General features: G+C 50.3%; 1 protein-coding gene, 1 long non-coding RNA gene and 1 other non-coding gene across 13 annotated transcripts; 2 read left to right on the forward strand and 1 right to left on the reverse strand.

Moving 5' to 3' along the window:
* Positions 1 to 15699: 15699 nt before the first annotated feature.
* Positions 15700 to 15834, forward strand: LOC112916074 (small nucleolar RNA SNORA48). The gene has a single exon (XR_003234254.1). It is a non-coding gene; the product is annotated as a small nucleolar RNA SNORA48 (small nucleolar RNA).
* A 19632-nt stretch (positions 15835 to 35466) lies between these two features.
* Positions 35467 to 224841, forward strand: ZFAT (zinc finger and AT-hook domain containing). Of its 11 annotated transcripts, none has more exons than XM_025993483.2 (17): positions 35467 to 35646; positions 41569 to 41825; positions 72542 to 72718; positions 86158 to 86409; positions 110769 to 110957; positions 113003 to 113153; positions 118768 to 120218; positions 120999 to 121231; positions 134970 to 135057; positions 137070 to 137219; positions 139232 to 139405; positions 156668 to 156756; positions 181309 to 181447; positions 190025 to 190143; positions 196878 to 197004; positions 199869 to 199999; positions 223891 to 224841. In XM_025993483.2, exons 2-17 carry the CDS (start codon positions 41816 to 41818, stop codon positions 224128 to 224130), a joined length of 3720 nt encoding a protein of 1239 aa, XP_025849268.2. In that variant the 5' UTR covers positions 35467 to 35646; positions 41569 to 41815; the 3' UTR covers positions 224131 to 224841. The 11 variants fall into 11 exon arrangements, with proteins under 11 accessions (XP_025849268.2, XP_072589978.1, XP_072589983.1 ...); XM_072733877.1 differs by having other exon boundaries at positions 41574 to 41825; XM_072733878.1 differs by lacking the exons at positions 35467 to 35646; positions 41569 to 41825 and adding exons at positions 62658 to 62934; positions 63114 to 63504.
* On the reverse strand, positions 38474 to 42498 carry LOC140595128 (uncharacterized). The gene is made up of 3 exons (XR_011996500.1): positions 42089 to 42498; positions 41916 to 41988; positions 38474 to 40753 (listed from the first exon to the last, which is right to left on the reverse strand). It is a non-coding gene; the product is annotated as an uncharacterized lncRNA (long non-coding RNA).
* Positions 224842 to 285410: the final 60569 nt, after the last annotated feature.

Here is a 285410-nt window from a genome sequence, read left to right on the forward strand (position 1 = left end):
TTTTCTATTCTTTTTCCTTTGGAGAAGATGAGCAAACCTGTATCCCTGGCTCACCCTTCACTGTTCTATTCAGTGCCCAGATTGATGTTATAAAAAGATGATCATTTACATTTGAATAGTTATTTAAGAGTTTACAAAGACTTTGCAACATCTCTTTTCATCCTCATTTTACAACAGAGAAAATTAAACTCCAAAGAGATTTACGACTTACCCAAAATCACATATCTAATTAACAGCAGAGGAATTTTAACTAGATCCAGAATTCCTGATTCCAGATACTCTCTGTTACATCCTCAAGTGAGAACATGTGTGGCTTTTCTTTAAGGATAGAGAAGATTTCACTCTCCAGAGCTCCATTTGCTTCTTTTCTTATCTTAAGAAAAGCTTATCCTTCCAAGGGATGAAATTTATTAGGTACTCTCAAGCCTCTCCATATCCTGCTGTAATTATCTGGATGTGCAGATACCACTCTCTGTCGAAAAATGTCAAAACATTCCACAAATGGGCGTAGAAGAACACATGCAAATGGTTAGACTATCATTATTTATTCCAAATGATATGAGGGTGGTCCTCAGCACAGCAGCGAGAGAAGGCTTAGAATTCCACCCACTAAAAGAGAGCTTCCAGCCCACTTTTTTCCCTGTGTCTTCTTACATAACTGCTACAAAAGTCCATCAGCTGAACAGGGCAAACTTTAACAGAAGATGTCCGAATATAAGAGGGAACTGTAATGGTTGTGTCGTCTCATCTTCTCTTTTTACTTTAAAAAAAAAAAAAAATTAAGCTGTAGGAAGAGGGCTGGCCTTAAAATGATTTTCTAAAGTGAGCAAGTAAAATGGCAGAATGGGAAGAAACTGGGATTTAAAAGATCCCAGGGGCAGTCTGCTTCTTGAAGCCTCACTTCCCTTATTTGAAGAATGAGTATTATAATCCCACAGGATGTTGTTGAGCATATTAAGTCAGATGTTATATGGACAGAGGAACTTGTGTTTGTATATAAGAAGACAGAGTATCAATTTGAGAAAGAGCTAGAAACACATATAAGATCAAGAAGTGCAAACTACCCACAGCAGATAAGGGGTAGTGTTAATAAGACTATGAGGGGTTGGTTTAAAGATACTCAGTTTGCTATTTTGATTGGAAAATGTTTTTTAACCAAATGCTTTATTCAGGTCATAGATTTTGCTGTCTTGTTATAATGATAAAGATGGCAAAACATGGTGAGTCTAAAATCTAGCATCTCTTTTCTTCCAGGCCATTGATCCTTTTACTTCCTGTTGCTGCTCTCAGTGTTGAGCATGCAGACTTTGATGTGTAGTTATTTTACTTTTTTTTTTCGGTATAGAGAACAGTTCTTTATTCAGTTTATTTTTTAAAAGATTTATCTATTTTAGAGAGAGAGTGAGTGGTGGAGAAGGGCAGAGGGACAGGGAGGGAGAAACTCAGACAGACTCCTCACTGAGCGCAGAACCTGATGCAGGGCTTGATCCCATGACAGCGAGATCATGATCTGAGCTGAAACCAAGAGTCAGACGCTCAACCAACTGCACCACCCAGGTGCCCCTGTTTAATAATTTTAACTTTTAAGTGCTCTGAGAAGAAATAATAGTAATAGAGGGATTTTTCTCCTTTTGGTAATAGAAGACTCAGTGATTTAAACCAGTCTTCCTAGAGAAGACAAGGAAAAATAATAGACCCAAATAATGTTTTATATTGAAAAAGAACCATTAGGATAGTAAGGAATTGCCAGCCATGATCTGGGAAAAGGTACAAACTTAGAATGGTACACTCAGCTTTCATATAACCTTTTGTCTTAGGAGTATTTGCCAAGCTAAAAGAGGCTGCTGAGGGGTGCCTGGGTGGCTCAGTCAGGAAGTGTCAGCCTTTGACTCAGGTTATGATCCCAGGGTTCTGGGATCGAGCCCTATATTGGGCTTCCTGCTCAGTGGGGAGCCTGCTTCTCTCTCTCTCTCTCTCTCTTTCTGCTGCTCCCCCTGCTTGTGCTTGCTCTCTCTCAGATAAAGGAATAAAATCTTTTTTAAAAAAATTTAAAAAATAAAGAGGGAGCTGGAAGTCACAGCTACTCTTCTTAGCATTCTGGGACCACAGGTACAGAGTCAATGTTCAGGACTTAACCAAGGTGGGTACCATCTTGTAAACTCCCCACTTTGGTCTGGGACCCAAAAGATTTATATCCCAAGAACAATTTCTGGATTTATATCCCAGAAGTAAACCAGTCATCAATCTATTTAAATAGGCTTCATGTCAGATGGGTGGCCAGGTCTCAAAGATACCATGAGAAGACTTATTACAGGCTTAATCTCCATCCCAGAAGGAGAGGAGAGAAGAAGAGGGTGGACTACATTTCATACAAGGTAATACTTGAGAATTCTCTAGAAATGGTAAAAGATATTAGTCCACAGATTCAAGAGACCATACAAATGTCAAGCAGGGTAAACAAAAAGAAATCAATGACATAGCGAAGTTGTAGGAAACAACAACAAAAAATCTTAAAGGCAGATAAATGTAGAACTTACCTTTAAAAAAGTGAGAAATAGGCATCTCAGTAACAGTAAGAGAAGCCAAAGAACAGTGGACAAGGGCTGAAGGAAATTAATTGCCAAAGTAACATTCAACACTTATGAAAGAGTGAAGGGGAAATAAAGACATTTTCCGATGATAAAATCAGAGACTTTATTACAGATAAACCTACACAAAGAAATTCAAATGATAATCTCCAAACTGACTGGAGGCTAGTGATGCATGAATGAAGAACAGAGAAATTGATAAATATCACATGGAGTTAAAATATTTAGAGAGCTAAAATACTACAACACTGAAATATAAAACAGGAAGAAGGCAAACGAAGTTAAAAGTGTCCTAAGGTCTATGCACTGAGAAGAGAATAAAAGTATCAATTCACATTAGACTCTGATAAGTCAGCAATGCATGTTTGACTTCATGTGGCCACTGAAAGCATAAAGATTTAAAGATTGTATTACTTCTAACTAATAGTCCAAAATGGGATAGAAAAAGACAAAAGTCTAGAGGATGGTGGAACATAGGTAAGACAAATAGGAAACACACTTTCTAAGAGTGGATTTAAATCTCTGTCATTAATATCAAATGTAAATGGAATCAGTGCTCCAGTCAGTTCCAAAACAAGGCTGGATTTTGTTTTAATTGAAGTGTAAGCTATTTACAAGAGACACATTGAAAACACATGCATACCAATAGTTTGAAAGTAAAATAACAGAATTAACACCTAAATAACAGAATTATCAAGGTCTTATCACCTAAAATAGAATTTAAGGCAAAAGACATTACTAAGAATAAAGGAGGTGACTTTATAGTGACAAAAGGTCCAGATCACCAGCAGGATATACTAATTCTATCTACCAATAATATGACCTCAAAACACACGAAGCCAAAATTGATGTCTACAAAGAGGAGAAATATATAAATCTACAATCACAGAGATTTTAACATATTAAAATCCTGTGGGGCAACCCTTACCCACTAAGGAATGAGAGCCAGTAGAAAAATATCCACCACATCCAACCTCAAGTGGCTGATTCTTCATTCCACCTCAGAATCCCAGCAAAACAACACCCTGAATCCTCTCAGCAGTGGTCAGCTCAATAAAGCACCCTTGAACTGAATTGACCTCCTTCCCTGTTTTACTCTTCCCCATCCCTCTTCTCTTTCCTTGGGATTTCCTATCCCAAAATAAATTCTTCATGCCAGTACTTCTCTTAACCCTGCTACTTAGGTACCCAAGCTAAGACACTTGTTACCACAAGCAGCCCAATAGACACTTTCCAGATGGATTCTAGTATTGGATCAGCCAGACAGTGATTGGGATCCCATGAATGTTGGTACGTGGAGTGCTACTAACCCTGACATGCAATAGCATTGCAGTTACTGAGATGTTCACCAGCGGTGAGAGGAAGGATGAAGGTGGAAGATGAAGCTTTGGCCTTTGTACTAGTGGTAACATAAAAAATATGTGGTCAGTGTTCATTACAAGGAACATAGAACTGGCTGAGTTTGGTTACTGGTCTTGAGAAGTCTTGTAAAAGGAAGAGAAAATGGTCGGTTCGGTTAGCCAACTATCAACCTCAAGAAATGCTGTGGAAGTCAGAGCACTTCCTCGCAGCCTAGAGAACCCACCCTTTTCCTACAGCCAGCCAAGGCTGCTGAAATTCAGTCCTGGGGCTTCGTTGTGAGTGCAGCAGAGTGACCGAGGAGCAGGAATACAGCCTTCATGATCTCTAATGTCAGTGTCAGGGCCTAGATAAGGAAACAGGAGACCTTGAGACACGGGATAGGCGATATTTGGATGGGAAAACCTAAGATCCTTGAACACAGATTCCTCTGAAGGGCTGAAGAAGCAGCACCCTCCCCCCTCCTAGAAGAAGGAGAGTGGTCTCCTTTGCCTGCAGACACTGCAAAGACTACCTGTGCCAGGAGCTTCACGAAGTGATGTTTGTCCTAAGATCTACCTCTGCAGAGGAACGGAGTCAGGCCAAGTACAGCCCAAGCTGGGCAATCCGGCTCCTTTTCTAGGAAGAAAGATCTGATACACAAAGAATTGTAGGCTTTGGTTAATTTGCACTAACACGAACCAGGAGACCTACTGGTGGAGTGGACCTTCAGGAACAGCTGAGAAATGCTGTATTTCAGCTTGTGCTTCTGCCAAATCTGATGAACAGTGCTCGACCAGCCTACTTCTTATGGTTATAAGAGTAAATGAAGAAATTAATATTCATGGTAAACTCTCCGCTAGTCACTGTATTAGACACTTCACATAAATTATTTAATTAGAATAAAATTGGATAAGTGTAAACACTCCTAGAAGTTATAATCCTGTTTAGAACATTTAAATATATTATTTTAATAGCATGCCCTGGGGGAAACTCAATTTTAAGATTTGTGAGACCTTGATGAGTAGTAGTTGAAAGGAAAGGAGAAGAAGGAAAGGACTCTGACGTTGCAGAATTAAAGAAGTATTAGAATATGGCTTTGAGTAAACTATTATTTTGTTTGGGGGACGGCAGACCACCTGGATAGTGTTTGAAGGAAAATGTCTGTTTATTGATCTTGGGAAAAACAGGTCAGGAGCAATTCTAATGCAGGAACTCTCAGTAAGCAGGTGGGGCTTCCATGGAGTAGTGTGAGTTCTTGTGGCTGCCCCCCCCCCCCCCACCACCACCACCACGATGAGAGGACACAGCGAGAAGTCAACAGTCTGAAACCCAACCTCAGAACTGGGATAAATGAATTCCTGGTGTTGGTCAGCAGTTGGTGGTATTTCGTTATAGCAGCCCAAATGGCCTTTGTATGTGACTTTATTGTGGGCCTCAGTCAGAACATGTGTTTAAAATATATGTTCCTCATGCTGCCTGATTGGCTTCTAGAAGTCAGGGATATAATTTATCCAACCTTGTCTTCCCCATGTCCTGTATGTAAGAAGAGTCTTACAAATGTTCATCCATGACTAGCTGAATGACTCAATGAGCGAGAAAATAGATTTTCGATAAGAAAATGTGGCTGAATTTCAACTCACTGTCCAAGCAGTATTTAGGAAATAACACAGATACATAGTTACATAGAATTAAACACACCCCAAGGTCTGTGACATGGGCAGGGACAAGGTCAAGACCTTCAGTGTGCCACAGAACATTATCTCTAAACCAATGTTGAGAAGTCAAACAGAAGCTGAAGTAGCCATCCTGTTTGCTGATTAGTGTGTGGACTCACGAAAGCACAGCTCATCTCGTTCCATATGAACTGTGTTTCGGGACATAGCTTACAAGAGCAGTTAATGAAGCTCAGTTGGTAAGCAGATGTTTCTAAAAACTGCACTTGTCTCAATTTCACACTGTACCCAGGTGCTGGCAGCCAACAGAATTTTTTTTTTTTTTTTTTTTTTTTTTTTTTTTTTAACGAAAGGCATGAGTGCACTAGTGGTAGGGCAAAGGAGAATTTCAGGGTCTTTGTGGTCCAACACACTTTTAACTTTCATCCTAATACAAGGTCTGAGACAGACCTGGGTCTGAATCCAGTTTCTGCTACTTGAAAGTTGTAAAATTTGGGGCAAGTTTGATAACCTGTCTGAGCTTCATTTTCCTCATTTGCAAAAGAGAGTTAATACCAGTCTTCAGCGAACTGGTCAATGTTTAACAACTGGCTCTCAGGGGAAGGAAAAACAAAACAAGAAAAAACTAACAACCCTGGTTTGTCGTGTTTGCTGATGTCCATGGTGTAATTATTCCTACCATGGCCTATTTCAGACTGCCAGCGTCATGTCCTTGGTCACAGAGTGGGGAAGAAATGAGCAGAAGTAGCACACCGTCGTAGAACATTCCCACCAGGCAGGTATCATAGATGTCAGCGACTTCTGGGGCCCGGATGCCTGGACAATAGTAAAATATGTGAAATAATTAGAAAGTGGCGAGCTTTAAGTATCTACTACTTTTGGTTTTAATACAAATATCTTGATATATAATATATTAATAACATACATAATTTGATTTTAATAATGGCTAAATATGGAAACCAGCTCACCGCATTCCTGAAATTTAACAATTGGCCCTCCTGAACTATATACACATACAGTTTCCAGCATGCAACCAGCCATCTCCAGCTCTGAGATTTCACAAACAACACTGCAATGAGCAGATTTCACTGTGATGTATACCCACATCACAGGATGTAGGACTGGAATGTGACCAAGTATGCTACCAGACTCTTCGCTGCAAGGGCCTGAGGGTCCCTGTATCCCTTTGACAAAGTGCATCACCGGAGGAGAAGTAAAATGTGGATGATACTTCAATACAGTGTTGAAGCAGCAGCTAGGCATCTACCCTGGGACATGGACAGAGCTTACGAGCATAATGCTTAGTGATAAAAAGTAATAGCAGAATGAGATTCCTAGCACAGTGCTATTCATTTAAATGCATGCAAAACAATAGACTCTTTTTTCAAGAACATGCAACTTATAAAGTACACATCAAATATATTTGAATGGCTGCCTGTGGAGCAGAGGGGTTCCTTGTGTCAACAATATGGACTGAACACAAAGTGGAATAGGATATCTATAAGCATTTAACGTAGTACTTGCCACGTGGTCTGTTTTCTCATCCCTGGTCAGCAAAAGCTATGGTGATTTTATGAGCCATATTTCAAGGGTGTTTTCTTATTGCCTTTCCTGGACTATGCAAGGTTGCTTGTTTAAATAATTTATTTTCCAGAAAAAAACACACGGATCTGTGTTTAGGATATTTCTATAGTTAAGCAATATTTACAGTATAGGAGCTACACATAGCAGTCATCAAAGCTTAAAACCATCATGGCCAGTTTGTCTATGTTGGCAGCATTCATTATAGCAACTGCAGAGAAACAAGCAATTTCAACTCTGTCTTATGTATAGTATTGCACTTAATCTTCACAAAAAAACGATTGGATGTTTAGCAAAGCCACGTGTTTTGCACAAGAGGAGTCAACCTGCCAGGACAAGAACTGTAGCTGCCTAACAAATTCAGGAGTCACCTGGGACTCTGCCTCTGGTTGCACTTTGCCAGTGAGGAGATCCTCCTCCTCTCAGTTACTCTCTCCTGCATTCTTTGTTGCAAGGCAAGAAGCACATGTTACAATTGTGATGAACTTCTAAGTGTGAATTGTTTTATATGCAAATAAAGGTAAAGCTGGCAATAACCTTGGAGGTTTAAGAAAACCCCTTGCATTTACTCACATGATGAGAAGAACAAGGCCTAGAAAATGCAAGTTTCCTCATTTGTGCAAGCACGCAGAAAATTGTCCACATAGCCAGGACAGGGAGTGCTCTTTCCTAGTTCTTAGACCAGGTGTGGCTTAATAGAATAAGATAGTTTAGAAACCTTGAGGGCCATTAGCTTGCTATAAAGCTGAGAAAAGCTGCTGGAGGTCCCCAAGCTCCTGTTTCCTCAGAAAAGGGGATAATACCTCCTGTGGCTCACGTGGTTCATGTGAATCATCTGGCTCATGGGGCTGCTTGCAAAGGTCACTCATTTATACATTTATGCACTCACTCAACAGAGGATCATAGAGGCAATGTCTATGTACCAGTCACTGTTCTAGGCACAAGGATATAGTAGTGAATACATCAAACTCCCTGAACCTGTGGAGCTGATGTACTAGTAGACTTCTATTCAGATAGCTAGAGAAATAAACATGTCAATCAATCGATGAGTGCTGTAAAAAAATAATAAGGCATAGTAAGGATATAGACAGTGACAAAGAAGAATGCATTTTATGTAGGGAAAGCATCACTTCTAGGAGAGAATCCAGGCTCTGTAGTAAGAACCAGTCCCTCACCTTCAGATTTCTGCCACCGCTGGGTGGTCCCACTGGCTGTTTTACTCAGTACTCGGGTTCCTTGTGTCTAACGCTGAACTCATTTCTCCCCTCACCTCCCTCGAAAGACTTGTTCTTCCCTTGATTTAGTTCATTTTAGGTAATGGGACCTCGGTCCTCCTGTTGAGGATAGAACACAAGCTTTGAAATCAGACAGACTTAGGTTCCAATTGCTCCATATTTGGTTGCAGAAACATTGGAAGGGCCAAAGATACAGATCTGATCGAGCTTCGGGGGATGATAACCAAAGCCACAACTGCTGCCCTGAACTGCCGGGGGTTGCTGCTGGCTCCAGAACCTCAGGACTGCTGTCCTAGTCAAGAGGGAAACTGGCAAAATCAAGAAGCAGCCACTGCGGCTCTGGGATCATGGCATATCTGAGACCACCCCCGCACCCCCAGAACAGAAGCCCTGCTCCTATTTCATCCCAAGCCCGTTGTCTCTGTACCTCAGACCAGTGGAGTTCTGCAGTGGCCACCAATCCCGCTGTCTTTCCAATTCCCATTCTCCTCCTGCTTCTCTAGTGCCAGAAGTGTCCCACCAAGAGCGAGGCCCCCGTCGCTGGGATCCCATCCCAGTTCATCACCAGTGGCAGTTTGCACAGTCGCACCACCACAACATGCCAGGAGCTGTCAGGACTCCCCCCACCGCCCAGGGAGGAGTCCACATCACCAGCCAGCCAGCTGAGTGCTCCAACTCTAACATCCTGTTTTAGAGTCCACTTCCTAGGACCACCTCCAGTACCACCCGCCTTAATGCAGATGGAGATCCTGCACACAGACTCTGAGATGGGGAGTTGCATGTCCAAAGTTTGTTGGGGAGCACAGTCAGGAGACTCTTTCCTGTAAGGAAGTAGGGATGGCAGGAGTGGTGGAGGGAGGAGCTGCCCTGGGATGTGGCTGTAACTGAAACCTCAGCCAACCCAAGGGCTCTGTCCATGTTGCATCCCTACCTGCCATGGAAGCTTTAAAGCACCTTCAGATCAACTGGCTTATGTGGCCCACATTGAAGGGCCACTTGCATCGCAACTGAACTCTTACTATGGCCCTCTCAAACCTGGCAGATTTCAGGATGCTGTGGGGAACTTTGGAGCTGCAGCGGCCTTTCACTTGTTCCGAATGGAAGCAAGGAGGCCAGTCAGTGGCCATGGGCTGGCTGTGAGAACGGAATGTAACCTTGGGTGGGGCAGTCCCTGCTCCTGATGGCAATTCCCAGCGAGGGACATGGCTGTCAAAGTGCGCACCAGTGTGTCCAGCATCTGGTGTGCAGGCTTTGAGGAGGGGCTCTGGGTGGAGCACCACAGGATACACACACACACGAACATTTTACTGTAAATAAGGAAATGGCTGGAAAATGGAAGGATGGTGGCTTTCACGCTGGGACCTGTGTTTGTGTCCTGCTTCCTGTACTTACTCTGCTGAACTGATTTCCCCTTTGTGGACTTGTGATTCCTCCTTTGCAGAATGGATACAATCCTAAGACCACCTTGCGCTGCCACAGCACACAGCTAAACTTGAATCAAACGAAAATCTGGATGGGAGAGCCCATGATAAAATTGTACCAACGTGACGGGTCACTGTTCCGTCCTGCTTCAAAGACGCACACAACAGGGATGAGTAGTTCTAGGGCAGAGCTCACTGAGGCTTGTGCCAGAGTTCACAAGGAAGCGGCAAGAATTCCTTGTCCCTGTGCTTCAAGCCAAAGAGGACCCATGGGGATAGGGCCCTGCAGGAAGGAGGAAACTTGGTGAGGACAGGAAAGAGGGAAGAAGGAAGAGATGGAATGTGTGTGAGGGAGAAAGAGAGGAGAGTGAATCCAACATTTGTTAAACCAGCTACTCAGTGCCACGTGCTGTGCTTGGCCCCATGTCCACATTCTCTCTCCGCAAAAGAGGCTCTATTAGGAGACTCGGGGTGGCAAGTGAAATAAAACCCAAGTCAAACTACCTTAAATGAAACAGAACTCAAACTAACTTAAGCAAAACAAACCAACAGAAACACAAACACAAGGAATGTATTGGCTCAACAACCAAGAGGAAGGGCTGGCCTCAAGAACAACTTGATTTGGGGGCTTCAGTGGTGTCTCCAAGGCCCAATTTCTCTGGTTGTCATCTCACAGCTGGCCCTCCCATCGCGCTGCGTTGGTGTCGGTGCATATGGGTCCACCAAGATGGCGGCAGCTCCAGCCTTTCCTTCTCAGCTTCACATCCACTGAGGAGAAGGACCTGCTTCACTTTGTCCTCCCTTCCTGCCCAAACCTCACCCCTTAGCACCTCTCCTGGGGCACCCTACCTCCCTGACCCAGAACCCACCCCAGGAGAACCTGGAGTGCTCGAGGACCCGGGGCCTACGCAGAGCGCATGGACGGATCGCCGGGGACCGTTTGAGGAAGATGAAGTGTGCAGACCCTGAGCAGCAAAACCCACACGTGACACCTCAGAGGCCTTCGCCACATTGTTGAGGTGAGAAGATGGGTGCTGGGCAAGACCGGGTGACTCGCTCAAGGGCACACACCCTCTCTGAATTGTTTGAGGGCATGCATGACTGAGACATGGCGAGGCTAGAAGGTGGTAGTTCTGAGGTGGAGACTCGGGCCACAGGACTCTGAAGCCCGAGTTTCTCCTCAGTGCTGTACACCACCACCACCCGAACACCGGGCCGAATCACCTCACCCCTTGCCCCTTGCACCCTTGTCCCCTCATCTAGCTCTGAGCTTTGACAACTCTACCTTGAGGAAACCTGTTACCAGGTGAACTATAATGACAGAATCCAGTAATGACGTAACTATTGCCAAGTACCTGGTCCTCTTTCTTTCCAGTATTAATTTTAAGTGAGCATAAGCACAGGTCTGCTCAGCCATTATCGTACTGTTCAGGTTCCCTTTGGCTTATTAACATGGGGGCCCCCTTTCTCATCCCACACTGGAGACGATGGATGCTTTGGCCCCAAGCGGATAGTTCACCTGACACACCAAACCCTCTTCCTCCTTCACCCTGCTGCCCCCAGTTACCATTGTCCCATGCTTCCCTGTAAAACAAATACTTCTTTCCACCATATTGACCCCAAATATTTTATCCATTCACTGTCACTGAAAGCCAAGTATTTTTTTCAGGCTGGCTGCAAACAAAAGCTACTTTGTGAGACTGTGAGGGCAGCAAGCCAGATTACCTTTTACTGGTTGTTTTTTGTTTGTAAAATGGCAGTGTCTTTTGTAAACATGATATGTCGGTGGCATATAATTGCACCAACCTAACAAGTGGTCTGTTGTCGTTTTTATCTGTGTTTGCTTCTAGTTTGGTCCGTCTTTTGTTGCTGTATTTTTAGAGTTGCAGTGTTGTGTAGTTATAATTTTATATTTCGTTTCTTTTGCTTACTTCAGTGGTTTCTCCATGCTATTAACCTGGACTTAAATGTTTTAATTGCTGCTTTATATTCAGGAAATATTTGTTAATTCATTCAACAAGCATTTATTTAATAACTATTTAAGTATTCCTCTGTGGGTTTCTCCCAGGTTTTATTATTGTAAATAATGGAATAAATATCTTTGTGCATCCACCTCTCTCTATCTTTTGGATTATTTTCTTAGGATAGATTCCCCAAATGGGATCATTAGGATGAGCATTTTCATAGCTCTGAAAGCTAGTATCGAGCTGCATGTGAATGTCTCACTGAATCTGTTTTCTCATGATCCCACTCATTCAGAGGATAAAATCCATACAATTTTGTAATACAGGACCCTTCTATGAACTGTCTGTCTCTCCCCATCATATCTCAACACTCCCCAACCGGCCATCTCCCTCACTTCCACCCAAACAAATTGTAGATGTTAGTGTTTTATATGCAGGGTATCTTGATTTGAACATGAAACTCCTGCTATCACAGGTGCTGTATGGCAGCAGAATGCTGGACAAATGGCCAAAGTAGCCATAATAAATCATTACCCTCTTTGCTCAGTGCTGTGGACTGAATTGTGTCCCCCCAAATTCCTATCTGAAACTCTTACCACCAGCGTGATGGAGGTGGGGCCATTAGGATGTGATTATGTTTCGATGAGCTCATGAGAGTGGGGTCCTTATGATGAGATTAGTGTCCTTATAAAAAGAGTGCAGAGAGCTTACTCTCTCCCTTCCTCTGTCTTTTTCTCTCCCTCCCTCCCTCCTCCTCTCTCCCTCCCTCTGTCTTTCCACACCATGTGAGGACATAGCAAGAAGATGCCATTTGCATGAGCCAGGAAGAAAGCCCTCACCAGGAACTGAATTGGCCAATACCATAATCTTAGACTTCTCAGCCTCCAGAACTTTGAGAAAAACAACTCTGTGTTTAAGCCACCCAGGTTGTGGTAATTTGTTGTAACAGTCCAATCCGACTGATACACTAAGTATCCATAAATATTAACATTAATAACATTAATAGATAATAAATAGGTCATCTGGATTTTATTATAGCTCTACATCTTAATTTATTGACTTCTCATGGCAGCCCTATAGATATGCCCATTTTGTAAGGAAATAAGGGTCAATGGGGACATTTGGGGAACTCTGAGTGGTTCAAGGTGACTCAAGGGTGAGGGTGCTGTGTAGGGGAAGTCACTGGTTGGAAGGACCCCAGAGATGGTAGGGACCAGAGCATGAAGGGCCTTCTCAGTCAGATGCAGGAGTTTGACATTTGACCTACATGCTTGGTATTTGGAAGGTTTCTAGAGAGAAGTACCATGATCCGATTACCATGTTAGAGTGTGCTCTCACAGCAGTGTAGGGAGGACCAGCCTGCAAGCAGGGATCCTAGCTGGCCGACCTAGAAGTACAGGCTTTGAATGAGAGCAGCTTACTCTGGAAGGAGTCACAGTAGCCTAACGGAGCTAACCTGCCACATTTGTTGTTTCCAGAGAGGAGCTCCAAACCATGCCAAAGCCTCTTGTAAGGATTTTAGGTTTTCCAGGCTTCATTTTTTAAAAATAAATAAATACATTTATTTGCGCACATCTAAAATATTCCTTTTCTTGCTGTCTATGCACTACGTAGTGAGCATTTGGTTTTCTTCTGGTTTTTGGTAATTATGAAAAATACTCCCCTGCGGGGAGCCTGATGCAAGACTGGATCCCAGGACCCCAGGATCACGACCTGAGCCAAAGGCAGATGCTCAACTGCTGATCCACCTGGCATCCCTCCAGGCTTCATTTGATAAAATAAATCAACGTAAAATCGACGGCAAACCTTATGCTAAATATAAGATATTAAAAGATTTCCCTTTAAGAGAAGGAGCAAATCTGCACTTGTAGGCAACATTGTACCAAAGGTCCTAGACAAGGCAATAAGGAAGAAAAAGACATAAAAGCACATAAATTGGAAGGAGAAAACAATTTTCATTTTTCTCACATGCTATTATGTATAAGTAAAAGTCCTAGAGTCTTAAACTATTACTGAAACAGAGTCTCTATTTTAGCACAAAACTGTTAAAAATAGAATCTTAAAAGATATGACTTATAGTCTGATTTTAAAAGCATCAATTACTTAAGCATAAATCTGTGAAAGATGTGCATGGATTCCAAAAGTAAAAATTTAAAGCTTACTGAGAAATACTGAAGAACATTGGAAGAACTGCTAGGCCATGCATGATCTTGGATTTGAAAAATCAGTATTTTCAACATGTCAGTTCCTCCCAAACTGAGCTATAGGCTCAGTGCAATCCCAATCAAAGTCTCAGTATGTTTGTTTTGTAGAATTTGACAAACTGCTTTTTGAAGAAAAAAATGTAAGAGGATTTTTTTTTTATCAGCTATCGAGACATTACAGTATTTTAGTGAACAAGATGGTATGGCATTTATGCAAAGACGATAAATCAGCCAGTTAAAGAAGACGGAGAACTTAGAAACAGATCTTGTGTGTTTGGATTTGTTCGTGGCAGAGGTAATAGGACGTAAAGGACAGTGTTCTTGGTGGATGGTGTTGGTAAGATCTCCATGTTGAAAAAAACAGATTACACCCCTTTCTCACACTGTATGTAAAAATTATTAAAGAACTAATAAAAAGGTCAAATTCTAAACTTTCAGCAGATACTATAGGAAAAAATTTTTTTTCAAGATTTTATTTTTACATAATCTCTACAGCCAACATGGGGCTTGAACTCATAACCCCTGAGACCAAGAGCCACACACTCCAACTGACTGAGCCAGCCAGGCACCCCTAGGAAGATATCTTAATAACTTTGGAGTAGGTATCTTAAATAGGACAGAGAAAACAGTAAACGTAAAGGAAAAATGATAGTTATACCAAAAATTTTAAGTCCCGTTCATCAGAAGACAAAAAGAATTAAAATACAAGCCATGGAGTAGGAGAATATATTCATAACATATATGGCATTTTTTAAAAAGAGGGCTAGTATCCAGGATATATAAAGAATCTAAAAAAATAATTGAGAAAAGGCAGACAACCTGATAGGGGAAAAAATGCACAAAGATGTGAACGTGGACCTCAGAGGGAAAGATACCCAAATGGTCAGTAAACATGAAAAGTGCTCAACCTGATTGTTAATCGGGAATACAGCATAAACTCACAGTGAGATGGAACTAATGCCAATGTGATTGGTAAAATTGAAAAGACTAACAATACTAAGTGTTGGCTATGATATGAAGATTTAGAAACTTATACTCCTGGTAACAAGAACGCACATCAGTACACCTGCTTTGGAAAACAACGTTGCATTATCTAGGAAAGTGGAATAGTCCATGTCCCTGGAGATATGCATAATTTTGTGCCCTGAGGTAAGTAGAAAAGAATGTCAGTAGCAGTGTTTTTCATAATTACCAAAAACCAGAAGAAAACTAAATGCTCACTATATAGTACACAGACAGCAAGAAAAGGAATATTTTTTTTAAAAAAAGGAATATTTTAGATGTGCGCAACAATGTGATGAGTCTTGCAGTGTTGAGCAAAAAAAAAAAAAAAGTCACAAAGAATAGTATAATGGAGCTCCATTTTCAAACACTTTAGAAACAAGCAAAATTAGGGATGCATCCACAGACAATAAACCTACAAAGACAAGCTATAAAAATAAAGTGGTCACTCTTGGGAGGAGGGAGCAGTTGTTACCCGTAAAGAATATTGAGGGAGCTTCTGGGGGACACTATTTGTAAAGTGTTTCCTTGCCCAGGGCATGATTGCGTGCGTGTTCACTTTACACCCATTTGTTAAACTTGTCTATGTGGTATATTTTAAATTTAAAAATGCTTAATAGGTTTTTTTTTTTTTTAAAAAAAAAAAGCTTTATATTTAAATTTTAAAATGCTTTAGAAAAAACTACCCAAAGTCTCTGACCTGGGTAGAGTGACATCTGGTTGGTAGTGCCTGCCTCATATTAGCCAGGGACAAAGCAACACCTTGTTTATCCCAGCTTGGCTTTTGGTCTGTGCCTGTGCCTAGTTCATGCGCTGGACATGTGGATTTAAAAGAAAGAGAGAAAGAGAGAGACAGAGAGAAGAAAGAAAAAGAAAAGAAAAGAAAAAAGAAAAAGAAAAGAAAAAGAAAGAAAGAAAGAAAGAAAGAAAGAAAGAAAGAAAGAAAGAAAGAAAGAAGAAAGACTACCCTAAACTCCAGCTAATTCTAAGATGCAATGAATATTTGATATTGTAATGAAATGGACAGATCTAACTATCCAAACATGCTGTGCACATTTATTATCAGAAATAAGCTTTGATTCCTGTAATTTACATTTCGTTAATTCTGGACTTCATCAAGAGTAAAGCCCAAATGGCTTTCACCCAGCACCAGAGACCAAAGAGGCTTCAGATTAATTTACATCTCCTTTGGGCTACTCAGATCTTACTATAATGACGATGCATTCATCAGAATAAAAATGGAGGTAGGACCCTGAAATCCCAGGACTTCAAAAAAAAAAAAAAAAAGTGAGGAGAAGATTGCCTCAAAATAAGAACAAAGAAAAACAAATGGCCTAGTTTCCATCACTGCTGACCCAAAGGTCATGATTTACCTGCCTTTGTTCTTCACAGTTTCAAGTTCCAGAGTGCGCATTTCACAAGCTTGGTATATTTAGCTGTCTTCTGGAGGCATGTGAGTTATAAATAATAGTGGCTGCGAACATGGTTAGGACCTTGCTGATTTGCCGTTTTGGAAAAGTGTGTCTTTTAGAAAATCTGTTAGGAAGAATATTCATATAAGTCCATTTTTACAGAAGGAAGATTTCAGAAAGGATATTTAAATGTGGTTTCCAAACACTCTAAAGATCTTTAGGAAAGTTAAGAAAGTATATTCCAGGAACAATTCTAATAGCATCAATCCCCCCAAAAAACACTAGGCTGTGAATTTAGCAGCCAGTTTGTGACCCTTAGTTCCTAAGAATCAGCATGGTTTTTCTAAGGAAAGATTATTTCTCCTTAATCTCATTTCCATTTTTAAGAGAACGACTAGGTTCCAGATAAAGACGATGTCACAGACATCCCATATCTCAATTTGCACAAGGCATGGGTGCTAGTTCAATTAAGTGAATATGTTTTTAGAAATTGTCAGATTACTGAAACAGTCATGCCAACCTCAGAGACCTCAGTGTTTCAGCCTGTCCCTTAAACACTTGATTAATATCTGGGTGAAGAGGAAGAAAATGTGCTTATCAACGATACAGATGACCCAGAACTGGAAAAGGCCTTACACATTATGCATTGCAGACCCACACGTAAAAGGATTTAAACGTGTTCTACAACAAGACTGAAACACCATGAAAATCGGGAGATGAAAATAAGTTCGGGATGCCTGGGTGGCTCAGTGGTTGAGCAAATGCCTTCGGCTCCGGTCGTGGTCTCAGGGTCCTGGGATCCCTGCGAGGAGCCTGCTTCTCCCTCTGCCTGTGTCTCTGCCTCTCTCTCTGTGTCTCTCATGAATAAATAAATAAAATCTTAAAAAAAAAAAAAAAAGTTCAGCATCACAAGTTCAGGATTGAGAGGATCTTGACATCAGTATAGTTGAAAAAGACTCTAAATCCCCAGCTCACAAGGAAGTGTATTGTGCCAAGGACCAGAATCACCTGGAGCTTTGGGTGGGAGCCCCACCTGCCTGGAACCTTGATTTCAAGCCTACAAATCCCTGAGAGAGGACCTGGTGAACCCATGCCCAGACTTCAGATCTGCAGAAAGTGAGACATAACAAATCCGTGTTAGCCAAAGTCACCGGCTTGTGGTCATGTGTTGTGTGGCCACAGAAGACTAACACAGGAGCAAGAAACCCTTTTGGCCCATCCCTGTCAACGTCTCTTGATAACATGCATTTTCCATCATGTTGCAGTGGAAATCTGAGGTGGGTAGATTCCACCTCGGGACGAGAAGGTTGTTGGAGACATTGGTCAGAGCAGCTTCAGAGGCGATCGGGACGGGAGCCAGAGCGGGCGATTTCAGGGGTAAATGTAATACCAAATAAGAATAGTGGGTCATTCTTTCAAGAAATTTTTTTTTAAGATTTTATTTATTTGCGAGAGAGAAAGAGAGAGAGACAGAGAACAAGCAGAGGGAGTGGCAGAGGGAGAAGGAGAAGCAGGCTCCCCACTGAGCGGGGAGCCTGATGCAGGACTCGATCCCAGGACCCCAGGATCACAACCTGAGCCAAAGGCAGACTGTCAACCCACTGAGCCTCCCAGGCACCTCCAAGAACTTCGTGTATGGGGTGCAGGAGGGAGATGGGGAGAGGAGGAAGGCAGGGAGGGCGTTATGATGTTTAGGGGGTGAGAACTGGGGTTTGAACTCTGATGGGAAGGAGTCAATATAGGTGGAGAGGCTCTGGGTTCAAAACATAAATCATAATATATTCTTCAGTTACGCATTTCAAATCTTGAGCACCTACTGTGTGTCCGGCCCTAGACTATGTTGGCTGTCGTAGAGTGGGCAGGGGAGCGGCGGTGAGGACAGAGGTAGTAGTACAACCAGTCGAGTTCCAGCCTATTCCTAGAAATATGCTCAGAATTTCGCGGACAGTCGGCTCCGGTTGATCAAATACCACAGCCCCTCTCATCTGGTGTTATCTGGTGCCCAGTCTTCTAGATGCCAGTCTGCCGATTGGCTTCCTAGAGCCTGTTGGTTGGCTGTGTGCAGGGGGACGAGTAGGTTGTGCAGAGGTGGCTCCCCGGTCCCCCTGAGGGGTAGCGCATGGGTCCTGGCAAAGCTGGGGCCCCCGGCACCCCACGGCCCTGGAGGCCTGAGGCTCAGGCCATGCGAGGGGCCCTTGCACTCTGTTTCTTCTCTAGGTTGACTTGCCCTGGAAAGAACTGGGAACACAACAAACAGGAAAGGTGTGGGTGAGAAGGGAGCTGGGTGTTCTAAACGCCTACTTCAGACGGTCTGAAGTGAAGGTTTGCTTGTTTTGTTTGGTTTCTAACCTGCTGTACACTAACACTTACCGTCATTTCTGTCTTAGGATCGGTGACAGGTTGTTCCTGGACCGGCTCTGGTGTAAGGGCCATGCTGTGGTCCACGTCCCCTTACAATGATGCCACTAATCCTAAATCCTCCTGCGCGCCCGGCTCGTAGGGTTGGCCAGGCGTGTTTGCCCTCAGGGGCTCGGAGCTCAGTTCAGCATCACTTCTCCCCAGGGGCTCTGTCTCTCGGCTCTGCCTTGGGGGGATTGGGTGCCCACCGTTGAAGCAGGTGCCCAGACCAGGATTTGAGCACTGGGAGCTTACTGGGAAATAATCCCAGGAAGTGTTGGTAAGGGAGCGGGGAAGAGAAATAAGGAAGAGAAGGAGGCATTGGGGGAGAAGCCTTTGCAAGTCACCATGGGGGCCACTGGCCTCGTGTTAACACACCCCACCATCACTCGTAGGTTGAGAGACATCCATGCTTCTCCTTCCTCCTGCAGGGCAGAGTGGGCTCCGGTGGGCAGAGGAAGCCCCCAGGCCGGGGAGTGCAGTGGCTCTGTAGGAACAGCTGCACAAGGCCAGGGACAAGCCCGTGCGAGGCTACTGCCTGGACAGAGACACTTTCCAACTGAGAAAGAGGGAGCACAGGCAGCTGCTTAGTCTGAGGGCTTGGGGGGGGGGTGGGGGGAGGGAAACGGGAGTCTGCGGCCTCTGCTCTGCCTGCCTCATGTACAGCCCCGCTCGGCCACGTCTGCCTGCGCTCGCTGCCCATCACGGGGCTCTGTCACTGCTCACTTCCTAGACTGTGAGCCCCCCTGAGGGCAGAGGCTCTACCCTCCATACCTCATCATGGGGTGGAGTCTGGGTACCCAGGAGTGAAGGATGCACGGCTCTGACCCTCACGACCCCGCTGGGTGGGATTGCTCTTACCCTTATTTCACGGATCTAGAAACCAAGGCTCAGAGAGGTTACGTAGCTAATGAAGGGGCAGACTGAGACCTCCCAATTCCAAATCCTGTTTCTTCCCGTCTGATGACACCTGCCTCGCATGTTCTTTACTGTTCCTCCCGGGCCTGCTACCTGGACTCCAGGGCGTGCACAAGCACACGGATCCTCACGCCTTGACTCCCAGTCTGTAGAGGCTTGATATTTTGTCTTTTGACCGATACAAGGTGAGGTGATGAAAAGGTGAGAGGGAATCTTCTAGTAGATACGTACAGGTTGCGGACCCGCTGGGTCTGTTGGAGGTGGTTCTCCAGCAGCTTTTGGTATCTTTCTACCTTTGCTTCTCCCCAGTGACCGAGCACAGAGCCCTGGCTTAAGGCTGCAGAGTGGCCCCCTTTGGCTTAAGAAGCCGCTGCTCTGACCTGCTCATTATTAGTGCCAATGCTTTCATTGACCTACTCCGCTCATTTTCATGACACAATAATCATGGAAAGTACCATGGAACTATGTCTTTAAATTAAATTAAAATTTAATTTAAATTAAAATTTAAATTAAATTAAAAAATAAAAAGTTCCAACAGCAAAACCTTTTCTTCAAACGAAATCTTACAGGAAACCTCAGGATCGAAACCCCAGGGAAGGGCTTCAGGGGAAACGACCACTCTCAGATAATCACTGAATCCCACACGCAGCAAGGGTGGACTCTGCTGAAAGTGAGTTGTCAGAGAAACAGAGCACCAGGGCCACCTGGGCCACCACCTGAAATGTGGGCTCGTGGTCCCCCAAGCTTCTGGTGTGTGAAGGTGTCTACTCCTGCACACGGACAGTGGTCACAGGGGTCGGTTTGTAGCTCACGAGGGAAGGACCCGTCGTCAGTGTGAAGGATTTGCCAGCAAGGCCACCTGTGGTAGGTTGCTGGAACGTGGTCAGTTTAGATTCTTCTCACCCTGCATCCCTTCCCCCTCTGTCCTACAACATTCCCACTTTAATAACTGGGGTCCCCTGGCCATGCCCTTCGCTGTCACCCCCACATCCTAATGAACTTCCGTTCTGAGGTCTGAGGTCAGCAGAGCTGTGATCCCTGCTCCTCAGCCTGCTTTCAGGGCTTCCTGAGACCTCAGTTTCCTTCTAGAACGTGTGGCTGGGCCCTAACCTAACCTGCTCTGATGAAAGCTTGGGAGCCTTTCCCTAGGAGAGATGCCCAGCCTCACAAAATGCTGTATATAAATTTGCAATGTTCCTCTATCCACCCCCAAGCCTTGGATCTGGGGGAAAAAAACTCCTGCCCGAAAGTCTTCCCAGCCCTGTCCCTGGAAGGTGATGCTGAGGTGGATGTGTGAAGAGCACAGGTCGGACAGCCTACCCTAATAAATCATGGAGTAGGGACAGGTGACAAGCAGACATTGTACCCACGTGACTTCATTCCCACCAGCCCACCCCAGCGGGGAGCAAGTGGCAGGTGTGGCTCACATGCTGCTGACAAACCCGAGGACAGAGCAGAAGGAAGTGGAGGCAGGATGGGCTATGCTGATCTGATAAGAGGGTTACGTTTCCCTCCCTCACCCCCACCCCCCCCAAGCCCTCAGACTAAGCAGCTGCCTGTGCTCCCTCTTTCTCAGTTGGAAAGTGCCTCTGTCCAGGCAGTAGCCTCACACCAGCGCTCCAGAGCCAGTGGCCTCTCTCGAACATGCCGTGTCTTTCCCACCTGGGCCCACCCATGCCCTCTGCCCGACATCCCGCCTCGCCGCTCACGTGCCCACTTGGCCTCAAGAATCAGCGCAGTGTCCAGCCCGAGCTGTCGCCCTCGTTCTGGGTGAGCCGCCCCCCTCCTGTGCCCTTCTGGCCCCGCGCCCACCCCTCTCGCCGTGCTCGCCACGCAGTCCCACAGCTATTTGTCACACGATCATCTCCACCACGAGGACGAGCTTCCTGAGGACAACGACCAGCTTCCTGCACAGCGTCTGGCACGTACCGATCGCTTATGAGCGTTGACGGGAGGCTACCAGGGGATGACATGTGGCCAACCTACCAAAAGAAAGTGGCCTGTGTAGGACACATGTAGGGGACAGACACTCTGGAGAGGCACCAGTTTCATGCAGGCTTCTTTCCTGAGAATGAAGACAAGTCCCAGGGCTCGAAGAGGGGCTGGAAGTGGCGGGCGCTGTGTGACGTGGAAGCAGCCCGAGGCAGGGCACAGATGGTGCACCTGCCGGCCAGAGTGTGCGGGGCTTGGGGCCTGGGGCCTGGCAGCAGCTTCGTGGCAGGGCCCCGGACTGGCATCCTGGAGCAGCAAGGTGCCCACGGGGCTCCATCTGCCTTCCCACACTCTTTAGCAGGAGTGAGCCGCTCGAAAGTTTAAGGTTTGGTCTCGTTTTCCAAATGCATCTTACAGACCTGCTGTCTGTGAGGCTTTTATTCTCTTTTAAGTTCAGCTTTACTCGAGTCCAGTGGGTCCAGCGGATAAGGGGAAGGTACAGTCAGGGGCCCCGGGCTCCTCCCCGGCCTCAAGACCCCGGGGAGGAGGGTCCCTGAGGAATCCAACTGGAAAACCATTACACTAAATTGCTCATCTTCCCCCGGGGATCCCAAACTCCAGTGACCCCAATGGGCAACAAGACAGGGTGACATGGACTCATTTTGACTGTGGCAAAACTGAGGTATTCTAATAGAAGCAGCCTCAGGGGAAAAAAAAAAAAAAGGCTGTGCTTCTTCCATGGGAACAAATGTTGCCAGACTCCAGCAGACCCAGGAATGCAGGCTGCATGTTCCCAGATTTTTCCAATGAGGCCAGAAATCCAGATTTTTCCATAAACTTACCTAATTATTTTCTAAATAATAATAATAGTAATATAATAATAATAGACTTTGTTTCTTAGCGCAGTTTCAGGTTCCAGAAAGGTGGAGCAGATAGTCCAGAAGGTTCCCAGAGATTCCCAGGGTCCCCCCCATAACTTCCCCCTTATTAATTAACATCTGTGGCAACTGATGAGCCGATACTGATACATCGTTACTAACCGGAATCCATAGTTTACATTCCCTCTTGGGGTTGCACATTCTGTGGGTTTGGACAAATGTGTCAGGACGTGTGGTCACCCATCCAGCATCCTCCCCGAGTCCCGTCGTGGTCCTAGACCTCCTCTGTGCCCTGCCTGGCCAGCCCTCTTCACGACCCTCCAGCCCCCCCCCTCCCCCAGCCAGGTCCCCTGCAGGTCTGTCTCTCTTCTCCAGAGTAGCCTATCTCAGCCTGGCTTCTTTCACTTAGCAATAAGCATTTAAGCTTCCTCCCTCTAACTCCCAATTTTCAACCCTTGCGAATGAATTGAAATTGTCAGAAAATTCTGAAAGGCCGACCTTCACCCAGCCTCGTTCTCTTGGTTGGATCGGGAAATACCTGCCTCCCTGCCTTTCACCAGTGGTGTTGGAGGCAGGGGGCGGAGGCCAGGGAGAGAAGCGAGAACTGAGAGAGGCAAGTGGCTCCTGCCGAGGACGTGGGGCTTGTGACCCCTTCACCTCCTGGGTGCTGGCCTCCCCCAAGCTCTCACCTTCCTCTCACTCTGTCCTCTCCACCTCCACACCTCCTCCTGCCTGCTTCAGAGAAAAAGCCCTTGGAGGCCAGGTGTGTGTCCCCCTGGCTGGGCCCATGCCCAGAAGCAGCCAGCATGGCCATCCCCTAATAAGATTTAGCAGCCTTGGCTGCCGGCAGCTGAAGCCAGTGATAACTGGATAATATTTCTTAACGTGGGGCTTATAGTTTATTTTTACACTCACGCGATGCTCGTATAAGAAGAACCGTGTTTGCATTTAAAGCCTGTGGAGCAGCTTAAGAACATGGGGTCAGAATCAGACAGGCCTGGGTCCAGATAACACTTCTGTTACCACCAACGGGCTGTATGATCCCAGTTAAATTAATTCCCTCTGTGGGGCCCTATTTTCTCAGCTGCAGAAGTGAACGCAGTAATTCCTTCCCTGAGAGTTATTCTGAGGATTGGATGTTGTATGTGCCTTGCACACAGAAAACGTTCACTAAGTGTCAGTTCCTTTTCCTTACTCGGAGCTGGGGACCCGGGTTTCAACCCCAGATCTGTTATCTAACTTTGTAGCCGGGGGCTAGCTGTAAATCAGAGGCTCACAAGCCAACAGCTGCCTTGCTCCTGTTTATTTGTAGACTTTTTATTGCAAACCTTTTTTTTTAAGACTGTGACTACCCTTTTTATATACATTCAGAAAGCACACGTAGCACAGCCTGATGAATTATTAAAAACTGAACATGCTATGCCCTCAGGACCCAGGGAAGAAATAGGATCCCAGAAGCCTCCTCACCGCACCTTCCAGCAACTCCCCCTGCGAGGGTGCAGCCAGCACCCCGCCTCCCAGCACGCTCTCCCTGTGTTTGTACCTTACACGAATGGAATCACGCAGTAGGTGTTCGTGGGTCCGGCTCCTTTTTGCCCAACGTGATACTTGTGAGACTCTTCACATTGTCGGCTGTAGCTGGGGACCGTCCATTCTCGTTACCGGACAGCAGAGTTGGTGTGCAAGGGCCGGCAAGTCAAATGCAACCTTCTCTCTGTGTCTGTAAATAAACTCTTGGTTTCAAACCCAGCCATGCCCATCCATTCCTGTACAAGTCCACGGCCGCACTGTGACAACACTGGAGATGGAGACCGTGGCCTAGCTGAATACCCTCTCCGGGCCTTGAGAGAAGAATTCTTCTGACCCCTTCTGTATGGAATCCCACAGTGTGGATATGGTCCAATGCACTCATTCATTCTACTGTCAAGGAGCGGTTGCATGGTTTCCAATCTGGGCTTATTATGAATACTCTGCTGTGACCATCTCACGCACGTCTTCACGCATGAAGCGTGTGCCTTTCTGTGGAGTCGATTTCTAGGACCGAATTTGTTAGATCACAGGCCAGGTGTAAGTTGAGCCGTATTGGAAACTGCCAACTGGTTTTCCAAAGCGGTGGTACCCTTACCTCGGCCACAGGCAGCGTCTGCGGGTTCCAGTTCCTCCCTGTCTTCTCCACACTGGGTTTTTTTTTTTTTTCTGCCTTTATCATTTTAGCCGTTCTCCCTGTTTCTGTGTTGATGCCTCTCTCCTCTCTGTAAGTGATTTCTCAGTTTGTGCTTGGACGCCTCCAAGCAACACAGCCCTCCCTGCGTCTAGGGGCACCCGATTCATCTTCGGACACTTGCGTTCTCTGAAGAAGCTCTTCTTCGTATAGTCACCCTTCGGATGTTCAAAAAGCGACATTCGTGTCCCTCACTTAATGCTGTCTTCTTCAGAAAAAGAAAATCAGGGGCACCTGGGTGGCTCAGTGGTTGAGCGTCTGCCTTCGGCTCAGGGTGTGATCCTGGAGTCCTAGAATCCAATCCCGCATCAGGCTTACCGCAGGGAGCCTGCTTCTCCCTCTGCCTATGTACTTGCTTCTCTCACTCTGTGTCTCTCATGAATAAATAAATAAAAATCTTTTTTAAAAAAGAGAGAAAATGACTACCAGCTTCTTTAAAGTTGCTAGGAAATATGCATCTACATGTCCTCATTATCCTGCTTGCTGATGGACATGCTTAGCTTCACCAGGCTTCAGTTTCCCCATCTGTAAAATAATGGAGGCCAAATAAAAGATCTTTCAAGTCATTTTAACTCCAATATTCTGGGTTAAATACTATCTTGGGAACTCTGGCGGAGAGGCCCAATTTCTCTCAGATCAGGGCTCCGGCCCCCCAAATGTTCCTGTAACCATCCATCTGCTCACAGTAGAGAATGGAGACATTTACTTAATTTCTGCTTTTTCCAACAAATAGTTAAACTGAGTGCCAAGGATGCTGCAGGTGCTGCGGAAGGAGTTCAGGTCGGCTAAGTTGATCTGGGTCTGTCCTGCTACCAACGGCCCTGGCAGGATGCAGGCGGGGGATGTGGATTTTGTGCCTGGGGGACCCCGTAGCATCCACGGGAGGTTGTAACTGTGCCAAATGCATTTTAAAAAGACAAGAGTCATGGGAAATGTTGACGCTGATGAGCGTCACCCGAGGCTGGAGGGTGTCTGGGGGGAAGGGAGGAGTTGATGCTGTGTGTGCCCAGTCACTGAGGGAGGGCAGTGGCCAGGGCATCACTCCGGCCGGGGCTAGGGGGTGCAGGTGTGCCTCCTGACATTCTCAGGATCCACTTGGTTTGCAGCAAATAACTCTGGGGCCACCCTTCTCATCCTACTTTCTCTCTGACATAAGTGTCAGTAGAGTCTAAGGACCAAAGGACAGGTCAGGGGATCTGGATGGCAGGCCCCTCTAAAATTTCCATGCACAGAAGCCAGCCTGATTTAACTGATGGGAAGGCAGGGTGGAGGATGTACCGATCCTAATTAGTTGGTGAGAAGTCAAGTCTCCCCGAGCCCAATAGGAGCACTGCTTTGAGTATTTTAGAAGAATACCTAGTATCACGTGTTCATTTATTTAAGCCTCACTAGAAGCCTGTGCAGCAGAGAACGCCACCCTTGCTTGACAAATGGGGAAACTGAGACACAGAGGGTCTCAGGACTTGCCCTGGGGCACCCTCTTGTGGGCGCGGGGCGAGGATTACAGACTCAGGCGTCAAGGCCCTAGAGGCCTGTTCTTCATCACGACGCCACCATCAGCCCAATAAAAGGGCTTCGCGTTTGCAAGGAAGCCTTCACCTGCAGGTCGGAATTAGAGACACGGCAGGCGCTGGGACGGTGAGTGCTCTGCTCTAACTCACCTCCAGCTCTCCCCCTGCGCCCAGAAACCAGTGCCTCAGGGGCACAGAGTTCGCTGATGCCCATTGTAATGTCGATACTAGTGATATTAAAAAATCACCCCAGGGCACCTGAGTGGCTCAGTCAGTTGAGCGTCTGCCTTTGGCTCAGGTCATGATCCTGGGGTCCAGGGATCGAGTCCCGCATCGGGCTCCCTGCTCAGCGGGGTGCCTGCTTCTCCCTCTCCTTCTCCCCCCGCCTCCCTGCTCATGATCTCTCTTTCCCTCTCTCTCAAATAAATAAATAAGTAAATTCTTTTTTTTAAAAAAAATCACTCCAGAGGGCAAGGAAGTTCCTGAGAAGAAGCAGGATGCTGTTGCCAGGAGAGGGGACACACCCAGGGAGTCACACAGCCAACGAATGGCGAAATCAAACCCCAACTCAGATCCATCTTACACTGCAGCTCGAGGTAGAAAGGATATTACCTTTTTTTTTTTTGTAAAAGATGTATTTATTTATTTATGATAGACATAGAGAGAGAGAGAGAGGCAGAGACACAGGAGGAGGGAGAAGCAGGCTCCATGCCAGGAGCCCGATGCGGGACTCGATCCCGGGACTCCAGGATTGCGCCCTGGGCCAAAGGCAGGCACTAAACCGCTGAGCCACCCAGGGATCCCCGGATATTACCTTTTTTAATGTATATATTTTGTTTATTTATTCATGAGAGACACAGAGAGAGGCAGAGACACAGGCAGAGGGAGAAGCAGGCTCCCTGCAGGGAGCCCGACGTGAGACTCGATCCCGGGACCCTGGGATCATGCCCTGGACTGAAGGAAGATGCTCAACCACTGAGCCACCCAGATGTCCCAGATATCACCTTTTTATAGCAAACCTTGAGTGGGAGATCTTCTCTGTTTTCCACTCAGCCAAGCACGTAATTGGTCGGTGACTTAGAAGCAAATTCTTGGGGCCTGCTTAGTGCTTTACTCTGGGTTCCTGACGGTGTGGGCAGTCGATCGCCTCCCGGGGCCCACTTCTTCACCCCACAGGTGCAGCCCTTGTCCTGCGACGTTATCCTCTCGCCCCAGGAAGCAGAGTATGTTTCCACACCTGTAGACTCTGCATTTGGCCTTGTGACTTGCCCTCAAAGCCCTTGTGTTTCTGCTTGGCCCTTTTTTGGCTTCTGCACCCTGCGTGAGAGGGACAGACCCAGGCTAACTCAGGGTTCCTGGAGGCAGATGAAAGCCCCACGAAGCAGAGCTGCCCCACCAGGCTGGACCCAGGGTGCAGTCCCCACCCAGCCTGCACTTGCACAAGCACAGTGCCCCCTCCACACACACACCCCCAGCCCCCACCGCCGCCCCGGGCCTGGGGCTGTCACAGCACATGGCTGCCACTCGACGTCACAGAGTGTTGGGCTGTTTGTGTGCAGCAGAGACTAACTGGGTCAGTTGTTCCCTGCCATCTCTTCAGAGCGCCACACACACACATCCAGCTCAATAAATCAGTGTTATCGCCTTGACCATTCCATTTGGTAAAAATAAGTCCATCTGCTCACCAGTCTGGGACCCGATCCACACGCAGCGTACATTGCATTTCTGTGCAAACAAGCTTTGAAACACGACAAACTTTGTCTTTTCTGTTTCTCATTTGTCACATGCCCTACATTCTGGTTAAGCCCATGTCCTGATTTCGCTCTGGTAGAAAGACTGCTTGAGGTCAGTTCCTCTCTTGCATTTGTGTTTGTCACTGTCTGTAAATTATAGGTCATCATGCCTTACAAAGGTATTAGCTGAAACAGAGCTATTAAACGGAATGGATGTGTTTTCTTTTCTTGTAATACAGTTCTCCCACGGAGAACGTTTAAGGACTGTCAGGCTTTTAAATATGACTACTGGCGTATACAAAATCGTGGATTCCACAGGTTCGAAACTGAAAATAAAAGTTATATATTTTATTTTACCTCCCACTTAATAAGATCCAAAACAAGTTACCGGAAAGATGGAATTAGTTTTTAAGAATCACGAATTCAATACAAGGGAAGTATGTGATATGTATAATTTACTTAAAACTATTTCAGTATAAGCACCGTAATATGTGTGTGTGTGTGTGTGTGTGTGTGTGTGTGTGTGTGTGTGCTTGGAGATCTTAATATAGACTAAAAATTTAACATTTGACACACTTGCTCAGGACTGCAGATGTCAGGAGTGCTGCTATAAGCGACGGAAGCTTCTATTAGATCGCCGGCTCCTGCTTCCCTGGGAAGAGTGGTTCTGGGTCTCGGTCTGGGCAGGTGTCCCGTGCAGGCATATCTGCTGGGCCTGGATGGGCAGTAGAAGCCCAGCGCCCAGCACCCACACCTTCTCCCCAGCGCTGCCCTGGACGAGAATCTGTTCTGCCCGAGGGCAGGGGGCTTCGCCTCCAGTCCATGGAGAATGTCAGCTAAACCCTGCTGCTCCATTAGCGGTGTCTGCTTCGCGTGGCCCTTGCAGAGGGTCTGAGGGACATGGAGAGGGACCTCCCAGACTTTCAGGAGGAGTCTGCATGCCTGCTGCTTCTGTGTCTGCCCCCCTAGAAAGGTTTGCACCGTGCCTGTAAATGCCTGGCACGATTACAGGAGACTTGCTCTCACCATTCAAGCCACCTGGCAGCGACGGCCAGGGAAGCCGCACACACCTTGGCCTTCCTACCTGCAGTTAGGGAGGGCTGCCCAGATCCATGGAGAGAACCAGGAAGTTGCGAAAGGCCAAACTGGCTTAGGCTAGGCCTTAGGAAAACTATTTTATAATTTAGCATTTCGATAGTGGAACATTAGATTTAATAGAATTTCACAACTAATAATAACACAGACGGGGCACATATCATTGCCGTACCTGGTACAGCACATCTGCTTAGTACCGGGAGACAGGGGCACCCGAAAAGTATCCTGACTGCCTGGCCCCGAGCTAGAGCTAAAATAACAATGTGTTTTGATTAATGATATTTATCATGCAGTAGATCAGGGGTCAGGGGCCAAATCCCCCTGCTGCCTGTTTTTATCAATAGAATTTTATTGGAATGTGGCCCTGCTCATTCCCTCACATCACCGCCTGTGGCTGCTGTCTTGAGCTGCAGAGTGCAGTGGCTGTGGCACAAGCCCCATGGCCTGCAAAGCCAAAAATAGTAACTATCTGGCCCTTTACAGAAAGATCGCTGATCCCTGACATAGCTTCAGTTCCTGGTCATGCTACTTCTCAAAAAATCCCATTCATTTTGAAGTCATGGGACTGGCTTGGCTTGTGTTTTTATAGATCTAAAATGAGCGGCACCCTTAAAAGCACTTTTGTTGGCAGTGTGTTTCGATTTGGTTTTAAATCTCAGCTTCTGTAGAAAACCCAGAGGAAGACATTACTGAAAAGAGGGGAGGAAGGACCTTGTGATGAGCAGAGGAAGAGGAAGCCAGTGGGAGGAGACAGGGAACGGAGGAACAACGGGGCCCTTTCCTCTGCCTCAGCAAAAACCTGCCCCGTCCATTGTCTTTCCTTCCTTCTGCTGCTTAAACACACCAGCTTTCTTCCGACCTCAGGACCTTTGCACTGGCTATTCCCTCTGCTTGGATCTCTTTTTCCTCAGGTATCCACTGGGCTGGTTCCTTCTCATCATTCAGGTTTCTGTCACCATCTTGGGGAGATCTTTCACCCCAAACATTCACCTCAAACAGACCAGTCATCCCCTCTCCCCAAAGAGACACACACACACACACACACACACACACACGTATTTTTGAAACATTATCCCTTCCTTCCTTTTCTTTTTTAAGATTTTATTATTTATTCATGAGAGGGAGTGAGAGAGGCGGAGGGAGAAGCAGCCTCCCTGCTCCGATGCAGGACTCGATCCCAGGACCCCGAGATCACGGCCGGAGCCAAAGGCCGACACTCAGCCACTGAGCCACCCAGGCACCCTGTTTTCTTTATGTCACCCCCTAATTGAAATGATCTGCTTATTTAGTGGGAGCCCGGCCCCAAACACCAGCAGAGGAGGACTCTCGTCGTCTCACCCATCACTGTGTCCGTGGCACCTCGGCAGTGCCCTGGTGCACCCCGGGTCCCAGAGGCAGAGAGTGTGGAGTGAGTTCATGGACAACTAGCAGCCAGATGGTAATTACGGGTCCTCAGTCTCTGCCCCTTTCCCCACCTGCCTAGGCTCACGGTGGGGAGCTGAAGGCCGAGCTTGCATGCTTACTCCGAGACCCGACGCAAAGGCCAAGGTGCCAGCCAGCTGCGGCCTCATCGTATCAGAAAGGGTTCCGTCCTGCTAACACTGTGCTCTTTATCTCCTGTCTGGTCTTGTCCTCCTTTCAGCGTTTGTAGAATGTCCGCTCTTTGCCAGGTGCTCCAGCCTGTGCCCTCGGGGATCTTTCGGTTCTGGGGGGAAAGAGAGTCATGAATCACGCAGTGACAGTGTGTGGGACCCAGTGAGCGTGCCCAGGGACACTTGGGACGGACACCCCGCCTCACCTCCCTGGCTGGGACTTCCAACCAGGGGGCCTGAAGGGTGAGCAGCGAGGGTTCAGGTGGGTTTTCCCAAGCAGGGGAGCATGGTGGTACCTGGAGGAACTTTGGGAATGCCTTTGGAATTTTTTTTTTAAAGATTTTATTTATTTATTCATGAGAGACACAGAGAGAGAGGCAGAAACAGAGGCAGAGGGAGAAGCAGGCTCCCCACAGGGAGCCTGATGTGGGACTCGATCCCAGGACCTCGGGGATCATGACCAGAGCCAAAGGCAGATGCTCAATCTCTGAGCCACCCAGGTGCCCCTGGGAATACCTCTGGAACAGCATTTGAAGACAGGGCTAGGAGAGGGGAGCAAGTCATGTTCCCCAGGATCTCCAAACCCTGCAGACTTCAGCCAGCTGGTGGGGGGGAGGAGGGTGTCACTGGAGGGGGCGTGGGGTGAACCCTCAGAGCCACTGCTGACCCCACTCTGCGGCGACCCCTCCACCCGGGGCGCTCTCAGCAGGGGAAGGAAGGCGGCGCCCAGCACTTGGCAGAGGCACGCTCTCCTTCGCGGTTTCCAGGGAAGTCACAGTGGCACACAGGTGGGGACTGAGCAGGTTCCCGGGACACAGGATGTGCCGTGTGAGAACCAGGAAGGTCCCAGACCAACTGGGACCAGGTGCTCAACCTACCAGCAGGGCTGCCCTTCCACCCCCTGCACGCTGGTGGCCACAGTGGTTCTTGAAACACGATATATTTCCTTTATTTATTATTTATTATTTATTTTTTTTGTCTTTTTGCGTTTAAAACGATATATTTCCATACTTTTTTTAAATTCTTTTTTTTTCTAAAGATTTTATTTCTTTATTCATGAGAGACACAGAGAGAGAAGCAGAGACACAGGCAGAGGGAGAAGCAGGCTCCCTGCGGGGAGCCCGATGCGGAACTCGATCTCAGGACCCTGGGGTCATGACCTGAGCCAAAGGCAGATGCTCAACCACTGAGCCACCCGGGCTTCCCATATATTTCCATGCTTAGTGGTTTAGGACATAGTGGTCCCCCGAGCCCCTGGGCTGTGTCCCCACATCCCTGTCAGCCCCGCCCGCTGGCCGGAGATCCCCCAGGACCTCATTCCTTGAATCCTGGACCTAAAGGGGTAACCCTGGCCCAGCAGGGACATTCTCTCCGACAGGCCGGTGCCCACGCTGCACCTCTTGACAAATGTCACCTTGCGTACCCCTTGTTGTCCTGTGTTCTGCTGCACCTTGACCGGGCTTGGCGCTCTCTGCATCTCCCCTGCCTGTCAAGACGCGTGCCCCCGAATCTGCAGAGCAGCTGCCGTGGCTGCTAGTGTGGGCAGGGGGGCTGCTAGTCAAAGATGGTGAACAGGAGCACAGCCCAGAGGTTTCTTCCCTCCTCCTCCCTCTGGGGCACCTACGAAGACACAGCCTGAGCCTATTTCCAGCAACTGGCATAGGATTCGACACCAGGTGATGCCCGGCGGATGTGACCCCCTGACTCCTAAGGATGGACGGTGACCACAGTCAGGTTATAAGTGAGTTTGTGAGCAGCCCTGTGGTGCATCGTCTTGGACGGCTTGAGAGGCACCTCCTCCAGGTCAGACTTTGTTTTGTAGCAATTGGCAACATTTGAGATTCTCGGCCACTTTTTTTTTTTTTAAGATTTTATTTATTTATTCACGAGAGACTCACAGAGAGAGGCAGAGACAGAGGCAGAGGGAGAAGCAGGCTCCCTGCGGGGAGCCCGATGCGGGACTCGATCCCAGGACCCCAGGGTCACGCCCTGAGCCAAAGGCAGATGCTCAACCACTGAGCCCCCAGCACCCCCCAGGTGCCGTCTCCACCACTTTTCTTTCAAGGTAACTGGTTTTCCGTCTGCATCTCTCTCCAAGCCAGTTACCGCAGGAGCTCCATAAATATGCTCCAACGAGAAGTTTCCGTGGTCCATCCTCTACGACAGGTGGAAACAGGCATTTGTAGAGCTGTTCCTTGTGCACGAGGTTAGGGAGGTGACCATCCCAAGTCTCCTGTGACCTACGCCCTCCCCTCAGTACAATGAAGGGGCAGTCAAGGGGAGACCTCACATTGGGGTCAGCCACGGGGACACCCCAGCAGGCAATCAGGAAGGCGGGAGGAGAGGTAGGTCTGGGCATTTATTCTGATCTCCGCCTCTGCTAAGGAGGGTTGGTGATGGTCCCTGCCTGAGGCCCCAGCTGTCAGAGGACTTCCCCTAGGTGCACTCCCCTGGCTCTGGGTTCCTGGCTACTCCCTCCCCTGTGCCCGCAGGCTTGCGGGGCTGCAGGCCTGAAGACTTTCCCTGTTTTTCTTGAACTACCTTCAACCCTGCCCCCATCCTTGTAAAGAGTCCCTTTAGTAGACTCTCTCCTTAAACCGCCCAGTTTGCGGGGCTCTCTGGTTCCTGCGGGGGGCCTGAGAGCTGTGGGCCTGCAGAGCAGCACTTAGCTCCCGCTGAATCCCTGTTACTCTAGGAGCTGAGGGCAGGTTCATGCCTGGCCTCCAGGGTCCGAGCCTCCTGGGGGGCGGTGGGGCAGGCTGCAACAGCAGGGGTTCATTCCTTCTCAGTTCTGGTGGTGGAAGTCCCAGGATCAAGGTGTCGGAGGTGGAGGTGCGGTTGGGTTGGTTTCCTTCTGGGGCTGCTCTCCCTGGCTTGTAGATGGCATCGTCTCCTCCCGGTAGCTTCTCCTGGTCCCCCTCCGTGGGTGTCTGTGTCTTAGTCTCCTTTCAAAGACACCAGTCCTACGGGACTGGGCCCCCCCTTGCCCCTGCCAAGATGACATCATGTCACCCTGATTTCCTCCAAAAAGACCTGTCTCCAAATACAGTCCCATTCTGAGGTCCTTGGGGGTTAGGGCTTCAACATATGAATTTTGGGGAGGACACAATTCAGCCCATGAAAAGCTGTAAGGGGCCAGGGAGGGTGTCCGTGCAGCTCCGTGTCTCCAGGCGCGCAATCTGGCTGTGCTGTCTTAAACCAGCCCCTTCCCGAAGCTTCCTCGAAGCTTCCTCATCCGTAAGGTGAGAGGGGGCTCTCAGCTTGTCAGTCACCCAGAGGGGACAGGGGGACATCATGCTCTCCTCCTGTTTGCCTTTTGGGCCCAGTTGGGCTCCATCTCGGGATCCCAGCACCTGTCTCAACAGTCTCAGCTGCTGGTCACAAGGGAGATGGCCAGGGGAGAGCTTGTGCCTGTGTCATCTTTCGCCTTTGCCTGGGGCTATGGAGGGACGACCCCCAACAGCCACCTGAATGTTAGTGGCCAAGGAGAGTTACCTCTGAGTGTAATGGGGTGGCCTCTGCTCCTTCCGTTCTTGCCTCCTGTCACCACCAGGTATCCTAGGTCCGGTTTGCTGTTTCTTCCCTCCTGCGCCTTGGCCTCAGGCCGTTCCTTCTGCTTGGAGCAATGTCCTTTCTGAACACTTCTGGCACCTGGTGGGCACCCCATCAATGCGTTAGCAGTGAATAAATGACCTGACCTTTTTTTACTTTTTTTTTCCATAATGAATTCCTCCCAAGTGTTTCTCAGCATCCTGACAGTTCTTTTATTTCCTTACATCACATTGTCAGTTGCTATCAAGCGAGTTAGCCATGTGGGCTCAGATCATCCTGGGTTTGGGGGGGCAGGTGTACAGAGGTGAGTCAGGTATAGCACAACAGGTAAGAGCCCTGGAAAAGGACTGTGAGAGTCCCTAAGCCTGCCTGGGGAATAAGGGAAGGCTTCCCAGAGCAGGGACATTTGGTCAGGGTTTTGAAGGATGTACAGGAGTCCAACAGGCAGAGAAACGTGGGGAAAATATTCTTGACATGTACAAAGGCTGAGAGTTGGAAAAAGGCCTGGCATCTTTTGGTGCTGGATGAGGTGAAAGTGTGTCCGGTTCGACATGAAGCCGACTTGTGCTGCATGCACGCAGGGAGTGGACCAGAACTTCCGTCCCTCCCCTCCGGGGCCTCCTCTTCCCCCAGCCCTGTGAGCTTTTGGTTTGGGCTGAGAAGGCACAGAGGAGAATTTTAGAGAATGTTCTTAAAACGGGAGTCTCCTGCCTCCTGTCTCGCCAGCATCAGTGACTGAGGCGAGGCCGAAGGCTGGCAGGGCCCGTGTGGGCACTTGACCTTGAGGTCACCATCAGCAGGAAGGCAGCCCAGGGGCTGTGCAGCGAAACCGTGGGGACACGTGCTACGCCCTGCGGCCCATCAAAGGCCAGCAGAGTGGAATGTGGCCTCTCACAGCAAAGATCTGGGCCAGGCTGCTCGGGGCATGACCGCTTACTCATCAGGCTTCAGCCCCACTGCTGCTCACGCCACGCTTCTGGCTAAACACACGACGCCCGCCCTGCCTGCCTCTCCTTGGGGCGGGCTCCTTGGGGACTCCCACGAATGACGGCCTCTCCCCACCAGACGCTCCTGGGCCCTCGTTCCCTGGACAAGTCTTCAGCCGTGGAAGGGTGCGATGGACGGGCTGCGTGGAAAGGTCTGGGCTATTCGTGAGGCCCTCTTCAAGTCCCCAGTCCTTAGCCCGTTTGTTCACTATTACCTCCCTGCCCTACAGGTTGGCGGTGAAGGCCGTGTGAGATGATGAACGTGACGGGTGCGGAAAACTCGAGAAGGTTGGACTCACGTCGTCATGTTCATGTGTTTGGCTTCATTTTCCCCTGTTTGGGCAGCAGCGAGAAGATGCCCCTCCACAGCAGCTGTCCCTGGTGATCATATTTCCTGGGCCTTGTGAAAGGTAAGCAAGAGAAGACCAACTAGGGGCCCCTGGTGGCTCAGTGGTTGAGCATCTGCCTTCAGTTCAGGGCGTGATCCTGGTGTCCTGGGATCGAGTCCCGCATCGGGCTCCCCACAGGGAGCCTGCTTCTCCCCCTGCCTGTGTCTTGCCTCTCTGTGTCTCTCATGAATAAATACATAAAATCTTAAAAACAAAAAATGCAGGGCTGCATGCAATATTTGACTCTGGGGTTCTTGGGGAAAGCCAGCTTCCTGCCACCTCCAATGTTCCCTGCCTGACTCCCCACCATGGTCGGCGCCTCCCTGGCTTGTCCTTCTTCGAAGCTCTTTGCTCCTCCTGCTGCTTTTACGGCGGCCCACTGATTTGTCTTCTCTGATCCACATTCCAGTCACCCCAAAGGCCTCCGCCAAGTGTCTTCTTTCTTCTTCAATAAGTCTCCTTTGGTTGAACGACAGCTTGGAGTCTATCCTGAGGTCTGTTGATCTCAATCCCCTTTCCCTTCTGAGGGGCAAGCTAAAGACTCTACCTTTTCCAAAATTGATGTGGGGGCGGGGATCTCAAACCCTTGAAACTGAAGTTCTAGCTTCTTGCAAGGCAAAGTCGGGCGATGTCTCCTGCCATCTATTTTTTTTTAAAGATTTTTTATTTATCTATTAGAGAGAGAGAATGAGCATGAGTGGGGGGAAGGGGCAGAGGGAGATGGAGAAGCAGACTCTGTGCCACATGGAGTAGCCAGCGTGACTCACGTGGCTGCCTTGGCTGGGGAGCGGCTCCACCCCGAATGCCCAGGACAGTGTCTTAGCCTTTGGGCTCCCGAGCCGCGTGGCCTCGTTGTGGCCTCATTGTTCCGTACTCTAGCTTGAGCTTGCCTACCGCATGGTGGCTGGCTTCCTGGTGGAGCGTCCCAAGAGGGCAAAACCCAGTGCGGAAGTGCTGGTCAAGGCTCCGTTGTGACTCATGGGTCAAAGCAAGTCATGAGGTCAATCCCAAAGTCAGTGTGTGCAGGGGGCCAAGCGTGCGATTGTAAGGAGGCGTGGCTCATTGGGGGCCACTGCTGTGGGACTCCCCACAGACACCTTTCCTTCCTGTTGGCCTTTATAAGGATGATTAAAACAAGGCATATCTCTGTGGCTCTGGGATCTGTCAGCTTAGCCCCAGGCGTTCCTTTCTACCAGGTCCTCCTCGCCTCTGCCCCCCAGACAGGACTCCGCAAAAACTGCCACCTCCTCGGCAAAGCCTTTCTGCACATGTGCCGCTGAGGGATGGTTGCATATTTCAAACTCCTCTGGGGCCTTTGTCATGCGTCAGTTATGACAAGTTTCAAAACAAGATTATGATCTTTTGGGGCGCCTGGGTGAGCATCTGCCTTTGGCTCAGAGCGTGATCCCGGAGACCTGGGATCGAGTCCCACGTCGGGCTCCCTGCAGGGAGCCTGCTTCTCCCTCTGCCTGTGTCTCTGCCTCTCTCTCTGTGTCTCTCATGAATAAATAAGTAAATAGATAAAATCTTAAAAACAAAAAACAAGATCACAATCTTTCATTGTTTGACGTGGGCCCCAGAAGCCTTCCAGTTAATCCCCGCTCCGCCACCACTGCCATTGAATGGACCCAGGGACTGAAATCCGGACCCTACGTCACACAGTGCGTTGGTGGCCGCGCCTGGGTCCGAATGCAGCTCCCCCGTACTCCGTCCAGCGTGCTCTTCTCTACTCCTGCGGCCGGGCGTTGCTGTGTCTTTCGTCCCCAGGTGGACCGAAGCTACTTGACCCAGCACAGCTCCTACGGTGTCAGGTGGCCACCGCGCTTCTGAACCGCTGCCTCATTCATCTCTCCAATCCCCTGATGTGGGATTAACACCTCGCTGCCCAGAGAAGGAAAGCGTAGCGCTAAGAAGTGACTTGTCCAAAGTCCTGCAGCTCCTGCGTCTTAGAACTAGGACCTATACTCAGAGCCGGGCCTTTCAAATCCCCTCCCTTCTTCTCTTCTCTGGAAAGCCATTCTCTGCACACGGACGAACAGTCAACTGTTTCAGAGAACATTCGGTGGAAACTGTCTCCCTGTGAGCCCAGATCCCCAGGCGCAGACATCCCCACAAAGCTGTCTGCTGCTTCCAGCTCCTTTCCTGTAATTTCAGAGATTTTCTGTGCGTGTATAATTGCATCCGTGGGTATCCTGTAGAAAGTGTTCACGCTCCACGCACTGTCCCGAACCCTGCTTTTCGCCCAGTGGTCTGTCTTAGAGCACATCCTTTATCTGTGTTTTTTTTTTTTTTTTTTAAGATTTTATTTATTTATTCATGAGAGACACAGAGGGAGAGGCAGAGACACAGGCAGAGGGAGAAGCAGGCTCCATGCAGGGGGGAGCCCAATGCGGGACTCGGTCCCAGGACCCCAGGATAACGCCCTGAGCCGAAAGCAAACGCTCAACCACTGAGCCTCCCAGGCGTCCCTATCTGTGCTTATAGATCAACCTTATTCTTTGAAACACATTTGGATGAGCCAGCCCTCTGGTCACAGCCACCCAGAGGCCTGTGCTTTTTCAAAATCTTTTTTTTTTTTTTCTATTCTAAACATCTAAGTGCTACTCCTACAATGGCCATAAAATAAATGTTCAGTTATGCACTGTTTCTCTTCCTCCTCTCTTGGGTTCATCCCCAATATTCACCCCGTCCCCAGCCCCCTCCCAACACTGCCTACCTGTTGATGGGGCCCCTGTGATGAGCCTAGGGCTCTGCTAGGCTCTGGCAGGCCCCCTGGTTCTCCTTGTTGCTGGAATCCAAGGCCACACACGCGCCTTCTTTTACATGGTCCAGTTACTACTGCTTGTTGTTGGTTTAAAGAATGTTTATTATACTTCTAAATCCATTAACTTTTTGGTAAACTATTCAAACGCAACTGATACAAACTTAAAATGTCACAGATCATATTTCCTTAAACATTTATGCAAATTACCGTTTGAGTGTAACTCTGCATCTAATGCTTCGAATATCCCAAAACCCCGAGAGTTTTTACTGTCCTCAAGAGCGTATTTGTAAAAATCATGACTATCGATTTGAACAATTTATTTGTTCTCGCAATAAAGCTTATTTTTGTACTTTCCCAGAATTGCAATATCAAACCCAAAAGAGAGAGATGATCTTCTTTGCAGGTAGACTGAAATAGCTTCAGGGTTATTGGTTGTTGGATTCTTCTTCTTCTTTTTTTTTTTTTAAGATTTTGTTTATTTATTCATGAGAGACACTGAGAGAGGGGGCAGAGACACAGGCAGAGGGAGAGGCAGGTTTCCTGCAGGGAGCCCGATGTGGGACTTGATCCCAGGACCCCAGGATCATGATCTGAGCTAAAGGCAGATGCTCAACCGTCGAGCCACCCAGGCTCCCATGACTGTTGGATTCTTAGTTGGAGCACAGGATCCTTCCAGGTGACTCAACTGGCAGCAGGCATTTGCTGATTGGGGCACCCTTGCTCAGATCAGGTTCAACTGCTGTGTCAATAGGACTTAAGAGCAAGTTCTTGTACAGTAAATCTCAGATACTTCACCTTCTACCTGTTTCCAGCGAACTGCATTACGCATCAGGAGCATTTCATTGTCACCGGCAGGGCTGTGTAGCAGCTGAGTCCGTCGGCGACTCTCCTAGCACATCTGGCGAATCCATTAACTTGCAACACCGTTCCTGAACCCTCTTTCTACCTGGTTATTTATGAGACCGCTGCTCTGGACCAGCCTTTCCCGGTTCTGTCTGGTACAGTGTCTAGAAATTTTTAACTTACTCACTGTACACTTTAACCTACTCTTCTCAACTTATACAGATATACCATCTCATAAACACGTCGAGAACTTTAAGTAGGAAAAGACCCCCCTACCCCCTTATACACCAAATTTATCCCCTTTCTAAAATGTTCCGTTTACCCTTTCTCTGAGTTATAATACACTTTGTAATTACACATAACAACGTCCCCCCCACTTTTTTTTTTTATCGTGAGAGATTCATGCCTTTCGTAGGTTCAACTTGTTCTCATAGATCACCAACCGGAGGCCTAGCTGTTCTTTGTGATGTGCAAGCTGTCACAACCTGGCGGGAGGGACCACCTGGTCTCAGCTGTCCACTGCCTTTCAGCAACAGCCCAGCACTTTTGCAGCATCCTGCTTTCCTGGTAGTAGCAAGATGTTTCAGGCTGCTCCAGTTTGCCCCTGCTCCCAAGCACAGACTCAGCTTCTTTGAAGGAGCCCTGGCTACTGCTAATGAAAAATACCATTGAGATCAATAGTTTGGGGCTGAGGGTACAAGCAGACCGTGATGGCCACGGGAAGGATAGAACTCAGAGAAGATGTTGCTCCTAAGGTCATAATTTTGTCCACAGTAAAACTGCTCATATCATTCTAGTATTACTATCCCCTTTTCTTTTATAAAATTTTAAATGGATTTTTCTCTACAGTGTGCCTATTTGGGGTTTTAGCACTCCACTCAGACTGTGATTATCCCCACCTCTTATTTTGTATTGCCCTGTGCCTTAAGGCCCATTATTTTGAGGTCACCGGTGTGAATCCTTTATCAAAACCTGCTTTCAAGAAAGTGTCTTATAAAATCATGTACAGGTTCTTTTTATGTAAATGCCTATTTGTCATGCAGCTATGAGATATAATCATAAAATTATTGACACGAATATATTCAATTACATAGAATATTTATCATAGAGCTAAGTAAAGTCATTTCGTGTTGCTAAACCTATCGACACAAATTCTTTGACGTGCTAGCCTCGAGGGGCTGATTGCCACCAAAGGGCCAGCTGGGAAGCTTGATTTTCTTGGGAACCATTGTGGAAGTAGGATGCCATTAATTATATAATTTTGAGCAATTTGTGTTTAATTCTACTAGTGTTTTTTCATTAATTGAGGGCATTTTGAGATATGACCGGCAAATGAAAAGAATAAAGATGTTCGCTGATTGAAAATGTGCCCATCACTCAGCAGAGTGATGGATGAGCCAGGGGTGGACTCATCACTCCATTTGCAGATCTGATCCCACAGAAAAGGGACTCTGTTGTTTCCATATGCCAGTGGCCAGGCCAGTTTTCAGTAATGATAAGTGTTCAGTGAATCTTCTTTGGCTAAGAGGAGGAAGAAAATGCCATGGGAATAATAGAGGAAATTGTAGCTGTCCAAATAATTAACTCAGGACCATCACCCATAATCCACAATTGCTTTTTTTTTTTTTTTTAAATCCGACGTTGTTAATATCGAGACAAATTTTAAATTGATTCATTTCCAAAATTCATTTTGGTCACAACATCCAGGAGCAATCCATCTGATAATCAATAGCTAACATTTATTGCTGCCGCAAGAAAGCAACCCAGCACAAAACCAATATTGTCAGCAACCAGAACAACTCTAATTTCCTGATAGAAATCGATTCGCAGCAAAATAGTGATTATTGTAAATATTTATAGTTCTGAAAGGAAAAGCTCATCAATGCAGCTTTTGGGGCCGTTCATTTCCTAACGAAATCTGTGATGGGCTCCACCTAGCTAGCCATCTGTTTGTGATGTAGGATGTGGTGGGTGTGTGGCAGGAACCCAATGACTACCTTGGACTTGGCTCTGTTGGGAGGCGCGGCAGGTAGTCTGGACACATCTCTGATGGTGCTTAACGGGAACACCAGGCATGGAGAGACTCCTTCCACACCTGGGTGGCTGCGTGACCTCCGCTGGCTCGCTGTGTGATCTAAAAAAGCCACACGACCTCTCTGAACATTCCTTTTCTCATCTTAGAAAAGAACGATAATCGCCGTCTGTCCAGTTTTACCTCCTAGTTGTCCTGCTGATGAAATGAAAGGATGGGGGGTGGGGAGGAGGAGGTATCTCGGAACATTTATGTGGTGGACTGTGCAAATGTCGTGTCTCATCATGACCCTTTATCTCCCAAGAACAGGATGAAGGAGCAAGAAGACACAAAGCCCCTGAGAAATTCAAGATGTGATCCTAAAGCTCCACGTCCATGGGCTTTTGCTGGGATACAGATGAGGATGGAACCGAATCAGTTCATGCAGCACTAACCCACTGTGCAGAGAGCTGGGCAACCAGCAGGAGCAAGACCCCGTCTGGCCTCTGTGCTCCTGGTCTAGCTGACGGGCAGAGGGCTGTGTAAACGCCGAAGTGCAACACTTGTGGGGAATGGGGCAAGGTAAGTATGAGCCAGAGGAGGCTGCTCCAGAGAAAAAGACCTGCTGCAGGCAACGATGAGCTTTAAACCCGTGTTTCCCAGACAGCTCACCTGAGGCTCCCCCTTTCACATCTCCTCCCCTTGTCTGTGCGCAGGTACCATTTCCTTGGAAGTCGACTTCATTCTTTAAAAAAAAAAACAACGTTAGGCGGGTGTGCTTAAAAAGAAAACTGTATTACTGGTATAGATGCAGAAACTCCCATCACTTGTAAACAAGAGACAACCTTAAAGATGCAAGCGACGCAAAAGTCATTAATTTATTCAGTAAGTGGCCGCCTGCCGGGCTCGGTTTCTGGTTTCTGGGCCGGCCGGGAGGGGATGGGGAGGATCAGGCCGGGCGCTAGCAGGCCCTAGGGCAGGGGCTCAGGCGGGCTCCTGCCCCCCCGGAGATGCGTGGAGCGGACCCCCTCCGCCTCGGAAAGGCAGGTCGGGGCCCGACGTGCCCAGCGCACACCCAGGCTGCAGAGCCGAGGCCGGCGCGTTGCAGGCACCAGCGGGCTGCGGCTGCACGCTCCGAGCATCCTTCCTCGGGGCACACGGCAGCCGCCCCGACGGACAACGCGGTAAACCGAGCCCGAGGGAAGCCAACTCGCCGTCCCGCACCGGGTCGTGAGCAGCGGCGGCGCTGGGACGCGACCGCGGGGCCGCCCCTGCACGTCCCGCCCGGTGGCTCCGCAGCGGGGGCGCCGAGGGCGCGCGGGCAGGTAGGTCAGCCCGCTCCCTGCAGCGAGCCGGAAGGGGCGGGGCGAGACTCCCAATCCCGCGACCCGCATTCCAGGCCTCGCGTTAGCTCCCTCCCAGGAGCCGCTCAAAATCCGGAGCGGCGGAGTCCGCGGAGCGGGACGCGCGGCCCGGCCGGCGGGCCTGAGCATGCGCACTGGCCCGCGCAGTCGGGACGCGCTCGGCGCTGGGGGAGGGGCACCCGGGGCTGACGTCCGCTACGCCGGCGTCAGCGCCCCGTGAAGAGGAGGGCGACGACTCCAGCCGCCATGTTGGATGCCGCAGATTCGCCATAACCTCGCCTCGGCTCTTTTCTTAAAAAAATAAAAATAAAAAGCGAAGCGTCGGCGGGGCGCCTCGGCTTCTCGGCCGGCGCGGAAGGGGGCCCGGAAGAGCCCGAGCCTTTTTTTTTTTTTTTCCCTTTCCCCTCCGCGGCGGGGGCGTTGCCATGGAGACGCGGGCGGCAGGTGAGCCGGGCCGGGGGTTGGGGGTGGGGGACGCGGTGGGGGTGGGGCGCGGCGCGGCGCGCGGGAAGCCGTTTCGAGTTCGGAGTCGGGGAGAAGCGCGCGGGCCGCCGGGCGGCGGAGGGATCCGCGGCCCGGGGCGGAGAGCGCGCGTCGGGCGGCGGCCTGCGCACGTCGGGCCGTGGGTGGTATCCCGCCGCCTCGGGGGGTTTATTTCCGAGAAGTCGCGAGAGCGCCGGCTCCGGAGGCGGCGCGGGGAGGCTGCGCGCGTGCGCCTGCGCATGCGCGTGCGCGGGGGCCGTTTCCAGGGCGACCGGGAGCGTCGCCGTCCCGGCGGGCGGGAGGTTCGAATCCCGGCCTCCCCGCCCGGGCGCCTCCGGCTCCTTCTCTGCGAATCCCGCGGACGGACCGGGTTCGGCGGGGCCGGCGGAGCAGGACAGCTTTGCGCGCCGTGGACGGGGCCCCAAACGCCGCGGGGTAGCTCCTCGTCGGGGGTCCTCTTCCTCACCCTCCAGAGTTCAGCCCAGAAGGCACCTCCTCCAGGCAGCCGTCCGTGGTTGCGCCGCCCAACCCGCCTCCCTGCAGGCTGGCCCGTAGCGGTCGGGCTTTCCGCGCAGCGCCCGGCCCGAGACCCCTGAGCTTGCGCCGGGGTCTGCTCACCCGGGGTCGGCACCGGCCGTGGGCGTTTGGCTGCTCGTGTCCCCCGCGCGGCTAAAGCGTGTGCGTGGTTTCCTGGCGAGGGGCAGAGGGTCGCGGTTCCAAAAGGTCCGAGCCGACGCCCCGAGAACCCGCGTCCTCCAGGTTGGGGTGAAACGCAGACTCGCGCCCCGGGAGTGGGGCTTGGGGGGATGAGGGAGCTGCGGCTCTGCTGCCTGCCCCGGGGACCTGCAGAAACCGCAGCGTGTGCAAGGGGCTCGCCCTCCACGGCTGCCCCCGGCCCCGAGCTCCGTGTGCCCAGCCTCACCCCGCCCTGGGTCAGGACCCCTGGACCGCAGCCTGCACGCCTTCTTACAAAGGACTCAAAGGACTGTCTGCTGTGCTGCACCCCCCCCCCCCCCCCCAGTTGTGCTGATGCACAGAGCGAGCTGCCCTCCTCCCCTCTTTGGGACTTAACAGCTTTAGAAAAGAAACCCGGGCATTTGTTGCTTCAATTTCCAGCTGAAATAAATGAGACATCACGTATCTTCTATATTTATTTATTTGTTTGTTTATTTATTTATTTATTTATTTTTAAGATTTTATTTACTTATCCATGAGGAACAGAAACAGGCTCCCTGCAGGGTCGCTGAATGCGCAGGACTGGACCCCAGGACCCCGGGGCGAAGGCAGGCCTCCGACCGCTGAGCCACCCAGGCGTCCTCCAAGAGATCATGTTTTTCTAAACATTGTTATTTGTCAACCTGTGATTGGCTTATTTCTGAAAAGAGCTTCCTGTTTGGCTCTGTCGTTAGGTTGATTTTGGGGGAAGAAGTGCAAGACGTGATGGCAGGTTGGATGGAGTTGCCTGTGGTGTGTGGGGCCCCGGTCTTGGGTGGTGAGCTTGGCTGCCGTGGTCATCGCAGTAAATTGGAGATGTTGCCACCCGGCTCCCCCCTCGGCCTTTCCGGTTTACCTGGTGCAGCGACCTCTGTTCCTCCTCTGGCCCAGCCTTATGGTTTACAGAACAACTCCTCAGGGATAGCTGTCCCGGGCACTGAGAAGGGCACTTGACTTGACGGCATGAGCACTGGGTGTTATACTGTATGTTGGCAAATCGAACTCCAATAAGAAAATACACCAAAAAAAAAAAAAAAAAGAATTAAGTTTCTGCCTGGGGCAAGGGCAATCAAGAATTAGGTGTATTGAAAAGACTCTCCTTTAATTGCATTTCTTTTTATAGGTAGTTTCCTACCTGCTGCCTCTGAAAACCTCCCCATCAAGCTGGGCCGATTTAATTATGTAGAGGGGACTTAGCCTAGAGTGAAGTTTTCTCTTGTTCTCAGCTGTTTATCCTGTTAAAATTTCACTGTCTTTGAAATTTCTCAAGGGCAGGTGTCAACTTTAGGGGCCGGGACAATGGGGAGGGTGAAGAGAACACGTGCTCTGGGTCTCGGAGATCTGCCAATCGCCTGACTCTTGAAACCCCTGTTGCTTCACTCCAGTCTGCAAAAGGAGACCTAATCCTATTGCCTGCTCCAGGCCCGGTGGCACTGGTGTTTGTCCCTTCCTCACCCAGACCTGGTCTCTCCGCTGTAAAGCCTAATGCATCGTCATCTACTTGCTACTTGAAAACATTCGTGGTTAGAACGGTGCCGTGGACTTTAATTTTTTATTTTATTTTTAATTTTTATTTATTTTTTTTCAAGATTTTTTTTGCGCCCCCCCCCTCCCCGCCCCCCCCCCCCCCCAGGCGGCTGGGGCGGAGCGGGCTTTTTTTCAATATTTTATTTATTCATGAGAGACAGAGAGAGAGGGAAAGGCAGAGACACAGGCAGGGGGAGAAGCAGGCTCCTTGCAGGGAGCCCGACGTGGGACTCAATCCCAAGTCTCCAGGATCAGGCCCTGCGCTGAAGGCCGCACTAAACCCCTGAGCGGTGCAGGCTGCCCAGACTTTAATGTCTTGGGGGGGGGGGGGCAGCAAAAAAGTAATCCAGGAGCAAAGCAAGCAGACATATTAAACGTTTATTACAGATTTAAAGTTGCGTCTCTTTTTGTCAGGGAACGCAAAATATATAGGTAATCGAGTTGGTTTGTAAAAAGATTATGCTTGATGTATTAATGTAAAAAGGGTTTTAAATTCGGTGACAGACTTTTCTTTGTTCTTTTAAGTCTTGTAGCACATGGAGCTGCAAAGTGGTGAAGTCTGGAGTCTGCTGCCGTTGTGTCCCACGCTGGGGCTGTGCCCAGGCAGGACGGTCAGGGTGGGGACCTGGCTTTGCTGGGGGGCCTCGGGGGCCTTGGGGGACCCGCTCAGCCGTGGCACCTGGAAACTAGGAGCAGCAGGCTTCGGCAGCAGCATTCTGGAAATGGGGGTCTCACGTTTCCTGGCATCCCAGAGGGCTTGCGAGGCAGCCCCTTGGCTTCTCTGCTACCAGGTCTTTTCTTTAGGGGCCACTATCACTTCTCTGCCCCTTGGCACCTTTTCTTTTCCTTACTTCCCCCCCACACCCCCAAGCTGATTTCCCAGTTTGCCCAGGTGTTTGTGCCAAACTTTGTTCCAGGAGCTGGAAACATCAAGTCAAATAGGACACGCTCTTGCCTCCTGAGGCTCTGACACGGTCCTAGCAGTGGAAAACCCCCTCCCTCAGGAGAAAGTGCCAGGTGCTGTGATGCAAGTGAGCCCCGAGAATTAGGGCTTCAGGAGGGGTGCAGCTAGCCCAGCCAGGGGATTCCCGGAGGGCTTCCTGAAGGAGGAGGTGCCCGAACTGGAAGAGTGAGGGGAGGTGCCCTGCAGAGGGTCGGTGGTACCTCGGCACAGGTGTGAGCAGCCACCGGTGTGTTCTATGGGCCGCGGTGAGCGCTGGGGCTGGAGGCAGGGGTGGGGTGCTGGTGTTTCCAACAGCAGAAAGCTATTTGGGACTTTCTTGTGCAAACTTTGAACACTGAGAGGCTAACAGGGCCTGCCAGTTTGCCTCAGCAGCTGCCTGGAGACAGTTTCTTTGAGGTGTAATAATCTGTAGTGAAATGCACAGACCACAAGTGTAGGGTTTGAACACCCGTATTCCCCACACCCTATTACCCACACCCCAATGATACAGAACTTTATCCTCACCCTGGAAAGTTCTCTCTTGCCACTTCCCACCCCATTCCTGCCCCTCACCCCAAGCAGCCACTGGTCTGAGTAATGTCACCATAGGCACTGTTTTTTGTAGAACATCAGAATTCTTTGGTGTCTGGTTTCTTTCACTCATCATAGAGGCCCCGAGATCCGGGTTTGTGTTTCTTTTATTTTCTAATGGCATTCCATTGTATGGATGTTTATATGGTAAACATCTGAGCTTATTTCCTTTTTGGTTATTGTGAAGAAAGCTGACATGACCATTCTTGTAGGGTTTTTCTTGTAGGCCTTTATTTGGATCCCTTTTGGGTAGTGGGATGGCTGGGTTGTAGGGCAGACTTTCTTCTTCTATTAGAGTGTGTGGGGGGAGACCGAGGGAAAGGGAGAGAGAATCCCTCGTAAGCTCCATGCCCAGCACAGAGTCCAACAACCCACAGCCCTGAGACCACGACCTGAGCTGAACTCAAGAGTTGGACACTTAACCAACTGAGTCCCCCAGGCGCCCCAACTTTTAAAGAAACTTAAAAATAGCCTGGAATAGTTGTACCGTTTGCACCGCTATCGGCAGGGTAGGAGAACTCCACTTCTCCGCATGCTCACCCACATTGGGCCTTGTCACTGGTTTTCCTTTGATTTAGTCTAGAGGGCATACAGTAGTATCTCATTTAATTTGTATTTCTTTGACGATCAGCCACCTGAGTGCTTTTTCTTGTGCTTCATTGGCCATTTGTATATCATCTTTGAGGAAATGTCCAAGTTTTTCACCTATTTTAAACATTTTGTTGTTTTTTTTTAATTGTTGGCTTGTAGGGATTTTGTATGAATATATCTTATACGTAGTTTGAATAGGAGTCTATTGTTGCACAAATGTGTTGTGAATACTTTCTTCCAGTCTCTGATCACTTATTAGTTTCCTTAGTATCATCTTTGTTTAGAAGTTTCTAATTTTAATAAAGTCTGGTTTCCCATTATTTTTGCCTTTACAGGTATTTTTGCCTTTACAGGTAGTGCTTTTTCTATCCTCTCTAAGAAATAGTCTCCTGCTTTAGAGTCCCAAGGATATTCTCCTGCGTGTGTTTTTTTATTTTCTTTAAAGCTTTATGCTTGTTGCTTTTAGGTTTAGGTCTACCATCTATCTCAAGTTAGTTTGCTTGCAGTGTGAGGTAGGGCTCTCGGACCCCGCCACACCCTCCACGTGGATGTCCAGTGTCTCCAGACTCACTTGTTGGAAGAGACTTTCCTTTCTCCATTGAGTTACCTTGGTCCTTTTGTTGCAAATTGTGAGTGGGTCCGTCTCTAAGCTCTCTGGTCTGTTGCATTGATCTCTTCTTCGTCTACCCTTCATCAGATGTACCACGTTGTCTGAATTACTCTGGCTGTATAGCAATTCTTGAAGTTACTTTTTTATTTTTGGTTTTTAAAGATTTTATTTATTGATGAGAGACACACAGAGAGAGGCAGAGACACAGGCAGAGGGGGAAGCAGGCTCCCTGTGGGGAGCCTGATGTGGGACTCGATCCCAGGACCTCAGGATCACCATCTGAGCCAAAGGCAGATGCTCAACCGCTGAGCCACCCAGGTGCCCCAGTTTTTGAAGTTGTAAGTTATAAAGAATACGTAGGAGGACCTTTTTTGGAGACCTTCATTAGGTGCCGCTGTAGTGAAGCCCAGGGTAGATGGCACTCACCCCAGGGCAGTGGCTGAGGGAATAGAGGTTAGGTCAGGCTCAGAGAAACCCATGGCACTGGTGATTGATTGGTTTTACCTTAGAGACCAGCAAGCCTCCCATCTGTGTTTGCTTTTAGGGAAAGAGGAGTGAACAACAACCTAACAGGCATAGGGATCTGAAACTTCCCAGGCTTTGTTGGTTCCTTTTTGCAGTGGCAGAGAAGGCCTTTGAGTTCTCCCTGTTTTCCTTTGTTTCTTTCTGTCCCCCCCCCCCCCCCCCCCCCCCCCCCGCTGAGATTTTGTTTATGTATTTGAGAGGGAGAGAGAGCATGCACAAGCAAGAGCTGGGGGGGGGGGGTGAGCAGAGGGGGAGGGAGAAGCAGGCTCCCTCCCTGCAACACAGGGCCCCACTCCCCAGGACCCCAGGATCATGTCCTGAGGCAAAGGCAGGCTTTTAATTGAGCCACCCAGGTGCCCCTGACCTGTTTTTATTTCTGAGCTGGGCCAGGGGCTGGTGTAGGGCTTGCCAGGTTGTCAGAAGCGCCTCAGGAAAACCCTTCCTGGGGACTGAGACCCTGCCCCCACCATTTGGAGAGTGTCCCCACCCGGCAGACTGTCCTGTGCAGCCCTGGTGGCCGTAGGAGCCTAGGAGGGCCACACGGCTCCCGGACTCTGTCCTGAGTGGGAGTGAGCCCTGCCCCCTCCATTTCCCTGGGCCACAGGCGGGGAACCAGGCTCACGTACTGCAGGGAGTGGAGGCCCCAGAATGGAAGAAGCCTGTGGGAGTCCTGGTCCTGCTGTTTAGGGCTGTGGGACCTTGACAAGTCACTGAGCCCGGTCGCCTTGTATCTACATACTGTTCCTGTTGTAAAGGTCCAGAGAGGAGGTTTGGGAACGCACCTGGTGTTTGGCAGGTTCCTTTCCTTTCGTCCACCATCCGTCTTTTCCTTCTTTTCCGCTCCCCTCTCTGGAGCCTCACCGTCCTCCCCTGACCATCTTGTACGTTTCAGTAGTATCTTTGGGAACTAAATGCATAATGAGAGGGATTTGTGATAATACACAATAAAACACGAAGCAGCGGCCTGACCCTCGGTGAAAGCAGGCAGTTGCTGGGCGAGTAAGCGAGGATCCGGTAATGAGAACCGTCACGGCTGCAGACCTGCTCAGTCAGGGCCTTCACATCTGTTCTTTACTTTATTCTGCACAAAAGCCCTGTGAAGTGGCCGTAGTATCTTTGCTTTAGCAAACGAGGAAGCCGAAGCTTGGGCTTGGTCACAGGGAGCTCTGTGGTCACTCTGTGTTTGGCCCGGCAGCAGGGTACACTTTGGGCCCCTGAGCCTTTAGAGAGGCTCCTTCTAGGCCCTCTGTTAGGACCTTGTCGGGTTCCAGAACCTGGGTCTGGGCCAGGCTGGAGGTGAAGGCCTGATGGCTGGGGGAGACCTGGGTCACCAGAGATAAAAGAAGCATCTTCCTGCACATGCCCAGTCCCCAGGCCTGCTGTGTGCACAAGGCCCTGGCTGGGGCCCGAACCTTCGACTGCACACACCGTACTCCAGGAATGGTGCCCCCAGGCCTTAGGGGTCCTGAGAGTCCCATTCTCAGGGAGCTAGCTCACAGCCACAGAGGAGATGGAATCAAGTACAAAACGAGCAAAAGGTTTGGGAACTGTTTCACAGAGGGCCTGATAAAATGGCCAGGGAGCATGGGAGAAGGAGCTCAACATCATTACCCCCGGGGAGGTGTGACTTAGAGCCACGTCAAGATGCCATTACACGTCCACTGGGGTGGCTGAAACCAGAAACGCTCACAACACCCAGGGCGGGTAAGAAAGTGGAGCTTCTAGAACACTGACACGTGGTGGTGGGGAGGCCGGATGATGCAGCAGCTTTGGAAATCCTCGGGAGGCTTCCGACGACGTCACACACACACTCACCTTATAACTCAGCAGTCCCAGCCCCAGGTAATTACCCGGGAGGCATGAAGACCTGTGTGCACAGGTTCAGAGCACCTTTAGTTGTGGTCGCCCCAAACTGGAGCCACCGCAAATGCTCATCAGCTGATGAATTGCTAAACAGACTCTGGGACAGCCCTACAGTGGAACATGGTTCATCAGGAAGAGCGATGCAGGCGACAGCCTGGATCCATGTCAGAAGCATGGCTGGCTCAGTCAGTAGAGCCCGCAACTCTTGACCTTGGCGGTTGTAGGTTGGGCGTAGAGAGGACTTAAAAATAAAATCTTAAAAAAACCAAAACCAAACCATGTTAAGTGAAAGAAGCTGGACACAAAAGCTGACCTGCCGTAATAAGCACGTGGGGAAAAATCGGAAATCGGAAACCTCGTTGGAGGGAACGTGAATGGCAGGCACAATGGAAGACCGTATGGAGCTTCCTCAAGAAATCTAAAAAAATAGAATTTCTCTGTGATCCAGCACTTCTGTGTCTGTGCAACACCCAAAATAGTTGGACTCAAGGACTCAAAGGTATTTGTACGCCACGTTCACAGCAGCGTCACCTGCAGCAGCATAAAGAGGTCCGTTGACCGATGAACGGCTACACAGACTGGCGTATGCGTACAGCGGTATATCGTTCCTTCTTGAAAAGGAGGGAAATTCTGACGTCAGCTGTGACGTGGATGAACCTCGAGGACCTCGTCTAAGTGGATTGAGGCCATCGGGTGCGATGGCACTTGGTGAGGGATGTGGGGTGGCCCCGTGGGTGGAGAAGGCTGTAGGGTAGGGGCTGCGGGCGGTGGGCTCGGAGGAGACAGGACTGGGGGGTTTCAGTCGGGGGCGACGAGAAGTTCTGGGGACAGGTGGCAGGCGTGGCCGCACGGCAGCGTGGATGCGCCTCATGCCACTGAACTTAAACGTGGGTGGGAGGAGGAATCGCTTATTTTACTACAATCGAAAACAGAAGACTGTGATTTCAGTTTTCAGAAGTTCTGGAAAAGGCAGAATGACAGGAACAGAAGACCACGTGTGGTTCCCAGGCGCCGTCCGGGAGGTGGCGGAGGCTGCAGGGTCATGGGGCCTCTCTGTTGTGTGTGTCGATGGTGGTGATGGCTCCAGACCACAGGCCTGTGCGTAACCTCCCAGGCAGCGCCGCAGGCTGCCCGGGGTGGAGTGTGGGGGGCGGGGGGTACAGCGTATGGTTGCTGCCGCCTGGGCTTGGGTGACGTCTGAGCGGTGACCAGGGCGGCGGGAGGGCAGCGGGCAGAGCAGGGGTAAAGGCAGGGAGGAGCCCAGCTGGGGGGGTGGATGCAGCCCAGCGTCCCTCACTGACCCTCCACGGCCTGTGCCTTCTGCATCCTGGCCCTTCCCTGGCCGCTGCCAGGATCCGGGGTCCCCATCCCACTGTCCCAGCCGCTGGGGTCGGGGGCCCTGGACAGGTAGGCGCAGGGGAATAGCACCTGCTGAGGAGCGTCAGAGACCTCGCTCGGAATTTGGGCCCCTCCGTGTGACAGTCCTCAGGGCTCCTTGAAGCCCCTTCCTTTTCTGTGACACGGGGGCTAAACCTCTGTCCGGAGTTGTCTCTGCAGGGTGGAGTCAGGTGAAGGCTGGTGCTCCGGGGGGGCTTTCAGGGGGCCCCGGGGGTCATCGAGCGAGAGCAGGCCCAGGGGAGCACGGGGCAGTGGCCGAGTCTCCTGAGGCCCCGCTGGAGACCCCACCGCCCTGGGGTGCCGGCGTCCCTGGTGCCCTGCCTCCCGGCTGCCGCCTTGGCCCTGCGATGGCAGGACCTACCTCCCCCGGGCCAGGGCTCCCCGCACCCGGCACCTGCACCCGCCGGGAGAGGTGCTGCGCTGCGTCGTCCGCGGGGCGGGGGTGCACGAGGTCCCTGGACTCCCGGGAGCTTGTGGGGCCCAGCAGCCCGCACCGCCGGGCCCCGTTCTGCTTTTCTTGTGTCTGGCTCTCCCCTCCTGTCCCTCTTCCTCCTCTTTTCAGTTTTCAGAAGAAAAACAGTCATCAGGGAAAACCCTACACGCTCTAACGTTCATTTTGATTTTTCCCACGTCCTGCTCCCTAGTCGAGGCCACGTGAGAGGTGCCCGGGAGCGTGGGGCCGGGGCGGGGGTCGGGCTTCCCTGGCGGAGCCGTGCAAGGACCTCAGGCAGGAGGGCGCCCTGGGGTCGCTGCCTGCTCCCTGGCTGGCTTTCGGGGACCAGGTCTAGGGTGGGCGGGCCCCCAGGAGGGCGCTGGGCCCTGGACCCCCGGCCGCCCCAGGAGGCCGGTCCTGTTGGGGGGCAGGGTGGTCCATTGGCAGCGGGGTCCCGGCCGGGGCGGCTGAAGCAAGGGCGAGTCTGGAACTCTCGGCTGCGAGCTGCGCAGGTGGGATCGGGGCGTCCCTTGCTATCGCTGTTTGATTTTTTTTTTTTAGCGCGGCTGCCCTGGTGTCCGAGCGTCCTGCCCCGTCCCTCCGCCCATCCGAGCACCCCGCCCTGCCCCTCCATCTGAGCGTCCTGCCCCGTCCCTCCGCCCATCCGAGCACCCCGCCCTGCCCCTCCATCTGAGCGTCCTGCCCCGTCCCTCCGCCCATCCGAGCACCCCGCCCTGCCCCTCCATCTGAGCGTCCTGCCCCGTCCCTCCGTCCATCTGAGCGTCCTGCCCCATCTTTCTGCCTGCCTGAGTGTCACACCCCGTCTCTCTGAGTGTCCGGGTTGTGCCCTGTCCCTCCATCTGTCCTAGTGTCACACCCCGTCCCCCTGTCCGAGTGTCCCGCCCCGTCCCTCCGTCCGTCCGAGCATCTTGCCCCGTCCCTCTGTCTGTCCTAGTGTCACGCCTCATCCCTCTGAGTGTCCAAGTGTCCCGCCCCATCGGTCTGTCTGAACGTCCCACCCGTCCCTCTGTCTGTCCGCCACCCCTCTTGAGGTCGCCCTCCATCTCTCACTCTTCCTCTGCCTTTTCTTCCACTGCTGCGTCCGCCGGGCGATGCTCTGGTGGTTCCTGACCAGCCCGGTGCCACCTTCTCTCCGTCGCTCCTGACCTGCCGGGGCGTGAGGCCCTGCGGCTGAGGGAGGGTGTGACACGAGGGTCCTGTGGTTGGAGACTGGGCATGTTCCGGGTCGTGGGTGGGTGTCCGGCCTGAGGACGTCCCAGAACCACTCGTGTGCCCTTCCCCTGCCCCTCTTCTCTCCAAAGCACTGGAGGTCGAGGTGCAGACGTCGTGCCCTTTGACCCGCCCCTAAATATTTCCAGTGTTTGTTTTCTAAAAACAAGGACGTTCCTCCCACGTGACGGCCTTACAGTGATCGGAGCGAGAGAGCCGCGTCGATGTAGCGCTTCTCAGGTTTCACCGGTGGAAATCCAGTTTCACCAGTTCCCTTACTTTTATACAAAGCAGGAGGAAGTCCTGGCTGAGGCTCCGCATGCGGTTGTCGTGTCCCTCCACGCTTCAAGTAGGGGACGGTTCCTCTGTCTCTGTGCTCCGTGACACGGATAGTTTTGGAGAGTAGGGCCCAGCTGTTTGGTGGAGTGCCCCTGCCCTGGGCCTCGTGCAGTTGCCTTGTGATCCCGTTCAGATCCTGCAGTCTGGGCACGGATGCCACGGAAGCGGCGCCCGACCCATGCCCTGCTGTCGGGAGTCCCGCCCCCCTCGGCCCCCACCCCGTGTGGGATGTACGTTTGGCGGGGTCAGGTTCTCTCGAGGCACAGTGACTGTTTTTCCTCTTGGTGATTAACCGTCTCGTGATAAGGCGTTTGGAGACTGTGTCCCTGTCCCGCTCCTCTTCATTTCTCAGGCTTTCGCATCCACCGGTGCTTCTTGCCGGAGCCCGTTCTCACTGAGGGCTGCCAGGTGCTGAGTTTCACGTGCCACCATTTCTTCTGCATTACTGGGTGTCTTTCTATGTGACCAACCCCCCCCCCCTTTTTATATATAAATCTGTTTATATTGCTGTGGACTCATGGATTCTTTATTCAGGGCTTTGTCAACTTTTATCCTGTAATTTCCTGATCTGATTTCTCCATATTTGGCTAGTGGAAGCCTCGTTGACCTGCCCCCTCTTTCTTTGAGAACTTCCTGGGTTTCTGGACAACAGGATGTATCCCTTCCAGCTCTGGAATCTGCTCTGTCTAGGGGAGAGCGGGGCGCAGTGGAGCATGGTACTTAGGGACGGAGCCGCAGTGCTAGGTGAGCTGCCTCCCGGCTTCTGTAAACCCAGCGGGACGACGGGTGCCTGTGTACACCACGCAGACGCCTAGAAGGTTCAGACGCGGCCCGTATGCATCCATATCTGCGGATCTTCCCAATTCGGACCCAGCGGCACCGCGTGCGCTCCCCCCTCCTCCCCCCTCCCCTCCCCAATAGCTCCCTTCTCTGGCCCAGAGAGACTGCCTCGCGGTGCCCACAGCAAGTTACTTATTTGCTCAGTCCTAGGATCTACTAAAAATAGTTTCCGAATTGCTAACCTGCGTGTCTGGGAAAGAAGCCTGCTCACTGGAGTTCAATATTTAATTAGATCTCTGTTTCTCTGTGACCTGGGGCCTGCCTCGCCAACACCGGCTCCCCCAGTGACCGGGCTTGCGCCCCCCGCCCTTCCCTCCCATTTCAGCGAAGTCCTGTTACGCTTTTAAAGTCCGATTCCATTCCTTTGTTTCTGTTTGTATTTCATTTCAGGGATTACCCCGTACTTGCTTCTTTATTTATTTTTCTACTTTATTTAAGTGTGTGAATGTTTGGGTTGAGTGTGTTTCTTGTACTTCAGGGGAAGGGCTGAATTTTGCTGCCTTTTTTTTTTTTTTTTTTTTTTTGCGGAGGGGGCCACAGACACAGGGGGTGCAGAGATGACCCGAGGGTGTAAGTGTTCAGGAAGGAGCCAAGTCCTCGGGAAGCCGTGTGGTTGGAGTGGGACTTCCCCGTGCGGGAGGGCGGGTTCCCTGGCACATCTGGACCCTGCTCCCTTTCACTGAGCATCTCACTTCCAGGCCCTTTGTCCGGGTCTGCTTTCTCTTCAAACCACCGTTCCAAACGCCGCGTTTATTCCCATTTTACAGAGTTGGAGGACCAGAGCCGTGAAGTAAGTGTCCCCTGCAGGAGGCTGGCCCGTGGCTGTCCCACCCTGAGCTCATCGGGTCTCTCACCAGCATGGGGTCTTTTTTTTTTTTTTTAAGATTTTTATTTATATATTCATGAGAGGCAGAGAGAGAGGCAGAGACACAGGCAGAGGGAGAAGCAGGCTCCACGCAGGAAGCCTGACATGGGACTCAATCCTGAGACCCCAGGATCACGCCCCGGGCTGAAGGCGGCGCTAAACTGCTGAGCCACCCGGGGTCTTAACTTGTGTCACTAGGAAGCGAGAATGAGGAATGACTCGGTTCAAGGTTATTCTCAGGGCTTCGTAAGCAGGAGCTCCGGAAGTGCTCTAGTCCTCACAACGAAGGAACTTCACAGCATTTCTCTGATTACAGGTAATATCTTTATCAGCCTGGAGCATTGATCTTCTTAAGCTTTTAACTGTATCCTCCATGAAATGAAGTTGATGTTTCTAGAGCATGCCGTCTGTTGGAGGAGACAGAGGGTAAACGAACACGCCATTAAATACATGATTACACATCGTGGTGATTGCTGCTAAGGTGAACACACGGAGCGCAGACGGAGTAGCAGAGACCTAATTTATATGGGAGGGGGTTTAGGAAAAAAGGCTGTCTCAGCAGGTGAGGTTGCAGCCGAGACTTGAAGAAAGGTTCCGGAACTAAAACAACAAGTCTGACCAGATGCAGGCACCTGCCAGCCCTCCCCAGGGTAGCTTTCCGGAGCTCCCGGAGGCCGCGTTCTCTGCCCCCGGTCGCCCCCTGGGGGACGCGTGTGCTCGTGGACCTGCGGCCGTGGGTGAAGACACCTGCGCCTGCAGGGTGGGGCTGTGGGCCGGGCCTCCACCAAGCTCGGGGACCCACCGGACCCACCGGATATGGCTGAAGGACTGGGATGCCAGGCTTGTGGGGGAGAAGACCCCCCGGGACCGCCGCATAGCCCGTTGGGATCGCGCCGGAGGGGCTGGCCTTGCCAGGGTCACCCTGACACTTCAGTAGCTGGAGCCAAGCCTGGGAGAAGGGCGGTCGTCTGACCTTGTCAAGCTCCCAGCTGTGTAAACATAAGTGGCAGCTGCTCAGACACTGGAGGTGAGGGTCTGGTCGGGCTGTTCTGTGTGGACACTGGCCGGGAGGCTGGATTTAGGCACCTCTGCCCCTTCCAAGGCAAGGGTCTATGCAGTTAGGCCACGAGCACAATCACAGCCACTTTAAATCATTCTCTTGAACAAAATGGGAGGCAGGGCTCTGTGTCTTACTCATTTCTAAACACGCGAAGCTTCATATGCGGTAATATTAGGCACTTACTAAAGTTTTATTGTCAACGAGGCAAATGAACAGAAGTTTAAAGTCACCCCCCCCCCCCCAACAGCAGCGGCATTTGGAGAACGTACCTACTACTTCCTCTACGTCTTAGTTTCTCGGAAGAGGGGGCCAGGTCATCCTGGTAGGCTGGGGTAGGCGGCCGGTGGGGCTTGGAGAACTCTCTTCCCACCTGCTCTTCCCGCTTAATTGAAAGCTGTATTCTGGAATTTGAAAAACACTTCGACACGTCTGGATATTAGAGGGCAGTCCTTTCCCCTAGAATTAATTTTCAATCTCACTGAGACCGGTCTGAGGCTTTCATAATAAGGAGAGCAGACATTTAAAATTCGAAGTTGAGTTTGCATGTTTCCCACATCTGCTTTTAGCTCCTGCCTCGGTGCTTAGTTTATCTCTTGATTATGACCTCAGGAGCCTGGAGAGGACAGGTGGCTTCTAAGCCCATCACCGTAATAAATGAAAATGTTCCCGTGTCTCTGCCTCTCCCTGACAGCGTGGACAGGGACCCTGGTCAACAAGGTCTACATTTTGTAATTGCTTGTGTCTGTTTTCCTAACTCGGTGGTTCCCAAAGATGTGGGGGTGGTGGAGGCCCTGTCCAGGCCTCCTGGATGTGGGCGAGTGGAACCTGCCTGCCACATTTCTCGGATCTGCAGGGGCAGGTTGCCCGGGGTTCCGGAAACAAAGTGAATACTGGCTTTGTGTCTAGTGCAAACCCTTGGTATGTTGTAAGCAGAAAACCTACACCGGATTTCAAAGACTTGGTACAAAAAGAAGAAAAAAAAAAAAAACGAGAATGAAATTTCTCATCGATCTTTTAAACACGGATTGTAAGTGAAATGGTGACATTTTGGATTTCCGGGATTACAGAAGACGTGTTGACGCTGATTTTACTTGTTTCTTTTTGTTTTAATGTGGCTGCTGGAGAATTTGAAATCACGGCAGCGGTCCTGTTTCTATAGGATGGTGTCGGCTCGGGTGGGCTCTCCTGAGCCCTATGGCTGAGTGGGAGCCCCTCCCCTCCCAGAGTTCTCCTTGGGCAGGAACAGGGCCTGACACCTCGCAGGCACAGAGTGTGCTGAGCCATCTCCACCTGCCCGAGAGGGTGTGCTTACAAGCCTGCTGTGCCCATGACACTGGCCAGCTGGAGCCCGGGAAGCGCTGCTGTGCGCTTCTCTCGCTCCTGACCCCCTGCACCCCTGCTTTATGTGGGCACGTGCGCATCACACGTGTGTTGCAGCAACCCTTCTCCCAGGCAGGAGGAGTGGGCCAGAGTCCGCCTTCCGAAGGGCTTTGTTTTTGCCCCGTTTCCGAGTGGTGGGTGCGGGTGGGTACGGGCAGGCGGCGTCTTCACCTGTGTGTGCCAGGCGGCGTACCTGGAGCCACGCCAGAAGAAACTGAGTGCATCTTTAAGACAGCCTGGGAAGCAGAGTGGGGAAACACGACTGGACAGTCTAATTGGAAAGCAGGCCCAGTCGTTAAACCCTGGCTACAGTGACCCGGCATCTCCCAGTCCCTGGGCCCTGGCTCTTCCCCTGCGGCCTTGGGGTGCGGCGGGAAGACACTGTGGGCAGAATTTGGGCTCCTGCTGGAGAGGGAGGGGCTTGGGGGACCCCGACCAAGTTGTCTGTCCGCAGCCGGGTCCACACGCCTCGTGGGATCTGCATCCCCAGCTGCTGCAGCTCAGGCCCCGCCCCAAGGTGTCCCCTTCCAGGTGCCCCTGGTCTCAGACTCCAGAAGTGTGAGTCCTGGCCGCCCTGCGTCCTTCCCCTGTCTGCCCACCTTCCTTGAGCTTTCTCTTCTCAGAACCGTGGTTTCTACTCGCTGGCCTCATTCCTGCTGGAGTGTTGACGTCCGTCCCTCAAAAGGCTTCTGAGCCGCCTGCATCTTTGGTTTCCCCGAGGGAAGCCTGTGTGTGTGAGTGTGGGTGCATTTGTGTTACATGTGCACGTGTGTGTATAACACGTGTGCCCACCCAGCATGCACCCACACTCAGGTTTGTGCACGTATGCGTGCATGTTTCAGGCGTCTAATGTGTGTCCATGCGTGTATGTGCTGTATGCACAATGCATGTTTGTGCACATGCGTGTGCGTGTGCACGTGTGTAGCGCCCCCGTGCTGGCTGCTTTACCAGATAGCACTGGTGGTAGGAGGGCAGCAGGAGCAACCCAGCTCGCGGTCCATAGCTTGAGCCAACACGCCCCACTTCCCCGGCTTTAAGAGCTGCCAGTTCTGCATTTGCGCCATGTGTCTACACAGCTTTTTCCCACTTTCTCCCATAATCACCCCCCCCATAATGTCCTCATGACGTCAGCAGGCAGCTTCCATGTCTTCTTTTCTGCCGAGTGCCTGCAGGTGGGGGAAGGAAAAGGTTGCTCCAGCCACCCCGCAGCTGCGATGCGGGTGTGGTGTGCACCCAGAGTCTGGGGCCCGAGGCCCCGGGCCGAGAGCTGGCCTCGGGCAGCCCTTTCCCTTCAGAAGTGAGATGAAAGGCTCTCCTGGGTTGCAGAAGGGGAGGGGGTCGGGGTGATGGGGTAACTGGGTGCCGGGCACTAAGGAAGTACTTGATGCGATGAGCGCCGGGTGTATACTATATGTTGGCAAATTGAATTTAAATGAAATAATTAGAATGAAAAGGCTCTTCCGAAACACAAAGGAACCAAAATAACTGAACAAAAACCTCAAACCCTGGAAAGTGAGAGGCCTGGTGGTGATGGCCAGGGCGCTGCTGTCGCCCTCAGATGTCCTGTAAAAGGGCTGCGGGATTTCGCACAGTTGATGTTTAGCGTGGAAACGGTCCTGAGGCTCGGTCACCTCGGAGGCGCTTTCTGCGAGTCTGGGAGCCACCTCGGTCCCTTGCACAGGAGCCTCCCCGCGTCCTCAGAGCTTCCCAGGGCTCTGCGGGGCTGGAGAGCTGGAGAAGAGGGGGACGGGCCGGTTCCTGTCCACACACATCAGGGAAGAAGGGGCCCAGCTCTTCACTTGGGATGATGTTAAAGGCGCTTCACTTGGGATGATGTTAAAGGCGCACATACACCATTGCCCGAGGCGCTCCCTTGGAGAGAGCTTAAAAATAGCTTAAAAAAAAAATTCTGCCAAGTTTCGACACGGAGGAAATGTGTATGCATAAAATTATAATGCAACTGTTGGCACAGCGTTAATTATAGCTGATCCTGAGCATTTCTCATTTTATTTTGTTAATCCGGTTTCAGCAAAGGAACACCCATGGGATTTCTCCCTCCCGTTTAATAAAAACGTTAACTTTGTGAGTTATAGAAGCTGGTGTGTTCATCAGCATTTTATGAGACGCTGGATAATAATACCACAAACTAGGGTGTGCACTTATTGGAGCTTCAGCTCGCTGAGCCTCAGAGCTGGGAGGGCACCTTGGATTTTATTTGTGGGTGTGGCTGGGAGGCAGGAGGGCAGGTGCATAATGGGCCCGCGGGCCCGTGGAGGTAGAGGCGGGTGTTGGGTGGGGCTGTCCCCACTCCCTTGCTTGGGCCCAGGTGGCTGGCTCTGTGTGTCTCTCTACACATTAACCTCTGGATGAGACTTGAAGACCAGGGTTCACATTAAAACTTTGGAAGGCCACTTCTGCTTTGTGCCTCTGGAGATTCAGAGGCTTACACAGAATCTGTTGTCTTGGAGGTGGGAGCCACTCAGGAGCTGGTGTCCCCAGGCCCTGACTCGTGACTCAGGCTGATGCCCTTTCTACTCCTTCGTGGACTGAGCCTTTGGGGTTCGGTCCTTGAGCTGGGCATGTTGCATTCATGGTGTCCCATGGTCCCCCCACAGCAGACAAGGAAACGAGCTCAAGAGACCAGGCACGGGTAGGTGCCAGGGTCACTCTGCTACTTGGGCAGAGATGAGCTCACATCCAGGTCTGGGCTTCATGGCTCTCTTCTCTCTCACTTCATGTGTCAGTTTTTTTTTTTTTTGAAGATTTTATTAATTTATTCATGAAAGAGATGTACAGAGAGAGAGAGGCAGAGACACAGGCAGAGGGAGAAGCAGGCTCCGTGCGGGGAGCCCGATGTGGGACTTGATCCCGGGCCTCCAGGATCACGCCCTGAGCCAAAGGCAGACCTGTAACTGCTGAGCCACCCAGGCGTCCCACCTCGTGTGTCATTTTAAATAAGAAACTCACTTGCAAAGCAGAATCTACTTTTTCCCTGACATTTCTTTCCTTTAGAATTTGCTAGCTCAAGTTTTTAAGTTGGTGTACGGCATACATGTAGAAACGTTGTGTATAGAATAGACAAACAGCTCCATGAACGTCCGCAGACTGAATTCATCGTGGATGCAAACACAGCTCCCCCCAGGAAACCCTCAACCCCAAGCACCCCACCCAGGGGTAACCCCGTCCTGACTCCAGCAGTGCAAGAGGAATCGTGTTGGTTTCGTACTTCGTGGGAATGCACACACACCTGTCCTCTGAGTCAGGCGTCTTTGGCTCAGCATCGTTTCGTTCACACAGGAGTACGGCTGTAAGTGGGAAAGCACCACTTGAAAAACAAAGTTTATGCAGATTGAGAATGGGGCTGGCAGTGGCTGTTTGTGATGAGGACAGAGCGTCCGTGGCTGGAGCTGGGTCTGATTCACCTGCTGGGTTGGCCAGGACTGGGCTGCCAGGACGGACCCTCTCCCCACTCGAGAAGCAGCAATAATTATCCTGTGGTGACTCCTTTAGGGTGGGCACTGGGCCTGGGCTGTGGGTGGGGGTGTGGGGTGTGCTCGGCTTTTGCCGCGCGCCCCCCTGCTCCATGGGCGGCCAGTCTCCTCCCCGGGCCCAGCTTGCTCATCTCAGGTGCGGATAGCAGCCCCTGCCCCGCCCGCACGGGACTAGCGTGAAGGTCGGTGGGTGACGGTGAACCGAAGCACCTGCCAGCACTGGGCATTAGCCACGTTTGCATCGCGGCCGGCTTGTCACGCCCGTGCATGGGGGCTGCAGTGCCCGGAGCGGCCACCAGAGGGCGCCGCGAGCTCGTGTATGGCGCCCGCCCCGCTCCTGCCTGTTGGTAACAGCCCATGTTTGGGGTCTTTTTGCTTTAAAAAAAAAAAAAATCTGCTTGTCCTGGATGTTATGGTCCTGGCTTCCCTTGACCCAGACCCGTTGCCGGGCCGTGCAGTGGGCATGTGCAGTGGGTCACGCGTGTGACCCCGGGGAGGGATGGCGCCCGCGTCTGGCTGGATGCACTTCCCCGCCTGTTGCAGTAAATCACAAGGAACAGGCAGACAGCGACCCCCCCCCCCCCTTTTGGTGTAGCGCCTCTTCTTAGGTAGTTAATCGCTCGAAAGGTCTCTCTGACCCAGATGCAGTCTGCGGGCTGAGGACCGGGGCTGGCGTTCCTGGCGGCGACCTGCTGTCCCGTCACAGGAAGTAACGGCGTGGCCCAGCACAGGCGGCCACCAGGCGGGCGGCCCACTGGAAGGGCTGGGTCAAGTTTGACTTTGTGATTCATCTGGCTGGGCTCCGTGGCCACTGGCTGACTTCTCTAAGCCCTAGTTTTCTCTTCCATGAACTGGTGGTGGTGGTTGGGGTGGTAGTGGTTGGGGTGGAGGTGGTTGGGGTGTTGATTGAGGTGGTGGTGGTTGGGGTGGTTGGGGTGGTGGTTGGGGTGGAGGTGGTTGGGGTGTTGATTGAGGTGGTGGTGGTTGGGGTGGTGGTTGGGGTGGTAGTGGTTGGGGTAATTGGGTGGTTGGGGTGGTGGTTGGGGTAGTTGGGGTAGTTGGGGTGGTTGGGGTGGTGGTTGGGGTGGTAGTGCTTGGGGTGGCATGTTGCGCCCTCACAAGTCAACAGGGAGTATCAAATGCGATCACAGACTTGGAGGTCCATGTGAGAGAAGGAGGCGGTATAATGTTGTGCTGTTGGGGGGCGCGGGGGAGGTGGAGGTGCCACTTTGAGCCCTGAAGTCTTGATGCCTCCCTTTCCCCTGGCTGAGCTTTCCTAGAACATCCAGCTCTGGGAGCTCCGGTGTCTTTTCCTGTCTGGCCTCCCTTGACCCCAGGCCTTTTGCACACCTGGGCCCGCTGTGCACCTGGCCCACCCATTTGCAATTCTGGAATCTGGCACTTCAAGGCTTGGCTGTCCACACGCACCAGGCATGTTGCCATGGTGGGTATAACTCTGGTGTCAAATATGCCTTTTCCTTATCGATTCCAAATCTAAATCTATCTTGCTCTACTGGTTAAACCAATTTCCTACCTGCCCCCCGCCCCTTCTTCTTTTTTGGTCATCTGAATACTATGTGCTCTTTTTTTTTTTAAGGCTTATTTACTTTATTTTTAAAAAAGATTATTCATTTATCCATGAGAGACACACACAGAGAGAGGCAGAGAGAGAAGCAGACTCCCTGCGTGGAGCCCAATGTGGGACTCGATCCCAGGACCCTGAGACCGTGACCTGAGCCGAGAGCAGGAGTTGGATGCTCAGCCCGCTGAGCCACCCAGGCGCCTCTGGACAGTCAGCACTTTTTATTTGTGAAGCTGACATTTCACTGGGAGAGAATGGCAGAGAAGGATAAGGCATCCCGTCCCCAGCCGCCCGTGCCCACCCAGTCGAATGTCTAATCGCCTCAAAGAGAAACACCAAAGCATCATCAGAAGCGGGAGCATTTCGTCCTGTGTCCAGCGTTTGTGTCTCCTGCTCAGTATCCACAGCCCGTGGTGGCCCCAGCTGCCTGGGGTCAGTGTCTTCCTTCCCCGAGGGAAGAGCTTATTTTGTCACTTAACTGTCCCTTTATTTCTGGCATAAATTTAAAGGGGGGCTTAAGCATTTCATTTCTTTCTTGGGTTCCACACGTAATCACGACTGTGGAAGATCTGAGAACCTCGGAGCCCGTCAAGTAGAAAGGAGCCGTGGCTGGGTGTCGGGGCGGACGGTTGGGAGAGGAGCCCGGAGCCTGCGCTCTCCTCTGTCTGTTTCCTCAGCCCTGGCTCCCCGGCTCGCCCCGCAGGCTCACAGTGGCCCCGGTCACCCAGATGGAAAACCTTTCCTCCAGTTCCACATTGGAGGCCCTCAGGACGGATCTAACCCGCAGACTCGAGTTGTTCGGCCTGTACAGGTTTGGTTGGGTTTCATTTTGCAGAAAAATCTCATTTAGTTGCCAGGATTTCAAAAATCCGGAGATTCCAAGTACAGATTCGGCTTTCTGGCCCCATGGACGTGGGAGGCAGCAGCCCCTCCTGATGGGGCAGGCTTCCTGCGTGCCTCCTCGCGCTGGTCCCACCTCTCTCGGGACGGGCTGTCTGCCTTGGAGGCCGGGTGCCCGTGCCATTCCCGGGCAGGCTTCCGTGGTGGGGATTTCCGAGGACCAGGGGTAGCTGCCCGCCTCCTGGAGGCATTCCCATGTGCCTCCCTGCCTTGAATTTGTGTCCCCTGATTTACTCTCAAGGTTCTTCAAGGGTTGAGTTCTGCTCCCCCTGGCTGGTTGACTTCTTCTTTGTGGAAGCTTCCTTCTGGAAGCTCAGGATGTCCTGCCATCTCCTGGGCCAGGTCCACTTCCATCGGCTGAGAAGTCTTCCCCAGTTGTCTCACCATGGGATTTCTGTGTTCTCCACATGTCCTCCTGTCGCATGTTCTTGTATGCACACATGCATGCATGCACAGCCCGTGTTCCTTCCCAGCTTGCAGGTTTGTGAGCTGACCAAGTAGCTTTGGAACCATGCAGGGCCTGAATTTGATCCTCTTGTACAAGTTACAAGCACCGTCGTCTGTAACAGGATGATGGTGTCTTTGTGGCTGACTTATGTAGCAGGGCCGCTTTGTACAGTTGTGCAGGTTGCTTACTGCACTAGGGCAACACATCTAAGGGGACTTATTTATTACTACATAGATTTGCATATTCCATATGACATTTTTCCACAAACAGAGGTAAAGTATCTCGTTCCAAGAAAATTGGTGTATCGTGACCAGTTTCTGACAGGGGGAGCTAGTGTCTTGGGGAAGGGGTGTGTTTCCCCGGGTCTCACCGAGGTGTCTTACATGTTAGCTGCAGCCTTGCTTGTCAGGATTCAACACAACTGGGTGTGAAACTGCCTGGTACTCAGGAAACGTCCGTCTTCTCTTTCTGGGAAGCAGACTTTCAAGTACTGTCGGGGACATGAGCCTGGAGGTGGGGCCGCCAGCCCCAGGGTGTGTTTGAGGTGCTGGAACGGGCCTGCGGGGTCAAGAGCCGGGGTTGGGGCTCAGACTTTCCCGGGGTCACGGCCGCCCTCCCCAGCACTGGGACCCGGTCGCCCTCCCGTGGGGACCTGGGTGTGTGACTGTCATTGATTCAGAGGCTCACACTGTAGCGTCTGCGACATCAGGGGTCTTACAGTCTGTGTGATAAGACACCAGCGCGTCTCCGTTTATTTGGCAGCATTTTTATCTTTCTGAGGTATGTCAAATATCAGTGCCTCTTAACATAGACGTCGTCTTAGATTTGAGGAATTAACAACAATAAAACTGATTTCGTAGGTGGTTGTGAAGACCAAGTGCCCAGCGTGAGCCTGGCATAGTCCCCAGTCCTGGTGAGGGTGTCACTGAGCTCCCGCTCTTCTCCGTCTCCCTTTCGAATTCCCTGTGTTTTGGGTACAGCAGGTCTCAGTTATCGTGGTGGTGGTGGTGGTGATGACCTAGACGGCGTCTCCACAGCGGGTTGAAGGCTCTGTAAAATAAACCAAATGGAAAATGATGCTTTGCCCTTAACCCAAGCCGCTCTTCCTCAGGATGAAAGAAAAAGGTCTCTTACATTGTGCTAAGCTGCACAATGAGCTTTTTTTTTTTTTCCCCATTACATTGGATGTGACAGCAACCTGGCTTTATGTTGTTAAAACATTTCCACTCCCCATCGGGAAGCTGCCATCTCTTACGAATTTAATAACGTAAGGGCAGGTGAAAAACAAGAAAACAAAAATATTTAACTGTGAAAGAAATTTGCCACCCTACTCTTTTCATAAGATAGATCATTTAATGGGATCTGAGCTTTGGCTGTTGGACTCTCTCTAAAGTTAATCAATCCGAGTAAAAGAGTTTCAAAGCAGGAGCGGATGATTTATACTAATCAAAGGGAGGAAGGAGGAGATTTTTTTAAACTAAAGCTTTTAAATAGAGTCATCCAATAGCCTGGTAGCGTGGCATTTTGTCTTCTGGTGGGTATTGATAAATGTTTAAGCATGTTTGTAATCATCGACTCAGCTGGCGTTTATCCAGTGCCCACTGTGTCCGGCCGGGGCAGCAGCCTCGCTAAGGGGACGATGGATGGTGTGCGGCTGGGCGGGGCCCTGGCTGCAGGTAATAAGTTCAGGTGGGGTGAGAGGTGCTTGGCAGAGACGTGGGGTGCCAGCCCTTCAGAGCCCTCATCGCCCCGCTGTCCCCCGGAGGGACCCCTGGCTATCCATGGAGCCGCCTCGCTCCACCCTTCCAAGCCCTACATTCCTCATAGGCTGTTTGGGATTGGATGGGGTCGTGGATTCGCCAAAGGGGAGACACGTGCTGCTTCTCAAATACAGTGTCCTTTCCAGAGGATCCACCCTGGTAGCCATCCGTATGTTTTCTTTGCCACAGTATTTTAGGTTTGTTTGTTTTTAAAGACTTTATTTATTCATGAGAGACACAGAGAGAGAGAGAAGCAGAGCCACAGGCAGAGGGAGAAGCAGGCTCCATGCAGGGAGCCCGATGCAGGACTCGATCCCAGATCCCAGGAACATGCCCTGGGCCAGAGGGAGACGCTCCGCCCCTGAGCCACCCAGGCGCCCCTATCACATAATTGTTAAGAATGTTTCTGCTGCAGAGACTGAGAACCACATCAGACAGACTGATTCTTCTTGCTTCAAGTGTCAAAAATAATTTAGAAAACTAAAAGGGAAAGGCATATCTGACGTACTTACCCATAGTTTTATGTTTTCCTTTGTACTTTTTCTTTTTTTGATGTCCCAAGATTCATTGTTTTATCGTTTCCTGTCTATTTAGAGAACTTCCTTGGGCTGTTCTTTGAGGTTAAGTTGGCTGGGCAACACATTTATTTTTTTATTTTATTTTTTATTTTTAGTTTTCCTTCCTCTGGGAATGTCTCGGTCCCTCCCTGTTTCTGAAGGATGTTTGTGCTGGTTGGGGAGATCAGGTGGGTGGGTGGGTGCCTCCTTGCCTCCCTCGAACAACATGCCACTTCCTCGTGGCCTCCACTGTGCCCGATGGGAAATCCGCTGTCGCTCCAGTGGCTTCTCACACTGGAACGAGTTTTCCCGCGTTCTCGCTTGGCTCTGGTTTTCAGGCGTTTGGTCATAATGTGCCTTGGCACAGATTTCTTTGGGTTTGTCCTCTTTGGGGTTTGCCGACCTTTTTTGAATGTGTAGGTTTGTATCTTTTCCCAGATTTGGGGGAAGTTTCAGCCATTTCTTTGAATCCTTCCCTGGCCCCACTGTCTTTCTCGGCCCTGGGGCTCTGCTGACACACACGTTAGATCTCTTGTCAAAATCCCACATGTCTCTGAGACTCTATTCAATTTTTTTTTTTTTTTCAGGCTGTTTTCTCTGTCGTTCAGATTAGGTGCTCTTCCTCCTTCCATCTTCAAGGTCGCTGGTTCTTTCCTCTGTCTTTTCTATTCTGTTCTGAGCCCATCTGTTGAGTTTTTTGTGACTATGTTTTTCTGTTTTTAAAATTTCCATTTCTCTTTCCCTTATATTTTCTGTTCCTTTGCTGAAGACTCTCTGCTTTGGCATTTGCTAGAAGTGTGTTCCTACTTGCTCGTTATATTGTTTTTGTGATGCCTGCTTAAAGTCTTCGTCAGATAATTCTGCTATCTGTATCATCTAGTGTTGGCGTCTTGACTGTTTCTTGTCATTCAAGTTGAGATTTTCCTGATTCTTGAAAGATTACGATGATTTTTGGTTGTATGCTGGGCATTTTAGGTGTTACGAGAGTCTGGATCTTACTTAAATCATCTTTTCTTTCTTTCTTTCTTTCTTTCTTTCTTTCTTTCTTTCTTTCTTTCTTTCTTCTCTCTTTCTTTCTTCCTTTTTCTTTCTCTTCTTTTCTTTCTTCTTATTTATTCATGAGAGACACAGGCAGAGGGAGAAGCAGGTTCCCTACAGGGAGCCTGATGTGGGACTTGATCCCAGGACCCCAGAATCACTCCCTGAGCCAAAGGCAGGCTCTAAACCGCTGAGCCACCCAGGGACCCCCAGATCTTCTGCTTCAGCAGGTTCCTCTGACACGGCCCTGGTGAAGAAGTGGGGTGCTGCTTCGTTACTGCCAGAGAGGGTAGATGTCAGGCTCCCTTCTTGACTTCTGTGGATACCCAGGAGAAGATGTGCCCCAGGGGACTGCTGGGCAGGGTGGGGGTTCAGGCTGCCCGCGGGGTCCCTGTGATACCAGCCCTGACTAGGAGGGACAGGAGTGCCTCAGTACTGCTCCCTGGTGGCTTCCAGGGACACAGTGGTAAGGAGGTAGAGAAAGCCCTGACTGTGCACTGGGCCTCCTCTAACACCGGCCCACTGGGAAGTAGGGAGGGTGTTTCATCAGCCTTGGAGTTGGGGTGGAGGTCCTGGCTTTCTGCCCGGCCTTTGCCATCAGGGTTGGGGGTTGGGCTACAGCGTGGTCTATGGGCTTTGGCTTTTGTAGGGCAGCTCTTGTCCTGAGCTCTGTGCTAGGAGCAGGACCCCAGGGGAGGTGGAGGGAGAGTGGAGGAAGGGCAACGGGGGTCCCTGAGGGAAGGATAAAGGCAGGCGTGCACGTGATTTCTCTCTTTCTCTGTCTCTCTGTCCCTCTGTCTCCCTGTCTCCCTTTGATGCACAGCAGAAGGCCTAGAAGGATACAAACCAGATTGTTCAGTGATGCCCTTGTTCCAAAGGGGATGGTACTCTATTCTATAGAGTATTGCATTATTTAGCTGTTTTAGAATGAGCATGTATTCATACTGTAACTTCTGTAATAAATAATAATAATCACAGGAGGAAACTGTTATAGGACCAGGAGACCCTGAATGCCTGAATCCTTATCCTACTCTTGATCATCTCACCTTGACCTCCCAGACGAGGTGGACTTAGAAAGAACAACAGCAGGAGGGAAACGCTTCCCTGGATTATGTGCGGGGGCCTAGGGCCTGAGATTTGGGGGGCGGTCCCCTCAGGAGCAGGGCAGCTTCAGCTGACACCTGTGCTGCCTGTGGCCAGAGGAGGGAGTGGGACCTAGTAGTTCCCAGTGACCTCCACAGTGTTGAAGGGGCCTGACCAATCTGCCGGGACCTATGAGCACCTTCTGGTTCATGACCTTCTTCAGGGAGTGAGGTCAGAGGCTCCCTCATCCCTGGGTCCCTAGGTAGGGTGGAGGTTAGCAGGTGGGCATCAGAGGTCATGGGCAGGATGTGGCTCTTCCTGGCCAGGAGTTCTTACAAATCAGAATTCAGAAATGAGGACTTGTTCATGCAGTTATTTTAAGATTCTCTTTTTTAATAGTACAGAGTAGCTGCCTGAAAACTGGCAAATATTTCATAGAAATGGAACACTCAAACTCCAAACTTCTGTGATTTTCCTTGTATCGAACATGTGGTTTTCTCTTTGAATCCTTTTGTTGAGGACGAGTGCATAGTAATTGGACCTAAAAATGCATCCAAATTATAGCATCTTTATCAGAATTAGCTGACAACATAATTATGATTATATTTTAGGGTATAAGATACATTTTTCCATGTTAGTCCACTATAAAAAATGAAAAGAGCTCCTTTGTTGTTATTTTGGTAGAATAACAATTCTTAATATTTGGGGGGATGCATCCTGATTGGACACTTTCTTTGCATGTCTTGGCATTTTGCTGTTTATACCCAGCTTTATGAGCATCTCCAAAGAGTGCACGGTTCCCCCCTCCCCCCCTCCCCTGCCCCGGTCGGAGGCCTGGGGGACAGTCACAGATTTTGTTCAAGAGGGAACACTGTGTATTCTCTTTGGGCTTCTGGAACCAGCTGCTCTTAAATACAAGATTGCATCGGGACGCCTGGCTGACTCGGTTGGTAGAGCATTTCGACCCTTGGCCTCAAGGTTGTAAGTTCGAGCCCCACGTTGGGTGTAGAGATTACTTAAAAATGAAATTAAAAAAAAAAGAAAAGAAAAAGAAACCAAGATTGTGTGGTTGGTGGTGAAACAGAGCCCAACCGCCGGCACAGCTCGGGGGTTGTGTGGCCGGTCCTGTTGGCGGTGACCTTGGAAGGGCCACGTGGCACCAGAGAGACGCTGGGCCTGGTTCAGGTGAAGCTGCCTTCCACCTTGACTGTGCTTCCCTGGCCGCGTGGCCGAGGAGGGGTCAGCCCCTCCACCTCCTGGGTCATGCTTGTTCGCGTCTTCCCACACCCTCAGTGAAGTGATGGGTGTCATGGGTCACGTGTCCTTCTCTCTGCCCACACCTGGGGCCCCCAGGTCTTGTCTCTGCCTGTCTAACGGGGCGGACACCCTGCAGGCACTTGGGAAGCACGTGGGCCAAGGCCAGATGCCACCCCGTCCTCCGGGGTGTGGAATAGCCGGGTGGTAGCTGGTGACTTACAGTCCCCTCCACCCCTGTGTCATACGTAGATGCAAAAGTAGTTTGAGTCATTTGTTGTCCACACAGTGCCTGGCGTGCCTGTGAGTGGAGACCGCTCACAATAACTCCATGGTCCCCAAAAGTTCTGCTCAGTTAAGTGTCACAGAATTCTCTTTCTCCTGAGAGCATCACAGAAGTCAGTACCACCACGTACAGGTCTGCTGGGAAGTAGTTTCACAGAACCCGTACAGTGCAGCTGTGCCGTGATGTGTCCATGTGGCCCACGTAGCTGGGGCCACCTCTGTGCCGCGGGGCCTGCAGGGGGCCTGCCTGTGGCCACTGCGCGGTACGGGCTGGAATGACCGAGAAAGAAATTGATGGGCGATTCTGGGATCATGCTCTTTGGGGATGATTTTCATTTCAGACGCTGTTGGGCATCACGGTGAGTAGTTATCCCAACTGGAAGGAACTCCACTCAGGGCGCGTAGCCAGACAGACACTGCTCATGTCAAGAGCAGGTGGCAAAGAGTCTGGTCTCTGCTTCCTCCCGACGGTGACTTGGGCAAGCTGCTCTCCTCTCTCAGCTCGGTTTCCTTGCCCGTGGAAGGGGCTTTCCAGATCCTTTTTCGCCTAAATCAGTGGGATCGATGCAGGGTCAGCAGGAAGCTCGTTGAAAACAACATAGCCTCATATGAAGAAAAGAAGCATTTCTGTAATCCCGTGTTGTTTGAATGGGAAGCCTTTTGGGTTCCTCGGGAATAAAGCATTTCCTGGAAAAAAATAAAATATCGATTGACGGTATTCAGGAGAGATTTTCATTGATGAAGCAATGTTCTGCTTTGTTAAATTTCTGTTTCCTGTGTTGTTTGGTAGGGAAAAATCCTCTTAGGTCACTACTCCACCTGCTTGCTCACGGAGGAACCCTTCTCTTGGATCCAAAGGGAGATTGTACTTGCGGCTCCAGTGCCTTGCAGGGTTCTCCTCACGGGGGCAACGTCAGGTTGGCCCACCGCCTGCCTTTCCTGTCTCCTCTTTCTGTAGGGGACTCTTGCTGTAAGGAGGAGAAGGATAATGGGATGAGGGAGAGCAAGGGAGTGGAGCTCAAGAAAGATTCTTTGTCTTAAGATGGGAAAATAAACCTGTAGCAAAGGTTTAAAAAAAACAAACAAACAAACTACTTCCTCTGTAGTAAAGAGGAAGAATTGGAGGTCTGGAGAAAGACACAGAAGTTACTGGAACACTCTCATTGGGTGGGAGGGGTTGGGTTCAGTTTACACCGCGTATCCAGTGTCCTTCCAGGGTGGCCCGTGGGTGCGGGCTTCCCCTTTAGAGAATTTTAAAGCAGTAACAGTGCTTAAATGTTGGCCTGCTGGACTGAGTCAGGGCGGTGGTGTACAGCGTTCCCACTGCCTAGCGGGCTTGGTACCTGCATCCGCTGTTACGTCCCAGCAGCCGATGGGTCATTGCTACGTGTCGAAGATCGCCCAGCTTTACAGCAGTTGGCATTGGGGCTGGGAACGGAATCCGGTTTGTCTGGCTTCACAGCCACTGTCCTTTCCATCATACCAACTTTTCTTTGCATTGTTAAAAAAAAAAAAAATCTAGCTTTTAATTAGTTTTTTGCTCCTAAATTTAATATTTTTGCATGTACTGACAATTATCTTAGAAGGGAACCTTTTCCCATCACGTCTTCCTGCCTAGTATTATGGGATGAACCTAGTGGACTATTAGTAAATATTTGTGAATGGTGGTAATGCTTTTAGTTAGGAATTAAGTGCTTAAATAAATCAACAGCTTCCCATTCTTCTTGTGTTTAGTTTCTGTGCCAGCCAGTGAAAGGTGTCTTGGCTCTTGAGAAATGCTGTTTTGATCAATTTTCCCTTGTACCTAATTTGAGAGAGGCTAGCTAGAGCGCTTAATTGCTGTCAGCGAGGTTCATTCATTTGAAGCTTGGGTTTTGGTTTTGCAGTTCCCTGCTTGTTCTTTTACCTTGCCAGGTCGATGCTGGAATCTGGGCTGTCAGACGGGGAGGGCGGAGGGTGGGAGGGATTAGAAGTTAGAGAAGTGAGCTGCCCGGTGGGCGTGGAGGTGTCCATGAGAGCAACACAGTCTGTTGGAGGCTGACTGTGGCCCAAAAGGGCAGCCTTAAGTATTTTTCCTTGGCGACTGGAAGCAATTGTTGTTTTCGTTAAGATGAAATAACATAGTTTGCTTTTTTTTCTTACAGAAAACACGGCTATCTTCATGTGCAAATGTTGTAACCTTTTTTCACCCAACCAGTCGGAGCTGCTCTCCCACGTTTCTGAGAAGCACGCAGAAGAAGGGGTTAACGTTGATGAAATCATCATTCCCCTCAGACCTCTGAGTACTCCTGAGCCCACCAACCCCAGCAAAAGCGGAGATGGTAAGAGACCTGGGGTACCGGGTGAGGGGGCCACGGCCACGGATGTGCCCCTTGATGATGATGGTGTTGATTTGCTCACATGTGCTTTGATGCTAAGGTTCCTGTTTGGCAGGCACAGAAACCCAGAACATTCACATTTCCCACAGTTAATAATTGTCCAATTATAGGTCCACTCAAATAAGATCCTGTTTTTGAATTCACTATACCTGGCGTCTATGGGTGCTTCTCCAGTGCCTGGTTGTAGAAGGAGGAAGGAAGGAAGGAAGGAAGGAATGAGTGAGTGCATGAAGGGAGGTGTTAGCATGAGCCTGTTGTCAGACGAGTGTGGGTTTAACCCAGCTCCAGGACCCGTCAGCTGCATTACCTGAAGCGGATGACGTGACTTCTCTGAGCCTCACTGTGCTTATCGGACAAATGAAGATAAATACGCCTGTCACAAGGTGGGCGCTGGGGATTAAGCCAGGGGATATACCTGTGGCACCTCGGATGATGCCTGGCACAGAAGACAATAAAGGAAAGCTATTACAACATACGTGATTAATGTATAAGACTATACAACCCGAGACACCACATTTCTGAACTGAGCGTGTAAACCTGGAATGAGGATTCAAATAGCAAAGCTTTGATTCGCACAGAATCCTTCAGGTTCACAATGAGCGTGTGAAGGGAGATCCATCTTGTCGGCGGCGTCCAGACATCTCCCACTGAATGGCATCAGATGCAGCAGGCGATGGATTAGAGAAACCTTTGAGGCACTGTAATTAGGTCCCCACAGACAAAGAAGATGTGTACTACACGAGGAATAGCTGCAAACAACAGTTAAAGAAGAAAAAAAGCCTCCGTAAAACTATTTTTATATGATGAGCGACAACAGCCAGAACAGTCCGTGGCCATGAGAGCTCCATCACAGGATTCATTAGCCACACTGATAACCAATTGCTCTTTCCTGGGAATATTCAGGCTGGCATTTCTAAGCAGGCTGGCTTATTGATCATCTGTCTGACATCGTTAACAAGGAGAGACTCCAGACAAAAAATGTTTTGGTTAATGAGTCCCTCTGGCCATTCCCAGGGAGCTCAGAGAAATACACCTGACAGAGGATTAAGTTGTTGAGAAGTTAGGAGAAGTGCTGCTGGATACTGTTACTGGTGAAAGATGAAACTGAGAAAACTGGGCACCTGAAACCAGTGGAGACGAATGAGGAGGAGGGTGGAGTGTTCCTGTCTTCCTCTCCAGCAGCCGAGTGGGGTGGGTCCATGGTGTGTCAGCCCCATCACGGGCCTCGGGAGAGGGACTGGCCTCTCCCCACTTCGAGAAAGCAGGTCTGAGGTGGGCAGTGTCACGTAATCACATCTTAACCGAATAGTGTCCTTTTGAGTCTCTGCTTTGGGGAGGAGGGGAGGGGGGAGGGCCATTTGGCATTCAGAATCTGCCCAGTAGCCTGATTAAAAATGGACAAAAGACCTCAACAGGCATTTTGCCTAAGGAGGCATACAGATGACCAACAGGTGCATGACAAGATGCTCAGTGTCACTAACCATCAGGGAAGGTCAAATCAAAACTGCAGTGAGCGATCACTCCACCCCCGTTGGACTGGCTGTCCTCGGGAAGACAAGATCACACGTGTTGGTGAGGATGTAGAGAAACGGGACCGTTGTGCCCTGTTGGCGGGAATGCAGACTGGTGCAGCCACCACGGAAAACAGTGGGGAGGTTCCTCAAAACGTAAAGATAGAATCACTGCATGATCCAGCAATCTCACTTCTGGAAATATATCCAAAGGAAATGAGATCAGTATTGCAGAGAGATACCCACACCCCAGTGTTCCCTGCAGCTTCATTCACAGTAGTGGCCCAAGGGTCTGTCAGCAGATGAGCGGATACAGAAGGTGCCTCTCTCTCTCTCACACACACACATACATTATTCAGCCTCAACAAAGGAGGAAATCATGCCATTTGCAACATGGATGAATCTGGAAGACTTTACCTTAAGTGAAATAAGGTGGACACTTAGAAAAACGAACATTTGCGTGATCTCACCTATATGTAGACTCTAAAATAGCGGAAATCATAGAACCAAAGAGTAGGACGGTGGTTGCCAGGTAGTGGGGGGGGAGTGGGGAGAGCATAGTCAAGAGGTACGAACTTTGAGATGAGTTGAGTTCTGGGGAACTAATGCACAGCGCGGGGATTACAGTGAACAGTGCTGTATTATATCCTCGAAGCTGCTGGCAGAGGAGGTCATAACTGTTCTCACCAAAAGGAAAAAAAATGGTTGCTGTTGTTGGTCGTGGTGCGCATTTCCCAATGATAATGTATATTAAATCATCTTGTTATACACCTTAAAAAATCCTATTGTATAACCTAAATATATGCAGTTTTTGTTTGTCCATCACGCCTTAGGAAGGCTGGAAATAAAAGGTTCTGTTTAATTCCAGGGCCCTCCCAGTTGAGCCACCCGTTCTGGGGCTAAGGCTCGTCTGCCCAGACCTCACTGGAGGACCCCCGACGATGTCCACTGCCCCATGGCCACCGTCCTGCTCAGGGCTTAAGATGCCTTGGCTTTCCAAAGAGTGCGGCTTAACGGATGATGGAGCCAGAGCTTTAGTCAGGAACTTGGAATGTTGCCGTACCTGCCTCTGGGGTTGAGCATCTATAAACTGAGAAGAATGGATAATCTCTCTTGTAAAATTCATATGGCGGATAGAAGTCCCAGGGATTAACGGGTCGAGAACCTAGAGATAGGTTGTTACAGAGCTTTAATTCTGTTTTCATTCAGCTTTGCTTATTAAGATTTTCTTCCAACTAAAAATGAAATGTGAATGAGATAAAAATAATTTGAATTTTTCATTTCATTTATAAATAATGAGTAAACGGTAAGAGCGCAGAATAGAACTCCTCCTGGAATTCTGTGCGTCAGTGTTTTCTAGCATACGCGTGGGCTGACTTCTACCCTTGCCCTTGGTACTGATGTTAGTGATGAAAGGGGCGGGTCTCTGCTCAGGACACCATCCTGACCCAGTCTCCGTCCTCTCACCTGCTTGGCCTCCCTGGTCCATCACTCAGTGGGGACGACCATGTGATTTTTTTCTTCCCCCTTCATTCCATTAATATGGTGATTTACGTGGATGGATTTTCATACCCTTGAACCACTCTTACATTCCTGGGATGCATTCCACTTGGTCATATTGCATAATCCTTTTTCATGTGCTGCTGGAGCTGGTTTGCTAGTTTTTTGTTTGTTTGTTTGTTTGTTTTTGCTTTTTTGTTTGCTAGTATTTTGGTGAAGAGTTTTGTGTTTGTATTCAGAGGTAGCAGTAGGGTCATTTCTCTGATGTCTTTGGTTTTTGGAATCAGGGTAGTCGTGGCCTCACAGTGAGTTGGGAAGTGTCCCTTCCTCTGTTTTTTGGAAGATTTTTGAAGTGTCGGTGTTAATTCTTAAATGTTTGATAGAATTCATCAGTGAAGCCCTTTAGTTTTGGGCTCTTGGTGGGAAGTTTCTGGATTACCCAGTTTATTTGCTTGAGACGGGTGTATGAATACTTTCTCTTTCTTCTTGACTTCCTATTTTTAAAAGATTTTATTTTTTTATTCATGAGAGACACACAGAGAGAGGCAGAGACACAGGCAGAGGGAGAAGCAGGTGCCCTACAAGGAGCCTGATGTGGGACCCGATCCCAGGATCATGCCCTGAGCCAAAGGCAAACGCTCAACCACTGAGCCACCCAGGTGCCCCTTGAATTCCTTTTAGTACTTTGTGTCCTCCTAGGAAATTTTCCATTTCATCAAAGTAATCTGATTTGTTGGCATATAATTACTTGTTCATAGTATCCCTGAGAATTAAAAAAATTTTTTTTTTGTAAGATGAATGGTAATGTTCCATCTTTCATTCCTGATTTTAGCTACTTGAGCTTTACCTGTTTTTTCTTGGTGGGTTTAGCTAAAAGTTTGTCAATTTTTAAATTTTATCTTGTTTTTCTCTTTAATCTCTTTACACTCTAATTTTTATTTTTATTTCTTGCCCTTCTGCTTGCTATGCATTTGGTTTGCTTCTGTTTTCTCTGGTTTCTTGGGTTGGAGGAGATTGGTGATCTTTCTGTATCTCACACAGTCACTTACAGCCTTGTGAAGCCTGCTCTCATTGCATCCCACGGACATTTGTATGTCACGTTTTCCTTTTGATCATCTCAGCATATTTCCTAATTTCCTTGATGATAGCCTCTTTGACCCATTAGTTAGTTAGGAATGCCATTTAATTTCCATGTATTCTTGAGTTGCACAGATTTTTTTTTTTCTGTTCTTTCTTACTTTTCTTTTTTAAAATTAAATTTTAATTGGTGTACATGATTACATTAGTGTCAGGATGTACAGATAGTGATTCGATATTCTTATACATTGTGAGATGATGACCACAGTGGCTCTAGTCACCACCTGTCCCTGAAGTTATTACAATATCATTGATTATATTCCCTATGCTGTACTTTTCTCCCTTTTTTTTTTTTTTTAAGACTTTTTAAACATTTATTTACTTGAGAGAGTATCAGTGAAAGTAGAAGCAGGGGGAAGGGTCAGCAGGAGAGGGAGAAGCAGACTTCACACACGCCCCGCAGGTGCCCAGGATCGTGACCTGAGCTGAAGGCAGAAGCTTAATCGACTGAGCCACCCAGCTGCCCCTTCTGTGCTGTACTTTTCATCCTCATTACTTACTTATTTTTTACCTGGAAGTTTGTACCTCTTACTCCCCTTCATGTACTTCACCCATCCCCCATCCCCACCCCATCCCCCATCCCTCTCCTTCTGGCAACCACCAGTTTGTTCTCCATAACGATGAGTCTGTTTCTGTTTTGTTTCTTTGTTTTTTAGATTCCATATATAAGTGAAATCATTTGGCATTTATCTTTCTCTTTCCGGCTTACTTTACTTAGCGTAATACTCCCTAGGTTTATCTGTGTTGTTGCAAATGGTGAGATTTCATTATTTTTTTATGGCTAAGAAATATTCCAGTGTGTGTGTGTGTTCCTGTGTTTGTGTGTACGCACATATAACACATATAACACATCTTTTTTTCCCCATCTATCAGTGGACACTTAGGCTGCTTTCTTATCTTGGCTATTGTAAGTAATGGTGCCAAGAATGAAGATGTGCACATATCTTTTCAAATTAATGTTTTTGCTTCCTTCAATACCTACAAGTAGAATTTCTGGATCGTAGGGGAGCTTTATTTTTAAGTTTTTGAGAAGACTCCACACTTTTCCAGAGTGACTGCACCAGGTCGCATTGCCACCAACAGTGTGAGAGAGTTCCCCTTTCTCCACAGCCTCGCCAACACTTGTTATTTCCCATCTTTTTAATAATACCCCTTCTGATAGGTATGAGGTGGTATCTCATTGTAGTTTTGGTTTGCATTGCTCTGATGATGAGTGATGTTGAGCATCTTTTCCTATGTCTGTTGGCCATCTAGATGTCGTGTTTGGAAAAATGTCTGTTCAGGTACTCTGCCCACTTTTTAATTGTTTTTTTCCCTTTTTTTTGGTTATTCACTTGTATGAATTTTTTATTTCTAATTTCAGTCCACATATTCTGTATGATTTACACATTTTTTGAGACATGACTTATGTGGTTTATCTTGGAGACCATTCTATGCGTATTTGAGAAGAATTTATAGTCTGCTGTTGATGGTGGCATGTTTTTATAGATACGTGTTAGATTTTGTTGGTGTATGGTGCTGTCCGTGTCTTCCATTTCTTTACTGATGCCCAGATTTTATAATTGAGGAATATGTGGGTCAGAGACTGGAAGAGTTACAAGAACACACGGTTACCTAGTTAGTAGGTGGGAGGGTGGGATCTGGGCCCAGCTGCTCTGAGGCATTTGCCTCTTCTTGTACTGCTCTGGGCATAATCAGACTCTTACTACGAAGCTACTTTAAAAATTATTTTCCTTTATTAACTAATTTACTTTTGACTTAAATTTTTCTTGAACACATTTCCTCTCTTTTGTGTGTGTGTATCCTGGAAGATTAGTTGCCTGTACAGTTTAATTTTTTTTTTTTTTTTTTTAAATTTTTTATTTATTTATGATAGTCACAGAGAGAGAGAGAGAGAGAGAGAGAGAGAGGCAGAGACACAGGCAGAGGGAGAAGCAGAGGGAGAAGCAGGCTCCATGCACCGGGAGCCCGATGTGGGATTCGATCCCAGGTCTCCAGGATCGCGCCCTGGGCCAAAGGCAGGCACCAAACCGCTGCGCCACCCAGGGATCCCTACAGTTTAATTTTTAAAAGTATTTAAGACTTTAATTAAACTCAGACTCTTAATACGAGAAAATTTTTTCAAAAGTCTTTCATTAAGAACTCCAAGTCCTCCTTTTTCTCTCTGTGCGAGTCTGTAAAATTTGAAGCTTCTAGAAGCTTAGTTTCTCTCTGATGATTTCTATTCAGGTTTAACCTTCACAATTCATTTTAAGTTGAGAGATACTTGAAATGGTTTAATTAAACCTTTAACTGAGTGGTAATTGATTTATTATTTTGGTCTCTCTTTATAACATGAAGGTTCCTAAATCCTTTGGTTTATTTTATAGCCTTTTAATCTTTTTTGCTCATGTAGGAAGTGGTCTGCCTAAGAACCTTTCATTTTCTCCTCTCTTCCCTATCAGATCTCTGGCTGTGGTCCAAGGAAGAATTGCCTCATGGAGAGAATGTGTGTGTGTGTGTGAGTGTGTGATGGTGTCTGAGAACGTGCGTGGGTGCATGTTTGGGTGTGAGTGGTGGGTGAGGGTGCACGCGCATGTTTGTTCATCTAGTGGCAGCTGGGGCAGGTGGGCGTGCTGCAGCCCGGCCTACACGGGTTCCCCGAGGGCCTCATTTGGACTCTTCCATCTTCTTCCCCTTTCAGACCTTCTGTAGAAACTTCTCTCATTTTTCTCTCTGCCTTCCCTCTCACCCCACTTCTTTATTCAGTAAACCCCTGTCTGTTCTATGCTGGGGCACTGTGCTAGGAGCTGATCTGAAGGGGGAGGACGGGGCGCTCTTCCTGCTGGGTCTGCCTCCTGCTTGGTGGGTGCAGGTGGGCAAAGAGGCAGTCGTGCAGGACAGCAGGCAAAGCACGTCTCTGGGATAGAGGATGGGCCACTACAGCGGGGGTCACAGAGTCTAGTTCGAGGGTGAACAGAGGCTTCCCACAGGAAGTTGGCATCTAAATCTAAACCTCTGTGCTGTCTTTTCTGGACAGCTACCACAAATAGGGTCATTTTTTTTAAGATTTTATTTATTTGAGAGACAGCGTGCATGAGAGAGCATAAGCAGGGGGAGCAGCAGAGGGAGAAGCAGACTCCCTGCTGAGCTGGGAGCCTGATGTGGGGCTCCATCCCAGGACCCTGAGATCATGACCTGAGCAGAAGGCAGCCACTTAACCAACTGAGCCACCCAGGCACCCCCACATGGGGTCGTTCTGAGTGTACACAGGCATGTTGTACTCAGTGTTCCAGAAAGCACTGCAACCTGAGCCCTCTAATCTACACAGGTAGGCGGCGTGGGGGTAGTTAAAGAGCACCCATCTCGGGCTCAGAAAGACTCAGGTTCCATTCCTGGAACTGTCATGTGATCGCCATGGCTGTGGCTGGCACATAGGGTGCTTTTGTGCGGATCATAAAAAGGTGCCCTCATTCCAGGCTGGTGGGTTAGTAACGGGCTTTCTTTGTGGGAGAACAAGCATAAAATGGGATCAGGGCTGGCACAGCCGGTGCTACAGGGTTCAGCTCAGGCTCGTGGAGCATGGCCCAGGTCTCGGGTCCCCTCCCCTCCCCCCATGGCACCTCATTGCAGGTCTCAGGCTGCACTGTGGAGGCCCTGCCAGTGGCTTAGGCAAATGGTTTTTGTCGTGTCAAAGGGAGATAAGATGCTGGCCTTTTTTTTCTCCCCTTGAAAAGGTTATGAGGTAAATACGTGTTAATACGTAATGCCTTAGTATGTGGTACGTGCATGATGCACTTTGTAGTCTCCTGCTTCCCATTTCATCCATCTGTCGCCTGGTTCAGGAGTTGGATCACACTGAGGCTTGTAGCTGGGTGACCCTGTCACCGTTTTCCTGCAGAGCTTAGAGGAGAGGTCAGATTGTATTATTCCTGTGCTCTGAAATTCACTGCACTGACATAAATGTGAAGTTCACCGACTCCGAGGCAAACAGTGGGGTCAGAGCCTTGCATTCCGCTTACTTTGTACTGTGTCGTGGGGTGGGGGAGGCAGCTTGATTAATCTTCTTAAGCCTCAGCGTCCTTTTCTGTACAATGGGAGTGACTCTGATGCTTCCCACAGAGACCGGATGGAGAAATGCACGTGCTTCACCTGGTGCCGGAGCTGTACGGGCTTCCTCATTATCCCGTGTTGTGTGACATTTCCCCATCGCTGCTGGGAGATCCACAGGGAGCAGGCGTGGGTGCCTCCGGCCTCCCTGGTGCCTTGTGGTTCAGGGCTGGCTGCAGTCTGTCCCGCCAGGGGGACGCTGCATTCCCCATCAACCTCAAAGGCTCACACTTCCTCATTTCTGATAAATAATTCATTGTCTTCCCTTTGCTTCCTGGGCTTGTTGGAAGTAAATGTCAGGGAGATTGACTGTCGGGCCCAGCCGTGTTAGAGTTTCAGGATTTGCCTAAATTCTCGAGTTGGCGTGACTGGGTTGAGCTGCACAGTGAGGGTGCTGGCTTTATCCCTGGTCTCCGGCATCATGGAATGTGTATTACACCCCTAATTCCATACTGACTTTGTTGGTGCGTGAGAACCTTTAAAATGAAGAAATCAGGGGAGGGTGCCGTGAGGAGCGAGAGCAGGTGCACCCCGAGGAACCCCCTGATCCAGCAGTGGCCAAGTTGGGAAGGTAATGGTTGCTCCAGGCAGATAGTCCAAGTCAGAGTTTTAATGACTATGGCCACAGTAATAAGCACTTGCCACTTACTGACCACCTTCTAAGTACTATGCTCAGCGTTTTAACGCATGGCTTTTATTTGTCCGTGACTATAACACACAGTTTTGTGTTTATTTTTCATACCAAAAACAGCAGCTTGGGGGGGATTTAACTTGGGGAGGCCCGTCTCTCCAGTCGGGTTCTCTGCACTACAGCACTGGCTCCTTTCAGTGTCCAGAGCCGACCCGAGGGCTCCATGACCCGGCGGAGAGAGCTGGGCAGGGAGAAGGGAAACCGGGGTCCTGGCTCTGTGAGCTCAGCAGCAGATTCCAGAAAATGTGCCAAGACCCTTGAACCTTGAAGTCCCTTATTTCTCTTCCTGTTGAGGAAATTACATTTCTATATCCATCTCCGAGGGTTTTTATGGGGACAAAATGAGATAAGGACTCGGAAAAGGCCTTGCACACTTGAGTGATGTGCAAATAAAGAGCTTACGTTATTAGATTTTTAGTAACGTGGGGCTGTTTTTATCACAGGGCTCATGTTGTCTTTTGATTGAATTTAACGACCTTTGGCTAATTTCTTCCTGTCCCTTGCTAGTTTTGGCCTTGGATCTGCAAGGATGATTCTCTGCTTCTGAGGATGTGTCCCCAAACTGTGGTGTTGGGGCAAGATTGAAAGGATGTGTGGTGGCTCGCCTCTTTTTTCCTTTTGGAAACTGGACACAGGAAATGGCTTCTTTTCCTGCCATCAAACAACGTGTATTGACTTCTTAAAGTGTCTCCTACATCTCCAGCTCTGATTGCGATCCTTGGGCTCTGGGAATTCAGCCTCCGGATGTGTAACAGGTGGGGAGACAGGGAAGCACGCAGGCCGGAGGCTCTGTCAGCGGCGTGTATGCCACGTGTGCCTCCCACTGTCCACGCAAGAGCAGCTGGGATGGCCGCCTGGAGGAGGACCTGAGGGTTTGAGTGGGGGCTTGGGGTCTGACTGGGGTGCAGGAGGTGGGCGCTGATGGGGGAAGCTGTACAGGTACGTACAAGGAGATCGAGATTATCGGTGCAAATTTAGGGAAGTCTAGAACATTGCTGAGCACTTGAGAGAGAGCCCTGCTCTGTGTGCATGTGTGCACGTGTTGGGCCATGTGACGACCTAGAGACCTCAGAGGTCTGAGTGTTGTGAACAATGGAATGTTCTAGAGCAAGGGCTCAGCAGTGAGACAAGGGTTGCAGGCAGAGGAGGAGGGGAGCAGGAGGCTGTGGTCTGGGGGCCGTGTGTAGGGGTCTAGGTGACAAAGAACAGAGAGGGGGTATAGTGGGCAAATGTCTTTAGGACAAACCACAGAGCACCCAGACTGGCCGAAGGAGAGAGTTCATGGAGGAGGAAGGGGAGCGGAAGGTAAGCCCATCCCGGGGTTTTGATTACGAGGTTGCAGGAGTTCCCTTGCCCACTTCCACAGTTCTCAGCAGTTCTGTAAAATGTTTGTAGTTGACAGCAGCAACTCGTTTTCAGTGCTTTTAAATTATTCCGAGTTCATTTATGAATATTTCATTTTTCGCTAACTAATTGGTCTTGAGCAGCTGCATTATGGATGTAGCAAGATGTAAGATTAGTTTTGTCACCGTCGTGTTAGAGGATTTCCAAAGCTTTCAGGGCTGATTCTGTGTTTCTTCCTTGACAGCTGGCTTGTGCGCGCTGCTCATCGGTTTAGCCCTCGGAGATGTGCTGGTGCCGCTGTGCAGGACAGCAGCTCCGCTGCTGGGGGTACCAGGTGGTCAGGACGAGGGCTCGGCCTGCAGGGAGTCCCCCGTCTGGGGGGAGAGACGCGGACGGGGCAGAGCCTTGCTCGCACCCTGTGCGCCATGGTTGCTGGCACGTGCTTGGGCGCATCTCTGAGGACAGGACGCCGGGTGCCCTGCCGCAGAGAGTGTGCTGAACCCCAGTTAGGGGCACAGTTGCCCACAAGACTGCTGACCCCACCACAGGCTTGGGAGTCCCTCGGGCCACCGTCGCTCTGACCAGCTAGCTGCGAATTCAGGGGACCCTGAGGACTCCCTCCAGTCCCAGAAGTGGCTTAGAATGGTTCACAGAACTTAGAAAAGCACCCTTACGGTACCCTGTTAAACACCGTGTGTAGGGAGAGAGGCACGGGCCGAGTCTGGGACTGGGGGGCTTCTGGACGCGGAGCTGTCTGTCCTCCTCCTGCCCCCGTGGAGTCCTGGACGCCGTTGCCTTCTCCCTGCTGTATTATGTGACAGGACTTGAGTATTTCCAACCAGGGATGCTCGCCCAGCCTTCGGCGTCCACCTCGATGACCCACCGACCCCGTGGCTGGCCTGCAGTCCCTCGCTCCTCCCAGGGGTTCGGGGGAGCACCTCTGTTCTCCGGTTCCTCCCGAGCTCAGAACTGGTCTGACTTGTTGCGGAGCCGAGGCTTAAGGCCCGTTGTTAGACTGTCGGTGGCCCCAGCCCCAGGCAGACGGGCAGTCCACCTGTCAGGCGGGATGTTCTGGGCCCCAGAGGTCACCCCCAGCGGCAGAGGGCAGAGCACCCGGGGTAAGGCTGCTCCTTCACACGGCTGCGTCCTTCGGCGCTTCAGCGGAGGAGCGCTGATGTGCGCCCGGCAGCCGGCCAGGCCTTCGGGGAGGTTGGGCCCAGGCCGCGGACTTGCACGACGGTCCCGCCGCTCACTCTGCTGCTCTGCCGTTCATTGCTGCTTCTGGAATTTGCACAAGTACATGCTGGGGGGGAAGATTAGCAAGGAGAGAAGTTTCCGTGGCTGTGAGGTAAACAGGTTGTCCTTCTTTCCTTGCCACCCGCTCCAGCCTCCCGTACGTGGCAGTGGGCCTGTGTCCACACAGCTGTTGTTCTCCTCGGGAAAATCCATTGCGGACAGTGGGATCCAAGGGTCCCACGCCCTTGTTCATTTGATCTGGTCTCTGTCTGCCTTCCTGTTGCTAAGCACTTTCCCTCCCCTGCCCCCACCTCATCTCCAGCACGCCCCCGGACATAGCAGGGAGGCGGTCACGGTGCACTGTGCTGGCTGCCCTGGCCGAGGAGGGCTCTGGTTTGGGTCTCTTGCTCAGTGTTGAGCCACCCTTGGCACTGCAGCTCTGCAGAAGCTCTGCCCCCAGAAGGCCCCCCCCTTACCCCCCAGGTCTTCCCCATTCTGGTGCATGACCTCCCTGAGTTCTTGGGGACCCTGTGTCAAAGCAGGCTCCTGTGTCCAGAGCCCACACTTGCCATGCCACTCTTTCCCTGCAGACTCTGCTCCAGAACCATCCTGCCCCCTCCCCTCTGGTCTCCCTGTCTGATGTGGGAGCACAAGGACCTACTTAAAGGGTCTTCATGGGGGTAGCAGTGGGCAGTGTGGGGATGCCTACCTGTGCAGACTGGTGGCCTTAGAGCAGGGAGACGGCCTGAAGATCTCATTCTGTACTTGACCATATTCCCAGGATGCTGCTGGAGCCAGGACCCCCTCCTTTCCTCTGCAGCTCAGATTTGGACGACTGCTGAAATGCTCGGCAGATAGGCCACTAACAGTCTGTGCTGGTTTCCTGCTTGGCGTCTCGCAGGATACCTGTCAGGTCACATCACCTGGGACCGGCCACTCCCTCTTCACGCACCCAGCAGCACGATGCTTCCCGACCCCACTCACCCATCTTAATTCCCACTTTCATTCTGGAGATCAGTGTCTTAAAAATGAGGGCTAATTAAGAAGAAACACAAGTTGAAAAACGGTTTGAAACTTGTTCTGCAGCAGCTCTGAGCGTGCCATTTAACTCACTAGGTCGCTAGGAAACTCGAAAAATACGGCTGTTGTCTTTAGTCCTGTAATTGGTAGATTTAGATTGTAATTATTTTTTCTCTGTTTTATCAGAACAATTTGGCTGTAATAATTATGATGCCTTGAAATAATCTGAATAGTCATGTAGCTCGTTAAGGGCATGAAAAGCTAAGCAGCCTTTGCGAATCCTTTGCACAGAAGTCCTTAAGCACATTCTGAGAACAGGGTGTTAATGGAGTTAGGGGTTCTTTAGGAGTCTGATTTGTGAGCCAGGGGGCTGCCGGTCACAGTTTAGAACCATCCCCGCTTTATAAGAGAAGATGTGCACAGGTTCTCCTCAAACGATATTTTTAAAAATATTTATTTATTTATTTATTCATGAGAGACCGGGGGTGGGGGTGGGGTGGAGGCAGAGACACAGGCAGAGGGAGAAGCAGGCCCCATGCAGGGAGCCCGATGTGGGACTCGATCCTGGGACTCCAGGCCCACGCCCTGTGCTGAAGGAAGGCACTAAACTGCTGAGCCCCGGGGCTGCCCATATTTTTAAATCAGAATATAAGGAAATTTAGTGCATGCTAGTGTGTAGATGCAGAAACATTAGCACTAACGATACTGTTTGCAGCTTGTACTTTCCGGCACTACGTCAGACTCTGTTTTTCATAAAACCCGAAACTGAACACATTCCCACATTCAGAGGTTGGGTGTGTGCCCTGCCCTGTGGCCACGTGTGACGACATTGTGCTCTCTTCTTTCCTTGGTAGAGTTTTCGGTCATGAAGAGGAAGAGAGGCAGGCCCAAGGGGTCCACGAAGAAGCCCAGCGCCGAGGAGGAGCTTGCGGAGAGCATCGTGGGTCCGAGCGAGGACAGTCCACCGGTCCCGGAGGAGGGGAGCAGCCTGGCCCCCGGCAGCTTGGAGTGCAGCAAGTGCTGCCGCAAGTTCTCCAACCCGCGCCAGCTCAGAAAGCACATCTGCATCATCGTGCTGAACCTGGACGAGGAGGACGGAGAAGCAGGTATGGTCGCTGAGGGCCGAGCGCGTCCGTTTCCCCCACACATGTGAACGACGGACAGCAGTCTTTCCTGGGTCTGTTTTGACAGGGAAATCGAGCCCTTACATGCAAGTCTCACCTGTTTGGGAGAGTTCCTAGTTTTGGAACGGTCACCATGACAGTGAGTCATTTCTGAGTTGAAGGTGTCCTGCTTGGGTGGTGCCCACGGAGTGCAAGTCCCGGGGGTACTTGAGTGGGTGCACTGGGGTCTGCACAGAGGGTGAGACGCGGCGTCTCCCTGGGTGAGCTGACATTCCGGGTGCAACAGCAGGGCTGCACATCACAGAACGTCAGCAGGGAATAAACCCTCGGTGGGGAGATGGCATTCCGATGGGCAGCCAATGGGCAGTCGCGAGGAGCCTGCTGTCACGGGCCAGGTGGCACTGGGATGCTGAGGGAGGACATCTCAGAGGATGGATGGGACCATATGAGCACGAGGGCAGACGTTAGGATGCTCAGCATCTCTGTGATGAAGCTTGATGACCAATGGAGGCCAAGGGCCTGAGTGTGGCGGCATCCTGGAAGCAGCTGAAGGGGATCAGTGCTTCCTCCACCCGTGTTCCTGGCGAGGCCTCCACATGGAAGCAGCTTCTGAAAGAGGCCGAAGTGGGTGTGACGTCACTGTGTTAGAGCACACCTCGTGGGCAGCCTTCTGGGGAAATGAAGCACCACTGCCCTGGGTGGGGGGACTGGGGAGACCCTCTGCCTTGGGCTCCACTGTCGTCTGGTTCTTGTGCCCACTTGGGGAGTCTTCAGACTGCCCGACCACTGAAGAAGTTCTTACAGTGTGTTGTGCTGTGCTAAGGATATTACGTGGGAGACTACTCTGTTTAAAATGCTTCCGGCTTTGGACACAGCTGTCTGGGTGGGAATCCCAGCTGCTTCAGCCCTTACCAGCTTCTGTCTGCCTCCATTTCCTCATCTGTAAAATGGCAGTAAAACCCAGCACTCTCACAAATGGTTGCTTTGAGGATTAAATGAGGCAAGACTTAGAAAATGCTCAGAACAGTGCTTGCATAAGAAACGGGCTCAGCAAATGTTAGCTAGAACTTTCTTCCAACAGTACTGTCGTCCTCCTTCCTGTCCTGTAGAGAAGGATAGTTAGATCCTGGGAAATCAGGTCATTTGCCTGGCCAGGGTCCTTCAGTTAGCAAGGGGACCTAGCCTGTGGACCTCAGTTCTCAAGTCCTTTACTATAAACACCCCCCAGCAGTGAAGCAAGACTGTTGGTGTGCAAAATCCCAGCACAGATTGGAGGAATAATTGCATAACTCATCACCTGATGCTACCCAACATCTTGGTTGGTGGCCACGGCTCATTGCCACCATCCGTGCAAACTATAGAGAACATGAAACGTCATTCTGTCCTATGGAGAACTGCTCTCAGGGGGGACTACGTGAACCCCTTTCTAGGCTGCATGGGCTAGTGCCAATACGAGCATTCAGACGAGGTAAGTCAGCGGGGAGGCAGCTGTCCCAGGGCAGAGCACGTGTCATCACCGTGTGAGACACTTAGCTGGGGAGTGCTCTGGCCTCAGAGCCCAATGCCCATGTGGCAAATAAGGATACTTTTACAAGTGAGATGGTTGAGGGAGGAAGGATTAGGACGGACCTTCCTGCCCCCGAAGGACTAATTTCTGGTGGATTTGTCACCCACTGGCCCTGGGTTATGGAGCTGTTCCCATGCCATGCATTACTCCCTCCCTCCTTTTCTTCCCACAAATGGTTAATGGTGGTTGCATTGTGTTTATTACTTTAATCGCAGTATGGGTAACAGTGTTACATTAGTTTCAGGTGTGCAACATAGGGATTCAGCAAACCCATACGTGTCCGGGTACTCACCACAACCGCCCTCCCGAATCCCACCACCCACCTCCCCTCTGGTGACCATCAGTGTGTTCTCTAGAGCAAGGATCTACTTTTTTGCTTGTCTCTCTTTTTTTTTCCCCTTTGTTTTGTTTCTACCATTCCACACAGGAGTGAAATCATATGGTGTTTGTCTTTCTCTGTTTCACTCAGCATTGATTGTACCATCTAGCTCCATCCACATCCCTGCAGATGGCAAGAGTTCATTCTTATTATGGCTGAGTAATATTCCAATGTGTGTATATAGACCACACCTCCTTTATCCATTCATCTGTCGGTGAACGATTGGGTTGATTCCATAGTTCGGCTCTTTTAGATAACGCTGCTGTAAGCATAAGCATAGGCGTGCATGTATCCCTTTGAATTACTGTTTTTGTATTTTTGGGGGGTAAATACCCAGCAGTGTGATTGCTGGATCATAGAGTAGTTCTATTTTTAAATGTCTGAGGAACCTCCATGCTGTTTTCCAGAGCGGCTGCACCCGTTTGCATTCCCCATGGTGGTTGCGTTTTAATCAGAAGGGCCAGCTGTAGCCTTCAGAGCGGCTCTGTTTGTTCCTGCCTGCCCGAGAATCTGAATCTCTCTCATCATTCAGTGCTGTCTTCTTGAGGATCTGTTTTGTTTTTGTGCCTTCACATGATTCATCCTGTCAGACTCCTTCTGGGAGACTCCGGGGCTTTTTGTACAATTATGGCTGGAAATCAGGGATCTCTTTTGCAAAGCATTCCTGCTGCTTCTTCCTCCAGAGGTCAGACCTGGATCTAACTTGGATGCAGCCTGAGGAGTTCACTCAGATCTGTGGATGTTCTGCACTGCCCTCAGGGTTTTCTTCCAGAAACAAAGTTTTTCAGTGTCTCCCCTTCAGAGTAAAGTGCAAAGTCCTCTCAAGACCCTCAACACAAGGATCTTTCCCTGGAACCCTACGGCATTACTTTTTCTGTGTCCTGTTGTTTGCAATTGATGAAATTTAAGCTATTTCCAATCTTCTGCTGTTGTAAATATTGCTTTAATAAATCTTTCTATATGCATATATATGTGTGTGTGTGTCTGTGTGTGTGCATGTGTATACACACCCACGTACATGTGGATTTGTAGACTTATAACTGTTATTTTTGTAGGAGAAATCCCTAGAAATATAACCCCTGGGTCAGAAAGTATATTACTATTGTCACCCCCCCCCCTCCTCGCCCTGCCCCGAAAGCTCACACCAGTTCAGATTCCAAAAGCGTCTGATGGTGCCTATTGGATATTGACTTTTTTTTTCTTTTTTAATACCTGGGATGATATAGAAAATACTAAGAGGAAAGTAACAGTAATCCAGAAACTCACTGCCTAGGGGGATTGACTATTAAACCATATAAAAAAGAGAAGAAAGATCCTGCTCAGCTGTGTGTACACATATATTATTATTTATGGGGCCATGCATCATGTTCTGTGATTTTAACCCCCCCACCCCCAATGTGGCCAATTGAAGTTTTCATGTCAGTATTTTTTATTGCACAAGCTGTTCTGTAGCTCTCTCTGGATACTCACTGTCTTACAGCTGTTAGGTCATTTAGGTCACAGCAACCTTTAGAAGTAGACACTGGTGTTTTTCCCACTTTACAGAAGGGGAAACTGAGACACAGAGAGGTTCTAAAGCTTGCTTAGACCACACAGCTGTTAAGTGGCAGGCCCAGGTTCCAAACCTGCCTCATTGCAGAGACTGTGCAATGCTTCCTGACCCCAAACGGTCAGTAAATGGAGATTTCTGTCATTTTTAAAGGCCACCCAGCATTTCACCATACATGGAGGCCATACATTTTCCTTCACCGGTTTCCAGTCTATTGGCATTCAAGATTGGTCTTAATTTTTCTCCCTGATTAAAACAACAAGAACAACACAGGTGACTGGTCTTAAGCATGCATTTTAATTTTATTATTATATTTGTAGTCGTGCTATTATTGCCTTAGGCAAATACCTAGTAATATATTTATTGGGCCAATAGGGGCATATTTTACGTTCTGTTGCATGCATGTACGTTGCCAAGCTTCCCTGCAGACAGCATCCGCCACTCCCCTTCCCAACACCGGCTTGTACCCTCCTGGGCCTTCTTCACCCTGCGCATTGTCTGTCCTCACCCCTGCCCATCTCCTAAGATGACAGTTCCCTTTAGTTTGTATTAGCGTCTATGTGGTCATGAGTAGACCTGGTTATAGAGTTATTGGGGATTTGTGCTTTGTGTGTAATTTGGGGTGTTCCTCATCTGTGTCCTTTACTTACTTCCCTTGGGTTGTCGTGTGTGCAGAAAATATTCTCCAGTTTGTCTTTTCATTTCTTTTTTTTTTTAAATTTATTTATTCATGAGAGAGAGAGAGAGAGAGAGAGAGAGAAAGAGAGAGGCAGAGACAGGCAGAGGGAGAAGCAGGTTCACCGCACGGAGCCCGGTGCAGGACTCAATCTTGGACCCCGGGATCCGAAGGCAGACACTTAACCGCTGAGTCATCCAGGCATCCCTTGTCTTTCCATTTCATTTGTAGCCTTGCTTTGTTTTCTTTCATGCTTCACTGGAGTTTTAAATATCTGTACTGTCACTCCTGTCAAATGTTCCTTTTAGATTTCTTGCCCTTTTCATCATAGCTGAGAACACTTACCGATACCCCAGAATAATAAAATACATGCTTCTCTCTATTCCTCTGTGATTTGTATGGTCTCTTTTATTACCCATGATTTGGATCCATCTGGAAATTGTGGTTTTGTGAAAGTCGTAAAGTAAGACAGTTCTATCAGTAAACACGGGCAAAAGAATTATCTTAATAAATTGGGAGATAAACTATTTCAAATCCTGGGGTCCAGAGAAGAAATAATAAGGGTCTGGCTCAAAGTCTTTAAAAAGTAAAACTTTGTATTTTGAAAATAATTGAAGATTCACAGGAAGTTGCAAAGATTGTAGAGAAATCTGGTGCCCTTAAACCCATTTTCCCCCAGTGGTTGCATCGTATGGAGTTACGCAGCGTGTGCTCAGACTCAAATGCGGACCGTGATGTGTGTGTGCAGCTCCGTGTCATGTCACTCAGGGGGACCCACGCTCCTGCTGCAGAATCACCCCGCTCCCACCCTTGGCAACCACAGATCTGTCCTCCATCTCTGTAATTTGGTCATTTCAAAAATCTTACATCTTTTTAATCACATGGTATGTGACCTTTTAAGATTGGCTCAGAAAACCCCCTTTTCAGACTCACTTTCATAGGTTTACAGTCGAGGAAGTTGAAGTCCAGGACTGCATCCGAGGTCGGGCCTGGGTGCGACCCCACACCTCTGGACTCCCACTCTGGGGCCAGCCCCGCGGTGTCCCACATCTGTGCCTTCAAACCTGTCTCATTTCCACCTCATGGATGGAGATTTTATTTCATTTCAGTGTACTTCTGTCAGTCTTTTACACTCACCTTATTGGAAACTACCCTGCGTGGTTCCGCTATTTATTTTCCGCTCTGTAATTAGTTAGGTCACATCTCCTGCAATGGCAGACGGGAGCAGTCCTTTCTAATAAGATTATCAGCTGCCTCCAGTAATAAGCTGTAGAGAAAACGGCTTCCTATTCCACTGATTTGAGTGACCTAAAAGGGCTTTAATTTAACAAATATGAAACAGAAAAGTAGAAGCTCGGGGAGTTTCTCTCTTTCTGGCCCTCATTGAAGCCTCTAAAATATGCAGCAATGACCTTATGCCCGGCTAGTTTGCGGCCACCGTCCCTACGTTTGCTCCATGTTTCCTAGTTTGCCAAGCACAACATTACAATTTGGAAAATTCTCGCATAATTGTTTTAATACATGGTCTGTAAAGAGCAGTTTAGTGACATTTCAAACAATTGACCTTGACTCTCTAGCTTGTTAAAATAATAAAAACAACACAAGCCTTTCCCTGCGCTGAACCTGGCAAGTTAAAATAATACTTTTGGTGTATATTCTATATTTATTTATTTTATTCTGCATTTGAATAGCAAAAGAAACCAGGAAAAGAGATTTCTTGTGCCATTATGTGGAACAGCTGGTGTTTCTGAAAAAACAGTTTGCAGCCTGCAGAAATCAATATGTCAACTTTATAAAAGTGACTTCTGAACTTTTGTAAGCTTATTATCTCTTGGGTCCTTTTTTGCAAAGAGAGTTGCAAAAATTTGCCCTTATTCTTGTGGAATCTGTCCCAAAGATGACAAGGCATTTATTTAAGATCTTACATAAGATGCACCTATAATCTTCATGGAGGTCTTTTTAGAACAATGTTTCAAGTGCCTTCTGCTGTATTTGTGTTAGCAAAACAGCGGACTTGGTAAGAGCCGCTGTGATTGAAAACGGTTTTGGGTGAGTTGTGTTTGAAGATTTGCAGGCATGAAGGAAGGGCAGTGTCAGTCTCTGAATATGACGCCTTTCTCCGTGGAGAGTTGTGTAATGGTGATGACTGTTTGCTTTTGCTGCCTGTAAACCCCAGTTTCACCTGTGCACCCGTCAGGTGGATGGAAGCCTGGAGGTCATGCAGCACAGCGGTCTCTGGAAACACTCTGGCTTTCGGCGTGCTGGGAAGTGTGGGCACGTGTGCTGGCTCTGTTCACATTCCGTCCCCGTGACACCTCAAGCTCCTAACTCCCTCCTCCCTCTCCAGCTGCCCCTGCTCCTGCTGCTTTGTGAGCTTCAGTTCTTCTGCTCGTCACGTCGTGTCGCTGTCGCTGAGCCTGTCAGTCCGCGTAGGCCACGTCACGCCCTTACGACAAGCCTCTCCCGCATTGCCTTGGCCCTAACGGAACCAGGTTCATGTTCTCCTTCGGACAGGACGCCTACTGCAGGTGCTCAGAGGCTCTGCTCACTCAGGGTCCCAGACAGAGCAGCCACCACTTGCACATGGCTGGTCACTGTGCAAGAAGGGAGAAGAGCCCTGGATGGTTTCCCCTAAGCCTGGAAGTGACACCTGCCACTTCTGCTTGTGCATTTCATTGGCCAGAACTGATGACATGGCCCCACCGACTTTGAGGGGCCAGAAAGTGTAGCTGTGCACGTGCCCGGGTTGGGGGAGAACGGGAGATGTTTGATGACTGTCACTAGTGACTGCTGTGTGCATCCTGTACACAGCGTGGAACTCACCCCCTCTCTGGGCTCTGACTTGCAGACATCCTCCATGGCCAGACCCTCTCCTGAGCTTGCAGTCAGTTTGGGTGCCCCATAGGCAGCATAAACTCTGTGGCACGTTTGGTGTGGTGCTCGTTGTCTAGCTCCTTATAAATGGACCCCTTCCCCCCATATTCCAACTTGGTGACTGTCCCCACTGTCCAGATGTCCCACCCCTCACATTTGTCACTTGCCATGGTCAGTTGACTTTTTCTCCATCTGTGCTGGGCTTCTTAGAGGTTAAGCCCCATCATCTCTTCCACAGACTCTTGTGATAGCTCTGTTCTACTCTGCCCTTCTGTTCCCGTCCATGGTCTGTGTATACCGGTGATTTGAAAACACATCCCTGATACATATATTCCTTTATTTACTAATAAGTTGCATTTTTAAAATTTAAAAACCATCTTACAGGGTCCTTGCTGTAGGCCTACCACTATTCTGAGTGTCTTACAAATATTAACTTATTTCCTCTTCATAAAAACCCCATGAGGTAGTTACTGGTTTTGTCCCCATTTCACAGAGTAGGAAACTGAGACAGGCATCCTACCCAATGTTGCATGGTAGTATGTAGTGGGCCTGGGATGGGAGCCCAGGCATTTTGGCTCAAGTACACATTTGCTGTAAGAGTTTATTATAGATAGTTTACGTATGTAGACTATAAAATTCACAAGGATATGGTACGAAAGGAAAAGAGGAATCCTATTTTCTTCCCAAACATCAGTCGATTGTTTTAGGCACGTGTTGGGTGTGTGTGTAGACATCTCTCTGAAGTGCAGACTGGTCACATCCCTCCCCCAGAGACAAACCACCGTGCCCACCCCTGTTCACAGACAGGCCGAGCTCATCATGAGCCTGCTAGGTCATTTATGCATAAACCTGACAGCTGCCCCCTGCCTAGTACCCCTCCCATGTTGCCCACCTATGACTCTGTTACAAACTTCCAAAGGCCCCAGAATCCTGTACTTGCGGTCTCTTGTGTGTTCTCTTTGCCTAGAAAGGGGACCTCTGCCCTCTGAATAGCCACACTCATCTGCAGCCCCTGAGCCCCCCAGGCCCTATGCCATCCCTCTGCCTTTGCACACCCATCCCTTCTCTGGGATGCCAGAGCCCTCTTGTGTGCCAGCAGATTCTCGCTCACCTGTTGCCTCTGACCTCATTCATTTTGCAGGCTGGTTGAGTGTGCCCTTCCTTGTCCTCAGCCTCTGTCTCCCAGCAGCCCAGGCTGCTCACTCCAGGCCATGTGTGTCTCCTCGTGTTAGGAGTGTCGTTTGTGTGTTTGTCTCCCAACATGCTGATAGCTCAGCAAGCAGGATCCCATACTGTCCCCAGAGTCTGGTGCCCTGCACATGGCCTAGAATCATTCATACTCTCCTCTCTACCAAAATCTAGAGCCAGACTCTACTTCTTTATGGATTTGACACAAAGAGACATACTGCACTTTGTGTGGGTATCTCATTTCACTGTTCTCTTTCCAATGTTTACAAGAGGGCCTGGCACACAGGAAGTGCTCAGTAAATGCAGGAATCCTCTAGATCAGAAACTAGGGCTGACAGTGTCTAATGGGCAGCAAACTCAAGGTTAGTTTTTCTGACTTCCACATATATTTCTATGTGATGTGGGGCAGATGACATGGATGAGGTCCTGGTACATGTTGACTGGCCATCCATACCTGCTAATGGTCATTTCTGGACTCTGTGTTCTTTACATTTTGGGTTTCGTCTCCCTTTTTCCCACCTGTATTTGATGGTTGCCCATGAATATTACTTCTCACTTGCTGGTACTTCTCAGTCATTGGAAATAGAAACCGGAGTCACCCTTAATTCCTCCTTTGATCTCACCCCAGACCAAATGAACTGTCACTGAGCCCTGCTGGCTTTTGCCCCACCTTAGCCATTCTGGAGCCCCCAGTCTCCTTGCTGCCCTTCCTCCCTGTCTCAGGTCTGGCTTTCTCATCGCTCTCAAGCACTTTTACCCACAGCCATTGGATTGGTCACTCCACTTCTCAACTGGCCCCCTAGACAGCCCCCCTTAACAGAGTGGTGTCAAATGCAAAGGTGACTTGTTGCTTTCCTATTGAGCATCCTCCCATGGGCTCCCTGCCCCTGGGAGGAGGGTTGTCCCCCTGCCCTGAGACTAAGGGTTCTCCCCAGCTTCATCTGGGCTGCTGCTCTGCACAGTTGTGCTCACTTGTCCCCTGGCTCCTTTGGTGCAGGCAACTTTTTCTACTTAGAGGGCCCCCTCATCCTTCTCCACCCTCTGAGCCAGCCAGCTCACTCCCCAGGGCCAGCACCTCACCATGGAGGCTATTGGCAAATGTCTGCCGAGTGACAGTACCTGCACATGATCTTCATTATTACCCCAGTAGCTTCTGAAACTAAATGAAGTTCAGATGGATAATAACAGGACATGTGATTGGAGTTCTTTAGAGAAGGAAGACAGTGTGGGACCCCTAGCCAGGAACCCATAGGGAGCTCTAGAGCGGGCCCCAGAGATGGGTATGATTCAGGCTGCTAAGTTTCACAGGTGTTTGTGTACGTGCTCGCAGAATTTCCAGAGGCAAGGTAGTCGGGAACTTCCATGGGTCTGTAGGATCCTAGATCCAGGTCAGTAGGACCCCGATGCTTATGGGCCCTGGCCAGACCCCACAGTGGTGTGTCCTCCTTGTGTGTGCCCAGCTGTGCCAGTGCCTCCAGGGCACTGAGTATCTGTTCTGATCCTCCCGCTGGATGCCAGATAAAACCTCCCATCCTGCTGGTAATTAAGTCTCCCGGTGTGAGCCACGGAAGTCACAACCAGAGCTGGCACTGTGCACTTGGCTCTCTCTGCTCCTGACTTGCTGTGTCTTGGGCTACCAGGGGCCCCTCAGAGCCTTTTTTTTTTTTTTTTTTTTTTTTGTGGTGGGAGCAAGGAACTAACAAAATTGCACTTAAGCAGCAGGACTTTAAGGTAGGACTTTTGAATGAGGACTTTCTTGTTCAGGATCCTGGAGGCCATCTGGGGCCGTGCTTGTGCTGGCTGGCGGGGTCTGCATTGGGCAAGTCTGTTCTGCTGTATCAGGAGGCAAAGGGAGCAGCCCATTGCATTCTGCTGTGTGAAGTTCAGCGGGCTGCCTGCTGTGTCCTGCCGCGGAGGGCCTCGATAGGGTGCGATGGATTCCGTGGCACAATAGGCCTTCACTCTAATTGATGCCTTTTCCCAAGACAAGGAGCCACCATGCATCGTGACCCCAGTTTGAAAAGGAGTGCTCTCTCTCCCCTGGAAACCCCTGATTGATAAGTACCGGGAAGGGTGGCCCATGGCACGTAGCCCAAAGCTTTCAAAGCCAGATGTACTGCTGTGCCTGGTGCTTCTAATCTGCCAAGGGGGCCGGCTAAAGTGGAGGGCTGAGATCCCCACAGCAGGCAGATTCTCTTCTTTTTTTCCTCCTAATTCCTAGGCTTGTGCTGTGGTTGGGTGCCAAGCCAGACTTCGGGGATCAGAGTTGAGTAAGATGAGTCTCCTCCCTTGAGCAGCTGAGTGTCTGATAACGGGGACAGGGGGGGTGAAGAAATAACAAAAGATAATGAATGGGCCAAACCGGTGCAGAGGAGGCAAGGCAGGGCCACATGTCTGTGGGGTACATCCTGGAGGGCTTCCTGAGGAGGGGGCCTGAACTCCGTGTCTGAACGTGACTTGGCATTTTTATGGAGAGGAGCTGAGGTAGGCACTTCCTTGAGGATGGCTGAAGCACAAGCCTGCAGGTGCAATGATGTAACGGGAATCATGTGGAAAACAAAGGCTTCGTGCTGTTCACGTGCTTCTTTTCATAGCTGTCCGTCCGTGGGGACACTGCTGGAAGTAGATGCTTGCCTGGCTTTCCTTGGGAGCAAGTCCGCCGGGAAGATGTGAGAAAGCCTGAGGGGAAGAGCAAAGGCAAGAGTGATGCGTATTCAGCAGGTCCACTGGAATTATTGTTGGCTAATAAGTTCCTTAACTTGCTGTCTTAGCAGTGTGGACTGAATTGGTGCCAGAGTCCCAGAATATAATCCCTTATCAGTCTGCTGTTCTGACAAGTGTTCTGAGCTTTTTATTAATGTGGCTGATAACACTTTAGTCTCTGGGGCGTTCTGAGATTTAATTAGTTCTTGGGCAATTTAGAATAGGTACTTGAGAATATTAGTGCAGCGTTAATTATAAATGAGTGCATATGAGCTAATTTCTTCAAATGTATGATTGCATGTGCACTTAACTCTTCATCTGCCCTCTGCCAAGTCAACCTGTGTGGGTTGAGTGTTGTCATTACCTGTAGGGGACTCTGTGAAGTCCTGTGGGGAATTGGAGGATACAAACACAGACACAGATCCCACTTGCTAAGAGTATAGGGTTGGAAAATGGAGCAGCATCCCTCCCGAAGGAACCCCTTTGGGACAGGAGGGGATGGTGAGCAAGGAGCAAGGAGATCTTGTATCAGAGGGACTTAGTTTTTCTTTTTAAGGTCAGAGAAGATCAACAGAGTCAAGGGTACGTATGCCTGTGTGTGTGTGTGTGTGTGTGTGTGTGTGTGTGTGTGTGTGTGTGGTTAGAGAAGCGTTTTGATTGAGAAGCTGCTGACTGTGGTGGTTGCTGGCGCTGTGATGGCAAGTAAACAGAAGTTCACGCAGTAAACTTGTTCAGAGCTTAATGATCCAGGCAGAAAATGATACCAGCATTTTGAGGTAAGCGTGAGGAGCACCTGTAGAGGTTACACAGGGTCCGAAGGGAGCTCAGAATAGTTGCTGCGCAAGCAGCCTGGGAGGGCAGGGTGGGAGTCAGAGAGGGCTTGGGTAGAGGTTTGAAGGCCTCATGGGTCTCATATTCCAAGGAGTGGGGGTACAAGTAGAGATTGGAGGAGGAGGGGAGTACCAGCACTGGCAGGGGCATCAGCATTCCTTAAGGCTCAGAGGAGCCCCCCAGCCACATGTGGTCAGTGGGACATGGTGGGGGGCTGGTGCCATGGTCCTGGTGAGGCTCTACGGTCTCTGAATCCAGCAATGGCCATGGGAGTGGAAAGAAGTGGACATATTCTAGAGCTTGGGTGGCAGTGTGAGTCCCAGGGCCTGGGCAAAGGTTGGAGTGCATGGGAAGAAAGGCGGAGTGAGTGGGAGGTGGCTTTGGTTTTTGGCTTGGGTGCTGGGGTGGAGGATGGGCCCTGCCAATCTTGAGAACCCAGGGGAGAAGCAGGCTTGGGCAAGAGAGGACATGTTACTTCTGGTCATGCATTGAGTTTGACGGACTGTGGGTGTCCAAAGGGCTGTTTCTACCCGGCTGTGGAGCTGGCAGGAGGGCTGGACTGGAGCCCTCAGCTGTGGGGCCATCAGCGAGTGAGGGCACCAGTGGATGGTCATCGGGGACTGGGCGGAAGTTCCTGAAGACCTTGCTGCTGGGCATCCGGCGGGACAAGAAGGCAGGAAGGCTTCCTGTGAGGGGGAGGACAGTCATCCATGGTAAGTCAGGCAGGGAGATGAAATGAGATGAAGCTGGGATAAGGCCATTGGTCTTGGGGCTTGAGAGTGTGGCTCGTGCTGACCTATAGATGAGATGAGGCTCGGAAAGAGCCATCTAAGGTGACCAAAAGGATCACGGAGCCAGTAGGATGTGCCGGGAAGCTGATGGCATGCTTGAATTGACACCTTGAGCGTTTAATAAAGGGATCCTTTATTAAAGGATTAGGTCCTGCGGGAGACTGGACAGTAGGGCAGCGAGGTGTTGTTAACACCCTAGGTGTGGAGGCAGCAGGGAGAGTGGTCCCCAGAACTCCAAGGGCCAGCCTTTGGTAGAAAATGAAACAACCTCAGATGAGCCAGGAGGGGGGAGTCCGAGGATGAACTGCACCCCACCCCATCTCCTGCCGCGGCCTCCATGGACAAACCCAGGGGAAGCCAGAGAGCAGGGGAGCACCCACAGGACCCTCACAGGCATCTGGGTACAGGATGGAGGGGTGGTGCCTAGAGGGGCAAATGGGAACTTCTTAGAATACTGAGCATCCTGGATTTCTGCTCGTTGTCCTTAAAATGGGACAAATGTTGGGTCTCTGCTCCTGAAGCGACACTGCCTCTGGTTTTGTGGTCTAAGCACCTCCTGCGTGTGAGGGCAGCAGGCCCTGTGGTAGAAGGGTAGGGTGGGGTTGGGGAGGGTCTCAGCTCCATGGGCGTGCACGCCCATCTGTGAACATCATCTCCTTCCACATCAGGCTTCACAGTCCACTTTGTGCCATTGCTCTTTTAAACACAATCTTTTCAAAAGGAAATGAAATACAAAGAATTACGTTAACGTGCTGGGGTTGAAGAGCAGTAATGCATGGATGTCAAAGAATTAAAATAATAGTTCCCAGAAGGCCGGTGACTCAGCAGAATGCCCGGGGCCGGGGGTGTGGGAGGCGGGCGCCCCGCTACAGCGCTCTGTACTAGCCCACGGCGAACGGAACCCTGAGGACCCGTAATCCCAGTCCCAGACCCGAGTCGGGTGTGCGGTCATCGGCCCCACGGCATCCCCCAGGGATGACTGCGCAAGCCTCACCGGGCCACCTTTCCCTCGCTTGAGCCTCAGAGTGCCTTGCTTTGCACACGCAGAACGTACTTAAGTTTAGAGAGTTTCTGACCCATCCAGCTGAGAGGCAGATTGTGGCTCGCACACCCTGTCCTCCGCCGTGGACCCTCAGAGGGATGACTGTGGTTGAAGTGCCATTTGACACGGCCCCTCTTCGTGCATCTCATGCACTAGTGTTCAAGCTGTTTCCAGGGCCCTTCAGAGGTGTCTGCTGCTTAGGATGGACGGCTGAGGGGGGTTGGGGGTGTGGGAGAGGTGGTGAGGGGGACCCCACCCACACTAACCAAAGTCATGCCTCTTTATCGATTGTTTACATTATAATTGCTTAAATAATTCACTTGAAAAGCGTCCTGCTGCTAAGACCATTGGGAAGCACCATCCTAAGGCAGCGAGGCTCACCCCGGGATTCTGTGCCAGGAGGTGGTGTGAAATGGCTGATCAAGGGCCCCTCCGCCCAGGGCCTTGTATTCCGGGAGAGTGCATTTATTAGAGCCTCGCAGCAAAAAGTGAAGCTTAAAAAGATGGGTAAGAAAGACACACTGCACATGATGGAGTTACAGGTGTTAATGCCCAGGCAAGTGCCCTGCTGTAGGGTACCACGCCGTTGCCAGAGTGGCGTCGATCCTCTGTCCGTCCTGATTGGTGACCAGGGACAAATGCCAGACAGACACAGGCCAGTGTCGGATGCTGCTGAGGGAGTTGATGCTGACCTTCCCTCCTGTGGCCGGGCAGGCCTCCCCGGGACGGCCCTTCAGGACCTGCTGGGGTTGGATAGCGTCCGGTCCAGTCTGCTTGTCCAGCACGTCAGGTGGATTTCAGCCATCAATTGATCTCATTAAAACTACGTCCTGTTTTTCTGTTGGAGAAAGAGCCTTTTCTAGAGCTCAGGGGAGATATTTTAGAGTTGTCATACAATTTGAAGACAAAATACTACCGTAAAATGGATTGTGTAATTAACACCCGCACACAAAAGCAGGCTATTTGGATGATGGTTCACCTTAAAAAGAGCACATAGAGGACTTGGGGTGTGATCTGGCTGCCTCCCCACGGTCCCCATCTGTTCATGAAAAGACGCTGACTTGCTGGCCACTCCTCATCAGGCTCCCTGTGTTAGGCTCAGGGGGTCATCCGGGCGTTCTCTGAAATGAGGGTGAGTAAATTATCCACAAGTACCCATCGGTGTTGGGCTGGGAGGCTGGCTGGTGGGCACCTGGGGTTCTCTGAGTGTCAGTGTCCCGCTGTCCCAGAAGAGCCACCTATAGCTACCTTGTGTATCATCAGGGGCCTTTGTCTCCGTGCAGAGAGGATAGGCCTTTCCCTGTGTGAACGGAACTGAAAATCTGGTTTTCTTCACATTCCAAGAATCACCTCTTTCTAGCAGGGAGCATGGCTGCAGAGCAGGGGCTGTGGGCCACCAACACTGACAGGCCACGGTGGGATTTTAAATGCTCGGCCCCGGGTGCAGTCTGTTGCAGCAGGGTGGCCAGCTGTGTGGTCAAGTGCGCAGCGTGCCTTCCTGTGGCAGGTGGGTGGTGGGGGGTGCGCGATTGGGAGCAAATGCTCCCTTGTTGCCTGTGGGGACTCAACTGAAGGTACGCCCAGCCATGCCAGCCTTTATGTCCTGCCCCTATCCACCTAGCCTTCTGCGCGCAGGTGGGCCAGGCCTCGTTAGAGGGGAGTGGGCTAGGAGGAAAGAGGTTATTTGGGGGCAGTGTTTGGGTGCCAAGGTACATGCTTGCCGAGCACTTTTCCCAGAGATAGAGCAGAGGGATGGGTGTGCAGATCACTTCTCAGCCCAGTGGCCAGGCCCATCTGTCCTCTCGGTCGCCTTGAGATGACTTTAGGCTCCACCATGGAGCCCGGCTGTTAATTTGGTTCCTTGTCCATGCATTCTGTTCTTTTTCTGTGTCCATCAGGGGCAGGAGTGGGCAGTGGGAAGCCCTTGCTCTGTTGCAGATGGACTCAGGTATGATGTTGGGTCTGCCACCTAATGGGGGAGGGTCTCTCGGTCCTGTCGCTGCTCCCCCTCACTGAGCCGGCCTAGGGACAGAGCAAGTTCATAAGGGCCCGAGGACAGAAGGAGGTGGCGACCTGTGTAGCATGGGTTGGGGTGGTGGTCGGTGTTTGCTCGTCTGTCATCTGTCGAGTGGGTGAGCTTCGGATTCTCTGGGGGCAGGAACGGCCTGGCTCTTCTCTGGGTCCCTAGAGCCTGGCACAGGGCCAGGCATCCAAGGGGCCTTCACTTGTTCTCTGGTTAATGAATGGCTGACTTGCCCACTAGGTGAAGTGTGAGGCCCTGTTGTCTCCACTTTACCAGGTCCCTAGGCGTCCTGCAAAATGGGCTACATCCTGCTGTGCTTCGTTGCACTCACATCACTGGGGGGGGGGGTGGGGTGGGGGTGGGGGTGGGGAGGGATGGGGGGAACAGATACGACCAAGCCACAGGTGAATAAATAGCCCGTGTCACAGTGACGGTTCTCATCATTAGGAAATTTTGCATGAGTTGTGTTCGTTACATCGGGACTAGAGCGCTAGCCTCCGCACTGTGTGGACATTCGGACCTGCCCGGCCTCCAGGTGCCTGATTACCTTCTAACATGCTATGTAATTGGCCTATTTATCATGCTTTAAATATATTGAATGTCCCCGCTAGCACATGAATTCCAGGAGGCAGGGATCTTTCTCTGTTTTGTACACACGGTGTCCTGAATGCCTGGGACAGTATCCGGCACTCCCTAAGTGTCTGTCGGATGACCTGTGGCAAGTAAAGAACAAATACATTCTGTCGTCCTTTGATAATTCCAAGGAAATATTTATTTCTCGTGAGCAGAAATGATGTTTTGTTTAAGAATTACAGATGTGGGAAAATGAGAAGATGTGGGAAGATAGGGAGAGCGAGAAGTCAACTTACAAAGAGAATGCTTTATTAAGTGGTATAGAAAATTATTGTTGAACTTGCTATTAGACATAGAAATTCTGTTTTCAGAAGAGCAATGCTTGACATGAATGTTTAACCAGAGTGAGGACAGAATAAGTAGCAAGCAGGCAGACAAACTGAAGAGACAGGCTCTGAAGTCAAACCCACAGTTGCCTTGGCCCATCCAGGCCACAGCCACAGAGCGTCCTGAAAATAAAAGTGAACGTGTCCACAGAGGCTGGTGGTTTAACTGGCCTCAGGTTCCAGCAGTGTTGGGTCTGGAGCGAGCGTGCCCAAAGGACGGGGAGTCCTGGGAGAGTTTGGGTGGCAGATGTGGGTGGAGAGCCGGGACTTCGCAGGGAAGGTTCCTTAGGGGGCCTTGGGGCTCTCTCCTCCCCTGACTTTCAGAGGACCAGTGATGCTGGCAGTAGGACCGGTGCCGATTATTACCAGCAGAGACTGGAACCCAGACTCCTCCGTGCTGCAGCAATGCTACACACCCCAGATGCGGAAGCACCAGAAGAGGAGATTGGAGTGGAGGGAGACTTAAGAAGCAGGCGGCCTGGGGAGGAGGCAGGGAGGCACTCAGATGTGCCTAACACCGTGCTCCTCTGAAGAGTGGCCGGTCTGGTCACCCAGGAATGTGGCTGTCTGCAAAATGCCCTTCACCCTGTGTTTCCCGTAAGGCTCATAGCATCGGATTTGCTCATGATAGTCACGGTTGAGGCTGTCTACAATTTACTTTCTCAAGCCCAGTTAATAAATCAAAGCTCCGAGGGCTCTCACGTGTGTCCAGGACAGACTGGGCAGGGCTGCTTGTTTCCCAGCAAGTCACCATGAAGCTGTCTAGGTGTGATAGTGAGGGTTTAACAGGGGAGACAGCTTTCCTTTGAGTTGGTGGGGTAGCCACGGCCTGATGACAGGCAGCTGTCTGAAGTGACTCGATCTTTAGGATCACTGAATCTACGGTGGCCCCCAGATTCTTGCTGTTGCTCTTAGCATGCCGCTGTGTCATTGCCCGACACATTTTAAATTTTAATCATTGCTCATGGCAATGGAGCACGTTATGTTAGATATTTGTTCAGTTTGCATGGCAGGGTGTTTAGAAATCTTAAAGCTACACCCAAAATCAAGATATTTTGGGAAGACTTCAAGTACTTTCAGCAGAGGAGGAGGGTTTTGTTTGTTGCAAGAATGTGCGGGTGAGGGCTCCCTCACAGGTCTCTCTGCGGAGAGCTGAGTTCTCACTCTGGATAGAATCTGTTCTGAGAGGGATGTATAGAGAAGGACAAACCTAGCAGATGCTGAGGGGCAGGGGTGGGGAGGCTTGTGCCCCTAGATTGCCTCTGCCTCCAGACCTTATTACTAATGCATGAGCCTGTGATGGTCTGAATGTGTCCCCCGGACCCTTTCTCCCTCCACAATTCTGGATGCTGAGATCCTAACTCTCAAAGATGACAGTATCGAAAGGTGGGGCGTTTGGGAGATGATTGGGTCTTTTTTTTTTTTTTAAACTTTTATTTATTTATGTATTATAGTCACAGAGAGAGAGGCAGAGACACAGGCAGAGGGAGAAGCAGGCTCCATGCACCAGGAGCCCGATGTGGGACTCGATCCAGGGTCTCCAGGATCGCACCCTGGGCCAGAGGCAGGCGCTAAACCGCTGCACCACCCAGGGATCCGAGATGATTGGGTCTTGAGGGCCATGCCCTCATGGATGGGGTTAGTCCTTCATCAGAGAGGAGCCCCTCTCTGAGCCCCTCACCCCCTCCTCCACCTGAGGACAGGAGCCCCTCGCCCCCTCCTCCACCTGAGACCAAATCTGCCTTGATCCCTGACTTCTAGTGTCCCGAGCCATGAGGAACAGACGTCTGTTGTTTTTAAGACCCCAGTCTGTGGCAGCAGCCTGAACTAAGCCTGTCAGGGTCGACTGTGAAGGCAGGTGGATGAGAATGGTTTTGAGGGTGTGGTGTGGCGTGAAGAGTCTTCAGGGCAGCATCTCAGGTGTTCCCAGGAGAAGGTAGAGAGACTATATTTAGTGTGTGCTGGGACTTGTGAGCTGTTTCCTTTCGTCCTCAAAGCAGTTAGTCCTTGGTGGTCCCTGTCATTATTTTATTTTTTCTGAGTGATTTTATGGAGGTTAATCAGTTTTCCAAAGTCGCACTGTAAGTGGTTGAGTGAGACTCGATGCCACCCAGTCGAGTCCAGCTCCTGCTCATCCCCGACTCGGGGGTGCCGGATGTGCCCTCCAGCGGACCCTTTGCAGCGTGGCTCACCAGCAGCCGTGCATATGATGTACTACTGGCACCTGTCATGGAGCTATTGGATTTCAGAAGTAAAAAGAAACCAGAGGGAATGTAGGCATTAGCTGGGATGAAATGGAAAGTTTAAGAAGTAACTCAGAGGATTCAGGCGAGTATCTAGAAACAGCGTGCGGAAGTCTGCAATGCAGGCGGGTGGAAATAGCAAGCCCTCGGGAGAGCGCGCACCAGCATGACCTCCAGGCTGAGCCCACGAGACATTTCAGCAGAGAAAAGACCTCTTGGGAGAGTGCAGGGAGGGCTCCAGTGAGGATCCAGGGAAGTTGAGGAACAAGCAGAGCAGGTCAGGTGTCCAAATGGGAGTGAGCACATGGCTAGCAAGTCTTTAATTCAGATGTTCACCCTTTCTCTCCATTCTCCCTCCTTTCCATGAAAGACAAATATTGAACACCTACTGTGTGCTAGAGCTATGGCTGCAAATGAAAATAGGTAGTAGTGGCGGCTCTGAGAGCGGGGCCAGGGCCTGAAGAGCATGGCTCACAGGAACCCCATAGACAACCTGTGATCGCTCTTCGTAGCTGTCTGCATTTGTAGCCCAGGGTCTCTGGGTGGCATCGAGGGTCATCGTGGTCTGTGTCTGCCTCTCGGTCTGCCACTCTCATTTGTGGTGTTTTACCTGGAATTAAGTGCTGCTCCCTGAATGCGTGCGCTGCTTTGTCTTTGGAAACTGTGTCCTTTCCATGGTGCTCCATTGCTCGAGGGATCATGTCCCACCACCTCCAAGAGTCATTTCCGAGGCCGCTGAGGATAGTGCTCGCCATGTGGTGCCTGAATCAGTGGGAAAACTTATCGCATGGTGACCTGGGAAGCTCTCGAGAACGGAATGTAGCTGAATGGGCTGCGGTTCCACATTGCATGAGGCCACGGAGAATTGAGGAAGGATGTGCATTTGGGGCAGCCTTCAGTGGGGAGTGTCTTAACGTCTGTTCCCAACCAATGAGGGTTGAGGGCTGCCTCCCATCATATTGAGCCGTCTACACTTCTGGGCTCAGCTAGGACACCAAAGGGGGCCCTGTGGAGCAGCAGGATTGGGGGATGCCCCCAGGGTTTCCAAGTCTAGGGGTTTCTTAGGCTTTAATCTGATCAGTCCTCCCTGTGTCTGTCACCCAGTCAGGTTTTCATCACCTATCTGCCACTCAGGAAAGGGTGGAGGGCCCCTCCCAGGGTGGTATAAAATCCTTTTAAGGGTAGTTTCCTCTTGGGGGTGGGGGTTTGTCTCTGCCTGCCTTTCTCCCAGCTGTCCTTTATCCCTGTGAGTGAGGGGCTTAGCATTTAGAGATACAAAGGTTGCCTGGTCTGACCTCCCAGGAGTGCAGTCTTCCCCAGAGCATCATGAATGGTACCTGAAGCTTCCTTGAAAACCGTCCTTGGAAATGCATCACTAAAAACCACCCTTCCCTCGTTGGACAGTTCTGACTGCTGGAAATTTCTAGCTGAAGTCTATTGCTGGCTTGTACCCAGGGGTTCCAGCTGGGCATTTTTGAGCACAGCAGAATGCGTCTGTCACCTAGGGTAGGCCCCCTAGAGGGGCCTATGCTCTAGGCCTCTGCTCTAGGCCTATGCTAGGCTTGTAAAATATCACGGAGACATGGACACCTCCCCTCCAGGAGATCACAGCACGGTGAGGCCTCTGAAAATTGCAAAGCAGTGTGGGAAGTCCAGCCATCCACAACGGTGATATGGTGGTGTATGCGTGTGTGTAAATGTGCATGCCTTTTAGCTTGTCATTTGGACAGGCAGGGTGTGTGGAGTGAGGGTGTTGTGTGTTACCTGTGTGCAGGGTCCAGAGACTGAACACCCTGGGTATTTGGTCAGCTTGTCATCCAATGTGGTTCTAGCCCAAAGGGGTGAGCAGATAAGTACTGGTGGGCGTGTGTTGGAGTCATGGCATTGAGAGTTCGGGGTCATGAGAAAGGATTTAGAGCAAATCCCAGAGGGCTTTATCTAGCACTTTTTCCTAATGAAGGTGGGAGGGAGCTGTTGAAGGGTTTTAAACATGGCAGGGGCAGGGGCAAATTTGAATTTTGAAAGGATTCACTGTAGGGTCAGGATGGAGAATGGTTTGGAGAGAGTGTTGGTCAAGGCACCATCTACAGACGTGTTTGAGGATGAGGATGGCCGTTCTTTTGGGTAACGAGGTGTCTGAGGACCAGTGGTTCCTGGGTGGGCTCAGTGGCACAGCTGCCATGAGGGTCCTAGGGTCCATCCTTCCCTTCAAGAGCCTCAAGGCATTGACTCATCTTTTGCTTGATGTCTTATAGTTTCTTACAGTTGTTTGTCTCTGTGCTGGGCAGCGGACATGGTAATGTCCAGTTGAAGAAGAGGGGTGTTTCTTCTTAGGGAGGAAAACTAGCTTCCAGAAGGCCCCTGGCAGCCTACAGCCAGGCCCCCAGCTGCTGGGGGGCTGGGCTTGGGGCAGCGTTCTCTGCCCCTACAGTGGGAGGAGCGCCACCCTTGAGGCACGGGCACCGGGAGTGGGTCTGGTGGCCGAGGCGAGAGCACTGAAGGGGAGGAGGTGAGAGTCTTACCCAGTTTCCTCTTCTCCACCCCAGGCCAAGCCAGGCTCTTCCAGACCCTAACTTATGACTCTGAAGCAGAGTCAAGATCCAGTTAATCCAGGGCACGGCCATGAGATCCCTTCTGATTATGCAGGCTAACGCTGTGTGTATGCTTTTGGTTTTTTAGATGATTCATGTTGTTAACCGGGTTCAGCTTATGGCAAGCTCAAATTCTCAGGGTGGTTTTTGTTTTTGTTTCTTGTTTTGTTTATTATATGAATATATCTATTCCTGCTGTGTCGCCCACAGATTGAATTGTATCCCTGGGTAAGTTCTTTTATAAAGTGGAGTGTCATTTTAAAAGCGCAAGAATCCCTTGATGTGTCGTTTCTACCTTCTCGAAGCATCCACCATATTCTCCTGTAGTTGCTTATGCGTGCGTATTGCCAAATAGGTAGGCCCCATAAGGAACTTCTGTGACGCAGGCGGTTTGTAGACTTTTTGAAATGTTTTTAATGTAGCCACTGCAAAATGATATTAAGATTCCTGTTAGGCGTGGTGCAAATCAAACCTCACAGAACGTGAGCACTGGGACGACTTTGCAGGACGCTCGTTTTGCCCTGTGCTTTAGCTCTGCAGGAGTTGTCATGTTCTTCAGCAGATGGACCTATGTGACGGTCCTTGACTTTCCCCTTTGGCCTTGGAGAGCTGTAGGAGTGATGCACGGCCTGTCTGGTTCATGCTGTCATCTGCTAACTTTTCTATTCAGTTCAGTGTTACCGTGTTCAGCGCTCACACTAATTGCCTGACTAAGGACCCCTTCCAGTCAATTAAGTTCCCTAGGACTGTTTCCACCAGGCCTACACATGTTCCAGGCACCTGGGTTATGGGGACAGGGAACAAAAGACTTCATCTGTAGAGCACAGAACATTGGTGTTTGTTTTGGTCCATCTGTCCCGCTAGCCGCGAGTTTTCCTAGCCTCATCTTGAGAGCCTTCCTCCTACCAGCTCCCACCTTCCTCCCCGAGAACTTGTGCTTCTCCCTCGTATCTTGTCCCTCCAGTGTCTGGCTGTAGGCACACCTGAATCGGGGCCAGCACAGACTTACCGAGTTGTCCCAGGCAGTCCCCCTTAGGTTTCTCCGGTCTCTTCCAGCTTGTGCCTTATTCCCGCATGGTGCCAACTTCTCCTACGTGACGCCCCTGCCCAAAGTACTGTCTGAACCCCCACTGTCCGTCCGCCCGTGGGCCTGTCCTGCAACCACGCACCCACCCCGCGCTCATCTCCGCTAATGGGCTGTCGGGAGCTGCTTCTTCTACTTGTCACCACGTTCTGGGCGGTGATTCTTGGGCAGGTTATTTCAGGTTTGTGGTTGTGATTCTAAGACCAAAAACGTCTTTCTCCTTCCTTCCCTGCATTTCCTTAGGAATCTGGAACAGCCTGCAGGTGAGAGTTCACTCGCCCTTTTATGCCTCACTTTGGCATCGGAGTGTTTCTTACCCTCAGGCTCCTGCCAGGTCTAGCTGTTTGAGGTTAGCTGTTGTTCCTTCTGTGGCTGACACATCCATTCTTTGGTGTGTTGAAATGTCTTTTGAACCTATTCAGTTCCTCCTCCCCAGTGGTGGCCGGTGTTTGAAGCACAGATGTAGTGGAGTCCTTCCGTCAACACACATGCTTCGGCGGCTCCCCACTGCCTTCCACGGTGGTGGAGGAGGGCTCTGGGTCAGGTGCGCCTCAGACATGGTTTGCTTGGCCCTCCCATTGTTTTAAGATTTTTTTTAGATTAGAGTCAACCTCAAAAAATCAGAAGATGTCATGTAAGAAAAAAGAAATCTGGATATCTCGTCCCCCCCCCCTTATTTTTTTAAAGATTTTATTTATTTATTCATGAGAGACACAGAGAGAGAGGCAGAGACACAGGCAAAGGGAGAAGCAGGCTCCCTGCAGGGAACCCGACATGGGACTCCATCCCAGGACCCCGGGATCACGCCCTGAGCCAAAGACAGACGCTCAACTACTGAGCCACCCAGGTGCCCTTCTCGTCTCCCTTTGAACAATCAAGAGACCTGGTGCTTTTGTCCTGGTGCTGGGGCCTGTGCTCTGTCACCAGAGCCCTGCTTGGAGGCTTCACTCACCCACGCGACTAGGCTGCCATCCATGACCACTGGAGTCTCCTCCCCTGTACTCCGTGGTGGAGGCTCTCCCAGACCCTCATGGGCTTTCCGTGGGCCTCCAGTGGTTTTATTTCCACCTCCATGTGTCTCCACAAGCTGTAGCCACACAGCATGCAGAGCTAATGGTTGACTCCTTGTCTTTGCTCTCTTTTCTTACAGTGGGCTGCTGCCATTTTCATCACAGCCACCTCTTTGCCCCATACTCCTTTTGCCCCACTGTTCTCCCCCACCCCCAAACATCACTTCACAAACACCTGTGTTTACAGCCAACGGAAGGGTTGTCTCCCCAGAAGGCCTTTTCTGACCTCTTGAGTTGTTTCTACCATTGCTTCTCATTTCACTTGGTGCACAGCTGATCGTCCTTGCCGACACCTCTTTGCACCCCTGTTTCTCCCCCCAGACTGCAGGGCTTTGGAGGGCACGGTCCTCGTCTGTGCCTTATCCATCTTTATATCCACTATAGAAGGTAGCTTGTAACTGTAGCTTGAATGATTTCTTCCTAGGCTGTAAATCTTGGAGACCATATCTTCTTTAATAACTCTGAAGTCTGGTAGGCTTTGTGAAAACAAGCTGAAAGGTTATGCTGGCCTTAACAACACTTTGTCCCTAGTGCCTTGATGGTGGCCCCGTGGCAGCGGTGCAGGGAGTATTTGCTGAATCACATGAGAGCCCGGAGAACCAAAGACAATGCCCGAAGTGAGAGAGAGGCCCGCGCGGCAATGAGGACGGCGTGTAGATATCACACATATATAGTTCTTTTACCATCCCATAAAAAGGTTATGGGCACTCTCTAATTCTATCACTGATATAAAAGGATATTTTATACATCTCGGTATTATTTGCTCTTCAGGTGATGAATCTGACCTTGAACTGGAAAGGAAGTATAAGGAAGATGACCGAGAAAAGACCCCAAGGAGGCCGAGGACGCAGAGGACAGAGAAAGTCCAGAAGATCCCCTCGGGAAAGGAGGCCGGGCAGATTTCCGGAGTGAAGAAACCCATCATAAGTGTGGTTTTAACGGCCCACGAAGCTATTCCAGGTGACCACAACAGGGAGGAAGGGGCAAAACAAGAAGCTTTTGGCGAGTCTGTGCTGGGCAGCCTGACAGCTTGGACCCTGTGGTCCTGGGCAGCTGGCTCACTGACGGGTTCTCCCTCTATTACCCGTCCCTGCAGGGTCGTTGTGGATAGCGTCAGAGGAGAGGTAGTGGGGGTGCTGCTGTTGCTGCCATAGGCCCGATCACAAGAGCGGCGGCCAGGGAGCATGCTTTGTTCCTTTGTTCCTGTGGCCCGGCCCCCACTCAGGGGTGCCCTCCCCTCACTGCACTCAGCAGGGTGGTCCCTGGGAGAGACAAACCCGCTCAGACCAGACAGATGCACCTGCTCCCTGGAACCTGCAGTCTCATGGTCCCTCTGCCCAGCTCTGTCTTGCATTTTTAGTGGGCTCATCACGTATTTTATAATATCAGAGATTTCTGTCTCCCTTTCCTTTCACATAAAATAGAGTGGAGATACTATAACTACCTTTTTTATAAAAGGTCTTTCAGGAAGGGATACTTTAGACAAAAAGCGGTTTATGATAGTAAGTTCCAAAGTATTATAATGGTTCTTTTTTTCCTATCCACTTGGGGTGATAGTTGTGCAATAATATTTAAAAATCAGGGGTGGGATTTTAAGACCAGCTACAGCCTGTTAAGCCTCTCTTTCCAATGGTAATAGTAGTCACTCTTTATTTAAAGTGGAAATGCCGGGTAAGTGCCTCTTTATACCTCAGCACAGAATAGGATGATTGGTAGGAAATAAGGCACATAAAAATATGTGGCTGGAAGAACTTTCTGGAAAGTCACATTGTCTGCACCAGCCGACTTCAGAGCAGTATCGATCAGGGGAATGATTAACCTCGGAGAGGGAGCAGCTCTTGTTCTCTGCCACCTCTAGTGGTTCCCACGGTAACTTCTTTATTTTTTTTTATTTTGTTGTTTTTTTTTTTTTTAAAGATTTTATTTATTTATGCCTAAGAGACATATAGAGAAACAGAGACATAGGCAGAGGGAGAAGCAGGCTTCCTACAGGTAGCCTGATGTGTGACTCGATTCCAGGACTCTGGGATCATAACCTGAGCTGAAGGCAGAGGCTCAACCGCTGAGCCACTCAGGCTTCCCCCACGGTAACTTCTTTAAAATTGATGGCAGTCCTTTGAGATTTCTGTAAGTGGGGGTAAAAGTGTTACTGATATCCTTTGCTATTCTAGAAATGGGGTAGATGGGAGCCTGTTCTTTGTACTTGATACGTGCATGTAGGTGTGTGCGCATGTCTCTGCTATACAAGGTCTTTGGCCATTTGTATCCTAGACTTGCATAAGCAAAGGGACCTTTGAGTTTTTCCATTCCACACCCTTCATTTGCTAGGGTGGAAACAGGTCCACTGATGGTAAGGTCATGTCATATGTGGGACTAGACCCCTGGCAGCTGGGGTTCCTGTTCATGGCTGATGGATGCCACTGCTCCATGTTATCTTGATGCAGTTTTCCATTACTCAAGGTTGGGCACAGGTAGTCCTGTATAGAACCGGGGAAGTAAACATAGGTGTATATATGTCCTGTCTTCTATATTTTTATTAACAGATCCAGTGCAAATTGCTTCAGAAGGATGCTTTTTAAAATTTATTTATTTATTTGAGAGAGAGAGCGAGAGAGCACATGTGCATGCATACATGAGCAGGGAGGGGCAGAGGGAGAAGGAGAGAGAATCTTAAGCAGACTCCACACTGACCATGGAGCCTTAGTTGGGGCTCCATCTCATGACCTTGAGATCATGACCTAAGCCAAAATCAAGAGTGGGATGCTCAACCAACTGAGCCACTCAGGTGGCCCAGAAGGATATTTTGATAGGTTACTAGAAAACTTGCCCTTTCTTCCCTGCAAATACACGTACACACACAGACATAGACACAGAAGTGAAATGTGTGAATTGTAGGAAAACCGATCTCGCAAGGGAGCCCTGCAGTGAAGAAACACACTTCCAGGGCTCTGCTCCCACGTGGGTGAGGTGCCTCTAATGTGCGGTGACTTGTACCTTCATCTCAGGTGCCACCAAGATTGTTCCAGTAGAGGCCGGGCCCCCGGAGACAGGCGCTGCAAACCCGGAGACCACCACGGCCGACCTGGCGCCTCGCAGAGGGTACCAGGAGTATGCCATTCAGCAGACACCCTATGAGCAGCCCATGAAGTCCAGCAGGTAAAGTGTCTGTTCCATGTGACTTCAGCTGGAGCTGGACTCCAGTGATGGCCAGAGAGGGCCAGAGGGCCAGCCCGTTGGTTTATCAAGGACTCTATTTGCAAACTGAGTTGTGGAGGACGTTGGTTTCTTGACTCAACCTAAGAGTCAGACCCCCTGTTATACCTCCGTTATGGTTCTTAAGTGTTTACGAGCCCACATTGCTTCTCTGAAATGTGTGGCAGATCCACAGGTTTTTGGAACTGAGCACCAGTTGGCTTTAATGAAGATGGAGCATTTTACTCAAGGCAAACATACATTCAGCCTTAATAAAAAGAGGTATAAATAAGGCCTTAGTAAATTTGCTCATTTTTAAAGTTACACATCTTATAATGAGAAAAAAATCTTTATCATTCCCCTACTTTTAAAAGTAATACAAGTATTTTGTAGAAAGTTCCAGCACTCCAGATGATGTAGGGTTAAAGTAACCCATAGTTCTTCCAGAGGTAGCTATTGTTGACAGTTGGGTCATACATCACCATAATTTTTTCATGTTACACTAAACTACAGCACTTTAATTTTGTTATTTTTTTCTAATGCGAAATAGCAAATGCACCATTATCAACTTTGTTTTGAGCTTAGCACACCTTGAAAATCTTTTTCAGTACACATTTTTAAAAAAGCGTTTGCTATTGAATGGGTGCACTGTAGTTTATGTAGCCATTGCTTTATGTCCATTGCTTGATGGACAATGCTGCCCTCAAGGTTCTGCTACTTTTGTCTTTCAGTACTTTTTCATGACTTCCTGGGGGATAAATTGCTAGAGTTGAAATTGCTGTCTCAAAGGCTATGAGAACTTAAAACTAAACAACATTGAAAACTGCCCTCCAAACACATTGGGTTAGTTGACAACCCAGAGTGAACGAGTAGGTACATTTTGCACACCCTCGCCAGGGTCTTCATCTCCACCTGCTCAGGTGGCATAGCAAACTGATCATCTGAGCTCTGCAGTTTCCTAGCTGGGAGGAAAGGCAGTGAAAATGCCCAGTTACCACTGGGTTTCACCTGTTTCTGGAAGAGGGGAAATGAGCCATTCTTGAAGAAAGCAAAGCTTTTAGTGCCAAATAGACCTGGGTTGGCTCTAGACTCTTCTGCTAGGGTTCAGCTCAACAGATCAAATGTCCATTATGACGCAGGCATTGGGAAGGAGAGAGAACAGGATGGATATAGCTGTTGTCTGGATGAAGCTTTTACTCCATTGTATTTGGCACAAGTGGGTTTGCCTCTCAGCCTCCATTTTGCCAGCCGTAAGATCGCCTCCAGTACAATCTGACTTTGTTTAGTGGTGAGAATAAATGACAAAATATATGAGCATGATGTCATGTGGGATGCTTCATTAATTTGTGGCCTCGGTCCTGTATCCTTACAGCTATGAGCAACTGAATTTATTGACGAGGTTGTAAAAATACTCATTCCTTTGGCAAAACTGTCACGGAATTAAATTTGAAGATCATTCTGGTCTCAAGTTGACTTGTAGACTTTTACCTACCTGCACAGGATTTTGAGGTCCGCTGGGGAGGGGTTCAGCTAACTGGTCATCTAATTAATAGGCAAATGGACACAATGTTTAAACAGCAGGTTTAGGCTGTATTCCATTTGTCATGTATTCTATTAATATTTATAGTACAAACTACAAAATAGGAAAGAGACTTTCTTTGCATGACGATTTTGTTTTGAAAAAAAAATACAGATACAGACTTCTAGGTTACATCAACATATCAGACAGATTCTCACACAAATATGACACAGACAGATTGCATAGAAAATTGGGAAGTCCAGAAAACTGGAAGGACAAGCATCATTTGTAAATTTTTTTTTTTAATTTTTATTTATTTATGATAGTCACACAGAGAGAGAGAGAGAGGCAGAGATACAAGCAGAGGGAGAAGCAGGCTCCATGCACCGGGAGCCTGACATGGGATTCGATCCCGGGTCTCCAGGATCGCGCCCTGGGCCAAAGGCAGGTGCCAAACCGCTGCGCCACCCAGGGATCCTTTTTTGTAAGATCACTACCGTGATATTATAACCACTGTTAATTTTTTTTTTAAAGATTTTATTTATTTATTCATGAGAGAATACACAGAGAGAAACAGAGAGGCAGAGACACAGGCAGAGGGAGAAGCAGGCTCCATGCAGGGAGCCCGATGTGGGACTTGATCCCGGGACCCCAGGATTACACCCCGGGCTGAAGGCAGCGCCAAACCTCTGAGCCACCTAGGCTGCCCACTGTTAATATTTTTAATGTATTTCCTTTCAGCCTCTTTTCAGCCCACATAGTTTATAAAATTGACTTTCTATTTTCTATTGCAATTTTGTATCTTGCTCTTAATACCTCATCTTGTTGTACTTGATTTCCTCTATTACTCAGATTATTCACAAATTATTCTGTAGTGACACATTAGGTCGTGATGAGGATGCTCTGTAATCTGCTCAGTTCTTCACAGTGCAGCCAGGGAGATTTGGTAAAATGCCATCTGATTGCACCCTTCAAGTCCTCACGGCTGGTAGGAGAACTTGGCCTGCGGGGCCTTCTGGGGCTGCCGCTGCTCCAGCCATGTCTCTTCTGCCCCCCCATGGTCTCTGGGCTCCAGCAGGCGCTCTGACGCTCTTTGTACTTCCTTGATCTGGTCTTGCAGGTGCCTCTTCCTCATTTTGGATGCCTCCCCTTTCCCTGGCTTGCTTAACTCCTGTTTATCCTCCAGCTAGCTGTCTGCTCAAGTGTCCAGTGCTCAGGACAGCCTGCCCTGCCGCCTAGACTGATCAGTCAGCCCTGATCTGGGCTCCTGGAGCATCCTGCCTTTCTCCATCACTGCAGGGAGCTGGTGGTCCTTACCTGCTCATTTCTCTGGTTGTAAGTCCGGCCCGTCCCTTCCCCCAGAAAGTGTGCTCCAGGAGAGCACGAGATGTGTTCGCGTTTGTCCCTGTTGTGTCCTCAGGGCCTGGAGTACTTTTTTTGAATGAGTGAAAGAAGGAAAAAAATAAATAAATGTGCCAACAAGATAGTTCCTTATGTTGGGACCTTCCGGCAGCATTCCACGCTCACCTGTTGTGAAAAGTCCTGCAGGGAGCACCTTTGGTGCAGTTTTGCATTCGTTCTTTCAGTAGATTCCCAGACGTGGAATAACCAGATCAAGGGGTCTGACCTTTAAGAGCTCTGTGTGATCATGTTCTAAAACACAGCGGCGAGGGTGGCCCTCCTGCAGAGGAACACTTGGAGTGAAATAACTGATCAGCAGTCATGTGGGCATTGCAGCTCTGAGTGTCCGTTCACAGTCCTAGCGAGCAAGGCTTGCGCTTGAGTCAGCTGTAGGCTGCTTAGCGTCTTCATCAGATTCATGACCCTTGGTGGGAAGAGGGCACTGAGGGCTTTATCAGGTATTTGTGTAAGAAAACAAAACAAAACAAAAAAATCAGAGCAAAAGATTCTCCTAAGACCATTTAGACCTTGCATTAGGGGAGAAAATACTGTGATTTGTTTATTTAATTAACGTTCTGAATCCAGGGTTTCTTTTCTCCAGTGTTCTTTACACCAATAAAATCTATCACCTTCTGGATTTCTTTGTCATTTGAGAAAGATCCAAATTAGTTTCCTGAAATTAGCCTTGGGTTTAGCATGCAGGCATAGTTCTGACTTTCAGATTTGAATATTTTAATTACATTATGTGAATGGTACCCTCTGGTGTTTATGAACTACAGTCGATTTGAATATTTTTAATTTAAAGACAAGGCAACCTGTGTTGATCAAACATAGTTATATAGATAGTTCCATAAATGTAGACTTTGCAATTACAGTGGATACAGCATAATGGTGTCTGATTAACAGCAGTAAATGCTTGTCAGTGTTTCTGAGGACCTTAGGGGACATTTGGGGACAACCTGGACCTAGGTCTAGAGGGAGCGATTATGGAGGAGAGGAAGCATCACCTGCTTGTCCCGCTCATCTGCCAATTCCGGTCCCTGCTGCCTGCTGTAGTACTTGGGTGATTGTCGTTCACTGATTTCAGAAACAAGGTAGAGCTGTTCCAGTAGCACTGGGAGCCCCATGCAGGGGGCCTTCTCCATGTGTGGGGTCACACTGGGGAAGGGAGGCATGGGTGTGATGTTTGCAGGCTCTAGAGGCTCAGTCCACTCACTAATTATATGACCATGGGCAGGCACTCTGTTTTGTCATCTATACAATGGCTATAACAATAGGGTTGGGAGTATTTAGCATAGGGCTTGGCGTACCACATACTCAGTAATCACTAGCTGTTAAGACCATCGCATACATTACATGCTGCCATATTGAAAGAGAAGGATCCATGAAGCAGACCATGCTTTTATTCTCCATCGCATACACAAAATCTGCCACAGTGCCTGAAATGCATTGGCAGGTATTCATGAACGACAGTCACTAATACGTGACAGTTGAACAGCAGCTGTCTTTTCCCATGTGAGTGCTTGAACTAGCCATGGTGAAGGAGCAGGATGATGGAGATGGGAATGTCAGCTCTGTTACTGATGGAGTTGTGGGGGACATAGCGTGAGGCACATCAACACACAGCTTCCCGTTCCTAGGCCTTGACATTCCACCACCCTCCCCCCCATTCTTTGCTGCCAGCCAGGCCCATGCATGCCCTCTCAGCTGAGCACTTGCTGTACCACCTGTGCCCATGGGCAGACCCTTCATTGCCAGAAGGGCAGACATGGAGCTCAGCTCATGACAGCCAGCTCCCCAGTCAGGCCAGTGCACTTGCCCTGGGAGGACTCAGGGATGCGGGTCTTTCACTGATGAGTGGTGGCAACAGGTCCTCCCTGGCTGCGACAGCTGGTTGAATGAGCAGGCATGTGTGGATTGTTGCAGCTGTTGAACAAACCCAGGCAGGGGCACCTGGGTGGCTCAGCTGATTGAGTGTCTGACTTCAGCTCAGGTCATGATCTCAGGGTCCTGGGATTGAACCCCACATGGCATCGGGCTCCCTGCTGAGGGGGGAGCCTGCTTCTCCATTTCCTCTGTTTGTGCACCTGCGCTCTCTCTCTCTCTGTCAAATAAATAAAATTGAAAAACAGAAAACAAAACAAAAACCCAGGCAGATTGTATCTAATCTGGTGGAGCTGATGGAGCTCATTCCGGGATAACCAGTTGCGTAGCCAGAATACATCCAGGTCGGCTTTGGGGCACAGCTGGTTGTCCTGTGTGGTGTGAATGACATATCCTCCGTCCTCTTTCTCCTCTCGCCTCCCTCTCCTTCTGTAAGCATTGAGCTCAGACATCTCCTCTTCAGCAAGTCTCTCTTCTACCTCGGTCCTGGTTAGATGTTTCTCTCTCTCCCTCTTTCTCCCTCTCCCCCCATCCTGTGTTCCTGTCACCACCGACCATGCTGTCGTGCAAGCGTGTGCCGACCTGTCTTCTCCCCACGCTGCCCAACACGGTGAGGCCCTGAGGAACAGGGACCCATACTCGGCCCTGCGGTCCTGCTCAGTGCCATTTGGTTTACCGCGAGCCTTTGGTGTCTGGTTCCTACGGAGGAACTGAAGGTCCTTGGGGAGGTGCTGTGCCTCCACCTGTAACAACGGTGCTGTTGTCTCTTTCTAGGCTAGGGCCCACCCAACTCAAGATCTTCACATGTGAGTACTGCAACAAGGTCTTCAAGTTCAAGCACTCGCTGCAGGCCCACCTGAGGATCCACACCAACGAGAAGCCGTACAAGTGCTCCCACTGCAGCTACGCCAGCGCCATCAAAGCCAACCTGAACGTGCACCTGCGCAAACACACCGGCGAGAAGTTCGCCTGCGATTACTGCTCTTTCACCTGCCTGAGCAAAGGGCATCTCAAAGTGCACGTTGAGCGCGTGCACAAGAAGATCAAGCAGCACTGCCGCTTCTGTAAAAAGAAGTACTCCGATGTCAAGAACCTCATCAAGCACATCCGAGATGCGCACGACCCCCAGGACCAGAAGGTCAAGGAGGCCTTGGACGAGCTTTGCCTGATGACCAGGGAGGGCAAGCGGCAGCTGCTTTACGACTGCCACATCTGTGAGCGCAAGTTCAAGAATGAGCTGGACCGTGACCGTCACATGCTGGTGCACGGGGACAAGTGGCCCTTTGCCTGTGAGCTCTGTGGCCACGGGGCCACCAAGTACCAGGCGCTGGAGCTACACGTCAGGAAGCACCCCTTCGTGTACGTCTGTGCCATATGCCTCAAGAAGTTTGTCAGTTCCATCAGGCTGCGCTCCCACATCCGTGAGGCCCATGGGGCTGCACAGGAGACTGGGCTCTTCACCAGCTCCATCAACCAGAGCTTCTGCCTCCTGGAGCCTGGCGGGGACATACAGCAAGAAGCCTTGGGGGGCCAGCTGCAGCTGGCAGAGGAGGAGTTTGTGTGCCAGGGGGTGAATGCGCCCAAGGAGGCCGCCTGCCCTGCAGATGCCCAGCCTGAGGAGGGACGGAAGGAGCCCGAGGCCTCTGTGGGAGAGCCTGCCCCACCTGTGCACACAGCCACCCCCCAGCCCCAAAGTGCTGCCCTGCCACCCTGCGAGTCGGAAGCCACTGTGGACTCCTCAGACCCGCATTCGCGTGCAGTGGTTTCCGATGGGTTTTTGCTAAAGAGTGATACCTCCTCCTCGGAGGGTCGCACTGCTCCCGAGGACACCTTGGATGCCCCGCATGGAGCCTCCTCCCAGACTCAGGGCAAAGAAGTCACACCACTGCAGTCCGAGGCCAGAAGCACGGAGGCAAACCAGGAGACTCAGGGTGCCGAGAGCCCGCCGGGGTCGGGGCAGGAAGGGGCTGCCCTCCCATCCGAGAGACCAGATCCTGGTAGGTGCCTCGGCTCAGACACAGCTGAGGCCTCAGACCCTGCGCTGGCAGCGGATGGAGGGGACGTGGCCCTGCCCCAGCCTGACTCGTGCACACCTGCCTCCGAGCACCGGGCCGGCATCAGCGCGTTCATGAAGATCCTGGATGGTTTACAGAAGAGGCGGATGAACACCGGTCTGTGCGAGAGGATCCGGAAGGTGTACGGGGACCTGGAGTGTGAATACTGTGGTAAGGAGAGGCAGCGCTGGGCAAGTGGCTGGTGGAGCTCTGGTCCCAGCAGCCCCACCCGTCCCCAGCTTGCTTTGGGTCCCCTCGTGTCTGATGGGAGCTCTTGTCTCTGCAAAAAAACCACTTCTGAATGAGCTATTCTTCATTATTTGTAGATAGCAACAGGTGGCCCCCTGTGTTAGAGGTTAGCACGTGGAGCCTCTGTGGAGACAGGCAGTTAGCCGCACTGACGTGGTCGGGCACATGCAGCACTTTATCCCAGGACCTCTGCCAGAACTGGAGCTAATGGGAATTGTTATGGGCACACGGCACATGTGAAGAATAGCATAACTTGTGGCCATGTGGTCAGCGCAGCTCTTGGTGGGGAGCTCCGCATAGAGCCCTCGCAGCGTGCAGGGCAAGCATGTGCGGCCTCTGCATCTCCTGGGTTGCTGGCAGCACCGGGAGCAGGACGCCCTGTGCTGGCCCCGGGGGCTCAGCAGAGCTTAGAGACTCTGACTTATGCATGTGCACAGTCATATTTGGCACTGTCACTGGTCCTCAGGAAATATTTGTTCCCTGCTCTCCCAGCTCTGACACCATGCAGACACAGCAGCGCCCTTCAGGTCTCCTCCCTCCCACCTTTGAAAGGTAATTTCCAGACAGAAATGAGGAAAGGGTGAAGGGTGACCTGGACAGGCCAGAGACAGTGCTACACATTATAGGGGGAAAAAAATAATGAGAAAATCAAATTCGGTGTAAAAGAAACTTCCTTGTTCTCACGTGACGGTGTTGTTTTAGGCAAACTTTTTTGGTACCAGGTGCACTTTGACATGCATGTGCGCACGCACACGCGGGAGCACCTGCACCACTGTTCTCAGTGCCAGTACTCCTCCATCACCAAGAACTGCCTCAAGCGCCACGTTATTCAGAAGCACAGCAACATCTTGCTGAAGTGTCCCACCGACGGCTGCGACTACAACACTCCAGATAAATACAAGTTGCAGGCACATCTGAAAGCTCACACGGAGCTGGTAAGTAGCAAGCCCGAGCGGTTGCACCATCCGCCCCGGGTGCTCACTGCTTCTCACCTTTGTGCCCTTCGCTGCGTCCTGCTTCCCGGGAACCTGTTTGTGCGAGCAAACATCCATCCTGGGGCGCATTCCTCCCTTCCCCAAAGCCTTTGCCCCGGGGTTCCTTTCGCAGGGAGAGACCCAGGTGTCGCAGAATGACTCGGTTGAAACAAATACACCTTCTGTGCAAGCTTTTCCAGCGTCAGAGAGAAACTATTGGAGATCTGCAGAGTAGGAAGCAAGCAAGGATTTCTTAGAGGGCATTACAACGAGGTATTAGTAAGAGAGGTACTCGAGATAAGAGCTGCCGCTCACGGTGTGGGGGTTAGATTCCATAGTGCCTGTCAAAGCAGTAGACACTGTTTGGTCAGCCAGGAAAGGGCAGCAAATGATCATGACCCCTCTCGTCTTGTGTGGTGGTTGTCAACTCTCTGCGATAGATGGTGAAGCACATTTACTTTAAAAAAAAAAAAAAGTGATAATTTAATCCAAGATGCTGTTAATATTCATAATGGTAAAACTTGCTTAATCTTTGATGGAAGATGATGTAACACAATGAATGACTATTTCTTTTTGCAAATTCTCACGTCACTCAAGGGGCCGCCACCCGAGCGTGATTTGAACCTTCTTCAGGTTGTAAGGAGGCCCAGCTGGCCCCAGGTGTGGTTCTGCTTTAATGGCATTCCTTTTTATACCACAGAGAGCACAGCAAGAGGCTTCTTCGGCAACTTGATGTGCTCCCACTGTGTTCTGGCACAGAAATCACTCACGCTGGGGCCGTTTGTCACTACGGGTGAAGTCGGGGTGTTGTAGGTGCAGCGGGTAGGTCAGGGCACATGCTTTGGGGTTGGATGCTTGGGGGTCCGACACCGTCTCCAGCACTCGCACAGGCTGTGGATGTTGAGGCAAGTCACTCGTCCTTTCTGAGACTTGGTAGCCTCTTGTATGAAATATCTATTAAAAAGCATATATCTGTCTTCTACGCACACAAGTGTGTCTATGCACATATATGCATAGACACACGCGAGTGTATTCTATACACATGTACAGACAAGTGTGTACACTTATTTTACATGCCTGCAGACACAATGCACATGTGTGCACACATGTATATGTAGATAGATCCCCTCGGGTTACTGGGAGGATAAGATGGAATGTTCTATGGCAAGAACTGGAACTGGGCTCAGTGTTGTGTTGTTGAGTGTGTGCCGGCTGCTCACCTGGTACCTCTTCGCACACGTTTCTCTCCTTCTGAGCACACAAAGGCGTGCTCTTCCTGTTTCCCTACAGAATTGCCATCAGCTTGGTCGTGCTCCCAGTACTGTCTCGGGGGGGGGGAAACTTCATTACGATGAGGTCAAGAGGGAGTGAGGCTGATGTGGGGACAGGGTGCTGGGGGCAGCCTTGCAGTGTAGCAGGTAAGACCAGGAACCAGACTGTGGGTTTTCCCCCTGGCTCCCCCGGTGTGCTGTGCACCTGACTTCAGGAGGAGCCACGTACCTGCCCCGTGCCTCGGTGTACCCGTTCTCGGGAGGGTGAGGTGAGAAAATGTGCATAAATGTCCCAGAACAGTGCCTCACGTGGAGTAGGTGCTGAATGCCACCTGACTGTTGTAATTAGTTAGTTATTCTATGTTTGGGGACTTGATGCTCTGCATTGAGAGACTTTGTTTTTTTGTTTTTTTTTTGTTTTTTTTTTAATTTTTATTTATTTATGATAGTCACAGAGAGAGAGAGAGAGAGAGAGAGAGAGAGAGGCAGAGACATAGGCAGAGGGAGAAGCAGACTCCATGCACCGGGAGCCTGATGTGGGATTCGATCCCGGGTCTCCAGGATCGCGCCCTGGGCCAAAGGCAAGCGCCAAACCACTGCGCCACCCAGGGATCCCTGCATTGAGAGACTTTGAAACAGAGGCTGACAGCTGACACAGAAGAGGAAGTTGTAAAAGAGCATTTCAGTGTCGGTACCGCTTGTTTTGCCCATACTCAGTTTCCTTGCCCGTTGCGTGTGTCAGAGGGACTCAGGTCCAGCTCAGGCATCTTCTTGCCTCTGGACACCAGCGCTTGGCCGCCTAGCCACGTCCCTGGTCCTTGTGGTCAGTAGGGCCCATCAGAGACATGTCATAAGATCTTAAGCCCAATTTCATATGCTTTCATTTATCTTGATAAACTGGCATTTAAAGAAGCTTCTCTTTTCAACTTTCTACGGTTGTGAACCTTCCTTCAGGGAGGCTTATATCTCCAGTGTTGACACTTGAGAAGGTGTGTTGGGGAAAAGGGGTGACGATGTCTGTTTTCATCCTGTGGTCCAGGCCCCCGTGTCCTATTCTTATACCACCTCCATGAGGGGGAGTGTTTCCTCCACGGGGCGGATCAGGAGCCTTCAGTGCAGAGTCATTGGGTAGCTGCCCCCCGGTCGGCCCGTTGGTCAGGGCAGACAGTCCTGAACGTCTGCCACGCCTTCTGGCGGGTGTCCTGGACACTTGCACACCTTTGGGAGGAATGTGGTGCAGGTAGGCTTTGTGCCACGAGAGCAGGGGCTGTGTGGATACTTGCTGTGCTCTGGCTTGTGCTGCACTAATGACGCGTCCCTGGACGTTCCCACAAGAGCAGAGTGGGAATAAGGGAGCGTGACTCTGTTGACCTTATAAACACAGGGTGCTATCCTGATTGTTATCAACACTCACGTTTTCTTAGAAGTTGTTAAAGTTTGATTTCAGTCTTTTCCCTCCCTGATATTTGCAGAGAGACACTTTTAAAGGTGAAAACGTGCTGTTGTGGCCCTGAAGCTCGCTGACACAGGCTAGAGGGGCTCCTCTCTGCGTGCCAGGCATTGGGATTTCAGACATGAGTAAGACCCCCTGTCTGCTTTCAAGGTGCCCTGTTTCGTGGGGGGGGGGGGGAGACAAGAGGATAGTAATAGCAATAGGGCAATGAGGAAGGGTAAGTGAGGCCAACACAAAGTGCCCTTGCCCTCCCACAACCGCCTGGAGAGGTCCTGGTTGGGGTAAGGAGGGCCGCCTGGAGGAGGGGTTCTGCGCTCGATGAGTAGGATTTGGCCAAGGGAGAGGCAAGGAGGGGCGCTCCCGGCAGATGAGGCAGGCACACCAAGGGGAAGCTTTTGTATTTACCCCAGAATACTGAAAGCATTTTCCATGAAACACGCGGACTGTACTGCCAGTGTAGCAAGATGGCATCGTTTATGAAAACAGGTTCCAGTATTTCAAGTTTAGACAACATTTATATTTTGAGCCTGTAAATTATTTCTGGAATAAAGTCACAGTTACCAGGGAAATGTTGACCTGGTGAGGAGATCTTCTGTGAGCTAGCATTTCTTATTTTTTTTTTTAAGATTTTATTTATTTATTCATGAAAGAGAGAGAGAGAGAGAGAGAGAGAGAGAGGAAGAGGGAGAAGCAGGCTCCCTGCAGGGAGCCCGATGTAGGACTCGATCCCAGGACTCCAGGATCACACTCTGGGCTGAAGGCAGGTGCTAAACTGCTGAGCCACCCGGGAATCCCCATGTTTCTTATTTTCCCTCCCCGAGCCCCTGGCACCCACTAATCTGCTTTCTAGTTCAATGGATTGGCCTGGCTGGGGATTTTGTGGAAAGGGAATCATGTGATTTATGTGTAACGGCAGAGTGAGTATATACCCTGCTTCCTCAGGGTCGCGGTGAGGGTCCCGCGAGATAGCATGAATGAGCTTCATGACGTAAAGGTGCTGAGCTGAGGACTCTGGTGAGGGAAGGGTCTCTCTGGCTTGGGAGAGCGGTGCTGTTGTGACCTCCCAACAGGGGTTAGCCTGGAGCTTGATTCCCTTAGCTGTGACCCAGAGAGATGGGCCTGGTATGTTAAAAGTCTGGTTGGACTCTGAGTCAACACTTGCCTGATTTCAACTCAGATTCCCATGCAGGGCAAAAACTAAGGAAATTTTAAATTGAACCCCTGCCCCGCCCCACATGGGCCTCCATCCAGGTCTGTTCTGGCTGCTCTAGGACCCTGGGATAATTTGGCCAAGTTCCTATTTCTGTGACTCCTAACCATTTCTTCGCTTACTGATGCACCCAGTGATCGGAAGGCGTGAGTACATTTACTATGGTCTCCCTCGCCACATCCTCGCAGGAGGAACCAGGTGGTGGGACTTACAGTCAAGGCTGTATTAGCATCAAGGAAATGTGGAGAACCAGCCAAGGGTGGTAGTTAAGGATGTTGCTGGAGCAAGCCCACTTTTTAAAGCACCGTGCAGAGTTTGTGCAGGGGAGGCTGGAGGGAACACGTGTGGTGCCAGGGGCTTTAGGATCTAGGGTCCTGTAGCTTAGATCCCATATTCACCTCCGTGATCTTGGTCATTTGCTGAGCCTCTGTATTTTCATTTATAACCTGAGAATTTGGTACCATCTCTGGCCTCTCAAGGTCATGGTGTATAGACTAGAAAATGTGTGGCACACCTGGATCAGTTTTTGCAGTCCCTGGGTCATGGTCCGTGACATGGTTTAGTGGGTCACAACCAGTAAGTATATCTTAAAAACAAAATACCACGGGATCCCTGGGTGGCGCAGCGGTTTGGCGCCTGCCTTTGGCCCAGGGCGCAATCCTGGAGATCCGGGATCGAATCCCACATCGGGCTCCCGGTGCATGGAGCCTGCTTCTCCCTCTGCCTGTGTCTCTGCCTCTCTCTCTCACTGTGTTCCTATCATAAATAAATAAAAAAATTAAAAAAAAAAACCAAAAAACAAAATACCATAGAATAAAATAGAAATAACTAGCATTAGGCACCCCTACCCGAGGTTAAGTATTGTTTTCTGAGACCTTTGTTTCCATTCTTCAAGATTTATTTATTTATTTATTTATTTATTTATTTATTTATTTATTTTTAAGATTTATTTATTTTAGAGAGAGCAAGAGCGGGGGGGGGGGTGGGGACAGTGTGGTGGTGGGAAAGTGTTGATGTGGGGCTCGATCTCATGGCCCTGAGATCACCGACTGAGCCACTGAGGTGCCCCCATTTCCATGTTTCAATATGTTTCTTTATCAGTGTGTGTCCTTGGGTGTCCCACATGGTGGTGTCAGATGGGTGACCTCCTATGTGTCCCACTAAATAAGTTTATAAGTTAACGACCCAGTTGATGTAATTCATGATGTCCTGAATCACAATCACATGGGGTGAGAGGTTGCTGGGCTCATGCCTCCACTGTAATTTGAGGGGGACCAGGGAATCTGCCCCTAGAGTCCCTCCCCGTAGACATGTTTGAAATGACAGGAAATGGAGCATATGGTAGATGTTCATGGTATGTCAGTCTTTCCCTTTGTCTCCAGCTTGCGTTTCTTCTAAGACAACCTCGCAGGTAACCAGCCCATCCACGGGCCCTTGGAGCTGTACAAACCCACACTGGGGAATGGGCACGTTTTGGTGTCACGTGCTGACTCTGCCACTCACAGGGTGTGGCTTCACTGCCTAACCTCTCTCTCTTTTTTATTTAAGATTTTATTTATTGACTCATGAGAGACACAGAGAGAGGCAGAGACATAGGCAGAAGGAGAAGCAGACTCCCTGCAGGGAGCCCAATGCGGGATTCGGTCCCGGTACTCCGGGATCATGACCTGAGCCAAAGGGAGATGCTCAACCACTGAGCCACCCAGGTGCCCCACTTCCTAACCTCTCTGATACCCGGTCTGTAAAGTGTCTCCCGGGTCGCTGTGGGAACTTAGTGAGATGATGTTTGTGAGGGGCCCAACACAGGTCCGGGTGCACAGGGGAGCACAGGGGAGCTAGGTCTGAGCTAGCTCGTCCTAATTAGCAGTAGCGGGGGTGGGGGGTTGGGAGGAATGGGGGCGTGGAGAAGGCATCCATCCTTCCAGGACGCCATGGCCTCTCAATACATATTTCTAATTAGTGCTTGGTCCCTGTCTTTGAAAAATGTTTGCTTTGCTCTGGTTTTGGCCATAAGGGCACACACATTTAAAACATTGTAGAATGTGCTTGCTGGATATAAACTAACGTACTGCCCACAAAGCACAGAGGAAGTAGAAGGGACTACTCCAATATCTTTCTGGAAAGAAATGGGTTTGTCTGGTTTTTGTTTTTGTTGTTGTTGTTGTTGTTTTTTTTTTTTTTTTTTTTTTAGTGGAGAAAAAAGTGGTTGAATTAAAGTGATTGGATGCAGGGTTTTTCTTTCTTTTTTTTTTTTAATAAATTAATTTTTTATTGGTGTTCAATTTACCAACATACAGAATAACACGCAGTGCTCATCCCGTCAAGTGTCCCCCTCAGGGCTGCAGGGTTTTTCTTTTCTAAGAGCTATGAGAGAGGATGGTCTTTTCCTCCGTGCTCACAGACCCGTTTGTTTCTGTGTCGCCCTGTTCTGGGTGTGTGTTCTCGGTGCTGGAGACCTCGGGCTCCCAGAGCTTCCTGTGTATACAGTGCAGCTTCCCGTGAGCCAAGCGGAGGTTTAGGATCAAAGGGGCACGGCTGGCAGAACAATGTTTTCAGTGGGCAGGAGGATCCTTGAGACAAAATCCCATTTTTGGGGTTGGAGCAACCCCAAATGGAGCAACCCATTTGGGGCTGTTCCTTCTTTTCTTGCTGGGGAGGGTGGGGCTTGTTTCTACCTTGTTCAAATCAGTCACAACTTTATTTATTTTTAAAGATTTTATTTATTTATTCATGAGAGACACAGAGAGAGGCAGAGACACAGGCAGAGGGAGAAGCAGGCTCCCTATGGGGAGCTTGATGCAGGACTCGATCTCAGGACCTCAGGATCACGGCCTGAGACGAAGGCAGACGCTCAACCTCCCAGCCACCCAGGTGTCCCTCAGTCACAATTTTAGTGTCACCTTTTCTGCCTTTGTCACACTTTGTGCCTCTGTGTGTTGGCTGCTCTTGCTAGCTCCCTGGGCCCTTTGAGGGCAGGGTCGCTGTCTCATACCTCTGTCCTCAGTGCCTGGCATGTCACAGGGGCCCTTGGAAGGTCTGAGGAGTGAATGGTTACAGCAGACACCATAACTAGGCTTTTATTCCTGACACATTGTTCAGCGTGGAATCTCCCATCTAATTTCCTAAACTTGAGGTCACAGATTTTGTAGGAGTAGTACTTATGTGATAGTTAATACACTTGGTGGCAGGGAGCAGCTTTGATATCGTCCACCTGCTGCTGGTTTTAGACTTGAGAGCTGCCCCGTTGCTTTGGGGGCCAAGGCACCTGCTCTAGAGCAGTAGACCAAGGCAGAGTCCATCCAGGATAGAGAGTGGGGGCTCGAGCCTGAGTCCTGGGGCGACGCCTGCGTCCCACACTGAGGCCACACACTCCTGCCGAGGCCTTTCTTCTTTCAAAGGGTCCTTTGTAGCTTTGAAGACCATTTCCACCAGAGCAAACAAACTCCGAGGGCTGGGCTCCTTGATTGTCATTACTGTGCAGGCCTCTTGCTCTCCGCCTCTGCCAGGAACTCTTTTAACAACCGCTCTTTTTAAGTTTGCTGTGTCACTTTGGGTTTTCATCTCCGGTACGGAACTGGGCTTGAGAAAAAAAAAAAAAATGAATCCTAAGAGCCCCCCCTCCTCCTACCGCCTGTGTCCCACCGCCTGTGTCCTTCTGACAATCTTCAAAGGCATCAAGAAATGAGGGGCCCTGATAAGCTGTAAGATAAATTGCTTTCAGACTATCAGAGATTAAAAGAAAAAAAAATCAAATAGCAAGGACTCCGGGGGGATGACTGTAAACTCCTTCAAAGCCCTGCTGAACGCCTCCATCATCTCTGCTGACGAGGGCACTGGGGGCAGCTGGGGGTGGTCACAGGCCTCCTCCAGGATGCCCAGCCAGGTCCAGGGCATCTTTCAGAAATGGTCTGTTAGTACCTGTTCCTGCATGCAGACTCAGGGAGTGATGGGGTGACCTGGAAGGGTCAAGGGCAGAGGAGGACAGTGATGGGCGCCCAGAGCCCACCGTAGCCTGGGTGGAAATCTGGGCAGCATCGCCTGGATGCAAAGCTCAGGACAGTTTCACAGTAGCTCCCTGGACCCCTTGGACACCTGAGCTTGGCAGTCATCTCTTGGAACCCAGATGTTTTGTGGGGCATGCAGCCAGACTGTTGGTGGTTCCAAGGGACTTTTGTTAGGTTTTGGTTTTGTTTTTAAATACTGGGTACCCTTCTCCTAAGTATGCTCCAGGGAATAGCCTCTCTGGAGATGTTCTGCAACAGCAGCATCTAATCCATAAAGCAATTTGAAGGGTACTTACTCAGAACCCCGTCTTGGAGATTCCTAGGGTGCGTTAACCCACAAGGTCTGTTATCTGAGGCCAAGTTGCATTAGTATCAACGCCACAGCCACAGCAGCAACATCTTTCAGATTTATTGAGTGCCCACGAGAGGCCCGGCTCCATTCTAAGTACTTTGTGTGTGTGTCGTCTCTTAATAAACTTTATTTTTTAGAACAGCTTTAGGTTCATTGCAAATTGAGCAGGAAGTATAGAGATTTCGCTGTCCCCAAACACATGCAACCTGCCCCACTGTTGACATCCCGCACCACAGTGATACCTTTGTGACAGTCACCGAACTGACACTGACAAGTAACGCCCAGAGCCCAGAGGTCACATTAGAGGTCGCTCTCAGTGTTGTGCTTTCTGTGGGTACACAGAACCTATTCTTTTCAAGTTGTTGAGGCCTGTTTTATGGCCCAGAATGTTCTGCGTGACCTTGAGGATGTCTATTCTTACATTGTTGGATGTAGTAGTCTGTAGATGTCAATTATACCCAGTTGACTGATGGTGTTGTTGAATTCAACTGTGTCCTTACCCATTTTCTGCCTGCTGGATCTGTCCCATTTCTGGTAGAGGGGTCTTGAAGCCTCCAGCTAGAGTAGGGGCCTCATCTATTTTTCCTTGCCATTCTAGTTTTTGCCTCATACTTTTCAACTCTGTTGTTAGATGCGTATATGTTAAAGATTATTATGTCTTCTTGGAGAATTAACCCCTTCAACATTATGTAATGCCCCTTTTTGTCACCGATAACTGTCCTTGAAGTCTGTTCTGCTTGAAATTAATAAAGCTACCTCCCCTTTCTTTTGATTAGTGTTAGCCTGGTATCATGTCCTTTTAATCTGCATATGTCTTTAAAGTGGTTTCTTACAGCCCACATATAGTTGCATCTTGCTCCTTGATCCAGTCTGGCAATCCCTGTCTTTTAATATTTAGGTCATTGATAGTCAAAGTGATTAGTGAATAGTTGAATTAATATTTATCAAATTTGTTGTGTTTTCTAATTGTTGCCCATGTTCTCTGTTCCTTTGTCTTCCAATCTTTTTCTTTCCCATCATTTGTAGTTTTATTTTTTTTTTTTAAGATTTTATTTATTTGCCTGAAAGAGTGAATGAGAGAGCAAGGTCAGGCAGGGGGAGGGGCAGAGGGAGAAGGAGAAGCAGACTCCCTCTGAGCAGAGAGCACGATTCAGGGCTCGATGCCACGACCCTGAGATCATGACCTGAGCCATAGGCAGATGACCAACCGATTGAGCCACCCAAGCACCCCTGTTTTGGAGTTTCAATTGAGCATTTTATATGATTTCATTTTCTCTCTTCTCTTAGCATATCACTTACACTTTTTTTTTTAAACTTTTTCTGGGGGTTACCGTAGAACTTGCCGTATATGTTTACATATAATCAAAGATGACTTTCAAATGGCACTGTTCCACTTTATGGATAGTGTGAGTACCTTGTAATAACAAAATAATCATAATTTCTTTTTCCTACTCCTTGTATCATTGTTGATATTTATATCACTTATATACAAGTGTATGTATATAGAAAGCATACAATTTTGAATACATTGTTGTGTTACTATTTTGAAGAAACTTTCTGTTAGATCAATTAAGATTAAGATAAATAAAAGTTTTTATTTTACCTTCACTTCTCCGTTCTCCAGTACTCTAACTTTATGTGGATAAAGTTTCTGACTTTATCTTGTTTTAGTATTTCTTGTAAGACAGATCTTACTGGTAACAGATTCCTTCAATTTTTGTTTGCTTCAGAAAGTTTGTTTCTCCATTTTTGAAGGATACTTTTACAGGGTACAGAATTCTGGGTTGGTGATTTTTTTTTCTTTTCTTTTAGCCCTGTAAATACTTCATTCCATTCTCTTCTTGTTTACATGGTTTCTGAGAAATTAGGTTCTTATCTTTGCTCTACTATAGATAAGATTTTTGTTTTATTTTGTTTATATCTCTGGCTTCTTTCAGTATTTTTTCTTTAACTTTGGTTTTTTTGTAGTTTGAACATGATAGGTGTAGTTTATTTGGGATTACTCCTATTTGGTATTCCCTGAGCTCTCTGGATCTGTCTTGGTGTTCGACATCCTATTGGGGAAATTGTCAGGTATTATTGTTTCAAATATTTCTTCAGTTCTTTTATCTCCTTCATCTTCTCATGTTCCCATTATGTGTACATTACACCATCTGTTGTCCCACAGTCCTTGGATATTCTGTTCTGTCTTCATCAGTCTTCTTTCCTGCCTGCTTTTTAGTTTTAGAGGTTTCTTTGGAAATATCCCTAAGCTCAGGACTTCTTTCCTCAGCTGTGTTTGGTCTCCTACTACACCCATCAGATGCATTTTTCTGTTGCAGTGATTTGACCTCTAGCATTTCTTTGTTGGTTCTTTCTGAGAATTTTCATCTCTCTGCTCACATTGCCCATCTCCTCTTGCATGCTGTCTATTTCATCCAGTAGAGCCCTGAGCATGCACGTCAGAGTAGTTTTAAATGCTCAGTCTGATAATTCCAGCATCCTTGCCATATCTGAGTCTGGTTCTGATGCTTGCTCTGTCACTTTAGACTGTGGTTTTTTTTTTTTTTTTTTTTGCCTCTTGGTGTGTCTTGTTTTTTTCTTCCTTCATAGCTGGACAGGAATGGGTCCAAGGAACTACTGTAAATAGGCCTTTATTAATGTTTTGGTAGGGTGTGAAGGAGGGGGGGTCATTCTAGAATCCTGTGACTAGGTGTCAGTCTGTTAGTGAGCCTCTCTGCTCCTGGACTGAACTTCACCAGTGTTTTCCGCCCCCCCCCCCCCCCCCCCCCCCCCCCCCCCGCCGACGCTCTTAGGTGGGAAAGGATGATTGAAGTGGGCTGGGTTTGGGTATGTCCTTTCTCTCACATGGAAGGCTGTAGGGGGCAGGTCGGGGTATTGACCTTCCCCTTGGTGGCTTAGTCTCTGGTAATACCCCAACAGGTTTGGCTCTGGGTAACTGGTTTCCCCTGGGGGCAGGCCTTGGGAAGAAGAATCGAATGATGTGGGGTATTTTGAAATGGTTCCCTTTCCCCTCTTCCTGTGAAGCCTGGGTTTTTCTCTGATATTCACTGTAGTACGAAGTCAAGTGCCTGGGGAGAAAACTCAGAAAAGTGGATGCCCCTGGACATTTTAACTCTACTTGTCTATTGTGAGCTTCCAGCAGTACATTAATTCCAGTCCTAGTTTCCCTGCCCTGGGCCTGGTTCTTAGGGGGGGTTTCTGCTTGTGGGTTTCTGCTCCAATAAGTTTGTGATTCTCTGCCTTCTCTCCAGTTTGCGGAGCAGTGGTTTGCCTATGACCTCCTGTCTCTTACAGATTAAGAAGAGTTGTTGTGTTTTCAGTTTGTACAGCATTTCATTTGTTGTTAGGATGAAGTGGAGACTTCTGAGATTCTTACGTGCTGGACTAGAAATTGGAAGTCCCCTTTATGTGTTTTTAATTTCTTTTTTTTCCTCCTAACAAGGAGGCTACTTTTATCGCTATTTTACAAAGAAACCAGGGCATTGACAGGTGAAGTCACTTGCCCAAAGTTCCCCCAGCTAATAAGTGGTGAAACCAGGGTTTGAACCTAGGGACTTGGAGCCCTGAGTCTGTACTCCTAGTCACTGTCTTAGGGGAGCAGGAACTCGGGAGTACAGAGGTCTAGTTTAGATGGCCACCTCTGCCCTTGGGGGGGTAGTGTGACCTTGGGCAGCTTCTCAAATGCCTCATGGGGTGTGGTATGTAGAGTGCAGCACTCTGCAGGAATAAGTTCTTCAGAAATGGTCACTATTGTTGCTATTATTATATATTGGTATAAGGAGACTGCATTTTGGGGCGGCTTATTCGTTTACTATGGCATGAGGAGCATTTGGTGCAATGCTGAGCTCCTAATAGGTAGGTGGACAGTAAATAGTGGGAATTTGTTCTATAAATTGAAGCAGTCATGGACTATTAACATCCTCCAGAACACACACAGCCCAATACCTTTCCTTGCAGTCACAGCTCCTGCATTTCTTATGGGCTTGTAAAGTTTGTTAATAATACCGATTGCACTTTGAAGCTCATTGTGGGTGTTTCTCTGCTTGGTAAGTTTGTACCGATACTGCCTCACTTGGTTGTCTTTCCTATTGGGGACACTGAGGGTGGGAGCAAACTCACACACAAAGCTGTGTGCCGTCTGGTAGCCTCTCCCAGGTGTGGATCACCTGTAGCACAGATAGAGTCCAGCTAAAGCCCTTTCCCTTGGTCAGCTCACCCGTGTTAGTGCCTAGAGCCCCTAGACCGCCAAGTGGCATAAACAACGATGTTTATGGTCTCACAGTTCTGGAGGCCAGGATTCCAAGATCAAGGTGTCAGCAGGGTTACTTCCTCCTGAGGGCCATGAGAGAGAGTCTCTTCTTTGCTTCTCTCCTAGCTTCTGGTGTTTGCCAGCAATCTTTGTTGTTTCTTGGCTTGCAGATTCATCACCTGGATTTCTGCCTCCTTATTCACATGCCATCCCCCCCGTATGCGTGTCTGTGTCCAAATTTCCTTTTTTTAAAATAAGGACACCAGTCATGTAGGAATTAAGTCTCCCCTAAGGACTTCATCTTCACTAATTGCATCTGCAATGACCCTGTTTCTAGTTCAGGTCTCATCCTGAAGTACTACTGGGGGTTAGAGCTTCAATATATGAATTTTGCAGGGGACACAGTTTAACCCATAACACCCACCCTTTGGGGAAAATTGGCGTATGAAATAGCCCTACAATGAGCTGAAGGAACAGGCAAATGGGTAGAAGCTAGCTTGATGATTCACAAGAGCTGCTCCCGTGGTGGGATGTAGCATGGCAGTTAGCCAGACCTGTGAGGCCAGGTGCAATGTAGAGAGAACACCTTACCTGCAGCCTCAGTGGGACACAGGCCTTGGGAGTAGTAGGAGCAGCCTGGAGTGGGCGTCTTGGGTCCAAAGGCCAGCTCCTCCTCTCAATGACTTGGCCTCATTTCTTAATCTGTAATGTGACCATCATAATGCCTGCCGATTGAAAGTGATTATGAGTCTCAGTAAAATAACTTCTGTGAAACCCCCCACACACCACGCAGAGAGCATTGGAGGACATAATACACGTCGGGTCGTGGAGCGCCGCTGGTCTGTGTGGTAGACCTCGAGGCGGAGCCCTGCCCTCTGCTGGCCTGCCCACCTCCACCGGACTGTCATGTGTAAGCCCCATCCCTCCCTTCTGAAATGGAGCCAGTACCATTCCCCAACACTCCAGAGCTCCCCAGGTGTGTGGGCCAGGTGCAGGTGGCATGTCACGTGTTTGCAGAGGTGCACTGTGGTCTAGCTGTGGTGGCGGTGGTGGCAATGGTGGCCGTGGTGGGGGAGGTGGTGGTGATGGTGGTGGTTTTTTCATGGAGCCCAGGGTTAAATGAGACACTCCATTGATTGCACTCTCTTTCTGTTAAGGATAAAAGGAGTTATTCTTGTCCAGTGTGTGAAAAGTCTTTTTCAGAAGACCGACTGATAAAGTCGCACATCAAGACCAACCATCCCGGTAAGGTTATGCATTTTGGAGAGGAGATTAATTTTAAACCGCTTATGTTTGTTTTAAAAACTCAGCATTATATATCAACTGCACGAAATGGAAATGAAGGGGGATGAAAGTATGAGTGAATTTGAGGGAAACAATTACCTTTATTTAACGGGGGGGAGTTGTTGTAATTATTCACTTCATTTTATCCCTTCATCTGGTCTTCTGATACATGTTCCCACACTCCCATCTCCCCCTCCCTTTTAATGTCCAAGTACCTTCGGATGGGTCACTTACAAGCAGGTCTGACCTAGACTCAGCTGCTTGGGTGCCTGTGAAAAGTTTGTTGCCCGTCATGGTGGTCTGAGGAGCTGTGCTGAGTTGGAGTGACCGTCACCTCGGGTCTCCCCACGCTGGTCTCTTGACACTCAGAGGTGTGAAGCATGAGCCATTCATACCTGTCACACCTGTTTTCTCCACCTGGGACCCATTTCCTCCCCTCTGCTCAATTACTTCCTGTTTATTCTGTGTTTTTCCTGGGAGTCCCGTCCTTGGGGAGGATTTGGGGACTCCCGGCTGGGAGCAGGGCTCCCCCCATACCCCACTCTTGGTGCACTGACCCCTTGTGTTCTGGTCATTGGCACTTCCCTGACCCCTGTGAGGGCCGTGGGGAAGGCTGTTAAGGGTTAAGGCCCATCCCCAGATCCCCGGTGTCATATGGGGCAGGCCCGAGAGCACAGATGCAGGTGCTGTGTATGGTATGAAGGAGGAATAGGTAAGGTGGGTGCGCTTTTCCCTTCATCCATGTGTCTTTTATATCTGCCCCTGTGTTAGGGCATTGACTCACTGAGATCATAAATGATACTAGAGAAAAGTAAAGAAATAACGGAATTCACCAACACTTATGTTTTATCTGGGAACAGATAGAGCCTTTAAGGCCTTCATCTGTGTGGGAACACGTGGGTTATGGGATTATGGCCTCATTCTACCTTTCCTGTTCCAGCCTGTGTCCAGTGTGAGCCGAGGATGCTCGTTCAGATTGGACAGCCTTTGCTCATGAACATTTGTGAGGTGTTGTCTTTGGTCTAAACTTCACATATATACAACACACAGGATAATATGAGGAACCCCCAGGTATCCTCAACAGCTCAGCTTCTGTACTTGTGAGCATTTTGTCAGACTTGTTTTATGGATTGACCCTCAAAAGTATTTGTTCTGGAATATCTTTTTTTTTTTTTTTTTTAAGATTTTATTTATTTGCGAGAGAGAGAGAGAGAGCAAGCAAGCAGGAGGAGAGGCAGAGGCAGAGGGAGAAGCAGACTCTCTGCTGAGCAGGGAGCCTGATACAGGACTCGATCCCAGGACCCCAGGATCATGACCTGAGCCAAAGGGAGACGCTCAACCACTGAGCTACCCAGGTGTCCCATGTTCTAGAATATCTTAAAGTATGTCTCACACGTATGTAACTTCCTCATAAAAAAGAATGTTGGATGCATCTCCAACTAATCAGTGTCTTTTGTAACATAACCACCAGGTCACCATTAAAACAAACAATTAATGGTGATTTGTTATTACCATTACTATTACCTAGGATTAGTTCATTTAAGATTTCCTCAGTCAATACAAGATTGTTTGAATCAGGACCCAGACATTTTGCCTTTAGTTGTTATGTCAATTGAGTTTCTTTAATTCCGTGGGACACCCCACTCCACTTTTGTTCTCATGACAGCGACTTATTGGAAGGGACTGGATTGCTTTTCCTGTAGGTGATTTCATGTCCTGCATTTGTCTGATGGTGCCTCACGGTATTGTTTCTCCATCCCTCACATTTTATGCTTATGGATATTTAGATCTGAGACTTGATTAGATTCCGGTTTAATTTTTAGGCAAAAATCCTACCACATGACTCCAGGGGGCACATCTTGATTGGTCACCTGAGTGCTGCTGGGGTTGGCCAGGGCATCCAGGCAGTCTCCTATGTCTCTTGGGAGCCTATCCTCTTTGGCTTCTGATAGACCCCCCTGCTTTTCTTCCAGAGGTGTCCATGAGCACTATTTCTGAGGTTCTCGGGAGGAGGGTTCAGCTGAAAGGTCTGATTGGGAAGCGAGCCATGAAGTGCCCGTACTGTGATTTCTATTTCATGAAGAACGGCTCAGATCTCCAGCGTCATATCTGGGCTCATGAAGGTGAGTACTCATCTTTCAGGGTGGAGCACCCTTTAGTTTTGTGCTTCCATGCTTCATGTGGGGAGTACTTTAGGAGGAAGCTGTATCGCCTTGTGCCTTATATTTAGACTTCTCCAGCTTACTGAGAAATGTGTCCACCAGCCAGCTAAGCTCAGTGATTTTAGTCACTGCCTGTTGAGTTGCAAATGCAGTGAGCAGAAGTGTACAGTTGTATAGCGTCCGTTGGAAACGTAGTGAAAATATAGTGAAGTGTAGTGAAATAAATTCCCATGATGTCTGTGCTAGACAGTGAGCTTCAGAGAACAGCACCATCTTCATCACCTTGGTAATTGGTGCCCGCTGCAGGGTGCTGGCACAGTAGGTGCTGAGGAAGTGTTGGTGTTACGGGTGAACAAAGGTGAAGAGGACAGCAGAGAGGCCTCTAGTCCAGCATCGTGGAGGAAGAATCCAGAAGGCAGGAGAGTTGCATGGAGATGAAGTAGCAGAAAGAGGAAGATAGGCTGTGATTTTGGGGTGCTTTCTTGTGAAGGGAAGCTTGGGGAGCACACTCTGGGAATTTGGGCATTTGGAGTTCCGGAGGCTGCTGGAGATAGCAGGCTACCAACTTTGCTTCCCACTGTAAGGATGTGGCTCTCCTGGGGTTGCAGTGCAGAGCCAGGAGCCTGGGGAGCCCTTCCGGACTCGTGCCGAGGTGAGTTAGGAAGCTGGCATGCCGCAGGCAGGAATACAAGAGGGTTCCTGGAGAGGGTTTCGACGGCGAGGAATAGAAACACCTGTTCTCAGGCCTTGGGTATGCACCATGAGGAAGGGAGAGGTGAGCAGTTCAGTACTTGATGGCATAGGGACCCAGACAGGACGGCAGGAGTGGAGCTCAGAGCCCAGGTAAGAGGTACTGTTTATTTACCACCATGCATGCACCTGCGCTCTGAACTCTGGTCATACCCCGTAGCCTTGTTGAAGCCTTGGCTTCCTTAACCGCAGTCTTGGGTCTTGTAGACAAGGTCTGAAAATGCTGAGCACACCGTGTGTCACATCCCCCACCCCGTGCTCAGTGTCGGGCACAGCATCCTTCTCCCTGTGCATGTTGCGCTAGGTGTCATGGCCTTTTGCTTCACATTTCCCCCTGGACGGCGGCCGCAGGGGCCCTGGCTTCTCAGCCTCAGAGCCCCTCAGTGTGTGCTCCAGAGTAGGTCTGCAGTGCGCGTTTGTCTAGTGGAGGGGGAGCAGCCACAGTTCAAGCCATTAGCCCAACAATAGCCAGCATCCTAAGGCTCTGCTCAGTTTATGAAAATGTGCCCTTGTGTCTGATCCTAGGTATCCAGTCCCATTGATTTCTTTTTTTTTTTTTTAATTTTATTTATTTATTCATGAGAGACACAGAAAGAGAGAGAGACAGAGGCATAGGCAGAGGGAGAAGCAGGCCCCACGCAGGGAGCCTGACATGGTACTCGATCCCAGATCTCTAGGATCATGCCTTGGGCCAAAGGCAGGCACTTAACCGCTGAGCCACCCAGGGATCCCCCGATCCCATTGATTTCTGCACAGATCCATGTTTACTTTAATTCTGGTCAACTTAACTCCGTTCAATTGAATTTAACGAACATGTGCTACAGAAACTGCTTGGAGTCTGTGCCCAAGAGGAATTCCTGGACTATGGGGAGAGGCAGGTGTGGACGACCTGCAGTGTGCTATAGCAGTTCTGATAGAGAATTCCAGGAGATGGGGACACATGGAGATACAGAGAGGGAAGCAAGGGGACTGTCTTGGGCCAATCAGAGAAGGCCACATGCTGGAGGCCGTGGCAAGACAGGGCACGGCAGTTGGAAGGAATGGCATAGATGAGAGCATGGCAAGGCATGTGTGCAGTGTGTTCAGGAAGGCACGTGCCCTGCTTTGTTCAACAGGGATATGCACGTATGTTCTTGGGACACATACGCATATGCACACGTAGGTGTGTGTGTGTATGTGTGATTTTGTTATACATGGATCTGTTTTTCCTCCTCCTCTGGTAGGTGTGAAACCCTTCAAATGTTCTTTGTGCGAGTACGCAACTCGAAGCAAGAGTAACCTCAAGGCTCATATGAATCGTCATAGCACTGAGAAAACTCACCTGTGTGACATGTGTGGCAAAAAATTCAAATCAAAAGGGACGTTGAAAAGTCATAAGCTCCTTCATACTGCTGACGGTAAGTAAATAACTCCATACCATAGTGCGTGTTTTTTTTTTTTTTTAACCCTCTTGAAAGTGAGACGTGAAGCTGACGTTTCAAGTCCAGCAGAAGCAGTGGATGTGTCTGCAGGCCAGAAAGAGCGGGGTCTTCTAGAATTTCGATTCTGATCAAGGGCAAAACTCCCCGTGCTCAGGACTGGAGCCGTGTCTGACCTCCACTGTGCATGGGTGGGTGGATGGGGAGGGGATGCTGCTCCAGGGAGTAAGGCACCCTCAGGAGGCCTTGACCTGAAAGTTGCAATCCTCTTCAGCCCTCCAGCCCCACCTGAGCCTGAGGGGCATTCTGATCACACCTGACCTGAGGCTTCCAAGTGGATGCTTGTCATCCAAGCAACTTCAGGGTTTGATATTCAGGCCAAAATGGGGCTCAGTTTAAAATACCAACAATACTTGGGCAAATTTGACCTTGATGAAGTACACTTACGTTGATCTCTAATTTCATTCATTCGTAAGGAACCATTGATTGAGTTCTTACTACGTCCCAGACTCCCAGATGTGCCTGGGGTATAGGGTAGGTAAGGAACAGTTGCTGCCACCAAGGAGTCTATACCCCAGTGGGGAGAAAGAGAAGCATGCAGGCCGGGCAAAAGGTGGGTGCTGTGATGGAAGGGGGCTTGGCAGCCCTAGGGAGAAGGAGAGGTGGTGGGCAGTGGTCACAGTGGCCAAGAAAGTCCCTGAGACGAGCAGAATAGAGGGAAGAAAAGCAGAATTGTTTTAAGAAGACAGGCAGCTAAACCATAAGAGGCCTTTAATGTTTTTAATTTTCTTTTAAAAACCCCAATTGTGGGAAGGTCTTGTCAGTATTCTATGTTAATGAGATTAATAAACCATATTCATAAATAAAACAACCAGATGGCTGTTTTAGCACAATTATATACAAAAATTGGAATTCACCCTAAAAATCAAGAGTGATTGCAACAATTATTTTTGATTTCCGAACTTATGGGATGACATAGCCTTTAGGTCCTGCCTTTATTTTAAGAATGTTCTAAGGAATCAATCCTGTTGTGTGTGGGTGAGCTTGAGGGGCTTGTGGGGAGGCCACAGGCTTAGCTCGGCTTCATTAGACTTGAAGATCCAGGGCTTGCCTAGGCTGAATGAAGTCCAGGGCCATAACTATGCAGATTTAAGCAGTGTGCCGTAAATAAGAAAATCCATAAGCAAAATAATTAAAAACGCAGTGACAGTAAAGCAGTTTTGCCCTGAGTAATGAAAGCATTAAATCATGTAATTATTCATGAATTCTGTACCTTCGGAAACAATACGCCTTCCTGGTATTTCTTGACGTGGAAGCACACGAGTCACAGAATCCTGAAAAATACAGTGCCACTGTATTTTTACAATACAAGCCACTAATGACAAGTGGTTGTCCTCAGCACTGGAGGCCTGGGGTGTCCCCTGGGCTGTGGTGGCCGGGGCGCTGTGGCCTCATGCCTGGCCCAGAGGTCTGGGTTCTGGCCTGAAAGGATTCACGGAGATGGGGTGTGTGTCTAATCAGGGGCCGTGGACTGACCGTAGTTGGATGTGGAGGGGAGGGCTGGGGCGGGGTGAGGGCAGCAGTATCATGGTGGGCATGGCAGTGGGCAGTGACACATGCCGCCTGTCCCACCTGTCACTTTGCTCCCTGAGCTCTTCAGCAGGAGAGGGAATTCGGATGGGCAAAGATGGTGTGTACTCAAAGCGCTAAGACAACCTTCTGGAAGGGGGAAGGCCTTGTAGGCATTATGAAATATTTTGTGACAAAACAGGAAATTTGGATTGTTTTTTCTTCTCTCTTTCTCTTTTTTTTTTTTTTTTCCTGCCATTTTAGGGAGTTTGAGGTATTTGTAAAGTCATGTGTTGTTTTCAGACACTCACCAGTCTGGGAAGAAGAGCATCATGCCTTAGGTGTGGTGAGAACACGACCGGAATGGAGGGTCCTGCTGCCTTGGTGCGCCACCTTTCCACCCCATGTGGGCTTGAGTTTGGCAGGGCAGGATAAGGACATGACACCTTGACACCCCCGGGTCTCTCTCGACCATGCTTTGTGATGAGGGCCAGTGTAGCTTCACCCGGTCTAACTCAGGGGTGGCCCCTATTTCCCCATGGTTACGAGGACTCACCATGGTCTCATGTTGTCTCCAAGGCCAGCTTGATAACGTGGGGTGCCCGACCACAGCCTGGGTGTCCCAGCTCCAGGGACGGTCTGCTCTGCAGCTGGAATCAAACGACAGGTCTACCTTTTTCCTTTCAGTTTTAAAAAAAGCTTTGAAAAAAGTTGAGTTCCATCTCCTACCCACTTTTTTGGTGCACTCACATTTTATTTGGATGGTTCCTAAAAGCTCTTTGTATCTCAGTGGTTTGTCATACTGTGCACGTATTTCCCTCTAACTCAACATTTGCCTTTACGTTTTGTTAGCCACGTGTTTTTATATACGGAAGTTTAAATAACCTTGCTTGCTTGCTTATTTATTTATTTATTTATTTATTTAGATTTTATTTGTTTATTCATGAGAGACAGAGAGGCAGAGACACAGGCAGAGGGAGAAGCAGGCTCCATGCAGGGAGCCCGACATGGGACTCGATCCTGGGTCTCCAGGATCATCCTGGGCCGAAGGCAGGCTCTAAACCGCTGGGTTTCCCCAGGGATCCCCACCTTGAATATTTATACTTACAAGTTTTATCCTTTATTTTTTTCTCTGTTGAAAGAAACCTCCCTCATCTTAGGGGAAACTTCTTTTGTAATTTCTTCAAGTTTTATTTTTGTAGTTTATAACATTTAACAATAGTTAATGTAGTTTATAACATTAAACAATATTCTTGAAATTTATTTTGGTGTGTGGTGTGTGGTAGGGATCTTACTATTTTTTTTTTTTTAACAATTTTCAGTTGACTCAACATATTTATAGAGAAATCAGTCCTTTTCATTTTATTTTGGAATGCCGGTCTCTGAAGATGCTGGGCACGTTCTGAGATTTTGGTCTGTTTCGACAATCTCTGTTTCTAGTATGTTGTTTTATTAGGTACTATTTCTATAACTAATTCAATTACACACACGTATGTTACTCTTTTTTCTTTTCTATGAACGTCTCTTAGTTTTTCTCATTTAGTTATTATTCCTTTGGGTAAATTTTGAAACTGCTTGGTCAAGATAAGAAAAATATCTTCCAAAAAAAAAAAAAAAAGAAAAAGAAAAATACCTTCCTCTCCACCAAAGGAGGACACTCTCTCCCACCCCGGGGATGCCCCTGTGAACCATGTGACAGCATCACACGTCCTCGAGTTCCTCAGGAAAAAGTGCTGCTACTCAGGACTTGGTTGCCTCGATGAGGCTGTTAGCCTGGAAGCATAGAATTAGCTCTTTACTTGGAAGCAAACATTGCTTTAAAACCTGCCTGGGATGACTTGGGTTTTAGTGTATCTGTTGTATCAGTAGTGATTCCACAGCTGGTCCCCTGGAGAAGCTGTGTGGGGTAGGTAGAGCTACGACGGAGGCCTGAGTTTTGAGTCTTGCTTGCCTCTGCCTCGTAGGGTGTGCTTGGTCAGGTCACTTTTCTGAGCCTCAGTTTCCTTCTCAGTAAAACAGGGATAATGATAGCCCTGTGTTTTCTGGGCTGGAGGGTCAAATACCAGAAAGTGCCTCCTGCTCACCTGGGCCCCACCTGCCCTTCTGGGGCCGCCTTAGCTCTGACCTCCTGCCCTCAAAGCCCGCACACTCCTAGGCTGATGTCTCCCCGGCCTGCCCGTGCTTGCACACTGTTTCTGTGGAAGGCTTCCCAGCTTCTGTCTCCAGCTCTGACTGCCCGCTCAGCATCTTCACCTGCACGTCTAGAAGGCATCTAAGCCTATGCGACACTTCAGCTCCTCATCTGCCCCTGACCTGTGTCTCCTGCCAGCCAGGGATCCCCAGACGTGGAACAAACACAGTAAAGGTTTTAGACTTGAAGTGCCATGTATGGTTCCTGCCGTATATTCTTCTTCTTTTTGATTTGTTTTGTTTTCTTCCCACAAACCTTGAAAGCTGTCAAAGCCATTCTGAACTCCCAGCTGTGCAGATACAGACTGGATTTGGTCCGGGGACCAGAGTTGGATGGCCCCTGACATACCCGTGTCAGTCACTGGCCACTCCTTGTGGTTCATTTGGGTCAGAAACCTCAGGTCATTCCCGACTATCTCGTTCACACCCTGCCAATGGCCCGTTAGCAACTTCTGTGTGTTTTCCCTCAGTTTCCCTTTCTGGCACCCTCGTGGTGTTGTGTTTGTCCACCTCATGCGTCCTTTCTTGCTGTGGCCACCTGACGCTCTCCCTGTCTTTGGTCTTACCCCGCAGTCAGCTCCTGGACAGTGGCCAAGCCACAGCCCAGCTGATCCTCCCTCTCAGCTCCCCCATCTCCACCCATCTCCTCTGCTCTCCCCTGACCATCCTCTTTCTAGACACTTCCATCCCCTTCCTGTTCTCATACCTGCCAGGTCCCTGCCCTCTTGGGCATTTGCCTTCCTTCTGCTGCCATGCTCTTCCCACCGAGTCCCTTACAGCCCACCAGCCCTCTGCATCATCCAGACCCCGTGAGTCCCTTAGGTGTCTCTTCCTGCCTTCTCTGTCTCGAGCATCCTGTGTGGTTTGTGTCTGCCATGGGACTTCTCCCCAGTACCTTCAGGCTTTCTTCCATCTTTTTTTACTGTTTCTCCATAGACTTCTGTGTTCTGTGCATTATCATTTCCTTGTTCATGACTTTCCATGTCTTCCACAAGACTGTGAGCTCCCCAGGCAGGGACTTTGGACCTACCACATTTGCTTGGTTTTGTATCCCAGGTACTTAAAACAATGACTGGCTTACAGTAGGTACTCAATAAATGTTCGTTGGTTGAATGAGCAAAAAAAAAAAAAAACCACAAACAAACAAAAAATGTGAAGGGCCTTGCAGACAGTAGTTGGGATGTAGAAACACTCGAAAAGTGCCAATTATTTTCCCCACCTCATCCCTCAGTTGTGTTACATCAAATGCTTGTGATTTGTAGGTTGTAAAATATGATGGAAACACTTACTAGTAAAGGAATCTTGGGTTTCTCTCAATGAAGTGAAAGGAACTGAGTAGCCTCCCCTTTTACCTGCTTGTGAATCCAACTTTTCACATTTCGGGGCTTCTCTGAAGTGATGGGTCCCTGTTTGCTCATCTTGTTTCCCAGAGGAGCTCATTACTGTGCCTTAGAAAGGAGAGGTCACAGTGGGCAGAGGTTTCAGTTCAAAGGTTTGTCACTCAATATGTCCAGAGAGAGATGTTGATCTGTAAAGGGCCCAATTAAACCCTTGGGGTGTGTGGCGGCGGTATGAAAGAATTTCATGCAAAAATCCTGCTAAAGCGCATTTTCCCCTTTTTGGCTTTAAAGAGGGCCTCCGCGTGTGTGGTCTAGGCTTTCCGGGGATCACGCCACCCCCAGCAGATGGGGCAGGTACAGGGGCGCCGTGCCTTGCTGTGACATATTCCAGCGAGAATCCCCAGTCAGGAACTAAAAAGCTCTCTGAGGAGCGGTGCTAATCCTTCGGGTCCCCTCCTGCCCCATCCAACCTGCCCTTGTACCCTTGAGTTAAGACGTTTTCTGGTAAAATGTAACACAGAGGGATTCTCCAAGCTTCAAGCACTCTTGTGCGTGTCATAATTAGACAAGTCGAGCGTCGAGTGTGGAGCTGAGTTCTGAGCGGAGGAAGCACCATCCCCTCCCCACCTCCCCCCCACACTCCTTCAGTTTGTGATAAGAGGTTCCACAGTGACACGTGGAAATACTCTAGGAGCTGGACATGTGGAGTTATTTTTCTCCTCTTCCACTCTGCAAGCAGAGTCCTTGTAGGATAGAGTAGCCCCACTTAATCCGTAGTCTCTTTACTTCTAGAAACACACATTCTAGAGCCAGGAAGTTAATAAATGGAAAATTTGTATCTGAGCAGCCAGCTGGCCTTCCAAGTTCATATACGAGGCTTCGGTGAGCCTGGCTTCTGCACAGGATCCTTGTCCCTCTCACCCTGCTGCTCAAGGTGAAGGGATGGGGTGGGCATGGACACGGTGGCCTTCCATGGCTTACCCTTGCCGGCCGGTGTCTGGGTGATGGGCAGCAGCGTGCAGGCCGACGTCAGTGCCCTTCTGCATGTGCCCCCTGGCTGTGCCCACCTGAAGGTCTTCTCAGGTTTTTATACACCGGAGAAGTAACAGCCCATAGAATAAAAGGAACCGTATGGCTTTCTGAACAGTCCCCTTAGACTACTACACAGATTTGTGTGTTGAATAAGGCTTGCGGACCTAAAACCTCAGTAGGGTGGAGGGGTCTCAGCAACAGATTGCAGATACCAGGCCCAGCGTCTGTGACCTCAAGCCAGTTGTGGTGCCCTGCCCTCTCCCGTCCTTTTCTCTGGCTCTGGGCCGCCTTCTCTTTCTTCCCATGCCGGGAGGCCAATGTCTTCCTCCTTGTCTCGAAACCGATATCTAATTACAGAGAACCATCCATCTCTTAAGTCTGCACTTGCCTGGAGTTCTGCCGTTAAAGCACAGAGGCTGAAGCCTTCAACCGTATTTTTATTGCTGTAGCTATTTCTGTCCTGATTTGCCATTGTACAAAGTCCTGCAGATGCTAGAGCTGTGGAGATGATGCTCCGCACACTGCCGGCTGCAGCACGTGTTACGCTTCCTGTGGGGAGCTTTTCTTACCTTAGGCAGCACACCCCGGTGTGCCAGGCTGCATGGGGCGGTGGTAGGGCAGACCAGCTTGGAGCCACTTGCAGCCCATACGACCTTGAACCCGTGCTTCGTGAGCCCCGTTCATTTCCTGTGGCCACTGTAACAAACGACCATACATGTAGTGGCTCGAATCAACACAGACTTACAGTGCGACAGCTGTGGGGCTCAGAAATCTGAAATCAGGTTGTCAGCAGGGCTGCATTCTTTCTGGAGGCTCTAGGGGAGACTCTGAGTCTAGCCTTCCTTGTTTCTAGTATCTGCCCGTCTCCTTTGCCTCCATGTTCAGAGGCAGCAGCAAGGTCCTTCCAACCTGGCTGTCCCTCTGCTTCCATGATTACATCTCCTCTGTGACCCTGACCCTCTGTCTCCCATAAAGACCTTTACGATTTCACTGAGCCGATCTGGATAATAGAAGGTGATCTAGCTCAAGATCCTTAACCTGGTCACATCTGCAAAATCCCTTTTGGCATAGTAGGTAATAGGCTCTGGGGATTGGGACCTGGCTATCTTTGGGGGAGGGCACTACCGACTGCAGCGGGGTTGTGGGAAGATTATTACTTGGGTTCATATTAAGTGTGTCAGTTCATTCTAAGTGTCAGGTGGATGTGCCTCTTCTCCTAGTGGTCAGTGTTGTCATACTGTCAACACAGGGTGGACACAGCGTATTTATAGCGCTTCGTCATCTGTGTCATTTAGGAAAGATTCACTTCTCTTCTCTCAGATATTCTCTCATTAGGAAGGCACAGTGCAAGAGTTAGTATTTAAAGAGCATCAGTGTTGAAAAAGGTAGTCAGTGTTCTGATAAATTTACTTATGCAAAATATCACCGTTTGCAGTAAGACTGGATCAACAGTCTTGATAGGATCTTTTCACCCTCATGCCTCTAGATATTCTCACTAGTAATAGTTCTGATTTATGCAAATTTCCTTAAGTATTTTAATGCCCTTTCAAGTTTGAGGTACACATAAAATTTGATTTGGCAGGAGTGATTTCATTTAACAGGTTTTTAAACAAGGTGCCTTAAATTAGAAGAAATTGTCCATCGCTGTCTTTCTTTGTGTGCTGATGGACTCCAAATGCCAGAAGACAAAGGGCATGGTCTTATTTTCATAGGATGGTTTGAGATTTTTCTACCATTCCACCTCTCCCTAGTTTTATATAGAGCTCTATTTAAAGTAACCAAGCAGCTGGAACCGTCCTCAGGGAAGCTCATCGAGGAGATGAGGGTGTAGTAAGACACAAAGGAAGCTGACAGGTGCTATGCAGTTTCTTTTTTTTTTTTTTTTTTTTTTAGTTTTTTGAGATGTAATTGAAGGTGTACAGCATAGTGTTTTGGTATAGTGTATATATTATTAAGTGATCACCATAATATGTTTAGTTAACATCCATCACAGCACTTAGTTACAAACTCTCTTGTTATGATCAAGTATTTTTTAATTTAATATATTTGACATATAACATTGTATAAATTTAAGGTGTACAATGTGTTAATTTGTTACATATTTATATTTATATTATCATATGTTGCCATCATAGTAACACTGTATTTATCACATTTGCATTGTAGTGCAATATTGTTGTGTATATTCATTATATTCTGCATTAGCTCCCTATGGCTTATTTACTACGTTGCAAACTTGAGCCTGCGACAACATCAGTTTTTATCTCTTCATTCCCTGGTAACCACCATTTTACTCTGTGTTTTTTTTTTTTTTTACCCAGTTTGACATTTTTACATTCCACAGAGAATACAGTGCTTGCCTTTCTTTATCTGACTTACCTCACTTAGCGTAATGGCATCGAGGTCCATTCGTGTTGTTGCAAATGGCAAGATACTCTCCGTTCTCATAGCTGAATAATATTCCATTGTTTGCCACTTCTTTACTATCCATTCATCCATTGATAACGTTTGTCTAATTTCTGTGTCTTGACTGTTGTGAACATGGGGGTGCAGATAGTTGTTTGGAATCCTGTTCCTTTGCATGTTATACCCAGTAGTGGAATTGCTAGATAGTAAATAGTAGATGGTATGGGAGATCTATTTTTAATTTTGGGGGGAAGCTCCATATTGTTTTGCATGGTGGTTGAACCATTTTACATTCCCACCAACAGAGCCCTGGGGTCCCCTTTTCTCCACATCCTCACCAGGGTACTGTGTGTTTTCTAAGTGCTGGTCCCCAGGCTGGGGGCTACATATATCCTGGAGGGAACCCCACCACCACCAACAGCTGCCTGCAGGTGTGGGATAAGTGCTGCTCCCCTCTACATGGGATAGCCTCCTCCTGGGGCAGAGTGTGCAGCGAGGCTGGTGCCCCAGTGGCTCTCCGGCCCTCCCTCTTGCACATTCATCTTGTCCTCCACAGCAGAAGGAAACCCAACAGGGAGGGCAGTTCCACATCCCTTGGGGTTGGGGGTACCTGTCTTCACCTAACTCAAGGCAGAGTAACCAGGATTTCTGTTTTGCCCTCCAAATCCTGTGCCCTCTGTCCTAACATGACAGGCTGGGTAAAGGGCACATCTCAGGATCCCTGGACACCAGACCCAGCACTTGGGTAAAGGGCATATCTCAGGATCCCTGGACTCTCCTCTGCTGTCTGTCTGGTGCTGCTTGATTTCAGGCAATGTCCTGGCACCAGGTCCAGCCAGTGCTTCACAGGTCAGAGGTGAGCTTCATTCCATCAGCAAGTCAGCCGTGGAATGCTGGCCGAGGAGCTCACATTACCAGAGAAAGAGACTGCTGCCAAGGGAAAGTGGAATGCAGAGGGATGAACAGAAGGAGTGGAGGTGACCTTTCCACCCACTCCCTTCCATCTTCGAAGGGGACTTGTATCAGATCACACCTTTTGTGCTTGCTTTGGCAGCACATATACTAAAACAGATCACACCTTTTGAGGGAACTAGGAGCTGGTGGTGAAACACCGCGTCCAGAACAGGCCGCAGTGTCTACAGTGGAAAATCTCCAGCCAGCCCGGCTCTCAGAAAGACGCAGAACTGAGAGTCGCGGGGCAAATAGTGCCAATGGTATCTTTTTCCTTACCCCCTGCACCAGCAGCCAAGTATTCCGCAGACTATGATGCCTTTGAACCCCGCCTGACACATGTTTTCTTGAACTATTGGGCACGAGTTTCTGAGCCCCTTTCTGGGGAAGGTAGCCTGTTTTGTTCTTGTGGTGGGGTCTTTTTTCCCCCTTACCTTTTTAAAATTCAAGCATCATACACATGCAAAAAAAGCGTGTACTTGGTAAGGGTACAGCCAACTGGATTGTCACAAAGGCATCTCACCTGCATCCCCACATCCCAGGGTAAGACACAGGACATCACTAGCCCCTCTGGAGTCAGCCTTACCCTCCTACCAGCCATCCCCTTCCCTCCTCAAAGTAGCAGCTGCCCGGACTTGGAACACTGTAACCTGATCTTGCCTGTCTGAACTTCACCTAAACTGATAGGATAAGTGCTCTTTTGTGTCTGCCTTCTTCCCTTTAACATTATTTGTGAGGTTCATCTGGGTTGTTATGATTTTGACCTTTAACATCTAGGCCTCTGGGTCAGGTAAGAAGAATATCCTACCTGAGTCCAAATTCTGTGGATCGTAGCAGGGAAGACATTATTTCCTGCAGTTTGCCTTCTTCACTGTTTTTGGCAGTGTTTTTGTAGTCAGCTGGGAGTGCTTTCCTCAAGAGTGTTTCTGCAGAAGGTGGTATGGTTCTGCTTTCTTTCTCCTCCTCGCTGACAGGACTGGGCTCAGAATGACTTTTGACTGTTTGCCAACGTTAGATTGTGCCTCTGAAGACAAGAAATGACCCCCTCAGAGATTCTTCACCAAATTAGGCCACTGTCTTCTCTTCGTGAAGAAGACGGCAAAGATGCCTGGTCAGAAGGAGCACCGTAAGTCAGCGTACAGCCAGGCAAGGCTGGGGTTCACTTAAAAGACAATGAATTCTCTCAAAGTTCAGTTCAGGAACCACTGATACCATCTTATGGTTCCATGTTGAAAGATCTGTCTTATTAATTGTATGTCCTAGGAGGTGGGCTGAGACATCCCAGCCTTTCAGTGATGGGATGCTAATTTATCCAAAATCTTGTTCTTTTGCCCAGAAAACAGCATTTTCTGTTTCCCCTTAAAACAGCAGTCACAAAGATCTAATAATACCTTCCTGTGAGAGTGCCCACGATTCTGTTACCTAACATAAATTACTCTTTTAAAAATTCTTTTTTGGGGCATCTGAATGGCTCAGTCTATTAAGTGTCTGACTGTTGATCTCAGCTTAGGTCTTGATCTCAGGGTCATGAGTTCAAGCCCCATGTTGGGCTCCATGCTAGGCATGGAACCTCCTTTTAAAAATAAAACTTGTCAATCATCATTCATGTTCATGTGAAAAGATTACATAGTTGTAGTTAAAGTAGATATCATCCTCATAGCCTTAAAATTAGTTATCGTAATTATTGTTCGTTGCTGTAGAGTCCATGAATATTACGTTTAGAGGTTGTGTAACGTCCCATGATGGTGGTAGGGGGCCCATGTGCTGCATAACAATAACTTATTTTCAGACGGTGTATTATTTTCTGTTTTCTCTTCATTAAGACTTATTTGCAAGGAGCCCTTTCTTGAGTATGAACTACTCCTTCCTGTGAATTAATTCCATAAGGACACATTTCTGGGAGCCGGGTGGCTATTTTGTCTTGGTGGTTTTAATCATGGGCTACACTGCCAACTTGCTGCTTTCAGAAAATTGTGTCAGAAATATGAAAGTGTTCTGGCTTAGCTCTTTCACGTTATTAGAAATGGCCAGTGTCTTGGTTTAAGATGTGTCAGATCTTACCGTGTTACTATAATTTTTAGTTATTTGATAACTCACAACTGAACAGGTAAATTTGAGAATTAAATGGATGGACTGAGTTAATTTGCATCAACATTTATATCGTTTGCCGGTTCATAGTGCTCTATGTAAGTGTTTCCTATCAGTGGACTTCTTTTGATGAATTTAATTAATCCTCTGTTGATGAATTGTTCACATCTTGTTTTTATGTGTTTGCTTTCTGGGGTCTTGGTGTTTTGTACTCATGCACTCACTGGTTCATTCAATAGCTATGTTTGTTGAGACTCTTTTGTTGCACTTGATAGAAATTCATTTGAGGGCGGTGAAGCAGGAAAGGGGCCTTTGTTATCGTGGTACCTGGGGAGCTTCTAGAGACTCCAGGGCTTTGTGTGTTTGGTTACTCCTCCCAGAGTTTTCACCTCCTCTTCACGTGGCTTGGTGATCCTCATCCTCCTTTCTTAGTTTGGCTCTCACGTCCTCACAGAGGCCTGTTTTTGTTCCATTTCATTTCCTGGTGCCTGTTGTGGGGAGAGAGGGAGTGTGGCTCAGCTGACACCCTGTTGTGGCATCTCCTGATGCCAGCTCACCACTAGCCCTGCAACCAGTGAGTGCTCACCACTACACACAGGGACACAGAATGAGAAGTGTACCATCCCATCTCCAGAGTACCCACAACTCAGCGAAGGTGCCAGACTGACCAGCTGGAGATGAATCGATGGGCCACTCAGATACAACAGTAGACGATATAAGAATAGTAGAACAAAACCAGAAAGCTCCTGCTGTCATGAAGCTAATGATAAACAGGATAAATCAATACAATATATGATATAGTACAGTTGAGGTATGAGACTATTTCAAATATTGAGACCCTTGAAATAGGAAAATGAAAATAGAAATATGAGACAATTCACGTTCAACACGAAAATGTTATGAGATGAGGAATTCCAAAAATGAATCCATAAAGGTGACTCTAGCTATAAGTGGGATGGTGGTGGTGGGATCTGGGAAGGGCATCCTAGGCCCTGGGAATGGCAGGTACAGAAGTCTGGGGGTGGCAGGGGTGTGCTGTGTTCTCAGAGTGGAGTATGGGGGGGGGGCAGAGGAGGTTGCTTGTGAGCTTAGAGGAGTAACAGGGAGCCCATCATAGGGGGTCCTGTCAGCCCTTGCAGAGGTTCATAGTTTGCTGGGGTAGAGAGAAGGCCAGAGCAGTTGTAGGGGGCAAGATGAGGAAGGCCTTCTCTAGACTCTTGCACTTTATCACTTTCCCCTGCTCTGTTATTATTTTTTCTGGTTAAGGTATATTATATATAGGTTGGCTTAATTAGACCCATCCCTGAATTGTCCCTGAGAACACCAGGGAGGTCAAAGGGATGGGACCAGAGGGGCACTGCCACAGCTGTCCTGAGTGGCCATGGTGGGTCACCTGCATGGACCCTCCAGCATCATCTCATAGGGGCTACTTCTCCAGTGTTTACTGCTCACTGTCTGAGTCCTTCCTTGGATTACACAGGGGTTACCTCCTCACGCTTTTAATAAAGCCACCAAGTTGCAGAGGAGAAAGAGCCCAGCGTCACCCAGGGTGAACTGGACAGAACTAGAAGGAACACACTTCTTCCAGTGGCCCTTCTTGGGTACCCCTTTCTAATGGGCCACCCTCTTGTGCAGTGGCCTTTATGGTACAGATATGTCCATTGCTGTTATAAATTTTTTGTTCTCTTGGGGAATTTGTGTCATAACCTTACTAGTGGATGGATGGTTACATGGCTCTGAATGGAAACTTTGGGGTCCAAATCCAGGCTCTGCCACTGACCACTTCATAACCTGGGAGTTGCTCAGATTCTTTTTTTTTTTTTTTAAGATTTTATTTATTTATTTATGATAGACATAAAGAGAGGGAGAGAGAGAGAGAGAGAGAGAGAGAGAGAGAGAGGCAGAGACACAGGAGGAGGGAGAAGCAGGCTCCATGCCGGGAGCCTGATGCAGGACTCGATCCTGGGACTCCAGGATGGCGCCCTGGACCACAGGCAGGCGCCAAACCACTGAGCCACCCAGGGATCCCCAGTTGCTCAGATTCTTAATCCTAGGTCCTCATCCGTAAGAGGGGTGAGCACTCTCTGCCTCCCCAGGCTTTGGGGTACTTGGCCGAGGTCATAGGCATCAAGTTGTAGCACGGCTGCTGGACAGTAGCTTGGGGGATAGAGCTAGCCAGATATGTTATGTGAAAAGTGGATGAATTTTTTTACAAAAGTCACTTTTTTTTTTCTTTTCTTTTTTTTTTTTCCTTTTCCTGGGCTGTGTGATCCAGATACAGACACTGATATACATTGGCCAGCCCTTTGAGGCCACTCTAGCCTCGGGTAAATACTACGTTTCACGCTTAGTTCTCAGGAGTGTCTTGATAGAACACAACTGATAGTCTCAAAGCATTGCTCTTCTGTGATTAGTCATGGATCTCCATTGCATTATTTTAATTAGGCAGCAAAAGATTGCATCAAGTGCTCTCCCAAGCCTGTTTGATAGAGGCTGTCCATGGTTGCTGAAACATTTATAATATTTATTGCCTGGACTTTGAGGCTTCTTTAGGGGTGGCTTTTTGGAGGTATGTTCTTTCCCTGTCTCTCACAGAACCCTGGGAGTATGTCCATAAAAGGCTGACTCTTGATCTCAACCGTGATTCCATTTATTCATTTCAGAGTACCTTATTTAGCACTTAATCTTTTCTTTTACTCGCTGAGCAATGTGTATTGGCAATGAGTGAAAATATGTATCATTTTGGGGGATGGCTCTATCAGCTTTCTTCCCCGTACTCTGGTGGTGCAGAACCCAGCACCATTTTGCTCAGGCTGCCTGGCACAATGATGATGTATTTATGTGCATCAGGAATCAGTGGAGAAGTATGGGTGGCTGAGGTTATATCCAAGATGTGTAGAAATGTGCAGCCCTGTGTTTGAAAAAAGATGACACTATATTTAAGAACAAGTGTCCATTGGTCTCTAATTATGACGTGTCTGCCTTACATATGAAAAAGTTTTCCCCATACTTAGGACTTGCAAAATTAGTAGAATCTAGAATTTGGGGTTTGTTCTTCTAGAATGATAGTGTCATTGTATTAATGTATTTATACTCTTATTTCTCTTTCGCTATTACTATTGAGAGTGTTATTCATGTAAGATACACAGAATTTTAGGAGTGCCTGGGTGTCTCAGTCGCTGAAGCGTTTGCCTTCAGCTCAGGTCGTGATTCCAGAGCCCCACGTCAGGCTCTCTGCTCAGGAGGGAGCCTGCTTCTCCCTCTCCCTCTGCCTCTGCTTCTGCTCACTCTGTCAAATAAATAAATAAAATCTTTAAAAAATGATATATAGAATTTCCTTTCTGTTCTTTGCCCAGTTCAGTTTAGTAAAATGTATAAAATGTGTTCAGTGTGTGCCCTGCACTCAGGTGCTGGGGGTGCGGGGCTGAATAAGACACAGTCCTTATGGGCAGCCCGGGCTGCCCCAGGCTTGTGGACAGGTGGCAATGCTGCACAGGTGGGCAGACAGAAGCACATGGAGAGGGTCTCTGGGAGCATGACGGGAGCTGACTCCTAGCCCAGTTGTCAGAGATGTCATTCAGCTTGAATTGTGAGTTATGGTGAAGAATGGCCAAATGCTGAGAGGCATTGCGCCCCAGGTCTGGAAAGTATTAGCAAAGGCTTGGCAAAGGCCAGAAATGAAGATTTCTGTGTCACAGAGCCTCACATACAGAGGGGAAGGCAAACCAGAAGTCAGAGAGAAGGGTCAGGTGGGGGGGAGTTGGTTTGGTTCTGTAGGGCTTTCTGTTCCATGGTCTGGAACTTCATCTCTGTTCTGTGGTTGGAGTCCTTGGTGGGTGTGCAGGAAGGGCTGTGGGAGAGTTTATGTGTCAGATCATCTGGATGGAGGCTGGGGCATCCACATGGATGGATGATGGATGATGGACCGAGGGACGGAAAGAGAGAGGGTGGGTAGGTGAGTGGACGGCTGGTTAGTGGATGGATGGATGGCAGATGGATGGGAGGGTTACCTGAAGTCAAGGAAATCAGTATACAGGCTTTTGTCCTTATCCAGGAAAGAAGTCAGGAGGGCCTAAACCAGTGGGGAGATGTTGAAACAGAGAAATAGAGAAATATTTAGGAGGTGAAATCAGGTGCTGAGAATCTGAAATGAGTACAGTTGGAGTCATGGAGATGCTGAGGAGGCTATCAAGTCTCTGACTTCATAATCGGGTGGGTAAAGAACTGGGAAGGCTGGAGCTGGGACCCATTTGATGGGAAAGACAGTAAGTCCAGGTCAGCGCATTTGGATCAAAGGCCAAGCAGATGGTTGGATACTAGATCTCAAGATCAGGGAATGGTAGTGGATGTAGAAGAATGAAGAAGTAAGAATGGAAGGTATAGATTTTGGCATTAAAGGTTTACAGAAGTCTCCAGGGGAAGGTTCTATGCAAGGATGCATCTAGAAGGAGAAGAATGGGATTATGAGCAGAGCATTGTGGAATGCCGGCGTATGGAAGATGTGGATGGGAGAGGGTGCCTCACGGACACTAGATACCGGCCTATTAGCACAGCCGTATGCAGCATCGTCCAGAAGAATGCCGACGGAGATCCACCATCAGCTGGGCCTCATGGAGCTCACTGGTTTCCTTGGTGAGAGCAGGCTTCTGGTGACAGGTGCCATCAGCCAGATTTCATCAGGTTTGAGAGGACACAGGGACGGAGGCTGCAGGCTGCAGGCTGCAGAGGGAGACGGCTCTCTCACCCAGCCCGAGAAGGAAGGATGTGCCAAGCCCCTGGGAGGAGCCAGTGTTTTCTGTGGTGCCACATGCAGTGGCTGTGCCCCTGGTTCCCCGAGAGGCTTGCATCCCTTAGAAACTGCTTGGTGAACAGTCGACAGCTAACAGAAGTTGGGCAGATTTATATTTGATCGATGTTCGTGCTATTGCATGTCATGGTTTCACTTGTGATAACCAGGGAGTGAAAAATGTAGCTGCCCGTATGTCCATTAATTTGTTTTAACAAATACATCATGGGCCCGTTCATCCCATCAATGAATGTTCACATGTTGCTAACACGTGAATCCTCTTAAAAGAGCAGTGTGTTCCATTTCTGTGTAGCTCTGTTCTCACATCCCCTCACGTCGGCCTTGCATGCTCCGGCCTGGGTTAGGCGGTCCCAGCACAGATCTTGCTGCCTTGCCGAGTGGCATTTTGCCTTCTCCTGGCTCTCGGGACATGTTCTTGGTGAGATGCTGCAGGCCCTTGATGCCCTGGCAGCTGCTCCAGGGCCAGTGCTTGTCCCTCCCTGAGACCACATGCTTGGGGTCCTGGAAGGAAGACCCAGCTCCCGTCTCCTGAGCACTGGGGTCCACACCTCTGTGCTCCCCACATGTTCTCTTTCCTCCAGGCAGCTGGACACACCCTGACTCTCTGTAGGCACCTGCTCCAGCATCGCTGCTCCTAGGGCTTCCCAGGCAGAGCTGGTTGTTCTTCTCCCTCTACCGCAAGCCCCCCTTCTGCTGCCACCTGCAGTCAACAGGTGTCTGCGTGTATAGGCTGCTCCCCCAGGGGCTGTGCACTCCCATCCGGCATCGTTGCACACCTGGCTCTGTGCCTGGCACTTCATTCACACACAGGAACCGTTAGCCTCATGTGACGCTCATCTTCTCCTCCCTTCTTTCCAGGGAAGCAGTTTAAGTGCACGGTGTGTGACTACACAGCGGCCCAGAAGCCCCAGCTGCTGCGGCACATGGAGCAGCACGCCTCCTTCAAGGTGAGAGGGCTCGGCACGTGGTGTGCAGGTTCGCGGTGGAAGAATCTCGCTTGTCCAAATGAAGGTGTCTTATTTGGGGGGGTGTCCCCCTCACTCCTGGATCCCCTTAGGTAGGCTGCATGGAGTCCAAGGTATAACTCACTTCATGGCGTGCTCTCTCCTTCCAGAAGTAGCATGCACAGCTTCTCTGTCATTTGGAAACCAGGTGCAGGGGGGCACATGTAAGAGCGTGCAGGCTAGAGAAAAGGCCTGCTCTTACTCTTAAAACCTGGAGGGATTTAGAGGAGAGGATGTGAGTGCTGAGGATGAGGGGGTGGGCCTTCGGATCCCGGACTGCCTCGGGTCAGTCCCCTGATACAACAGGCATGATGATGCCCAGCTGGAGGTGGTGGTTATGGGGCACCCTTGGCAGTGCCCGGCACATTGCAGGGGCCCGGGAGATAGTGGCTGTCTGTATTCGTGTCATAGCTGTAACTGAGATCCCCCGAATGTAGATGCTAAATATGCACCCAGTGGCCACTTCTGCTGCGGTCTTCGACAGTAAGACCTGTGCGTGGTCCTGTGAATTTGTTTGATAAAAATGCCTGCCTGGTGCTGGCAACTCAGTCCTTCAGATTGCTGCTGCTGCTGCTGCTGCTGCATCCACACAGGAAAACGGAAAGCATGATGCTCTAGAGTGTTTGTTGAAATTGTGTCCACTGCTGAATCCTGGAGAACATAGAATGTGGGAGGGGCTGTGGGGCGCCACACTCATGGTTGGAAGTTATTGATCACCTGCCGTATGCCTGTACTGTGCCAGGAACTTCACTCCTGTCATCGCTCCCCTCCCCCACGGTGGACACTGTCATCTGTATCTGACACATGGACCCGAACCTCAGAGTAGGTACCCAGTCCCCTACTAGGCTTCTTGGCCGCACCTGTTACCATGCTGACCAACCTGTGCTGTCACCACTTTGGAGGGGATGAGGACTCTCCCATCAGCAAGCTCTTCTGAGATTTCATAGGCAGGACTGGCCTGTCACCTCATGGGAGTGACAGTGTCTTAGCAGGGAGCTTCTTGAGTGCCACACAGACTTTGTACGTGATCAAAATGAAGAGCTTTATCTTGCATTTCACAGCCACAGATGTGCTCCTTTGGGGGACCCTAGGTTTCCGTAGACTAGCACAGTAGGGTGCTAAGAGAACAGAAAGCCGAGGCAGCTCTCACTTCATAGATGGGCAAGTAGGACCTGGCCGGGTTCTTTATTGTCCTCCCATCCCAGAACTGGAGCTACACTTTTCATCCTGGGTTGTCAGCACAGGACGTCTTCCTTCCCCAGCCATACCCGAACAGTCTCTCTGCCCCAAAATCTTCATTGTTCTCCAGCTCAGATCTGTGGAATCTTTGGCTTGTGTGCATAGGAAGTGGATTTGGGGCTGTCACCCTTGCGTGTAGCTCTCAGCCATTTCCTGCCATCACACAGCTCTGTCAGTTTTCTGTTTACTGCTCTGCTATCTCCAACTTATAGCTTGAAACTACACAAGCTATTGAATAGTAGAGCATTCCAGCACGGGTCTCACTGATCTAAAGGCAAGGTGATGGCAGGGCTGTATTCCTTCTGGAGGCTCTGGGAGAAAATGCATCCTTGGCCTTTTCTGGGTTCTGGAGGCCACCGGCATTCCTTGGCTTTTGGCCTCAGTCTTCCATCCTCCAAGCCAGCAACGTAGCATCCCACCTCTCTCCCCTCTGCTTCCCTTCCGCCTTTCACCTGGGAGGACCCTGGTGATTTCACCTGTGAGCCCATTGGATGCCCCAGGAGAACGTCCTTACCTCAAGGTCGGTTGATGAACAACCTCAGTTCCACTTGTAGTCGTAACTTCTTTCTGCTACATGAGCTTCTAGATCTCAGGTCGTGCTTTGCAGGGACATTATTCCACCCACTGCATTCCCCCACTCTGTTTTCTTCCTTTCACATCTACTCCGTGGTAGAAAATTCTCACCAAAACCTGAAAATCCATAGTCTGCATGCTTCCACGCTCCCTCTGCATACCAATGGCAAACATTCCTAAGAAACCAGGCCTCTCCTGTTTCACTAATCCTGCACAAAGCATCAAAATCTTCACACAGACACTACTAATCTACTGCAGTTGGCCTGCAAGAGGAAACCAGTTTGCTTTTCTAGATGTGGATACATAATTTGCAATATATAATTTGTGTCAGGAAACACTGTAATAAGGGCAAACTCTTGTATTGCCTTTTAAAATTACATGTTGTTATTTATATATTTATTTTAAAGATAAAATTAATATGTGTTTACCATGTAAGATTTGAAAAGTGCTTTTCATTCCCTTTGTCTGCAGAATTTTTGGTACATTATTTTTTTAGGCCTAATTGAGGTCATACTATAAATGAGCATTTTTGGGTGGAGATTAAAACATCAGCTTTACCACCGATAAAGCTCCTATTAAAGAATGTAGCTTAAATGAGTGGCCAGATGGTTTGCCAAGAATACTTCGCTTTTGAGTTAGAATAACCTCCCAGTCAAAGGCAGGGCTGGAGAGCCTGCCTGATTTGAACATTATAAATATCGCCCCCCCCCCCTTTTTTTTAAATCATCACTCCCTGGGCATTTTTCCCATTTCATGAAAATATACTTATTATAAAACTAATTCTAATGGCTGCTTTAGGATGAGTATCATAGTTTAATTACCCATTCCCTCATAATTGGACAGTTTGGTCCTTTGTGGTTTTTGCTGTTACAAGTGACTCTGCGATGGACATCGTCATGCCAAAAACATTTTCGAGTCATCCTAAAATTGAAAGGACTATAAAGCATGGGGTGAAGCCCATCAAACCACTGAGAATTCACAAGCAGTGAAGGTGTTATATGTGCCTCTTGCAGCCGTAATTAAAATGCATTCCCGAGGGCGGAAACAACACTATCAATCTTGAGCAAGTGCCAGAGAAGATGCACCAGAGGAGCTGCCGCTGAGCCAGGGATCTCCCCACCAAATGGGCTTGTTCCCTCCCCCTGGCTGTTCAGCTCTTTGCTTTCTCTCAAATAAATAATCCCACACGCTGCTCAGTGAGGCAGTGTGATTGCAGGAGGGACTCACCTTACAGTTTTCTCTCTCTGTTGGGCTCCTGTGACCCCACAACTCTGTTGATAGAACTGTTCTCAATTATGGGGCTGGGTGACTCAGTGGTAGTCCCCCTACACATTAATCAATGGTGGCTTTATTTCACTTGCAACATGTTTATTCTAACATAATTCTTTTTTTCTTAAAGATTTTATTTATTTATTCATGAGAGACACAGAGAAAAAGGCAGTGACATAGGCAGTGGAAGAGGCAGGCTCCCTCTGGGGAACCCAATGCAGGACTCATCCCAGGACCCCGGGATCACGCCCTGAGCCAAAGGCAGATAGATGCTTAAGCACTGAGCCACACAGGTGCCCCTATTTTAAAATAATTCTAAACTCGTATGTAGTCTGTCGGATTTCCAAGTGCTGTTCCCCCATCTTCCCTCCATAATAGCATCATCTTTAACCATAGTGTGTTATCAAAACTAGGAAATTGACTTTGGTATTAACTAAACTGTGGGCCTTAGTTGGATTTTACCAGTCCCCCCCCCCTTTTTTTAAATTAATCAAGTATATTTAAAGTAGTTTTCAGTTCACAGTGAAATTGAAAGTACAGACAGTTCCCGTAGACTGTCTGGCCCTGTTTCCCACCCACACCCTCCCCCATTGTCAGCATCTCCACCAGAGTGGTACATCTGTCACAATCGAGCCTATACTGGTACGTCATACTCACCCAAGGCCCTGGTTCTGCATCAGGCCTCCATGTTGGTGCTCAACATTCTGTGGGTTTTGACAGATGTATCCTGACTCGTATCCACTGCTCTGGTTCTCCGGCAGAGCCGTCTCCCTGCCTTGAAAATCCTCTGTGCTCCACCTGTTCATCCCTCCCTCTCCCTACTCCCCTGGCAACCACTCATCCTTCCACCGTCTCCATAGTTTTGCCTTTTCCAGAATGTCCTAGAGTCGGAATCCTACAACTTTTCAGACAGGCTTCTTTCACTTAGTAGTATACATATAAGGTTCCTCCCTGTCTTTTTAGGACTTGATAGTACACTTCTTTTTAGTGCTGAATAATAAGCCATTATCTGGATGTGCCACAGGTTCTTTTTCCATTCACCTACTGAAGGACATCTTGGTTGCTTCTGAAGTTTTGGCAGTTAGGAATAAAGCTGCTTCAACACTGTGTGCGGGTTTTGTCCGGACCTAAGTTCCCAACTCCTTTAGGTAGATACTAAGGAGCGTGATTGCTGGATTATATGGTAGGAGTATGGTTAGCTCTGCGAGAAACTGCCACACTTCTTCCTACGTGGCTGTACCATTCTGCATCCCCACTAGCAGTGCCTGAGAGTTTCTGTTGATCCACAGCCTCATCGGCATTTGGTGTTTTCAGCATTTTGGATTTGGGTCCTTCTAATAGATGTGAAGATGATACCTAATTCTTCTAATAGATGTGAAGATGATCTAATAGATGTGAAGATGATACCTCATTCCTGCTTTAATGTGTATTTCCCTGAAGACATAAGCGGTGGAGCATTTTTCATGTACCTGCTTGTCATCTGTATATCTTCTTTAGTGATGTGTCTGCTCAGGCTTTTCGCTCTCTTTGTTTACTTGGGTTATTCGTTTTCTCAACTTACTGTTGAGTTTTAAGAGTTCTTTATATATCTTGGATAATAGCCCCTTATCAGATACATATTTGCAAATATTTTCTCCCAGTCTACAGCTTAGCCCTTCATTGTCTTGAATAATTTTATTTTTTTTCAAAGATTTTATTTATGGTTTTGAGAGAAAAAGCAAGTGAGACAGCCCGAGCTGGGGGGAGGAGCAGAGGGAGAGAGATAAGCAGACTCCCTGCTGAGCAGGGAGTGTGAAGTGGTGGACCTGGGGCTCAATGCCAGGACCCTGGGATCGTGACTTGAGTTGAAGGCAGATGCTTAACTGATTGAGCCACCCAGATGCCTTTGAATAACTTTATTTTTAAATTAAGTTTTATCTTTTCATTTAAAGGGGTCCTTTGTAAAGAGGACACTTGTTTTGGCTAGCTCTGCGTGTATCGTTACATACTAAGTGTGAGAGTTAATGCTCATTTCACTGGAGTTCATACAGCCTGTGAAGTTGGACTGTAATTACTGATTCTGAAAAATGGAGTCGTGTTGTTTTCTATCCTGTGGTAAGAGACATTGGGAGGTAACGAGAGAGAGAGAGAGAGAGAGAGAGAGAGAGAGAACGCGAGCACACACGACCAAGTGAGCAGGTGAGGGGGAGGAAGGAAATAGTTGGATGAGTGTCAGAAGAAAGGCAGGTTGGGGCTTGCATCACAACCCTGTACAGAAGTGGTTCCACAGATCTACCATTTTAGCTGATTGGGGGTCACTCGACTTCCATCTCCAGCCTGTTTGCTATCCTGATTGATTGACGCACTCATTCTAGGATAACTATTCTAGATTCTACGCAGTGTGCTTGTTAGATATCAAAGCCAGAGAATGGCACTTAAGGTCGTATTTTTCAAAATCCAAGAAGGAAAATACTCAAGCAGCTGGAATTCTTATATTGGTTTTTTAAATGTTTGTCTTATTTTTATGAGTGATTATCTCATATTAAAGATAAACAGCTCCCAGTATCCCAATTGAAAAATAGGTAAAGATCACAGGTCACAGAGGAGGGAATAGCTCTTGAGCATGTGAAAAGTTGTCTGACCTCACTGATAACTAAAAAAATAAAAAATAAAAAATAAAAAAATAAAACCACACCTAGCTGCCATTTTTTACTTACAGATTAGTAAACATTCACAAGTTTGATAGCACAGCCAGTTGGTAAGGCTGCATGAGAGCCGTTCTCATTCCTCATCATGGGGAGTGTAAATGGTTCCAGACTCTGGGGGGCAGGTTGACAAAACCTCCCAATTGCAGGTGTAAATGCTATTTGCCTCAGCTTGCCTCTTATAAGAAGAGATCTAATGGATGCACTTGTGATGACTGAAATAATGACCGTGCAGTGTTATTCATTGGGAACAACGGAAAGTTTGTGGATCGAGTTAAATAAACAAGGGGGTATCCAAGCAACAGAACACCGTACAGCTACAAAAGAGAGAAAGGAAGCTCTTTACTTTCTTCCTTGAAAAGGCATTTGAGATATATAATGAAGGGGGATAAGCAAGGTTTAGATCAACAAAAATACTCTGCCTTTGAGGTAAGAAAGGCCAAAGATATATCCGTATTCATTTATGTCTGCTTTAAAGCCTCTTGAAGCACATGCACAAAATACACAAAGAAACCGAACGGTTGGTCAGTGAGAGCTGGGACTGGGTAGATAGGAGGCTGGGGCTTGGAGTGAGTCCTTTCCCAGTGTCTGAGTTTTGAACTGGGTGAACCGAATGTTTTTACCTGTTCAGTAAATTTAAGTAAAAAGCCAAACTGTAAATAAAAATATTTTAGAAACTACCCAGTGTCAGAGCAGGCTGTAAACCTGTTCTTCATCTCCGACAGCGTGCTGGGAAAGCAGTGACAGATTGCTCTTTGGAAGTTCATTGGGATTCTGTTTTGCACTTTAAAATCTCTGAGAGCAATGAGGTCTTACAGAAAAACACAGAACTTAGAACCAGACAGACTCAGGTTCAAATTCTGGCTGTGCCACTTGCAGTCTGTTTCATTTAACTTCTTTATACGATTTTATAATCTTTAAAATGCTGATTGTAGGGACTCCTGGGTGGCTCAGCGGTGGAGTGTCTACCTTTGGCTCAGGGTGTGATCCTGTGGGAGCTAGTCCCACATCGGGCTCCCTGGAGGGAGCCTGCTTCTCCCTCTGCCTGTGTCTCTGCCTCTCTCTGTGTCTCTCATGAATAAATAAAGTTAAAAAAAATAAAATAAAATGCTGATCATAATAGCTTTCTCTGGTGTTGGAGATACCGAAAGTGATACAGTTCGTATGAGTAGTGGGTATGGTAGGTACATGGTAGATGATCAAAAAATATTACCTCTTTTTTCCCTCCCTCATCTTTAAAATGACTCCAATTTCTAAAAAAAGACCAGCCTGATCATGGTTTGAGCTTAAATTTAGGTTTGCAAGTCACTGATTCTAAATATTTTCTAAGTATTATATTTTCTTTACATGTTTCTTTAGATGTTGATGTTATTTTACTTTCATTGCTATTATTTATGGTTTCGGAGTTAGGCAGCTAAAGATCAAAATCATGGTGCCACTACTTAATAACTAGGTGACCTCTGGAGATTTTGATCCTTTGCCTCCTTACTTGGAAAATGGGAACAATGATGTTGTTATTTCACAGGCTACTTTCAGAAGGAGAGGTTGATTTGAGGGAAGAGACCAGACGGAATATGTCTTCATAGCTTGGGGTAGACTTGACCATCAGCTCTGTGCTGGCCATCCCAATGGAGGAGGTGCTGGGAGGTTCTCAGGCTTGCTTTTCTGTTAATGGGAACACTTCTGGCCTCTAGCCACTCTTCCCACCAGATTAGTTCTTTACTCAACTTCAGAACCACCTTGAGATGTTAACAAATGTGCAGAAAATGGGTTCCCCAAGCCAAGAGATGCTTTCACGATTTTGCTGAGCCTAAAGATTAGCAGGCATCTTTGACTCCAGTACATTCTCCTGTGGTTCTGAGGCAGGGGTCCATGGACCATAATCTGTCAGCCACCACACTGGGTTTTGAATTTTGAATGAAACGTCCTGAGTCTTTATTTTTCAAGTGTGTCTATATAAATAGCATATAGCTGGGGACACCTAGGTAGCTAAATGGTTGAGCATCTGCCTTTGGCCCAGGGTGTGATCCTGAGGTCCCGAGATCAAGTTCCACATCGGGCTCCCTGCATGGAGCCTGCTTCTCTTTCTGCCTGTGTCTCTGCCTCTCTCTCTCTCTCTCTCTCTCTGTGTGTGTGTGTTTCTCATGAATAAATAAATAAAATCTTAAAAAAAATAGCATATAGCTGGATCTTGTTTGTGTTCCTGTGTGTGTGTGTGTGTGCGTGCGTGTGCAGAACAGCTAGTCTGACAATTACTGCCCTTTAACTGGAGAGCTTTTAGTCTATTTACATTTAATATAATTTTGATATGTCTCACTTGAAAAGTACTATCTTGATTTATTTTCAATTTATTTTCTTTTTAGCGATTGCTGTACACATTATATTATGCATCTGTATTATAACGCATTCTAGCTAGCTCCAGATATACTATTTCGTGACAGTGTAGGAACCGCAAAACACTGTAATTCATATTATTTCTCTAACCCTTTGTGCTATTGTAGTCATATATATAACTTCCATTTGTTATAAACTCAGTACAGTTTTAGTCCTTTTTTTGCTTCATACAGTCAATATTTAAAATATCTATCAAAATATAATTTTAAAGTTTATAAAATATATGTGTTTATATATATTTTAAAAACACATTTTTTTGGATGTCTTTTATATTTGCCTATGTATTCAGCCTTTCTGGTATTCTTTATTATTTTCTTGTAGGCCTGGGCTTCCATCAGATGGATTTTCCTACTAGCATTTGTTATATGCTGGTTTGCTGGGGTTAAATTATCTCAGCTTTTGGCTGTTTGGAACTTCTTTATTTTGTTTAAATTTATTTTTGATGACTGTCAGTTTCTAGGGGGACATCACTCTAAAGATGTTGCTCTGTTATGTTTTGTTCATTCATTCATTCATTCTTTTTTTTTTTTTTAAGATTTTATTTATTCATGAGAGACACACAAAGAGAGGGGCAGAGGGAGAAGCAGGCTCCCTGCAGGGAGCCCGATGTGGGACTTGATCCTGGGTCTCCAGGATCATGCCCTGGGCTGAAGGCAGCACTAAACCACTGAGCCACCTGGGCTGCCCTGTTCTTTGTTATTTCTAATCCTTATCATTTCTCCCTATGTATAATTGTCCTTTTCCCTCTGTCTGGTTTTAAGCTTTTTCTCTCTTTGATTTCCATGATATTAACATCAATAAGTTTAGGTATGGCTTCCTCATGCTTGCCTTGCTTGGGGTTTGTTGAGCTTTTGGGTCTTGTGAATTGATGTCTTTCATCAGTTATGAACCAGTCTCTTTTCAGTCATTATCTATTGAATATTACTCCCTCTCCATATGTTTTCTTCTCCTCCTCCTCCTCCAGGATGACACTATGTCATGTATTAAACTGATATTTCATGGCATTCAGATGATCTCCCCCTTTAATTCTTCTTTCTCTTTGTGTTTTAGTTTATGTGACTTCTACTGATCTTTTTTCCAGATTACTTATCCTTCTCCTAATATCAGATCTGCTCTTTAATTTTTTTTTTAATTTTTATTTATTTATGATAGTCACATAGAGATAGAGAAAGAGGCAGAGACACAGGCAGAGGGAGAAGCAGGCTCCATGCACCGGGAGCCCGACGTGGGATTCGATCCCGGGTCTCCAGGATCGCGCCCTGGGCCAAAGGCAGGCGCCAAACCGCTGCGCCACCCAGGGATCCCCAGATCTGCTCTTTAGATACTCAGGAATCATTCATTTCTGATTTTTAAAAATTTCTAGCATTTTTGTTTGGTTCTTATACTTTTTATATCTTTGCTAAAATTTATTATCTGGTCACACATATATTTCATTAGAACCTTTAACACATTTATCATCACTATTTAAATGTTTATATCTAAATAATTTCAATAGCTGAGTTATCCACACATCATTTTCCGTTTACTTTTTTCTTGATTTGGGATTGCATTTTCTTGTTTCTTTGCATGTGTCATAATTTTTAACTGAAAACCAGAGATTATGTATGAAAGAACAGTAGAGGCTGAGTTAACCAATAATTGGCCATGGGAAAGTAAGTGCCGCTTTTTATATCAGGCCAGCAGTATGCGGGACTGTCCAGAGCTACCTAACAGGCAGGCCTGACTGCATCCTATCAAAGGTGTACTTGCAAGCTTGGCCCTTGGCTGGTATCTGGGACCTTGGGCATCAGAAGACTTTCCAAACCCTCATTGATAAAAGAAGTTTATGGTGCTGAAACCATCCAGACAACATGGTGTGTGCCAAATATCTGCTTCCTTCTGGGAGTGTGGAGTGTTGAGATATGCTAGGCAGAGAGTGCTTATGTGATTAGTTCCAATAAAACCCTGGCAGTGAGTTTCCAGTGAACCTCTCAGGCTGGTACCATTTCATATGTCTTGTTACGGCTTGTTGCTGGAGAGTTAAGCTGCCCTTGGGCCTTTACTGGGAGAGGACTCTAGGCAACTTATGCCTGGTTCCCCCGGACTTCACCCAACATGCCTTTTCCCTTTGTGAATTTTTCTTTGCATTCTTATGCTATGAGGAATTATAGCTGGGAGTATGACTGTATCTTAACACCTGTTGAGTCCTCCCAGACAATCACTGAACCTGGGGGTCCCCTTGGGTTCCCCCGGCACAGGAATGAATAAATCTAATCTGTAATTGAGCTGGGCTCTGCTGCAGCTCCAGAATTGGTTCTCCCCTGTCTTCAGATGTTTTGAGAATGGGATCAGGACTTCCTTTCAGCAAGACTGGACATCTGAGCACAGTGAGACTCCAGAATTTGCTTTTTATTTCACAGCACAGCTGCTGACTTTCTAAACCATGTGGGCTCTTCATCAGCTTTACAGGCCAGCTGCCAGCTTTTCGAATTATTGGCATGATCCTATTTCTCTTCCCCTTTCTGCTACTTGGGGAACCTCTCTCCTCTCTCTGCACAGCCCAGCCTCAGGAGAGCCTGTGCACTTGGAGGTTTGGTGCACTCTATAAGGCTGGTAGCAGACTTCTCCTCCTCCACCTGTTCTGGGCCATGAATCCTTGCTGCCTTGTGCACAGTGAAGACCCAGCGCCCTGAGGGCCAAGGGCGATTTTCTCCTTTCCTGCCCCTGCCCCCAGGCGTCAGCCCTGTTTTCTGGTACTTGATGAAGTTCCGCATCTCACAGCTCTGGGGATGAGTGCAGCCATTCATCCTGGGAAATGTTTGCTCATTTCTGGAATTTGGTTCACTTTGGTTTCTTTGTGTCCTTAGCAGTCTGGTGGATTTAAAAAAAAGATGTGTCATGTAGTTTGTGTGGGAGCAACAGTCCCTTGTGATCTTCTACACCCTCACTGGAAGCAGAAACGCCCTGCCATGTGATTCTGACGATGCCTAACACGATGCCTGCACGAAGTGGGTGCCCCATAAATGTTCCCTCAGCTCCCTCCCCCACCCACTCTGGACATGGAGAAATTTTCCTGGAGGTGAGGAACAAGGAGGGTGTTTGAGGCAGTAGACTGCTGCTGTCATGAGTAATCTAAGTGGAGTCAGAGTCATTATGAGCTCTGCCAGCTCTTGGGTGAGAGTTTTCTCCATGTAGCATTGCTCACAAGAGGGGCCGGGAAGACCTGGGCTTCACAGACCCTTGGAAGTGAGTCAGTGGGAGATATAATGGCCTCAGCTTTGGTATAAGCCCTTTACCTTGCTGCATGAGCTCTTCCTGTTTTGACTTTATGCATCATGACTTTGTGGTCAGACTTTCTTAGCATCCATTGTGGCTTTGGGCAAGACATCTAACCTCTGTAACGTGGTAATAAAGCCGTACCTCTTGTCACTGATAAGTAAGTAAGTAAGTGCTTTATTAGAGGGCTCCACACACTCTTCTCAAAGACTTCCACCCAGACTCTGACCCAGTTTCTTCCTCTCTTTTCATCTCAAGATTATCATGTCTGTACAATGCTGTCTTCTCTATTATGCCTTTGTTCATGATTCTCGGAGCCTGTGACCTGTTTGCTCACGGTGGTGGTGGTGGTGGTGGTGGTGGTCGGGGTTCATAGTCACGTAATTCCACTGATTTGGTACATTCCTTTCCAATCTGCTTGGCCACAGAAATCCATCACTTAACATGGAGAACCTTTTTTACCAGGTGTATTTCCGAGTACAGCTACTCTTACACTCACCTTCTTCTGATGGAGGGCAGGTCTCTCCCAAATAGTGCCTCCCAGCCCTGCTGGACCTGTCCACGCTGTCCTGGAGTCTGATTCCCCCAAACAAGGGGCCCAGCTGTGTGCTTGCCCATGTCATCCTCTCTGCAGCATGACTTCCCACCCGTGTCCCAGGGCCCAGTGCTGCAGGGAGTTTGCACTCTGGGTCTTTGCTCTCTGAGGCACCCAAGTGCACCAAAAGATTCCTGACGTATGTAAAGCAAGTCGGAAATTTGGTGTGTGAATTTGCCAAGTCTGCAAAAAAAAAAAAGAAGAGGAAAAATCAGCCTGAAATCAGCAGTTTTCAAAGTCTGTGCATTTTGGAAACGATTCAGTACGACTTCTTGCTGACCCTTCCTTCTTACTTTTGACTTCTTCGTTCCTGAAACAAGGCCCAGTGGTTTGACAGATGGCTGTGATCATTCCTCTGCCCTAGCTTTCTGAAGGTGAGGGCTGGCCTTCCCTCTTGGTGGCCATAAAACTTTTAGGTGTGTATGAGTATGTTTTTAAAAAGGAACCAGCCTCATCATCATCTTCGAAAGACACTATTGAATTCAATTTATATTTGAAATGTATCTAAGACCAGTCGAATCCTTAAAAAAATTTGTATTAGGAAGGCTGAGGAACATCTTGTCTATTGTCATACTAAAATTGATACGACTAAAGCACTTTCACAAGACTAGTGAGAAGTAAGGAAGATTTCAGTAGTTGATTGTGTTATCATTGAAGAACTTTTCCTAGGTATTTCCTCTGGAGTATATCATACCACAGTTTAACATACAGAATTCTAAGAGACAGAGTAGTTATAAGAAGTACTAAATTGCATCTGAATTTTTTTTTTAAAGATTTTATTTATTTATTTATTTATTTATTTATTTATTTATTCATGAGAGACATACACAGAGAGAGGCAGAGACATAGGCAGAGGCAGAAGCAGGCTTCATGCAGGGAGCTCGACGTAGGACTCGATCCTGTGACTCTGGGATCATGAGCCAAAGGCAGATGCTCAACGACTGAGCCACCTGGGTGTCCCACATCTGAATTTTTTTTTAAAGATTTTATTGATTTGACAGAGAGAGAGAGAGCACTTGCATACCAGCAGGGGGAGAGGCAGAGGGAGAAGCAGATTCCCTGTGAGCAGGGAGCCTGATGTGGGGCTCGATCCCAGGACCCAGGATCATGACCTGAGCCGAAGGCAGAAGATGCTTCACCCACTGAGCCACCCAGGCTACCCCTGCATCTGAATTTTGGATGCAAAATCTGAAACGTGTACTTCCTCCATTAACACCCCTTTTCTGTGTATGCATTATGTGCCAGGCATTATGCCAAGGGCAGGGGGTGTCAGCATGAAGCCAGGCCTCTCTCTACCAGGCTCACGAGTCTAGGGAGAGCCTTATGTGCATAAAAAACAACAGCAAGTGTATTAACTGCTACAAGAAGTTTCTGTACTAAGTGCTGTGAGAACTCAGAAGAGCAGCAAACTAATGATTACAATTCCATCATTTGGTAAAAGTCACGTTTCAATTAATATACTATTATCCTATCATGTAAAACGTATAGCTTTGAAAACCTATAGCTCCTGGAAACTTCTCTGGGTGACTGATATCCACAAATCAGAGGGAGTTAGTGTCCTCTCTCATCGCATTCCCGATAATGTGTTGGGTCTCCAAGATGTTCCTTGTGTGTCCATGTGAAGCAGAAACAAGTTATAGGTGCAGAAGATACCAGGCGGCTGAGCTCAGAGTGCAAAAAGGGCTTAGATGCTAACGTGGCCAAAAGTGGTATTTGGAGGACGTCAGCCAGGATGTGGCTGCTTAAGTAATTTACTCCTGGTTTCCAGGCTAATGGAAATGATCTTGAACAGGAAAAATGTCTAGAGCCACACATTTATAAACAGTCCAGATCCATCCTCAGTCTGAAATTATCAGTCCCTCAGAATGCTGAGTCATCGGGCACAGCTTAGGGCACCGTGGCTTTATTTCTACTATAACTTCTCCTGTTACCCGGGGGATGGTTTCCTCTTTCCGTCAGAAAGTTCCAGCAGGAGGTTGAATGTTGAGTTAAACATCTAGTGCCAGAATAAAGAAGGCAGGTGGACTGGTCCCTTTGATCATAGTCATGTGTTGGGTGTTACAGCAGGTATTTGATGTGTGTTACTTAATTTTACCCTCAAAACCCTCTATAATGTAGGTATTAATATTCCCATTTCACAGATGTGGAAACTGAGGCCTGAATCCAGCTAAGTTACACGCTCAAGAGCAATGTGGTCAGTACATGATGGAGCTGGGATTTTGATCCCTGTCTCTTGGTAGACAAAGCTGCTCTCCGTCTAGGACTTTACCCTTTCTTGTCATCCCAAGCAGAGTTTTTGCCCTTTTGTCCTTTTCCCCCCTCACTGCTTTGATTATATAAGCCTGCAGTTATGTATGTAGCTATGAAAATTCAAGCAGAATCGTTAAACTGACTATGAATTTAGCAGGCCGAACATTTCCCAAGTTCAGTGGAAATTACTGAACCCACGGGGCAGAGAGTGTAAGAAGTGAAGTGTAGGGTTTCCATGCTGGTGTTTGCTTTGGTTTTTAGTTCTTACTTTGCATGAAAGTGAAGAATCTAAGATTACACTTCTCTTTTTTATTTTGTTTTGTTTTTTTCCTGTGTGTGTGTGTGTGTGTGTGTGTGTGTGTGTGTGTGTTTGAGGAGGAAGAAAGGCCATGGTGGGGTGGGGGGGATGGTAAGCCATTCGTTAACTTGTTGGAGCCAAAGCGTCTCTGCTAAAAACCTCTGATGCCATCTTCAGCTTCCTCGTAGTTTAGATTTTTTAAGTACTTCTGCAAAAAAAACAAAAAAAACAAAAAAAACAAAAAAACAAAAAAGGGGAGGAAATTGGATTGTCTTACGTTAAATTAAAATCCTGCCTAATAACAAGCAGTATATTCTTTGGAAATATTGCATTTTTGACAGCACAAGCGATTACAAACAAATCAATAATTGGAGAACGCTGAAGAGTCATCCGAGCTCTGGCACAAAAAGCAATTAGTGTGGATTGATTTACTGTTATTTATTGTGATGAGGTAATTGCCTCAACGCACACCGTTCTTGAACTTGTGGTACCCCACAGTTTAAGAACATTTATTCTTTTAAATTATTTAATTTATCTCTGGCCTTATTTTATACCAGAGCTGGCTTTGTGTTTCTTAACGGGTGTGAAGACCTGGCTTCCATCTCTCCGACTCCTTCACGCTGAGCTTGGAACGAAGTCCCAACCTTGTGCGCTCAGCTCGTAAATCCCGAAGGGATGGGGCTGAAAACGAATCACAAGCCTCTTCTGTCCTGTGCAGGTGGTGCCGGGCGGCCTGGCCTGAAGGTTCACACTGTAGCCCGCCGTGGGCACACCTTGTCGGCCTGGATTGTGGGCTGTCACTGGGACAAGGGCGGGGGCGGTGGTAGCATCATTCACACCAATAGCGTCGCTCAAGAATCTTTGCTGCAAACCTCTTTAAAGACTGGCCGTCAGGAATACACGTCTGTGGAAGCCTGTTTGCCTCTGGTGCTCCTTGGGGTGCAGCCTTTTCCTTCCTGGTGTGTGTCACTTTGCATCTGTCCAAGTGTTTCTTTCTCCCCTTGTCTGTCCCCTGTGACTGCCGGGGCATCATTAGGCTCTAGGTGTGCATGTCTCTTTGGGGGCAGTTGACCAGTCCCCGTATGGGGTTTGTGTTCACTGCTGAGCTTGGGCTGGAGAAGGAGATGAGGGAGCGCGTATTCCAGATGCAAACACTCTTTGGGAATTTCCACCATACGCCTTGCCGTGCGTCTTTTTGTCTTGACAATCCTGGTCCTTTTCCATGAGTACGCATACTTTTCCTTTTTGAGGGGCCCACTTCCTAGTCTCGGGTGCAGGTGTGGGCTTTGGCAGGCAGTGAGGTTAAAAAGAGATAAGACACGTGTAATTGCTTTAGAAGTAAGAGGCTCAGTCCCAGGGAAACCAAACATGGTCCCGAAGGCAGAGGAATTTTTAAATTCACCCAGCGCTATAGCCCTGCGGCTGTGAGTCAAGCCCAGCATGACATGCAGGCTCCGCGCAGCCCGTCAGGAGGTGTTCTTTTTAGCAAAGAGCAGATTTAATATCTGTAAGTGTATTGTTTTCTTATGTCGGGCACAGGCAGCCTTGCTTCATTATTGTATTATGTCCAAGAAATCTCTCAGTGGAGACTCCTGTCCAAGGGAGCGTGGGTGATCTTTTTCTGGTGTGTTCTTTGGAAATCTCTGGCAGTGCAGGCGTGATGGCTCTTCAGTAGGCAGTGTTCACTCGGTCTAACGTGTAGTTTTGGAGGTAGCAGTAGGTAGCAGGCTCTTCCATGGGTTGTCCACACGGGAGGCTGTGCAGAGCCAGGTCCCTGAGCCAGGAATTTTTGGGGCAGCCAGGGGAAGGAAAGGTGAGTGGTTTGTGCCACCAGAACTTTTATGTGCTAGAAATATGACCATGAAAACGCTACCATCTTATTGATCCTGTGATTGGCAACAGAGTCATTTGCAAAACTGAAAATATAAGAGGGAAAGTTGCAGAAACCGTCCATCCAGTTCATCCACAGGGAGGTGGCCCCGAAGCGGTGTTTGTGTGCAGCAGGCCTGCAGGCAGCGTGCCAGCCACCGAGGAGGGTGGCTGGCACATGGGCTTCGGGGTCAGTCAGACTGTAGCTCACGCCCTGGTTTTTGCCAGTGACTCACTGTATGTCCTGGAGCAAACCACTTAACCTCCCAGGGCCTTTGTATCCCCGTCTGTAAGATGAGACGTGATGCATCCTCCCAAGGTGGTTGAGGGGCATGTGCTAGAGACCCAGGGATCATGGTCCTCATCTCCAGTGCATTCTGGTTCCCCTCCTTGCTCTGGGCTTCTGCTGCTGTGCTGCTCCAATTGTAAACATGGAAATACTCAAACCCCAAATGCAAGTGTTCCGGCCAGAAGGACCACTCACCTTTCCTTTGAATGAGGCAGTTTGTCTTGAGTTTCTGGTTGGAAACAGAGATTGTGGCCTGATGAGCATCTCCACATGGGCCGCTCTCTCTTTGTACGTCATCACAACTGCTTGGGATAAAACAAGGAAGCATACCCAAGGTGCACAGATGTTTGGCCGTGGAACCTCTCTGGCTCCAGAAAGCCCTACCACTCAAAGGTCGTGAGAGAGGTCTTGGGCCATGGAGCTCTCCAGAGATGTCAGGGAAACACCTGTTGTGACTTCTGGTTTCTTTCCAGAAGTAAAATCCAGGTAAGACCTCAGTGGGAAGAAGCTGTCCCTTCATCCTGCTTCTCTCTAGGCTCTGATTGGACGGAATGCTTCACTCATCTCAGGTGTGACTGGGAACCTGGGATCCTGGCTGCATACTTCCCCGGGGTCGGGGGTGCTGGCTGGCATTTTAGGGAGCCCATGGCCACCTTGGTAACTAATGAGAGCAGCTCCACCTGCCTGTCGACTTTTCTCTGCTGCACAAGCGCTGCCATAAATCTCACAGGTGTCCTGCCACTGAAGCCCCAGGGAGGCTCTTACGTAATCCAAGACCGTCTGTCCTCCTGTGTCACTTGATTTAAGGCCGACAGTGCCAGAGTTACACTTAGTATTTCCTCCTGGCCTGTCATCGAGTCTCTAGCGAGACACTCTACCACAGTCTTCTCCCTGGACGTTGTAGGTCATGGTGGATATATCAGAACACTGTCCCAGGTCCAGTGTCACTGTCCTCACACAGACGAGAGACAGTAAACCCCAAAACCGCCTGCCATGTCAAGGTGTGAGCGTTGTCATTAGTATTATTGATATTAATCACAGCTACTGCATATTGGGTGCTGTGTGTCATTCTGGGCACATTACGTACGTTACCTGTAATCATTGAAAACCTTGTGAAGCGGGTTTTTTTAGGTCACATATTTACCTACTTAATCATCTGTTCCGTTCTTCTACTTTGAGACAGAACGTACATTTAGAATATCACACACACGCGACGTATGGTATGACCAACGACTGACGTGAACACATGGGTGCCACTGCCCAGAAATGACCATTGCCAGCAATCAGCCCCCTTCTCCCTCCCAGAGGTGACCACTACCTGGGCTCTCTGACATTTACCTGCCTGCTTTCTCGGTGCTGTCACCGTCCATGTATACGTCCCCAAGCAAAGTCATCTAGCGCTGCGCGCCTTTGAACTTCATGTTATATCAATATATGGAATCTGTTGTTCTGTACGTTTGTTTTGAACTTGGCTTCTTTGCACGACGTTATGTGGGTGAGACTGCTCAGTATTTTTGCGTGTAGCTCTCCCTCCCTTCTGTGTGGCATCATGCTTCAGTGTGTGAACAGTCCCCTGCTGTGTGGCCCCAGCACGGTGCCGTCATCCATCACTGCAGATGGATCCTTGGCTCGTTTGTCTTGTGCTGCTCTTACGAGCTCTGCTCCTGTGCACTGTCTACACGTGTGCCCTGGCGTGTTTGTCTGTGAGGTTTTCCAGTGTAAACACGCCTAGGGAGGACTTGCAGGGCCATGGGGTGTGCACACTTTGGCTGCCCCGGGTGACGCCCAGCTCTTCTCCAGAGTGGCTGCACCAGGCTATACCAGCAGCAGCTGGTCCACACCCGCAGTATGAACATGTAGAGTCGCCGCCTGGTGGCCATGCACTGCCTTCTGTATGTGGTTTCCTTTCCTTTTTGTGATCATTAATGAGGTGGAGGCCTTTTTCATGTAGTTTTTGGTCATTTGGCGCTCTCCTCTCTCACTCTCTCTCTCTTTGTATATTGTTCAATACTTTTCCATTTTTCTTTTGGTTGGTTTTGTTCTTACTTGTTTTCAGGAATTCTTTATATGCAGTTGACTCTTGAATAATGTGGATTGGAACTTCATAGTCCACTTACCTGCAGAGTTTTTTCAATAAATACTGCATGTGTTATCCTTACGATTTTAAGTAACATTTTCTTTTCTTGAGCTTGCTTTAGTCCAAGAATACAGTGTGTAATACTTATACACAGCGTGTGTTATTCAACTTATGTTATCAGTAAGCCTTCCAGTCACATAGGCTCTTAGTAGTTCAGTTTTTGGGGAAGTCAGAAGTTTGTGGATTTTCAGCTGTGTGGGGGTTGGCACCTCAATCCTACATTATTAAAGAGTCAACTGTATTTTGGGTGTGGGTATGTTTTGGTCACATGTTGTAAATGCAATCGCTTGCTCCATGGTTTTTCCCACTCTTTATGATGTCTTTTATTTATTTACTTTATAAAGTTTTTATTTATTTAAGTAATCTTTATACCCAATATGGGTCTCAAACTCACAACCCCCAGGATCAAGGGTTGCATGCTCTTCTGACTGCGCCACGCAGGTACCCCCCGTTTATGATGCCTTTTAAAGTTCTCAAATTTAAGGGTGGCGCAGTCGGTTAAACATCCAACTCTTGGTTTCAGCTCAGGTCGTGATCTCAGGATAATGAGATCGAGCGCCTCACTGAGCTCTGCTTTCAGTGCAGAATCTGTTTACAATTCTCTCTCCTTCTGCCCCTCCTCAATGAGCATGCTCTCTCTCTCTCTCTCTCTCTCTCAAAAAAAAAAAAAAAAAAAGAGTTCTTAAGTTTAATATCATTTGAAAAAAGTTTTACCCAGAGTTTTAGTTTTTATTGCTGTCGGGCAGGCTTGCTGGACTAACCTCACACTCACAGAATGAGGAAGGTGATTATCTTTCTTATTTGGCTTCCCAAGTGTAGTGGGTGCCAGCTCTGCCGGGCCCTGCTCTGGCTCGGTGCAGCCACAGATTATCCTGTCTGGTGTGAATTCTGCTCTCAAAGGGCCACAGCTGCAGGGAAGAGGATAAGCAGGGAATAGCCGCACTGGAGTAGGATTAGCACCCCGGGTTTTACCAGATGCTGGTGGTGGGGGGTGGACAGTAGAGGAGAGGGGATCTCCCGTCTTCCTGGGACTTCGAGAAGGTTTCCACGGTAAAGGTAGAGGGAATAGCCCTGGAGCTTATCTAGTGAACATTTCCTCTCTTAGGAGCTACAAGACAATGCACAGGTAATTTTGGTAACTCGAGGATAAAGGAAATGTTGAACTCAGGATAAAGGAAATGTTGAACTCATCAAATTTGGCTGAAATCCGTGAAACATCTGTGTCGTCGTCTTTCAGAGTAAAGGAGATGCATTGTTTTAAGTGGGGCGGGGAGATTCTTTATTATCATCCCCTGACTCATGCTTTGGGGATCTAGGATTTGAGGCTGTGCTTAGAATAGGTGGGTCAGCGCTGAGTACTACCTTCACGGAGCTTCCCTGTGGCCTGCTCTCGACCTGGTGCCCCTGGTTGTGCCGTCCCCAGGAGGGAAGCAGTGGGATTTCAGCGCCCTTGCCCTGTGCACCCCGGCCCCAGAAACCAAAAATGTAACCATCTCTTCAGTTTTTCTTCTTGGCCTGCATAACTAACACTTTATTGTTCTTTGTAAATCCTGGGGAGATTGTTTTTTTCTTGTTGATAGTGTTTGCTTTTTATGGTTAATTTTCTGATTTTTTTTCCTGCCATTTTCTGCTATAATATCCAACTCTGAAAATGATCACAGCGATAATAACAGTCATCATTTATTAGATGCTTGTGGTGGGGGGCCAGCCTCCAGCCTCAGGCCTGCAGACATCCCTCCATGAGCAGGCTCCTCGGGAAGGTCACAGGCTGCACGAAGAGGGAGGCTTCTCTAGGAGGGAGGAGGGAAGTCGGGGTGACACCCCACAGGAGGGACTTCTGAGGATAACAGGAACAAATGTGAATGTACAACTTGATTAAGTACAGCAGTCGTGAGGCCTGATGTGTCTTATTTCTCACAACAGACTCGTACTCTCTCTTTCTTGGCATCTCATTTAAACTGTCAGGTAGGCAAGGGAAGTTTGTTTTCCCATTTCACAGATGTGGAATCAAAAGCAAGGGGTTTTGATGACTTGGCTGCGGCGTCCCCACTGATTAATGGTGGGGTCAACACCCTCCATAACTTGCAGGGTAGTAATTCTAAGTGTGAAGACACCCGGTGGAGACACGTGTCTCCTGAAGCCACCTTGCTGGCATGTCCCACGGTGATGTGGTGGCTGTCTCCCGCTGTCTTCTCAAGCCCCAGCAATCCCTGCCCAGGCACTGGCCACATTTCTCCCAGCCCACCATGGTGCCTCTCAGTTTTAGAAGCTGGTGGTTAGATCTGGGCTGGTGGTTAGGGCTGGGCTGCATTATGTCCAGGAAATCCAAGAATACCATGCTGTGCCTCTCCTGGTGGAGCACCCGGGGGAGGTAGTTGTTTTGGAAATACTGGCAAACAGGAGATCAGATCATCTATTGCTGACTGGGCCTGGATCCCAAAATCCAGTGCCAGCCAACCAGTCAGGCTGGGAAAGTGTGACACTCTTGGTGACTTCCTTAACCGTTGTGCACCACAGTCTCCTCATCTGTAAGATGGAGATAACATTCATATGTACCATAGTAGGTGGTTGTGAGACTTACAGGAGTTATTCCACATAAAACACCTGAGAACCACCTGGCCTCTGTCCCCCTCAGCGTATGTTAACTAAAAGAGTCATAAATATCATGTTTGATTGCATTTCTTAAGAACTCCAGGGTAACACTGAAAAGCAGGTGTGCCTCGTAGATGATTCGTTTTATTTTTTGGCCACGGTAAGAACTTGGGATGTTTTGTTTCATGTGAACTCTGCTCTTGTAGCTGCTTGTATCTTCCTCCTGACTTTTGGGCAGATTCTGACCTGAAAACTCTCAATAAGTAACTTCTCTTTGAAGATCTAAGGTCATTTGCTATCCGCAAGCATCTGACTTAGACACCAAGGTTTCTGATTTAGTTTGCCTGGATAGCATCACATCTCTGCAGTTGACATCTGTGCCCCCAAACTTGTGTGGATTCAGAGAATCACAGATATCTCTCTCTCTCTCTCTCTCTCTCTCATCACTGTATGCCCAGGGTGAGAGCACTGTTCTGGCAGTAGGATGGTGGTAGGTGCATGCTTCATAAATGCATCTCAAGACTTGGTAATATCAATAATGCAGCCAGACTTTGGCCAGTGGCGTAGAGATGGCATCTGCTCTCTCCTTTGCCTCTGTCCCCAGCCCTGCGACGGCCCCCGCAGAATTCCCTGCTCAAAGGTGGCGGCACTTCCTCACAGGTCTGAGCTTGTTTTGTTGGAAAGGCCCACATGTGGCTCGGTGAGCACAGTTAGTTACAGGGAGAAGATCCTAAACAGAAGCTTGGTGGTGAGAGATTTCTCCGAGAGATCGCACTGAGCCCGAGGCAGGGTGGTGTGTCTCTCTGAACCCTGGTTATAGGGAGCAGGGGTCGGAGGGGGTGCTGCTGTGACCCCCCTGCATCTACCGAAGGCTAGATCAGCTCGATCATGGGCTGTCCAAGGCTGTAGGAGAACGTGTCCTCATGAAGTGAAGATTGGGCAATCTTTGAAAATGTCTCTTCCAGCTTTAAGAATTAAAGATTTGGGTAGAAACGGGTGGTCAATCTGTCACAGTTGGACTCACTTGTACATTTTTTTTTTTTTTTGTCCATCTCACGTTTTAGCAGTTTTTCTCATCCATAGCAATTCTCCCGGGGAGCGGGCGTGGGAATACAAGAGTTGAAACTTCTCAGGAGGCCGTTAATCTGCGCGGTCCCAGGGAAGGTGAGATTGGCTGTAGTGGACCATGTCTCACTGTGGTTCCCTCCCCCAGCCCCCGCCTCTCATGCCCACCGACTACTCAGTGCTGGCATTGGAGCATTTTCAATGGTCCTTTTTGATTTCCTTTGTAAATGGTAATGTTCCAAAAATAATTTCATAATATTTGCCTAATTAGGAGACAAAAGCACTTGAAAATGTTTTAGCTTCTATTTTGACTTTGCAAATAATCACATATGACCTCTTGTTCTCTGCTCAGTACATAGATGAGAGAGCCCAGCTACTTTTTGCCTTTGTTCCAAGTCCTCTTGTTTAATAAATCCTTGTGGGCTGAGCCACAGGGTTCTCTTACACGGACGGCCACGTGTAGCGCATGTAGTGTGTCACAGAGCGTCCCGTGACCAGAGGGTGGCCTGTGTATGGTGGAGTCTGTGGGGAACATTTCAGGCCTCCTCACTGGATTGACTTCCTTGTGTCTGTCTGAGAACAGCCCTCCTGGGAGTAACGTCATTTCCTTTATAGCCCAGGCTGGCACCTTTCTGTGTGTTGGTGTGACAGAGAGGGAGCCAGGTGAATTCTGGAGAGGTTTCTGAGGAAGCCTGGATGCGACTCACTAATTAGTTGAATAGTAAGAGGAGAAGTTTGGGACTATGTTTCAGGTTTCCTGCCTTTGGGTCATGAACTGATTTTACAGGAAAATAGTGACTCTGAAATTGTGTACATGTATCTCAAGGTGCCTACGGAGCATCCCTGTAGAGGTACCTGGAAGACAGTTGAAAATTCCTATTTGTGGTTTGGGAGAGGTCACAACTGGATGTATATCAAGCTGTCAAAATGATCCTTGGAACCACAGCAGCACAACACACAGGCCTGAGGACAGAACCTCGGAGAAGGCCAGCATTTCCTGTTGTCCCATCCGAATCCCCTGTAGTGTACCCAGAGGTGCTACCACCGTGGGCGGCTCCATCACTCCATTGCTGCAGGCCAGCAGGCAAGCTGCTCATGTTCCCCCACATGGGCCCTGACTGCACCCCTGGGGTTCATGTAGCACCCTGCTGGACAGTTGTAGAGCACATGGTTTGGAGGGATACTGATGCTGTCCTGACTGGGAGTCAGGGCATGGGACGTGACAGTGATCCAGATGGCCATCCATCCCTCACCTGATGGCCAGGTCTCACTGGGTACCCCAGGGGCCTCAGCAGGCACCCTTTGTTCCCTACCACTCATTCTCAGCCCCCCAAAGCAATGCGTGGTGACAGCAAGGCTGCGTAACCCATTGCATCCTTATCTTGAAAGTGCTTGTCCTGCCCAGGTAAGGGGTTGGAAAAAGATTTACCAGGTGGATTTCCCTACTGGAGAGCAGCAGTGGGTGGATGCTTGTGTATATGCACGTGCTTGCAGGCAAATACTGTGGAAGAAATGGTTTTGTTAAAGAAGCAAGCACCTCAGGGGATTAATTGTGAGGGGAGCTACTTTGAAAGACATTCGCTTGAGCAAAAGAAAAAGGAAAATGAGAAGTTACCGTATTGCTTTTGTGTTATATTTTCTTGCACAAGAACTGTACATTCTGGAGCAGACACATAAGAAATGAAAGCAGCCCAACTGAGCAGAGGCCCTTCCTACGCTGGGGGCACCTCGCGCGGTCACTTGGGTGCTCCCTGCGCGGTCACTTGGGTGCTCCCTGCAGAGGCAGGACTCAGCATCCCAAGGTTACGTTCACCCCCGTTCCCCTCTGGAGCGCATCCCCCAGGGGGCAGCCTGCTCATCACAGGCTTTGCGGATGTCAGTCGCCCCCGGGGTGGGAGAGCAGTGGAGGAGGACGTCGGGGTGAGTGGCGCCTCGTCCGCTTCCTGGGGGCTCCCCTTCCCTAACCCCTCCGCCTTGTCCCTGCAGCCTTTCCGCTGTGCCCACTGCCATTACTCCTGTAACATATCCGGCTCTCTGAAGCGGCACTACAACAGGAAGCACCCCAACGAGGAGTACGCCAACGTGGGCACCGGGGAGTTGGCAGCCGACGCGCTCATCCAGCAAGGTAGGCGGTGTGCCCCTTGGTGGGGCTGGGACGTCTTCCGCGGCCCAGTCCCGAGGCCTGGGCATTTGGTTCATTCTCCGTCATCATCACTGGCTCCACCTCCCCCATCCCCCCTGCAGTGTATCGGCATTACATCTGAAATATGGAAAGTCATCATTTACCCACAGATTTTGCCACCGCCCCCCCAACGTCCAGCATTGCCTTCTGTTCTTTGTCTCTCTCTACCTTTCCTTCACATGTGAAAGTTCGTGGCTAACATGAACATTCTGTTTTCTTTTAGCACACGGTCTCCCTCATAACTCCCCGGGGCTTTTTGTGATCTAGCCCCAGGTGGCAGTACCCCATTTTAGTGAGCCACACTCCTTGTTGGACATTGCCTGGTTTCCAGAGTGTTCTTTTATTGCAACTACTATAAATAATGTTACGGTAAATGTATTTATAGGTGAGCTTCTTACAGTGATCCAAAAATATTTATAGAATGCTCAGATTACTTACTCATCCTGAAAAGGATAAACCATTTAGAACATTTAAACTGAAGAGAATGGATGAGGGGCGCCTGGGTGGCTCAGTCAGTTGGGCATCTGACTCCTTGATTTCAGCTCAGGTCATGATCTCAGGGTCATAAGGTCAAACCCCACGTGGGCCTGTGCTGAGCGTGGAGCTGGCTTAAGAGTCTCTCTCTCTAGGGGATCCCCGGGTGGCCCAGCGGTTTAGTGCCTGCCTTCGGCCCAGGGCGTGATCCTGGAGTCCCAGGATCTAGTCCCACGTCGGGCTCCCTGCATGGAGCCTGCTTCTCCCTCTGCCTGTGTCTCTGCCTCTCTCTCTCTCTCTCTGTATCTCTCATGAATAAATAAATAAAATCTTAAAAATAAAAAAGTCTCTCTCTCTCTCCCTCTGCCCCTTCCCCTTCTCTCTCAAAAAAATGGATGAAAGCCGCTAATATTTTTGAAATGTACGAGAGATATTTTTTGCTGCTTTTTTCAGTAAATGATTACATATTCCCATTTGAGAAGGTTTAGCTCATGTGCTGTTGCCAGAGAAGTGCCGTTGTATTTATATCTACGTTTCACTAAAAAAACGATAGCCGCATACAGTACAGCAGTTTTTACTACTTCCTGAGTGCTGTGACTCTTTGAAACCAAAGACGGTTTTAGAAATCTGCCCCCACTAAGCATGGATGTGGGCCGGTTACTCTGCAGCAGCTGCGGGCGCTCTGAGTTTCCTGGTGGAACACGAGGCTCTGCTCGCTGGAATTGCCATGAAATGCATCTTAATATAAAACAAATGAATTGATTGAATCCTTCAGCACTTTGGGTGACAGGGCTGATGTATGGAAACAGATAACAGCCTAAAAACTCAGGGTGATTTTAGAGCCATTCCTCTGGGGTAGCAAGGGGGCGTGTGCCTTGTGTTTTAATGACCATTTCGTGGAGCTGCAGACCAGGATGGTGCCGTGGGGGCCTCCGGCTTGCACACGTGCCCCCCTCCTTTAGCTGTGTATTTGGGCAAGTTCCACAGCCTCTCCAGCTCAGGGCCCTCACCTAAGAACAGAGCTGCTAGCCGTCACCTCACGTGATGGCAGATGGGGTCAAAGGAGAGACCACCGAGTGGCACTCAAAACTTTTTCATTCTTTTTTTTTTTTCCCCCCTCCTGAAAACATCTAAGATCTCTAGAGCCATTGCATCATCTTTGATGAGCCCCATCAGGAACCACAGAGGAGAGAACGGATTGCCTTAGAGTCACAGTAGATTGCTGGAGAAGCAGCCTAGACATTCCTTTTAACATTCTTCACACTGTCAGGTTGGATTGGCAGGAAATAGACCTCTACTGTGGCTGTTGGGACAGATGTGGGGCTGATGGATGGTCTTAGCACTGCTCTCCGCTTGCAAACTTTCATCATTGCCTCGCAGAGAATGTGCTGGTGCCGAACTGTTGCCTGCCCTATGTTTTCTTTTAGCCTCCTAAGACGGTCATCAGCTGGCATTCCCTGGCAGGGCCTGGCTTTCAATTTTCCTCTCTGCAGGGGTATTGCTAATCTTCTTTCTTCTGTGTGTGTGTGTGTATACACACCTGTATATATTTCCAGAGCCCCCTCCAAGGGACATACTGAGTAAGGAAGCAACATGTCTCTTAGCTCATAAGAGACCTTGTGCCATCGTGTTGTGGTGAGAGAACAGTCTCTGAAATCAGGTAGCTGGTTGGGTGTGAACACAGCTCAGCGATCCCAACAGTACGAAGCTCACACTGGTCCTCTGTCTGGGAGAAGGAAGGAGGATGGAGGCAAAAAAAAATGAGATGGATACAGTCCCTGTGTTTGGAATGCTGGGTCCTCGGGAGCCAGTGGATTTCTTTCTTTTGATTAATTTCAAGTGATTCCCCCCCGCCCCCCACCGTTGGTTTTGTGTTTCTCTTCTACTCACTCATCAATAAATATCTTCATGGAAATTTATAATTTCTGGTTTGATATAGAGGAATATGTGTTAGAATAACATAATAACAAGCCATGAACGAAATGTAGGTCTTGTCCACAAATGCTGCTACAGCTTCCCTACACCGAGTGCACGGGCTCCTTGTCCATCAGCCGTGTGTAAGTGGCATCGTGCCAGGACACAGGCAGAGCCATCAGTTGTGGACAGAGGTTCTCCTGTCCTCAGCGCTCAGGGATATGGGAGGGATGTCTGCGTAGGGAAGGGGCGTGCAGGAAGTAGGGAAGGGGGCCTAAAGGGCCGAGATGTTTCTGTTCCTCGTCCGTTTCTGGGGGAAGGTACCCTGGTGGTCTCCATGGAGTTCGGGTTATTTTCAGTGGAGTTCAGAAACCTCCTGGGATGGCAGCTGCTCAGGGCACCCGCTGGAAGTGTTTGTAAATGTTGACCTCCCAGGGCCAGGGAGAGGGGCACATGATTGGCAGCATTTGCCAATGTCTGTGTGTGCATCTCTCTCCTGTGGCCAGTTTTCAGCTCCTAGTGTGCTGGGGACCGGAAGCGGCGTGCACAGCCAGCTTGTGAGCAGGTTAAAGCCAGCTCCAGCCCACCTCTGGTCCTCAGGGCACTGGGGTGACGCTGTCAGCAATGTGTCTGCTGGGCCCTTTCCGGATGCACCAGTTCTCTGAGAACTCTGGTGCTTTTTGGTAATTAGACTTGTGCTGAATGCTATGTAAATGTTTTATTCCCTGTGTATATTTGATGTCCTTCTGATCATTTGAAGGCAGATTAGACAATCTCTTGCTAATTTTCTTAGCCCATTACTTGTTCATTAATATGGATTGGAGACATTTTCCCGTACAAACACACAGTTTCATGTCGGATTGCTGCAGCGGGCCTGCCCATTTTTCCTCTTGAAATATGCCTGATTAAGCTAGCTCAAGAGCCGGTTCCCTAGATCACAGGTTGAGAGGCATGAGATCCTTTGGCGCTAAGCCTCACAAATCATTAGCTCGTTCCTGAGCTCACAGCAGGATAGAGATGGGACTTCGCAGGCTGCTCATTTTCCAGTGACCTCAAAGTGGTCCTGCAAGTCACTCCAGATTATTGGCGTGAGCACAGAGACAGGAGTCAGATGGACCTGGTGCCAGGATGTCTCAGCACAGTGGCCCTGGGATGACTTAACTTCTCTGAACGTTGGTGTTACACATCTTCAAAGAGGAGGGGCTCACACTTGCCCAACAGCTCTGGAGATTAGTTATGATCCTCTAGGGTCCCAGATTGTGCCCAACACGTAACACTTCATAAATGACCCAAATTTACCATGACATGTATTCCCACATTTCCTCTTCACGATGTATCTCTTGAGCTCCTTGTGTGCCCAGCATTGTGCGGGACACTGGGATATGGTGGCATTTATCACTGGTACTGTGTGGGCTAGGGACGAGGCCTGGGAAGCTCCTCCAAGGCTCCATATTCTGACTCTAACAGGACATGTGCATTCCTCCCAACAGTCCCCACTTTGCTCACAGGAGGAGAATTCGCAGCTTCTCCTCAATGCTGACCCTTCTCCCATTCCCCACTGTTAGAGGGCCCTTGAGGCAGGGGTAGTGGTCGGGATAGGAAGCAGTGAGAGGAGCAGGCTTCGTTTGTGGCATCTGCTAAAATCTTGGCGTTGTTTTGCACTACTACATGGGAAAAATGTAAATGTGTGCACAGGTGCACCTTGGATGCATTTCCATATCTCAGTTTTTCACACCAAATTCAGGGAAAATAGCATAGAAGAAAATCCAGAAACTTTCTGGTAACACAAAAGTCATTTATTTGATTCTGGGACATTTGAATTTTAAAATTGTTATTAGGGCCCAGATTCCATACATTACTGGCAGATGGTGCTGTTGGTTGTTACGTTATGTGTTAATTTGTCTCTCACGGAGGCCCTGTGAGGTCGGGATCATGGTTCCTGTTTTAAAGTGAGGAGAGATGATCAGCCCAGGCGGCAGTGAGAGCAGGTGCCGAGCCACACCCAGCTCTGGATTTAGAGTCTGGATTCCTACTGCTGCTGGGCTGATGCCCCTTGACATTGGTCTCAAGTTGCACTTGCTAAAGAGGAGGAAGAGGAGGAAGCAGCATTGTCCTCTTCTGGGGCAGCAGTTGGTTTGCATTTGCTGGTGGTCACGTGATGCTGTGTCAAAAGGTCACACACACAGGGTGCTGTTGACTTTTTCTTATTTCTTTGTCTCCTGGTCTAGTTGCTCATCTGACCCAAGGCTAACTCTGGGAACTGCCCCGCTTCAGTGCTTCCCTGTGGTTGTCCAGAGGATGCCAGATGCCAAGATTTTGGGGAGTGTATGAAGGGAGCAGGAGGATGGTGGAGACTTGCCCAAGCTCTTGCTTCCCAGGTGGTCCTCCCTGAGGGTTGGGATGCCAACCTGGCTAATAAGAAAATGTACTTCATTTCTCTTTTGCTCTTTTTCCTTACACTGTTTTTCTGGGTAATCTTCTGGGAAACAGGGCAGGGTTTGAGAGAGATTCAGATACTGTCTGACAGCGTGCCATGCCCCTCTCCCTGCTGCTTGCGTGGGATTCAGATTACGATCCCGAGCGCATTTCCTCGTTCTGAGTTGGGGCTCTGCTTGGGTCCCGGACAGGCACTGAATTAAGAAGTGAGAATGTTCACAAAGTCCAGTTCCACATTTTCCTAGTTAGTATTGTCTCTCAATTGCTCTGTATCCACTTTCCTTTAATCATTGAGGCCAGTTGTTCCAGTTACTGTTTAGTGCCTGTCTTAGCCTCTCACTGCAGCTGTAACAAATGACCTCAGACTTGGCGGTGATTTTAAAATGACACAAATTCATTATCTTACGGTTCTGAAGGTCAGACGTCCAAGGTAGGCCTCACAGGCTAAAGTCAAGTTTGCTAACAAGTCTGAATTTCCGAAATCTCCAGGGACAGTGGGTTCTCCTGCCTTGCCCAGCTTCCCGAGGCTGCCCACACGCCGTGCCTGGAGCCCCTCCTACCCGTCCTCCTGGCCAGCAGAGGCTGTAGAGGCTTCCTCCTGTTGCTACTCCATGACCTCCCCTCTCCCTCCTCTTTGAAAGGACCCTTATGATTACCTTAGTCCTGCCTGGATAATCCAGAATAATCTCCCCGTCTCAAGATCCTCAATGAATCACAACTGCAAAGTCCCATCTTGCCATGCGAGGTAACACTCCCATGTGGCAGGAATAAGGATGTGAATATCCATAATCCCCCTTTTTCTATGTTTGTTTACTTTCCATTATAATAAAAACCTCACATACTGTCTGTTGTTTATCCATGCACATTCCATTCCAGACAGCCGGCTCCTGGGGGCCAGGATCCCCACCTATTTAATGTAGGGTCACAGTGATGATAGAGCCCAGTCTCTTTACAAGTAGGTCTCCACAGATTTTTTTTTTTTTTCAGTGTTACCCAGGCATCATTCACAAAGCTGTAAGATCTTTAGGATTCTCCTCCTCTCGTCAGCTAACACATTTGTCACCTCACACGTTAATCCTTTCACTGTTTTTTAGAACGTTTAAGTTCTACTCTCCTAGCAAACTTCAGTTATCAGTGATTGTCACCATGTTTCCCGTTAGACCCTCCGACCATATTCATTCTGTAACCACAAGTGTGTATTCTTTACAAACTCTCCCTGTTTCCTGTCCCCCAGCTCCTGGCAACCATTTGTCTACTGTTTCTAGGAGTTTGACTTTTTTTTTTTGGATTCCCCATATAAGAGATACCATGCACTTACTTGTCTTCTCTGCCTGACTTACTTCACTTAGCATAATGCCATCTAGTTCCATCCGTGTTGTTGAAAATGGCAGGATTCCCTTCCTTCTTGTGGTTCACTAATACTCCTGTGTGTGTACACACACCACATCTTTTCTTTATCTATTCATCTATTGGTAGACACTTAGGTTGTTTCCCTATCGTGGCGGTTGTGAATCACACTGCAATGAACATAGGAGTACAGATACTGCTTTGGAATTCTGTTTTTTCATTTTCATTCGATGTCAACCCAACAGGGCTGATGGCTATATCATATGACGGGTGTAATTTTAATTTTTTGAGGAACCTCCGTACCAGTTTCCATAGTGGCTGCACCAGTTTACATTCCCATCAATAGTGCATGAGGTTCCCTCTTCTCCACGATGTGAATATCTTTGGAGGTCCATTATTCTGCCTACTGGAGTGCCCTCCTCCTCTTTTTTTTTTTTTTAAGATTTTACTTATTTATTTGACAGAGAGAGAGAGAGAGGACAGACAAGGGGAACAGCAGAGGGAGAGGGGAGAAATAGGCTCCCCACTGAGCAGGGAACCCAATGTAGGGCTTGATCTCAGGACCCTGGAATTATGATCTGAACCAAGGGCAGATGCTTAACCAACTGAATCACCCAGGTACCCCTGGAGAGTGCCTTTTTTTTTAAAGACACGAGCTTTAAAATTTCACTTTAGAGAAAACAGACTTTAGAGTTTTAGGAAATGGCTCCTGGGTCACATGAGCATGTGCCAGATTCAGGTATCTGATTGCCCAACCCAGTGTTCTATGTCACTCCAGGACTTACCGGTATTGGAATTGAAATTGAATTTTTAATAAGGTCACCACCACAAAGGAGCAAAGATATTTTAATGCCTAAAATTCTTCCAGAACACATTGCGTTCCAAAAAGAGCAAAAGGTGCCATAATCGATTTTTAAAATTGTTCCTAAAGTTCTGTGTTTTTGCCTGGTTCATCATGCCTTCTGAGGAAACCGATTTGGGGGTCTGTGGTTTTTATGGTGTGTACTTTATATCAGTGCTGCAAGTAAGTGCACCAAGTCTTCCCATGACCTTTATTGTTCATTGCCTAAGAATGTAATGAATTGAACTAGAAATTAATTTCTCTCAGCTTTGATGTCAATTAAGTGGCATAGTTCTGCATTTAGTCTCGACTACATATTTCCAAAGTGGTGTTCCTTAATTAAAGGCAATGTGGCAAAGGTTGAAGTTTTAATTAATGTGGGGCATTATCATATTAGTTTTAATTTAAACATAATATAAGGATGTTTTCCTCCCTAAATTAGTTTCCGTTAAAGAGTGCCCCAGAAGGAGTGTTTAATTTCATTTAGGTCGCTTTTGTTTGCTGCCTCTTTTTAGTCTTTATAGGAGGAGCTACGTCAGTTGAACCAAAGGAGAAGGCAGAGGTTCTCACACCTTAGAGAGTTTTAAAAGATGATCATAGGAAAATACGTTTTAGATGATGGATAAGTGATAACAAGGGAAGCTAAAAACTAAGTTTAATTATCATCTAGGTGGGAAAGAAGAAGCCCATTTGGTTTGGCTTAAAAAAAGAGCTCAGAGTGTGTAAATTTCAGAAAATAAGCATCTGTTTGAGCTGCCTCCACTGCGGAATGTTCTAGAGGTTCACAATTCCGTCCCCCGTCTCTGTTGGACCTGTGTGCTACTCTCCTGCACCCTCCCAGCATGGGGAGGCTGTAAAGCAGTAAGCGGAAGGTGCACGGGGATGTACTGCTGGCCTTCTGGATCGGCTTCCTTTTTTGCTCATAACTGTTTGGGGAGCCACTCAGCACCTCGGGTGACAGACAGGAAACCCCAACTACAGAGCAGTGTGCCGACTTGAAACTGATTCAGGAGGTCACACACATCACACTTGCGTACTTGTTGTGCATCTCCATGAAATTTGCCTGTTTATTATCCAGTTTGTCGAGACAGCCTCATCATCAGCACAGAATTCCTCTCCTCCCTCCTTCGTGTCCCAGTGAGTGAGAAATAAATCTCAGACCCCCCAGGAGGTCGCAGGAGAGCACAGCAGCTCTGACAGAGATGAGACTCAGGCAGCAGAAAGGCTGGCAGCAGGATCCCCCGCAGCGCCAGCGTGCAGAGAGGGGATGAGTGTGGTCAGTGCCAGAGGCAGAGAAAGGAGAGAATAGGGGAAGGGGGTGTTGGGGGGGAGACAGGGTCACAGGGGTGACAGTAAGGTCACGCAAACCACAGCAAGGAGCTGGGAGTTTATTCTGGGTCTGATGGGAAGCCATTGGAGGGATGTGAGAGGTGGGGTTTAGTTTGTGTCTTTATTTATTTTTATCGATTTATGTGTCATGTAGGCTCCTTTTCCCTCTCTGCCCTCAGGTGGTTTGAAGTGTCCCGTGTGCAGCTTCGTATACGGCACCAAGTGGGAGTTCAACAGACACTTGAAGAACAAGCATGGCCTGAAGTTGGTGGAGAATGAAGGAGATCCCAAATGGGAGGTAACTTTTTGAATATGGTATTGATCTTGACATTTCCAGGTACAAATGACAGACCAGGTGGGCCCAGGTCCAGGGCACAGACAGTGGTTCCCCAGAGGCTTGGGTTTTCTGGTCCGGAAGCTAGAAAGTCTTTTCAAAGCCTGTCTCCTGTCTGAGGGATGAGACCAGGACCATGCCTGCCAATTCCTACCTTGAGTCGAATTGAGAATGTCTGTATTGGTCTCACCAGCGTTGTCACTTCTGTGATTCCCCAGCCCAGAGTTTCAACTTTTGCCTCTGAGGGAAGGATGTCAGGCAATGAGTATGTTGTGAGTCCTCGCCAGGCGGACTGGGAGGGGCTCCATCTTCTGGTTCTAGGCCCTCCTATCCTGCTGAAGGCACAGGTTCCCACCTTCTGTCTGTTTTAGCCTTGGGTGTTAGAACCAGTCCCCTGGCTGGAAACACTCGTGGTATCAAGCGTCACCACAATGGACTAGCTGCAGGCGGGGTTTCCCAGACTCAGCATTGCTGACATTACAGTGTTCAACATGATAACTGTTGTAGGCATTATTCTGTGCATTTTTAGTGATGTTTAGGATGTTTAGTAGCATCATTGACCTCCACCCCTCAGCTGCCAGTGGCATCCCCAGTTGCGACAACCGAAAATGTCATGGACATTGCTGATGTCTCTGGGAGTCCAAATCATCCCCAAATGAGAACCTCTTATCCGAGGACTTTCTGAAGCATCAGAGCATACGGTGATTAAGAGTCAGGGCTTTGAAAAAAATCCAACAGCACGTGGAAAAAGTAAAACATCATGACAGTGTGAGGATAATTCCAGAATGCAGTTCAGTGGGAGGGAATATTTTAGTATAATCCATCATCATAGTAGAACTGGGGAAAAAAATGAAATGATTATCTTCACACGTTCAGAAAAAAAGCACTTGACATATTTAAGTGTCTGCTGATCAAACACAGTCAGTAAAGTACAGCTGGATGAATATGTCCTTAAGGTAGAAAAACACATCCCTGCATCTCGGCCCCACCAGCATCTTACTTGGTGACGGAACCCCGGAGGGTGACTTGTTGATCAGCAGCAAGATGAGGTTGCCCCAGGAGCTCTGCTTTTGAACATCGCTTGGGAGGCGTCAGCCAGTGTGTCAGACAAGGCAGAGTAAATAGTGACATTAAGAATTGGAAGGGAAGAAATAAGGTATCTCTCTGAAGATGGCAGGATTCTATTTTTGGAAAATCCAAAAGAAGCAATGAAAAACTGCTAACGTGATAAGCATCAGGTTGAAACATAAACATAAAATAACAAATAGCTTGTATATATAGAGAGACGCAAGAGCAGAAAAGCTCAGGGATTTAAATGTAAAAACGGTGACATTTCAGTAATACTGGAAGAAAAATCCGAGTGAATGAATTCATTTATAAACTCAAAGTGTGGCGAGCTTGCCTAACTAGGACTGAGAATCCAGATTCAGTAAAGGAAAAAGATTGAGAACAATTGACTACAAGAAAAAAAAAAAGTTAAAAGTCTTAATGGAAAAGAACTCATAAACAAGTGAAAGAGACTAATGACAAAAATACTTGTGGTCATACCTTAGAAGAAGGATGAGTCTGTTGACGTTACAAAAGTCTTGTAAAAATAGTGATCAACAACCCAGGAAGAAAAGGGACAAGAAATAAGAAAGGGTCGTAGACAAAGAAATGCAGATGACTTTGAATATCTGAGAACGTGATCAATCTGATCGTAGCACATGTGAATGGCAACTAGGGAGAGCAAGAGTTTCTTTCCTATTAGAATCCAAAATTTGACATCCTCTCTGTCAGAGAGGCTGAGGGAGAAATACATCTCATGCATTGGGGGTGGGAATACAGAACGTTACTTCTTCTCTGAAGGGGAATTTAGCAATATCTAGTAGAATTTCTTGTGTATTTCTTTATCCATTAACTAAACAATCCCACCACTAGAAAAGTACCCTGAGGTAACCCTGACAAAATGAGAAAAGGCGTCTGCACAACATTATTTATGGCAGCCCTATTATATGTTACAGGTCTAGATAGAGGAATAGGTGGCATGTGTGTTAATTCGAGGCGTGTGCCCGTACACAGTCTGCATACATGTGTGTCTTAGCCTTTTGTGCTGAGAAAGCCCAGAAGCGGTGACAGTGGCAGTGCGCACACCTGGTACCCAGATCTCGATTCCTAATAGGATATTCTCCAATCAAAGGAACGAGGGTCCTTTGAAAAGTGGTTGGTTCCAGGGCTGTGGCAGAAAATATGTAAGATGATCCCTAGGGTATCTTGTGGTCCTAGAAAGTAAGAGCATGCTTGTCCTCCCCACCCCCGCCCCCCAAAAAAGATGGAGGCATATCAGGACACAGGAAATAACCCAGAGTTCCCAATGGCCAAACCTGGAACATTTTATTTATTTATTTATTTTTTAAAAGATTTTATTTATTTATTCATGAGACACACACGCACACACAGAGGCAGAGCACAGGGAGAGGGAGAAGCAGGCTCCATGCAGGGAGCCCGAGATGGGACTTGATCCCAGGTCTCCAGGATCAGGCCCTAGGCTGAAGGCGGGGTTAACTGGCTGAGCCACCCTGGCTGCCCCAGGGAACATTTTAAATAACAAAATAAATGATGATGGTGTTACACTGCAACTCAAAGAATAAAATAACTATCTGTGAGTCTGTACTGATAGAAACAAATAGTGAGGAACAGTTCTTCCGCCTGGAAGAGTTCTGATGAATACACGTGGGAGGAATGAGAGAAATAGAGAATTAGCATTAGAACACCACAGTAATCATCGCTGCAGGCAAATCCGTCACCCTGCACTGAAATCAGTAGATGGAATGTAAGGAAAAACAGAATATTTACATAACCTCAGAAATCTGCCCCCCCCCCCACATACTTACTAGATTGCAGAGGGAAAGTAGTAACTGTACAGTGGAGGCACCTGGAGGCCCCCATGCTAAGCATGTGAGCGGAGGTTAGTGTCCTCAGTGATAAGTCACGGTGACCTCGTGTGCCCTGGACAAGATGAGAAGGGCCAGTTCCCCATGGTATTCTTTGAAAAAACCTCAACCTCCGTCTAATCACGAGAAGTCCGTCAGATGTGTATAAATGATGTGTTGATCTGACCAGAACTCCTCAAGACTGTCCTGCTCACAGAAGACCAGGAAAGCCTGAGGAGCTGTCCCTCCTTGGAGGGGACCATAGAAACTTGGTGACCCAGTGCACTGTGTCTGGCTGGCCCTGGGTCCTGGGATGGAAAAGGGACACCGGGGAGAAAGCTGGGTAAAGTCTGTGGTTAATACATCATTTCAGTGTTACTTCTAGGCTTTGATAATTATATTCTGGTTACATCAGATGTTACCATGGGGGGAAGCTGGGTGAAGGGTGTATAGGAACTCTCCGTTTTATCTTTGCAACTCTTCCGTAAATCAAAAAATCTTTCAGGGGCAGCCCCGGTGGCGCAGCGGTTTGGCACCACGGTTTGGTGCCGCCTGCAGCCTGGGGTGTGATCCTGGAGACCCGGGATCGAGTCCCACATCAGGCTCCCTGCACAGAGTCTGCTTCTCCCTCTGCCTGTGTCTCTGCCTCTCTCTCTCTGTGTCTATGAATAAATAAATAAAATCTTAAAAAAAAAAAATCTTTCAAAATAAAATAGTCATTAAAAAAAAAAGAAAGGGGAGCGTTTTATGTGGAGACGTAGGGACACACCAGGACGGAGGGGATAAAGAAATAAGCCAGATTTCTCTTAGCACATCATTGTGCAGATTGGACTCTGAAACCACGGGTATATCTTATATCATACTAGAAAAATTGAAGTTTAAAAAAACGCAAGACCAAAAAGTTGAGAGGAAAGCAAAATAAATGATTCTAACTCTATATCAAAACGATGGTTTAGCTACACGGAGGACTGTCCTCCCTAGTGGGGTGTAAGCTAAGGGCAAAACGAACTGCAAAGATACATCCTGTCTTCAGTTACTCTGCTGTTGGCGAAAGGGTTGGTGCTGTAGCTCTGAGGCTATGGCTAGTGGGTAGTAATTACAGTGAGGCACACCAGGGATATTTCAGTCCATGGGTTTATACTGACACCGGAGAGGAAACTCAGTTACCTTGGTAGGACATTACTCTGTTTTGGTAAATAAAGGCCAAGAGTCAAATAGTTATGTAAACCTTTTCTAAACAAACTATACCTCTGTATAATGAAATGTTCAATGAGGAGAAGCTTCTATTTATAGTCGCTTTCTGGCCGACCAATGAAGATGGACAGTATTGCCATTTTGCAGGCCTCTCATGGTGTCACAGGTCCAGCAGTGCCCATCCCTTACCTGCTGACATCACGTGTCGCCTGCTGGAAGTAGACCATCTAGCCCGTGAAGGGAGATACTGGTGCCAAAAAAGGGAACCAGTATCTGGTTAAGCTTCTGCATCTACCAACTTTCAGGAAACACCGTGGACGTAACAGCACATTCAGTGATTGCATGGTGGTGCCATCGGCAAAGTCCAGACTATTGGAACCTCTGCAGAAAAACAGCCCACTTTCCCAACAGAACAGAAAAATAAGTGGGGAAAAAGGCAGAACAGAGAGAGAACCCATAAATAATAGTTGTATGTCAGTCAGTTCTCATACGTGGATTCAGTGACTTAAATTTGGTTTGAAGAGTCAATTGTGGGAAATAAGATCTTGGAGAGACAAGGACATGGCCTGGATGTGTGGCCACATTAAGGACTTCCTGTTCATTGTTTGATGTCATGGTAGTATTGTGCTTGTGTTTTGAAAGAGCTTTATCTTTTGGAGATACCGTCTAAAATATTTATAGATAAAATGCTATGCCTTCTGTGTTTGCTTCAAAATATTCCAAGGGCAGGGCGTGGAGTGTGTATGGGAGCAGAGGGGAAATAAGACCGGTCGTGGATTGATAATTATTGAAGTTGGGTGATGTGTACATGAAGGGTTCATCCCCCTGTTGTTTTGTGTGTTTGAATTTTTCTATAAGAAAACGTAAGGTTATGTACACTGGAGTTTGATAGACCTGGAGTCCTGGTGCTGTCCCATATAAGTGGCTTGCCCTGGAACCATTATTTAACCTCTGTGGCCTCAGTGCTCTTATCCATACAGTGAGGCTCATGATACCCAAGAGACACAATACACAAACTGCTGAGATCAATGTCTAGTCTCTGGTAGGCCTCCAGGACCCCCAGCATTTGGCAGCAACTATGATTATTGGTGGCGGTGGTGGTGTGGGTCTCATCCCATCCTCATCTAAGGGAAAACCTGTAGTCCTCTGTTTCAAGTTCAGGCTGCAAGGATTTGCTCTCTGTTAACAAACATGCTTTGTAATCCCAGTTCTTGACTTAACACCCCACATCTCTCCAGCAGTTGGTGCTTTTGTAAGGATGTGTGTGGTAACACCCCTCTGCTCTGCAGGCCTTGCTTCTTGCAGATCCCAACATGTCAAGGAGAGCTTCAAACCCAGGGAAAATAATTGACACAAAACCATGAACTTGATTCCAGAAACAAGATGGTGGAGTAGTCAAGAAGCTGGGCTCAGGCGGTTGGTTACCTGTGGGATGACAAGCTGCCTGTTCCACCAGTTTGGGCTGTCATTTGGCTCCCCAGAATGCCTTGCAAAGCCCGTACTTCCCATATGGGATTATGACGCACAGTTCCCCCGGCGAGAAAGAGAAGCGGTTCTGTGTACATGGGGTTTCTCACAGGCTAAGACATTCCTTGGGTCTAATCAGTGTTAGGCAATTTGTGGCTTAATGGTACTTAAAAGGAAGTAGAGGGTTTTTTTTTTTTTTTTTTTTTGTCCGTTTATACATTTATCACATGTTTATTGGGTGTCTGCTATGTGTCAGGCTAGGAATCTTGAAATGCATTTGGCCCCTTGGCTGTAAAAGAAGAACCACATGGAGTATTGAACTGTGTTTGCTACCAGTAAGTGCTTATGGAGCATAATTTCAGCTCCTGTAAATTTTGAGTAAAGTCCTCCTTCTTTATTGATGACATTCTTGTTTCCTGCCTTTGCGCTCACCTGCACTCCCTGTTCCTTCCAGAAAGAGGGCATGATTAATGCTGGTTTCTTGTGACGTGCTGAGTTCTGTCCCACGTCTTCTCTCTTTGAGGCACCTGTGAATGTTGCTTCAGCCCCTCCTACCCTCACAACTCCTGATTTTGCAGCTCTGTTGTTAATCATATCCCTCGTATAAAAATAGGAATGGCTGGGATAGCCAAGGTTTACTGAGCTGTTGCCCGGTGGCAGGACATGTGGTGCCAGCCTTACATGTGCCATGTAGTTGCCTGTCGCACTCTGTTCCACCTGCAGCTCTGCTGGCCTGATGGCACGAGACCCCAGACCCAGGGAAGATTAGGACAGTGCTGGCCCCAGTAGGAGGAGACAGCAGCCACTAGAAGAGCACATACGAGAATCTCTGCACGTGTCTAATCTCTAATTATGAACCACACACTCTCTTCTCTGGGGCAAGAATGTGTGGCAGGAAGCTTTCTACCAAAGCTGGTTTAAAAGTCTTGCTATTTGCAAAGAGAAGTTTCCTTTTTGGAAAGCGTGTTTTGATTGGAGCAGCTGATTTCTGAGGGATGCCAGTTAAATGAGGTGTTGCAAAGGGGTTGCTGGTTTGCATTTCCTTCATCTCGATCCGTTATCCTGGGACTTGTGGGTAACAGGTGGTCTTCTAGAAGATCACTCAGATGATCTGTTTTTGTTTAGCCAGCAACAGAAACCCCCGAGGAGCCCTCCACCCAGTATGTGCACATCACAGAAGCCGAAGAGGACGTTCAGGGGACACAGGCAGCCGTGGCCGCGCTCCAGGACCTGAGATACACTTCGGAGAGCGGTGAGAGAGAGAACACGCTCTGTCCCCTCTGACACCTTCCAGTGCCCTTGCAGCTGGTCTTTAGGAGGCATGCTGAATGAATGAATTTGTGAATGAGTGATGGTCCCTGAGTTAGGCTCCATCTGCATCCCTGACCCAGCATTTGGACCGCAGAAGGTGTCACGGTCAGGCGAGGAGCCCTCCACCTCCTGACAGAGGCCCAGGAGGCTCAGCAGAGCAGAGCTTTGCAGCAGTGTGGCCAGGTATCCACATGTTCTGAAGGGAAGGCTTCCCACTCATCACAGGTGTAGGAGATGCTTTGCTGGAAGTGCTCAGCAGAGTGCTGGAGCTGGTCCTGTCATCTGCATTTCTGTCCCCATCCCTGGCTTCCCTGTGGGCATCTCTCGCAGGGCACTTGTTCCTGCTCCACAAACGGTGCTGCCAAGGCCCAGGGTGAGAACGCAGCTGCTCGCCTTGCCCGTGCCACCCTGCAGAGCCTCGAGCCCAGCACTGCCTGTGTCCCAGTCTCTGAAAAGCCCCAAAGCAGATTCTTAAATCAGTTGTCATTGTTTTCAAATGTTAGATCGATTTTAAAATCAAACCACTGTGCCACCCCAGCAGTGATTCGGGCCTTATACTTACAGATGTTTTCTTAGCATCCTTTTCAGTACGTAGGAGGAGCCCAAGGTAATGTGCGACCACAGCCCGGTTTGTGTTCAGAGGAAGGCATCAGGTAGTGGCAGGAGGTAGGAAATCACCATTTTCACCCACTTCTTAAAGCCCCTAAAGCTCAGGTTGTAAGAACCTGGTGTAACATACCCCTTGGGGCCAGTTACTTCAGGGCTGGGCTCGAGGTTTGAGGTGGGGGGACTCAGGAGACCAGGGAGATCGTGCTTCCCCGCTGGCACTGGTTAGAGTGACAGGTTCCACAGAGGGGAGTGGGGTGGCCAGGCTGTCTAATGGGGCCCCCAGAACCGAGGCCCTGTCTCAGCCTATGCTCCCCTGCTCGTGTTTGGCGGCCTCAGCAACTGGTCATACCCTGTGCCTTCACCCCCCACGTGCACACCCACTCCTCCTGAAGCCACTCCTGTGTGTCTCCTTGGCTCTTGGGATAAGGCTCAGACTCTGCAGCCCATGGAGCCAGGCCCGCCCACTCTGGGTCCTGGCTCCCTGTGCCACACCCCTGTCCACCCTGCCTTTGAGACTGCTCTTTCCTGCAGTCTATACAGGCCCTCCCCCCCCCCTTTTTTTTAAGATTTTAATTTATTTATTCATGAGAGACAGAGAAAGAGAGAGGCAGAGACATAGGCAGAGAGAGAGAGAAGCAGGCTTCCTCTGGGGAGCCCGATGTGGGACTCAATCCCAGGACCCTGGGATCACGACCTGAGCCAAAGGCAGATGCTCAGCCACTGAGCCACTGAGGCACCCTCCAGGCACTCCTTTATCTTCCCTGCACCTGCACTGCTGCGTGCGTTCTCTGGGATACACAGTCTGTTCCCTACCCCTGCATGGCTTTTCCAGCCACCTCACCTGTGCCTTCCGTGTTCAGATCACGTGTCACCTGCCCGGGACCCACCTGACTTTTCTGCAGCATTACCCTGATTGCCTCCTGATACGGGACCAAACTGGTGCCGTAATGATTTGCTTACAAATCTGTCTCATGAGTCCCAGAAGGAGGAGGAGGGGAGAGAATGTTCGATGGAGGCACATTTTTGTATTCCTGCTGGGAGCCACGCTCCTGGTGACAGGCTTGATAAATGGTCACTGAGGGAGTAAGTGCATGAGGAATTAGACCTTACTTAGCTCAGAAAGTTTTTAAGGTAAATGTTTTGTTTAGTCTTGGATGTTCAGAGTGGTTGGCTGCAAGGCACAGTTGACACCCCTCCCTTTAGTAGAGAGAGAGAGAGAGAGAGAGTGTGTGTGTGTGTGTAGGGGAATGCCAGCGTGGGACATGGAGAATACATGCACGTCACCCACACCATCATTGCCTTAGACACGTGCCCCATCCTACCCTCTACATGGAACACATCATGCTCCCCTTCCTCGTCTCTTCCTGAATGACTCACATGGGAATGTAGCCCGCGGAAAACTGGTCCACGAGGATGCAAGCATTGGCAGAGCCTTGGTGATCTTATGCTAACACAGAGATCATGCAGTAGTTTGCGTTTTATTGAGTCAATGATCAGGGTCAGAGTGCCGTGTTCGGGAGAGTCACAGATGGTCAAGCAGATGGTGACAGCAGGCAGGGTATACTCAGTAGCTGCCCTGATGATGTGGATCCCAATCTTTTGAGACGATTAAAATAGAATCCCAAGCTTAAATTGGTTTGGAATTCTAAAGCCCACTGATTTTGGTAATTGAGACATCCCTGGATGTTTTTGTCCGTAACTTGTGTAATTTATCTGGCGCAGTCTCCCTGGCCACCTACTGTGTGTGTGCTCACGGGACACTAACTTTGCAACTGAAAGTGTTCGCTGGTACTTCTCAGGGGTTCTGTCCTGAGAGACAGTCTTGCCGTCACCAAGTTTGGATTCAGAACATCTGGGCTTGAGCTCTGGCTTTGTGCCGTCACTGACCCAGTGACCCCAGGCGAATCTCCTGTCTTTTTTGTGCGGAGGTAAGCAGTCTGTGAAGTGGGGCTGATATCATCAGTGTCATCTCTTCACAGGATCATTTGGGGCTTTAAGATATTCTTATAGGAAGTACTTTAAAACCAAAAGGTACCACATGGATTATTCTGTTGTCAAAATGAGCGACTGTGGAGAACCCTTGTTCCCCCTGGAGAGGGAGCCACCCAACAGTGGCCTCTGTTGAGGTCTGCTTTTGCACCATGCCCTCCAGCACCGGTGGGCTTAATGATATTCCATTTGTCTCTTCCTTGTAAGGTGACCGACTTGACCCCACAGCTGTGAACATCCTCCAGCAGATCATCGAGCTGGGTACCGAGGCCCATGATGCCACAGCCGTGGCCTCCGTGGTTGCCATGGCTCCAGGGACGGTGACTGTCGTGAAACAGGTAAGGGCCCTCCTGTCCCTCTTTGGTAGCAGCTCTTCACTCTGCCGCACACCTTCTTTCTCTCCTGCCCTGTAGGTTTTCAAGGCTGAGTTTCCCTACAGTAGGATTGAGTGAGAAGGAGATTGGCTTGGGCTCATGCATTTTCTTACTCTGCCTCCAATTATTATGGGAGCGTGGCTTCAGGTCCACAGGCAGTGGTATGTTTTAGGGGAGAGGTATAATATGTTTTTAAAATTCTGGAAACCTTTCATTCACTTCCCTCCAAAGAATCCCAGTGTGAAAATGAGCAGGTGTGGACACACTTGGACACATCTGTCGTGAAAAGCAGCCCTCAGTCCCAAAGACATGGGTGAGCAGAATGGGTGGGAACTGTGGGAGCCACCAGAGAAGCCGGGAGGGCTTCGCAGTGGACTGGCCCCATGAAATATGCAGCTTCACCTGGTCGATGACTGAGCCTGTGGGAAGAAAATGATCAGTGTTTGAATAAAGGTTACTTGACTGAATTGGTAGTTAAACCCTTTGGCTCATTTCCTCCCCTTCTACCCTCAGAGACTTCACCAGCTGTTAAAATGCAGTGTGGTTGGTAATTAGATCATCCTTTTTCTCTGTCTGTACCTCTCTGTCTGCTAATCTCTTGCTTTGTTCTACAAAAGCTTTAGGCTGCCTTACACCAATACTTAAAAAGGGGGAACAACGGTAAACATATCAGACTCAAGCAAAGTTCAAGTTCACAGAGAAAGTTGAAATGCAGACCATAGAGTTGTACAGTTACCTGTCTTTGGAGTCATTCATTCAGGAAGTACTTAGCAATCGCCCACACCCACCAGGCAGTGTTTCTGGGCGTCCAGGAGGGGACCAGAGTCTGCTGTCACCACGGTCACTCTCTCGTGGGAAAAGGGTAAAGCACAAATGAACGAGTGAGACACAAAGGATGTCCAGTGGTGAACAGGTGCAGTGAGGGACAATAAAACAAGGAGAGGGGTGTGGGCCGGGGAGCACGCTTGGGGGATATTTTATAAAGTGGTGTTGGGGCAGATTGCTGATGTTTGAGCAGAGGCATGTCTTACGGGAGGTACATAGGTTCGGCTGTGCATTTGGTACCGGATTTTACAACAGTAAACAGGGACATACGGAGCCGTGAACTTCATGAGAGGGGTAGGTGTTCTTGGCGCTAACAAGAAGGATATTTCTTAGTGTGGCTCTCACATGGGGACCCGAGTGCTGTGTCCCCAGCAGCGTCCCTTGGATGAATCAGAAGGACTTCCCAAGCTGTCTCCACCACTGTCCCCACCCAGGTATGCCCAGGGCACAACCCAAGGCCTGCAATCCAGATTAATTCTCTGGGGAATTAGTACATTCTGGTTCCAGTCTGGATTTCCTGATCCGCAGGCAAGACTCAGCACATGTAGATGAATGTTGGGACTGTGTGTCCTAGAAGCGCTCCTCCGTTAGTGTGGTTCTCTCGAGAAGAGCCCGGAAAGCAATGGGACCGGGTGTTGCAGTCTGCAGTGGCCTGCTGCCGATTGGCCGGGAGCAGACTCGGATGCGTCCATGCTAACCACGCTTTGGGCTTTCCTTTGTATTTACTAGACTACGGTCTTCCTTGTCTTATTAAATCTCTTCCAAAACAGCTCCTCCACATCGGGACATGGGAGTCCCAAGCCGGACCCGGCACGTCAGGAAGGGTGTGACTGGGATGGCATCAGAGGAGCTTTTGCACATTTCATACCTGCCAAATTCTTCCGAGAATTATGGGAAGGTGCCAGCGATTGTGATTTGCCGCTGCTGAGGGACATGATTTATTGAGTATCACAGGCAGTGCAGTGATACATGAGGTTGCCGGTTTGGGATACAGCTTCGATGTGCTTCGAGGCGTTAGGCTGACAGCACGACACGGGAGGAAGCAGATAAGCATCCAGTCTGACCACTGTAAACAGGTACAGTGTGCTTGTTGTAGCAGACAACAGTGGCGTCCTGTAGAAAATGTGGTTTATTGAAAACACGGGGCTAGGAGGAGCGTCAGCATTTAACACAGTCTGGAGCCACCACGTTTGGCAGTGTCTGCCAGAGCTTGTGTCCTAGTCCTCATCCTGTGTGCCTGGCCCAGCAACCTCGTGCACTGGGGCTGCTGGTACCTGATGGATGGGGGGTAGGTGGATGGGCGGGTGGCTGGGCCGGGGCGGGGTGGGGGGTGGGGGTGCAGGTAGACAGCAAACACCTGCTCCTTTGGCAGAGGGGTTGCAATGTGTGAAAGAATGCCCTCTGAATCCACTTGTCCCATCATTTAAATATAAAGACAACTGTTTTTATTGGAGAAATTAGTTTTGATTTTTTTTTTCTTTAATTAGAGTCTGGTTTAGGATTTTTCAGCAGAGGGATTACATCTGCTGAATGAGCATGCCTAAGCCACTTGAGTGTGAACTCTAGCGTACCTGCTGGCATCGAATGCCTGCCCTTCCTTCACCGCATGGGGGGCATCTTGGTGCTGGGGGTTTCATCTTGCTCCAACGCAGAACAGCACATGTAGTAGCTGCTCAGTAGACGTTTATTATGTAGGATGGAGTGTGCTGTGGGTTTTAGGTTTTGATTCTCTCATTATATCCTGTAAGACCCATACGGGAAAGAAAAATGTGAGGACGTGTTGTCGTAAAGTATGTATTGCAGAAAGGAAGGTTTTCAAATTACTACTAGATAGAATATTTTGAGAACTTTTAAAACTTTCCAGTTTGTACCTATCTTCCACAAGGCCAAAAACAAATTCTAGGTTGTGTATGAATCGGTTCTGGATGTTTAAAAGTTTCAAGATTTCTTTCCCGTGTGAAACAATAGCTATATGCTCCGTTCATGATGTTACTTTTTCCTGATATATAAATGTTAATTGAAAAGGATCTTTTTTTTTTTTTCTGTATGAAAATTTATCAGTGGTAATTGAAAAGGATCAATTTTCCAGTCTTTCTGGATGTTTCCAGGATGAAACTAATGGCAGGCTGGGTGGGTGGTAGGCTGGGGGTGTTTGGAAGCAAAAAGCTGAGAAAAAAACACAGTTTCTTAGGTTGCTTTCTTCTTATTTTTAAATGAGACGTGGAAGAGACTCAGCCCATAATTCAGGCCATTTAAATTTTCAGTTGGACACAGAACCTGACCTCAATGATTTCCTGTCATGTCACTTTCTCAGGTGTCAGCATTAGAAACAAATTCATGGGGATCGAGCATTTTGGAGATTCAGAAAGACGAGTCCGTACAGGCCCTGCACCAGCTGGGCCCAGAGAAACACACAGGAGCTCTGAGTGCAACTAGTCGTGCATTTGTGAAGACCAGACAGTTTTCATGAAATAAATTAGTTTCTTTTTTTCTTTTTTTTTTTTTTTTTAGTTTATTCATGAGAGACACAGAGAGAGGTGGAAACATAGGCTCCCTTCGGGGAGCCCGATGTGGGACTTGATCCCAGGATCATGACCTGAGCCAAATGCAGACACTCAACCACTGAGCCACCCAGGCGTCCCTCTTTTCTTTTTGTTAAATCTTGCTTTAAGGTTTTATGAGGAGGAAATTTATCTTTGATTAAGAAAATTGCCTTAAGTGGATGAAACGTAAGACCTACCAGCGCAGGAAAATCATGGGCATCTCTGAGTCAAAGTTAGTTATTTTAAAGGAAAAGAGAGATACAGCCACCACCACCCTCCTGCCTCATGGCTCAAATCGCTCTTTGCTGTTCTTGTGGACGGAAATTTATTTCCGAGACCAACATTTTATTTACTGGTCCGCAGCATCCTCTTAGCAGACTTCTCCCACCCCTCACTGTGTGCCCCCTCCTGGGTGCTGTAGCTCCTCTTTGGCAACTGCAACAAATTCCCGCAGACTTTGTGGCTCAAAACCACAGAGATTTATTGTCTAATGATTCTGGAGATCAGAAGTCTAGGATGGATTTCACTGGGCTAAAATCAAGGCATCGACAGCTGCATTCTTTCTGAGGATTTCTTTCTCGCCCTTTCCAGCTCCTAGAGACCCCCGGCATCCCCTGGCTCAGATTCCCTAACCCTCTGTCTTCAGGGCCAGCAAGGGAGGGTGAGCGCTTCTCACACCTCCGCGCTCTGGCCTCTGCTTCCTCACCTTTTCTCAGGCCGACCCTCCTGTCTCCCTCTCACAAGGACCCTCGTGATTACGTGATGCCCACCTGGATAATCCAGGATAATCTCCCCATCTCGGGGTTCTTAATCACATCCACAAAGTCCCCTTTGTCGTGCAAGGTAACATTCTCAAATTCTGAGGATTAGGACACGGACATCTTTGGGGGTAGGGGCATTATTCTGCTTGTCACACTGGGTTCTGGCGCTAAGACAGGTCCTGCTCCCAAAGGCAGGTGGCCTGGTGAGGGAAATTACTTACTCTTTTATTCAGCAAACACCCGCTGAGCTGCTTCTATCAGCAAGGTGCTGCTCTTGGCTCTCAGGGTATTTCAGTGAACAGGAAAGGTGGATGGTACACTTGAGGAGCTGACCGCCTTCTAATTGAGGGAGAGAGCTAATCCACGTACATATGATAACAGTGTGTTAGAGGTGAAAGGGGGAAGAAAGAACCAGCAGAACCAGTCAAGACCTTCGGCAGGTGGTAATATATGCCTTGGGGAGGTGGGCCAGTGCCCCGAGGGTGCTGGGGGAGCACCAGGGGCTCCAAGCCCATCTTGACCCTGGGTCTGGGGTGTGGGCGTGTGTTGGGCAGGGAGGGCTTCATCAGTGGTGCCTGAATGGTGTCCTGGAGGGTAGCTGGGAGATGGATGGGGCAGGGCTCCAGGCAAAGGTGGGAGCAGGAGCTGGTGCATGGGGTTGGGTGACTGAACAGGCGGAGGTGGCCGTTGAGGCCCCACTTCAGTTAAACCTTGGGCCCTGTTGTAACCACCACGCGGTGACAGGGGAGTCGCAGCCCAGAAGGCTCCTTGGCCTCGGCTCAGAGGCCAGCCCTCAGTTTCCTGTCACTTCTCAGAGCCAGATGTCCTTTCACTATGGGCTTCTTGACTGGTGTTACCCTCTTGAAGGCATGTTGGCATTTTTAAGATACCAGAGTTTCCAAGTCCTTCCATTTAGTCACAGAACCCAAATAGAGAATCTGCACTGAGCATGCCTGCCATCCATGTCCTCCCTGAGACTGTCACACTGGGCACAGCCTCCAGAGCCGGGTCCCCCAGGCCAGTGTGGGCACCATGCCCCTTCTCCTGTGCTTGTTTGTGAATAGTAAGGAGACTTTATAATCACTCAGCATCTTCCTTTTATGAAGGTCAGGGTGATTGGACAGGGCGTTTTTATGATGTGGGTCCTTTTGAGTTAAAGGGTGTTTATTATTGTTGAGGATGACCCCCAAACATCAGTGTGAGGAGCTGGGTGCACTGTGGGGTGTCAGCCTCCGGAGGTGAGGGAGGCTCTGTCTGGGAGAAGATCGCTGAGCTGCAGGTGGCGTTGATGTGTGTTATTCATTCATCTGTTTGTTTTCAAAAACCAGTAGCCTTTCAGTTCATGTGCCGTGCATGAACGACTGGGGCCTTTCCCTGTGTACAGGGACCCACCTGTGCTAGGGTTAGTCCAGGTGAGGCTGTCCAGTGGCATATATGTTGCCCAGCTCACCTCTCTGTGACTCAGTTACTATTTCTACTCTGTCGAGACCTGATGAGAAAGCGTGATGTTGTAGCATTGTCTAGAGAAACAGAACCAGTGCTGTGTCTGTGGGTGTGCGCGTGCCCATGGATACGTGCTTACAGAGATTTATTGTAAGGAATTGACTCACCAATTATGGAGGCTGACAAGTCCTGAGATCTACAGTCTGTAAGTTGGAGACCCAAAAGCCTAAAGTATAGTTCATCGGAGTCTGAAGGCCAGACAACCAGGAGAGGTGATGTTCCGGTCTGAAAGCCAGGAGGCTCAAAACGCAGGAAGAGCTGACATTTTAACTGGGGTCCAAAGGCCAGGGAAGAAAACCCACCCAATGTCCCATCTCCAAGGTAAGCAGGCAGGAGGAATTCCCATATTCAGGGATGTTCTAGTCAGGCTTTGACTGATTGGGTGAGGCCCACCCACATTAAGAAGGGCAGTCTGCTTTAACTTAAATATTAATTTCATCCAGAAACACCCTCACGGGAACCACCCACAATAATGTTTGACCAAATGTCTGGGCACCCCGTGGCCCAGTCACACTGACACATGAAATTAGCCATCGCACATGTCCATGTGTACTTCAGAGTGTGAAGTCTTCTTTGTCAGTGGAAGGCCATTGTACTCCAGGTAATTATTCACTGAAATAAATAAGTTGTTATAGAGATGACTTTGATTTACAGATTTGGGGGAGATTTGGCAGCTTCCGGAAAGCATACATGTTTGGTAGGTGTGTATTTCTCTCACAGTTGGTATTTCAGTTTAGGGTTTTAGAATGAGCCCCATCCTGCAGGTTCTTGAGGGGGTCACAGTTGATTAGAGGTTGGCAGGACCACACTGACCCCAAGGGTTCTCTACTGAGCACCAGCACTCCACTTTAGTCCCCAGGTCAAGAGCGACTAGATCATTCTTATGGTACCTCCTCCCATTGAGTGACTGTTTCACTAGTGACTATGATTAGCAGTTCTCTGTTGGCAGGACCGTATCCCTGTACATACCAAGCAAGCATCATCCTTACAGCCCAGGAGTCCTCTGGGTCCAGGGCTGGTGCACCCACTCCTTATTCCTGGTCCGCTGCAACCCTAGAGTTGCCTCTCTTCTGTTCGTTATTCTCCCTCGATGTGCTGGATGCCTCCAAGCAGTCAGCCACTGCCCCAGCGGCAGGGAAGCATCTGAAAGGAACAGTGACGACTGGCTGAGACCTGCAGGCACCCTGCCCACTTCCCCCATGCAGACCCTTGGCCTGGCACGGTGCAGAATTACGCTGCCATAATCTTGTTCAAAACCCCAAAGGCTCTTACCACATGCCGTAACTGCTGATTTAAGAAACAAACAAAAGTGGAAATTCCAGATTTGTCCAAAGTGCTCCAGCTTCTCCCAGCTGCTTCCCCATGCCCTTTGACATCTCTGGGCAGGTCGCCCGTGGTGGTTGGTGCTGGCGGGTGAAGCTGATGTGTCAGTCGGGAGGAGAGGAGCATGCAGAGCCTCCACGGGCTCCGTGCACAGCGCTTAGCCTGAGAGGCAAGTTTGGTAGCAGTTCTTGCTGTCAGACATGTGTTGGTTGCCAGCCAGCCCTAGAATTGCTCCTTGTTATTTGCAGTTCATTATCTTTGCAAGGAAACGCAGTCCACAGCTATGGCCAACCACATACACCACTTGCCTGTTTGCAAGGAAGCCCAGGTCCAGCCATCCCAGTGTTTATTGGAGGCCCTGAGCCATCTGGTCTCCTGATGCCCTTTCATGGCGTCCATGTGCACAAGGGCATCGGTGGGAGAAGCTAGGTCTGCAGAAGGCGCTTCTCCAGTGCGGCCTCTGGTAGGCAGAAGCCTCGCACCCTGTGATCCTGCTGGAAGGGGAGCCCAGAACTGGCCTCCTCTTCTGGGGGTGGAGGCTGAGCGTTTCATAATATTTGTGGCAAAATAAGAGAGAGGGATCCGGGAAGTGTCTCCTGTGAGGCCTGCAAGATGTCTTTTCAGTGTTCTTTCAAAAGCAGTCACTGCATTCTCTTAATTTGATTGTCGAACTGCACAGCAAGAGAGCTGACCGCAGAATCGCGGAGACTCTTGCAGTCCTTTAAAGGTCACAGAAGATAGGGGCCATCTGCGTGTCGTAAAGGGGACTGGGTTGAGATCTCTCCCCTCGTCCTCCCCTCAGGAGGGACCAGGAGAAGCCCTTCCTGTTTTGTTACCTGCCTAAGTTCTCGTAACCTTGGGAAGCACCTTTTCACTCTAACGGTGAGCAGACCCCTCCCTGAGTTCAGTGCCGTCCTCGTGGTGGGAATAACAGGAGCCTCTCACAGCTCCTCTCTGTTCTCTCCTCTCCCCTTCAGAGCCCCGTCTCTCTCCAGGTTCCTTTGCTGAGTGCCTGAGACAATACAGTAGCAGAATTTCCTCCTTCTCTGCCTCAGTGAAAGCCTGGCGTCTTCACTCGTGTTGTTGGTTCTACTTTCCCGTCGTGGTGGTTCTGCCATTGTCGTGGTTCAGGTATCTTTCCAGAGGACTAGGAATAGGTATATATGACATTAGAAGAACCGATGGTACGTGTAGCTGCTTGTGTGTCGTGTTACTCCTCACCGTGTGACGGGAACGTCACATCTCTTCTCTGCTTACTGGTTCTGTAGCGTAATCACAATCAGGATGGACTCAAAGGCCCCTGGCAGGCCCGTGCAAGGGTGTCCTGGGTCTTCCGTATACGATCACACCTGTTGCAGGGTTGCAGGGGCCGAGAGCATATGTGTGCACTGTGCTTCCCAGCCCTCAGTCCAACACCAGACTCCGTTAGGACGCTGGTCCGTGCCTCCAATCCGCATAGACATCCTTGATCTTTTATTCTCAGTCCTTTTGAGCCTTATGGAAATACGAAGTGACAGACTACTTTCTTTTTTTGTTTTTCCCCTTATCATCCCCCTACCATGAGAACCATTCATCAACAGCACATTGGTTAGTGCAGCTTGCTTCTTGCCTAAAGAACTTGGAGGTATAATTTATTTCATCCTGGGGCCCTGCCAATTCTAATTACATCAAGCTCCTAATTATACACACAGGTAGCCTCTCCCAGTATTTTTGTAGTTCACGTTCCTCATAGAACATTGTTCTGCCGCCGCTGAATGGCGACCTTCACTAGGTAAACCCAGGGACAAACAATTCCTTCAGGGGCTTGGCAGTGGGTTACTCTCCTTTGTCACTTAATGCCAGCTCCTGTCCTTTGTAAGCCTTCCTTACTGCTCCCGTAGCTATTTGAATCTTTTCTCTTTCCTTGTTTTAAATAAAACTTCTTTCAGACACGTCGGTCTTTGCCCTGATTTCCGGTGGATGATAGGAAAAATTGCATCCTTGTTCCCATCTCTCTTATTACTTGCTGAGCTCCTTTATCCTCTGGTAGTGATAGAAAATTCTACTTCTTTGTGAAATTTTAAAGTAAAAATAAGTACCTTGATCCTCCTGTGGCCATGTGGGAAATTGTCTGAAAAAATAGTGAATAGAAGTTTCGTTCTGGTCCTCTTTTTCTTATAGAGCATCTTTAGCTAGCCTGGAGAGGTCACTCTGTTGAACTTCTCTTCTCTTTTCTCTTCCTTTCCCTAAACCCTGGTGTTCCTGCTGTTGGGCCCTGGGAAGCTGCAACCTGGTTGGTGCTATTTGCAGGATCCTACTTTGAGTTTTAATACTGTTGAGTCGATCCCTGTTAGCTGGGTACCCATTTCCTGGTCCACAGCCTGGGCGGGGCCAGGTGGGTTTTATGGGACCTCTCCCATCTCTGCTGCTTGCCCTGGCCTGCTGAGATCACTCACTCCATCGCAGGTTTGTGGCAAAGGCGGGGCTGCAGGAACCCCGAAATGAGGGAGCCAGACCTGGAGGCCCCATCTGAAGGAGCTTGTCCCTGGGGCAGTGCTGCCACCAGCCGGTTCCACTTTTCATTCCCATTGGAGCAGTGGCTTCCATCCTGCTGGGAGGAGTTCCCCTGAACAAGCACTTGGAACCTCACAGCCCTCTCCCCCCATCTCTGTCCTCTTCCCTATCCTGCAAGTGCATATTCTACACTCCCGTGCTCGACCTGAAACCGGGGGGTCCGTGTTACCCCCACATGTGGTTGTCAGCAGGTCCTTGCCTTGCTGCAGGATCTCCCTCCACAACACAGCTCACATGTCCCTGTGTCCCATGGCTGCCACCTCCGTGGAAGCAGCTGCTGCTCCAGACGTGATCCCTGGAGCAGTGGCATCGGCTTCAGGGAGCTTGTTAGAAACACAGAGGATCCGGCTCCCCCCCAGGCCTCCCAAGTCAGACCGCACGTTACCACTACCCTGGTCCCCCTCGATTCGTGTGCGTGGTAGTCTGAGAAGCTCTGCTCTGAACCATCAGCCTCCCCACCCTGGTTTACAGATCTTCCCTTCACACCTGCTGCTCTAAGATCCAGTAGCACACAGAGCGAGCTCTCCGAAATGTAAGCCAGATTCCAGCATCCCTCACTGAAAACCCTCCAGTAACTTAGGAAGTCTCCAGTAGACTGGGAACAGGACTTCACTGCGGCCTCCCTATGGCGGTCTGGCCCTCCTGCCTCCCTTCACTGCCTTGCTGATTGTGCAGCTGCCTGCTGGGTTCCGCTGCTGATCCTCTGTTCCCACCTTGGTGCCCTCTGCCCAGAGCACTCATCACCAGCCTCTGCTCTGCACCAGGCTCACTTACTGTTGTTCCGGGCCAGCTGCAGGGCCACGCTCTCAGCCCTCTCTGACCTCTCAGGTCCACATCAGACATTCCCCGGGACCTGTGGATAGGATGAGCCATATCCCCTGATTGTGTCTTTAGATGGCGCAGTTGACCTTGAGGTAGGAAGCATAGCCAGGTAGGCCTCATCTAGTCCCTTGAGCCCTTGAAAGTGGAGAGCTTCCTCACCTGGTGGCAGACCTCAGTGAGATTAGAAGGATTTGTGTTTTGTGTCTTAGGCCACTCCCGTTGTGGTCCTTTGTTGGGCAGCATTAGGAAGTGAGCGCCATCCCCGAATGCAGATGAGAAGTGAAGGGGAGTTCGCGTCAGGCAGGCCAGCAGCACCACACACCGCAGGACCCCGGTCGGAGTGAAGGCCTGGAGGTGTCGGTGGCCTTCCTGCTTCCCCCGGAGCGGCCTCGGCCTCACCCCCACTCCTGCCATCTGTAGCTGGAGGGAAGTGGGTGGTGGTGTGGCCATCCTGCTCTGCCCACAGTGATCGTGGGAAGTGGGAGATCTGAGAGAAGCAGCTTCCGTGGAAAAGCAGATGCTCGAAGCGGGAGCCCAGCCTTGTGGGCTTGTCAGGGACAGTCACCGGAACCTGTGGTCAGACTGTGGACCTTCTTCCAGCTAGGGAAGTAGAAGAGGAGTTAGTACCCTGGGGCTGAGCCTGGGCAGGGGGCCAGAGCGCTCCTGTCCCTCCAGCAGCAGCAGAGAAGCTGGGAGGTAGGTGGGTGGAGGATGCCCCACACCTACCGTTCTTGGGGCCTTTGTACAGACCACGTCCTAGTCTGTGTGTACTCATGCCTTTGCCTTCTGCATCTAATGGTCTCGGGAAGAGTGGGGTTTGCTCTCTTTCCACTGTGGCATCTCCAGCCCTTAGCCAGGGGCTCCGCGTGTTTGGAGACTTCCCAAGTGCTCAGAATCCTGAATGGAGGATCTGATGTTGGACGTCGGAGCAGGGTGGACTCAGGATGCCTTTGACGTGACTTACAGTGAGCAGCCGGGGGGACTGCAGGCCCCTGAGACGTGGCCTCTCCGGATGCAAGCTCACAGGGTGTGTCCTGAGAAGCCCACTTCAGCAGGGTCGCCCCCGGCCGTGTCACGGGGCTGATGTACAGATTACGTGTAATTATGCACGTGCAGCCCTTGGCAGTGTGCCTGGCACGGGATGAAGTCTCCAGTATATTGCAGCTCCTGTCCTAGGAGTCACATAGCTCCTCGTCCCTTCTGTGTGCATGTGGAATTCAGCTGTAGCTGTTTCTACTTCTGGAAGTTTCTTTCCAGCAAACAGGTGCTAGCTCAGCTGTATAGGCCCTGTGCTAGGTGTTAGGAGTCCCAAGTTGTCGGAGGAGAGCTTGTTCCTCGGTCCAGACAGTTGCATCATGTAGATCAACGTGGCTGGGGCTGGGAACACCCTGACCCCCTTCCCACCCCCTGCTGCTGAGGCATTCTGAGTGATTCCAGTAGCAGGGCCCTGGTGAGGGCTGAGGATACCGTGTAGACACTTGCTTAAAGTAAAGGGGAGCTGGGGGAGGGGCTCTGACAGAAGGGGCACAGACGTGAGAGCCGCAGTTTGCAGATTTTCATACTCAAGAGACGAGTACAAACAGCAGAGAGGGGCGTGTGACTCTCAGAGCTGCCCCGGTGCCCAGAGTATGACGGATGCAGTTCCTGTTTCTGTTCCCGGATCCCTTCTGCCACCGACCAGCGCACCTGGGTGAGTTTGATGCGTGCCTGGAACGGTCTCTGAACGCCGCACACCTGGGAGTTAGTCTTCCTTGGTGAGGGCGGCGGCTGCCCTCGGCTTTCCGTGTCCGCCCGGTCCTGTGGAGGCCGCAGGGCGTTGGCTGAGGCCGGAGAAGCTGCTAGAGGCCACGGATCGGGGGGTTCGGAGGGTCTGGGTGCGCTGAGGAGAGAAGCCAGGTGCCTCCCAGCACGGAGCGGGGCCTCGGGGTGGCAGAGCACGGCCGGGCTCGGTCCCGTCACCACGTCCCTGTCCGGCCTGTCAGGTCAGCACTGAGGAGGGCCGGGGCCTGCAAGGATGGTTGCTTGGGGTGGTGGTGAGAAAACCCAGGGAGGCGGGAGGGCTCCTCCCCTGAGCCACACGCGTCCTCGGGGCCCGGCAGAGGGACTCGGGTGAGGGGAGACCCTGAGAGTCGCCGGGGCGGGCTCCCAGGCAGGGGCGAGGCCGTAAGGAGGAGCGTGGCCCCCGGGCCGATACACGTGTGCTTAAAGGTCAGGAAAGTAAAGCCGTATGCGCAGGGGCTCGTCTAAATACCAGGTGTTCCCGGCAGTCCGAAGCTGCTGCCTCGCCCTCCCCCGTCACGGTGCGTGCGCCAGGTCCTGTGTGCCGTCAGCTTCAGGGCAGCTCCCGAATCATTCAAGTGCGGCACGTGCTGAGCGGGCTAGAGGCCGGGCGCTGCCACCCCTCTGGGACGGAGGGGCGTCCACCGGAGGGGACGCCGGGAGGGGACTCGGGGGGCCTCACATCCCCGCCCCGGGGGCGCGGCACCTGCTGGCCGTGGGAGCGCCACCCGTGACCGCCGGCCCTGTGCCAGCCCCAGCCCCGTTGCACCCTGTACTTCTCTCCTGCGCTTTGAGAGAGCACGTCGTCCGCCCCATTTTACCAGTTTCCAAGAGAAGGATCCCTTCTGCCTCAGTTGACTGCGGAGACCACACTTAAGCTGTGCTTGGACCTTTGAGGAATTCCAGAAAGATCAGATGTCTTAGCTGTTCTTAGCTTAGCTTAGATGTTTTTGCTGCCTCGGCATCTCTCTCTCACCCCATCTGCGGGGCTAGTGGGTTTGGCCAACACACTAAACTTTGGCTCATCCTGCAATAGGCGTGGGGTCGGTGGGGGCGTCTCTCTGTCGTTTCCAGGTGCCTGTGTCACCGCGAAGGGAGTTGGCCCCTTCTCTTCCCCGCAGGTGGGCCCTCGGGCCTCAGAACCGGCTGCCCCGGGTGAACCCTCCAGCCCCGCAGCGCCTCCGGAGCCAGGCCCCCCCACCCCCCCACCCCCCCGGGGGATGGCAGCGACTGCCTGCAGCGAGCAGTCTTTACGGCCTGGGCTTTGGACTGTTTATAGGATCAGTATTTTCTGGAAAGAAAGAGTATCTACTGTCTACTTACAACCCAGAGAAAAATAGGGCGGAGGGGAGGCATTGTGCTGTCTCCCCAGGAAGGATGAATCACGGCCTTCCTCCCTTGCTGTGCATTTTGTCCTTTTTGAAAGGCTTTAAATCTTCAGTGATGCATGGAACGGTTTCTCCTGCCTGTGAATATCTTTTGATGTGGCCACAAGTTTCTTGCGCATAATACCCTTCCTTTGGTCCTGTATCTCCATGCATATTTCCAGAGTTGGAAATTTATGATGCTTTTCTACAAGCCACATCCATTTATACCATTTCTTCCCTCTATAAATTTGGGACCGTATTTACCATCATCCCTTTGTTTCTGACATGCACAACACCACACCTACCCTAGGGCACGAGCTCGCGTGCTAACCCTGACATGGGTCTTCCAGCCCCCCCTTTTGGGAATGCTGGAGGAAGCTCTCGCTCAGCTGGTTATAATTTAAGCGGTGAGTGAAATCCCAATTACTGGGAAAAATGAGGCTTCTTCCTCAGAGCTTAAACATACACAGAGGAACGTTCCACCTGCAAGAATGGGCTGCGGTCTTGCGTTTCATTCTCTTTGTTTGGTTGTATTTGGGTTTTTATCTGCAGCCCTCTCTTCTTACCACGCCAGAGTCTGAAAGTTCCTCCAGTGGAAGGGACCTGGGAAGGCGTTGCAGTCTGGGACTCACACGGTGTTCAGGGCCAGGGCCGACTCTGTCAGGAAACCGCCCTGCCCTGCGTGTCCAGGACAAGTGCCCTGTCCCCTGCCTCCACTGGGCCGCAAGCCTGCGGGCACAGCAGGATCCAAGCAAGGCAAGGGCACCGGCCCTGGCTCTGTACTGAAACGTCCCCTTGAATGCCATGATACGGCCTAGTGCACAGACACTGCTTTTGGCGACCTTGCACAGTTGGAGAGACAGGCTTCTACGGGGCCTCACCCGTGTCCCCGGCTGTGGCTCCTCCCTGTGACTGGCACTGTCTGACTGAGGCACCTGTGCAGTCAGCTTTGCTGTATTTGGTGGGTTTTGAGCAAGGGTGGCATGTTTCTTTCTTTCTTTTTTTTTTTAAAGATTTTATTTATTCATGAGAGACACAGAGAGAGAGGCAGAGACAGGCAGAGGGAGAAGCAGGCTGGATGCCGGGACTCTGGGATCACGCCCTGAGCCAAAGGCAGATGCTCAACAGCTGAGCCACCCAGGCGTCCCAAGGGCAACACATTTCTTGTACTCTGCACTCATGTTTTCAGTGATTCATTCAAGAAACAGGGATTCACTGTTTCCTGTCTGCCAGGTGTGGCCAGGCTCCCTATAACGGGGTCAGCTCTGGACACACTCGCTCAAGGTGCCTGGGGTGGGGACTCCCTGGATGACGGGCACCTGAATCTCAAAGGAAAGGCAGTGGTGGGTCTTCAGGCAAGTGGAGTTCAGGGGTGAGAGAGAATCCCTGTGTGCTCGAGAACCAAAGATGAGCATGGGGTCAGGGAAGGAAAGTCCTTGTCTCTCCCACTGGGGAGCTTGGCTTCATCCTGAGGGTTGCAAGCAGCCCCCGAATAATGCACACAGGTAGTTAGATCGTAGGCCTTGGAGGCTCCTACCTGGCTTCACATTCCAGAATCACCTATTACCAGCTGTGGGGTCTCAGTAACTCGGGGAGCCACTTCTCAGAAAGAGAGGGCTGCCTTCCTTCCTGCCGTGTGCTGCATGAGCATTAAATGAGGTGAGGACTCTGCGGACACTCGGGAAACTGTGAAGGGCCCACCTGTTAAGGCCACTATGAGAAGTGACAGATCTACAAGGAAGGAAGCCCTGTCATTGGATGCAGACTGCTCTAACAGGAAGTATCAGGAAGGACAGAAAGAAGTAGCGTGACCCAGGTTGGGGACCTGTATATGGCTGTTCCACACCCATTCCCGTGCTCGTGGACACAAATGTATGCACACCCACATGCAAATATTCACACTCATGTACATGTGCAGATACACACCCCTGCCCGCAGACACATGCACACAGGTACATGTGCAGATGTATGCACACCCACACACGTTTACAGTCACACACCCCACCTGTATACACATGCACACAGGTACATGTGCAGATGTACGCACGCCCACATACATGTTCACACTCATCTATGTGTACAGCTGCATACCCCTGCCTGTAGACACATGCACACACATGCATATGCCCACACTCACATGCATATACACATATACTTCTGCCTGTATACACATGGACAAGTATATACACACATATATGTCCACACTCACATACGTACACACCCACCCCTGCCCACAGACAGGTGCACACACACATGCACAAGTGTGTATATGTACACACCCCTCACCCTGACACACGCACACACATATGCCTACACTCACATACATGTGTAGATACACCCGCACTTTGCACATACCTACGCTACACACCTCTAGTTTGCCTCCTTGTGGGGGTTCAGCTGTTCTTTTAGATTCCTCCCATCTCCCACGCTGGCCTTACTCAGCCCAGCCCATCACGGGCACTTATTGCATTTTGTGAGCCGATGCTGCGGTCGGTGGCTCTACCCTCCCGCTGGCATCTGAAGCCTGTCTGCCTCCCCTGCACCACCAAGGTCCGGCGATGAGGCCAGCTCTCGGCAAGTCCTGAGAGCCTCGACAGCGCCAGCAAGAGGGGAATGGGTAGGGCCTCTCTGTTCACCGGCTGGCCTGCAGCCCCAGGCGCCCTCCCTTTTAAGGGCATTAGTAACAGCTGAGAGAGGGCTGCTCCCCCAGACTCGGTTTAATAAACCAGAACTTGGTTCAGTGTATTTAAAGGTGGCTGGGAGGTGTGAAGGATGCCTGGGGCAAAGCCGTCTTTCCCGCAGTGGCTAGAAGTGGCAGAGGGGTTTGTTACCCCTGAAAACGCGAAGGAGGATCCTGGCCCTGGAGACCCTCAGACCAGAGTCTCCCACGTGAAGACTCTCATCATCTTCCCCGCACCCGAGGGGCAGCAGGCTCGTGGGACGGCGCTGGCCTGTGGGCAGCATCCTAATGCAGGTGCTTTGCTGCGATTTTCATTCCAAAGGGTTCTCAGGCGAACACACATAAAGCAGGGCCATCCCAATAGGTGTCTTTCTGGTTTCTTTTCATTTTAGGGCCAAGAGAGGCATCTATCTTTTGTTTCTCATTTATTTATGAGCTTGGAGCAAAGTTTAAATAAATGTGCTAAGTTTGACAGAACCCAAGGGTTGCCTGGGAATTCTGGTGCCGCCAGCGCTGAAATTGCAGGGGTCTGTTGCGATGATGGAGCTTCTGAGGAGCTTCTGTGGCCCGGAGCCCCTCCGGCACGAGCCTGTGGCCGGCTCAGGCACCGGGAGGTTATCTGCGTGGTTTTGAAAGCTCGTTTACTGTAATCCACCTGCCGTGTGTGAACGTGGCGTGTCAAATACCCAGCTAGCAACAGCCTCTTCTCTCTGCTCGCCGCCACCTCTGTGGGATTCAGCCAAGAACACAGCTCTTTCTTCCAGTAATTGGTCTTTGTTGGTCATGTTGTGATGTCCTTGAATGTCTCTGGGCTGTTTTGATGGCCTGGGGCAGGTAGTTGGTGCAGAGTCCGGCACATGAGAACCCGTGCTGGGGACTGAGTCCGGGTGTGGGAGGTGGTACGTGGAGGTGACGTGCTGTCTCGGGGCTGGCTTCCCCATGGGACACCGCTCCCCTGGGCGTCCTCTTGTTTGGCAGGACAGCCCGCCGTGTGCTTCTCGTGCCCAGCGTCAGGATCGCTGCGGACAAGGTGTCGGGGCAGGAAGCTTCCCATCCTATCACTGCCCTCGAGGACGTTCTTGGGAGCATCTGTGTCTGAGGCTTGCGGACACTTGCACAGAGGAGCCCACCAGTGTGTTCTTTTTAAAGAGGGAGTAGGGCTGTGGAAACAGATGGTGCCAGGGTTGGATGCAGGAGGCCAGTCTGAGAATCGGGAAGGGAGGGCTGGTCCTACCTGGAGGAGTCCCGTGCTGTGGGTGAGGATCCACGATCACCTGTCTGCCCATCAAAGGCACAAGAGCCTGGGGGGCCAGCCATGTGGCCTGGACTGAAGTATCCTCTGGCCTGGCGTCTAGGAGCATGGACATGGGAGTGGGGAGAGCATGGGGGCCAAGCCCCAAGCGGGTCTCTCCCTCTCCTGGAGCCCCATGGGCCCTGGAGCTGGGGACTGTGTCCTCACAGGGTGTCGTGAAGACCGGATACCACAGCACAAGTAAAATGCTTGACACGGCGCCTGACCTACCACATGGGCCTCTCCCCCTCCTCTCCTCCTCATCACAGGCTGCTTGGACAACTCTTAGCAGTGAGAAGCAGTCTGATCTCAGAGCCCCGGCTGCCTTCAGGTGTCCGCAGAGTCGTTCCGTGCTTGCGGGAGAGTCCCTGTCGTGTTCACCCACAGGCCCGGCACCAGGCCAGGCGTCTCGACTGTTCTTCCAGGAGCCGAGTCCACTTTGTGGCCTGGTGTGAGGCCTCCCAGTGCAGGGTGCAGGGTTTTCAGGCCAAAAGTCTGAAGACCAGGCTCTGGTTCTGATAGTGTGGTCCTGGGTGATTTATTTCCTCTCTGAGCCCAGCTTTTCTCCTGTAAAATAAGGGGATGGACCTTCAGGACTTTGGGAGCCCAGGGGGGTCCCTCTGTGGACAGCTTGCCTCTTGCCAGCCCCACTGTAGTCTGGGTGGGCACCTGTCAGACCGAAACAAGGGCCAGCAGTGGCCTGGCCTGGGGGCGGCGGGGACTCCAGGCTGTCCTCTGTTGTGGCTTCCAGGTTCTACCCACGGATAGTTGGAGAGGTACCACCAGCGCCCGCCGTGTGCCCACCAGGCCCGTGGCACTGGGCTGGGATGGGGGAGCCTGTCCTTGGTCTGCAGAAGCTGTGGGTGTATTGGGCAGATTGTGTCAGATGGACTAGGATACGGAGCCATGTGGGGGGCGCCCTGTGTGGGTCCTGTGGGCACAGGGAACCCTTTGCCTTAAGGAGGGCTTCCCCAGCTAGGGATGCTTCTGGGGAGTTTCTTGAATGTTGGGAAGGAGAAAGGTTAACCTGCTTGGAATGGTTTCCACAAAAAGTGGAGAGGGGACCTGGAGAGGACGCAGGCAGGGGCGTAGGGAGACAGCAGGACCCGGCCCGGCCCGCCCGGTCCCCGTCAGCGTGTGCCTGTGAGCGGACGGCGAGGGCTGGAGGCCACAGGGGAGCCTGGGTCTCAGCGGACGCTCCTCAGCCGGCACAGAGCCGAGCAGGGTGCCTGGGTCTGCCCGCCATCTGGTTTAGATTCCAGAAGAACACTTGAGGTGGGCAGAGCTGCGGAACTCAGAGCCTGATTTAGTGAATAATTTGCGCAGTCCCCTGGGTTTCGGTTTCCTATTAAGCTATCTGTGCTGCTAATAATTTGGCTGGAAGATACATTAGATACAGCATTTGGGGAAAGCGAAGTACCCATCTCAGGGGGTAATGACATTGTGAAGCCGTATTATTTCTACTGTGGGGAACAATTGTACGCCCGAGCTAATAGTTTAAGCTACCAGAGAGCTCACCTTGAGTGGAGGGAAGTGGTTGAGAGCTCTGCAGGCAGCTGTCAAGGACTTGGGGTGTGTAAAGTAATACTTCAACCCGATTAATGTGTGACGTGTAATCCCATTCATTAGCCGCTGTCACACTACACCAGCTGAGGGAGGTCCCCGGACGAGGGGTCCCCCAGACCAAGGTCCAGCTCTTGCTACTTTCCAGCTGTTTGACCCTGGATGACTCCCTGGCCCACTGCAGGCTTCATTCAGAAATGCCCAGCATGAGACACCTGTGCGTACGTGGGCAGCACGTTCAGTAACAGCGAGGGGCCGGGTGGACGCTGGGCTCCATGGGACGGGGACAGTCCCTCTGCAGAGCCTCGCAAGCGCCTTCTGTGGAGCATGAAGCTCCCCACTTCATCACCCATCGCCTCCCACTCCATCAGTCCTCTTTCGGCAACATTCTCTTCCCGTACGTACCAGCTGGAGGGCAGCGTCTGCAGGGCTGGCAGGGCCACTCACTCACGAAAGCTCAGGAAAACATAACCACCGCTCCACAGGAGGCAACAGCCAGGCTTTGGGGACCCTGTCCGTTGTTAGTTATGTTTTGGGGGCTCAGTATGGTGACTGAGCAGCCGCTTGCAGCCCGTAACGCCTGCGCCTGCCAAGAAGGATGCTCTTTACAGGACTTCTGCAAAAGGTACATTTACCGTTGTCTCCATCACTCCTCCTAGTGAATTAAGCCCAAAGGTCTGCGGTGCTCTCATAATGAGCAGTGGATGGATGGAATGGTGATTCTGTTGCACGAAGCCCTGGAGCTGAAAACTGGGGGGAGGGAGAAAAAGGCTTATGTTTGAACAGACTTCATACTTACAGAAGGTGACGTGGACAAATGAACATAAATACTAAAAGGGGCAGCGAGACAAGTCTAACACGCAGGGAGTCTTTACCTCCCATGTTAGGCAAGTTTCCATTGGCGGGGGCCGTGGACTGGGTGACGCAGGCCCTTCTCTGAAAACCATCCGTGTTTTCCTTTGTAAAACCCTCAGCTGGTGACCAGGGCTCTCAGGGACCTGACCGTGAGCCTCGCCTGCCGCTGCTGCCCAGCGCTCCCTCCCTCCTGTGGCTTTGGCACATTGGACAGACGCCCCCAGGGGCCCCCCAGGAGCGGATGGCCTGTGGCCTGCAGCTCGCGGCCTCTGGCTCAGCCTGGAGCCTGGAATCTGCGAGGGCCCAGAACAGAGCCCAGGGGAGGGCTGTGGAGGCAGGGAGAGGGCGTCTTGGTGAGTGGAGCAGAGGTCGGCTCAGCAGCGGGAGATGGTGTAGAGCCTTCTGGAAAGGGGAAGACACTCTGCCCAGCGGGCGTGGTGGTTGGGAGGTGGCCGGCAGCCTTGGCAGGGCTCCGGGCACGTGCGGGCCCTGTGCTCCCTGTCTGCTCTTGGCCGCCACGTGCAGACACGACCACCCTCCACGAAGCAGCCCCTGGGCTCTGATGCGACACAGTGAGCACACGGTGGCCCCTTATTTCCAGCCTGGTGGCCTTACCTGGGTGTCTGCCTGCCTTCTTCCCCGCGTCTGTGAGCAGCAGCCCTCCGGGTCACCCTGTGGGCACCTCCCGCCCCCCAGGCTGGCATCTGAGAAGTTGGCTGTCGTGGAAACAGGAGGCCGCGGCGTTAGCGCTGTTCAGAGGGACAGGAATTGCAGCCCCTGGAAGTTCTGTTGTGACTGCTTCCTTATCTCAGGCCCCGCTCAGACAGCGGTCGCCGACCCCCCTCATGCACCTGCCCGGGAGCGTGTGCGTCTCAGCTTGGGCGTCGGGGGATCTGGTCATTTTTACCACACCCTCAGTTTACCTGAAGCGCAGCAGGCTGGCTTTGCACGCGGGGGTCCTGGGACCTCAGCATACGCCCCGGCCCCGCACCTTCGCCTTTGTGTAGAATTTCCTGATAGTCAAGAGGAGAAGCACGTTTGTTGTGTGTTCCCCACTTTGCCCAGCCTTCTGGCAGGCACCTTCTTTCAGTGTGAAATAAATCAATATTTACTTCCAAAGTCTTGGTTCACAGTATGTTTTCCCACTTAAATGAAATGGAAACAAACACTAAAAGAAGAAGGAAAAAAAAAGGTCCTGATTCACTCTGGAGAAACAAATCAGGCTAAATGTGTTAATAGTCTCCGCTCAGGATAGCTCTCTGGCTTCTGGAGAATCCCTGCAGTCCAAATGAGAAGTTCCTTGCAGTCTGTCGCTTTTTCTGTGGTGCCCACCCAAGAGGTGCCTTTCTGTTTTTCTAACTTAAATATAATTCACCTGTTGACACAGCTTGTAGGGAATGGTACAGTCATGGGGCCACCCTGGAGGAGCCTGGAGTCCTGGGTGTTAGAGACAGATGGGTGGGGAGGGGGAGGAAGGAGGAGGAAGAGGACAAGGAAGAGGAAGAGGAGGGAAGAGGATGAGGTAGAGGGAGGAGGACGAGGAGGAAGGAGGAGGATGAGAGGAAGGGGACAAGTAGGAGGAAGGAGGGAGGAGGAAGAGGACAGGAAAGAGGAGGATGAGGGAGGAGGATGAGGTGGAAGAAGGAGGAGGATGAGTAGGAGGGAGGAGGAGGAAGACGAAGAGGAGGAGGACTAGGAGGAGGAGGTGGAGGGAGGTGGAGGGAGGAGGAGGAGAAGTAGGAGGGAGGAGGAGGATGAAGAGGAGGAGGAGGAGGAGGGAGGAGGAGGAGGGAGGAGGAGGAGGATTAGGAGGAGGAGGACAAGTAGGGAGGAGGAGGAGGGAGGAGGAGGATGAGTAGGAGGGAGGAGGAAGAAGACTAGGAGGAGGAGGACAAGTAGGATGAGGTGGAGGGAGGAGGAGGATGAGGAAGAGGAGGAGGAGGGAGGAGGATGAGGTGGAGGGAGGAGGACAAGGGGAAGGGGACAAGAAGGGAGGAGGGAGGAGGATGAGTAGGAAGGAGGAGGAGGAGTATGAAGAGAAGGAGGACAAGTAGGAGGTAGGAGGAAGAAGAGGAGGAGGGAGGAAGAGAATGAGAGGTGAGGAGGGAGGAGGAGGACAACGAGGTGGAGGGAGGAGGACTAGGAGGAGGACAAGTAGGAGAGAGGAGGAGGAGGAGTAAGGAGGGAGGAGAATGAGAGAGGTGAGGAGGAGGATGACGAAGAGGAGGACCAGGAGGAGGAGGACAAGTAGGGAGGAGGAGGACGAGGAAGAGGAGGGAGGGAGGAGGACGTGGTGGAGGGAGGAGGACAAGGTGGAGGGAGGAGGAAGATGAGTAGGAGGGAGGAGGAGGACGTCGAGGAGGAGGACGAGGAGGGGCAGGAGGAGGCGGCGGCCCTCCCATGCCCAGCAGGCAGCCGCGGGGACAGGAGCGCAGGAGGGGGAGCTGCGCGCCTGAGCCCCCCTCGCCTCTGCGGCCGTCCTGGGAGGCCTGGGTCCTCCGCGCATCCTCCGGAGGCCTTCTCTGACCCCCGCCCCCGGCACTGCTGCCCCTCGATGGGGACGTCGCAGCTCTGCTCCGCGTCTGCCCCACTGGATGGGGCCTTCCCTCCGTGCCCCATCCCCGCTGCCTGTCGCCGCCCCCGGTGCCTGGGGGTCATAACTTGGCGGATCCTGGGTGCCTGCCTGTGTGTGCACAGCCTGGCTCTGGGGGAGCGCGGGGCCAGGACACTGTGGGCCCTGCCTGCTTGGAGCTTAGCCTGTGGGGCCCCGATAGGATGGCAGAGTCTGGTGGCGTGGCTGGCCGAGCCGGGAACTGACGCGCCGCAGCACCTCGCAGGTGGCTGGCGTTTAAGAGTGTTGTTGAGTGAATACCAGACCCTGGAAACGGGCAGCCGTGTGACTAAGCACCCACTTGCACCTAGAATCCCCTCTGTCTTCCCAGCCACCCTCTGGAGCGGGCATCGGAGCCCATTTCACAGACGGGAGAGCTGAGGGCTGTAGGCAGGTGCCAGTGATGGGCCCTGCCCCGTGCAGGACGATGCCCGCGTTCCTCCCACTGGGCCGCTCGGCTCCTGGCCCATGTCTGCACACGTCTGAGGACTCCGCTCCCCAGACCATCCCGGACCCTCCTCTGGGGCTTGCATTCTAACCCTTAACGTTTTGCAGCAGCTCCAGGCTCGCAGCTCTTCCGTCTTCCCCACCTTCTTGTGATGAGTTTTGTTCTCAAGATCAAAGACAGCCGTGACTTAAAAACAGGCCAGAGCCCCGCAGGGTCAGGGGCACGCGGCTTCTGCGCCAGCCGGAGTTGGCTCTGTCTGGAATCTGCCTGCTTGGAGCAACGGAGAAGGGCCGGCTGTAGGATTCAGGCCCCTCCCCTGACAGGTGCCCCCGCAGACCCTCCAGCCCAGGCCCGGGGCGGCCGTTCCCCCAGTGGGCTGCCTCCCACACGGCTGAGGTCTGGGTGTCGGTGCTCGGCAGCCGGGGGAGTCGCCCTTGCAGGGACATCTGTCTCCTAGCGTGACACTGATCTTCGTACAGGGAGGTGAGCTCCCACAGTGCGTGGGGAGACGGCCCGGGATCAGCCCAGCCCCTTTCTCACCGCCAATTGGACCAGCTCTGAGTTTCCAGGAGCCGCCCACTGAACCTTCAGTAACTCGAATGCCACCTGCCAGCCCTCAGGCCTTTGGCAACCCCCACACCCCTGGGAGAGAGCCTGGCGCCCAGAGAAGATCTTGGACTTTGGGTTTCGACTCAGGCTCTGCCATCTGCCTCCGCTGGGGCCCCGGGCCCTTGTCGCTTTGCAGCGCTGAGCGTCACTCCGTCCGTCCGTCCCTAAGCAGGGGTGAGAGCAAGCAAGCATAGAGCGTTGCGTGCAGTAGGGACAAGCTCCTGGGACGTGCTGGGTGCTCCATAAGCGGTGGTTGTGGTTCTGTTTTTATGGCCGGACCCAGAAGCAGGACCTGTGTGACCTTTCTCTTGCCCTCACACAGGTAACGGACGAGGAGCCCAGCTCCAACCACACGGTCATGATCCAGGAGACCCTCCAGCAGGCCTCTGTGGAGCTGGCCGAGCAGCACCACCTGGTGGTGTCCTCTGACGACGTGGAGGGCATCGAGACGGTGACTGTCTACACTCAGGGCGGGGAGGCCTCGGAGTTCATCGTCTACGTGCAGGAGGCCATGCAGCCCATGGAGGAGCAGGCCGTGGGGCCGCAGGCCCAGGAGCTCTAGAGGACACGCGGCGTCGGGTGGGTGCCATGCAGCCGGCCCGCCAGGCCCTCTGCAGAACGGCGCTCTCCGTGGCGCTCTCCTCCGCCGTTCCTGCCCAGGCGGCCACACGGGGCTCCTGGCCCTACTTGGGTGGGCAAGGCGATTAGCATCACCAGCAGATACAGGATCCCCACCTCCAGCACAAACGCATACCCCCCCCCCCCCCTTATTCTGTATCCTCTGATTCCGGGAAGACTTGTGCATCCTCCTTCCACACAGCCCGCACCGCATCGCCCCTTTGCTCCCAGGTTCATACGGGGCCCCAGTCCCCATCATCATCTGCCCTGAATCACACCCCCAACTCCTTGACCCCGTCCGGGTGCCGAACTTCCGCTCCGCTGCCTGCTGAGAGGGAGCCAGTGGCACAGAGAAAGTGACCTTATGGTTTTGAGTCAGCTCTTGGGGGAAAGAGGGGAGGGGGTGGTCCTGGCTTTATCTACAAGAATCTACTTCCCACCCCCCCCAACCCCACCCAGGATCAAGGGCACTTGTTACCGGATGCGGTAACCACAACTGATGACCCTCCCACTCCCATGACAGGTGGGGTCTTAGCTTATGTCTTAGAAATCTTTTGCTTTTTTTAAAAAAAAAAAAAATGCACTTTTTACTATTCACCTCCCATTCTGTGAGATGTGGTGGATAGAATAAAGACCTTCTCTGCCCGAGTCCTCCGGTTCCTGCGTTAGCTTGGATGGTTTATGCGTCCCCTTTCTGAATCAAAATCTAGGGTTTGGACCCCACCCAGATGCTCCCCCCCCCCCAATCCAAAGCCCTGAACACACAGACGGTGATGCCCCTCCTCCCGCTAAGCATTTTAGGATTTGCTTTGGGGCCGGTGGTTGGAGGTGAATGGTCTCAGCTTTTACTTCTTGGTGCCTGGTGCTTGATTTGTTGGAGCTGAATCGTGCTGCACACCTGCTTCCCGCTCTGTCCTTGACAGAAGCCTTCGTGACACGGTGTTGTTGGAGGGGCCGCCCAGGTGCCTCTGCTGTGTCACCGCGTGGTGGGGGCATTGGGGCAAGTCCCACTGCGCCCTGCCCAGCCCTGGGTTGCCTGATATCATCACCCACCGTCCAGGTCACTGAGATCGAGGTCTGCTTCCCCCTTCCATCCCCCCAAGAACCTGTCCACTGAAGCCTTAGCAAATATATGAGCAGAAGGACGGACATGAAGCAGTAGTTGCTCTGGTTGAAGAGGGCGGGGTCTGCAGCCCCCGTGCTCTTGGCCCTGTTAGGGCCCAGACATCCCACCCCGGCATGGTCTGAAGGCACCTGTTGAAGGGGGAAGCCTAAAGCTGCTGCTCTAAGACCCAGAGGAAAGTGGCTTATTGCCCTGGGCAAGGAAAGGAGTTCAGAGCAAGGACGGGCGACTCCCCACTTGGGATGAGTTGGGGAAAGCTCCGTGGTGGAGGACACCTGTGATCAGGGCCTCAACGGCTGGGTCGGTTTTGTGCTTGCAGGATTGGGGTGGAGGGATGGGGAAGGGTAACAGAAGGAAAGAGCAACAGTAGAGCCGCACCCAGAGTGGAAGGGCCGGGGGGTTGGGGAGACACTGGGCCTTGGGTACCCCCATTTGGCTGGTGGGTGGCTGCAAGGGGGAAAGGTGGGGACATCTCCCGGCAGCCAGAGCCTAGAAGAACCAGGCCTGAGACATGGATACTGACTATTCAGTAAACCACGGCGAGGTGGGGGCCGCGGGTAGTCTCAGGGTGCAAAGGGCACCAGAAAGGGTGACGCTGTCCACGCGTCGGGGTGGGCTGTGTCAAGGTGGTCGAGCATCCAGATTGGAGGCAGAGCACCGGGGCTCAAGCCCGCGTCGTCGCCTCCTCCCTGGGTGGCCCTGACGTTTCTCCGTTCCTGGCTGAGTTCTAGTGCAGTCACCTCTGAAGGGGGTCGAGGATGATCGCTGACTGCTGAGGCTCCGGAGAGGATTGAGCTTGCCAGGCCCTCGGAGGCGTTAGCAGAGTACCCGGCCCGTACTTTGTGAATACCAGTATTCCCGGGCGTGGGGCACCAGACCTTGGTCGCCCCCAGCCTCCACTGTCTAGTGGGAGAGACGGGACGTGAACGCACAGCAGGAAAAGACTGGATGTGCTCCCAGTGAGGCTGGAGGGAGAACCCGCCCCCAGCACGCCCCCACCCCACGAAGAGAAACCTGCCCTGGCTGGCGTTCACGGTGAGTGTGCCGGGTGCCTGCTGGGCCACCTGAAGTCCCGGGCGCTGCTAGACAGATTTGAGGGAGAAGTGGCTTGGGTTTGAGTCAGATGACTCGTTGAGATGTTGGTTGACCTTGAAGAGCATCATTTCATCTTCCACAACGTGGGGTAAATTAGTGGCCCCATTGGCCCGGTTGGTTCCAAGGATTGACGGTGATCGCATGTGTCAAAGCGCCCAGCACGCCGTGCGCACGCGGTAGGAGCCCAGCAGGTGTTTACTTCCAGGTGGCTTCCGAGGAGAGTCTGGGACAGGCAGCTGGACAGGGCCGTCTCATGTCCCCGCCCATGAGCTGAACCCTGGCGTCAGCTCTCTCCCCTCTCCTGGGCCTGCCACGGTGCCCGGCGTGCCTCGTTCACACACGGAGTGAGATGTTGGCCCAGTCGGCTGCCTCCGGTGGCCGGTCACTGGGCTGTGAGCTGGGAACACGTGGCCCCAGGCCTCAGGGACTCCCCACTGGGTCAGAGGGTGGAGGCGTGGGTGGGTGCCCCACGGGGAAGCCTCTGCGGGTGCACAGTGGGGATGCTGTTTCAGCCAAGGGGGCCCCTGGGAGACACGGCTGCCACCTCCGATGAGTCCGGGGCCGGGCAGGGTGGCAGCAGCAGGCCCGCAGGCCTGAATCACTGTGGCCCACCCAGGAGATAAAGACCAGGAGCCTGTGTGGACCCGCCCAGCCCAGCCCCGCATGGGGCTCCACTGGCATCTTGTTGGGCCCGAGGGTCGGCTCTGGCGTGGGCTCATCCGACCTATCAGGAGGTAGGTCAGGAGGGTGAGAAACCTGCCCAAGGTCAACAGCTGGTCAGGGGCAAGGCCAGGAGCGAGAAGCGGCCTGTCTGACGTGGGAACACGCTCTCCGGCCATCTCCCCGTGCTGCCCCTGGAGCCTTTGGGAGCATTGGCCTGGGAGCGGTGGCCCCAGAGCAGGGGGGCAGGGGCACCTGATGGTGAGACCTAGGACCGTAGGAGGGGGGAGAGGAGGGGACAGATGGGGAGAGGGAGGAAAGAAGGTTGCGGTTTAACCGATCACGGTGTTCTTTTCTATCTACGGCCTGTTTCTCCCCACCCCCACCCCCACCCGCCCCGATAGTCAGGAAACCATCCAGCGCCTGGCACTCCCTTTGCACGGGCCATGGGAGCCTTTGCTCCTAGCACATGCTGGGCGGCGCCGGGTTATTTTTGCACCCCCCCCCCCGAATTACGGCAAACACAGGGTGGGGAACACACCCCGTGACTGGTTGGGGGGCAGGGCAGTGGGCTGGTTCTCCAAAGTCCTTTCGCAGGGAGCTCATGCTGAGCTTGGGGGTGCCTGCTTCTCTCTCATCTGAGCCAGGTGCGGTGTTCCAGGGATTAGCTCCTTAGTTCTGAGTACCCGCCCCCTGCTCCACCCTCCCCCCCCCCCCCCCTCCCCCCCCGGCCCCGGCTGTTGTACTTGGATACTTCTTGATTCACATTGTGTTTCGTGCCAAGGGAACTGGAAGCTCGGGCTGGAAGACGGTGGGCTCCTGCCTTCTTGCTTTACAACGTGTGAGAAGGCCCCGCCACGTGCCAGGCGCCACCCTAGGCATGCCGCCGTGCATCTCCGGGTTCAGCCTTTCCATGCGCCCACGTCCCCAGAAGATGGGGCCGCCGGCACTGCTGTAGCGCCAGCTCTGTGCCAGGAGCCTGGAGCTTCTCACTGCTTCTCACGGCCAGGCGGGTAAGGTGCTGTCATTAGAGTTTACTGGTGGAGACTTAGCACAGAGAGGTTAAGAATCCTGCTCAAGGTCACACAGGAAGGAGCAGAGCCGGAATTTGAGCTCAGGCAGGACCAACACTCACAACCACCGTAGCCTGTGTCGACTCTTCTCTCGCTTTAACAGCAGAGGAAACAGATGCTCAGTAAGGAACCCACCTTGGGGAACACTGGAGGCCAGAAGGTGCTGTGTGGGGCTTGAATCCAGTGGGAGCATCCGTTTCCTCGGCTGCCCTCTGTGCTCCCAGTGGCATGCCACCCCCCCCCTTACCTTGCAGCCCCAACACTGCAGAGGCAGAACAAGGGCATGGTGTGGGGGGCAAGGTCAAATCCGGGGTGGGGTTGCCCAGGGAAGAGGAGATTTGGAGGGAAGAGAGCAAAGTCCCCTCCCTGGAGCAAAAGTTCCCAGGAACCGTGTGGCTGTGAGGCAAGAGCAAGTGGGAGCAGGAGCCAGCCTAAGACAGGAGCCCCAAGGCCACCTGAGGTCAGACATGGAGATAAAGACCAGGAGCCCGCGTGGACCCGCCCAGCCCAGGAGTGGGTTTTAGGACCAGCCGGGGGCAGTGGGGGCCTGTGACACCTGGGGCTGGAGGAAGCCAAGGGGAGGCCTGTGATGTGTGGCTGGCCTGACCCTCGAAGACCCCGGGCCCCGTAGCCCCCAAGTGCCCCTGCAGCCCGTCTTGCCTGCCAGCAGCCCCGCTGCCAGCCTGCATCAGGCGGGCTCTCTCTGTGCGGCGTGGGCTCGCCTCCCGGGCTGCCATCTGTCACCGTAGGGCCAGGCTCTGAGCAAGCAGCGGAAGTCCAGGCAGGGCACACCCGGGCCTGACTCCACTGCTTAGAACCTGTGTCACTTTGGGAAGTTAATGTCACCTCCCCATTGTGCTAATGGGGGTGGAGAGGAGTTGTCGCAGGGCATGAATGGCTCCCTGGAACCAGAGGCTGCATCCAGCCCGTGGCACGGCGCAGGGAGGCGTGAGGACGAAGACGCCTGGGGGAGTGTGTAAGAGAGCCCCACACGTAGCGAGATGATCGGAGATGGCGTTTGTGATGTGCTCAGTACAGTGTCTGCAGTGGAAAGACAGCTCTGGCCCCCTGAGACAGTGCTCGGGGAGGAGGCGTGGTCTCCCAATGTGGCCTCCAGGGTGGCCTCAGTGCTCCCTCCCAGCATGACCCCCCCAATGTGGTCTCCAGGGTGGCCTCAGTGACCCCTCCCAGCATGACCCCCCCAATGTGGCCTGCAGGGTGGCCTCAGTGACCCCTCCCAGCATGAGCCCCCCAACATGGCCTCCAGGGTGGCCTCAGTGACCCCTCCCAGCATGACCCCCCCAACGTGGCCTCCAGGGTGGCCTCAGTGACCCCTCCCAGCATGACCCCCCCAACGTGGCCTCCAGGGTGGCCTCCGTGCTCCCTCCCAGCATGACCCCCCCAACGTGGCCTCCAGGATGGCCTCAGTGCTCCCTCCCAGCATGACCCCCCCAACGTGGCCTCCAGGATGGCCTCAGTGCTCCCTCCCAGCATGACCCCCCCAACGTGGCCTCCAGGGTGGCCTCAGCGCTGCCTCCCAGCATGTCCCCCCAACATGGCCCTGCCACGGCAAGTCTGAGCCACCTTAGTTGCTCCGAGTTTCGCATATTTTGAGGAGATGGTGACTCATTTTATAACCTGTGTCTACGGGGCCAATTTAGCAAATTAATTTTTCTTGTAATAAGGATTTAAAATTCATTAGCTGTTGTCACTGATGGTTTTCCTCTTGTTCCCCGGCTCCATGTTTCAAGGCTGGAGAAAAAAAGACCGTGTGATTAGAAATCCATCTCCACCCCCCCCCTCGCCCCTTTTAAAATTTCAAAGTGAACTGTCCATCTCGTCCTTGGAGGAAGCCCAGGCCTGCATCCGTCTCCCCTCGCGGTCATAGTCCTCGGTTGGAGCAGGAAGTCTTTGGGAATCAATTAAGTAGACGAATACTTGGCTGGAGAGAAAAAAAAAGAAAGAAAAAAGCGTGCTGAAGGGGGACTTAATTCACCATGCATCACAAAATTTTCTAAGTAAATTATTTTCAAGTCAGCTCAGCCTTTCTCTTAGCCATGACGGGGACACGTTTGCGTTTGATTTCAAAAATTCTAATCTATCACTGTCACTGTTCCTGCTGCAATTTAAGGCTTGGGTGGTTTGTGGTAGATAACAGTTGTTGCACTTCCTGCAGGCTAAGAAGGCAGTGACGGTTTGGTATATTAACCATCACAAAGGAGACAAAAGGGAAAAGGCAGGCCGGTGTAGACAGAAGCGGAAGGACGTGTCAGGCCAGCGTCGGCCGTGGCATCGGCCGCCTCCCCGTCCCCGCGCTCAGCCCTGGCCCGGCTCTTCTGCACGTCCCCGGGGACCGTCCCAGAGCCAGGCCTGTGGGTGACAGAGCGACGTCCGGGGGAAGCCCGTGATGGACCAGGTGCTGGAACCACCCGTCAGGGGCGCTCAGGTCACAGGCGTCCCACCCAGGGACCCGGACGGAAAGTGGCCTTGAAACACGGGTCCTGCAGGCCTTGGAGGGGGGCGAGGTCACTCGGTTTCGTGTCCCTTGCAGGTCGCAGCGTGTCGACTGCGAGAGTCAGGAGCGCCGGCCCGGTCCCGGGGTCTCCGAGAACCCATCTGCTGGCGCTGTGTAAACCAGAAGCATCGATAGGTTTTCAGCAACTGAACCTTCGTGGGGCCAGAGGTCAGGATCCTGGGTGGGAGTCGAGGGTTCACCACCGACTGGCTGGGGCACCCCATGTTCTCCGTGACCCTTACTTCTTTCACCTCCAAAACAGAGCTCGTGGGGGGCACCATCCTCATCCAGCCGTGGGGTCTGCAGGCAAGGCCCAGGGTCCCGAAGCTGAAGGGGCTGGAGGGGGACAGTCGAGCAGCGTCATTTTACAGATGAGCAAACTGAGGCCTCTCAGGGAGGGAAGGGACTCCTCCAACGGCACAGGGCAGGCGAGCCTGGGAGGCACGCTGCTGAGCTCCGTCATCGGGGTACAACTCGAGGAGGCCTGAGGTTCCCGCTGCCCTCCTGGGGAAGGCTCGCCGCGGCCCCCACCGCCCCCTGACAGCAGCCTGTCCTTTGCTGCCGCTGACCTCGCCGTCCAGACCTTTTGTCACAAGCGGGCAGGAGAGACCAGAGACCCCCGGGGACGGGCAGGTGCAAGTCCACGGCTCAGGCCAAGCCTGTCCCACCGTGGGCACTGCCCTCTCAGTCCCCTCTCCTCTGTGGTTCGGACAGCGGGTGCCCCCACTGGAGGGAGGAAGCCCTTAGCCTTGGATGCTGCGGAGCTGGAAGCCTGGACCTGCCCCCCCCCGCCCCCCTCCCCCCGCCCCGGGCCCTGGAACAGGTCCTGAAGTACCTTGTTTATTGGTGGCAAACAAAGCTTTTCTTGGAATATTTGCAAACCTAAAGCTGCTTGTTCCCCACCTCTTCCTCATGCCCATGCCTGGCCTCCTGTGGTGAGTCTCTAAATCCGGAAGGTTAATAGTGACCTCCTAGGGGAGGGAATGACGCACAACCACCCTGGTGACCGACAGGCACACGGCACAGAGCAGGCCCCACGTCGCCATCCTGATGCAAGAGCCATTTCTGGGGATGATGTAAGACGGTGGAGTGAGAGGTCCTCGGCCTGACCCCGCCACACGCAGAAATAGTGACCTGGTGGCCGTCCTTGGCCAGCGTGCCTTTGTGGGAGCCTTGGAACCCAGGCAGGAGGTTGTAAAACCCCGGGCGGAGCCCCAGACCCAGAAGGCCTCTTTGGGAAGGCAGGCCAGTGCCTCTGTGCAGGCCCACTGGCAGTGGTGGGGTCCCCATGCCCTGTGGACCCAGCTCCGGTCCCCTCTCCTGAGGTCTTCCATCAGGCCCATCTGCCCAGGGACCTGGGAGGAGCCACACCAGTCGGTGCCCCTGGTCATGGCCCCACCAACCGTAGACCTGACCACCTGCCCGGGGTCTCCTCGGCCCAGGGGCCCAGCAGGAACCAGGCCTGCCCATCACCCAGTAACGGGCAGGACCTCACCCCAGGCCGGGCCCCAGCTCCACCCCCAGCCCCATCGGCCCCGGGCACCAGGCAGGAGAAGCCAGTGTGTGAGGCCGGGAAGGGTGTCTGCTTCTCCCGACGGCGCACGCACCAACCGAAGGCCGCCGGGGTCCCAAAGAATCAGGCGAACACGGTGCCACCAAAGCGACTCCTGAAGCTCCAGCACCTGACCGTAAAGGAGCGGAGACTCGTGAACCATTTGACAATGAATCCAGAATAATCGTCTTAAAGCTCAGTGAGCTGCAAGGGAGCTCAGACCACTGAGTGGAGTCGGGAAAACACCGCGCGGACAAAACGAGAAGATGAAAGAAGTCAGTTCTCCAGCCGGGGCTGATCATGCCACACCCCAGGGTCCCTCCTTTGCACGACGTGTCTACACGGCAGGCTACCGGTCTCCGTAGGCACCACGGTGTTTTCGGCGCCTCTGAAATGTAGCACGTCTGCGGGGACGCTTCGCGTGGTTCGAGCACAGGGTCACTGGGTGAGTTTCTACAGCTGAGCGCCCTGCACACTGTCAGGGCCTTGATGTGTGTGGGGTGATCACGTCCAGCTGCACTTCCTTCCACCCACACCGGGCCCCAGACGCAAGACGGAAATGTGCAAAGGACCCACGGAGTGTGCACTCGCTCCCTGTTCAGTTCCATCCAACAGCCTTTATCCTGCTCTCAGGAGGCCGGGGCTCTGGAGGAGCAGGGATGAGACTTGTGCAAACCCCAGACCTCCCACCAAATCCCAGATGTCAGGGAGGGAGGGGGGAGGGACGTGAGGGGCACTCACTCGCAGGAGGGTGCAGTGTTTTTCGATTCCAAAAAAAAAAAAAAAAAGGATAGCAAGAACCATCTCTATTCCTTAGGACCACATTTGTAAAAACGTGTCAATAAGATTAAAAGATTCAGAATGGAATGGGCCTGTGGACGAGCGCTCTAGGGAGAGGCTGCGGGTGACCCACCCCGCTGCCCAGGGCATGTGGCCGATTCCCTCCTTTCGAGGAGATTCCTGGGGTAACCACAGAAGATCAGATTTTAGCAATAAAATGTCTCAAGGGATGAGAATAATTTTTAAAAGGTTTGCAATGGGCCAAATTACAATTGCATGTATAGTTACATGTTACCCTGTATAATCACATTACAAATGATAATTACAATTAGAGTTCTACAAGCGGTGGGAGCCAGTGCCCTGGGCACACCACCTGAGAATAGTGGCGCTCCGTAGGGCCACCGAGCCCTTTGGGGGTCCTGATAAAAGCCACAGACCTGCCCCCCCCCCCCACAGCCTCAGTATACCTGCAGGCGGCTCACGAGTCCCCATTTAAAAGAGCCTTTAAAAAAAAAAAGATTTTTTTTAAGATTTTATTTATTTATTCATGAGAAACACAGAGAGAGAGAGAGGCAGAGACACAGGCAGAGGGAGAAGCAGGCTCCATGCAGGGAGCCCGATGTGGGATTCGATCCCGGGACCCCAGGATCACGACCTGGGCCCAAGGTGGCGCTAAACCGCTGAGCCACCCAGGGATCCCCCAAAAAAGATTTTTTATTTATTCATGAGAAAGAGGGAGGGATATAGAGGGAGAAGCAGGCCGCCCGCAGGGAGCCCGATGTGGGACTGGATCCCGGGACCCCAGGATCACACCCTGGGCCGAAGGCAGCCGCTCAACCACTGAGCCCCCCAGGCACCCCTTACGAGATCCTTTGCTCAAATTTCACCTCCTCCACTTTGGGGATGAAATGCGTGAGACGGAGCAGTTAGGCACGGCCCGTGTCACCCAGGGAGGTGGGGGGGCAGGCCCGGGAGCCCTAGTGCTCTCCCGGGCCAATGCAATGTCCTCCCACCACCCCCCTCACCGACTGCAGGTGAGAAAAGCCATAGTCGAGGGGCGTCTGTTGAGCATCGCGGAAACCCCTCCACGGGGCAGAAGGTGCGCAGGACACGGCCCCTCCCGGTTGGAGGGTGTCGGGGAGACCAGGGTCTGGAACGACTGGAGAGTTTGGCTCGAGGCAGAGCAGAGTCACCGCTGTCGGGACGTGGCCCGGGTGCCAGGTCCTCCGGGGTCAAGGACAGGAGGACGGATCAGGGTGCCCTGAGGGGCCCGGCCTCCCCAGGGAGACTGAGGGGGGGCCTCTGGGCCGAGTCCGGCGTAGGGGGACTTGGGGGCACGCGCGCTCCCCCGGAAGCCCCTGTGCCTCCCTCCTTGCTGAAGGGCAGGTGCTGTTGCCTTTGCCGGCTTGTGCACCGGCAGGAAGATGGTGCGTGAGGAGACGGGGGACAAGGCAGCCAGGCCAGCCCGGGACGCAGGCTGGGGAGGGGGGCGTGGCTCGGGTGCACCTGCGAGCAGAGGAGCCGAGGGCAGAGGGACGGGGGTCTGCGCGGGAGGGTTCCTGTGCTTGAAGGACGTGGGGAGGCCTGTGGCTCCTGGGGGTGGGCCAGCCGCTTGTGCGGGTCCCTGCGGCGCTGACCCCAAGGCCGCAGCCTGGACGGGCTCGCGGAGCCCCGCATGGGACGAGCGGAGGGGGCCACGCGGGACCGAAGGGCTTTGACAGAGGTGCGCGGGCGTGGACTCCCGTGGCCAAGCATTTCCCCCCGAGTTAGGTTCTCTTTTTTTTTTTTTAATTTTATTTATTTATTCATGAGAGACAGAGAGAGAGGCAGAGACACAGGCAGAGGGAGAAGCAGGCTCCCTGCGAGGAGCCCGATGTGGGACTCGATCCCGGGACCCCCGGGATCACGGCCCGAGCCGAAGGCAGATGCTCAGCCACGAGCCACTCAGGCGTCCCCAAGTTAGAATTTCGTTACAGAAGGACGTTCAGAAGGAGCAGGACGGGTCCTCTGCCTTGACACGGGCCACCCGGGCTGATCCCTGGCCGCGTGGATGTCATGCGGGACCCCGAGGGTGGCTGGTGTGACTCAGCAGAGGCCACATGTGTGCATCTCTGGGGAGAATGACACGTCATTGCCCCCAGAGCCCTGGTCATCCGGCCCGGAGTGGTGTGGGGTGTCTGCACACAGGCCACCGTTCTAGGGGACAGAGAGCAAGGGTGGGCCGGGCCCGCTGGGGCGCTGCACGGCTCCTTCTTGTTGGCCTAGTGAGGAACATCGGGGTACAGCCCAGGACACCCCTTTGTGAAGCGTGCCCCAGACGCAGGGATCCTTGGTGGGTAACCGCCTCCCCCTCAGCAGCCTCCTGGGGTCCCCACAAGCCCTCGGCTCTCCTGCAGGAGCAGAGGTGAGGAGGGGAAGTCCGGTGAGATCCGTGAGCTGTGCCTGTTGTGCCGAAGGGCGGCAGGGACCGCCAGCGTCTCTTAGTGCCCACTGTGTCAGGCCTGCACCAGTCCCCGGGTAGCCTGTGGCCACCCACACCCACCTCAGAGGCGCCCAGCCATGGTTCTGGGAGGAGCGCACGGCTGTGCCGCAGCGGGGGGCTGGGTGCCGGGGACTTGAGCCCATGCGTGCCCAGCTCCAAAGCCCTCCTGGTCCAGCGGCCCTGCACCGCCGCATGCCGGGCGCCACCTCGGCTCCACCCAAGCCCGTGGAATCTCCCGGTCTCCTGTAGGTGCAGGGATGGCGGGGTGTTAGGGCGGGTCCACAGTGGGTGCTTAACCACAGTTCACGGAGGGGTGGTACTGTGGAGGCCACTTGCCAGCAGGGGAGCGAGGAGCCCCCGGGAGGACCCAAGTCACAGACCCCAGGTGGGTGCCTGCAGGGGCCCTGGGTGTGGAGGACTTGGGGGTCCTGCTGGATGTGGAGGGCTCAGGGGCCCTGGTGTGGAGGGCTCGGGGGTCCCGCTGGGTGTGGAGGACTTGGGGATCCCGCTGGGTGTGGAGGGCTCAGGGGCCCTGGTGTGGAGGGCTTGGGGGTTCCGCTGGGTGTGGAGGACTTGGGGGTCCTGGGTGTGGAGGGCTTGGGGGTCCTGCTGGATGTGGAGGGCTCAGGGGCCCTGGTGTGGAGGGCTCGGGGGTCCCACTGGGTGTGGAGGACTTGGGGATCCCACTGGGTGTGGAGGGCTCAGGGGCCCTGGTGTGGAGGGCTCGGGGGTCCCGCTGGGTGTGGAGGACTTAGGGATCCCGCTGGGTGTGGAGGGCTCAGGGGCCCTGGTGTGGAGGGCTTGGGGGTCCCGCTGGGTGTGGAGGACTCGGGTCCCACTGGGTGTGGAGGACTCAGGGGTCCCACTGGGTGTGGAGGGCTCGGGGGTCCTGGGTGTGGAGGACTTGGGGCTGCCCTGGAGAGCAGACCCCGGGGTCCCGCCTCTGCCTCTGGGACACTCCCATCACCCCACAGCCTGGAGAGGTGGGAGATAAGACACCTCGGAGTCAGGGGACCTGGTGGTCGGGCCTGGCTCTACGAGCCCTGTGCCCTGGGACACGTTCCGCTCTAGGGCTGAGCCTCCGTTACGTTCATCTGATAAGTTGGGGTGATGCCTCTCGCGTCCGTGGCTGTCGTGCACGTGGTGCAGGTCTGGTACCTCCGTGTGACCGGAGCTCCACCTGGTAGGACGGTTGGAGCTCTGCGGGGGGAGCCACAGGCCTCGGGCCCCTCCCCATCTCTGCCATGCACTGTCCAAGTGACCCTGGAGGCCTCTTTGGTTGTCTGGGCCTCAGTTTCCCTAGCCTGGGGCTCGGGATCGGGCCTGCAGGGCCTCTGAGGTCACACCCAGCTCTCACGCACCCCGGCCCACGCCTGAGAAAAGAGGTCTGTGGACGGGCCTGACGTGGGGGTGGGTGGGCCGCGGCGTGAGGCTCCGCCCGCAGCTCCCCAGCTCCGTGGCTCGGGCAAGTTCCTCAGCCCCCCGAGCTTCGGGGAGCTCCTCCGTAAGTGGGGATCTTATTACCCAGCTGCAGGGTTAAGTGCCGGATTAAGGACGGCAATATTCCGAAACCCGTCATCTGGTACCCTTGGCACCGACTGCGCGCAGCGTTCGCTAGCGGGTGTTACTCCGTTTGCTCTAGGATGGTATTTGGGTTCGTCTGGCCCTGGGAGGATTCTGGATGGAATCACGGGCGTCTGCAGCTCTGCGGGACTTGGCGAGCGCTTCCTGCCAAGAGCCAGACAGATATTTTAGGCCTCGCGGGCCATACGGGCTGTTGGATCCGTTGGGCTGTGCTTGTCGCGACCTGAAAGCCGCCGCAGACGGTACGTAAACCGATGCACGCGGTGGAGTTCCAGTAAAATTTCATTTACAAAAAAACAGAGGTTTTTTTTTTTTTTTTTTTTTTTGTAAGAGGTTACTGACCCCTGTCCCGGAGGCCTGGGCCTGCAGGGCCAGCTCCGCAGAACCTGCGCAGGGGTTTGCGTTTGATTTCGAGCAACCCGAGCACCTTTATGATCTTGATTTAATTTTCGCCAACACCGTATTCGTCTTAAAGGGCAGTGAACTGGGGTCCCTGGTCCTGGTCAAAGGTCATAGCCCCTCGTGGAGTTGAGGGAGGGGACGTGGGGGGTGCGTCGCTATCTGAGCCTGCCACCCCTTCCTGTGTGAGCTGAGGTTCCCCCTTGGGCTCCGTGCACCTCAGTTTCCTGCTCTGCACCAGGGCCTGGGCATGGAGGGTGTGAGCCCCTCTGTTGGCTCCTTCCCGTCCTGAGCGGGGAACCGCTGGGGTCACCGCAGGCTTAGTGGCTCCTCAATCCTTCTGCGCTGCTTGGAGGAAAACGAGAAGTTCTGATAAAGGGGAAGATCCTTTAATGAAGCTGCTGGGGACTTGGGAGGCTTGAGGGGTTGAAAGCAGAGGGAGGTGCGGGGCCAGGGCGCTCCCCGTGGCTCCCATAGGATGCTGCTGTCCCTCCGCTGGCCTCTGTGGGCACCAGAGGCCGGGACCCTCCCGTGGGGGCTCGTGCTCCACCCAGCAGCACCCCCGACCCAAGGCCTCGCTTCCCCACCCTCACTGCCAGTCGCCTCCCTGCTACTGCCCTGCCAACCACTGATGGATGTTCCCGGGGTGAGATGCTCCTAATTAAGTTGGATGATCTTTCTGGAGCTTGCAAAAGCCGTGAATGCTTTCTGCCTCAGCCAGGGTGGGGGTTCAGTTTGGTCCAGCTGCCCCCCCCTTGGAGAGGCTGGGGAAGGGTCCCCCCTGGATACAGGCTCTGTGTTGCTAACCCCGAGCCCCAGTAGCCTCGTGTCTCCTCCCCACCAAGACCCATTACCTACCCCCCCGCCCCCCACCACCCCGGCTCCCATCAGAGTGGAATGTGGATTTCGGCCCAGGTCCTGGGGTTCCATGAGAACTGGGAGTGCCCTCCCCGTGGTCCCGAATCATGCGCACGACGCCAGGCCTCTCTCGGTCTGGAAGGCTCTTCTGACTCTGGTCCCACGACAGCATCGTGTCCCCGGTCTGTGACGGCACAGGCTGAGCACGGAGCAGCTCCGTGTCCTCTCTGGATGGCCGATGATGGCTTCCTGCAGGTGACCCGCGCCGTCAGCTTCCCTAGGATGTGGGTGACGTGGCCCCCGTAGCATCTTCCCGTGGCGTCGGGCACACTCAATCCAAGCTTTCGTTTTAGCGCACCCTGGGGTGCTCGTGGTGCCCGAGACCTGCAGGTGTGGAGGTGACAGCATCCACCCCCGGCCTGCCTCCCTGCCTGATGGGGCCGTAGGCCACCGGCCAGTGCCAGTGCCAAGGGACAGAGGTGCTGCCGGGGGGGTCGGGGACCCCGAGGTCCAGCTGGGCATTCTGAAGCCGCATCCTGAGGGTTGTCCACACTTTACCAGACGCCGGGCCTGGAGACCCCCGAGAGCAAGGCCCAAGGGGGCGCAGAGGCAGCGACAAGGAAGGATGACAGGGACCTGAGGAGACCGAGAGAAGCCGGGTGAGGGAAGGCACGAGGGGAGGGAAGAAAGGACGGAGATCTGCAGGGACCAGGGGCTCCGTGTCCCCGCGGGGAGCGGCGGGTGGGCTTTGCCTCCCTCCTTCCTTCCCTTCCACCCCCCAGACCCACTCTCGGCCCCTCTGTCCCCTCTGCCCTGACGCAGACGCGGCTTCCAGGGGCCCACAGGGCAGGGCTACCGGGGCGGAGGGGAGGATGTGCCCCGTGTCACAGGCCACCTGTTGCCACGGAGGACGCCCGGCCCGCCGCAGAACTCGAACTCAGCCTCACTTCGTTTAGTACTGAGATCTTCTGAGGGGGCGGGGAGCAGGGAAGCGACGCATCCACCCACCCATGTCTACACCGCCCGCAGGCTCCGTGTATCCGGAGAGGCCACTCGGGCGGCATCGCCAAGGTGCGGGGCGGGTGGTGCGCTCGCACTCAGCCCTGCGCACACTCGTTCCTCTTGGGGGTGGTGACGGGCTCACCTCGCCCCTGCCTGGATCACGCCCCCTGCCCTCCTCTCCCCTGCCCGCCCTCCTGCTCCCCGTCATCCCAGCTCGGCCCCCAGAGGCGGGGGGCGCCTCTCCCCCAGCGCAGGACTCATCACAATGGCCTTTTCCCAAATGCTGATTAACGTCCCGTTTCACGAGCAATCGGTGAGCACCTTCTTGCTGGAAAGGACCTAGGCCTTACAGGGAAGCTAGGGTGCCCCTTGACCACCTTCTAGAACAGTCCTTGGCTCCTCCCAAGAGGCAACGGCCAGGTGTGCTTTGCTGCCTATTATTCATTCCCTCACTTAATTAATATTTATGGATGACCCGCTACGTGCCCGGCCTTGTCCTGTGTCTCGGGAACACGGCATCATGCAACACTCCGGGTGTGTGTTCTCGTCGCGGGAGTGAGACGCTCAGCACGCAAGCCGATGAGGTCCACACGCATCCGGGTGGCAGGAGCTCTTCAGAAAATAAGTCGGGGAAGAGGAGAGAAGCTGCCCGGGAAGGAGGGTTATTGTGGCCACCGTGGTCGGAGCCCCTCCCCTGGAGGCGCTTCTGCAGGAGCTGGGGGGACACAGGGCCGGGCGCCCGAGGGGCTGTGCACCCCGGGGCGGGTGGGGGGACCGGCCGGCAGGTGTGGGTCCGGAGACGGCTGCGGAGAGCACAGAGGGCCCGGCAGGCCACGGAGGACACTTGGTGTCGGGGTCTCAGTGAGCTGGGAAGGAGCGATGGCAGGCACTGGTTTTTCTTTTCTTTTTTCTTTTCTTTTCTTTTCTTTTCTTTTCTTTTCTTTTCTTTCTTTTCTTTTCTTTTCTTTTTTCTTTTTTCTTTTTTCTTTTTTCTTTTTTCTTTTCTTTTCTTTTTTTTCTTTTCCTTTCTTTTTCTTTTCTTTTTTCCTTTTCTTTTCTTTTCTTTTTTCCTTTTCTTTTCTTTTCTTTTCTTTTTTTCTTTTCCTTTCTTTTTCTTTTTTCCTTTTCTTTTTTCCTTTCTTTTCCTTTCTTTTTTTCTTTTCCTTTCTTTTCTTTTTCTTTTCCTTTCCTTTCTTTTCTTTTCTTTTTTTCTTTTCCTTTCTTTTCTTTTCTTTTTTTTTTTTTTTTAAGATTTTATTTATTTATTCCTGAGACACAGGCAGAGGGAGAAGCGGGCTCCCTGCAGGGACCCAGATGTGGGACTCGATCCCAGGACCCCGGGGTCACGGCCTGAGCTGGAGGCCGCCGCCCGCCCGAGCCCCCCGGGGGGGCCCTGCCGTAGGCTCTCTCACGCCCCCACGTCCTGCAGAGCTGGAGCACTTTCTCCGTCCCATGGCCCCACGGCCGGACCTGCGTCGCTGCTAGGCTGTGGTGCAGCCGTCCGCGGCCTGGCTCCCGGGAGTCGGTGGGGCCACGTCGCTATCCGTGGCTGGGAGGCCAGCGGCCGCTCTTCTCCTCTGGGCAGTGGGTGTCTGCGGGCAGGACACCGCCGGGGCTCCGTGGGCCTGCGGTGGCCAGGCTGCATCCGTCCTCGGGTCAGGCACAGTCATCACATGCCGACGCGGGGTCCCTGGGCGGCCACACTCGGCCCGGGGTTTACCAGGAGCGGCAGCGGGGTCAGGCCCGGCCCCAGACTGGAGAGGAGAGCCACCGGTCACAGGGTCCCTGCCTCCCGGCTCACAGCTCCCTTGGCTCCCCCGAGTCGGCCCACGGGGCCGGGCCTCATGTGCGCCCTGGGATCTGTCCCCTGCAGCCCTTCCAGGTGGCTCTCCTCTGCCCTCTGGCAGTTGTCTCATGTGCACGGGCCGACGGGAACCCTCGAAGGGCTTGGATGGGCTTCTGACCGCGGTCCCGGCGAATCCGCGCCAGCTCGGCGGCCTGCGCAGCCCCAGCGCCCGGCCCGGGTCTGGGGGAGGGAGGGCCGCCCTGCGGACACCTGTCCTGGCTCGTTCTGGACTCTTCTGGGTCCTGGAGGGGAGAGTCTATTCCCTGCTCCTTGGGGTCGTGGCAGGATTCAGTTCCCCGCGGGCCCCCCATTTCCTCGTTGGCTGCACGTTCCCGGCTCCTGCAGGCCGGCCGCTCACCCCGAATCAGCACTTCCATTGCCGAAGCCGGTGGTGGTGGCCTGAGTCCTCCTCACGCTGCCAGCCCCTCCTCCTCCCGTGTCCTCCCTGTGCCGCAGAGCAGAGGCCTGGGAAGCAAAGGCCTGGAGTGTCCGGGGAGCAGAGGCCTGGGGGGCCTGGGGAGCAGAGGCCTGGGATGTCCAGAGAGCAGGGTCCCGGGGGTCCTGGAGAGCAGAGGCCTGGGATGTTTGGGGAGCAGAGGCCAGGGGAGCCTGGGAGCAGAGGCCTGGGGTGTCCCAGGGAGCAGAGGCCCGGGTGTGGGGCCCTGGCAGGCCTGGTCAGTGTGGCCCACCCCGTCTGCCCTTGTCTGCCCAGTGCTCCCAGATGCCCCCGGGGCAGTCACTCTAGATGTGCCCGTGCACCGCTGGGCACACGCCTGCCATGTGGCCTCTGGGCCCCTGCACGTCGGGCTCACCCACACCCAGCTCACACGTGGCACCGCACACCTGCCAAGTGACAGAGATGAAACCGCAGAGGCAGCGTGGACGCGTCCAGGTCGGGGGGCAGCCCCGGGGCCCCGCACCTCAACCCACAGACACACAGACACTGCACACAGGTACACACCACACAGAGGCACCGCCACGCTTACACGTTTCACACACACACACCATACCACCATATGACACACGCCACACGTACATACAGCACTGATACCACACTCACATGCACCTACACCCACCACACAGACTCACCACACCCACACCACACACACCCACACCACCACCATCCCACACGCACACACCCCTCCAAGCCCCGTCATGCACAACTCGAGCAAGGGGGAGCCCTGCTTAGGCCTGAGGAGCGTCGCCTACGTCCGATGGCTTGTTAATGGACTCTGGCCGCAGGCCTGTTTATCTCCTTCCCCCAGTGCTTGGGCACCAAATGAAGACGATGCCAGGAAGCTTTGAAATGTTCCCAACCCAGAAGCCTCGGACTCACAGGCTTTGAAGATTAGAGCAAGTTGCAATTCTCCCGCCCCCACCCTGGCTTTTTAATTATTTTTAAATCTTCCTCTGAGAGTGCTCAGCACCCCGATTCTGACAGCAGTGCAGCCTGGCTCCTTCCACTCCACGTGCCGGGACGGGAGAAGCCGTTCCCCGCCACGACCTCCCTGGGCCCTGGTGACAGCCCACGAGGGGAGCCGGGGCCCTGTTCTAATCCCGTTTCAGAGGTGAGAACACGAGGCCCCGGCTCAGCTCCGGTCGGAGGGGTTTGCGGGGCCAGCGGTGAGTCCAGGCCCCCGAGCTCACGTTTGCAGAGCTCGTGCGGCGATGCCTCCGACAGACGGTGGGGCATCAACTTTGAAATAGGAAGCATTTGCCCAATATTTCATAAATAAAGAAAACCATCACAATAAAGGCCAAGGTCACACAGTTGATAAGCGATAGAAACAGGGATGAGCCTATAGATGAGGCTCCAAAATCCATGTTCTAACCACTAGCTTATACATTTTTGTCTCTTTCTTCCAGAGAATACGAACTTCTGGAGAATTAAACTGTTTACGCTTAGGTGGATTTACTTCCGAGGTTTTTGGGTGAGCGTAAACGCATCTCATCCTGTAAGGCGGCGCTATGTTCTCTCAGTGGTTCCGTGTGCAGCTCTTGCCCAGGGAATTGCTCCTTTTCAAAGACTTAAATCGGAGGGAGGAGGGAAGAGGAAAGTGACCGGCCCGGGGTGTCTGCGTCAGTGACCTTTCTTTTTTCCTTTCTAAAGATTTGATTTATTTATTCGTGAGAGACACACAGAGAGAGAGGCACAGGCACAGGCAGAGGGAGAAGCAGGCTCCATGCAGGGAGCAGGATGCAGGACTGGATCCCGGGACACAGGGTCATGCCCTGGGCCGAAGGCAGATGCCCAACCACTGAGCCACCCGGGCGTCCCCAGGATGGCCTTTCTGTTCTGGGGCCGGGAGGACACTGGAATGCTGTGGCCTCAGAGGGTGGGCTCCCGGGGAGCCCCCGGGGCAGAGCCTGCAGCCTGTCCAGGCGCCATCTGTGGCCCGGGCCTGGGGACCCGCGCCGCCCGGGTGTCCGTGAGGGCTGGGTCCGCTGCCTGTACGCGGGGGCCCAGGGCAATCACTTCCCGGCCTTCTGCACGAAGAGCGGAGGTGACAGGTGCCCATGTCCGCGCTTGTCCCATGGATCGGGGCCCAGGATCTGTCCCCTTTGTGCAGGGCGAAGGAGCTGCGGGCACAGGCAGTGCTGCTCTTCCCACGTCGGGCCGGGGCAGGTGGATTCTGCGCAGGGGATCGTTCTGGGTTCACGGCACATGCGGCCCATCAGCAGAGCCTCTGCTCACGTGGGTGGAAGCATCCAGAGCCCGGCCCCTTCGCATCTTCACGCTCTCAGCCACATGCAGGCCCCGATGTTCTGAGAACCCCTGGCCACCGTCCCCGTGCCTGCCTGTTCCCCTTACGGTCATTCTCCACCCAGCAGCCAGGACACCACCAGGTCGGGGGCCCCTCTGCTCGGCACCACCAGTGCTTCCCTCTTATCCGGGCGGCACCGACCCCCTGGTGCCTCATCTGGCCCACGGCCTCTCTGACCTCATCTCCCGCCCACCTCCTCCTCTAGCCTCCCTGCCTCCTCCTCCAGCCTCCCAGCCTCCCAGCCTCCTAGCCTCCTCCTCCAGCCCCTCAGCCTCCTCCTCCAGCCTCCTAGCCTCCTCCTCCAGCCTCACAGCCTCCCAGCCCCCTCGCCTCCTCCTCCAGCATCCCAGCCTCCCAGCCTCCCAGCCTCCTAGCCTCCTCCTCCAGCCTCTCAGCCTCCTCATCCAGCCTCCCAGCCCCCTCGCCTCCTCCTCCAGCATCCCAGCCTCCCAGCCTCCCAGCCTCCTAGCCTCCTCCTCCAGCCTCTCAGCCTCCTCCTCCAGCCTCCCAGCCTCCTCATCCAGCTTCCCAGCCTCCCAGTGTCCCATGGAAGCAAACACCTCTGGCGTGCTCCTGCGTCAGGGGACCACACTGGCCCAGCCATTTTCTGGAGCATTCCTGGCTCCCACAGCCACAGGGCTACTCCACTTTCTCGGGCCTTTGCTGCAGAGCGTCCCTGCCGCCCCTGTCGCCGATGGCACCAGCCTCCACAGCACTCCCCGCGTCGGCCTCCTTTTCCTGCATCAGTTGGTGTTGGCGACATCTAGAGCTGTGTCCAGTGTCTCTACCTGTCCCCACACCCGCACCCGCACCTGCACCCCCCCCCCCAGGACGTAAGCTCCAGGAGGCCAGGGGCCGGATTCCGCTGGCTGCCCCCCGCCCCCGGACCGAGCAGCCCCTGCCGTACCGTAGACGCTCCGCGAGTGAATGAGGACACAAGCGGCGGGAGGTAAATGGGGGAGGACGGCGGAGCCCCGGCTTGGCGTGCAGCCAGGCGCTGCGCTGCTCGGTGTGCGCTGTCGTCTCTGATCTCTTGCTCCATCCTCAGGAACCCCACATCCCGCCCCGGCCGCTCGCCCTGGGTGCTGTTCCCTGTGGGCCGAGTTGAGGTTCGGGTCCCCTTCGGTGGCTGTGGGGGGGAGCTGGGGACTCCCCTGGGGGCCGCGGCCACGTCTGAGCTGGCCAGGGAGGGCCAGGGTCGCATTGCCACCTCCTGCCCGTGGGGACCATGCAGTGACCGCTGGGATCAGGTGTCAGGCCCCTGTGAGGAATGAAACAGGATGGGGCCACGAGGTGTCCCGAAGCCCTGGTCAGCCAGGAAAGGGAACGTCTCAGCGGAGATCTGCAGGATCTGCACCCAAACTGGGTCGGGGGGCAGGAGGGCGGGAGTAAAATAGGACTCTCGTTGCACAGTTTCGAGACTGCCCGGTGCCCCCAAGAAGAAGCATCTGGGGCATCTCCAAAAGCTGGTCCCGGCCGGCACCTGACTGGCAGCTGCAGGGGTGGGGGCCGCCGGGCGCTAAGGCCTGTGGCCCAGGGGACCTGTCCGGCAGCCCCCATCCCCGGGGCAGGGGTGAGGCTGAGGGCAAGGCACGGAGGATAAATGGCCACATTGTAGCCCGTCCGATTTGGGGTGGGTGGAAGGGAAGCTGATGGGGGGTGAGCCCTCGTCACGTGCATGTCAGGCGCTGCGTGACGAGGCAGGCAGGCGCCTCCGGTCCCAGGCGGAGAGAGGGACGGGCGGCGCCCCGGAGGGGTCGGCCGGGGAGCAGGTGCGGCGGCGGGGGGGGGGGGGGGGTGAGCTCTGCACTCTTGTCATTTAGCTGCAGCATCATGAATTTTAATGGGCCCCGGCACACACTCACACACTCACACACACACACTCACACACTCACACACACACAGTGGAACATCATCTTGCCATCGTTCGGCTCCTGCTCTGCCCGGCGCTGTGATGATGAAAGTGCCATTTGATCAGAGGGGAGGAGTGGCACCGGGACGACTGCTGTGTCGCCTGTGTTTTTGCCAGAGAGGACGGGAGCCTGGTGTGTGCGGGGCTCTCAGCCCCTGTCGGGGCTCTGATGTCCGTGGTGGCCCTCTCTACAGCCTTTTTGATTTTTTTCTTTTTTTTTTTTTAAGATTTTTATTTATTTATTCTTGAGAGACACAGAGAGAGAGAGAGGCAGAGACACAGGCAGAGGGAGGAGCAGGCTCCATGCAGGGAGCCCGATGTGGGGGACTGGATCCCGGGTCTCCACGATCATGCCCTGGGCTTAAGGCGGCGCTATACCGCTGAGCCCCCCGGGCTGCCCCCTTTTTTATTTTCCTCTTTTTTTCTGGCCACTCTCTCAGCTCGAGGGAAATGTTCCAGGCCCTCCCCGGCTGGTGTGCCCGCGTCCCCACAGCCCCCTGTCCCCGCTGCTCGAGGCTGGCGTGTTCTGGAGCCTGGGACACGGCACCTGGCCCCGCTGCCTCTGGGCCCGGGATTGAATTTCCAGCTTGAATCTCTCTTGATGTGTTGTCAGGGGAAGGAGGGAACAGAGAGGGGGGGGGAGTATTTCCAGCTCAACGACGCAAAAAGGGGGGGTGCAGAGGTTGTAGACTGTTCTGGAGGCAACATTCTAGGACACTCGCAAGCTTTTAGGGCTGTTCCTGCAAAAGGAAGATGGAAAGTGAAGAGTTTCCCAAATGAAGGGTCAGTTTCTCAAAACACCTTCCTTCCTCGTGAGGGGAAGGGGAAGGCGGTGCCATTGCTGAGCTTGTCCATCCTCTGGCCCCTGGGTCTTTGCACCTGCAAGTCCCTCCAGGTGGGCCTCGGTCCCCCCCCCCCCTTCCTTCCAGAATGCTGCCCTCCTTGCAGCTCTCTGCGCATCCTGCCTCCCCAGGAGGCCTTCCTAATCTGCCGAATGGGGAGGGTCTCCGGAGCTTGCCAAGTTGGGTTCACATCTCAGAGATGCCACCTCCCGGATGCTCCCTGGTGTCCTGGCCCCCCAGGAGTCATTCCCAGTTTTGAGGCTGTTGATGTAGAAGCTTAAGAGGCTACATGCCACCCCCGAGGGCACTTATTAGCTCCTGAAACGCCACTGCAGACACACGGACCAGGCTGGAGTCAGGCGGAGTCCCAGAATGCTGGGAGCCCTGGCATTCTCCGGACTGGCATTCAGGTCCACCCCAGCTCCCTCTAGAGGCATGTTGGGCGCCCCTGGGTTTGGCCAGAGAGGCAGCCAGTGTTCTTGGGGTCACCCATTCCTTTCTGGACTTTTCATCCTGTCTTCATGATCTGTGGCCCCGGGTGGGTGTGAGAAGTGGGGGCTGGCTGCATTTTCTCTTAGCCCTCCTTGGACCTCACACCCCCCCACCATAGTCCAGAGGGGTGAGCATCCCTCTCCCTCCTCATTTCCAGTGGGGATTTCCCTTGGGCAGATTCTCTTTCCAGGGTTCAGGGCAAGAGACCAGCTTAGCTCTGAGACCCTGAATGCAGGTGCGAGTCCATCCTCTTCCAGCTCCAGGCCCTGGCTCAGCCCTGAGGAGCCTGAGTTTTAGAGCCAGACAGGTGTACTCAGGTGGCGACGCCTCCATGCATGGGCCCTCCAGGTAGGCCCTGGGCCAGACACAAATCCCTGGCACCATGGCCCCAACCATCTGCTCTACGGCTTCCTGGCTGATCTGTGAAATGCAGAGAATTTGCTGAACTCCCGGGGCTTCCGTGAAGATCAAACGTGATTGGACATGAAGCACCTGGCACCTAGTAAGAGCTCCATGGTACCCACCAGTGTTAGTTCTGGATCTCATCCTCATCTAAAAGTGGAAAAAAAAAACCCCAAAAAACAAAAAACAAACCTGCCCTGAAAGATGAATGTGAAATTTAAGGGGGAGGATATATTTGAAAGTGAAATCATGATCCTAAAGAAATACCTACACTCCAGGGTTCACTGTGCCACGATTCAAATTAGCCAAGATGTGGAAACAACCCCAATGTCCACTCACAGACCTATGGATAGAGAAAATGTGAGATGTATATATGTGGAATGTTATTAACCCTTAAAAAAGAAGGAATTCCTTCATTTCTAGTGACATAGATGGCTCTGGAAGACATTATGCTCATTGACATAAGCCAGTCACAGGCCAGGACTCCATGTGCCGTAAGACTGAGTGTTGGTGTTCCCTCACCCCAGATTTATATCTTGAAGCCCTAGGCCCCAGTGTGATGGCATTTGGAGGTGGGGCCTTTGGGAGGTGCCTAAGTCTTGATAGAGCCCTCATGAATGGGATCAGCGTCCTTATAAAAGACTCCAGAGAGCTCCCCTGCCCCTCCCGCCATGTGAGGACATGGTGAGAAGACCGCCGTCTTGGATCTTGGGTCTTGGATCTGTTGATCTGGGACTTCCAGCCTCCAGAACTATGAGAAATGCATTCCTGTCGTGTGAAGTCACAAGGTCTATGGTAGGTTGTTATAGCAGCTCGAACAGACTGAGCCTGACTCCACTTAAATGTGGTATCTAAAATAGTCCCACTCACGGAAGCAGAGGAGACAGTGGTGGCTGCCAGGAGCTGGGGGTAGTTATTGTTCAAATGACATAAAGTTCCAGTTCGGCTGGATGAGGAGGTTCTAGAGATCTGTTGTACAACATGGGGCCTGCGGTTAATACGGTGTTGTGCACCTAAAAGCCTCTTACGAGGGGTAAATCGATCTCGTGCTAAGTGTCCTTAGGACAAACAAAAGCAAAACGGGGGCACCTGGTGGCTCATCAGTTAAACGTCTACCTTTGGCTCAGATCAGGATCCCAGAGTCTCCAGATTAAGCCTCACATCAGGCTCCCTGCTCAGTGGGGAGCCTGCTTCTCCTTTTCCCTTTGTCCCTCCCCTTGCTTGTGCTCTCTCTCTGTCTCTCTCAAATAAATAAATAAATAAATAAATAAGAACAAACTTAAAAAAAAAAGGCAAAACAGAACAACAGCAATAGCAGCAAACCCCTATGGAAATACAAGAAGTCTTTGGGAGACCATGGATATGTCTGTAACCCTGTTTGTGGTGATGGTATCACGGGCGTATGCGTGTCCAAACGCATCAAAATTACATACATTAAGTGCAAACAACTTTTTGAATATTAAGAATACCTCCATAAAGTTGAAAACAAATTCTTGAGGGGCACCTGGTTGGCTCAGTCGGTGAAGCATCTGCCCTCGGCTCAGGTCACGATTCCGGGGTCCTGGGATCGAGCCCCACATTCGGCTCCCTGATCAGGGGGGAGTCTGCTTCTCCCTCTCCCTCTGTTTGTGCTCTCTCTCTCTCTCTCTCTCTCAAATAAATAAAATCTTAAAAAAAAAAAAAAAGAAAGATAATAAGTTCTCGAGAAGACTATGAAATGAGAGACAGCATCGGTCTGATTGTCCTAGCTCAGGTGTGTGAAGCTCCCTCCCCAGGTGAAGTGACACCAGCTGGAGCTCAGTCCCCAGAGGAGGAGTTCAGGCTGAACCCTGGAGCCTACAGGACCTAGAGAGCTTCCTGCAACACGTGGCATTGCGTGACGTCTGTGCGGCATCGTGTGGCATCACTGACTGGAAGGCCCTTGGAGACCGTCTATACGGTTTCCATGTTTAGCAGTGAGGAATCTGAGGCCCGGAGAGGGGCACTGACCCAACTCCGGCCCCCACACAGGTGGAAGGCAGGGCAGGCCCGGAAGCCATACCTCCCTGGGGCCAGTTCCTATAGCTTTGGTTCATCCCCCTGCCGCCCTGCCTTCCAATAAAGCCCAGATCGGGGACAGAAATGATCCTGTGGGCGTCTTGCAGGCCTCCCTGGGCCCCTCCACCCGGCTGCCCAGAGCTGGCCTCAGGGATACAGCAGGAGGTCCCTGAAGCCACTCTCCCAGAAGGTCCTTAGCACGTTTGCATGCTTAGTTTAAAAAAAAGAAAAGGTATTTATGTGCAAAGCCACTTATCTCTGTAGCACCTCCAGATAAATCTTCTAATTTACGGGTAAGCTGACACCCTCCAAGAGCCAAAATCAATGTGTGTCACTGTAAATCCAAGCTGGGCCTCGGCTTCGACTCCTACCAGCCAAACGATGGCCCTTGCTCTTGCACCGGGCCACCTGGAGGACCGACGGCGCAGGTCCTGCTGGGAGCTTCTGGGCCCAGACCCTGTCTCCCACCTCAGGGCTCCTCACCTCTCAGATGCGGCCTTGGCTCTGGGGGCCATGCGGCAAAGCCCCAGCTGTCTGCTCGGTGATACTCAAGTCATCCTTCAAAGCCCAGCTCAGATGCCACCCGTCTTGCAAGCCTTCCTGAAGTTGCCCCCGGGGAATTACCTTCTCATGCTGCCCTGGGGGTGTGTCTGGGAAATGCCACGACCACGACCACGAGCAACCGCAGATGGTAATAAGGTGTGCACTTGCACTTCCAAGGTTGGGAGTGCTGTGATCGGGGCTCCCTCCTTCCCCCTTTCCTGCTCACCAGCGTGCTGTACTGTTTGCACAGCATTCACCGATTGAGCACCTACTGTGTGCTGCTGTTCACTGGGCTTGGGGTCCAGGGACAGGTCAGATACAGCCCCGGACCTGGGGGTGCTCACCGTCCCATCAGGAAGACAGGCAGGAAATTAGCTATCACAGGTGCTCCGGGGAAGATGGGAGCGCAGGGACAGCATCTGTGGCAGACCGGGAGGTCAGGATGGGCCTCCCCGGGACCAGGAGGTGGCCAAGTGAGCAAGTGGGTCGAAGGAGGCCCTCAGTTGTGCTGCGCGCTTCTCTTGGCTGACAGGTACAGAGTCGTCGGGCCACCTTTAGAAAACATAGGCCAAGAACAGGTGTGTGAGGGTCACAGAGAGGGATGGAGGAGGAGTGGCTGGCATACAGTCTCCACCCTGCCACTGCTCTCCTCCTGCCCCTTCCCCATCCTCAGCCACAGATGTGTCCCAGCCCCTGACGACCCCAGCCTCTCAGAGGTGGCCATTAACCCTGCTCTGCCAGCCTAGTGGAGCACCCACCTCAGGTCCATCCTGACCCGACTGGCAGATTATCACCTTCCACAGGCCAGTTGTGGGGGATGGGCAGTCTGGGAGTCCTCAGGGCACCTTGGCTCTGCTCTGGGTGCCCCAGAAATGAGCCTGGCACTCACCAGCACTCCAGCTCTACCCCCTCAGTTCCATCTCACGATGCATGCTTCTGTAACCTGGGTTTTGCAGCAGTTCCTGTTTGTTTGATGGTTCTCTGCTCACTCTCCATCCTGGGACCGAGCCCCAGCAATCTCAGGAGAGGCCTGACGACCCAGCTGGCCATTGACGCCCCTGTACACTGAGGTGCCCTCTAAACCACCACTGTGTCCTCATCCTCTTGCCCAGTGCCTTGGCTCAAGAAATGTTTGTTGAGTGGAGAGATGAATGGAGGAAACGGGTTGGGATGCCATGGATTCTAGAATTGCCGAAGCATGGGGCGCTGCTGGCCAGGCTCAATCTTCCTGGGATGCCAGCTTCTACGTGACTCGAGTCCAGATTTGCCAAACTCCTGAAAATAGGATATCTGGCTATAATCACAGGCCAGTTTAAGTTTTACTTATTTAAGTGATCTCTACAACCCTCCATGGGGCTCGAACTCACCACCCCGAGACCAAGAGCCACATGCTTTTCTGACTGAGCCAGCCAGGCACTCCCCCTTAAGCACCAGTTTTCAACCCACCCCAGCTCCTGGGGCCGTCAGCCTCCTGCCTCCCCCGGTTGTCCTGCCTTGAGGTTCCGACTTGCCTCTGAGCCATCGAACAGAGCTATGCTTTGGTGTACAAGATGGCTGCAGAGCAACTGGGCCACAATTCTATCAATTGTAGGACATCAATGTGCCATGTCCCCATATGCCCATGAGCGAGCAGTCTCAGGGTTTATGCACACCAGTTTGCCTGGGAGTATCATTTCAGGCCTCTTGCTCCAGCATAATTATTACTGGGATCCCCCTTCATCCTACAAGTGCCCTGTTCTGGACCATAAACTATGTGATCATATAGTTATATCCTCGCTCGCTGGGCGATGTTCCTCATGGGACTCTATCTTCTAGTTTTCAGGGGCTCCAAGCTACAGTGCTCTCTCATTGCCTCTTCCAGCCTTCTCTGAAAGTCTGTGAACTTCTCAAACTTTCACAAAGGCATTATCAGAGCTGAAAGCTTCCCTAAAGGCATTAGAATTGTGGCGACTTGTTCTGGGCAGAAGGTGATTTCCCAGCCTGGTTCTAAGTAAAAGCTTTCAATTCTTCCAGGTGCTTTGATTTGCTGGCTTTCATGACTGTTCCACAGACATTTCTGCAGCAGCAGACTGGGCAATAGTCAATGAGCCATTGATTAGAGCCATATTACAGCTGTACGAGTCAGTCTCTGAGATCCCCACATTTGTCATTCAGTTTAATTCAGCGGACACCGACAGAGCACGTGGTTTAAGCAAACACTAGATGACTCCAGTGGTCCTTTGCCAATTTTGAAACTTGTAGCTTATTTGAACTTAAGCTGCCATGATAGGAAGAGCCATAGTTCTGTTAACTCATTGTATCGGGTGTCTGTTGTGCTTCTAGTAATTGTGGATTTGTTTGTACTGGACCAGCTCTCCTGTTAATAATAATGATAAACTCTAGAAAAATGCTTAAAAAAAACCATCATCAGGCCTTGGAGAGTAACAAAAACAGGCAGAAATGAAAGGGGATTTGACACCTGAAGAATCATCCCTGACTACGTTTCTCATTTTTATAGGATTGTACTTGCCGCAGGTCCTAGTTGTAGTAAAATTTCACACAGGTACCTGAAGTCTCTCTTGTTGAGGGATTGAGACCTGAGTTTGGGACAACCACCATATCTCAAAAGTGAGAGGAAAAATCTATATGGAAGAGAAACACAAAAGGAGGCAGCCTACATTCTATGTATAGATTCTACCTACATTTCTGTCTTCAACTCTAAATTTTGGAGGTAAGTTCCAAGTAGTAGCTTAAATGAAAAGCACTGGGTAGAAATATTACTGTTAGCTACTAAAGGGGAGACCAGGTTTGAAGTTTGAGTTCAGCCAAATTACCTGCTACAATGAAAATCTATAAACTCGAGAAGAACATAACAGAATCCAGAGTCCTTACAGGACATCTTTAACAATGTCTAGAATGCAATTCCAAATTACTAGACCTATCCAGAAACAGGAAAGTGTGATCCATAGTCAAGTTATCTTTTGCTACAGTATCACATGTAATAGCCAATCACAAGAGCTTGGTAACATACAAAAATAAGCATTTATTTTTGTTTACATGCCTACAGATCAACTGATTGCTTCTGCTGACTTGGCTGGGCTCAGACATCCCTGGTCAGTTACAATTTGGCTAAGTAGCTTCACTAATTTCAGCTGAATCCTCTTCCATATCTCAGGCCTCAGTGTGGGCAACAGAGCTGGTTTTGTTTTGCTCCAGTTGCCTTCCACTGCATTCCATTGACCCAAGGCAGCTATAGGGACAGTGGCATGAGCTGTGAGGTCACAATGATGGGACCTGGGTACAAGAAGAGGTGAAGAACTGGGAGATTTTTGTAATCCATCCATTAGAGCCATAAAATTATGATTCTGCCTTTGTTTGGTGGGAGGAGATCCCAGGAAATACCAGTAGGGAGTAAGGAGACTGAGCCAAGGGAGGGAAGAAAGCCATTCAAGATGTGCTGAGCAGATTATTGCTGAGGGCATCTGGCACATAATTCCTCTGGAGACCTCAGGAGACCATGAGAAACATGCCTCTCAGAGTTTGCCTACCCAAGGGGTGAGGGAACTGGGATATTTTTCCATTGAATCCCATTCATCATAGGGCTGCTTCCTGAAGCATTGATTCCCCAACACATTCCTTTTGACTCTTGATATTTTTGCCTGATGGACTGTTTCTTGGAAAGGAGTAGAAGGGGGTGGGGTTTTTACCCAGGTCAGGCCATAGCTGACCCAAGACAACAAGCATAGAAATAGAAGTGAACTGGATCCACCAAGAGGAAGACAGGGCAGGGATTCGTCAGAGCTCTGGGGAGGGCCCTGGGTACACATACTCCATGCAAAGGAATGTTTAAGTCAAGTATACCTACATCTCTAGTCGATGAAAGCCCTGAGTGACATCATCTGGGTTTAAAATTCTAAGACAAAGTTCTCGATGGGGGCGGTCGTGAGGCCTATAAATATTTTCAGAAGTGCATTTTCTAAATATATGTGCCTGCCTCGCATCCTCTATGAATTAGAGCTATTTTACTCTTTTCCATCGGTGTGCTGGAAATGTTTAACAATTGGCTCCCAAGGAAAAATGTGCATACACACACACACACACACACACACACACTACATAAGCTTATTGTAAATTTTACTTATATTAAATATGTGTGGCACACAATTTACTACTAATAAAATATACAATATTCTTTATTATAAGTTCCCTATACTAATAGATTCCCAGAGAATACATTAGTTGGCTTTTGCAAATTTTTTTAGAATTTTGTCCATAATCAACCTATCACTGCATTGATCAATAGCAGTTACAACATGAATATTAGTTGGAGGTTTTGTCTATGTCAGTACGATGAACGGGAAACAATGAAATCATGTGTCTGAATTTCACCCATTTGTCAATGACGTAAGCAGTCTCTTTTCTGTGTCAGATAGTTTTTGAATACTAGACCATTTCCTCAAATTTGTGTGCTATTCACACTGTATTTTATTAGTAACAGATAAAGTATTAGTATTAGTGTTAGTCACAGATACAATATACTTTTACGTTAATCTGCATTATTGACACTTCCTTTATCACTTTCTTGTCTGGAAATCCACAAAAAGAAAGCCAAGCACTGATTGGGAGAATTTGCCGATTTTTGTGGTGTAAATACTTCCTCTTTGGTTGAGTTCAGGCTCCCACTATGAGGCCATTGACCGTGGAGTTGGGAAGGTCTCAGTAGAATCACTCCTGGTTTTTCCTCGTGCGGACACAATACCCACACATAACCTTAAGAGCATAAATAGGGCAAACTGTAGTTTGCCTATTAAACCTATTAAAATAATTACTAAGCGGTGAGGTTTTAGAATTTATTATATTTGGTATTAATGTAACTTATTATAATTTAACATAATTTAATTTTCACTAATGGCTGGGTTTAGCAATCAACTTGCAAAATTTCTGAAAATTTAATAAGGCTTTTGCAAAGGCACGTGAGCTGGCTCCAGAGCATCACTATGGCCTCTTCCCTTTCTACCCGCATGTGGGACTTCTAGAGACTTCTAGGAGAAATGCATGTCTCCCCCACAATTGTATGCTCAGGACCTGGCCTGACTCCTGGCACAGGGAATGCCCTGAATAAAGGGTCAGTGAGTAAAATCTTAGGCTTCTTTTGTTTCTAAGAACCCATGATGCTAAAGGGCTGATCTTCTAGTCCTTCTTCCACTACCCAGTGAGGGACAGTGAGGTGTAGACATTAAGGCTGCCTGAATTTGGATCCCAGCTCTGCTGCTGACTTGCTATGTGACTTTCAACAGTTTCTAACCTCCCCATGCCTGGATTTCTCTCTTGTAAAATAGGCCTCATAGTACTGGTCTCCCCCCCCCGTCCAGAGGTATAATCATGTGACATGAGTGAGTGACTATGTTTCAAGGGCTAAGAACAGTACCTGGTACTTGTAGACCCCATATTGATATTTGCTATTATTATTATGATTATATTTCAGGATTTTATTTATTTAGTCATGAAAGACACACAGAGAGAGGCAGAGACACAGGCAAAGAGAGAAGCAGGTTCCCTGCAGGGAGCCTGATGTGGGACAGGATCCCAGGACCCCAGGATCACACTCTGAGCCAAAGGCAGACGCTCAACCACTGAGCCACTCAGGTGCCTCTGTTATTATTATTGTTGTTGTTGTTGTTGTTATTGTTATTATTAGCTAATCATTTGCCAGGCACTCTGCTAGAAGCTTCACATGTTTTGTAGTTTTTAAAACAGTATTTTATAGATGAGGTAACTAAGGTCCAGAGAGACCTTGTGGTGCAGCTAGTTGGGGACAGAGCTGCAAAGGGGACCCAGACCCAGGCTGTTAGGTCCAAAGTGCAGATCTGACTCATGCCATGGGGTCGGGAGTCCATGAATCTGGAATACCGTGTTTTCCTTGTGCATCATTCAAAATAGCTGTGATAGCTCTGGACTCTATTTGGATATATCAATTTATTTCAAGGGTCGTTTGCTTTATTTTCTTTAGTTGAAGGGGTGTGTGCGAGAAAAACTTGTATCCACCAACTGGATTCAAAAGATGCAAACATCTTGTCGTATTTCTTCAGGTTTTTTATGTAGCAAAGCGTTATAGAGAAGGAATCAATGTCATCTTGCTTCCGAGGTGAGGCCCAAGGGCAAACCGCTGGCTCCATAGAGTTTAAGAAGGAAGGAAGGAAGGATGGGGCGTCTGTTTGCAGGTGAGGAGCCTCATGCAGGTTGGGGTGGGTGCAGCCCCTGCGTCACCCACACGGAACGGAGCACCCTTGCGGCGCAGCCCGGGATGGGGTGTCAGGGGGACAGCCATGCATTACCCCAGCCCGCGTTGTTTCCCAAGCGCTTCTCGTCCCGGGGTTGAAGGCCGCGAGGACCCCCAAGAGGCCTCAGATTCAGTCTTAGCACAGAATTTGCAAAGGAAAGGACACATCGATCTGGCATCCGTGAGGATGGGAATGGGGCTGAAATCTCCCAGTGCCATTTCCCAAAAACGCTGAACAGGAAGCGCACTCCGAAGACACAGCGAATTTCTTAGGCTCTTCATCCTCCTCAACTGAGACTCCCCGGCATGTGATTATTCCTTGCCCCTCCTCCCCACCCTGCTTCCTCCCCCGAGGGGCCCCCAGCACCCCAGCCTGCAGCCCCAGCTCCCACCCTCCTCTCGGGGTGCAGTATTTTTTGGTCTATTTTTATTTTTATTTATTTATTTGAGAGAGAACAGGACATGGAGTTCGATCCCTGGACCCTGGGATCATGACCTGAGCCAAAGGCAGATGCTTAACCAACGGGGCCCCCCAGGCACCCCTCCTTTTGGTCTGTTTAAGATATAGTTCACACACTGCAATCCATCTGTGTCAGATGCACAGCTCAGCGGAGTCTAGGAAATTCAGAGAGATGTGCGGCCGCCACCGCAGCCAGTTCCAGAACATTCTCATGATCTCAAAGAGAAACCCTGTACCCTTCAGCGATCACCCCCTCATCTCCCCAGTGCACCCCACAGCCTCAGGCAATGTGGAAGCTACTTTGTGCCTCTGTATGTCCCGTCCCTGTCAGTCTCCCAGATCTGGGGTCAGGCCTTTTTAATGTCATCAGCCAATTTTGCCACGGCAGCTCCTTCCTGTCTCTCTCGTCACCCATCAGGGGACTCTGCACGACAAAGGAGGCTCCTCTTGGATGCGGTGTGGTGGGGGGCCGGGTGGGGGCAGCTGCCACGGTCATCCATGTACACGATGACCTCCGATCGGAAGTAAATCGAATTACTGCTCTAATAGAGGCCTAATTGGCAGCCTTGGCAAAGAGATGACGTCCTCTGGGGAAGACAGGGCAGCGATCCACGGAGCAGTGAGGCCGGAGCGGAGTCGTGAAAGATAGATAAGGTGTCACCAGGTCAAAAGCAAGACAGGAAGCTTCCTGGATGAGGGAGCGTGGGGGACAGAAGACACAGGCTTCGGGTGGCAGGAAGCAGGGGTGTGAGAGGCGCTGGCTCCCTGGGGTCCTGCGTGATGAGGCTGGAAAGCTAATGAGAGGCACTGCTTACGGCAGCATTGCTCAGTTTTTATTTCATTATCGCCCCCCCAGAGGAGAAAAATTAAATTTAAATATAATTTGTCCCTAACAGAAGAAATTAAATAGGAAGGAATGCAATTTTGTCATGTGGGGCTGAGCTCTGGAGGGCCACAGACTCCAGTGATGTCTCGGATTGTCACCAGTTTTCGCCACGTAGGGGGTGGCGTGGCGGGTGGAGAGAGGGTGGGCGAGGGCACGCTTACTGGGCACCCTCACGTCTCATTCGAGTCTCAGATTGGCCCTGACACGGGCCCTAATTCATAACCTCCGCTGAGCAGGTGCGGAAGCTAAGGTTCGCAGTTGCGTGAATCCCCCATGGAGACTCTGATGACCCAGCCCTGGGAGGGGGAGAGGGGAGGGAGGGGGAGGCAGCAGCTACAGGCAGGATCTGCACCCTGGTCACCCTTTAGAATTGTCCCAGGGAGTTTTTAGAATCTGCCATGCCTTTGTTTTTTATTTTATTTTATTTCTTTAACATTTTATTTACTGGGATGCCCGGGTGGCTCAGTGGTTGAGCATCTGCCTCAGCTCAGGTCGTGATCCCGGGGTCCTGGGATCGAGTCTCGCAGCAGGCTCCCTGCATGGAGCCTGCTTCTCCCTCTGCCTGTGTCTCTGCCGCTCTCTGTGTCTCTCATGACTAAATGACTTATTTGAGGGAGAAAGAGAGAGCATGAGCAATGGGGTAGGGCAGGGGGAGAGGGAGAAGCAGGCTCCTCGCTGAGCAGGGAGCCCAATGCAGGACTTGATCCCAGGACCCCAAGATCACGACCTGAGCCGAAGGCAGATGCTTCACCGACTGAGCCACCCAGGTGCCCCAGAACCTGTCATGCCTTGGCCTCACCCCACACCCCTTCCACCAGAATCTTTGGGGACTGGGCCTGAACTCCTAGGATTTTGTAAAGTTCCACATTTAACTGAAATGTGCAGCCGGGCCTGAGCCCTCGTGGTAGGAGCACCGCCTCTGGCGGGAAGCAGGCCAGGGCCAGTGGGCCCTGATGCTCCTTGATGCTTCTGCCTCTCTGGTCCCCCTCGGCCTCCCTGGGCACCTCTCCTGCCCACCCATGTTAGTAGGGTTTAGTGAACTGCTGCCGCCAGGCCACATCTGACCAGGGCTTGGTTTGTAAATCGAGTTTTATTGGAACAACCAGACACTTTCATTTACATATAATCTGTGGCTACTTTGTGGCCACAGCAGCAGAACCGGGCCACCCCCTGCAAAGCATAATATATTTCCCATGTGGCCCTTCCAGGAAAAGGTCGCTGGCCCCCACTTTAAAATGCCGGTGTTTCCTAAGGCTTCATCCTGGGTCCCCTTTTCTGTTCACTCCTGTGCTCTCTTGGGGCAGAGAGACCCACTCTGGTGTCTCGAAGGTCATCTGCGTGCCCAAGGCTCTCACATGTCCGGGTGGCGGGAGTGTGTCTGGGGACACAAACCAGGATGTAAAAATGTACGGCGTAAAGAGCAACTGTGCAAGGGCGGACGGAGAGCCAGCTTGGCCACGCTCAGGCCAGATAAGGGCTCTGCGAACTCAGCGAGGAGAAGCAGGGAGATGCTGATGCGTGTTCCTGGGGACACCGTGCTCCCCTTCCCTACCCCTGTGCCAAGCCCTGGGACGGAGGGTAGCATGAAGCCCCTGAGAGGCTGCGGAGAACCCAAGAGGATGGGGAAGCGGCGTTGCCCATACCCACGCGCACTCGGGAATGTGGCCGGGCCCAGCACGTACGCCCCAGCAGGGCCCGGGTGGGAGCAGGGAGGGACTGGCTGACCTGGGTCACCACGCTCATGGCCTCAGATGGCCCACAACGTCCTCGTGCACCCGGCAAGGGTTGGGGAGCGGCCGCAGACTCCTCATCCCCCTGGAAGAGGGATACAGAAGGGCCTAGACCAAGCCTTGGAGATACACGTGCCGACTAGAGACCACAGATCAGGAGGACCAGTCTCTTAGAGACCATTCTGGGCCGAGAGGAGAACCGAGGTTCCACTTTCGCCGCCCTGAAAAGTGCAGGCTGTAGCAGGAGGTCGGCAGTTTATAGAAGGTGGGAGACGCTCCTCTCTCCGGCGCCGTGTTTCAGCGGGAGATTCATCCTCACAAGGTTCATGTCTGGGCCTTTCCTGCGCATCAGACACTGTCCGCATCTCCACTGGGAAGCTTGTCGGACCCACCAGACCCGCTGGCCCGTGGCGAGCTGCCCGCCTCTTCTAGAACCTGCTCCTCCTCCTCCGCCGTCCTCCCCATCTCGGGGCAGGGAACCCCAGCGGCCTCATCACCTCGATGGGCACCAGGTCACCTCCTGCCTTTGGCCCTGAGCACCTCTGTGCACGACCTGATGGTTCCCCCCCCCACCCTGAGAATCCTGCTACGGGATTTTCGCAAGCTGCTCTCCCTCTATTTATTGTCCCTCTTCCGGCTCCTCCCCAGGCTGGTGATAACACTGATAAAAATAACACAATTAGTATTAATAGTTAAGGCCTCTCATTGATCGGGTGCTAACTGCTCTTATTACAGTATCTCACTTCATCTTCGCATCGACCTACTTCCGATACTGTTATCATGCCCATCTTACGGACGAGGAAGACGAAAGTCAGGGAAGTGAGGGCTTCGCCGGAGGCCGCAAGGATGTGCCAGGGAAGGATTGGAAGCTCTGACTCAGCTGCGCTCTTCACTCGGCATCACCTTGTCCTATCATTGGCTTCAAATCTTTTGATTACTGTGTTGTTGTTGGGTTGGTTTTTTTTCTACTTATGTTTCCTATTTCTACCATTATCTCTTGGGGCACAGCTCTGCTCCACGTGTCTGCGGAGGAGGCCTCATGGGTCTTTTTTATTTTTTTAAAGATTTATTTATTTATTTATTTATTTATTTATTTATTTATTTATTTATGATAGAGAGAGAGAGAGAGAGAGGCAGAGACACAGGAGGAGAGAGAAGCAGGCTCCATGCCGGGAGCCCGACGTGGGACTCGATCCCGGGACTCCAGGATCGCACCCTGGGCCAAAGGCAGGCGCCAAACCACTGAGCCGCCCAGGGATCTCCGGCCTCATGGGTCTTTTAGGAGCTGCCCTCACGTCGCCATGTAGGCCCTAGGGGACCATTCAGAGTCACTGAAATCGATATTGAAGGGGACCTGGTTGTTGTGGGGGGCCGGGTGGATGGGTGGCGGTGGGTTCTCAAACTGAAAGCATAAACAGAGAAAGAAGATACAGACTCTTTCTTTCCCAGGGCTTTCATCTGTGTTCAGAGTCTTACGTGTTGCGTTAGTGAAGATGCTTTGGGCAACAAGTAATAGAAACCATGACTCACGCTGGCCTTGCAGCGGGGCTGACCGGCTCTCATGCCCGGAGCCCCGAGGGAGGGGAGCAGCGGAGCCCACCCGCCGAGCGGTTCAGCAATGTCAAAAAATACCTGGACTCCTGCCTTCGCCTACCTTCACGCACAGGGTCAGCTTCCCGCCAGTGGTGGCCTTCCTTGGGGTGGACTCCTATGTGCTGCGAGCAGCAGAGGCTATTTCTCCCTCATTCACAACCGAGGAGAGGATGGAAACCCAGCGTGGAGCCAAAGTCCAGCCCTCGTATTAGCTCAAGCAGAGGAACAGTCATTAGCGACCTTTCCCGCACCAAGTGACCAAAGGCTGGTTTCCTGAACCAGGTTTACACTTTACATGCCATCGTATCCAATAATCGGAACAATCGGATGCGCCTCTTGGATGACCCTAAGAGATGTCCACAATCGCATGGATAATTACTTAGCATTACTTCATTTTTTTTTTTTTGAGCCCAACACGAGGCTTGAACTTATGACCCTGAGATCAAGACCTGAGCTGAGATCAAGAGTCGGCCGCCCCACTGACTGAGCCAGCCAGGCGCCCCCAGTGTTACCTTATTCTATAGGCTGGGAACCTGGAGCCCTGTGAGCTGCTGAAGTTACTGAAGTTACTGAAGAGTAACGTTGAGATTTGAACCCAGATCTGGCTGCACTGGACACTCCTGAGAATCTCCAGAGCTTCCGTGGGAAGCCAGTTTGCCCCCCTTGAGAGTGTTCCCTTTATTTTATTTTTTAAAAATTTTTATTTATTTATTCGTGAGACACAGAGAGGCAGAGACACAGGCAGAGGGAGAAGCAGGCTCCATGCAGGGAGCCCGATGTTGGACTCGATTCTGGGTCTCCAGGATCACGCCCTGGGCCGAAGGCAGGCGCTCAACCCCTGAGCCCCCCAGGGGTCCCGAGAGTGTTCCCTTTAAAGGCTGCCTGTGTCCTCTAGGAGCAGGAGACACCTTATACAAATACCCTAATTAACAAGAAGACGTGTCTCATTTGTCAGTGGGAAAGGTCTCCGAGCCCCACAGTTACGGAGCTGAACGGAGGCCAACACATCGGTACGATTTGGGGTCTGGTTGGTTTCTCCCCTCCAGGTCGGTGACTCAGTTCTTCATTTTCCCAAATGTGTTTGGCTGTGGAGCGCGCTTGGCCCATTAGAGACCCATTTTGGTGGGACGGTATTTTTGAAAACTGCACAAAATCCCTCTGAGCCCGCTGTGCACTAGCAGGTGGGGCAGGGCACGCGTGTTGCTTGGGTACCTGCGCTTTGCGGGGCACTTTGCGTGTGCAATCAGCTGTCGGACAGGAGGACTCCCTGTCCCTCGGGGTCTGGGCAAACTTGTGTTGAACCTCCATCCATCAGCTGTGGAAAGCTAAGGGTCTGTAAATTCCGGCCTGCGGCCCCGGGGTCCCCAGGTGTTGAGTCCCTCCCACCACGTCAACCCTAATGTGCAACTCGTCCCCTTTCGGCTTCCACTGCAAAACCCAAGCAAAGCATTTATGAGCGTTGGAGGGATGAGGTAGGGATGTGGTTTGTGCTCTAACGGCTCTCAAAATCCGGTGCGCATCCGAAGCTCCAGAAGAACTAACATCACAGAACCTGAGCTCCACGAAGAAGGATATGGTTTGGACTTTCGGAACTTAATCAAATTCCCCCCTTGATTCTGATACTGAACAAACTCTGAGAACCCTGGTATTTTTTTCTTAAAGATTTTTATTTATTTATTCATGAGATGCACACAGAGAGAGGCAGAGACACAGGCAGAGGGAGAGAAGCAGGCTCCATGCAGGGAGCCCGACGTGGGACTCGATCCCGGGACTCCAGGGTCACGCCCTGAGCCAAAGGCAGACGCTCAACCACTGAGCCACCCAGGTGCCCTGAGACCCCTTATATTATAGGAACAGAATCCTTTATGGGGGTGGAAGGGAAGAGGTATTGTGGGTTCTTAAGGGTCCCTCTGGCCACTCCATCACCCTTCTCATTTCATTTTTTCTTTTTTTCTTTTTTTCTTTTCTTTTCTTTTCTTTTCTTTTCTTTTCTTTTCTTTCTTTTCTTTTCTTTCTTTTCTTTTCTCCTTTCTTTTCTTTTCCTTTTCTTTTCTTTTTTTCTTTTTTCTTTTCTTATTCTTTTCTTTTCTTTCTTTTCATTTCTTTTTTTCTTTTCTTTCTTTCTTTCTTTTCTTTTCTTTCCTTTCTTTTCTTTTCTTTCTTTTCCTTTTCTTTTCTTTTTTTCTTTTTTCTTTTCTTATTCTTTTCTTTTCTTTCTTTTCATTTCTTTTTTTCTTTTCTTTCTTTTTTTTTTTTCCTGCTCTTTTTCCTTTAAGAAAAGGAATAAAAACTCTCCAACTCCCCGTTTACTGCCAGGAGCTTTACGTACCGTTTTACAGAGGGGGAAGCGGGCTCTGAGAAGTTGCGTTGTGTATGCAAGGCCGCCTCACCAGGCCAGCGAGCGCTGCATCCAGGTGTTGAATCGGGCCTTGCCTGACTCCTGAACCTACACATTTTCTGTTGTAAGAGAGCGGCCGGGACCAGAGATAAGAAAGCCCAGCCGAGCATTCCGAGCATTCCGGGTGCTAACGCCTGCCCGGGCTCCTCACCCCCGGGGTGGGACGAGGAGGTCTGACGGGAGAGAGGAAGCGCCGGGAAGCTCGTGTTCAGAGCTCACTCTGCTTGGGAGCTCGGAGCCCTGAGCCTGCTTGGCTGCCAGCCGGCTGCTACAGACATTAGAGAGTCACTGCCCCGCCCCGTGCCTCAGTTTCCACTCTTTCAGCACAACCTCCTGTTCACCCCCCTTGGTGCCTTCAGCCCCATGCACCTGCTCTCAACCTCCCTGAAGGAACAACCCCTTTCCCCCTGGGCTCTCAGAGCCCTGCTGGCCTTACGTACCTCCTGGCCGGCTCCAGACTCCTTATTGGAACATGTAAACCGTGTCCCTCTCAGTGCCCGATGCCCTTGCCTTCTATTCGTTCCTTACCCCCCACGCAGCCCCAAACAGGATCGACGTGGCCACCTGTCATCCCAGCCCGAGTGCGCCCCGAGTGCACACTGTCCTCTCTTACGCTGCGGTCCTACAGGCAGGTGCTTTCTGCAGAGATGTTTCCCTTGTGCCTCTTGTTTAGCTCTGTGTCCCCTGCTCCTGAACATTACACCCAGCGCGGGGCCTTCCTGCTGGAGGCAGGTGCCCCCCACCATGGCTGCGCTTTAACCAAGAGCTTTGGTTGTCACCTCCCAGCATGTGCCCCTCAGGCTCAGGGGCTGTATTTCTGTTGGCTTTTTCTAAGGTGTGCAGCTGAGGTGTCCTCTCCTGCTCCCTCCAGTAGATCTGCCTGCTTTTTGCAGCCCCTCTCCCATTTTAGAATTTGGAGTTTTTGGTGTTTCTTGGTTTTAGGATGCAAAACTCCCAGTATTAGGGCCCCTGCGCGGGGGGCGGGGGGCCTCAGTTGGTTGCATGTCTGACTCTTAATTGCAGCTCAGGTCATGATCTCCGGGTTGTGAGATCAAGCCCTGCCTCAGGCTCTGCCCTGGGCGTGGAGCCTGCTAAGATTCTCTCTCCCTCTCTGTCTTCCCCTCCCCGCCAAAAAACTAACAAAACCTCACATTATTCGTGTGTCTTGCAGCGTCCTGTCTGCTTTCATCCCAGCCTACCTCTAGCCTCCTCTACTCACCTGCTGCTCGCATTGACGTTCTATGTGTCACACACACTGGACCTCTTTATATTCCTCTGATGTTCTAAGAAAGCACCATGCTCCCTCCCACCCCAGGGCCTTTGCACATGCTGTTCTGTCTGCCCGGAATGCTCTTTCTTGCTCTCTTGCTTAACTTCTGCTGTGTCTCATGTCTCAGCTTAGTTATGCTTCTTCACAGAAGCCTTCCCTGACCTTTTTGCCTCGATCAGAAGCTCCAACAACTCTACACCCTCTTGGGGCCTTCTTTCTTCATCGAATTCATGAAGGATGTAATTTTGCATTCATCTGTCATCGCTACTTCATGTGTGCCTCCCCATTTGGGGATAGACTATGTGGCTCACTGCTCTATCTCAGTTTCTGCCAGTATGTCGTCCATTGTAAGGATTCAACAAGTATTTGTTGAAATAAAGACAAAAAAAAAAAAAAAAAAAAAGAGGAAAGGAAATCAGGAGAGAAGGAAGCAAAGCCAGGTAAATGGGTCACCCATGTGACAGTTAGTGATGGGTTGAACTGGGACATGCCCCTGGGTCCTTGGCATCCAGAGCTCTTGTTCTTTCCTCTCCATAACAGCCACAACCCAGCTCCCAGCAGTTTGGGTCTCGGGCCCAGGCTCTGTCTGCCTTGTCTTCAGGACCTGCTCCCTTCCCTGTGGCTTCTCCAGATGGTCCGTGAGAACGTCTCTGGTCCCATTTATACCCTGCATTTTCCTTTTCATCATTTTTACTGCAGATGACACTTGATTTAATCATTTTAATCAAGGAATTAATGGCATTTGTTCCCCTAGGCAGTTTTTAAGGAAAGGGTGTGATTTTCTGAACATAAAATAGGTGATAGAAGGGTGCGCTCAGTCTTGTGCCTGGGGCAGTGGCTTCCCTGCTCCCCACCGCGTCCAGCTGAAATGGTATTTCTATTCACCCCCAGCTCTGCTGGCTTTTGGGAGCTTAGGTGTCTGGGTTACTTGTGTTATTATTGAATATGGCAACGGTGACTCGATGGGCCTATTCTCTGCCAGAACGCACTCGCTCATCATTCGGCTGCGTGCAGGGATAAAACAGTCTGGGCTGAGCAGTGGTCCTGCCTCTCACTCCCCAGCCTCAGAGAGGGGCGGTGTTCCACAACCTCTGGATTTTTCTCTACCACCTGCGAGCACTGTGACCTTGAGCAAGTGACTTGACTCTTTGACCCTCAGTTCCCTCCTCTGTCAAGTGGGTTAATAATGTCTAGCTCTGGGAGGCATTGTGATGAGGGCATAGATGCTGCTCTGGACCCAATGTTGGTGCCCCTCACCCCTTGATTCATATCTTGAAATCCTAACTCCTAATAAGATGGCATTTGGAGGTGGAGACTTTGGGGGCATTAGGTCATGAGGCCAGATTCCTCATGGTGGCATTAGTGTCCTTATAGAACAGACCCCAGAGAGCAACCTGGCCATTTCCTCCGTGTGGCGACCCAGTGAGAAGGTGGCCATCTGGGAACCAGGAAGCGGGTCTCACCAGGCACCGGATCTGCTGGACTCCCCACCCTCCATGGGGGTGAGAAATACAGTTCTGGCGTTTCTAAGCCCCCCAGCTGATGATGTTTTATTATAGCAGCCCAAGGTGACCAAGACAGGGAGCAAGGGTGTGGGGTGCCTGCCCCAGTGCTTGGCCCAAATAATGAATTTATAACATTTCCTGTATGTCATTCTCAAAGATGGTGCATGTGATATGTCATAGTGGTGGTGGGGGAGGTCATTGAGAGGATATGAACACCGGTTGACCCATGAGCTAGACTTGGGTGATCGGAGGCCCCTCGCCCCTTCCCCTGTCCTTGGAATGTGCATTCTGCTTGCCTTCCCTGCTCCAGAAACTTCCCCAAGGACACAGCCTCGGGACAGTGATGTGATGCTAAGACTAACTGGATGAGTGACTTGGCTGAATCGCATTAAGGCCTCTCTGTAGACTTAAGGCTTGGCAGGCCGGTGTGGAGACCTCCTCGCCTTGTGGTGCCCAAAACAAGCCTCAGAGGGCAGTTCCCTTGTTTATCCCACCTGCCACCTACTGTTCAGGAGTGGCCCCCTCTCCTCTGGTCTCTCCCTGCCCTCTGGGGCCAGGGGCCAGAATCGGTCATCACACCCAGGAAGCTCCGAAGGAGGTTGGCAACCCACACGGGGCCTATGTCACTCACCAGCTAGGTGACCTTGGGCATTTATCCCACATGTGCCTCGGTGTTCTCATTTGTGTAGCGCACTTATAATTCCCATTTTTGATCAAAGTTAGTACGAGGTGATGGAATCAGGGGAAAATGGTGAAATGGTTTTGAAATGTGCATTCTAGAAGCGGCTGCCTCTTTTCAGCAGCAATGCGTGGTGGTTTCTGGAGATACCTGATTGGTTTGGCTAATTACACAGAAGTGTTTTCCAAAGCCCTTTTGAATGACATCCCCGAGGCAATAAAAGTACACATTCTATTGTAATTCAACCCAAGGAACTTTTACTGATTGCATGGTATGTCCCAGACACATTTGTGTGCTTTGTATTCCTTAAAACAAAAATCAATAAACGGCCCATGGAGCATTAAGTAGGGATTAGATGTGGAGAAATCACACTTCTATTTTATTTTATTTATTTTTTCATTTTTTTAATAAATTTTTTTATAAATTTATTTTTTATTGGTGTTCAACTTGCCAACATATAGCATAACACCCAGTGCTCATCCCATCAAGTGCCCCCCTCAGTGCCCGTCACCCAGTCACCCCCGCCCCCCACCCACCTCCCTTTCTACCACCCCTAGTTCGTTTCCCAGAGTTAGGAGTCTCTCATGTTCTGTCTCCCTTCTATTTTATAAAGGACTTTAAAGTGTCCCCAGTACCCCATAACAGGCTGCCGCTGGAGAACATCACCCATCACTTGAACTCTGGAAGGTCTTGGGGGTGGCCCTGCCTTAACATGACCATTGGCTTCTGGAACATTGACTTCTCCCTGCTTCGCTTTGTTGCCTCTACTTCCAGGATAAGTCCCTCACCTTTGGCCGCTCATCACTCCTTCCTCCCACATAAGGAAGCACTCGGGTTATTTCTGAGAGGCCCCAAAGTTCTCAGGGACTGTTCTTGCACGTTACTCTCTCCATCAGCAGAGCCTTCTGGGACAATACGCAAGCTTCTGTCATGGGCAGGGTGTTCTTGTGCCTTCTGGATGCCTGGCACCATGGCTCTCCCAGAACCACACTGAGTGTGGGCTTTATTCCGGCCAGGCTGGCTCAGTCCTTCATCGGCGATGAGCTGGTGGGACTGGCCACGCTGCTCCTTTATGTGTACTTGTTTTACAAGTAAGGAAACTGAGGTCCGGATTGGCCAGGTGACTCGCCGTCATCTGCTCCCTTAGTCAGGAGCCAAGCTGGGGTCCCAGCCCAGCAACCTCAAGTCTAGGCTTATCTTGCATCACACCCAGTAGGTCAGCCAAATAAATCCAGCCTCTTCCTAGAACACCACCGTTGTCTCAAAGGACGAGTGTGTTTGTGTTCATGGAGCATTCCAGAAGCCACTGCCTCCATGTGTGGGTTCCTGTGACCCCGGCCTGTATCATCCCCATCTCCGCGTGCGCCTCCACAGCCTGGATGGCCCACTGGTTCTGTTAGCGCTTTCCTTTTTTTTTTGTTAGCACTTTCCTAGTTGGAAGGCATGGAGGATGTGATCCTGCTTGATTCCACTTTTATTAAAACCCTAATCCCAGGGTTTGTTCCTGACAGTTCCAGCCTACGTGTGAGGCTGGGGCAGAGAAATCCTCAGTCGGTTCTAAGTTTGCAACAAACGTGTCAGACAAAGCCGACTCTGGGCTGCTTCTGTGATTTCCCCTCCTCCGGGGGAAAAGGTGGATTGATAGACTCAGAGCTCTTCAGGACAGAGCACTCTGGGCAGGACCCAGGGAGCATTTAAACCTCGCCTTTGCGAGTTTACCTCCAGGCTTTGAGGAATCCATTTCTGTTTGTCTATTAATTAATTTATTCATTAATTCTTTCAACAAATATGTCCTAAGGCCCTGCACTTGCTACCATAGGGAGGCACCGATGAATTAGGCATTACTGTTGTCCTTTTCTTGGTCTTATTTTTGGATCATTCTGTTTCTAAAATGATCCTTAGTGGTGCTCTCTGTGCCCCAGAGCAGCTTAGTCATAGGTCAGAGGACACCCAGAGAGCAAGTGACACAACTAGGGGCTGAATCCAGATCATTTCCATGGCAATTCCAAGATTCTGCTGCCTCACCTCTGAACATTTTCCTACTACACAAACCCATTTTCATTATTTTTTTTTAATTTTTAAAGATTTTATTTATTTATTTATTCACGAGAGACACAGAGAGAGGCAGAGACACAGGCAGAGGGAGAAGCAGGCTCCATGCAGAGAATCTGATGCGGGACTCGATCCCAGGACCCCAGGATCACTCCCTGGGCTGAAAGCAGACGCTCAACCGCTGAGCCACCCGGGCGTCCCGACCCCTTTCCATTTTTAGACTAGAGAGAGAGGGGGCACTGGTGATCCTTCAGGTTGGAGAAAGGCACCAACCATTGGCGCAGACTCTTCGCCTTCCTTCCATCCCTTCAGGGGTTACTGGTTTACTGAGCATGTGCGCTGGCCTGGCAGGTGCAGGTGCCACGGCCCAGCCCCTCCGAGCTTTGAAGGGGGAGAAGGTGGGCGAGGATGGCCACAGGGCTGAGGCAGAGACCTCACGCACCTGGCTGTGGAGAATGTGAGAGAAGTGACCATGGAGTCCCTTGGTCAGGCCCGACAAAGTCCCTGTTGCGGGGGTTGGGGGTGGGCTGTGTGTGTGTGGACAAGCTGGGGTCGTGAGGGGCCCAAGTGCCACCACAGGGAATTTGAGCTTTACCCTGCAGGAGAAGAAGAAACTCTAGATGTTTCTAGGGTGCAGTGGGAAGGCAGGGGCAAGTATGTCACCCCTTGAGGAGGTCAAGGTGTTCTAGGGGGATGTTTGGGGTGAACTTAAAAGGATGAGTTTTAGACTCATCCCTCTAAAGGAGGGGTTTAGAGGGTTGAGTTCAGACTCAACCCTCTAATGGAGGGTTTAGAATGATAGACCTTGGGCTGGGAGAGGGATCTGGGGGTGACCTTTGTAGGCAGCCTATCACCATGTGCACAGTGTAAGGGGAATAAGCTAATGCACAGCTTATGTTAAATTTATAGTTTTCTTTTTCTTCCAAGTGGGTCCTCCTCAATTAACCTATGCTTGATTAATTGAAGTCCAGTAGCAATCAATACAAGCTCATGTTTATCGAGACCTAAATTGTATGGAAATACTAAAAAGCCGTGTTCTCTAAGACTTTCCTTCGGAGCATTGGTTCTATAGGATGTTAATGGGTGTCACGTCCTGAGGGGCTGCTCGCCAAGTATACTTGGGGAAGTGCTGGGAAGCAAATACGTGGCCGTCGGGCAGTGGAGCCTATGCTCTGAATCACTGCACCAAGTAGGTTTGAACAGGTAAGAGGGAGTCCTTGCCAGGTGGGAGGCCCTACTCCCAAGCCCGTACTTCCTCACCCCCACCACATGCAGAGGTAACTGCTCTGTGTTTTGTGTCGCCACTAGGCCTGCAGACATGGAGTCTAGAACCCACTGCAAAGCATGCATCTCCTCCAGTGCTGGACTGGCAACTTCTTGAGGGCCTAGAGTCTGGCCTAGAGTTATCTCCCATCCTACAGTACATAGCTGGGTGCCTGGGGCTGAGACTTGGCCCATCTCTGATCATTTCCAAGTCCTGGAGCATCCCTGGACATAGCACGGTCCTAGGCCCTACCAACCTCCCAGTCAGCGAGATCCCTTAAACACTGTATGGCCCTTGTCAGTGACCGTTCCACCTTGGGACCATCGCCACTGCTGGCGCAATTCTTCCCCTAGGCCGGTCCTGTCAGCTCCCTGTTCCCTCTTAACTCCCGTGGACACAGGCTCCAGCCCGCTGTGGCTAGGCAGTTTGTGACAGAAGCTGAAGTCAGAGGGAGGTCCTTAGGATGCAGAGGGAAAGACCCAATCCTTTGACTGCTGGCCAGAGTCCCTCGTGCGAAGCACAAAAGAAAGGCCATGTGGGGGAGATACTGGGTTGATCATGTATCCCTAAAATAGCTGCTATAATAGCATTGTGCTGTGATTATTGAAAGCTTGAGTTAGCAATTGATTTCGGGCTGAGAGATCAATGTGAAAAGAGATTGCAATGCGGGATTACGAAGAAGCCATCCGTGACCCCCACGCTTATGAAGCAGCCACGTCTACCTCCGCCACACTTCTGTCACCTTCTTGTGATTGTACGTCTGCTAGTCTGTGCCATGGCGAACCCCTAGAGGTTAGGGGCCGCGGGTGGCTCATCTTGAACAGCAGCTGGCTTATGGTAGGTGCTTGATTTATGATGCTCACAGCATGTCCTACTTTATGATGAAGAGACAGGCCTAGCACAGTTATATTCCCTTGGCCACAAAATCAGTAAGGTGGAAGAGTGGGGATTTGAACCCGAGTCAGTCTCACTGAAAAGTCAAAGTCTAAAATAGTTAAAGAGAGTCCGTATGCATGTGGGGCTTCAGCTATGTCCACACGTTATCCATCAGTTTTGCTCCAGGGTCCAGACAGTTCTGGTGCCCTCTGGTCTTGGAGGCATTCTCTCTCCTGACCCGGACGCTGGATCATTGTCCCAGCACCAGATTTGTAGAAGGTCCTGACAAGATGTGCCCAAGTCCTCATATGTCTCCTTCCTTTGACCATGGGCTCTCTTTGTGGAGTCCTTGCAATGACAAAGGACAAAACTGTGACTGTTTTCTGAGCATCCCAGGTCTAGGAGAGCACGAGAAGGCAACATGAAGGCCTGGACGTGGGGCAGGTGGTCTTCTTCCTTCACAAGCCCAGTAACCTGCTTTTACAGGCCAGCCAGTAAAATTCAGGCTCAGGTTTGGGGAGATAAATAATTTTCTGTGGGTTTTGACCAGGAACAGTTCATAAATGGTTGACACAGAGTCCCAGTGTTGCCTCTGCTTCTCATGAACTTTTGGGGTTTGGTTATGCTGACTCTTTTAGCCACCATATAAATGATAAATGGAGAAAGGGAATGAATCCGAGTAGTGACCACGCAGCAAGGATCCCAGACCTGAATCCTTTACACCCTGATACTAAATATCTTGGATTCTGTTTTCTTTATTTATTAGAAGTTGGGCTTGACAGGGTTCCTGGGTGGCACAGTTGGTTAAGTATCTGCCTTTGGCTCAGGTCATGATCCCAGGGTTCTGAGATAGAGTCCCATGCCGGGCTCCCAGTTCAGCCGGGAGCCTGCTTCTCCCTCTTCCACTTCCCCTACTTGTGCTCTCTCTCTCTCTTTCTCTCTCTGTCAAATAAATTAATACGATTTAAAATTTTTTAAAAAAGGAAGTTGGTCTTGATGGACACCTCCTTTCCCACAATTTCCCTTTAAAATGCTCTCTCTTATTTGGAGACAGTCTCCTCCCTTCGCTCCACAGCATGGCTACAGGTGGGTAAGCCACACTTGTGTAAATCAGCAAACTGATTCAGTGTCTTCTGTGTGTAAGTGGATTCAGTCCCCACAGTCTTGTGAGGCAATTGCTATTATTTTATCCATTTCACTGCTGAGTAAACAGAGACCCAGAGGTTAAGTAACTTGCCTGAGGTCACAAAGCAAGAAAAGATGTGGGGCGGGGAATTGAACGTGAACCAAACATGAACCGTATTGCAGCACATGGCGACACTCGCTGGTCACGCTCTCGCCATTGTTGAGGGGTCTAGATGTCACCCACCCCAAGCTGACCACTCAGAGTCTTTGCCTTGGATTTGGAATTGGATGTAAGTAATTGTTGATATTCTTGAACTTCTACACCACATCGTTCTACCTTTATACTTTTCCTCGAATAGTTCCTTCACTCTACCAGGGTTTTAGTCCATCAATCATCCAGTCCCATCAGATTTCTCATGTGAGAGTTGATTGGGAAAGGCTGGGATCCTGAATTTGGAATGGGGACATACTGAAATCTGAAATCCACATAAACCTGATCTTTTCCTGCCAGTAGAAGTAGCTTGCTGTCTGGTGTCTGAGGTTAGCGCCTTCCTTTGCTTGAAAATTCTGTGGTCATCTCACCTGGGGCAGATGCCAGTTCTCCTCAAAACCCGCAGTAGCCATTCCTATTGCTTGTAAGCACAAAATAAGGTTAAATCACACTCCGGGGAGTAAGTAAATACTATGGCACAGGAAGAAATGAACTGTAAGACATTGCTAATGTATATTGGAAGTGTGAGTGACATATGTGGGAGTGGATTCTAAGGATGTTAAACAAAGGAGAGCAGATTTTAACACCGAATCAGGCTGACTTCATTGATACGATACTTTTACTAAGGACTCAGAATTTAACAGATTTCCTCACATAGTTGGAGATGGATCTAACAGCTGGTTGAGTGATTGGAACTTATATTAACTAGTGGGCTATGTTTAATGAGGTTGAGAGGGCAGCATTTTGCTGGCAGGAGATGGAGGAGAAAACCCAAAAGATTTGGAAAAAATAGTGTTGGAGTAGATGTATCATGTGTGACTTGTACTCACCTCCGACTATGTTCCACACAACAATTGTGGTACCAAGAAACAAGTAAGGTGTTGAGAGGTACACTCTTGAGGGAAGCACCTGTGTCCTTGAAAAGCTGTGATTACTCTTTTTTCTAGTAGGTCGGGTGTGGCAATAGGCATACCTGTTGAGATGGGCTCTTTGATTTCATTAGGGATGACAGGAACCTGAAGTAGTGGAGGTCAAGTGGCAGCACTTCATGGTCAAAGACAAGATGGGTGCATTAACCATAAAGGGCAGCAGGGATATGTTGGTAATCAGAAACCTGTAGCCTCTAGGTGTCTTTGGCGATGGCTAACTGATCATAGTGTTCCCAGGAATCTAGGAATGGAAGGGATGCATTGGATAAGAGGACTGCAGGATCTACATGAAAGAAAAAAAAGAACTCTACATCTAATAGCCAATAACCTAACTTGATCTGAGGTCCCTTGGCAGAGGTCCTTACTCACCAAGATCATAAACCAGGTAAATACTGCATCCATGAGGGGAGTTTCAGAGCTTGATATCACCATCAGAGTCCTGAAAGGCACAGAGGTGGTGATATCTATCACTGCCTCATTAAACCCGCCAGTGTGACCTATATAGAAGGCAGATCGTTATTGGAGAGTGACTGAACTGTCATAAACTTGATCATGTTGGGTTCTAATTGCAGTTGCTCTTCCAGCTCTAGTATCTATGCTGGAGTAAATTGGCAGGACCTCTTGCACTCAGTATATAGCTGTTGACCTGGATAATGCCTTTTTCCCAACATCTATTTGCAAGCCCACCCGAAGCAGCTTGCTTTTCCCTGGCAGAGCCAACAGCACTCCATCGCAAGTTTGCCACAGGGCTACATCGGCTCTCTTGAACTTTGTCATAAAATGATACACAGAGCTTTTGATGATCCTGACATTCCATGAAACATAATACTGGTTTGCTATATTGATGGCATGTGATAACTGCAGCTGGGTAGCTCGAAGTCATAAGTTTTTTTTTTTTTTTTTTTTGATGCCATAGGGAGACCTAAGTGAATGAAAGGGTAGAAGGTACAAAAACTGAGGACCTTTCATCTCAGAGAAGTTTCTGAGGGTATATTGGCCTCGAGAATGTGGAAATAGGCCCTGTTAGACGGAAGACATCTTGCTGAGTCTCACCCTACCTACCATGAAAGAAGTACCTTTGGACTGTTGTAAAACATTCGTCTGTGCTACTTTGACACATGTACACAGTCATCTGAAAGCTGCCAGTTTAGCTGGGTACCAGAGCAGGAGAAGGCTCTACAGTGGGTGAAAGTTTCTCTACTGCCTGGATCTCATGATCCAGCAAATCGAATGATACTCAAAGTGTCTGTGCAAATAGACTGTACGAAGCCTCTGGACAGTATCAGCAGGGGATTGGGTGCCTGGGTGGCTCAGTCGGTTAAGCGTCTGACTTTGGCTCAGGTCATAATCTCTGGGTCTTGAGATTGAGCTCCACATCAGGGCTCCCTGCTCAGTGGGGAGCCTGTTTTTCCCTCTCCCTCTGCCCCTCCCCCTGCTTTGTGCACATGTAAGTGCTCTTTCTCTCTTTCAAAGAAGTAAATAAAATCTTTTAAAAACAACAAAACAAGGGATCCCTGGGTGGCGCAGCGGTTTGGCGCCTGCCTTTGGCCCAGGGCGCGATCCTGGAGACCCGGGATCGAATCCCACGTCGGGCTCCCGGTGCATGGAGCCTGCTTCTCCCTCTGCCTCTCTCTCCCTCTCTCTCTCTCTCTCTCTGTGACTATCATAGATAAATAAAAAAAAATTAAAAAAAAAAAAAACAACAAAACAAAACAGGATCGTAATGAAGCCTGCTAAGATTTTGGAGCAGATCTATCCCCTCTTTGGCAAGTATCTATTATCCTCTTGAGAAATAGTTTCTACTTTGCTCCTGGGCTTGGCAGACACTGAATGTGTAATCATAAGATAATCTGGGAACAGCGTGGGTTGAGCTTCCTGTTATAAATTGAGTGTTTCCAACCCACCTAGCCACAGGTTGGGAGTATACGGCAGCAATCTATCATCCAGTGGATTTGATACAGGAGAGACTGAGCTTGGGCAAGTCTGGAAGGGGCAAGTGAGTTTCTTGAGCAGATGGCTCAGGTTCCCATAACATTAGTTCCCACTGCATTACCTTCCTTCCCTCTGCCCGTGAGCTCAGTAACCTGGACCCAGCATTACCAAGGCTGACTGAGCTGACACTACTGCTTAAGTGCCTGATTGTCCAAATGTGGAGAGTGCCAGTAAGCTCTTGGTGTTGTACCATTCCCTGGGGGATCGTCTAGCTACCAGCGGTATGTTGATTACACTGGACCCCTTCTATCACGAAGGAGACAGAGATCCGTCCTCACTGGGACAGACACATATTCTGAGTATAGGTTTGCCCTGTCCTCCTTCATGCTATTCTGCACCGCATGATTTCTGATCAAGGAACACATTTCACAGCAAAGCAAGAGCAACAGTGGGTGCATGCCCATGGAATGACGAGGCGTCACTCTACCCTTCACCAGTCACAAGTGTCTGACCTAACTGAAATGTGAATGCTTACTGAAGCTATATTTGGTTAGGAGACAACACTTTGAAAAGTTGAAGTTCTCTATTATAGGATGAGGTATATATTTTTTGAAACAGAGGTCATTATGTAGTCCTATCTTTTCCATAGCCAGAATACACAGATCCAGAAACCAAGTGGTCAACTTGGGAGTGGTATCCCTTTAATAATCCACTGCAGACTTTTTGCTTTCCATCCCTAAAACGTTAGATGGTCTGGAGATCTTAGTCCCTAAGGAGGGGAATTCTGTCCCTAGGAGACACAACAGTGGGATACAATAATGGATGGTGAGGAGCAAAATTCTGTAACTGCACTGAAACTGTATAGTTACCTATAAACAGCAGGTGGTGTTACCTAATGTCATAGGGGGGCCGTGACTAGGAGCGGCCCGAACTCATCTGATGCCCTCTTGGGGGAAATACTGTCATAGGGAAAACGAACCATACATCTGAGGGACACAGTCACTATAAATGAAAGGCAAGAATGTGAGATTCAGCTGTACTATAAAAATAAAAATTAATGGTCTAGACAGGTCATAAATTCAAAATAAGGATAATAATTTTCCCCACAGAGATAAAAGAGGATATTGGTTACAGGAAGCAGGAGTGAGAAGTTAATAAAAGAGAATCGAATTGAAATGCATGGTGAGAAAAGTATTGTAAAATAAAGAACACAACAATGGGCTGCTGACAGAATGCAGAGTCAAGAACAAAATAGCTGGAAGCCAGCTTGAGGAACTCTCTCGGAAGGCATCGGGAAGGAATAAAGAGTTGAAGAAAAGTCAATAATCTTATACTCGAAGTCCCAGAGGGAAAGGGAAAAAGAAATGGACAGGAGAGAATAATTGAAGAAATAATGACTTTGGGCATTACAAAATTAAGGAATGATGAAAGGTCTTGATTGAAGATCTTCACAGAGGGTGAGACAGGATGGAAAAGGAAAAACAGACACCTTTGAATGTTAGAGAAAAATCTATCAAAGAAAAAGCGAAAGTACAGCTATCCACAGCAGGTAACATTTATCCAGCATTGTTATCCAGGAGGCACTGTTCCAAGTGTTCACATGAATGAACTTACTGAGCCCTTGTAGCAAGTCTAAGATGTGGGGACTCTTATCCTCCCTATTTGTACAGGAGGAAACAGAAGTACAGAGCATTTAAGTAACTTGTCCAAGATCTCAGAGTCAGGACATGGAGGAGAGGGCTCTTGAAGCCAGAAATGTCTGGCTCCGGAGTCTCAGCTCTTAAGCACCAAGCCCTCCTTGGAAAGTTTGTAGAGAGAGAAGACAGATCACTCAGGAGTATAAATCACCCCTTGGCATTAAACATCTCAACAGTACTGGTAGGGTCAAGAAGGCAGCAGAGAAATAATTTCAAAATGTTACAGGAAAAAAATAACTGGTAATGTAGAATCAGCTAAACCAGATGTAAAGAGGTTAAGTAAATTGCGTGAAGAAATACATACAGTAAGGGGAGAAGCAGTCTTGGCTGTGGTCCATTAATCTTCTTAAATATTGTCTCTGCTAAATGCTGGGAGAATTGTGGCTCTGACAACCATTTTCTCTGAAAGTATAATTGCCTGCTTGGGAAGGAGGGCAGAGGATAAATGGTGCTCCCAGGTGGGCTTGCACTTTTGCCCTCCCTGCTTCTGAGAGCTGCTGAGCCAGGGCCATGGGGCCAAGAGCTGGGGCCATCACTAACGTTCGATAAAATGAGACACCGACCCTCCCCTCTGGCTTCACACAGGTTGGAGGACAGAGGTAAATGCAAGGGAAGATCTTACGGATACATGAATTTTATGATGCAATCTCCAGGCTGTAAAACAGACGGGATAGATGCTCTCGAAAACCCCTGAGATGGTTATAAAGTCAATGATTGGGTGTCATCTTGACTCAGAGGAAATATACTCAGTTGGGTCTGTGCTAACCAACCTTGACTTCAGACGTGTGCAATTTTAGCATCATTAAAAAGTTGTCCAGGGGCAAGTTCCCCCATTCTAAAACCCACCAAAGGCCCACCATCATGGAACCATGCCATTTTGAAGTTGGCTAGCATTGGTGACTAGGGTTCTTAATTTTTATAGATGATAAAACAGAGACTAGAGACAATGTGTGATTTCCATCCCCCCCAAGGTCATTCAAATAGTAAAGGACAGCCAACACTTGAACTCCTATTAATTCAATGATTCCACTTGTATTTTTTTGAGAGTCTATACTACATATGGCAGACACTGTCCTGGGTCCTGGAGTCCAGCAGGAAACGATGGTCTCTGCCATCCGAGAGTTTCCATTCTAGAAAGAGGCTAATGAGTAGAGGCTGCAAACTAATAAATGCTCACAGTAAGTAAGGTGGGAGCAGGTGAGAACCAGTGGGATGGGGGTGGTGGTATCAGAAGTGGTAGGGACAGCATCAGGCTACCATAGACTGAGACAACAGGGCACACTTTTTGAAGACATGCTATTTGATATGAGATTTAGTCATTTGAGAATGAAGGTTGAGAGGAAAAACAAGACAATAGCTCCAAGGCAGGTACAGCTTTAGTCACTTGAGGTAGAAGGAAAGATGTTTTTGGAACAAAGTGAATGAGGGGATAGGTGCCCTTGGCCACATTTTGGTAAGATGTTTGGGTTTTATTCTGTAAGCAATGGAAAGCCATCAAAGGGTTTAGAGCTAAATTATATCATAATATAATTTGTATTTTCCAGAAAGATCACACTGGCTGCTCTGTGGAGGTAGAGCTGCCGCAGTACAAGAGAAGATGCAGGGAGATCAGGGAGGGCGCATTTACCCAGTAGCAAGGACCACACTTCCAGTTACTCTTGGAAATTCTTCCCAATCCCATTATCCCATGATGGTATGAGATTTATCCAAATGAACCCAGTTTCCATCTTCTGGTTTCTGGTCAGGTTTTCCCCCACTGTGATGGGTTCCAACCATCTTTCATGGCACTGGAAGAAATGTGTAGGGCAAAAAATGATAATTTGAATTGTTTACTTACACGAGAAGCTTTGCTTGTATTTCTGCCAACTGTGAGGCTCTCTGCCGGAGAGCAGGGATGAAGAAATTAAAGACGGAGTCCTTGCTGCCGAAAGTGGTGGTGGGTGGACTGTCAAGGGAACAGTCAGAGTGCTCTGTGCACAGAGGCGGGTCTTGCAGGGTGGAGGCAGCCTGAATCCTGGAAAAGCCAGGGGCACTGGCCTGGGAGCCTGAGTGGGAGACATGAGATCCATATCGGAGCCTTGACAATGCTTTTGAGTGTTGTGTGATGAAGATGAGTGTACATGTCCAAAAGGGAAGGGATGTTGAGGCAGAGGGATCAGCATTCCCAATGACAGGTGGATAATAGCCTGTAGGGAGGGTTCAAATAACTGCCAGTCATTTGGTTTGGCTGGAGTGTAACTAGAGGGTGTGTGGGGAGAGCTTCAGGGAAGGGACCCTAAGAGGCTAAGAGTGGTGGGTAAGCACCCAGCCCTCATTCTGTCTGAGAGACTGTTTTGAATCCCTGCTTACAGTCTAGGTGGGTGATGCATTAGTTAGGACTCCTGGTTGCAGGAAAAGAGACTTGCTTTAACAGGTTTTACCAAGTAGGAATCGTTGTTATTAAGTTTCAGGGATAGGAAATGGGATCCCAAAGGAGGGACAGAGCTGGGCCTCTGGTAGGAGCCCAAACCAGGCTTGGTAGGACTGTAAAAGTGTAAACCTTCCCCTCCTGAATCATGCTCACCACAATATGATTTCCTGGTTTCTCAGTCTTCAAGGCCACAAACAACTCCTGAGTTTTTATCTCTGTTGTTCGGGAGACCAGACAGCATGGAGCAAAATTAGCAGACTCAGATCCAAATTCCCAGGAAAAGCGTTTTCATCAACCTGTTTTGAGTAAAGTATTCACTCCACTAATCTGTTGCCAGGAAGGGTCAGGCCAGGTGGTAAAACATGGCTTCTGGGAGCCATACTGGTACTCCTGTGGCTCGTGGGCTAATTTAGATAAAATCCTTAGCAATATGCCTGGCATGTGGTGATTTCCACAAGTGTAATTTCCATGAGGCAAGGGATGTGGGCAGGGGTGGGGATAAACAGGATCCTGGTGAAGACTTGTGTTCGGTGGTATCAGGCCACAGAGGATGCCCAACACACTGGCACAGAGCAGAGGCTCAATAAATGGTGAGGTTATTATTACATCAAAATGCTCTGCTTATGTTTTTGTCTTCCCTTCTGAAATGTTAGTTTCTTGGCCACAGAGACAGACTCATGCATGTATTCTCAGCACCGCAGACAGTAACCAGTGCTCCCAACCATTGGCTGGGGTCTTCAACCCAAATGAATTACTCCTTCTTTCTCACCTACTGTCCCCCACAAGCTTGGACTTTCTCAAGCCTTATGGTCCTGAACACTACATTTTGGACCACTGTAAACTCTCTTTATCCTTCCAACCCAACCCACCTCCACAAGACTCCAGCACGCCTTGCAGCCAGCCATGCCTGAGTTATCTCAACACACAGACACATTTGCTAGCTAGCACATTTGCTGCTTTAATTAGACTAGTTTTGACAAGCTCCTAAAACTTTGTTTTTGATTTTTATCTTTGGGATGATTTAAAGCACCATAAAGCCATGTAATTGTTGTGGGCAGGTCACATATTCACCAACATCCATCTGCTTCCTCAGAAAACCAACTACCCCCAAGCTCGGAATAGAGCATGGAAAGCAGACAATAAAAAGAGATTGCCATAGGTTAATGCTTTTCCTCTTGGCAAATGTTTTTGTTTTTGTTTGTGTTTTCGTTTTCCTATCTCTTGGGTTCTTGGCAGTATACTTCCATAACCGTTGTTACCTTCCTTTCATTTTCAACCAATAAAAAATAATGAACAGGCTGATATTTTGGGCACGTTGCTTTCAGAGAAAGTGAATATGTTTGCGTGGTGCCTGAGACTTTACAAAGAAAACTTCTGTGCATTGTCTCATTTAACATAAACCTAGGAAGCAATGCGCATGGCCTGTTCCTGGTCCCATTTACAGGTAAGAAGCCCAAAGCTCAACAAAGTTCTTTGGACATTGTGTGGTCAATGAAGCTTCATGGAATGAGTGTTTATTGAGCCTCCACCTGATGGCCATGGTCAGTGAGGAGATACCACGCATAGTATGATATTACTTGGGGCTTCTCTAGCATGTTCTCTGGCAGCTCTATGCTTCCTTCTCTGTTCTCCTGTCTACTGACTTTTGGTCACTGGATAGTTTGTGTCAATAGAGCATCTCATTGAACCTAGTAAGGCCACATGGAGGCCATCAGTCCCAAGATGTGGCATCTGGGTGTGTGCTTTTGGTTCTTCTCCTAGCTGTTAGTGAATTCATAATTCTGCAACAGAATGGTCAGCGCGATCTCCACCCCAGGCACGAGCAGAGGGCCTTCTTTCAGTGCTCTTTGCCCGGAACTACACAGTTTAGCTCTCAGCACCTACTCATCCTTATATAGATAAATACAACTTAAAAAAAAAAAATCTTCCCAGGAATATTCATTTTGAACTCTTTAAAAAAGAGGCTGTAAGATTTACAGGTTGACTGGCGAAGTTGTAGGTCACCCTGACTCATTCATTGACTGTGGGCACGCTGCTTCTCTCAGATTCTGGGTAATAGAAGCCCAACAGAATTGTCTTGAGTAATATACACTATTACTCACAATTATCCAAAACATGTGCAGGCCTCTTCCCTTTTAATCAATCTGCTACTTATTGTCTCCCTCACCTCCCTGATCCTATTCCAAGGCTCTTCCCCTCACGTCTCCTTTTCTGAATTAACCTCTGGAATTCCTTCTTTCAAGTAATATTCCACGGAATGCAAATACGTTGGGGAGATTGTTTTTCTCCATTTCTCTATTGAGGGTAAAACATTGTCCTTCTCCTCTTTCCCTTACATGGATGTGTTCCTCTCTCTGGATCTCCTGGGTCCCTGCCATGGGCACCATGGGAAGAAAATTGTGACTCCACTTGAGCCTGTAATTTAGGACCAGCCATGACATGGTGGAAGGATGTGTATTGGAAGTAGAAACAGAGGAGGTGCATGTTTGTTTTTTAAGATTTTGTTAACGTATTTGAGAGAGAAAGCGAGAGAGTGAGCATGAGTTGGGAGGGGAGGCAGAGGCAGAAGCAGGCTCTCCACTGAGCAGGGAGACCAACTTGGGGCTCGATCCTGGGACTCCAGGATCAGGACCTGAGCCAAAGGCAGACACTTAACTGACTGAGCCACCCAGGTGCCCCCAAAGGAGGTGCATATTAAGTATTTCCCTCTTTCTTCTCTTCCTGTCTTATCTGTTCCATACTCCTGTTATGCTGTCCTGCCTCTGGGCCCTTCCTCACAGAGATCCTTCTGCATGTCTCACCTCCTCACCTCTACCTGTGAAATCCTATCTATACTTCAGTGCCTCCATGAAATGACAACTCTTCATGTGTAGTGTTATGTGGCCTTTTCTTGCTCTGTGTGATCACAACATTGACATTTGGGCCCAGGTTTCTTAAAAGCCAAGTCTGAAAAGTTCTCACGCAAGCAATTTGCTGAGGGATTGCTCAAAAGAGAGACCTGTGATGGAGTGGGGGGAAGGAGAATGGATCAAGAAAAGGAGGTAGGCAAAACAAAACAAAACAAAACAAGGGCTTCATGAACTCATCAAATTGTAGAATGGTGGCTGCCAGGGGTGGGGATGGGGGTGTTTGGGGAAAATGGGGAGATATTGGTGGAGGAAGATGAATTTCTAGCTGTAAGATGAGAAGGTGGTGGGGATCCTAAGTCCAGTGTGGTAACTATGGTTAATGGTACTGTCATATATACTTGAAAGTTACTAAGTGGGTAAATCTCAAATTTTCTCATCACAAAAAAGAAATGGTAATTGTGTGCTGTGGAGGCTTCTTAGCTAACCCTGTGCTGATTACAATCTATGTACTTTACAATCTATGAGTATTATCAAGACAACACTTTGTACCCCTTAAACATATATAATATTTCATATCAATTACATGACAACGAATCTGGAAAAAAAGAAAAAAGAAAGAAAACTAGGCTTCAGGGAAAGTAGGCCCCAGCCTGACCCTTCTGAGAGCTCAAAAGTATGAGTTGCCCCCAGTGGTTGTCTTACCCCAAAGAGAAGGTGGCTTTGATCAGCCATCTAGGAGCTGCTTCCTGCTCTGGTGGTAACTCACAGGCATCCCCAGGGAACTGTGCTCTCATGGAGACCTGGGCAGAACACCAACACCATCCACTATAAATAATCGATGATGTCACCCTCACCTTTAGCAAACATCTGATGGACCTCAGTTATCTCTGAGGTATGAGTCTACACAATTTGGAAACAACAAAGACTGAGCTGTGCCTGTGTAGAAATTTCCTGAAGGCAAATGTTCAGGCAGAGGGGAATGAGACAGGACCCGGGCTCTACAACTGGAGACCAGGTAGGGGCTTGGTTATACGAACAGGGCAGGGTTGTAGTTATTGACACTGGGGCCCACGGTGGGATCAGCCACGTGTAAAGTCCTCAGAGCTTTTGAATTACCATTCCTTAACTCCTCTGCGAGTCTGAGTTGGAACAGGTCTGTTCCTGGGTTGGTGGAGGACGAGCCTAAAGACTTGAGTCCATGGCTGCAGCTCGGAGAGGATTACGGGAGGCTCAGTCATCACATCAGGCAGGATGCTCATCAAACCAGCTTAAGGAAAAAAGGATAAAAGGGGAAGAATTTAAACCAGCTTGTGGCAATGAGCAGGGGTGGGTCTGATGGGTCAGGGCAGAGCCAGGGACTTCTGAATGTGCCCTTGGTGCCTCTGCTCTGTCACTCAGGTCTGCCTCCCTCTGGGTTGTCTTTAGCTCTACGCAGCTTCCATCCGTCACTGGCTTCCAGAAACTCCAGGTGACGTTCTGTTGGCTTAGCAATCTCAGAGATGAGAGAGACCTTTCCCAGTTGTTCCAGCGGAAGTACAAGGACTGGCTTCACTGGGTGGATTTGAGTCCCATGATGTAAACCCAGGCTGTTGCCGGGGGAGGGGGGTTTGCTGAGGGTCTGTGTTGGCTACGCACCTCCCACCCACGGAGCTGAGTCATCAGCCCCAAGAGAGCCAGGAGGGCTGACAAAGGCAAAGGGGAAGGAAGGGTCTTTCATCAGGAGAGACATGCAAAGAAGGCAGGATCATCACGAACGCCCTCCTGCAGCCCCCTTCCAGGGGGTTCGCACATTTTCCGCCCTGCGAGCACACCCCCAGCAAACAACGAGGCCCTGAGTTCATTGCCACTGGCAAGCTCAGGACACGACTGGTTTGACAAGTCATATTTAATGCTGGGCTTGTAAAGAAGTTTCTCATTTTCATCTGACAGTTTTTATGATGGAAGTCAAGCTCACTCGTTTATAATTGACAGGGTTTTTATTCATTTTGGAGAAGTTACAGCAGCCAGTGGCTTGCAGTTTGCAATCTATACAGACATTTTCTCTTAACCTCGCAAAGCTGGAGAACTTAGCTTCGACATTTTGTCACCGGGCCTGTCAATTTCTAGACAGGTGACTTCACCCCAATCTCGTCGGGCTGTTTCTCTCCTTAAATTCAAGAGTTATTTCCTTGGACAAGGCCAGTGCCAGAGGCTTGAATATTGTTGTTTGTTGACTTGTGTAACGTCTGGGAAAATGATTTTCTCGCTGTGATGTGAAATTGACTTTTCATCTTTGGTGCCCAGCCACTCCAGCTCACCTTTCCCATGTCTGGAGGCGCACAAATCTATTCAGGGGGTATACGTGCGCTTCGAGAATCAGAGTGGTTACTGGGCAGAGAGCTGGAGAGCAATGATTGATCTCTGAGATAGTTTGGAAAGAATTGTTCTAAAATTTATTTTTCATTATTTTATCATTTTAAAAAACAAGGAGTTGTAATTTATAAACTCAAGGTTTTTGCTTCACACTATTGCCAGGTGGGGGGGGGGGAGAGAACCTCCTTTCTGCTCCTGAATGTCCCACCATGTTTCTCTGTGGTAGCACCCTACACACCATCCTGGGAGTATTAACGAGTTGCACTTTCTCTCTAGTCTACGTCATGAACTTCTCAAGAGGACTCATTCATTCAATTATGAATTTGACTAGCGTTTTTTAAAATTTAAATTCAATTAAACAACATAGTACATCACCAGTTTCACATGTAGTGCTCAGTAATTCATCAGTGACATACAACTAGTGCTCATCACATCATGTGCGGTCTTTAATGCCCGTCACCCACCGCCCTTCCGGCAACCTTATTTGTTTCCCAGAGTTAAGAGTCTCTCATGGTTTGTTTCCCTCTCTGATTTCTTCCCAATTTTCCCTCCCTTCCCCATGGTTCTCTGTACTATCATATTCCCCATATAAGTGCAACTATATAATTGTCTTTCCCCGATTGACTTATTTCACTCAGCATAAGACCCTCCAGTTCTGTCCATGTCACGGTAAGTGGTATGTATTCATCCTTTCTGATGACTGAGTAATATTCTTTATCCATTCATCTTGGCTCCTTCCGCAGTTTGGCTATTGTGGCCATTGCTGCTATGAACATTGGGGTGCA

Source organism: Vulpes vulpes, chromosome 13 (assembly GCF_048418805.1).
Source record: "Vulpes vulpes isolate BD-2025 chromosome 13, VulVul3, whole genome shotgun sequence".
Lineage (NCBI taxonomy): Eukaryota > Metazoa > Chordata > Mammalia > Carnivora > Canidae > Vulpes > Vulpes vulpes.

Coding starts and splice junctions, on each gene's coding strand:
- ZFAT (XM_072733875.1), top strand. CDS start 71,673: ATGTTGGCCTGCTGGACTGAGTCAGGGCGGTGGTGTACAGCGTTCCCA. Junction 135,058..137,069: donor CATCAAGACCAACCATCCCG/GTAAGGTTATGC, acceptor CTTTTCTTCCAG/AGGTGTCCATGAGCACTATT. Junction 197,005..199,868: donor GAGATACACTTCGGAGAGCG/GTGAGAGAGAGA, acceptor CTTCCTTGTAAG/GTGACCGACTTGACCCCACA.